Source organism: Ranitomeya variabilis, chromosome 4 (genome assembly GCF_051348905.1).
Source record: "Ranitomeya variabilis isolate aRanVar5 chromosome 4, aRanVar5.hap1, whole genome shotgun sequence".
NCBI classification, from domain to species: domain Eukaryota; kingdom Metazoa; phylum Chordata; class Amphibia; order Anura; family Dendrobatidae; genus Ranitomeya; species Ranitomeya variabilis.
The window spans coordinates 609,810,086-610,098,443 of NC_135235.1; the positions used below are offsets into that span (position 1 = coordinate 609,810,086).

The following is a 288,358-nucleotide window of genomic DNA, read 5'->3' on the forward strand; positions in this document are numbered from 1 at the left end:
GAGTGTGTAATTATTAGGAAATGGCGTAGCTGTAACAACCCATAGAACAAAATTAATTTAAAAGTAAAATAATTGCTGCAGGGTAATGAGCAATAATCTGATATTAGCCAATAGCTTACAGTCTATAAACGGCTTGTTCTCCTTAAGAGTGTCGGACTCTTGCAGTGGCAGCGACTAATGAGTTAATCATTGCATATTTCAAAAGATTTATTAGCCTGCCCTAAAACACAGTGCTGTAGTGACCCGCCTTCAGCATAAGTGTCTGAGACAGCTGCCTCTGTACTGTCCGAGAATACTCTGCAGAGACTCACATCGTCAGATTACACACATGCACACACTGTATGCACACATTAGGACCTGTCATACTCCACTGAGTGCGGAGCAGAAGAAGGGCAACACTAGAGCACTACCAGTCTTGAGCTCACACCAGTGCCCTCAACCATGTACTAGGAATCCCACTGATAAGAAACTCGCATGCCGAAAACGGAATCAATACCGCTAAAAGCTGGAAGTATAAAAAATAAAATCTCAAGATGATCCCCTACGTGAACCTACGATTGAAGTCCTTAATGAAGATCCTCCTGGCACTATGTCTGGTCACTATGGTAGGACTACTTCTTTCCCGCAAGGAACAGATAGTTAATAATATATTGCCACTGTGGCCTGCCTATTACAAGAGGTAAGAATGATCGGTGGGTGGTGGTGACCCTACGGACTCTTATAGGACTTTTTTCCATTTTTGATGGATCGAACACTAGGGCAGTATTTGTGATGCTGGGTATCAGATGGGTACTGGGTGAACTTGAAACTTGTGTTTCTAAGGGCTCAATGATTGTGACCTTTAGGAAGTGAATGTGGAGAAACAGTAGCTGATGGGGCTTGTAGTTCCTCTCTGCTGTGTCAAAGTAAGGAGTCATCTATGCATCTTTGTGTTCATGTGATGGGTTATGTGACTTTTTCTTTATTATTTGTGATTATCTGTATTTTTCTCTGTGTTAGTGAATGTATGTGTATGTTTTTTGTACGTTTGTGTGTTTGTTATCATTTATGTATGTGCATGTCGGTGATTTTTTTTAGTGTGTGTATTAGTGTATTTTCTTGTATGTGTCTTTATTTTTTATGTAGATGTGTATACATTTATGTATTTGTGTCTTTTTGTAACTGTGCTGTAATTATGTATGTGTGTATTAGTGTGTTTTACATACTTGTCTGTTTTTTTTATGTTTTTATGTGTGCTACCATGCATGTATGTGTGTACCTGTACTATTATCCACCTGTGTGCATATATGTGCATCTGTGTGATATTTTTATGTATGTGTTAGTATTTACAGTTTGTAACTGTCTTTTTGATGTATCTTTTTATATTTATGTACCTGTGTCTTTGTGTGTGTGAACCTATATGTTGATATTTATGTATGTATGTGAATATCTTTGCGTTTTGCTCTGAGTATTTGTCTGTGTTTTAGTACTTATGTGTGTATCTGTGTATCAGTCCTTTTTCTGTATCTGTGTGGTTTTTGTATGTTTTGTATTGTTTTGTTTATTATACTTACGGTACTTATATAGCACCATCATATTCCACAATGCTTTTGCAGATATTGTCATCTCTAACCCCATTGGGGCTTAGAATCTAAATTCCCTATTAGTAAGTCTTTGGTTGTATGTGTTTATTTCTGAGTTACTGTTTACGTATATATATATTATTATTTATTATTATTATTTTAGCACCATTTATTCCATGGCGCTTTACATGTGAGGAGGGGTATGCATAATAAAAACAAGTACAATAATCTTGAACAATACAAGTCACAACTGGTACAGGAGGAGAGAGGACCCTGCCCGCGAGGGCTCATAATCTACAAGGGATGGGTGAGGATACAGTAGGTGAGGATAGAGCTGGTCATGCAGTGGTTTGGTCTATCGGTGGTTACTGCAGGTTGTAGGCTTCCCTAGCAACCAGGCAACCCCCACATGTACTTATGGTGGCTAACAGATGTAAATCTTTCAGCTGCGGCAATAAAAACTAAATCTCCAAGCACTAAAAAATACTCGGAGGACCCCCGAGCATGCTCGAGAAATCTCGAGTAACGAGTATATTCGCTCATCACTATTTATAAACACTGATGACCAAAAGGGTAGCAATGTTTTGAACTTTTGACTTTCAGGCTCCATTTCTCACCATCTACTACTGCTTTGAACTTGAGACTACCATCATTTTATAGACAATCATCTTGGCTATCTCATACATAAATTTGACTTGCAGCTATTTAGCGTAAAGTTAGTTATGGAGATTCTTGTCATGTCACTGCATTGTTAATGTTTTGCTCCTAAAAATCGAAATTTTATTTTTAATTATTTTGAAAATCCACCTTTGGCTTTTAACACTGCCTTAATCCTTCTGGGTATGCTCTCGATTAGATTCAAGCATGTCTTGACCAAAATCTGATTCCAAGTCTTTTCTACACATTCCCAAAGTTGGTGCATACTGGCCGATTCACTTGGGTATGTATACAGTTTTTTCTTCATTTCTACCCACAAGTCTATGATTGGGTTGAGGTCTGGGGACTGTGGGGGCAAATTCAGCAGCTCTACTTCATTGTCATTGAACCACTTCTTCTCCAAGTTTGCTTCAGGTTGTTGTCCTGCTGGAACACTATGTCGTCCTTTTCATACCCATAGTACTCGAGTGTACGAAGTAACTCATCTTAGAGGATACTCATATAGCGCAGCATTGATACCACCATCGATCCTGGTCAACACCTTTTTCTGTGAGACAACCTCATATCAACAGGCTTCCTTCGCCAAACTTGACAGTTCCATCAATTTCTTGGTCAATTTGTCCCTTTTTTCTTTGTTTCATCCAGAAGCATTAGCACCCATCAGAGCTTAGGCAATGACTTTTGTCTCATCACTACAAATCACCTGTTTCCAATATTCTACTGTCCACAATTTGTACCTTTTTGAAAACTCGTGCTGATGCTTCTTATGACGATATTAAAGCTGAGGCTCCTTCACCTTTTTTTAGGCCACCATTCCAGACTTGTGTAATGTGCGTTGCATGGTGCTTGAGCGGACATCTGTGATCTCACTATTATGAAGCATAAAAGCCACCTCCACTACCGTGTTTGACGCACTAGAACTGATAGACCTTGGGATGAGCCAACAAGTTGAGTTTGATATTTTGTCTACATGTCCACCTCTTGGCTTTTGAATGGATTCTTCATTTCGTATTCTTCCAACTGTCATGTCACTCACATGATGCAGTTTGGAAATTTTCTTGGTCAAGAGACTGTTATCGATGAGCTGGATGATGCTGTTTCTCTTTTCTTGGGAAATCGTCATCATGGCTGCTCCTCGATTCAAATCAATGACCTCTCACTTGGGAATCAACCTAATAATACACTGAGGCTATTAGGGAATGTGAGAACAGGTTATATTTTGTAGCATTCAGGAAGAATAAGATTTTTCCACCACAAGGAAAAAATGACATAAGGCAAAAGATGTATAATTTTCCTTTGAATAGTCTTTCCTGGAACGTTCGTGACTGAAAGATCTTTTGGTTCGTGAAAAATACAACACAGCATTCTTAATTTCAGACAACGACAGTCAGTGATTGGATGGCTAAATTTCACCTGATCAGCTTTTCTTAAGGGCAAAATTGTCCATTTTCATCAACTTTGATCTAATGTGTGTGGACACCCTTTAAATAAATTGAAGAACATTTGAGCTTGATGGACATTCTGGGTATTGGGAGCTTATTATGATTGTATGTGTGTGTAGCGCCCCCACTGCCGCAGGGCCGATGGGTACCCGGTACCGGGCCTGCGAGTCTCTGCTCTGGGGTTGTCACGGTGGCTAGCCCCGGTCCGTGACCCTGCTGAGGGGGGGGGACGTACAGTTCTAAATGTAGATGGTGGTAGTAGTGCGGTGTAGTGCCGGTCGCAGTTAATAACGAGGACACCAGGGTGCAGTCTCTTTACCTCTTTACTGAAGATCTCTGAGTCCTCAATCCGGAATACGGTTAACCAGGCTGCGCAAGTCCGGCCGGTCCGATGGCACCTCCAGAGTTCCCTTTGCAGGTGGAAATCTGTGCCTTCCTGCTAGCGCTATGTGTTGTGGTCCTCCCGTGCTGTGCTTACGGGATAGTCCCCACAACTGTTGTGTCTGTTTCTCGTGTTCCCTCACAACTCGATTAGATGATGTTCTGCTAATCCGTCCCTCCCGGTGTTATGGTTGGGATGCACCCGTATGACGGGGAGGCTCGGAGCTCTTCCGGGACCCTAGAGTCGCCCCTCTCCACAGGTTGCCCCCTATGTCTTCTTAGGTGATTTAGGTGAGACAGCCCACCTATGACTGACTGTCCTGCCGTTGGTTTGAAGTATTGCCTGAAGCTATATATAGAAATACTTCCTCGGCGTTCCGGCCGCCGGCTGTGCGCCTCAGTAGGATGTTGCCTCGGTCTTACAGCACGACTCCTACTGGGATTCTCCTTCTTGCTTTGATCTCGTTTCTCACTCAGCACAATATATCTCGCTTCTGATCCTTTCTTAGGGCACCGCCGCTATGCTGAGCAGGCACGGTCCCGTGACGTTCTTTCTCATTGCCAGGCCTCTGTCAGGGTCCCAAACCTGACAGGGACCCTACCGAATCTTCCCCTACAACACCCTCTGCCACCAGGTGTTGTCTGGTTCCAACCCAGTCAGCGTTCTCACTAACTTCCTGCCTAACCCCCAGTTTTACCAGACTGTGAGGAGTGGCCTAATGAATAGTACCCTTAGCTCCCCCTGGAGGCCAGACTGTGAAATGTATTGGTGTCTGTGATACCTGGTCAGATGAACTCCTTCAGTGCCATCAGACGTACCATAGCCCCCCTTAGCGGCGGAGCCACAGTACTGCAACGAACAGGACTCTGGGGCGCTGCACGTGTAATGTGTAAGTGAATGTGTGTGTCATGTGCGTATCTGTGTGTATGTCCATCTGTGTACTTTTATGGAAGAATCTTCTTGTATTATATGTGTATACTACATGTAGATCTGTGAATAATGTGACTATGTTTGACTTGTGAGTATTAAATGTTTGTGTTTCTGTGGGTGTATTGCTTTGGTATCTGTGTTTTTATGTGCGTTTTATATGTGTGATAAGTAGACATTACTTATGTTTGTTTAATATGTGTACTATATATTTGATGTAGAAGATGAGCTGTGAAGCAGTAGGCAAAATGGGATCAATGTAGTCAGTGACAGGGGCACAGATCTGATGAGACAAGGATTCTCCTGTTTTTTAGTGTTGATCTACAAAATAAAGGTAAAGCTCAAGTCTGGTGTTAATTCATACCAATAGAACCAACTGGAGACCATCATCCTCAATAATGGAGTCTCTTTTGTGCCTTGAGTTTTCTTCCGCCTATGTATGCACCCTATACACCCTCATAATCCTAGTATTGAATCAGCCCAACACCTGGACTGACCACGTAAAGAAGGAATGATAGGACCCGCGGTGTGTCATTCCCAAAAAAATCCAGGAACTACTTTTTGGGAATATCGAGCTTTTCTCCATTCCTTATAACTCACGCAGCTTTTACTTGTCTGTTTTGTTTCTATATATTATGTGCCAATATGAGCTCTTTAGAAGTGTGTGGTTTATGTGTATTATATGTGAGACGTAAAGGTGTGTTATGTGTACTGTATATTTGTATGTTTTATGTGTACTATTCTGTGTAGGTGTGTATATTATGTGTCTGCTCTTATCTGTGACTTTATATGTGTGTATATTATGTGTATTCCTTTTACATGATAATTTGTGTATTTGTGTATTATTTGTGTATAAGTGATGTGTGTTTTTATGTGCATCATTCTGTACGTGTATTATGCTTCTGCTTTTATCTGTATATATAGCTATGACTTTATCTGTTTCTATATTATGCGCTTATGTTTTATTTTATATGTGTACTGTAAGTGTGTATATGTGTGTACACTACAACCCCTGGCAAAAATTATGGAATCACCGGCCTTGGAGGATGTTCATTCAGTTGTTTAATTTTGTAGAAAAAAAAGCGGATCACAGACATGGCACAAAACTAAAGTCATTTGAAATGGCAACTTTCTGGCTATAAGAAACACTAAAAGAAATCAAGAGCAAAAAATGTGGTAGTCAGTAATGGTTACTTTTTTAACCAAGCATAGGGGAAAATTATGAAATCACTCAATTCTGAGTAAAAAATTATGGAATCATGAAAAAAAAGCAAACAAACAAAAAAACACTCCAACACATCACTAGTATTTTGTTGCACCACCTCTGGCTTTTATAACAGCTTGCAGTCACTGAGGCATGGACTTAATGAGTGTCAAACAGTACTCTTCATCAATCTGGCTCCAACTTTCTCTGATTGCTGTTGCCAGATCAGCTTTGCAGGTTGGAGCCTTGTCATGGACCATTTTCTTCAACTTCCACCAAAGATTTTCAATTGGATTGAGATCCAGACTATTTGCAGGCCATGACATTGACCTTATGTGTCTTTTTTCAGGGAATGTTTTCACAGTTTTTGCTCTATGGCAGGATGCATTATCTTCTTGAAAAATGATTTTATCATCCCCAAACATCCTTTCAATTGATGGGATAAGAAAAGTGTCCAAAATATCAACATAAACTTGTGCATTTATTGAAGATGTAATGACAGCCATTTCCCCAGTGCCTTTACCTGACATGCATCCCCATATCATCAATGGCTGTGGAAATCTGCATGTTCTCTTCAGGCAGTCATCTTTATAAATCTCATTGGATTGGCACCAAAACAAAAGTTCCAGTTTCCACCCATTCGTTCCTCATTTGTTTCATTGTACATTTCCTGTTTTGGAGACATTGCTTTAAGTTTCCGGTCTTGACGCTTTGATGTCTTCCTTGGTCTACCAGTATGTTTGCCTTTAACAACCTTCCCATATTGTTTGCATTTGGTCGAGATTTTAGACACAGCTGACTGTAAACAACCAACATCTTTTGCAACATTGCGTGATGATTTACCCTCTTTTAAGAGTTTGATAATTCTCTCCTTTGTTTCAATTGACATCTCTCATGTTGGAGCCATGATTCATGTCAGTCCACTCCTTTTTAGATGCAGACTAACAAGCAGATCTAATTTAATGCAGGTGTTATTTTTGAGTATGAAATTTTTACAGGGTGGTTCCATAATTTTTTCCTCAGAATTGAGGAATATATATGTGTATAGTATATGTGTATGATACATGAATATTACATGTGCATGTGTTTAAGGTCGGTATGTTGCATCCATTATAACCAGTCCATGATCAGTGGAGATTACAATCTAATTTCCCTCACGCTCCCATCGGGGTTATTTTAATAAAAGCCACATGTGATAAGTATATTTTTGGATTATACGAAGGATCCAGAGTATGTAGAATCTTGCCAAACACGGGGGATATAGAGATGTCATAGATAAATAAAAATCATCAAGCTGCCTGCCAAGTCCTCAAAGTGTAAGATAACCCTTCAGGTAGGGAAGTGCTTCGATAGCAATTCCTTAAATATATTTGTTCCTGCAGCTGATGAGAACCATAAGAAAAATATTATTAGGGTTAGAATGTTTCTATTTAGGCAATTTCCCAATAGAGAGCTAAAAACTCATAACTGAAAAGCCAGTTCCACAACAGTGCAGAGTATTTCAGGAACCAAGTGTGCTGCTATAACATGTTCACCCATGTAATTATGCTAATGAGGACAGGACTATAATTATGAAGTGAGGAGTGGAATGAAGTGATTGGTCACCTCCCCAGCCCCCCATCCCCCATTCAGTTAGCGGAGAAGCAGGCCCACAGCAGAACAGAGTATTTCAGGAAAGGAGTGTGCCGATCTTGTAGGGGGCAGTATCCTGCTCACTCCTAACTGTCCTTTGAAGACATCAATGAAGTCAGATGTCAGGAATTGCTTACTAGGGATCAAGCCCACACAGAACAGAGCATTTCAGGAAGCTAGTGTCCTCATATTTCTTCCTTTGCATTTGTGTGACTTGGTTCTGCAATGTCCTAATATCAGGAGGTAATTAGAGACAAGTGGGAGCTCTCTTATTGATGCCAATGGTGGAAGGAAAGGATTCTATTGGCAGCACAGAGTATTTCAGGAGAAGAGTTTCCGATTTCGCAGTGACTTCTTCATTATTCTGTTAGTGAGGAAAGGCCTGTGATGAGGCGGTAGCATGGTCAGAAAAGCAAAATGGAAAAAGTCACGTAGGCAAAGGAGCAGACATGTAAGTAATTTATGCGGAATTAGTGGTAATAATTACTGTAAAATCTATAACTACATGCGGTTGGGCCATTGTCTTTGAGGATAGGGATGAATATCCCAAATTCGTATTAAAGATTGCAAAGGTCTCAGTAGCACAGAGTATTTCAGGAAAGGAGAGTGCTAATTTTGTACGAAACAGTGACCTGTTGCAGCCTTCTACAGGACTGTATGTAGCAGTGCCATATGAAAACAGGAATGATGGAGGAGTGGTTCCCCCGCAGCACAGAGTGTTTTGAGGAGCCTAGATTGCTTTTTAACTATAAAATTCCATGAATGTGTAGTTCAGATGCCGGAGGAGACTGATAATGACGTCAGTGCTCTTCATTATATGAAGTCCATTGTTTGCTGTATCAATGGCTCTCTTGTGGCTCCATGTCGTGGGATCTCCTTTCCCACACTTATTATTGGTGTGTAGAGCATCTAATAGGTACAGCGCAGGCGACAATTGCCACAAATGATGAAAAGAATTCAATTTCATGTCAAAGTAAAAGTAGAGTTGCATCCATTATATTTCCTTATAATTTCCAGTTGCCCCTTTAATTAAAGGCCCAGTCCATAACATTTGTGAAAAAAAAACAACTAATTTGTGAGGTTGCACTGTCTGATTAGAATCTAAGCCAGTTTGACTTTTACGTAATGGGATTCTATACTTTTGACAGTTTTTTTTGTTTGTTTGATCATATGGTGACTTCTGGTGATCAGCTGCGATCGACAAGGTAACCTGGCAGCAAGTGTTCAATTCTCAAGCAGTGCCACCGCAGGTGGAATGAAGTATTGCACAGTGCCTATTGTTGGGTCCTGCAGAGCTGCTGTCAGGTTTTTCTACAGTTTACAGCTAATCGTCACATTAGCAGGTAATAATTTGGAGACGCTTCTGATAACTGGGGGCCCTACTGGTTATCACCAAACAGAAATAACAAAGGAATCAATATTTACTGGATAATTTTAATAGGAAACTGTCAGTGTAGTCAAGCTATACTGCCATGCTCATAATGTAATACTGATGGGCTCCCACAATACAACAAGCTATGTTTTACTCTGAAATACTGCAGCACTTCAAAGAAAACTCATGAGCTGGCACAGCATGTGGCTTCTCTCCACCCGACTCGGCTTGATTGACAGGAAGCCTGCCAGTATTTCATGTTGCCTGCAGTCAGGGCACCATGGGTCTACTGACAGGTTCCCTATAAGATCGTGGTCACGCTTTTAAGACAGATATTCACAAGAGCGGGTATCCTCAGGGAGGAATGATAGGTATGTGTGAGAGGGGTGATATTCAGGATATTAGCTCACAATTATCTGCACCCAATAATGTAATAGCCGTATGATAGACATGTAACAGACAGGACGGTGTTCACACCTAAAGTAAGGAGGGAAGCAGATGACTTGTGTGTGCCAAGTGGATCAAAGTAATAGTCACTTCAGAGGAATAAGGCTGAGGGCACATGACGAGCCTTGTGTAAAAGAACCAGGGAAATCTATCTATCTATCTATCTATCTATCTATCTATCTATCTATCTATCTATCTATCTATCTATCTATCTAATCTATCTATCTATCTATCTCGTCTATCTATCTATCTATCTATCTATCTATCTATCCCATATCTATCTATCTATCTCTTCCATATCTATCTATCTAGACAAAAAAAAGAACACAGCAGCACATGTGCATGAATCTAGGCCATGTGAAAACACAGAAAAACATTAAAAAATTCAAAACAGATTATACTTCTCAAAAACATTTAAAAAAAAAAATTTTTTTGTACAAAACTTACAGTAATAGATGAAAATGAAAGTTCTAAGTGCATAAATTGGCCAATTCATGTATGCCCATCAACCACGGCAAGGTGACCTCCCTCTGATGGGTCCTACTCTACTGTACGTGCCACTTTTGGGCCACCAGCCTACAACTATGGACAAAACATGTCACTCTCGGGCTAAGCCTACAATTTATCCCTACAATCCATCCCATATCTATCTATCTATTATTATTATTATTATTTATTTATATAGCACCATTAATTCCATGGTGCTGTACATGAGAAAGGGGTTACATACAGGGTGTGGCATAGCGACTGGTCATGTGATTAATGGGCGGTATGTATCGCAGAGGTGGGTGGCCCTGTGATGGAAGCCTGGGTATGTTTTGCTCAAGCAGATCTACTGCTGAGGGATTTGTTTACATTGGGAAGGCTTCCAGGTGATTGGAGAGATGGGTGGGTCCAGTCACCTACAAACCCACCCAAAGAGCCGTGTCTGAACACATAAGATGGTTTTGTGTTTAAGGACCTGTGGTGATGTCACGCTCACCTGACTGGCCATGTGACAGGTACCTGGGTGTGGTTACACCTATGAAAAGGAGGTGTGTGTAGCACATGGGGAGTGTTTGGGAGTCTGTCAGCGTGGACACACTTCCATGTGTCCTGGCTGGACACTGCAGAGTGGCCTGTGTGTTGGATGGTTCCACGTGGGGACAGACGTCCTGAACAGCACACAGAGACCATATTTAGGCTGGAGAGCCTACGTGCTGGATATAGCGCAGTCTGTGTGCCCACAGACCTGAGAGAACGGAGCTCTACTATGGACATTGAGGATTCATCTGTCTGATATAAGACTGTTTACCTGTTGTTACTGTTGCTATGTGGTTTATGGAGCAATAAACCCTGTGAACTTTTAATGGAACGTGTCTCCTGAGTGTCACCCACCGCACCTGAGCGAGTACAACCCCTACAAGGGTTATAAATATCATTTACAGTAAACAAGTTTACAGTGACAGACTGGTACAGAGGGGAGAGGACCCTGTCCTTGCAGACTTACATTCTATGGGATAGTTGGGAAGAGACAGAAGGTCAGAGGTGCAGCAGCTCTGGCGGTGGTGAGGCGGCTGCTCTGACGATGGCGAAGCGGCAGAATGGTTATTGCAAGCTGTAGGCTTTCTTGAAGAGATGGGTTTTCAGGTTCCGTCTGAAGGATCCGAGGGTGGTGGATAGTCGGACGTCTTGAGGCATGGAATTCCAGAGGATGGGGGATATTCGGGAGAAATCTTGGAGGCGGTTATGTGAGGAACGAATAAGTGTGGAGGAGAGTAGGAGGTCTTGGGAGGATCGGACATTACGTGAGGGAAGGTGTTGGGAGATTAGTTCAGAGATATAGGGAGGGGACAGGTTGTGGATGGCTTTGTAGATCAGTGTTAGTAGTTTGAACTGGATTTGTTGGGGAATTGGGAGAAGCAGGGGAGTAGCGAGGAGAGAGGTGGATTAGCCGGGCAGCAGAGTTGAGGACAGACTGGAGTGGTGCAAGAGAGTTAGCGGGGAGGCCACAGAGGAGGGTGTTGCAGTAGTCGAGGCTGGAGATGATAAGAGCATGCACAAGAGTCTTAGTAGATTGTGGGGTGAGGAAGGGATGGACTCTGGCAATATTTTTGAGTTGAAGGCGACAGGAGGTGGCAAGAGTTTGAACGTGCGGTTTGAAGGACAAGGCAGAGTCGAGAGTTACCCCGAGGCTGCGGATTTCAGGTGTGGGAGAGAGTGTGATGCCTATCTATCTATCTAGGCAGCACTCCAAGGTCAAAAAAATGAATAATTTATTGAGGGTGCATGCGTGGACCTCAGCAGTGACGGACATGTTTTGCTGAGCTCCGCTACCCGGTCAGCCTATTTAGACCCCACTCAGCGACCAAAGCACACTAACCTCACCACTGTCGGACCCCTCGCTCCCCCAGGAGATATTGCACCGGCGATGCCAAAGAAAGGGAGCGCAGCACAGCCGGCAAGTCGCACTATCACGGAGCTTCTTCTGAGCGGTAATACTCCCAAGATGGCCGCCGCAACAACCCTCCCCAGCCTTAGCTGGGAACACAGATGACAACGCAGAGCAGGAAGAAACCGCCTCACATGTGGAGACGGTGATCTCCACTGCGGCTCTTACTAAATCCCTGCAAGAGACTTTCCGGTCAGAGCTCACCTCTGCTATGCAGAAAATATCCTCCCAGCTGCAAGACATTATGCAGCGGACAGGAAAAGATGGATGCCACAGCGGACACCTTGGAAGAAAACCAGGAAATTCTCAAGCAACACACAGAGCGTATCGCCGACCTCGAGCTCAAATGCGAAGACTACGAGAACAGATCACGCAGGAGCAATATACGAATTTGGGGTCTCCCTGAAAATATAGTGGCACTTAAAGACACGGCTACCGCCCTTTTCACTGCGCTGCTACCTGACACAGACCCGGCCATGCTCCACATCACCAGAATCCACAGGGCCCTGGGTAAGACTCGCGCCAGTGATATGCCTAGAGATGTGATTTTGAAATTGCACTATGAGGAAGCACGTGATTTAATTCTGACTGCTTCAAGGGAGAATCCCGTTTTGCCTGGCCTGCCAAACTCGGTACACATTTATGCTGATATAGCGACAGCTACGCTCGCCAGGAGGAGATCTCTCAAGCCCTTCAAGTGGGGCAAGTTAAATATCGATGGAGCTTCCCCTTTGCTCTAACCTTTACATATAATTCCCAAATGTATATTTGTTGTACACTGGAGGAGGGGAGGCAGGCCTTGACCAGAGCCGGAGTTCCAATTTCTATTGACGCACCATCCCTACCACAATGAAAACCGCGGCCAATAAGGGAATGGAGGAATACTCCCAGAACAAGGAGTCAAAATGCACAGATCACCTGACTCGATACACCTACGTTTCCCTAGTTGGAAAATAATGGCAATGTTTATGACGCTATTAGTCATCTCAACTTTTTCCAGCTTACACCCATATATGGAACATCTTTCCCAGCCTTCTTCTCTCGCCTTCGGGAGATGATGACTCTTGGGGGGGAGTGTGGAGAGAGAAAAGGGATAGGAAAAAGGACACAAAGAAACCTGCACTAGCTTTTCCTAACTCTACCTGGACACCGTAGATTAGTTCCGACACCCTATAAAGTTACCCGGCTTCGGTCTTAATATAACAGACCCACTAAACCCTTACGTTTTTATTTGGATTCCTCCCCGCCCCACCCTTCTCCCAGCCCTACCCTACCCCTTCCCCCCATAATTCCACCCCCCTCTTCCTATACCCCGCTTCCGCCACCCCTTTCCCACCTTCTCCCCACAGCTCTATCCTCTCCCCTTTTTTTTTTCCTCTCTCCTAAGGGTCTGGCTCTCGGGTTCATAGCATGCTGCCCAAACTTGGTAACACCTGGTTCTCCTCTTAATATGGGAACCCAGATCGCCATACTTTTCGGGCTTGTTACCCGTTCAAAAATGTTCAATGTTTTAATTGTCTTTGTCTCCCCCCTGTTTGTTACTTCCCTACTGTTTTCTTACAGAGACCATTACCGTATGCTTCAGCCATCCCAGCGACCGCTTGATGGGGACATGAGCCAGAGCGCAGCCCGTATCTTCTTACTCATCAGCAGTAAATATCTATTTAACTATGTGTAAAGTTATCTCACATAATGTACGGGGATTTAACTCGCCCCTAAAACGCAAAAAGGCTTTTCTTGCCTACTTGAAACATACACCAGACATAATCTGTCTTCAGAAGACCCATTTCTCCAATTTATCTCGCCCCAAATATTTTAATGCCAACTATTCACAATGCTACATGTCGACCTGGGATCGCAAAACGAGAGGTGTAGCCACTTTTATTAAAAATAGCTTTCCATTCCAGCTTGTTAGTTCACACTCAGACCCTGAAGGCAGATTCGTTATTCTTCTTGGACCCTTGCAGGGCCTGAGTATTTGTATTGGTAACAGCTATCTACCTGCAGCCTCCCAAACTTTAGTCTTTCAATTAATCCTATCAAAACTTGCCTCACTCACATACCATCACCTCATTTGGTGCGGTGACTTCAACTTCACCATCAACCCAAAACTAGATAGCAGCATACAGAAGCGCTCAGACATAGCAAAAGCTGATAGGAAAAAAATCCTACACTTAATAAGGGAAAACTGTTTGATAGATGTATGGAGAGAGCTGAATGGTCCTGTTAAAGGCTACACATACTTTTCCCCTGCACACCAATCTTATTCAAGAATAGATTTACATATAGCCGCAGCTAATACGTTCCCTTCAGCCCTATTTTCCCACCGCATTCCATCATCGTGGTCTGACCACGATGTGGTCCTAGCGGCATTTAAATTCAATATTACCACCTCTAGATTATTTAAATGGAGATTGAATTAATCCCTACTCACCGACCCTTCCGTCCTTTCTAAAATTAAAGAAGAACTGAAATTATACTTCCAACTAACATTACCAGGGACACATCTCCTGGATTTGTTTGGTTGGCACAGAAAAAAATTATTACTGGCTCACTAATTAAAATTGCCTCTAAATAACAGAAAGAAACAAAGATCTGAACTCCAAACACGCCTGGAAAATAAACTTATGAAACTTGAGCTAGCAAACCAAGCTTCTACTTCCCTCTATCTAGCTAAGCAGATCCAGGATACTAAATTACAGTTAAATGCTATTCTTACAAATAAAACAGAGAGAGCGTTAACATGGACTAAATCAACCTTTTATAGACAAGCTAATAAACCAACTGGTATGTTGGCGCGTAAACTCAGATGCAGAGAACTTCTAAATAACATTCCCTCCATTAAAGATTCCATGGGTCGAATCTCAGCTCACCCAGATACCATTTACGATACGTTTAGAGAATATTATCAGAAATTATACTCCGCCTCACAGCCCCCTCCACCACAACTCTTATCTTCCTTCCTGAGAGAGCTGACACTCCCCAAAATCCCTAACTCTGCTATTGAACAGCTCCAGTCGCCTATTTCTACAGATGAAATCTCTGCAATAATCAAAAATCTTTAAAAAAAAACAAAGCTCCCGGACCAGATGGCCTCACGGCACTTTACTATAAGAAATTTGATGACATACTTATACCCCATATGAAAAACTTTTGCAATGATCTATTAAACGGTTCCCAAATGCCCCCTGAGTTCTACATTGCCCATGTGACAGTGATCCCCAAACCAAAAAAAGACCACCTGTACCCAAAAAATTACAGACCCGTATCATTACTGAATGTCGACCTAAAAATTTTTACGTCTATTATCACTGCCAGGCTCAACAAAATTTTACCTACACTCATTCACCATGACCAGGTTGGGTTCATCTCTAAGAGGCAAGGGCCTGATAATATTAGAAGAAACCTAAACGTTAACCCCTTCATGACCTTGGGATTTTCCGTTTTCCCGTGTTCGTTTTTCACTCCCCTCCTTCCCAGAGCCATAACTTTTTTATTTTTCCGTCAATTTGGCCATGTGAGGGCTTATTTTTTGCGGAACGAGTTGTACTTTTAAACAACATCATTGGTTTTACCATGTCGTGTACTAGAAAACGGGAAAAAAATTCCAAGTGCAGTGAAATTGCAAAAAAAGTGCAATCCCACACTTGTTTTTTGTTTGGCTTTCTTGCTAGGTTCACTAAATGCTAAAACTGACCTGCCATTATGATTCTCCAGGTCAGTACGAGTTCATAGACACCTAACATGACTATGTTATTTTTCACCTAAGTAGTGAAAAAAAATTCCAAACTTTGCAAAAAAACAAACAAAAAACAATGTGCCATTTTCCAATACTCGTAGTGTCTCCATTTTTCGTGATCTGGGGTCAGGTGAGGGCTTATTTTTTGCGTGCCGAGCTGCCGTTTTTAATGATAGCATTTTGGTGCAGATACGTTCTTTTGATCGCCCGTTATTGCATTTTAATGCAATGTCGCGGCGACCAAAAAACGTAATTCTGGTGTTTCAAATTTTTTTCTCATTACGCCGTTTAGCGATCAGGTTAATGCTTTTTTTTTATTGATAGATCGGGCGATTCTGAATGCGGCGATACCAAATATGTGTAGGTTTGATTTTTTTTTTTTTTTATTGATTTATTTTGATTGGGGCGAAAGGGGGGTGATTCAAACTTTTATATTTTTTTTTATTTTTTTCACATTTTTTTATCTTTTTTTTTTTTTTTAACTTTTGCCATGCTTCAATAGCCTCCATGGGAGGCTAGAAGCAGGCACAACACAATCGGCTCTGCTACATAGCAGCGATCTGCTGTTCTGCAGGTGTGCTGTGAGCGCCGACCACAGGGTGGCGCTCACAGCTACCGGCGATCAGTAACCATAGAGGTCTCAAGGACCTCTATGGTTACAATACTGAAGCATCGCCGACCTCCGATCATGTGACGGGGGTCGGCGATGACGTCATTTCCGGCCGCCCGGCTGGATGCGGTAGTTAAATGCCGCTGTCTGCGTTTGACAGCGGCATTTAACTAGTTAATAGCGGCGGGTGAATCGCGATTTCACCCGCCGCTATTGCGGGCACATATCAGCTGTTCAAAACAGCTGACATGTCCCGGCTTTGATGCGGGCTCACCGCGGAGCCCTGCATCAAAGCAGGGGAGCTGACCTCGGACGTACTATCCCGTCCGAGGTCAGTAAGGGGTTAAACACTCAGCAAATTATCATAAACAACCACTATTACTATTGGCCCTAGACATAGAGAAGGCCTTCTATTCAGTCTCGTGGTCTTATTTATTCGAAGTTTTATCCAAATTTGGTATCCCCCATAATCTAGTTTTGTGCCTTCAATTATTATATGATAGGCCCATTGCCTATCTGAAGCTTCCGTCCACTCGGCCTTCTCCACTTACTATATAAAGAGGGACGAGACAGGGCTGTCCACTCTCACCAGCTTTATTCGCCCTAGCCATGGAGCCATTGGCAGAAGCCATAAGAATTAACCCAAACATACTTGGACCCATTGGGGTTAGTGAACAATATAAGGCTAGTCTCTTTGCCGATGACGTGCTTTTAACCCTATCCAGCCCACTTATCACTCTCACAAATTAAATTTGAGTTAGTCTCCAGCCTCAAAATCAATGTCGACAAGTCCGAAGCCCTATTCATTAATACCCCAAAAGAAATGCAAGTTAATATAGTCTCCCAGTTTAAATTTACCAATAAAGAGCACTTTTTGACTTATCTCGGAGTCAATCTCACCTCCCATAGATCGACCCTATTTAAATGGAACTACTGATAAGGGGTCTCCAAGCCGACCTGGCCAGATGGTCTTCCATGACGATATCCTGGTTGGGTAGGCTGCACGCAATTAAGGTAGTCTCTTTGCCCCGATTCCTATACCTATTCCGCTCCCTCCCCATCCCGCTACCTTCCAAGACTTTTCACAAAATCCATACTATGATTTCAAAGTTTATATGGCAGGGAAAAAAAACCAGAATTCGACAAAAAACTATGTTCATACATAGAAAATTGGGGGGACTCTCCTTACCTAATTTTATATTATATTACAAATCCGCCCAATTAGGTCAATTGACTAGCACCTGCGTTGCCAACAATAAACCCAGATGGGTTAATCTAGAATCGTCTTTCTTGAACCCATTCTCCTTATCTAGTCTCATTTGGTCCACACAGAAGTTCCCACAAGGTCTTCACATTACAGCACCATTTACAGCCCATTCCCTAATCCTTTGGAGGAAGGAAAGATTCAAATTTAACCTTCAGTCCCCCTCTTCCATAACCCCATGTTTACACCTGGGCTTGATCCCCGCCCATTCGCCTGGTGGGTGACCAATGGAATAACTATCCTAAAACTTCTTTGCTCGCCCTTCAATATAATTCTAACTAGACAGGAATGTATGCAAAAATACGTACCACCTGCTAAGGAGACACTACGTATATGTCAAATATTCCATTTCGCAGAACAGACCCTACAACATAAGACCCCATTCCGTGCTACTAGTTTTGAACAGAGGTGCCTGCGATCCCCTGGGCAAGGGAACTATTTCCCTGTTATACTCATCTCTAAACGTTTCACATGGGGACGAAAAATTAAAATATATGAAGCAGTGAGAAGAAGATCTAGGTATTGATATGTCTCTAGAGGAATGGCGGCGAAGCTGCGACACACTCTCCAAAGGTAGCTGCCAGACTTCTCTGGTGGAGACGTCCCTCAGAATTCTCCATCGAACATACCAAGTCCCGAGTAGACTCCATGCCATAAACCCAAACATAACAGATAAATGCTTTAGAGCTTGTGGCTCCATAGGAGACATGAAACACATTTGGCGGGAGTGCCCAGTTGTCTCAGCCCTATGGCAAAAGGTCAAATTTACAACGGAACGAATGTATTGCAAAACAATACAGCTTGAGCCAGCCTTCTTCCTAATGGGGGCTAAATACCCAGGCTTCTCTAACAAGTTCCATAAATTGGTAGGCCAACTTTGCATGGCCGCTAAACTTCACATAGCTGCCAACTGGAAATCGCCTTCACTCTCTATGCTGCTAGTTAGAGACAAGATGAATACAATCCTTCTATATGAGCGTATACAAGCTACAAGAAATGACATGTGGGATGCTTTTTACCAAGTCTGGAAACCGTGGATGGAACTGGACTCTAATCTAAACCTAAGCCAGGCTCTAACCTTGTCTATATGAAACCACTAGCAACCGACGCCCCCGATGAAGATTCTAACACTTAAAGAATGGAACTTGAAAAGCTAAACAGCATGGAGATGCACCGTTGTAGCAAGAGGAAAATGAAGGGGAAATTTATAAGATAAAAAACCTCCGCCCCGTCTTGAGATTTCGTCGCTAGCCAATGTAAGGCACGGTGTAGAATCTCTCCTTTTACCCTACTCCCGCCTATGTATTTGATCCTTTGTCTTTGTCTTGTCGTGTCTATGTTTGTGAAGTTATGTTTATATACGTATATTCTCTCTGATGTAAGTATATTGCGCTCCCCTGCGTGGGAGTCTGTTATAACTTTATTTTGTTTATGAAAAATAAAATTCATTGAAACTAAAAAAAATGAATAATTTAATGACCCATTGTGATGGGGACGTTTCGTTCCAAGTGAAAAGGTCGCCTTGCTTGTAATGTCAGTTTAGGTGGTCGGCCATGTCTTGGTAGGTTTGCAGATGTACTTCTTCGACTTTTGGATTATGGATTGAAGAGGGCTCTGTGAGATGTTCACAGCTAGGGCTATTTTTATAACCTAGCCCTGCTTTACTCTTCTCCACAACTTTATCCCTGACCTGTCTGGTGAGTACCTTGGTTTTATTGATGGTGTTTGATCCCTAATATTCTCAAACAAACCTCTGCTGTCTTGACAGAACAGCTGCAGCTGTACTGAGAATAAATTACACACAGGTGGACTCAATTACTAATTATGTGACTTCTAGAGCCAATTGGTCACTCAGGATTTTATTTAGGGGTATCAGACCACATGCCTGTCTCAGTTTTCAGATTTATGTTTTTTAAATATTTAGAAAACCATGTATCATTTCCTTTACACTTCACAATACTTGCTACTTTGTGTTGGTATATCACATAATATTCCCAATAAAATACATTTAAGTTTGTGGGTGTAGTGTGAAAAAATGTGGAAAAGTATGAATATTTTTTCAAGACACTGTATTTGGTGATTCTACTTTATAGCACCATTCCAGTTTTTTTTACTTCAGGGGTGCAGTGGTGCTAATAATCTAGGTTCCCTGACCCTAGTCGTATACCCACCAGGTATTGTCTTCAGCTCATCCCAGCGCTGCTCCAGTCCCGCACCTTCATCTTCAGAAATTCTGACTGACCTGTCTCTGACTGTTTCTGGTCCCGGCCTTTTATGTTCTTGTAAATGATTCATTTATTATCTTTCTTTCTTATCAGTATACGTCATATTAACTTTTATTACCTAGTCTGTTGATTAATCTCTGTACTAACACTAGGAATACCTCTGTATTCAATGTGTCCTCTGGTAAGGGCTGGTCCTTTTCCAAATACAAGCCCTACCAAACAGTATGGTCCCCCACAGGTCTCCCACACACACTATGATGCATGCCACTATAGCCCCCAATCAGCATGATCACACACAACCCCCAACGCAGTATGATGTCCCCACAGCCAGATGCATAGTATGATGCCCCACAAGTACTGAACACAGAGGCATAGCTAGGGTTTTGGTTCAGGGGGGGGCGAAACTTCTGAGTGGGCCCCTCACCAGGTAACCTTGATTACATCTCGGTGACGCACCATAATACTGGAGGAGAACCTCATCAGATGACCGCGCAGTTACTGAAAATAATCTCTATATAAAGACCAACATGGATATCACCGCCATATGGTCAGTGGTAGATACCAGCCCTACAGAACATATAAGAGATCACAGCACAGTTACAGATAATGAGTTACCGCTGATTTTCTTTCTGATGGAATCGTTCATTTTTCCTGTCTTTTCCATCTGGTCCAGACCGACATGACAACTTCTTCCAGCTACAACTCGTCTGCAGAGAATACAACAAAGACACATTTAACTTCTCATATTCCAGCCCCATCACCATCTATTCCCAACCTGCACAAACTCCTCATCCTGCTGATAACCCAATACTGAGCCGCTGCTTCCATATGTGTCCCTATTACTGCACCTGATACCCCAATACTGAGCCGCTGCTGCCATAAGTGTCCCTATTACTGCACCTGATACCCCAATACTGAGCCGCTGCTTCCATATGTGTCCCTATTACTGCACCTGATACCCCAATACTGAGCCGCTGCTGCCGTGTGTGTCCCTATTACTGCCCCTGATACCCCAATACTGAGCCGCTGCTGCCATATGTGTCTGTATTACTGCACCTGATACCCCAATACTGAGCCGCTGCTGCTGTATGTGTCCCTATTACTGCACCTGATACCCCAATGCTGAGCCGCTGCTGCCGTATGTGTCCCTATTACTGCCCCTGATACCCCAATACTAAGCTGCTGCTGCCGTATGTGTCCCTATTACTGCACCTGATACCCCAATACTGAGCCACTGCTGCCGTATGTGTCCCTATTACTGCACCTGATACCCCAATACTGAGCCACTGCTGCCGTATGTGTCCCTATTACTGCACCTGATACCCCAATACTGAGCCGCTGCTGCCGTATGTGTCCCTATTACTGCCCCTGATACCCCAATACTGAGCCGCTGCTGCGTATGTCCCTATTACTGCATCTGATACCCCAATACTGAGCCGCTGCTGCTGTATGTGTCCCTATTACTGCACCTGATACCCCAATGCTGAACCGCTGCTGCCGTATGTGTCCCTATTACTGCACCTGCTGTGTTGTTCTCTGTGCCCTCTAAATTCTAAAGCAACCCTCTATAATATAGTAATGCAGGGTGCAAGTGCCCCAGAAAACAGTGCCCACATTTTCCCTCTAGAAAGTAATAATGCCCTGTGTGCCCCTTTGGTAGTCACAGTAACCTGAGTTCCCCTATAACAATAAGTGCCCACTTTACATTTAATAAAGTCCCGAGTCTCCCCCTGTACAGCTCCCCTATACACAGCATGATCCTCTCATACACGGTATAATGCCCCCTCACTGTATAGTACCACCCACACAGTATACTGACCCCTTAGTAGCCCCCAAACTGTTTGATGGCTCCAACACTGTATGATGGCCCTTCACTGTAATCTCCATACTGTATGATGACCCCCTAGATAGCCTCCATATACAGTAGCATAATGCACCAAATAGTCCACAATATAGTATAATGCACTCCCCATAGGCAGACTCTACAGCATAAGGCGGTACCCCCATAGGCAGACCCTGTAATAAGGCGGCAGACCCTGTAATTAGGCAGCACCCCATAGTCACACTCTGTAATAAGGCAGCCCCCATAATCAGACCCTGTAATAAGGCAGCACCCCTATAGGCAGACCCTGTAATAAGGCAGCCCCCATAGTCAGACCCTGCAATAAAGCAGCACCCCTATAGGCAGACCGTGTAATGAGGCAGCACCCATATATCAGACCCTGTAATAAGGCAGCCCCCATAGTCAAACCCTGTAATAAGGCAGCCCCCATAGTCAGACCCTGTAATAAGGCAGCACCCCCATAGTCAGACCCTGTAATGAGGCAGCTCCCCCATAGGCAGACCCTGTAATAAGGCAGCAGCACCCATAAAAAAAAATAAAAATAAATACTCACCTGTCTTCTTCCTGGTTCCTGCGCTGCTCCCGCTGATCTCCTGACAGCAAGCGCCGGGCAGTGACGTCATCGCGCCCGCTGTCAGTGTCGGCGACGTCAGACGCTCAGGGGCCACATAGCGGCTTGGTGGCAGAGCAGGGAGATCGATTCTGCGCGTGCCGATACAGTTACAGTAGGGTAGCTCCGGGTGGGCCCCCTCAGAGCACCGGGCACCCTCTGCCCCCCCGGTAGCTACGCTACTGCCTGAACAACAATGCATGAAAAAACGACATATACTACTCACCTGGCCCCGTTCCACCAATGTGCTGCACTGATCTGTGTGCAGCAGGCATACAGGCTAGATGGTAGAACAAGGAGCCATTGTCTAGTGGTGTGACTTGGGCATTCTTCCCACATACTGGTCAATAATTTGCATCACACACACTTTTTTACTAGATCTGTAGCGCATTTGTTCCAGTACACAAAAATAAAACGTCATAAAAAGCAATTAGTATGAGAATTAAACAGCAATACAGAAATATAGGTAACAAGGTGATATCTCCACCACAACAGTCAAACCAGCAAAGGTCTGGGACATCTGTGAACAGTGGGGGCTCCTGATGGCTACAGTCCATATTAAGGGTGGGGGATCCATACAACTTTTACAATTTTTAGCATTGTAACAAGCAGACTTTTTTGTGTGGTAAAAAAACCCTTTAAGGCTTCTTTCACACTAGCGTCGGCACGGGGCCGTCGCTATGGGTCGGCCGAGATGCCAACGCGCGTTGTGAAAGTAATGCCCGACGTGGGCAACGGAAGCAGTCTTACGATGCTTCCGCTGCCCCATTGTAATGTCCGGGGAGGAGGGGGCGGAGTTTCAGCCGCGCATGCGTGGTCAAAAATGGCAGACACGACGCACAAAAAACGTTACATGTAATGTTTTTTTGTGCCGACGGTCCGCCAAAACACGACGTAACTGTCGCACGATGGTTGCGATGTGTGGCACTCCGTCGCAATGCGTCACTAATGAAAGTCTATGGAGAAAAAAAGGCATCCTGCGGGCAACTTTGCAGGATGCATTTTTTCAACATAACGACACAATGCGACGTGCGTCGAACGACGCTAATGTGAAAGTAGCCTAAAATGCCAACTGTGGCCAGGCAACACAAGGGATTCCTATAAATATTTTATAATTTTTCACAGCTCTTTTAATCCAGGGGGCTGCTAGTTTTTCTTGCATCAGATGATTGCACGGTGTGTGGTGTGACAGACCCTGAACAAGCAGTGGGTGTTGTTAGATTTGAGCACTGGAACCTGAAGAATTATGATTAGAGCTCTGCATATAAATAAAGCAGGGAGTAAAGTAAGGATTTAACCGCTGATGCATCAACTTGACGAAACATTGCAGCTGATGGGAATGTATGGTGTAATAATGAAGCAGGGATACAGATCAACATGGGTAGGGCCAGTGAACCTTTACCCATTAGCATCTAAGGAATGCAGTGTAATTCATCGTACTAAACCACACTCTGGACCCTGAGCATTTGCATTTATATCAAAGTAAACCTGCTAAGTAGATGTAATGAGGAAGAACAAGTGGGATTTCCAGAAATGGTTGAGGCTGCTGTCTACAACTGAAATCGCCAGTTATCGTATATCTAGCCATATGACCTCAGAGTCAACATAACATTGTCTGATTCATTCCATACACTTATCTGACTGATAAGTGACAGATCCATGAAGGTGAACATGTTGTAAATAAAAGTCAATTATGCCCTGGTGGCAAGTTTTCAATTCCCCTACAGCACTCTTGCAGGGCAATTAAGGCATTAAACAATTCTGATTCAAAATTGTTACTTCTAATGCACTTATTGACTTATACACTAGTTCCTCTGGATTAAAGCTGGCCATACACATGAGATAGTTGTTGGGCAAATTATTCCCCATTCGTTTGGCAGACAGCTATCTTTCCAATCAACCTCATACACATAAACTCTACGTTTGGCTGAGTGTTCATGCGTTTTCAGTGGGAGAGAAGAGAAAGTCCAACTGCCCTATCCTTCCGCCAAAATTGGTGGGTTCGGCTGACAGTCATCTAATGTGTATGATACATTAAATGACACTTTTTATAATGATCTAAAATCTACCTCTTGTAAAATCAGAAGCTCAGGCTTTTGCTCAGCCCTCAGCCGTGCTTTTTTTTTTTTTTGCTGAATATCTCCCTGTTCAGATTGGCTGAGATGTAAAAACACAAACCCACCTTAAATTTAAGAGAAATGTTCCTAGAGAGTTGACTGCCCCATTGTCTAGACTGGTCATGAAGGACTTTAACTTCTATTGCTGAAAGGCTAGAGGCCAACCTTTTGGACCCACTATTAGAGGAGAACTTGATCAACCATTTTAGAATTTTGTAGGTATTTTGATTGATCTAAAGAAAGTATTCAACCTGCCTGACCTCATCTGATCCTCTTTTACAGACAAATTGACCTGATAGAAAACTACATTGGTTCTAAAGAAATAGAAAAAAGAGAAGAAAGACCAGAGATGACCATACAGCATTCTACAGAGTCTCTACAACCCGAGGGTACCAACACAACCTCCTCACCAAAACCAATTGAAAATGTTAGAGAGTCATCTACAGTCATCAGGAAAAATACAAAAACAATCTCTAAACCTCTAAATGATTCCATCAAGCTACAAAATAAGTCAGCAAAATCACATGTGACCACCCAAAGACCAAATTTTAAGACCAAACCACAGAATGCAATAACTACAAAACCTATACCAGAGCCAACCAAAAAGAGTTTGTCCTTAACAACCTTTAACTACTTGGGAAATAACTATGCGACTGATGAGACGCACGTCCATTCTGTAAGTCTAAAAATGTGAATGCTACAAATTAATTTTCCAATGTTTGATATCAGATTTCAGCTGATTGTTGCTTATCAGCGTTGGTGAAGCATCTGTTAGGGGTTGAAAACATTAGAAGTTGACTTGGTTCAGGATACTCCAGGAGCATGGGGGTAATCATGATACATGGATGGGGTTGAGGGGAGAGATTATGAGGTTCACGGAGCTGCCTCTTCTTTGGAATGACATCTAAAGATGGTTTCCCAGTAAAAATTAAGACCTAAACCTTAGAGGAATTTAATTTTAGTTTTGATTTCTCCTGATGAATGCCTGCAAGGCTTTTCCTCCATTCTGGAATGGAGAGTGCAGGTTCACATACAACCATAGTCAAATGGGTGATAACGTCAATAAGTCTCATCTTTTCCCATAGCATCTGTAGAACCTGTATCTATGATAAATTAGTCCCTAAATACATAACCCTGATATTTCTCATTGGTACAACTGCTGCATGGCCACCTAGATATTAAAGTGGCCAACATTGATTAACTTTGGTAATAAATAAATCTAATGTAAAATGTGTTGTAAATCTTATTTCTTTCTTTATTTTTTAAGAACATCAGCAATCTGTTGATGGATCAGGTCTCCTCTTAAAAATATCAGTAGGCTGTTGATAGACGTGTTTTCTTATTATTAATTAACACTTAACTTATTAACACCTCAGTACCTCTGAATCCATGCAACTGCTGTTTATGGATCTTATTATGTCTCTGTGTCTTTCAGCCGTAGAGGAACCTAGGATCTTTGATAGATATGTTCAGTGTACGTTTTTCTTCTGTAAACATGAATCACCTGGTGATATATTCACGTCACCAAACACTGTGACACAGACAAAGAAGTACTGAGAGAACAAATAGTTTCCTAAAATGTAACTGATTGAGTGATTGAGGAAGAAAAGTTGAAAATTCCCACATCCGGGAGCAGAACTCATGACTGTGTCATTGGTAAAGGCTTACATCACCGTCATGACTGGGGACAGGTGAGGATGGTTATAGGAAGGTAAATGTGGATGTCCACCAAGCCTTAGTTGAAGAACATGGGAATGTGGGCAAAGTTGTACCTGGGCATATTGGGATGTCTAGCTGGATTGACCAATACTGTACGTATACTTAATTCAAATAACCCTTTTCATTGATGTCACAGACAAGATTAGCTTTTGTTGAAATGGAGCCAAGTGTAGCATATTCTATTGATTCAACCACCATAGTATACCATATAGTGCCCCAAAAAATGATACTATCCATGCCAAAGATTCTCAAATAACCCAACGCAACCAATAGTGACCACCCAAAACCACCATGTTTATGACGTGAGGTCCTGACAAGGTGAGCATCTGCTATTAGCCAGATTGGTAACAGTAGCTTTGTAGGACTTGTCATAGTATTACATGGTCACAATTTATGTTAATAAAGACCACAATCAAATTTTGGTAAAAGAGGCCCCATGAAGACTAGTTGATATCACCAATGGGAAGCAGCAAATAAATCTTTAAACTCTTCTAAGTGGACAAACATAGACAGCCACTTTGGATTATGTTTCGTATTTTCTTACAACATTGTCAACCCAATCTGCACAACTCAAGGATCCAATCAGCCATGTTAAGTCATAGCCAAAAAGGTTTCTTATACTAGGAGCCTCTATATGAGAAGTTCTTCCTACTTTTGTCTGGGGTCAGATAACAGCCTACTGCTCAAAGAATATAAAGCTCATTGTTTAGGCCAGGCTTAAGATAATGTCTTCAAGAAAGGAATAGTTGGGAAATATATGGGTGTCAAACAATGATACTTCAAAAATATAGAATTTTGAAGAAACCTCTATGCATAATCAATGAGTTCTTCACCTTCATATCTCCGCAGAAATGTCCAAACCGCATCAGAGATAAGCTCCGGAGCAAGGAGTTTCAAAATATGTTTTTGGAAAAAATACCAGTTTTACAGTGGAAGAAACATGCTCAAGAGTCAGAATACGAAAGACTTAAGAAATACAGTGGAGCTCAAGGATGGATGGGAGTCACCTGGGAGAGTAAGCTTCTTACTTATTCCATAGACCGTATGTTCTATGTCTACCTTTAAAGCATCACAAAGATCTGAAACTGTGACTAAGATGCTCCAAAATGGACATCTACTCTAGTAGTATTTATCAAAGGCCTCACAAGTTACTTAAAACTCCCAAATCATAAATTTTGAGGTGTTCCTTTACTTCCTAAAGCAATAATCTACCCATGTAACACAGACAGTCACAGCAGTCACCCTGCTGGAAACTGTACACCTAATATGTTCTTGTATATATTTCACCAGTTATTAATAAAACTCTGAATCTGCTGAACTCTACGGGTAATGCCTACATGTTCGACACCTGGCAAGGGCAGTCACCTTGTATTCGATGCGCCGTGGTGGGCAATGGTGGCATTTTAAATGGATCCGGAATGGGACAAGAGATTGATTCCCACGACTATGTCTTCAGGTATGGTATAGCTTCATGTGAAAATAATCCAGCAAGGAGACCATAAATGATTCCTTTCTCATCTTCTAGTTATTGGCTTATCTTGCAGGATGAATGGTGCCATTACAATAGGTTTTGAGAAGGACGTTGGCAACCGAACTTCGTTTTTTTCTTTCTCTACAAATACATTGATGAACTCGTTATATGCATATGGCAAACATGGATTCAAGGCTGTTCCTAGAACACCGGTAAGATATACATACGGGTTAGCATTGTTAGCTGTAGTTTGATAATAGGTATGTTAACAACACACTAAAAGAGTCACCCTAATACTATGTGCCCATGATCCGGATGTAGCAGTGTTTTGAACACAGCATATTTTTGCAGCTTCCAAAACGCAGGCAAATCTGCATGCATTCACAGAACCGTGCGCATTTACAGCATTCAATACATTATACTGTTTAAATTTTTGTTGCGGAGACTACCGGAGGAAAGGACATGCTGTGGTCCTGAAAGATGCGCCATATGTCAGTGTCCACGGGTGTCCGCAGGCGCACATACGCTCACGTTACATCTGGAGTGTGTGGCTGAGCAGTGGCATGATGTGATTGTGAATCCAGGAGACACTGAGCTCAGCCTGAGAATTCTGGTCACATTTTAACATCAGAGCTTGGCACTGTAGTTGAGTTCTCAGGCTCAGCTCAGTGTCTCCTGGATTTATGGCCGAGAGGTTGCATCATTCCACTGGTCAACAATGAAATCCAGATGGAACTGAGTTGGCCTCTTTGTGGGACAAATAGATTGTTGTCAGACAGGTGAGGAATACGGTGTTTTATTATTTTTAATTTTGCGGTAATAAATGGGTAAAAGATGGTGGGCAGTATTTATTTCAAACAAAAGATTTTTTTATGTGTGTGTCTTTATTTAATTTTCTCCAATGGGGTTAGTAATGGGGGTGTCTTATAGACGCTTCTGCATTACTAACCCTTGGGCTTGATGTCAGCTGACATTACAAAGCTGACATCAACCCCACAAATATTATCCCACTAGCCACCGCACCATGGCAAGTAAAAAAGGGAGCCCAGTGGCCGGCGCTCATAGCAAGTGAGCATTTCTACTACACAGAGCAGGGCTGGAGCCCTGCTGTGTGTGTAGCACAAGCGATCAGAAGATCCAGCTTCCAGTCTCCCATGGAGACTATTAAAGCTAGTAGAAAGTAAAAAAAAAGGTTTTTAAAAATATTTAAAAAATATAAATGTTTAAATCTCCCCCATTTACCCCATTCAAAGTAAAACAATAAAAAAAAAAATACACGTATTTGTTATCGCCGCATTCAGAATCGTCCGATCTATCAATATAAAAAAACATTAATCCGATCTGTAAACGGTGTAACAAGAAAAAAAAATCAAATTGCCAGAATTTACGGGGTTTTTTGGTCATCACAACATTTCATTAAAATACAATAACGGGAGATCAAAAGATCTTATCTACACTAAAATGGTATAAATAAAAACATAATCTCGGCACGCAAAAAATAAGTCTTCCCCCAGCCCCAGGTCACAAAAAATCTCGACTTTTTTTTACGAACTTTGAATTTGTTTTTCACCACTTAACTAAAAAAGAACCTAGACATGTTTATTATCTACGAACTCATGATGACCTGGAGATTCATAATGGCAGGTCAGGTTTAGCATTTAGTGAATGTCAGGAAGACCACTTTTCAGTTCCAGTTCAGTTCATGAACTTGCATTTGCAGCTCTCTGATGCCCCACTTACCCTCAGGTCATTCAGGGTACTACACCTAGGATAAGTAGTCCTTGGAGAGGCTGCCCTGTCATGTGCTGGTTATCGGGGCACTCTGCAGTGATAGCGGTATATATATCCCCTGTCCCAGGCTGGGAGTACATATATAAACCTCTGGTCCATCACTGCCAGGATCCCCCCATTAACACCAGAATGCTATGCTGCCACCAGTTCCTCATTAGATATAAGCTGGTCTGTTACCAGGTCTATATTGGGTCAGAAACCAACCCCAGGTAGCATGAATTTGCACGGAGTACATGTCGGTTCGATCATAGAGCAAAAAGAACGAAGCTAGCAAATTTATAAGTTTACCCTAGAAAAAATAGGCAGTGTTTACAAAAGTTACAAAAGATATTACAAACGAGACAAAATACATATATGTACAAACAGTTATAAAAATAAAAGGAATAAAAATGAGAAACTTACTAATTCTCAGTCACAGGTATTATGTGTCGATAAAGGGGAGGAGCGTTCCCAAAGGAGTGATTCAGTACCCTAGCATGGTGTTCTTAGCTGGTTCTCCGGCTCTGAATGCCTCCCAAAATGGATGTTCCTGTTTTATGGTTCGGCCATAAACTTAGGGACTCCCACTTTGGCTGACCTCACATGAGGGCTGTTACCTTGGAGATACACCTATTTTGGAAAGTTATCGAAAACTCCTTTTTTCCATATCTTTGGTCCAGAAGCTCACAGGCCAATGATATTGGCATTATTTTTACCCCTTTGATTTTATCGCTCTTTAGAGTCCAAACATGGTATGTCTGTGATTTACTGGTGATTGTATCAGAAAACTCGGCACTCATCTTAATGTGATCAAGGAAGAATTTTATTGTTGTCTACAATGTAGTAACAAAAAAACGTTTCGGTCACTATTGGAACTTCATCAGTAACCGTTCACTTGTATAGGTAATGTCCTGTGGACACAAGTAGCCTGTGGCAAGTTGCACTAAAATACTGTACCAAGTACATAAGGATCAGATTATAGTTAGTAGTTGGTTGTAGTGTTCCAACCCCTTGAGTGGTATAAATGCGGATCTTGGATCCTATAGGGAATGTGTGGCCCCAACGCGGCATCCACCGCTGGTCATTGCTCAGCGATGTTAAAGGGTTGATTGTGACTTGTAGGATCGCTACTTCCAACAGGTGGCGCTATAGAGTTCAAGTCCTCTTTTTCTCCGAAGAGGCAATTTGCATATTAAATTTCCCAGAGGAGCATTGCATGGCGACTAAGCCTCCTTACCTTGACAAGCCAGAGCTGGTATGTCACACTCCACAAGGAGTAACCTTACCCCTTATTTGAAATAACACTCACCACCCTCTTTTACCCATTTATTACTGTAAGATTAAAAATAATAAAATTCCATATTCCTCACTTGTCCGATGACAATCCATTTGTTCCATGAAGAGGCCAACTCAGGTACATCTTGATTGAATGGCTGAGTGGTGGCATGATGCGACCATTCAGCCATGATTCCAGCGGACACTGAACATTTTTTTATTTTGTTTATTTGTTGCACAGCTGCCAACGGACGAATACTGCCATAAGCGAGACCAGGCGTAGGATGATGTGAGTAGTACTTTCATCAGCCAGTGCTTGTCATCTGTATGACAGTGAGGGAACCGCAGTGCTCTGACCGGCAGTAACAAACTTACCGCTGATCAGAGATGGTGTTTCTCGCGCTGTCACACAGATGACAGTGTGGGAAATGCTGAATGTTCGGGCTGCCAAACCCGAATAGTATCAAGGACTTCAGGGAGAAGTCCTTGTTCGGGTTCTGTGCACGGACACTAGGTGTTCGGTACAGACCTCAAACTTTACTATTTGAGCTCACCCATCCCTAGTTCCCTCATGCAAACCACATTATATAATTAACTATACTAGACGACTTTGCGCTGCCCACTAGAATTTCTGTGATCCCTGTGATTAATGTGATCCCTATTGAAATACTTATTTTGTAGCATATTTTACTGTGTGTGGTATACCGTCCATGAGTAAAGGGGAGAACTTTGCCTCAGATGGTGTCCAACTGTGACGAAAGGAGCATATGATATTACAATAGGCCTGGGGAACCACTAATGGAGTAGTACTAGTAAAGTATTGTAAGCAGGGGTGGAACTTTAGGTTATGCAGAAGTTGCAGTAACAGCCAACCAAGCTACCCAATCACAATCAGACACATTTGTGGGGACAATACTTCAAGTTATACCTCTAAATGTTACTATGGGCCCCACTTGTGTGCATAACCAGAAGTGGTATAGCGTGTGTGGCCAGGATATTCAAAGACTTACGAGACTCGTATGTCTGAAAATTCTGATCACAGAATGAGAGGTTGTCATATGGACCCATCTGTCCACGCTCATCACAAATTTGGAGAGGGTATCACTTGAGTTCTCCGTGGAGCCACTCAGTAAATATTGTGGTTTACTTATCATTCAACTATAAACCTTAATATCCACAGGAAACACGCTATGTCGTTTTACCAGATCACGACAGAGACTATTTAATAGTGTTAGGAGCTCTCACCAACACCATCATCGATAAAGGAAGAGACAAAGGAAGAGAGTAAGTACAGTAATTTTAATTATGTACAACTGGATTTCCTGTAAGTGGAGCAGATATTTTAAATGCTTCACATTACTTATTTTTAATTTCAGTCTGTGTTATACTCCAGAGCTGCAGTCATTCACAGCTGTGGAGACTTCAGAGCTGAAATCTTCCCAGGCATGTTACCCTATTCTAGTAACCATGTAGGAAAATCTAACCTTTCAATTACAAAATTACAAGATGTTAGATGTTGAGTTTTGGTGCAGTCTGGCTACAACTTTGCTGACTGTTTCTAATAAAGAAGCGGAAAAATAACACCAATATCAATGCCAAACCACAGACATAGAAAGAAATTGAGCGCAGATGCCCCAGTATAGTGTTCCCTGCACTTTCTATACAGCTCAATGAAGAGGTGGCCATGATTGATTCTTTTGTGTGGCTCATTGGTTAGCACTGTTACTCTGTCCCGGGTTCAAATCCCACCAAGGAGTTTGCGTGGGTTTCTCCCACAGTAGGACATACCGATAGTGAATTTAGATTGTGAGCCCCAATGGGGACAGTGCCGATGTCTGTAAAGTGCTGTGGAACTTCCTGTTGATTTTACCTCTCCATTTGACTATATAAATAGTGGAACTATCAGGATTTGGTAAAATGGGGTCATCGTTCTCCCGAGAGGTGAAATCCTGCAGGAGGAGCCTAATATCAAGTAAGAAATTAGAAAAAATAGTAGTGACAGGGGGCCAAAGTGTAAACCAGGTAAATCTAATTAAACCTCACTAAAAGATGTTTTTTTATTACTGTAGTTATTTATTAAAAATGAAGAAACAACAGAAAAGATAAAAAAGAGGGACTTTCTCCCATCATGCATTTATTATAACCATAGTTTAACCCCCTTCTTTTTTTATGTCTATAGCCCTGCCAAATATTTTGGGACGAAACTAACAACAGAACATTTTAAGATCCTGCACCCTGACTTTATGCGTTACTTAAGAAACAGGTGGGTTCCTTACCTTCACTGGCTATGCATATGCATAAATGTGAATATCAGTACAGGGGGCAAAAGTATTTGATACAATGCCGATTTTGCAAGTTTTCCTACCTACAAAGAAAGGAAAGGTCTGTAATGTTTATCGCAGGTACACTTCAACTGTGAGGGTATGTGCACACGTCAGGATTTCTTGCAGAAATTTCCTGAAGAAAACCGGAATTTTTCTGCCAGAAATCCGCATTTTTTTTTTGCGTTTTTTTCCCGTTTTTTTCGCGGTTTTTTTAGCATTTTGCAAGCGAAATTAGCTTGCAGAATGCTAAAGTTTTCCAAGCGATCTGTAGCATCGCTTGGAAAACTGACTGACAGGTTGGTCACACTTGTCAAACATAGTGTTTGACAAGTGTGACCAACTTTTTACTATAGATGCTGCCTATGCAGCATCAATAGTAAAAGATAGAATGTTTAAAAATAATAAAAAAATTAAAAAAATGGTTATACTCACCTGCAGACAGCCGATCTCCTCAGCGGCGTCCGTTCCTATAGATGGTGCGTGCAGGACCTTCGGTGACGTCACGGTCACGTGAGCGGTCAAGAGACCAATCACAAGACCGCGACGTCATCGCAGGTCCTTCACACAGAGCATCTATAGGAACAGAAGAGAGAGCATGCAGCGCTGAGAGGTGGGAACACACCGGGGGCCATCAGAGGGTGAGTATATCACTATTTTTTATTTTAATTCTTTTTTTTTTACCAATTATATGGTGCCCAGTCCGTGGAGGAGAGTCTCCTCTCCTCCACCCTGGGTACCAACCGCACATGATCCGCTTACTTCCCGCATGGTGTGCAAAGCCCCGTGCGGGAAGTAAGCAGATCAATGCACTCCTAGGTGTGCGGAATCCCAGCAATTCCGCATTTGTAATGAACATGTTGCTTTTTTTTCCGCGATGCGATTTTTTTGCGGACAAAAATGCAACATTTGCACAAGAAATGCGGAATACACTGTAAATAATAGGAGGCATATATAAGCGTTTTTTTTGCGTTTTTTTTCTCATTTTTATCACGTTTTTATAGCGAAAAAAAACGCGAAAAATACTGAACGTGTGCACATAGCCTGAGAGACAAAATCTTAAAAAAAACCACATTGTATGATTTTTACATAATTAATTTGCATTTTACTGCATTAAATAAGTACGGTATATACTTGAGTATAAGCTGACCCGAGTATAAGCCGAGGCACCTAATTTTGCCATGGAAAACTGGGTAAACTTATTGACTGGAGTATTAGCCTAGTATGCATTGTCCCCTCATCCTCCGTCCTCCCCATGTTGTGTGCATAGCTCCTCCATCTTCCCCTTGTTGTATGCATGGCTCCTCCTTTCCTCCCCCTGTTGTATGCATGGCTCCTCCGTCCTACCCTTGTTGTATGTGCAGCGCCCCAGAGTCCTGGTCGTTGCAGTACTGACGCTCCGCCACTAAGGGGAGTGATGGTACGTCTGATGGCACTAAAGGAGTTCACCTGACCAGGTATCACAGTCACACACTACACTCCACACTCCGGCCACCAGGGGAAGCAAAGGGTTCTATGGTAAAACTGGGGGCTGGATAGGAAGTTAGGGAGAAGCTGACTGGGTTTTGCCCAGGTAGCACCTTGTGAGAGGAGAGCGTTGCTTGGGAAGATCCAGGGGGGTCCCTGTCAGGGGTGGGATCCTGGCAGAGGCCTAGCGAAAAGGACAGATCGTTACGGAGCCGCGCCTGTGAAGTGACCGAGGGCAAGTTCGCCCATGTATATCCATGATCTGGCTCAGCAAAACTTCCACACTCAGATTCCATCTTAACAAACGTATCTTTACTGTTAAACATTTTCTTAACACAGCGGAACACAATAATAGACAGTACAAAATATACCTATTCACAGAAATAACGTGTAATAACAAACTTTCCCTCACTGTCCCTATCCACACGTTACCAGTCTCTTTGCTCCAGAAGATTATCTTCCCACGTCGCAGGCCTGTCTGTCTCTGCAGGGATTAAACAAAGCTCCGTCTCTCAGGTCCAGACTGTAGCCCTTGGGGTACGGCAGGTAGGGGTGGAATATTCGGCCTCTCAACAGAGGACCCGCTTACGGTTCGTGGGTTCAGGATCTGTGGAGATGTCACCGCTGAGTGAATATTCGGCCTCTCAACAGAGGACCCGCTTACAGTTCGTGGGTTCAGGATCTGGAAGTCAGCTTTCAAGGGAGAGGGATCATCCAGACAATCTGTTATATCGCATTCACAGGAGGGCACCAGCATACACAGACTTCTCTCTGCACAGACTGATTTCCCGGGCTCTTCTTCCTCTCTCCCTCCTTCCTGGTCACATGACATAACAGGGGGGAGCTTAGCCAATACAGTTTGTTTCTCTGTAATCACATTCGGCGTAGGTATAACTTCTGGCCACACGGGGGCAGTGTCTGTCACAGATTCTTCTATGTCAATGATAACAGAACAGTCAGAGCCGGCCAGCTCATTACACGCCCCCCCCACTTGAAGGTTGGCAGTCCCTGTCAACGACTGTCTCCAGGGCGGCGATGGCTGTGGAGGTTGTAGGACCCGGCTGTGAAGAGGGCCACACATATTGGTCTCTGTAGGACTGTCCCGGGGGCACTCCTGCGGTGGTCCTCGCTGTCCGCCTAACGGGTGCTAGTCTCTCTCCCCGATCAGTCACTCCACTCTCCGCCCCAGTCGGTAAGTCAGTCGAGGAGGTAAGGGGTTCAGACGCATCAGTCAGGCGAGCCGGAGTAGGTATGTCTTCTACCTCTACATCCCCGGTGTCGGTGTCTCCCACAGTATTAGTGATATCCATCTCTCTAGGTATCACAGCAGGGGAGTCAGGCTGAGAACGGCAGGGGCGCAACATGTTACGGTGCAGGGTGCGGAGGCTGCCGCTGTCTTCGCCTTGTACTTGATAGACGGGGCCATCAGGGTACGGGTGTCCAATTATTCGATAGACTTCGGTCTCCCACTTGGGCCGGAGTTTTCCTTGCGGTTTCTTTATACGAACTAGGACTAGTTGACCCACACTCAGTAGGTCTTCTTGTACTGGAAGTGGATCAGTGTGGACCTGGTCCTGGATCTGCTGTTCCACCAGCCGGTAGACAGTTTCCATCCTTTGACGGTGTGCTTGTAGCCAGGAAGGATAGGTACCACAGGTGTCTTCATCAGGGTTAGACAGGTGTAGCTCATGGATGCCTTTGCCTGGGCGGCCAAAAAGGAGGGTGTAAGGCGTGTATCCGGTGACAGAATGGACTTGATTGTTATAGGCCCACAGCAGTTCTGGGAGGAATCGAGGCCAGTCGGGCTTTTTGTCTTCTGCTAAGGTTCGGATCAGTTGTAAGAGAGTCCGGTTGAAACGTTCACACGCGCCATTCCCTTGTGGATGATACGGGGTGGTCCTGGACTTCTTGATTCCATACATCTGCTGAAGTTCTTCAATGACTCGCCCTTCGAAACACGCCCCCTGATCCGAGTGCAGCCGCTCCGGACACCCGTAGACCCGAACGAAGTGTTGACAGATGGCCTGTGCAGCTGATTCGGCAGTCTGATCTTTGGTAGCAACAGCGACGGCGAATTTCGTGAAGTGGTCCACCATCACCAGACAGTACTGGTAGCCACTATTCGCTGTTCCAATCAACAGATAATCCACCATCAACAACTCGAGGGGCCTGGATGTGCTAATAGTCTGGACGGGTGCACGCTGCTCAGTAGACTTGTGGAGTTCACATGTACGACAGCTTAGGCAGACGTTTTCAACCAGCTTACGGAGTCCTGGGCAGAAAATGAATTGCTGGGTCCACCGGAGGGTCTTGTCTATGCCGAAGTGGCCGTTCCTTCTGTGGGCTTCAGCCACCATCTCATGGGCTAGCTGCACCGGGACGACAATCTGCAAACATTCTTCCAGCATATGGGATAAAAGTACCCTGCGATACAAGACTCCATCCTTCACGATCAGCCGATCCCATTGGGCAAGTAGGGCAGAGGCCCTGGTTGATAGTCGGGCTCTTACTTCGGAGGGTGGTTTCTCTTGTGTCTTCACGTACTGTTTCAGTAAGACATGTTCAGGGTCTCGATCTTGAAGCTTGGCCCATTCTTGTTGGGACAGGGGGGACCCCACTACGGCTTCGATCCCGCCTACAGCATACTGGCGGCTATCTTCTATTTGTTTAGCTAGCCGGGCAAAGTCGGGCAGTTCATCTTCCTCCAACTCTTCATCCCGGTTCCCCACTGGTGGGGATGATGTCACTCTGGAAAGGCTGTCAGCATTCTGATTCTCCTTCCCCACTCTGTATTTAATTTTGTATTGGAATCTAGAGAGCCTTGCCATCCAGCGCTGTTCCATTGCCCCTAGTTTGGCATTTTCTAGGTGGGCAAGAGGATTGTTGTCTGTCACGACCAGCACCTCCGCTCCTGTCAGGTAGCCAGCAAATTTCTCTGTCATAGCCCAGGTCAGGGCCAGGAGTTCCAGGCGGAAAGAGCTGTAGTTGACGGGGTTCTTTTCGGTGTCACGGAGGGATCTACTGGCATAGGCTATTACGCGTTCCTTGTTATCTTGGACTTGGGAGAGGACCGCCCCGAGACCTTGAAGGCTGGCGTCGGTGTATAACTGGAACGGCAAGGTGTAGTCTGCAAATGCCAGAATAGGGGGTGATGTCAGAGCAGCTTGAAGCGCCCGGAAGGATTTTTCTTGGTCGGGCCCCCAGCTGATGCGTCGTCCTCTGGGACTGTTCGCGGTTCCTCGGAGGGCCTCATGCAGTGGTTCCGCAAGCCGGGCAAAGTCCTTGACAAATCGGCGGTAATAGCCCGCTAGCCCCAGGAAAGCCTGGACTTCTTTGATGGTAGTTGGTTGTGGCCACTCTCGGACAGCTGCTATCTTCTCTGGAGAGGGTTGGACACCTTCGGCTGAGATCCGGTGTCCCAGGTAATCGATCTCCTGCTGGAATAGACGGCACTTGCTGGGCTTTAACTTCAAGCCGTGTTTCTTCAAGCGCTGGAACACTTTGCCAAGCTTGTGAAGGTGATCCTCAAAGGTGGCGGAGTATACCACGATGTCATCAAGGTATATCAGCGTGAATTCGAAGTTGAAATCTCCCAGACAGCGTTCCATCAGTCTCTGAAAGGTCCCTGGTGCGTTACTCAAGCCGAATGGCATCCGGTCAAACTCGTACAGGCCCATGGGAAGGATGAAGGCGGTCTTTTCTCTGTCCTTCTCACTCATGGGGACCTGCCAATATCCACTGGCCAAGTCTAGAGACGAAAAATATTTGGCCTTTTTCAGGGCGGTCAGTGACTCTTCGATCCGGGGGAGTGGATAGGAGTCCCGGATCGTGCAAGCGTTCAGCCGACGGTAGTCTACGCAAAATCTCAGGGATCCATCTTTCTTTTTGACTATCACCACGGGTGCAGCCCATGGGCTCTGGCTTTCCCGCACCACTCCGGCGTGTAGCATAGATTCTAAGAGGCTCTTCACCTCCTGGTATTGTTGAGGTGGTATTTGTCGGTACCTCTCGCGAATAGGGGCAGCATCACCCGTGGGAATCTCGTGTTGAATACTGGTGGTGTACCCGAAGTCAGTGTCATGCTTTGCAAAGGAGTCTTGGTGTTCTCGCAGTAGTTTCTCCATTTGAGACACTTCCTGTTTGGTGTACTGGGACGGGTCCAGTTGCACTTTTTCCAGTAGTTTTCGCCCAATGTCTTCATCATCTGCTTGAGCATTTATGGCTGAGACAGTTACCGTCCGGCCATCTTCTGTAGACGGGGTGAATTGTAAGGGTCCCATGGGGTTCACTTCTGTAGGTAGAGCATATACTCTGGCAAGTTGCATTCCAGCTTCAAGGGCTACACCTACGTCTGTGGTGTTGTTTAGCCTGACAGGGACTCTTCCATTCCTCACGACGGCTAGGGTGCGGGCGACTAGTGGGTTTAGCTTACCCCCACTTGGAGCTCTCGGTTCGATTAACACTTCAACTCCTTCAAGTTGTCGGTTGGTGTTAAGAGGCAGGGAAATGACTGTCTCTTTTTCAGCGGGCAAAGTAATCCGAGTACAGCGGGGCACTTTAATGGCTGCTAGGGGTAGTTGTTCCTTTGCCATCTGTTGAAGTCCAACGGTCCGGATTACGCGCTGGAACGCCAGACGAGTCGGTTTATGTTTGGTAACTTTCTGCCAGTACTTGGGCCCTTTTCTTTTCAACAGCATAAGATCCAGGTCTTTCAAGATATTCATTCCAATTATTACTGGAGTCTCGGAGCCGAAGCCTTCCTTGACAATGACGATTCCTCGTTTCCCTAGGTCTTGTCCACAGGCCTTCGTATCCATCCAGGCGACTCCGGTTACTGGAATGGGTAGGTTATTAGCCGCAATTATCTTAATGGTGGTATCTGGATCACAAGCAGTTCTTGGTTTGAGGTACTTTTCATAAAACTGTTCAGAGATCGTGGTCACTTGCGACCCAGTGTCCATCAATCCTTGTACTGCAACTCCCTCCAGAATAACTTCAAGTGTAGGACTACTCGAGGCAAGAGTACTCCGTTGCTGGTTCTGTTTTTCTACACCCCGTCCTCTGTCCCCCCCTGCTGCTCGAACCTCAGCTGCAGGGGTGTCTAGTTTAACGGCGGCCATTGTGGTGAAACCTGGCGTGGTGGCTCTGCTTGTGGATGTAGCTGATATTCTGTTCTTCGTGGTAACTGATGGTTTGTTCGTTGAGGACAACGATTCGCCCTATGACGAGGGTCACCACATGACCAACACGTTCCCGCGGGACGGCTAGGTCGTATCCGCTGGTCTCTCTGTCGTTCTAGTGTTAACTGTGACACCTGTTGTTGTAAATCTGCTACCATCTGTTTCAGCTCCTCGGTGTCACTGTTGGGCTGTTTAATGTTTAATATGGATCTGCACGCAGCGCTTTGAGTCTCCACATCCATGACGGGTCCCCTAGAACGTTCTATGGCTTCCTGCTTGACTTCAGCGAAGGTGAGAGTCGGCATCATCCGAATCAAGTCCTGTAGCGTACGGTTAAGATACTGGTCTCTCAGCCCTATAACGAATTGGTCTCTCAGTACCAGGTCACGAGGAGCTATAGTAGCCAGTTGTTCCCCTCTTGCACAGACTTGTTCAAGGAGTACCTGAAGGGCATTTGCATATTGGGGAATGTCTTCACATTCAAGCTGTGTCCGTCTGAAGAACAGGTATCGCAGTGTTCCCTGGTACGTAGTAGGTCCATAGGTCTTTTCCAGCACCCGCACCAAATCCTCCAACACACGCTGCCCCCTGACCGTCTCCAGTCTGACTGTCGTCCATGCCTCCCCCTCTAGCGTCAGTACCGCCATTTCTGCCAAGGTCTTAGGGTCAATATTATACATTTCTCCCAGTATCCGCACTTGTTCCGCCCACTCTGGTACGGGGTAGTTTCGCCCGCCAAATTTCCTGACCTGATTTACAATGGACACCGGCGGCGGTTTCTGACTGTATACTGGGCCTGGGTGGGAATCCTGCTGGGCACAGATCCTGCCGACTACGCCAGATGAAGTGACCGAGGGCAAGTTCGCCCATGTATATCCATGATCTGGCTCAGCAAAACTTCCACACTCAGATTCCATCTTAACAAACGTATCTTTACTGTTAAACATTTTCTTAACACAGCGGAACACAATAATAGACAGTACAAAATATACCTATTCACAGAAATAACGTGTAATAACAAACTTTCCCTCACTGTCCCTATCCACACGTTACCAGTCTCTTTGCTCCAGAAGATTATCTTCCCACGTCGCAGGCCTGTCTGTCTCTGCAGGGATTAAACAAAGCTCCGTCTCTCAGGTCCAGACTGTAGCCCTTGGGGTACGGCAGGTAGGGGTGGAATATTCGGCCTCTCAACAGAGGACCCGCTTACGGTTCGTGGGTTCAGGATCTGTGGAGATGTCACCGCTGAGTGAATATTCGGCCTCTCAACAGAGGACCCGCTTACAGTTCGTGGGTTCAGGATCTGGAAGTCAGCTTTCAAGGGAGAGGGATCATCCAGACAATCTGTTATATCGCATTCACAGGAGGGCACCAGCATACACAGACTTCTCTCTGCACAGACTGATTTCCCGGGCTCTTCTTCCTCTCTCCCTCCTTCCTGGTCACATGACATAACAGGGGGGAGCTTAGCCAATACAGTTTGTTTCTCTGTAATCACATTCGGCGTAGGTATAACTTCTGGCCACACGGGGGCAGTGTCTGTCACAGATTCTTCTATGTCAATGATAACAGAACAGTCAGAGCCGGCCAGCTCATTACACCTGCACTTCATTGCGGCGGCATCTTAAGAAAGGACATGAAGCGAAGGATATTGTGGAGAAGTGAGAAACGAGATCACAGCACAAAGGCGATAGAACCAGTAGGAGTCGTGCCCCGAGATCGGCAACATCCTACTGAGGCGCGTAGCCGGTGGCCGGAACGCCGAGGAAGTATTGGGTTCTACGCATTACTTCAAACCAACGGCAGGGCAGTTAATTATAGGTTGGCTGCCTAGCCTAAATCACCTAATGAAGACAACGGAGGCAATTGTGGGAGAGGGGCGTCTCTAGGGTCCCTATAAAATAACTCCAGGCCTACCCCGTCATACGGGTGCGTCCTATCCAAACCATCTGGGGGACGGAGAGAAAGAACAGAAACATACACGACAGTTGTGAGGACTATCCCGTGGTGCTCAGTACTACAACACACAGGCGCGAGTAGGAAGGCTACTGATTTCCACCTGCAAAGGGAACTCTGGATGTGCCTTCGGACCGGCCGGTCTCAGCCAGCCCTGTTAGCAGTGCTCTGGATTGCCGATGCCGAAGCCTTGAGTAAAGCGGTAAAGAGACTGCAACCCTGTGTCCTCGTCATTTACTGCGACCTACACCATTACCATCTACTCATCAAGGGAAGCCCTGGGGACATACTTCACCTGTGGGAAGTTACAACATCTAGCTGCCATTCCATCACCCCAGCGGACCCCTAGCAGCGTCGGTCACCCTGACCGAATACCACAGGTGGCGTCACGAACACTTGACAAACTCTCACCTACACCTTTATTTGGACGCCCCTCAGCAGGGCCACGGACCGGGACACTGTGACACCCCTAGAACCGAGACAGAGGGACCCGGTACCGAGTACCCTGCTGCCCTGCGTTTGGGGGCCGCTCCACATGGCTCCTCTGTCCTCCCCCCGTTGTATGCATGGCTCCTCCGTCCTACCCTTGTTGTATGCATGGCTCCTCTGTCCTCCCCGTTGTATGTATGGCTCCTCCATCTTTCCCCTGTTGTATGCATGGCTCCTTCGTCCTCCCCCTGTTGTTTGCATGGCTCCTCCATCTTCCCCCTGTTGTATGCATGGCTCCTTCGTCCTCCCCCTGTTGTATGCATGGCTCCTCTGTCCTACCCTTGTTGCATGCATGGCTCCTCTGTCCTTCCCCTGTTGTATGCATGGCTCCTCCGTCCTCCCTCTGTTGTGTGCATGGCTCCTCCGTCCTCCCCCTGTTGTGTGCATGGCTCCTCCGTCCTCCCCTTGTTGTATGAATGGTTCTGCTCAGCTTTCCCTGTCCTCCTCCATCCTCCTCACCCTGCTCGCACTGTCACTGCATGTCTCTGCATCTCTCTGTTGTCCTGGGAATGACAGCTTCTTCCCGTGTTCAGCGGTCACGTGGTACAGCTCATTAAAGTAATGAATATGCGCTCTACACTTATGGGAGTGGAGACGCGTCCATATTCATTACTTTAATGAGTGGTACCACGTGACTGCTGAACACAGGAAGAAGCTTCTGGTCCCGGGACAACAGAGAGATGCAGGGAGGACTTGCAGCAATCGCGTGAGGAGTGGGTGAGTATGATGTGACAGCCGCCGGCTCCTGCCGCTCCCCCTCACCCACCCACCTCTTGGGACAATGACTCATGTATAAGCCGAGGGGGCATTTTCAGCACAAAAAAATTTGCTGAAAATCTCGGCTTATACACCAGTATATACGGTATTTGATACATAGAAAAACAGAACTTAATATTTGGTACAGAAACCTTTGTTTGCAATTACAGAGATCAGACGTTTCCTGTAGTTCTTGACCAAGTTTGCACACACTGCAGCAGGGATTTTGGCCCACACCTCTATACAGGTCTTCTCCAGATTTTTCAGGTTTCAGGGCTGTCTCTGGGCAACATTGAGTTTCAGCTCCCTCCAAAATGTTCTATTGGGTTGAGGTCTAGGCCATGCCAGGACCTTAAAATGCTTATTACAGGGCCACTGCTTAGTTGCCCTGTGTGTTTCAGGTTATTGTTATGCTGGAAGACCCAGCCACGACCATCTTCAATGCTCTTACGGAGGGAAGGAGGTTGTTGGCCAAAATCTCACAATACATTATCCCATCCCTCCTCCCTTCAATATTGTGCAGTTGTCCTATCCCCTTTGCAGAAAAGCACCCCCAAAGTATGCTGTTTCCTCCACCATGCTTCACAGTTGAGATGGTGTTCTTATGGTTGTACTCATCCTTCTTCTTCCTGCAAACACAATGAGTGGAGTTGATACCAAAAGATTCTATTATGGTCTCATCTGACCACATGACCTTCTCCCATGTCTCCTCTGGATCATCCAAATGGTCATTGGTGAACTTCAAATGGGCCTGGACATGTGCTGGCGTGAACAGGGAGACCTTGTGTACCCTGCAGGACTTTAATCCACGAAAGCGTAGTGTTACTAATGGTAATGTTAGATACTGTAGTCTCAGCTCTCTTCAGGTCATTGACCAGGTCCTCACATATAGTTCTGGGCTGATTCCTGATCTTTCTCAGAATCATCCTTACCCCACGAGGCGAGATCTTGCATGGAGCACCAGACCGAGCAAAATTGACAGTCATCTTGTGTTTCTTCCATCTTCTAATAATTGTGCCAACAGTTCTTGCCTTCTCACCAAGCTTCTTTTTTATTGTCCTGTAGCCCATCCCAGCCTTGTGCAGGTCTATAATTTTGTCCCTGGTGTCCTTAGATAGCTCTTTGGTTTTGGCCATGGTGGAGAGGTTAGAGTGTGATTAATTTAGTGTGTGGACAAGTGTCCTTTATACAGATAACAAGTTCAAATAGGTACAGTTAATACAGGTAATGAGTGCAGAGTAGGAGGTCTTCTTAATGAAAAATTAACAGGTCTGTGAGAGCCAGATTTCCTGCTGGTTGGTAGGTGATCAAATACTTAATTTAAGTTGCATTTTGTTACATGACATATTTAAAAATCATACAATGTGATTTATATACATAAATATTTACATACAGTGGGTACGGAAAGTATTCAGACCCCTTTAAATTTTTCACTCTTTGTTTCATTGCAGCCATGTGATGGTTCTACTCCTTCATTGGAGTCCAGCTGTGTTTAATTAAACTGATAGAACTAGATTTGGAAAGACACACACCTGTCTATATAAGACCTCACAGCTCACAGTGCATGTTAGACCAAATGAGAATCATGAGGTCAAAAGAACTGGCCATGGAGCTCAGAGACAGAATTGTGGCAAGGCGCAGATCTGACCAAGGTTACAACAGAATTTCTGCAGTATTCAAGGTTCCTAAGAGCACAGTGGCCTCCATAATCCTTAAATGGAAGAAGTTTGGGACCACCAGAAGTCCTCCTAGACCGGGCCGTCCAGCCATACTGAGCCGTTGTGGGAGAAGAGCCTTGTTGAGAGAGGTAAATAAGAACCCCAAGATCACTGTGGCTAAGCTCCAGAGATGCAGTAGGGAGATGGGAGAAAGTTCCACAAAGTCAACTATCACTGCAGCCCTCCACCAATCGGGCATTTATGGCCTGACGGAAGCCTCTCCTCATTGCAAGACATATGAAAGCCCGCATAGCGTTTGGTAAAAAACACATGAAGGACTCCCAGACTATGAGAAATAAGATTCTCTGGTATGATGAGATGAAGATAGACCTTTTTGGTGATAATTCTAAGCTGTACGTGTGGAGAAAACCAGGCACTGCTCATCACCTGCACAACACAATCCCAACAGTGAAACATGGTGGTGGCAGCATCATGCTATGGGGGTGTTTTTCAGCTGCAGAGACAGGATGACTGGATGTCATTGTATGAAACATGAATGCTCCCATGTACCGAGATATCCTGGATGAAAACCTTTTCCAGAGTGCTCTGGACCTCAGACTTGGCTGAAGGATAACCTTCCTACAAGACAATGACCCTAAGCACACAGCTAAAATAACAAATGAGTGGCTTCAGAACAACTCTGTGACCATTCTTGACTGGCCCAGCCAGAGCCCTGACCTGAACCCAATTGATAATATCTGGAGAGACCTGAAATTGGCTGTCCACCAAATTTGCCATCCAACCTGACAGAACTGGAGAGAATCTGCAAGGAAGAATGGCCGAGGATCCCCAAATCTAGGTGTGAAAAACTTGCTGCATTATTCCCAAGAAGACTCATGGCTGTACTAGCTCAAAAGATGCTTCTACTCAATACTGAGCAAAGGGTCTGAATACTTATGATCATGTGATATTTCAGTTTTTCTTTTTTTAAAAATTTGCAAAAATGTCTATATTTCCGCTTAAGATGGGGTGCAGAGTGTACAATAATGACAAAAAAATGAACTTTTTTGAATTTACCAAAGGGCTGCAATGAAACAAAGAGTGAAAATTTTAAAGGGGTATGAATATTTTCTGTACACACTGTATATACGTGCACACAAACATACATACATATACAGTGCCCTAAGAAAGCATTCATACCCCGTGAACTTTTCTTTATTTTTCATGATGCACTCACAAAATCTAATGTATTTTATTTTGATTTTATGTGATATACCAACACAAAGTAGTAAGTATTTCTGAAGTTTAAAAACCTGTGGTCGGCACTCATAGCAATGCAGGAATTCAGCTACATAGGAGCGATCTGAGCTTCGCTCCTATGTAGCTGAGCCGATTGAGTTGTGCCACCTTCTAGCCTCCCATGGAGGCTATTGAAGCATTGAAAAAGTAAAAAAAAAATGTTTTAAAAAATATGAAAAAAATAAAATATATATGTTTAAATCACCCCCTTTCGCCCCCCTTTTTATTGTTTCAAAATAAAACAATAACAAAATCAAATATTCATGTTTGGTATCGCCGCGTTCAGAATCGCCCAATCTATCAATAAAAAAAGGATTAACCTGATCGCTAAACGGTGTAGCAAGAAAAAATTCGAAACGCCAGAATTGCGTTTTTTTGGTCGCCGCGACATTGCCTTAAAATGCAATAACGGCTGATCAAAAGAACGTATCTGCATCAAAATGGTATAAATAAAAACGTCACCTAGACCCGCAAAAAATAAGCCCTGACCCCAGATCACGAAAAGTGGAGACACTACGGGTATCGGAAAATGGAATTTTTTTTTCACCACTTAGATAAAAAATAACCTAGACATGTTTGGTGTCTATGAACTCGTAATGACCTTGAGAATCAAAATGGTAGGTTAGTTTTAGCATTTACTGAACCTAGCAATAAAGCCAAACAAAAAACAAGTGTGGGATTGCACTTATTTGCAATTTCACAGCACTTGGAATTTTTTTCCCGTTTTCTAGTACATGACATGCTAAAACCAATGATGGCTTCCAAAAGTACAGATCGTCGCACAAAAAATAAGCCCACACATGGCCATATTGATGGAAAAATAAAAAAGTTATGGCTCTGGGAAGGAGGGGAGCGAAAAACGAAAAAACAAAGACACCCCGGGTCATGAAGGGGTTAAACATATTGCCGGAGCTACAATGGATGGTTTAGATCAAATCATTTTAATATGTGTGAATAGCCTAGTCACAGTCCAGACCTAAATCCCATTGAGAATCTGTGGCAAGACTTGAAAATTGCAGTTCACAAACACCTCCATCCAACCTCAAGTTAGTTTGCAAAGAAGAATAGGAAAAAATTTCAGCCAATAAATATTGAAAACTTGTAGAGACAGACCCCAAACAAACTTGCAGCAGTAATTGCAGGGAAAGGTGGTCCTACAAAGTATTGACTCAGGAAAGCCGAATACAAATGCACATCACAATTTTCAGATTTATATTTTTTAAGTATTTAGAAAACCATGTATAATTTCCTTTAGATTTCACAAATACCTGCTACTTTGTGTTTGTATATCACACAAAATCCAAATAATATACGGTGGAGACACAGGGTCAGTGGGTGCTCTAGTCCACTAGCCAAAAACCGCTCTTGTTTTACCGTGCGCCTAATACTTGTGATGCTGTAAGAATCTGGCTGCACTCAGATGTCACCCGATTGCAGTCCTATTGAGCGTGTCGATTCAAACAGGGAAAAACGGAGAGTGGACCCACTGGACCGTGACGACGAACCCCTCTCGGACGAGCTGACCAGGTGGACCGCCCCCTATACAGGGAGAGTTAGGGGCAGGCCCGTGAGGGACTATCGCCACGGAAGCTGGAGGGTCGACTGAGATCAGACGGGTACACAGCAGGCACAAAGGGAAAGAGGGAACAGAAAGGAACTACTGAGACGAGGGAGAAGAAGGGAATGCTACAGAGGCACGGAGGCTGGCAGGACAATATGGAGACACTGAGGCTGACGGGAGCAAGGAAAGGATATAGGAGCCGGGCAGGTACCGCAGAGGAAAAGGAACTGAAGGAACACGGCAGGAACACAGGAAACAAGCGGGCACTGCAGAGAGAGGAGGAGACCCAAGGTCAGAGAGCTAGGAACGCACAGAGAACACAGGCGACCAGAAGCACTTGTAAATACAAATGAACATCAGGCACAGAGGAGCAGCAGGAAGCAGTTTACATAGCAGCGTGGGAGCTACTTCCGGGTTACAGTCCTCCAGGATGACAGAGAGGACAGGAAAGAGCGCCAACATAGGAATCAGATGTGCGCACGCGCAGAGCTGAATGCGACGCGTGCGCGCACCCGGCGAGCTGCAGTGGGGAGAGGCGGCGGCAGCAGCGGCGACAGCAATGGCATGACAGTACCCCCGTCTTTACGCCCCTCCTTTTTAAGACTAGAGAGAAACCGGGACAAAATACGAGGAGCCCGAATGTTCTCTCGAGGCTCCCAGGACCTCTCCTCAGGACCAAAACCCTTCCAGTCAACCAAAAACAAAGTTTTCCCTCTAAGTTTTTTCATGGCTAGAATGTCCCTAACTTCAAAGACATCATCCTCGGAAACAGGCGAAGGAGAACTAAGGTTAGAAGAATGAAACTGATTAAAAACTACAGGTTTAAGGAGAGACACATGAAAAGAATTAGAAATATGCAGAGAGGCAGGCAACTTAAGTTTGTAAGAAACGTCATTAATACGAGACAAAACTTCGAATGGACAGATATAGCGAGGACCCAGCTTATGTGAAGGGATTTTGAGACTGATAAATTTAGAAGAAACCCAAACCTTGTCCCCAGGATGGAATATAGGAGAATCGAGACGTCTTTTGTCTGCATGTCTCTTCATCCTAACTTGAGCCAACTCAAGGGCGGACTTGGTCTCCTGCCAGACCCTGGAGAACTCTCTAGACAGAAGATCAGCCGCTGGAACAGTAGAGACAGGAGGAACCGGACGAGGAAGACCAGGATGTTGACCGTAGACGATAAAAAATGGAGATTTGTTAGTGGCTTCGCTGGAATGGTTATTCCAAAACTCAGCCCATGGCAGTAAGTCAGACCAATCATTCTGATGAGAATTGGAAAAATTACGGAGATAAGTTACCAAGGTCTGATTAGTACGTTCCACCTGGCCATTGGACTGTGGATGGTAGGCCGAAGAAAAGTTAAGCGAAATGTTCATAGATTTGCAGAGGGATCTCCAGAAGCGGGCGGTGAATTGAACACCTCGGTCAGAAACAATATGTAAAGGAAGACCATGAAGACGAAAAATATGGTGAACAAAAATCTTTGCCAATTCGGGAGCAGAAGGTAAACCTGGAAGAGCGATGAAATGAGCCATCTTGGAGAAACGGTCCATAACCACGAAGATAACGGTGCAACCAGAAGAATGAGGCAGATCAGTGATGAAATCCATAGATAGATGTTGCCACGGAGTGGAAGGTACTGGCAAAGGATGTAAAAGCCCGGAAGGTAGTTGCCTAGGAATCTTATTCTTGGCGCAGGAAGGACAAGAGGCGACAAAACTTTGGACATCCTTAGACAACGTTGGCCACCAGTAAAAACGAGAGATCAAACGAAAGTTTTTTTTGAAACCAACATGTCCAGCCAGTTTGGAGGCGTGACCCCAAAGTAAGACACGTCTCCTGTTACCTTCAGCGACAAAGGTCTTACCTGGAGGTAAAGAAGTGAGAGAGACTGGAGCAACCGTGATGACTCTGGCAGGATCGATGATGTGCGCAGGCTCCTCCTCCATATCCACCGCCTGGAATGACCTACACAGAGCGTCGGCTTTGGAGTTTTTATTTCCTGGCAAGAAACGAAGTACGAAGTCAAACCTGGCGAAAAACAAGGCCCACCTGGCCTGCCGAGGATTAAGTCTTTGCGCAGAACGAATATACGCCAGATTCTTGTGATCTGTGTAGATTATAAAACGATGTAAAGCCCCTTCTAAGAGGTACCGCCACTCCTCTAATGCCAACCTGATTGCCAAAAGTTCTTTATCACCGATGGAATAATTTTTTTCTGAGGAGAAGATCTTTGAGAAAAAAACACAGGGCACAGGACGACCAGAAGAGGATTTTTGCGAGAGCACAGCTCCAGCTCCAATTGCAGAAGCATCTACTTCAATGATGAAGGGTTTATTGGCCACTGGACGATGAAGAATAGGAGAAGAGGCAAAGGCTTGCTTGATGGACCGGAAAGCCTCTTCAGCCTCAGACGACCACTGATGAGGATTGGCACCCTTCCGAATCATGGAGGAGATTGGAGCTGAAAGAGAGGAAAAGTGAGGGATAAACTGCCGATAGTAGTTAGCAAATCCAAGAAATCGCTGAATTGCTTTCACTCCAAGAGGACGTGGCCAGTTGAGCACGGCAGAAACTTTTCCCGGATCCATACACAAACCAGCGTCGGAAATGATGAAACCCAAGAAGGGTAGAGATGACTGTTCGAAGACACATTTTTCCAGTTTTGCGTACAGCCGATTCTCTCTCAAACACTGAAGTACTTGTCGTACATCTCTTCTGTGGGTTGACAGATCTGGAGAGAACACAAGGATATTGTCCAAGTACACTACAACACAGGTGTAAAGTAGATCCTGAAAAACATCATTTACGAACTCCTGGAAGACTGCGGGTGCATTGCATAAACCGAATGGCATAACTAAATATTCATAATGACCATCTCTGGTATTAAACGTAGTCTTCCACTCGTCACCGGAACGGATACGGATCAAATTATAAGCTCCTCTGAGATCCAATTTGGTAAAGATTCGTGCTCCACGTAGACAATCAAAGAGTTCTGGTATGAGAGGAAGTGGGTACTTGTTTTTGATCGTGATAGTGTTGAGACCCCGGTAGTCTATACATGGGCGAAGAGAACCGTCCTTCTTTTTAACGAAGAAGAACCCAGCTCCTGCAGGTGAGGAAGACATTCGAATGAAGCCTCTGGCCAGATTCTCTTGGATATATTCGGACATGGCTTGAGTCTCGGTAGGAGACAATGGGTAAATACGACCTCTAGGTGGAGTAGAACCAGGAAGAAGGTCTATCGGGCAGTCAAAAGGGCGGTGCGGCTGCAAAATCTCCGCTTCCTTCTGGTTAAAGACGTCCGAGAAAGCGCAATAGGCTGGAGGAATTCCCACGGATTCCGAAGCAGACCGAGAGGAGGACGCAGGCTTGACGGGAAGCAGGCACCTGTTCAGACAAGACTGTCCCCACCGTAGAACATCACCAGTACGCCAGTCCAGAGTGGGTTCGTGATCTCTCAACCAAGGAAGACCCAAAAGGAAAGAATGAGACAAAGAAGGTAAAACATAAAAGGCCAGTTTCTCACGATGAAGAGCTCCAATCTGAAGTTCGACTTCCTCCGTAACCAAGTTGACGGTCTCACGCAAAGGCTGACCATCGACGGAAGCTATTTGTCTAGGAGTCTCCAAGGGTCTAACTGGTATCCCAAGCCTGTTAACAACCTGGAGCTGAACAAAGTTCCCAGCCGATCCTGAATCAACATAAGCCTCCAGAGAAAAGTGACAGGAACCTAAATGTAGAATAACAGACAAAACCAGAGGCGGAGAGGAATCATAACCACCTAGGAAGGCCTCTCTTACCTGTCCTAGGCAGAGGCGTTTCCCAGCTTCTGAGGACAGGCGCGTAAGAGATGAGAGGCACTGCCGCAGTAAAAACAAAGACCTTGTGCGAGTCTCTCCTTGCGGCGTTGCTCAGAAGACTTAAGGCGATCGACCTGCATGGGTTCAGGAGAAGATGAAGAGGCCACCGGGGCTGCTTGAGAAAAAGAAGTCCCTCGAGCAACAGTGGTCTGACGAAGAGGTCTCTTCTCTCTGGCAAGCTCGCGAGTGCGCTCCTGAAAGCGCAGATCAATGCGTATGGCCAACGAGATAAGATCATCCAAAGAGGTGGGAGTGTCCCGTCCCGCCAGCTCATCTTTAATCCGTGAAGACAAACCACGCCAAAACGCTCCAACCAAAGCCTCATTATTCCACCCAAGGTCTGAGGACAGAGTCCAGAAACGGATGGCGTACTGGGCTACTGAGAGAGTACCCTGGTAAAGGTTAAAAAGGGACTCAGTGGTGGAGACCAGACGACCAGGTTCATCAAAAACCTTGCGGAAGGTATCCAGGAACGGATTGAGTTGGCAGACCAAAGGATCATCACGCTCCCAGAGAGGATTAACCCATGCCAAAGCCTCACCCTCCAAATGGGATACTATAAAAGCAACCTTAGCTCGGTCGGTAGGATAAAGTAGCGGAGACAATTCAAAATGCAACTGGCATTGATTAAGAAAGCAGCGGCTCGCTTTAGGATCCCCACCATACCGAGGAGGTCTAGCAAGTCGGGGCGAGAGTTGTGGCGCAGAGACAGGAGTGGAAACAAAGGCCACATTCTGGAGGGAGAGAAGCATATCATTAATGGAGGCCATAAAATTCAAAATATGGGACTGAGTGTCCCGTTGTAGACCTAGCTCCTGCTGAAGGGCAACCAACTGTGGAGCAATACCAGGATCAGAAGGCTGTAAAGCCGCTAGGCGAGACTCCATATTCTTTAAAAACAACATGATCCTAGTCTGGTTTTCACGCAAAAAGAGTAACTCTTTTTGAGTGGCGGGGACTCCACCGGGGTCCATGGCCTGATGTTACTGTGATGCTGTAAGAATCTGGCTGCACTCAGATGTCACCCGAGTGCAGTCCTATTGAGCGTGTCGATTCAAACAGGGAAAAACGGAGAGTGGACCCACTGGACCATGACGACCAACCCCTCTCGGACGAGCTGACCAGGTGGACCGCCCCCTATACAGGGAGAGTTAGGGGCAGGCCCGTGAGGGACTATCGCCACGGAAGCTGGATGGTCGACTGAGATCAGACGGGTACACAGCAGGCACAAAGGGAAAGAGGGAACAGAAAGGAACTACTGAGATGAGGGAGAAGAAGGGAACGCTACAGAGGCACGGAGGCTGGCAGGACAGTATGGAGACACTGAGGCTGACGGGAGCAAGGAAAGGATATAGGAGCCGGGCAGGTACCGCAGAGGAAAAGGAACTGAAGGAAAACGGCAGGAACACAGGAAACAGGCGGGCACTGCAGAGAGAGGAGGAGACCCAAGGTCAGAGAGCTAGGAACGCACAGAGACCACAGTGTTATGATCCTAGTGGCTGAGGATCACAAAACGACTAGCTAAGTTTATGAACATAGACACGAGCTCTAGGGAGGTGGTAACTGGACTGACCGCAAACCTGATCCTAACCAACACACTAAAGGTAGCCGGTGAACGTGCCTAAATTCCTGGACGTCTCGACGCAGCCTGAGAAACTATCTACTCCTGGAGAGAAAGTAAGACCTCACTTGCCTCAAGAGAAATCACCTCAAAGATATAGAAAAGCCCCCAACAAATAATAACGGTGAGGTAAGGGGAAAACACAAACGTAGAATGAAAACAGATTCAGCAAATGAGGCCCACTAATACTAGATAGCAGAAGACAGATAGGAAACTGTGAGGTCAGTAAAAAAACCCTATGCAAAATATCCACGCTGAGAATACAAGAACCCCCACACCAACTAACGGTGTGAGGGGAGAAACTCAGCCCCCTAGAGCTACCAGCAAGCAAGGAAATCACATATTAGCAAGCTGGACAAGAAACAAAAATAAAGCAAGAAACATATGACCACTGATGGTCAAAAATGAACCAAGCAAAACTTAGCTTCTCTTGAAGAGACAGATAACGAAGGACTGCAGGAGAGCTCCAAAATAGCACTGAAGACATTGACAGCAGGCAAGGAATAATGGTCCAGGTGAGCTAAATAGCAAACCTGAATAGCAAGTGACGAAACAGCTGATTCCAGCCAAAGAGCCGCAGTAAAACAAAAAGGCCACTAGAGGGAGACAAAACAGAGAACTCACACAGTGTTCACAACAGTACCCCCCCCCTTGAGGAGGGGTCACCGAACCCTCACCAGAGCCCCACGGGCGATCAGGATGAGCCACATGGAAGGCACGAACCAAATCGGCCGCATGAACATCAGAGGCGACAACCCAGGAATTATCCTCCTGACCATAGCCCTTCCACTTAACCAAATACTGAAGCCTCCGTCTAGAAATACGAGAATCCAAGATCTTCTCCACCACGTACTCCAATTCGCCCTCAACCAGCACCGGAGCAGGGGGTTCAACAGAAGGAACCACAGGCACCATATACCTCCGCAACAAAGACCTATGGAACACGTTATGAATGGCAAACGACGCTGGGAGGTCCAAACGAAATGACACCGGGTTAAGGATTTCCAAAATCTTATAAGGACCAATGTTGTGAATTTGGATTCTGGGCTCCCCCGGTGGCTACTGGTGGAATTGAACTGGTGTCTTCATCTTCTCTGTTCACCTGTTCCCATCAAGATGTGGGAGTCGCTATATAACCTTGCTGCTTTGTTAGTTGCTTGCCGGTCATCAATGTTATCAGAAGCCTCTCTGTGCTTGTTCCTGCTCCTAGACAACTACTAGATAAGTTGGACTCTTGTCCATGTTTGTTTTTGCATTTTTGTTCCAGTTCACAGCTGTAGTTTCGTTACTGTGTCTGGAAAGCTCTTGTGAACAGGAATTGCCACTCTGGTGTTATGAGTTAATGCCAGAGTTTTAAAGTAATTTCTGGATGGTGTTTTGATAGGGTTTTTAGCTGACCATGAAAGTGTCCTTTCTGTCTTCTGCTATGTAGTAAGTGGACCTCAAATTTGCTAAACCTATTTTCATACTACGTTTTGTTATTTCATCTTAATTCACCGCCAATACATGTGGGGGGCCTCTGTCTCCTTTCGGGGTATTTCTCTAGAGGTGAGCTAGGACTTATTTTCCTCTGCTAGCATTATTTAGTCCTCCGGCTGGTGCTGGGCATCTAGAATCAACGTAGGCATGCTACCCGGCCACTGCTAGTTGTGTGTTAGGTTTAGTTCATGGTCAGCTCAGTTCCCATCTTCCAAGAGCTAGTTCCTATATATGCTGATGCTATGTTCTCTTGCCATTGAGATCATGACAGTTTGACCGGCCCACAAAGTGTTAATTGTTTGGGCTGAAGCAGGAGATAGAGAAGTGTTTAAGGGAAATTTTTTTTTTTTTTCCCTTCAGAGTTTTGCTGTCTAGCCCTTAATTGCTGTCTAGCTGCTTCTTACCTCCTCTTAACCCTTGAATGGCTCTGTGTCCACCTGTTTGTAATGGATCTTCAGAGTGTAACTGCAGGTTTGAATAATCTCGCCACGAAGGTACAAAATTTGCAAGATTTTGTTTGTCATGCACCTGTATCTGAGCCGAGAATTCCTTTGCCGGAATTTTTCTCGGGGAATAGATCTGGGTTTCAGAATTTTCGAAATAATTGCAAATTATTTTTGTCCCTGAAATCTCGCTCTGCCGGAGACCCTGCACAGCAGGTCAGGATTGTGATTTCCTTGCTCCGGGGCGACCCTCAAGACTGGGCTTTTTCATTGACACCAGGGGATCCTGCGTTGCTCAATGTGGATGCGTTTTTTCTGGCCTTGGGGTTGCTTTATGACGAACCTCATTTGGAGCTTCAGGCAGAAAAAACTTTGATGTCCCTATCTCAGGGGCAAGATGAAGCGGAAATTTACTGCCAAAGATTCCGTAAATGGTCTGTGCTTACTCAGTGGAATGAGTGCGCCCTGGCGGCGACTTTCAGAGAGGGTCTCTCTGATGCCATTAAGGATGTTATGGTGGGGTTCCCTGTGCCTGCGGGTCTGAATGAGTCCATGACAATGGCTATTCAGATCGATAGGCGTTTGCGGGAGCGCAAACCAGTGCACCATCTGGCGGTGTCCACTGAGAAGTCGCCAGAGAGTATGCAGTGTGATAGAATTCTGTCCCGAAGCGAGCGGCAGAATTTTAGACGGAAAAATGGGTTGTGTTTCTATTGTGGTGATTCTACTCATGTTATATCAGCATGCTCTAAACGCACTAAAAAGCTTGGTAAATCTGTTTCCATTTGCACCTCACCGTCTAAGTTTATTCTATCTGTGACCCTGATTTGCTCTTTGTCATCTATTACCACGGACGCCTATGTCGACTCTGGCGCCGCTTTGAGTCTTATGGATTGGTCCTTTGCCAAACGCTGTGGGTATGATTTAGAGCCTTTGGAGACTCCTATTCCTCTGAAGGGGATTGACTCCACCCCATTGGCTAATAATAAACCACAATACTGGACACAAGTAACTATGCGTATTGATCCGGATCACCAGGAGATTATTCGCTTTCTGGTGCTGTATAATCTACATGATGATTTGGTGCTAGGATTGCCTTGGCTGCAATCTCACAACCCAGTCCTCGACTGGAGAGCTATGTCTGTGTTGAGCTGGGGATGTAAGGGGGCTCATGGGGATGTACCTGTGGTTTCCATTTCATCATCTATTCCCTCTGAAATTCCTGAGTTCCTGTCTGACTATCGTGACGTCTTTGAAGAATCCAAGCTTGGTTCGTTACCTCCGCACCGAGAGTGCGATTGTGCCATAGATTTAATCCCGGGTAGTAAATACCCAAAGGGTCGTTTATTTAATCTGTCTGTGCCTGAACATGCTGCTATGCGAGAATATATAAAGGAGTCCTTGGAAAAGGGACATATTCGTCCATCGTCATCTCCCTTAGGAGCCGGTTTTTTCTTTGTGTCAAAAAAAGACGGCTCCTTGAGACCATGTATCGATTATCGGCTTTTGAATAAAATCACTGTTAAATATCAATACCCATTGCCGTTGCTGACTGATTTGTTTGCTCGCATAAAGGGGGCCAAGTGGTTCTCTAAGATTGACCTTCGTGGGGCGTATAATTTGGTGCGAATCAGGCAGGGGGATGAGTGGAAAACCGCATTTAATACGCCCGAGGGTCACTTTGAGTATTTAGTGATGCCTTTTGGTCTTTCAAATGCTCCGTCAGTTTTCCAGTCCTTTATGCATGATATTTTTCGCGATTATTTGGATAAATTTATGATTGTGTATCTGGATGATATTCTGATTTTTTCGGATGACTGGGACTCTCATGTCCAGCAAGTCAGGAGGGTTTTTCAGGTTTTGCGGTCTAATTCTTTGTGTGTGAAGGGTTCTAAGTGTGTTTTTGGGGTACAGAGGATTTCCTTTTTGGGATATATTTTTTCCCCCTCTTCCATTGAAATGGATCCTGTCAAGGTTCAAGCTATTTGTGATTGGACGCAGCCCTCTTCTCTTAAGAGTCTTCAGAAAGTTTTGGGCTTTGCTAACTTTTATCGTCGATTTATTGCTGGTTTTTCGGATATTGCTAAGCCATTGACCGATTTGACTAAGAAGGGTGCTGATGTTGCTGATTGGTCCCCTGATGCTGTGGAGGCCTTTCGGGAGCTTAAGCGCCGTTTTTCCTCTGCCCCTGTGTTGCGTCAGCCTGATGTTGCTCTACCTTTTCAGGTTGAGGTCGACGCTTCTGAGATCGGAGCTGGGGCAGTGTTGTCGCAGAAAAGTTCTGACTGCTCCGTGATGAGGCCTTGTGCCTTCTTTTCCCGTAAATTTTCGCCCGCTGAGCGGAATTATGATGTTGGGAATCGGGAGCTTTTGGCCATGAAGTGGGCTTTTGAGGAGTGGCGCCATTGGCTTGAGGGGGCCAGACATCAGGTGGTGGTATTGACGGACCACAAAAATTTGATTTATCTTGAGACCGCCAGGCGCCTGAATCCTAGACAGGCGCGCTGGTCATTATTTTTCTCTCGGTTTAATTTTGTGGTGTCATACCTACCGGGTTCTAAGAATGTTAAGGCGGATGCCCTTTCTAGGAGTTTTGAGCCTGACTCGCCTGGTAACTCTGAGCCCACAGGTATCCTTAAGGATGGAGTGGTATTGTCAGCCGTTTCTCCAGACCTGCGGCGGGCCTTGCAGGAGTTTCAGGCGGATAGACCTGATCGTTGCCCACCTGATAAACTGTTTGTTCCTGATGATTGGACCAGTAGAGTAATCTCTGAGGTTCATTCTTCTGCGTTGGCAGGTCATCCTGGCATTTTTGGTACCAGGGATTTGGTGGCAAGGTCCTTCTGGTGGCCTTCCCTGTCACGAGATGTGCGAGGCTTTGTGCAGTCTTGTGACGTTTGTGCTCGGGCCAAGCCTTGTTGTTCTCGGGCTAGTGGATTATTGTTGCCCTTGCCTATTCCTAAGAGGCCTTGGACGCACATCTCGATGGATTTTATTTCAGATCTGCCTGTTTCTCAGAAGATGTCTGTCATCTGGGTGGTGTGTGACCGTTTCTCTAAGATGGTCCATTTGGTTCCTCTGCCCAAGTTGCCTTCTTCTTCCGAGTTGGTTCCTCTGTTTTTTCAAAATGTGGTTCGTTTGCATGGTATTCCTGAGAATATCGTTTCTGACAGAGGGACTCAATTCGTGTCTAGATTTTGGCGGGCATTCTGTGCTAGGATGGGCATAGATTTATCTTTTTCGTCCGCTTTCCATCCTCAGACGAATGGCCAGACCGAGCGGATTAATCAGACCCTGGAGACATATCTGAGGTGTTTTGTGTCTGCTGACCAGGATGATTGGGTTGCTTTTTTGCCATTGGCGGAGTTCACTCTCAATAATCGGGCCAGCTCTGCCACTTTGGTGTCCCCGTTTTTCTGTAATTCGGGGTTTCATCCTCGATTTTCCTCTGGTCAGGTGGAATCTTCGGATTGTCCTGGAGTGCATGCTGTGGTGGAGAGATTGCATCAGATCTGGGGGCAGGTGGTGGACAATTTGAGGTTGTCCCAGGAGAAGACTCAGCTTTTTGCCAACCGCCACCGTCGTGTTGGTCCTCGGCTTTGTGTTGGGGATTTGGTGTGGTTGTCTTCTCGTTTTGTCCCTATGAGGGTCTCTTCTCCTAAGTTTAAGCCTCGGTTCATCGGCCCGTATAAGATATTGGAGATTCTTAACCCTGTTTCCTTCCGTTTGGACCTCCCTGCATCCTTTTCTATTCATAACGTTTTTCATCGGTCATTATTGCGCAGGTATGAGGTACCGGTTGTGCCTTCCGTTGAGCCTCCTGCTCCGGTGTTGGTTGAGGGTGAGTTGTAGTACGTTGTGGAGAAAATCTTAGACTCTCGTGTTTCCAGACGGAGACTCCAGTATCTGGTCAAGTGGAAGGGATACGGCCAGGAGGATAATTCTTGGGTGAATGCATCTGATGTTCATGCCTCTGATCTGGTTCGTGCCTTTCATAGGGCCCATCCTGATCGCCCTGGTGGTTCTGGTGAGGGTTCGGTGCCCCCTCCTTGAGGGGGGGGTACTGTTGTGAATTTGGATTCTGGGCTCCCCCGGTGGCTACTGGTGGAATTGAACTGGTGTCTTCATCTTCTCTGTTCACCTGTTCCCATCAAGATGTGGGAGTCGCTATATAACCTTGCTGCTTTGTTAGTTGCTTGCCGGTCATCAATGTTATCAGAAGCCTCTCTGTGCTTGTTCCTGCTCCTAGACAACTACTAGATAAGTTGGACTCTTGTCCATGTTTGTTTTTGCATTTTTGTTCCAGTTCACAGCTGTAGTTTCGTTACTGTGTCTGGAAAGCTCTTGTGAACAGGAATTGCCACTCTGGTGTTATGAGTTAATGCCAGAGTTTTAAAGTAATTTCTGGATGGTGTTTTGATAGGGTTTTTAGCTGACCATGAAAGTGTTCTTTCTGTCTTCTGCTATGTAGTAAGTGGACCTCAAATTTGCTAAACCTATTTTCATACTACGTTTTGTTATTTCATCTTAATTCACCGCCAATACATGTGGGGGGCCTCTGTCTCCTTTCGGGGTATTTCTCTAGAGGTGAGCTAGGACTTATTTTCCTCTGCTAGCATTATTTAGTCCTCCGGCTGGTGCTGGGCATCTAGAATCAACGTAGGCATGCTACCCGGCCACTGCTAGTTGTGTGTTAGGTTTAGTTCATGGTCAGCTCAGTTCCCATCTTCCAAGAGCTAGTTCCTATATATGCTGATGCTATGTTCTCTTGCCATTGAGATCATGACAGACCAATGAAGCGAGGCTTGAATTTAGGAGAGGAAACCTTCATAGGAACATACCGAGAAGACAGCCATACCAAATCCCCAACAAGAAGTCGGGGACCCACACGCGACGGCGGTTGGCAAAGCGCTGAGCCTTCTCCTGTGACAACTTCAAATTGTCCACCACATGGTTCCAAATCTGTTGCAACCTATCCACCACAGAATCCACCCCAGGACAGTCAGAAGGCTCAACCTGACCCGAGGAAAAACGAGGATGAAAACCAGAATTGCAGAAAAAAGGCGAAACCAAAGTAGCAGAACTAGCCCGATTATTAAGGGCAAACTCGGCCAATGGCAAAAAAGTCACCCAATCATCCTGATCAGCAGAAACAAAACATCTTAAATACGTTTCCAAGGTCTGATTAGTTCGCTCGGTTTGGCCATTCGTCTGAGGATGGAAGGCCGACGAAAAAGACAAATCAATGCCCATCTTAGCACAAAAGATCCGCCAAAATCTGGACACAAACTGGGATCCTCTGTCAGACACAATATTTTCAGGGATGCCGTGCAAGCGAACCACATTCTGAAAAAATAGAGGAACCAAATCGGAGGAGGAAGGCAACTTAGGCAAGGGCACCAAATGGACCATCTTGGAAAAACGATCACACACCACCCAGATGACAGACATTCTCTGAGAGACTGGAAGATCCGAAATAAAATCCATGGAAATGTGCGTCCAAGGCCTCTTCGGGACAGGCAAGGGCAAAAACAAACCGCTGGCACGAGAACAGCAAGGCTTAGCCCGAGCACAAATCCCACAGGACTGCACAAAGGAACGCACATCCCGCGACAAGGAAGGCCACCAGAAGGACCTAGCCACCAAATCTCTGGTACCAAAAATCCCAGGATGGCCTGCCAACACCGAAGAATGAACCTCGGAAATAACTCTGCTGGTCCATCTCTCTGGGACAAATAGTCTCTCTGGTGGGCAACGGTCAGGTCTATCCGCCTGAAATTTCTGCAGCACTTGACGCAAATCTGGGGAAATGGCAGACAAAATCACTCCCTCTCTGAGGATACCAGCCGGCTCCGAAACTCCCGGAGAGTCAGGCACAAAACTCTTAGAAAGAGCATCAGCCTTCACGTTCTTCGAACCAGGCAGGTACGAGACCACGAAATCGAAACGGGAGAAAAACAACGACCAACGAGCCTGTCTAGGGTTCAGCCACTTGGCAGACTCGAGATAAATCAGATTTTTGTGATCAGTTAAGACCACTACACGATGCTTAGCTCCCTCGAGCCAATGTCGCCATTCCTCAAATGCCCACTTCATAGCCAACAACTCCCGATTACCAACATCATAATTCCGCTCGGCAGGCGAAAACTTTCTTGAAAAGAAAGCACAAGGCTTCATCACAGAGCAATCAGAGCTTCTCTGCGACAAAACAGCCCCTGCTCCAATCTCAGAAGCATCAACCTCAACCTGAAAAGGAAGAGAGACATCAGGCTGACACAAAACTGGAGCCGAAGAAAACTGGCGCTTCAGCTCCCGAAAGGCTTCCACGGCCACAGGAGACCAATTAGTCACATCAGAACCCTTCTTGGTCAAATCCGTCAAGGGTTTAACCACGCCAGAAAAATTAGCAATGAAGCGACGGTAAAAATTAGCAAAACCCAAGAACTTCAGAAGACTCTTAACAGATGTAGGCTGAGTCCAGTCATGAATAGCCTGGACCTTGACTGGGTCCATCTCAATAGTAGAAGGAGAGAAAATAAAACCCAAAAAGGAAACCTTCTGTACTCCGAAGAGACATTTTGAGCCCTTCACAAATAAGGCATTAGCACGCAGGACCTGAAATACCATCCTGACCTGCTTCACATGGGACTCCCAGTCCTCAGAAAAAACCAAAATGTCATCCAGATACACAATCATAAATTTATCCAGATATTCTCGGAAGATGTCATGCATGAAGGACTGGAACACAGAAGGAGCATTAGAGAGTCCAAAAGGCATCACCAAGTACTCAAAATGGCCTTCGGGCGTATTAAATGCTGTTTTCCATTCATCCCCCTGCTTAATGCGCACAAGGTTATACGCACCACGAAGATCTATCTTGGTGAACCAACTGGACCCCTTAATCCGAGCAAACAGATCAGACAACAATGGCAAAGGATACTGAAATTTGACCATGATTTTATTTAGAAGACGATAATCTATACAAGGTCTCAGAGAACCATCCTTCTTGGCCACAAAAAAGAATCCTGCACCAAGAGGGGAGGAGGACGGGCGAATATGTCCCTTCTCTAAAGACTCCTTTAAATAGCTCCGCATTGCGGCATGTTCTGGTACAGACAAATTAAAAAGTCGTCCCTTAGGGAACTTACTACCAGGAATCAAATTTATAGCACAATCACAATCCCTGTGAGGAGGCAGGGCACCGGATCTGGGCTCATCAAATACATCCTGGTAGTCCGACAAAAACTCAGGGACCTCAGAAGGAGTGGAAGAAGCAATTGATACCAAAGGAGCATCGCCATGAATACCCTGGCAACCCCAACTTGACACAGACATAGCTTTCCAATCCAGAACTGGATTATGGGCCTGCAGCCATGGCAGACCCAACACGACAACATCATGCAAATTATGCAGCACAAGAAAGCGAATCACCTCCTGATGCACAGGAGTCATGCACATGGTCACTTGAGTCCAATATTGAGGCTTATTCTCAGCCAATGGTGTAGCATCAATTCCCCTCAGTGGAATAGGGAATTCCAAAGGCTCCAGGACAAAACCACAGCGCCTGGCAAACGACAAATCCATCAGATTCAGGGCAGCACCTGAATCCACAAAAGCCATAACCGAGTAGGATGACAAAGAACAAATTAAAGTAACAGACAAAATGAATTTAGGCTGTATAGTACCAATGGTGACAGGTTTAGCGATTTTTTTAATGCGCTTAGAGCATGCTGAGATAACATGAGTTGAATCACCACAGTAAAAGTACAACCCATTTTGACGTCTATGATTTTGCCGCTCAATTCTGGTCAGAACTCAGTCACATTGCATAGACTCAGGTCTCTGTTCAGAAAACACCGCCAGATGGTGCGCAGATTTGCGCTCCCGCAAACGCCGATCAATCTGAATGGCCAAAGCCATTGAGTCATTCAGACTTGCAGGCGTGGGGAACCCCACCATAACATTCTTAATGGCTTCAGAAAGACCTTCTCTGAAATTTGCAGCCAGGGCACACTCATTCCATTGAGTAAGCACCGACCATTTCCGAAATTTTTGACAATACACCTCAGCTTCATCCTGGCCCTGAGAAAGAGCCAGCAAGGCCTTTTCTGCCTGATTCTCAAGATTAGGTTCCTCATAAAGCAGTCCAAGCGACAGAAAAAACGCATCCACATTCAGCAATGCAGGATCTCCTGGCACCAGAGAGAAAGCCCAATCTTGAGGGTCGCCACGTAACAAGGAGATAACAATTTTAACTTGCTGAGCGGAATCACCAGAGGAACGAGGTCTCAAAGATAGAAACAATTTACAATTATTCTTAAAATTCAGAAACCTAGATCTATCTCCAGAAAACAACTCAGGAATAGGTATTTTTGGCTCTGACATAGGGCTATGAACAACAAAATCCTGAATGCTTTGCACCCTTGCAGCAAGATGTTCCACACTAGAAGTCAGACTCTGAATATCCATGTCTGCAGCTGAACACAAAACCACCCAGAGATTAAGGGGATGAGAGAAGCTGGACAGACTGCAGCAAAGAGAGAGAGGAAAAAAAAATTGTACTCAGGGCTTCTCTTATCCCACTTCTGCGATGCATTAAACACTTTTTGGCCTGCTGTACTGTTATGATCCTAGTGGCTGAGGATGACAAAACGGACTAGCTAAGTTTATGAACATAGACACGAGCTCTAGGGAGGTGGTAACTGGACTGACCGCAAACCTGATCCTAACCAACACACTAAAGGTAGCCGGTGAACGTGCCTAAATTCCTGGACGTCTCGACGCAGCCTGAGAAACTATCTACTCCTGGAGAGAAAGTAAGACCTCACTTGCCTCAAGAGAAATCACCCCAAAGATATAGAAAAGCCCCCAACAAATAATAACGGTGAGGTAAGGGGAAAACACAAACGTAGAATGAAAACAGATTCAGCAAATGAGGCCCACTAATACTAGATAGCAGAAGACAGATAGGAAACTGTGGGGTCAGTAAAAAAACCCTATGCAAAATATCCACGCTGAGAATACAAGAGCCCCCACACCAACTAACGGTGTGAGTGGAGAAACTCAGCCCCCTAGAGCTACCAGCAAGCAAGGAAATCACATATTAGCAAGCTGGACAAGAAACAAAAATAAAGCAAGAAACATATGACCACTGATGGTCAAAAATGAACCAAGCAAAACTTAGCTTCTCTTGAAGAGACAGATAACGAAGGACTGCAGGAGAGCTCCAAAATAGCACTGAAGACATTGACAGCAGGCAAGGAATAATGGTCCAGGTGAGCTAAATAGCAAACCTGAATAGCAAGTGACGAAACAGCTGATTCCAGCCAAAGAGCCGCAGTAAAACAAAAAGGCCACTAGAGGGAGACAAAACAGAGAACTCACACAGTGTTTACAACACCACAGGCGACCAGAAGCACTTGTAAACACAAATGAACATCAGGCACAGAGGAGCAGCAGGAAACAGTTTACATAGCAGCGTGGGAGCTACTTCTGGGTTACAGTCCTCCAGGATGACAGAGAGGACAGGAAAGAGCGCCAACAGAGGAATCAGATGTGCACACGCGCAGAGCTGAATGCGACGCGTGCGCGCACCCGGCGAGCTGCAGTGGGGAGAGGCGGCGGCAGCAGCGGCGGCAGCAACGGCATGACAATACTACTCAGACAACACAGGGTGAGGATATAACAGCATGGCAACACTTTATTGAACCACAAAACAGGCAAATAGCACATAGAACAGTGTTATGATCCTAGTGGCAAGGATCGCAAGTTTGACTAGCTAAGTAACTAAACCGACGACCAGCTCTGGGGAAGTGGTATCTGGATTGACCGCAACCTGATCCTATCCGCAAACAACTATAGGCAGCCGTGGAACGTTACCTGAAAATCCTAGACGTCTCTTCACGGCCTGAGAAACTACCTATTCCTAGAGGGAAAGTAAAGTCCTTACTTGCCTCAGAGAAATGACCCCAAAGATATAGAAAAGCCCCCCACAAATATTAACGGTGAGTTAAGGGGAAAGCACAAACGCAGAGATGAAATAGATTTAGCAAATGAGGCCCGTTAACACTAGATAGCAGAAAATAGGAAGGGAGCTGTGCGGTCAATAGAAAACCCTAAGCAAAATATCCACGCAGAGATTGCTCGAGCCTCCGCACCAACTAACGGTGCGGGGGAAGCAACTCCGTACCCCAGAGCTTACCAGCAGCAAGAACTCACATATTAGCAAGCTGGACTAAACTCATCATACACTGAAATCATATTGCAGACTGATGAACAAAAAATAATCAAACAGAAACTTAGCTTCTCCAGAAGAGACTGAAAACGAAGATAATCAGGGGAGATCAGAATAGCACTGAATACATCGACAGCCGGCAACAAGTGGAGGTGAAGCAGAGCTAAATAGGAAACTCCCTAGTGCATAACGAGGCAGCTGATTCAGCCACAGATCCGCAGGATAACAAACAAAGCCACCAGGGGGAGCCCAAAAACAAAACTCACACAATACCAGCTGTGACCACAAGAGGGAGCCCGAAAACAGAGTTCACAACAGTACCCCCCCCTTGAGGAGGGGTCACCGAACCCTCATCAAAAAACCCCAGGGCGATCAGGGTGAGCCACATGGAAGGCACGAACCAAATCAGCCGCATGAACATCAGAGGCGACAACCCAGGAATTATCCTCCTGACCACAGCCCTTCCACTTAACCAAATACTGAAGCCTCCGTCTAGAAATACGAGAATCCAAGATCTTCTCCACCACGTATTCCAATTCTCCCTCAACCAGCACAGGGGCAGGAGGCTCAACCGAAGGAACCACAGGCACCACATAACTCCGCAACAACGACCTATGGAACACATTATGAATAGCAAACGATGCTGGGAGGTCCAAACGAAATGACACAGGGTTAAGGACTTCCAAAATCTTATAAGGACCGATAAACCGAGGCTTGAACTTGGGAGACGAGACCTTCATAGGAACAAAGCGAGAAGACAACCACACCAAGTCCCCAACGCGAAGTCGGGGACCCACACAGCAACGGCGGTTGGCAAAGCGCTGAGCCTTCTCTTGTGACAGCTTCAAATTGTCCACCACATGATCCCAAATCTGATGCAACCTATCCACCACAAGATCCACTCCAGGACAGTCAGAAGGCTCCACCTGACCCGAGGAAAAACGAGGATGAAACCCCGAATTACAAAAAAAAGGCGAAACCAAAGTAGCAGAACTAGCCCGATTATTAAGGGCAAATTCGGCCAATGGCAAAAAAGCCACCCAGTCGTCCTGATCAGCAGAAACAAAACATCTTAAATAGGTTTCCAAGGTCTGATTAGTTCGCTCAGTCTGGCCATTCGTCTGAGGATGGAAGGCCGACGAAAAAGACAAATCAATGCCCATCTTAGCACAAAAGGTCCGCCAAAATCTAGACACAAACTGGGAACCTCTGTCGGAAACAATATTCTCAGGGATCCCGTGCAAACGAACCACATTTTGAAAAAAACAGCGGAACCAACTCGGAGGAGGAAAGCAACTTAGGCAAGGGCACCAAATGGACCATCTTAGAAAAACGATCACACACCACCCAGATGACAGACATTCTCTGAGAGACAGGGAGATCTGAAATAAAATCCATGGAAATGTGCGTCCAAGGCCTCTTCGGGACAGGCAAAGGTAACAGCAAACCACTGGCACGAGAACAGCAAGGCTTAGCCCGAGCACAAATTCCACAAGACTGCACAAAGGAACGCACATCCCGTGACAAGGAAGGCCACCAAAAGGACCTGGCCACCAAATCTCTGGTACCAAATATTCCAGGATGGCCTGCCAACACCGAAGAATGAACCTCGGAAATAACTCTGTTGGTCCATCTATCTGGGACAAACAGTCTCTCCGGTGGACAACGGTCAGGTCTATCCACCTGAAACTCCTGCAGCACCCGTCGCAAATCTGGGGAGATGGCAGACAAAATCACCCCTTCTCTGAGGATACCAGCCGGCTCAGAATCTCCAGGAGAGTCAGGCACAAAACTCCTAGAAAGAGCATCAGCCTTCACATTCTTCGAACCAGGCAGGTACGAGACCACGAAATCAAAACGAGAGAAAAACAACGACCAACGAGCCTGTCTAGGATTCAGCCGCTTGGCCGACTCGAGATAAATCAGATTTTTGTGATCAGTCAAGACCACCACACGATGCTTAGCTCCCTCGAGCCAATGTCGCCACTCCTCAAATGCCCACTTCATAGCCAACAACTCCCGATTACCGACATCATAATTCCGCTCGGCAGGCGAAAACTTTCTTGAAAAGAAAGCACATGGCTTCATCACAGAGCCATCAGAGCTTCTCTGCGCCAAAACAGCCCCCGCTCCAATCTCAGAAGCATCAACCTCGACCTGGAAAGGAAGAGAGACATCTGGCTGACATAAGACCGGAGCCGAGGAAAACCGATGCTTCAGCTCCCGAAAGGCCTCCACAGCCGCAGGAGACCTATTAGTAACATCAGAACCCTTCTTGGTCAAATCCGTCAAAGGCTTAACAACACCAGAAAAATTAGCAATGAAGCGACGGTAAAAATCAGCAAAACCCAAGAACTTCTGAAGACTCTTAACAGATGTAGGCTGAGTCCAGTCATGAATAGCCTGAACCTTGACTGGGTCCATCTCAATAGTAGAAGGGGAAAAAATGAAACCCAAAAAAGAAACCTTCTGGACTCCAAAAAAAAAAAAAAAAATCCTCAAGGCTTCTTTTCTCCTGCTTCTGCCATGCAATGAACACTTTATGGGCCGGCTGTACTGTTATGATCCTAGTGGCAAGGATCGCAAGTTTGACTAGCTAAGTAACTAAACCGACGACCAGCTCTGGGGAAGTGGTATCTGGATTGACTGCAACCTGATCCTATCCGCAAACAACTATAGGCAGCCGTGGAACGTTACCTGAAAATCCTAGACGTCTCTTCACGGCCTGAGAAACTACCTATTCCTAGAGGGAAAGTAAAGTCCTTACTTGCCTCAGAGAAATGACCCCAAAGATATAGAAAAGCCCCCCACAAATATTAACGGTGAGTTAAGGGGAAAGCACAAACGCAGAGATGAAATAGATTTAGCAAATGAGGCCCGCTAACACTAGATAGCAGAAAATAGGAAGGGAGCTGTGCGGTCAATAGAAAACCCTAAGCAAAATATCCACGCAGAGATTGCTCGAGCCCCCGCACCAACTAACGGTGCGGGGGAAGCAACTCTGTACCCCAGAGCTTACCAGCAGCAAGAACTCACATATCAGCAAGCTGGACTAAACTCATCATACACTGAAATCATATTGCAGACTGATGAGCAAAAAATAATCAAACAGAAACTTAGCTTCTCCAGAAGAGACTGAAAACGAAGATAATCAGGGGAGATCAGAATAGCACTGAATACATCGACAGCCGGCAACAAGTGGAGGTGAAGCAGAGCTAAATAGGAAACTCCCTAGTGCATAACGAGGCAGCTGATTCAGCCACAGATCCGCAGGATAACAAACAAAGCCACCAGGGGGAGCCCAAAAACAAAACTCACACAATACCAGCTGTGACCACAAGAGGGAGCCCGAAAACAGAGTTCACAACAGAACAGTCCCAATACAATATCCAAGATGGTGCAAAATTACAGAGTCTCACCTTTCAGCTGACTCACCGGGAAGAGCAGCTCTGATTCAGAGTTTACAGGGCCGACTACCCCACCTGTGGCACACACAGAGAGGAGGTAATGACAAGTTTAAAAAGATGACAATTCAATGAGGTGCAAGGCCAGATGACCGGAAGGTCACATCCTGGCTTCTCCGAACATTTTCATGGAGCCAGGTGACCAGTGGGTCCCAATCCTGGCTTTCACAAACATATCCATGGGGCTCAGGTGACCGGTAGTTCCAAATTCTGACTACTCCAAATGTATCCATGGGTTCAGTGATGGTCAATGGAGCAGATCTGTATTTTTCCAGTCTGGACCGTGGCCACCTAAGCTGGCATCCTCTAGAATGACAAATCTGTGTCCCTCGTGATGGAGCCATGATTTCTTGACTGCTGTCTTGTGAAGAGTCTCTGGTTCTTTTGATCTCTTGGCTGTCTGGATGACTGTATGTATATATGGTTATAATCTCACAGAGGCATATATCCCCTTTTTATAGTCTACCACTGTTCATCAAGCCATCATTCACAGGTGAAGGGGAAGAATGGTGATGAGATCAACTTGCATTGCTTAATTATTTAATCTATTTGCATAGTTTTTCCTCCTCTGTTTTGCAAGTCAACAAACTAACTGGCATGGACAATGTGTGATCAACATATCAGCAAACATCATGGTTCAATTATCCTGCGTCTCTGTCATCCAGGATAGCAGCACAATATGTTACAACAAATATCAACTTAAAAATCAATATTACAGGCTTATACAAACAAAAGTCTGTTTTCTTGACCAACCAAAGAAGAAAAACATAAATTCAAAAGTCAACATATAGATAACAGTTTATTCCACCTGGCTTACTGAAAATAGACATCTGTAAATTAAGATAAAATGCTGTGTCATCACATATGCATTTAAGTTTGTAGGTGAAACATGAAAAAAAATGTAGAAAAGTTCAAGCCCAACCGTGTCATTGTCTCTGTCTTTAGCTTGTTGTATTACTTGGCATCCTGCAAGTCAAGATTGTAGTACGCTTTCTGTGGTTCCCCAGTAAGGTATGGCGCTAGGACTTCAGCCCATTGCTCTAGGGGCAGTTTCTCCCTGTCTGCCACTCCCTCAAATACAGTCAGGAAAGCCTCCACATTGTCCTCCAGAGTCAACCTCTGTAAGGCCTCCCATACTGTTCACCTCGCTCGGATGATACCTTCACTTTGGCTGGCAGGTCATGCTGGCCTGGACAGTTTCTGCTAGGAGAGCCATCTCTTGCTGCAACTGCTGCTGACGCTGCTTTAACTCCTGCTGCTGCCTTTGAAACTGCTGGATAAGTAGTTTTAGTCTTTTGCTGTTTCTGCTTCTGCTGCAACTGCGGATTGGCCCTGACCAGTTGCTTAGCAAGCTCCTCCATGTTTTCTGTGTTCACAATGTTAATCAGGACATTCAATCTTTACCCTGCAATCGCCTGTGTTACTTCATGCCCGTATTCTCCACAAATTGCAGGGATTCAGTAGGCATTAGGCAGGGTTCACAAAGGCACTAGAGTCTTGTGTCAAAACAATGTAACATTTATTTCTACTGGATGTCCAGTAGCAAAACAAAGCCATAAACACAAAATCCCTAGCCTTGACCAGGTGCTATCAAATCAAGATAGACCCTGGCAACTCGCACACGGCTGAGCTAGTCCCAGTTCGGTCAAACACAAGTTATTGTCCACAGCAACCACTGCTACTTGCTGTCTGGTGCATATGGCCTGTTCAGTCTCTTTTCAGAGAGAGATTCTGATTCCCCTCCAGCTGATTGACTAAGGTTAGCACTTAGCCTGGTTGTATGCAGGGACAGCTAGGTTCACCTAATCAAAGCCTGTGAACTAGGATTTGACCCTAACCTGCCTGCTGTATATATATATATATATATATATATATATATATATATATATATATATATATATACATATATACACTCACCGGCCACTTTATTAGGTACACCTGTCCAACTTCTTGTTAACACTTAATTTCTAATCAGCCAATCACATGGCGGCAACTCAGAGCATTTAGGCATGTAGACATGGTCAAGACAATCTCCTGCAGTTCAAACCGAGCATCAGTATGGGGAAGAAAGGTGATTTGAGTGCCTTTGAACGTGGCATGGTTGTTGGTGCCAGAAGGGCTGGTCTGAGTATTTCAGAAACTGCTGATCTACTGGGATTTTCACGCACAACCATCTCTAGGGTTTACAGAGAATGGTCCGAAAAAGAAAAAAAATCCAGTGAGCGGCAGTTCTGTGGGCGGAAATGCCTTGTTGATGCCAGAGGTCAGAGGAGAATGGGCAGACTGGTTCGAGCTGATAGAATGGCAACAGTGACTCAAATCGCCACCCGTTACAACCAAGGTAGGCCTAAGAGCATCTCTGAACGCACAGTGCGTCGAACTTTGAGGCAGATGGGCTACAGCAGCAGAAGACCACATCGGGTACCACTCCTTTCAGCTAAGAACAGGAAACTGAGGCTACAATTTGTACAAGCTCATCGAAATTGGACAGTAGAAGATTGGAAAAACGTTGCTTGGTCTGATGAGTCTTGATTTCTGCTGCGACATTCGGATGGTAGGGTCAGAATTTGGCGTAAACAACATGAAAGCATGGATCCATCCTGCCTTGTATGGAGCATCTTTGGGATGTGCAGCCGACAAATCTGCGGCAACTGTGTGATGCCATCATGTCAATATGGACCAAAATCTCTGAGGAATGCTTCCAGCACCTTGTTGAATCTATGCCACGAAGAATTGAGGCAGTTCTGAAGGCAAAAGGAGGTCCAACCCGTTACTAGCATGGTGTACCTAATAAAGTGGCCGGTGAGTGTATATATATATATATGCGTATATATATATATATATATATATATATATATATATATATATACGTATATATATATATATATACACTCACCGGCCACTTTATTAGGTACACCATGCTAGTAACGGGTTGGACCCCTTTTGCCTTCAGAACTGCCTCAATTCTTCGTGGCATAGATTCAACAAGGTGCTGGAAGCATTCCTCAGAGATTTTGGTCCATATTGACATGATGGCATCACACAGTTGCCGCAGATTTGTCGGCTGCAGATCCCAAAGATGCTCCATACAAGGCAGGATGGATCCATGCTTTCATGTTGTTTACGCCAAATTCTGACCCTACCATCCGAATGTCGCAGCAGAAATCGAGACTCATCAGACCAAGCAACGTTTTTCCAATCTTCTACTGTCCAATTTCGATGAGCTTGTACAAATTGTAGCCTCAGTTTCCTGTTCTTAGCTGAAAGGAGTGGTACCCGGTGTGGTCTTCTGCTACTGTAGCCCATCTGCCTCAAAGTTCGACGCACTGTGCGTTCAGAGATGCTCTTAGGCCTACCTTGGTTGTAACGGGTGGCGATTTGAGTCACTGTTGCCTTTCTATCAGCTCGAACCAGTCTGCCCATTCTCCTCTGACCTCTGGCATCAACAAGGCATTTCCGCCCACAGAACTGCCGCTCACTGGATTTTTTTTCTTTTTTGGACCATTCTCTGTAAACCCTAGAGATGGTTGTGCGTGAAAATCCCAGTAGATCAGCAGTTTCTGAAATACTCAGACCAGCCCTTCTGGCACCAACAACCATGCCACGTTCAAAGGCACTCAAATCACCTTTCTTCCCCATACTGATGCTCGGTTTGAACTGCAGGAGATTGTCTTGACCATGTCTACATGCCTAAATGCACTGAGTTGCCGCCATGTGATTGGCTGATTAGAAATTAAGTGTTAACAAGAAGTTGGACAGGTGTACCTAATAAAGTGGCCAGTGAGTGTATATATATATATATATATATATATATATACACAGTACACCAACAGACACAGACAGAAGAATTACTTATCAAAATGAAACATTACACCTGCTTTAGAGGTGGAAATTGGTGCGGCTGCACAGTTTGCACCAATGATATGCACACAAACTTTTTACAATAAACTAAAGACACGGGAACAACGCAGATAACACAACATCACTAATATAAGTGGATTTTTCATATTTAGCCCCCAAAAAGTTACTTTTACTGACTACTGCATTCATAGAATGATTCACCTTTTCATAGCAAGCATTTTTAGTATTTAATAGTTATTCTGACTCTTCAAGGCACTATGAGTCTCTAAATCCTTAGCCATCAATCCCTTAGATAACTGTATGATTGTTTTACTCACATGCCAGGCGTCCTCAGATAGTGCCAACTCCGCTAGCAGTGACTTGTAATAAGAGTCCAGGAGAAACAAAGTTGACATTCTCTGAAATTATTATTATTATTTATTTATATAGCACCATTGATTCCATGGTGCTGTACATGAGAAGGGGTTACATACAAGTTACAGATATCACTTACAGTAGACAAACTTACAATGACAGACTGATACAGAGGGGTGAGGACCCTGCCCTTGCGATCTTACATTCTGCAGGATTATGGGGAAGGAGACATTAGGTTGGGGGTTGCAGGAGCTCCGGTGTTGGTGAGGCGGTAGCTTCGGTAGTGATGAGGAGGCAGCGGGGTCAGTGCAGGCTGTAGGCTTTCCTGAAGAGATGTGTTTTCAGGCTGCAAGCAGCAGCGATGTTTGTACCATTAAAGGGGAAGGTTGCAGGATGATAGGCGGCAGATAACAGCAAGCAGCAGAGATGTTTGTACCATTAAAAGGGGAAGGTTGCAGGATGATAGGCGGCAGATAACAGCAAGCAGCAGAGATGTTTGTACCATTAAAAGGGGGGTTGCAGGATGATAGGCGGCAGATAACAGCAAGCAGCAGAGATGTTTTACCATTAAAGGGGAAGGTTGCAGGATGATAGGCGGCAGATAACAGCAAGCAGCAGAGATGTTTGTACCATTAAAGGGGAAGGTTGCAGGATGATAGGTGGCAGATAACAGCAAGCAGCAGAGATGTTTGTACCATTAAAAGGGGAAGGTTGCAGGATGATAGGCGGCAGATAACAGCAAGCAGCAGAGATGTTTGTACCTGTATGAAGAGAGGCGATGGATGTTAATTCCCAGCCGAAATCTTGTATTAAGTACAATGCAGCAGGTGGAAAGTATAATCCCAAACAGAGAAATATACATGTGCATCCAAAGATGGCTATAGCAAACTGATAATCAAGAAGGGAGGAGCAAGGGCTAACATCATCAACTACAGGAGAGACAAAGGGACAAACTTCAGAGGGCAAGCTTCCCCCTAGCAACAGCAGAATTAAATGCATAACACAGAAAATATACAAGTTGTTCCCATTCATGGGACACAACAGTAGTGCCCCTCTGACTGATATGACATGCTGCAGACGAAATGAATAGCCAGACAACAGCATCCGACAGCATTCCTAAGGTATATTAGCCCATTCCTCATGGGTAATGGTCTACATGTCATTAATATCTTGTGTTGTCAAGAGAGTGGTACAAAAAGTTAAGAAAAAAAATCAAAGCCTTACACTAATAAGGAAAAGGCTACAAAATCGAATGCAGTGAATGTTCCCAGAGACACTGCTCCTAATAGCCAGTTTCCTACTCCACACTGATGAGGGGCAAATACCCCGAAACAGCTGTCTGTGGATGGATACCATGTTTTGGCATAGGTGGTTTTCCTTTATTGGATGCTGCCCTTCCCGTGGTTGTTCCTTCCCGGTGAAAGACCTGGCTATTGATTGCTTGCGTTGAGAAACACGTGATGGTGTCTCCGTGGCTTTTCTACATGAATTTGCATATTTCCCATCAGGGATGGGGGCAGTGTTCTGGATCACTGCGTTGAGAAAAACATGATGGTGTCTCCGCGGTGTTGGATGTTTTGATCTCCCCGAGGTCATTCATCCTTATGTTTATAGTCTTTTCACTAGGCACCAGTTTCCTACTCCACACTGATGAGGGGCAAATACCCTGAAACAGCTGTCTGTGGATGGATACCATGTTTTGGCATAGGTGGTTTTCCTTTATTGGATGCTGCCCTTCCCGTGGTTGTTCCTTCCCGGTGAAAGACCTGGCTATTCATTGCTTGCGTTGAGAAACATGTGATGGTGTCTCCGCAGCTTTTCTACATGCATTGGTTTCAGAAGTAGTCCTGGAAGAGTCTGGACCCATCATTGCAGTCACCTGACTAAGGCTACTTTCACACTAGCATCGTGTGACGTACGTCACAATCCGTCGTTTTGTGAAAAAAAGGATCCTGCAAATGTGCTTGCAGGATGCGTTTTTTCCCATACTCTTGTATTAGGGACGGATCGCGATGGATTGCCACATGTCGCATCCGTCGTGCGACGGATGTGTCGTGTTTTGGCGGACCGTCGGCACAAAAAAAAGTTGCATGTAACGTTTTTTGGTGCGTCGTGTCTGCCATTTCCGACCTCGCATGCGCGGCCGGAACTCCGCCCCCTCCTCCCCGGACATTACAATGGGGCAGCGGATGCGTTGAAAAACTGCATCCGCTGCCTCCGTTGTGCTTTTATTTCACAGTATGTGTCGGTACGTCGGCTCGACGCACTGCGACAGACCCGTACCAACGCTAGTGTGAAAGTAGCCTTAAACGCCGCAGAAAATGTTTGTTGGGGTCTGGAGAAGGCATTTGCAGAAAACCCATGGGGAAAGGGCTAAGATTCCTCAGAAAAGCTGCCAGAAGCTAGTGTCTGACTATGCATCATTGTTGCAGCAGGTTAGAACAGCCAGAGGGGCTATACTGAGTACTAAAAATGCTGCAATTCATAAGTTGTTTTTTTTTTAGGTCACTTTCTTTTTTTGTATTGAGGTATTAGTTGCCGTTTTTTTACGTCAAGTTTTTCAAAATTTTGCGCTTGATTTTCCGAAAAGTCAAAAATTGTCGTTTTTCTTGTAATTGAACTCTTTTTGTGACTTTTTGGTGTAAAGTGTCGTACGCTGTGCAAAATGGAGTAAAACTTATTCCGAAATTGTACTTAAAAAGACACCAGGGGAGAGGCTGGAGTGGAGTTGCACCAAATTTACAGACAAAAAACAAGTGCAAAGGCAATAATGGAATTGACTATTCTCTGTTCCTGTGGTTGGTACTGTTGTGGGGGCACAGTAGTTGTCAATGTTATAGGGACCCTGTTACAAGGGTACTGTGGGTGATATCATTAAAGAGCAACATTTTCGTGACTATTATGGGAATGGTACAGTTATGGGCAATGTGACTGGTATTACGGTGGCACAAAAATTGGCACTATTATTGGAGAATTTCTCCTTTAGGACACTGACTATTGAGTATGGGAAGGCGGTAACTGGAAATATGAGCATTTTTCAATGAGAGATTGATTTCTTCTCGTATCTGGTTTTCTGTCTGTGTGTGTGCAGTGGTGTGTCCTATTTATCAGCTCTGAATAGTATCTACACAGCAGATTATTGACCTAAGTATAAGCCTGTAAGATAAAAGGACTGTTCCCATCCGCACCTGCTCTGCAGAAATACCTCCAAAAGAAATTTGAGGTAAAGGGAGTCTTCTTGGAATAAGACTCTTAATATGAAAAGGACTATTAGAAGAGACTTTGACTTGCTCAGAGAACAAGTAGACAAAATGGTGGCACAATGGTGGGTAGGCTGAGATCTCCTTCGCCTAGTTAGGTGACATCACCAGGCTTAAAAGGTATTGGAAAGGGAAAGCATGGAAAGTCCAGGCTCTTAGTAGCCATACCAATCTAAATATTAGACATTTCCATCAGGGAAAAATTTGCCAGGACTCAAATGTACCATGAAGACTCCGCTAGTATGGGAAGTAACTACCAAACCAATGTGAGGTCACTATCTTCCATACATGAATGATTACCCCAGCTCAGCCATAAAGGGTTCTTGTACTTTGAGCTCTTCTGACAAGCGTTATGAATAATGAGCACAAGGTACTTAACAACATCAGTATATTCTTCACCACAAAATAAATAAAGACAAATTAGATCCTTCTCAGAAAGATATCCGTCCCTCACCTGCCAAATATTGTTCCTGAGCAAACAGAACTATTCAATTTGATAACTGGAACATGTATTGTATATTATATAGAAATGAGACATTCATAATATATCATGATTTATATCTTGGTTGAGAGAAGGCATATTGTAGTAGCTATATTCTTCTATATACTGTGGGGAAAAAAGTATTTAGTCAGCCACCAATTGTGCAAGTTCTCCCACTTAAAAAGATGAGAGAGGACTGTAATTGACATCATAGGTAGACCACAACTGTGAGAGTCAAAATGAGAAAAAAAATCCAGAAAATCACCTTGTCTGATTTTGCAAGATTTATTTTGCAAATTACGGTGGAAAATAAGTATTTGGTCACCTAAAAACATGCAAGATTTCTGGCTCTCGCAGACCTGTAACTTCTTCTTTAAGAGGCTCCTCTGTCCTCCATTCATTACCTGTGGTAATGGCACCTGTTTGAACTTGTTATCGGTATAAAAGACACCTGTCCTCAACCTCAAACAGTCACGCTCCAAACTCCAGTATGGTGAAGACCAAAGAGCTGTCGAAGGACACCAGAAACAAAATTGTAGCCCTGCACCATGCTGGAAAGACTGAATCTGCAATAGTCAAGCAGCTTGGTGTGATGAAATCAACTGTGGGAGCAATAATAAGAAAATGGAAGACATACAAGACCATTGATAATTCTCCCTCCATCTGGGGCTCCAGGCAAGATCTCATCCCATGGGGTCAAAATGATCACAAGGACGGTGAGCAAAAATCCCAGAACCACACGGGGGACCTAGCGAATGACCTGCATAGAGCTGGGATCACCATAACAAAGGCTACCATCAGTAACACACTATGCCGCCATGTGTCAGATGCTGCAATGCCAGACGTGTCCCCCTGTTTAAGCCAGTACATGTCCGGGCCCCATCTGAAGTTTGCTAGAGAGCATTTGGATTATCCAGAAGAGTACTGGGAGAACGTCATATGGTCTGATGAAACCAAAGTAGAACTGTTTGGTAGAAACAAAACCCATCATGCTTGGAGGAGACAGAATGCTGAGTTTCAACCAAAGAACACCATACCTACTGTGAAGCATGGGGGTGGCAACATCATGCTTTGGGGCTATTTCTCTGCAAAGGGACCAGGACGACCGATCCGTGTACATGAAAGAAAGAATGGGGCCATGTATTGTGAGATTTTGAATGCAAACCTTCGTCCATCAGCAATGGCATTGAAGATGAAACATGGATGGGTCTTTCAGCACGATAATGATCCCAAGCACACCACCAGGGCTACAAAGGAGTGGCTTCGTAAGAAGCATATGAAGGTCCTGCAGTGGCCTAGCCAGTCTCCAGATCTCAATCCCATATAATATGATGGCCCCACATTTAGCCCTGCAATAATATAATGGCCCACATATAGTCCTGCACATAATATAATGGCCCCACATATAGTCCTGCACATAACATAATGGCCCCACATATAGTCCTGCACATAATATAATGGTCCCACATATAGTCCTGCACATAATATAATGGTCCCACATATACTGTAGCCCTACACATAATATAATGGCCCCACATATAGTTCTGCAAATAATATAATGGCCCCACATATACAGCTCTGTCAAAAATTAAGAGACCATTGCACAGTTTTATAAAAATCAGCTTCTCTACATGTCTGACAGCCATTCAATTCCAGTGTCAGTTGAATTCCAACCAGAGGACACCTCATTCTACTTAATGTACTTCTGATTAGGTGATCACCTGAACCAAATCTTATTTAACGAAGGAAAGTATAAAAAACACTGCTGTGGTGTTCACAATCCTCTTGCGATAAGACAAGCTGGATGGCAAAACAAGTGTTAGTAACATCCGAAAAGTAATAGGAATGAAAAAAATACTTTTAACCATGACTAAAGAGTTGAAAAGAAAAGTCTTGAGTGAGGAAAAGAAGGGCTCAATTCTGGCTTTACTAGCAGAGGGACACAGTGAGCGTCATGTTGCCTCTGTCCTTAAAATTTCTAAGACGGCAGTAAATGACAACGAGGTCAAGCAGCAGACATTGGGGGCAACAAAGCTACAGACTGACAGAGGGCGAAAACGACTCTCCACTGACAAGGTTGACCGCCATCTTATTCGAATGCCACTCAGCAACCGAAGGATGACATCAAGTGACCTACAAAAGGAATGGCATATTGCAGCTGGGGTGAAGTGCATGGCAAGAACAGTTCATAACAAGCTCCTAGAGGCAGGACTAAAGTAATGTGAACTAGAAAAAAGCTTTCCATCAATGAGAAGCAAAGGAGAGCCAGGCTGAATTTTGCCAAAGACCATAAGGATTGGACCATAGAGGACTGGAGTAAGGTAATCTTTAGTGATGAGTGAGTGTACTAGTTGCTTGGGCTTTCCCGAGCACGCTCGGGTGGTCTCTGAGTATTTATGACTGCTCAGAGATTTAGTTTTCATCGCCCCAGCTGAATGATTTACAGCTACTAGCCAGCTTGATTACGTGTGGGGATTCCCTAGCAACCAGGCAACCCTCACATGTACTCAGGCTGGCTAGTAGCTGTAAATCATTCAGCTGCCGCGATGAAAACTAAATCTCCGAACACTAACAAATACTCAGAGATCACCCGAGCAACGAGTACACCCAAAACAGTGTGAAAGACTGGTGGAAAGCATGCCAAGACGCATGAAAGCTGTGATTAAAAATCATGGTTATTCCACAAAATATTGATTTCTGATCTCTTCCCGAGTTAAAACATTAGTATTGTTGTTTCTAAATAATTATGAACCTAGATTTTTGCATTATTTGAGGTCTACAAGCAATTCATGTTTCTGTTATTTTGACCATTTATCATTTTCAGAAAATAAATTCAAAATTTATTGCTTGGAACTTCGGAGACGTTGTCAGTATTTTATAGAATAAAAGAACAATTTACATTTTACTCAAAAATATACCTATAAAGAGAAAAATCAGACAAACTGAACATTTTGCAGTGGTCTCTTAATTTTTGCCAGGGCTGTAGTCCTGCACATAATATAATGGTTTCATAGGCCTCAAATCGTCAGACTAATTTTTATTGTTTTACTTTTACAGGTTCCTCTATGACACGATTTTAAAAACAAAAAGTCGTGACATTTATCGCCCGTCAACCGGAGCCTCACTGCTGTTGGCTGCCATACACACTTGTGACCAGGTGAGTGAGCACATTTTTGACAGGCAGCATGGTTACTATAAAATATCACTAGCCTATGCATCCCCTTCCATGTGTTTTATTAGGGTATTTTGATGTCCTAAAGGGATGTCTACAGTTCAGGACCTTCCTGGATTAATCAGGTCGTCTTACAAAATAGACCTGTCACCCTGGAGGAGCAGGACCATCCATGTATGGCAGGCTATGGTGGCCACCAATTCTCTAAAGGTACCGTCACACTAGGCGATATCGCCAGCAATCCGTGACGTTGCAGCGACCTGGATGGCGATATCGCTGTATTTGACACGCAGCAGCGATCTGGATCCCGCTGTGAAATTGCTGGTCGCTGCTAGAAGGTCTGCACATTATTTGGTCGCTAGGTCGCCGTGTATCGCCGTGTTTGACAGCAAAAGCGACGATACCAGCGATATTTTACACTGGTAACCAGGGTAAACATCGGGTTACTAAGCGCAGGGCCGCGCTTAGTAACCCGATGTTTACCCTGGTTACCAGCGTAAAAGTTAAAAAAACAAACAGTACATACTCACCTGCGCGTCCCCCAGCCTCTGCTTCCTGACACTAAAGCGCCGGCCCTAAACTGAAAGTGAAAGCAACAGCGGTGACGTCACCGCTCTGCTGTTAGGGCCGGAGCTCAGTCAGCGTCAGGATGCAGAGGCTGGGGGACGCGCAGGTGAGCATGTGCTGTTTGTTTTTTTAACTTTTACGCTGGTAACCAGGGTAAACATCGGGTTACTAAGCGCGGCCCTGCGCTTAGCAACCCGATGTTTACCCTGGTTACCCGGGGACCTCGGCATCGCTGGTCGCTGGAGAGCGGTCTGTGTGACAGCTCTCCAGCGACCACACAGCGACGCTGCAGCGATCGGCATTGCTGTCGCTATCGCTGCAGCGTCGCTTAGTGTGACGGTACCTTAACTTCTTTGTTTGGTAAAATTGATACCAGTAGGCTGATGCTGATACATTTTCACTGGGGATGCTTCACTGCCATAAACCATTGGAGATGCTCATATTACCCCATAGGACGCTGACATTAACCGCATTTGCCCTAACTCACCCAAGTAGCTGCTGTTAATCCCATCTATTATAGCCCATCATTGTTGCTGGCATTAAATCCAACTTCCATAGACCACAGGAGGGTGTTAGCATTACCTCCTTCTATCCTGGACCTCCAGTGATGCTGACATTAACCCTATTTACTGTATACCACAATAGGTGCCATCAAAAAGCCCAATATGCTCTAGACCACCAGGGTTGCTAGCACTAAACCTAAGATCCCTAAACCACCAGGGATGCTGGAATTAAGCCCATCTTCCCTAGACCACCTGGTGATGCTGCCATTAACCTTACCTACCATAGGCCACCATAGTTATTGACATTAACCTCATCTGCCCTAGACCACCAGTATTGCTGGCATTAAATCCAACTTTCCTAAAACACCAGAGATGCTGACACTAACTTCATCTGCCCTAGACCACCAGGATTGCTGGATTAAAACCCAACCTCCCTAGACCACCAGCAAACAGTCAAACAGTACTGTTTATCAATCTGGCTCCAACTTTCTCTGATTGCTGTTGCCACTAGATCAGCTTTGCAGGTTGGAGCCTTGTCATGGACCATTTTCTTCAACTTCCACCAAAGATTTTCAATTGGATTGAGATCCGGACTATTTGCCGGCCATGACATTGACCTTATGTATCTTTTTTCAAGGAATGTTTTCACAGTTTTTGCTCTATGGCAGGAAGCATTATCATCTTGAAAAATGGTTTCATCATCCACAAACATCCTTTCAATTGATGGGATAAGAAAAGTGTCCAAAATATCAACATAAACTTGTGCATTTATTGAAGATGTAATGGTAGCCATCTCCCCAGTGCTTTTACCTGACATGCAGCCCCATATCATCAATTACTGCGGAAATTTGCATGTTCTCTTCAGGCAGTCATCTTTATAAATCTCATTGGAACGGCACCAAACAAAAGTTCCAGCATCGTCACCTTGCCCAATGCAGATTTGCGATTCATCACTGAATATGACTTTCATCCAGTCATCCACAGTCCACGATTGCTTTTCCTTAGCCCATTGTAACCTTGTTTTTTTTGTTTAGGTGTTAATGATGGCTTTCATTTAGCTTTTCTGTATGTAAATCCCATTTCCTTTAGGTGGTTTCTTACAGTTCGGTCACAGACGTTGACTCCAGTTTCCACCCATTTGTTCCTCATTTGTTTTGTTGTACATGTCTTGACGCTTTGATGTCTTCCTTGGTCTACCAGTATGTTTGCCTTTAACAACATTCCCATGTTGTTTGTATTTGGTCCAGATTTTGGACACAGCTGACTGTGAACAACTAACATCTTTTGCAACATTGTGTGATGATTTACCCTCTTTTAAGAGTTTGTTAATCCTCTCCTTTGTTTCAATTGACATTTCTCTTATTGGAGCCATGAATCATTTCAGTCCACTTGGTACAACAGCTCTCCAAGGTGTGATCACTCCTTTTTAGATGCAGGCTAACGAGCAAATCTAATTTGATGCAGGTGTTAGTTTTGATTATGAAAATTTACAGGGTGATTCCATATTTTTTTCCTCAGAATTGAGTGACTCCATAATTTTCCCCCTATGCTTGGTGAAAAAAAGTAACCATTACTGACTACCACATTTTTTGTTCTTGATTTCTTTTAGTCTTTCTTAAAGTCAGAAACTTGCCATTTGAAATGACTTTAGTTTTGTGCCATGTGATCTGCTTTTTTTCTACAAAATTAAACAACTGAATGAACATCCTCCAAGGCCGGTGATTCCATAATTTTTGCCAGGGCTTGTAGTCCTAAACAGAGGTGTAGCCATTGAGGTTGCAGGGGCCATTGTAAAGCCCTGGCACTACACCCTATCATTATGCCATTTGGTTTTTTCAATTCACCATTTCATTTGTATTCGTAGGTCCTACAAATAATCGAAAAGTTCATCACTAGCACGTTAAGATTAACCCCCGCCTCTTTTTTTCCCGCCAGGTCAGCGCTTATGGATTCATGACGCCAAGCTACGAGAAATATTCAGACCACTACTTTGACACCACCTACCACAAGGTCGTTTTCTATTCCAACCACAGTTTCCGTAAGGAGATGATGCTCTGGCAGAAGCTGCACGAGGCCGGGGTGATAAAGCTGTATATGAGAGGCTGAGGCATCACACCCAGTCACGTGAATCAAAATGGCCACCTCGGGACAAGGGTAAGGAGGCCACCACCCTCCTTTCTGTACTGGTGGGATAGGACATTGGCGGTACCAACCGTGTGCCGGGATCTCATTAGAAACTGCCTTTAAAGGTTAGGCTGGGCCTTCAGCTAGGACCAACATGCCGCTCCCAGCAAACTGAATGTTTATTTTTTTTTATTTCCTAAATCCAAAACTTGAAAAGCTTTCTCCATAAATTAGAATAAATTATTGGTAAATAAGTCCCTGTCACCACAGCTTCCCCCGATAATCTCTGTCCAATTATGCAGCACAAATCGTTTAATCGAGAAAAGATCTTATAATCATCTGGACTAATATTCCACAAAGGTTGATGATCGGAGTTTCCTATAATCCAGAACGGTTTATAATCTGGGTCAAAACTATAATATTGTGTGAACCAGGAGTAGAAGATCCAAGTAGAGAGAACCGATGAGGAAATTCTGGACTAGAATTCAGTTGATCGCCAAAGGGAATGTATCTCAATTTTATATAATTATATTATTATTATATGCAATCAATTATTTTTCAAACAAAATTGAATGTCATGTTTTAATATTTATTTCTTGGTACATTTTTTCTGCAGCTGCTGGAGGGCTGCCATTTTTTATTTGCTGGCATCTGAACACAACACTTAAAGACCTCAAATACGGCAGCTTCAGGATATAGGAAATGTAGTTGGTTTTTTACATTTTATACTGTGGCTGCCTAAGCTGAAAACTGTCGCCCCATGTGCTGTCCAGTCCACAGCTGCTGACGGAGCCTGGTGACAATTTGTTGTAGTGCAGAGCGGGTCTCTGAGCTACAATTTCCCACTGTCACCGATCACAGTGTTCTGCAGCGAGCGGTGACAGGAGGTACAGGGCAGTGGTGGTGAGCAGAGGTCGGCAGCCTGGTGTTTTACTACTAATCCCTGGCTACCGAGCTGTTCTCAATGCATCATGTGTCATACAGTTTATTGAACCATGTATATAATCCCATCATGTGTGATACACTTCGCTTACCTATTCTAATCCTGAGTTTAAGGCTATGTGCACACGTTCTGGATTTTTCACGTTTATTTCGTCGGTTTTCCGCTGCAGAAACGCTTACATTAAGCATCACATCATTTTTAATGAATTCCGCAATTGTTGTGCACATGTTGCATTTTTTTCCGGGATAAAAACGCATCGCAGAAAAAAACGCAGCATGTTCATTAATTTTGCAGTTTTTTTGAGGATTTCCCACTATATTATTGCATTGGGAAGCTCCAGAAAAAAATGCGAAAAATCCGCAAAAAAAATGTGGTAAAAATACGCGTGCGGATTTCCTGCGAAAGTAGTCTGGATTTGCTCAGGAAAATTCTGCACACTTTCCTGAACGTGGGCACATAGCCTAATACGATGTATCTAATCCAGTCCCCTGAGCTCTGCATCTAATCCCATACTGTGAAACAGTCTGGTGAGCCATGCATCTAATCCCTTCCCGATGTACACTTTGTGTATTTAATCTAATCCTGAGTTTTACACAATGTATCTAATCCAATCCTGTGTGATACACTCCGCTGAGCTGTATAGCCAACCCTAGCATGTATCTAATCCTAGCACTTGATTCACTCTGCGTATCTAATCCCAGTGCATGATACACTCTAATCCTAGCATGTGATAAAGTAACCAGTGCAGCGCCAACTAATGAAATCGGTGCTGCCAGCCGTCCTCTGTGACACCATCAAGATGGCTCTGCACGGTCAACCTAAATTTCATCCTCCCTTATCTTAGAATGTCAGAGTTGGATGGGACCTCCAGGGTCTTCGTGTCCAAGCCCCTGCTCAATGTAGGATTCACTTATCCTTTTTGAAATGCCCAGAAGGGGAGGTGACAATACCCACTCGGGCAGACTCCGCCCACATTTACTGCAGTCGTAATGTGAGCTAGCAGGACACTACATTTTCATAGCAAATTTCAGCAGCTTCTCCCCCTAGTGTTTATAAGTGGAAAATATAAAACATATTTAAAAAATGTTAATTATTTTTAAAAATAATTTACATTTTTGTTAAATGTTGACATTTTTTAATGACATTTAAATTCTCATGTTTCTTCTGCAGTGGCCACTACTATCACAAGTTGCCTGTGTTTTTTTGCTCTGACTGAGCACACACGGGACTCCCTCGTTACCAGTTCCCCATTTCACCCTTACAATAGTACATAAAACTCACTGATATGACTTTCCAATAATCCAGACACCCCGTTGATGACGGGTCAAGGAATTTACTGTGATTTAGAAGCCCGTGGGGAGTTCTGGTGTAATAGCAGCCATGTTGATTGTCTCCGGCACTTACCCCCCAAAAAGTAACTAAGATTGGGTTAAATTAAATCATTAAAATAGTGGGAGAATCATGGACTTGAGTGGATTTTTTGATTTAAGGTGAAGTGCACAAGTATTATTATCACATCTGGTGAAATGTTGAATAAATTATTAAGTTATTAATTTTTTTTCTTGGGATAATTGTGAGAATAATGAGATTGTATTTTGTAAGATTTAAATAATTAAACTTAGTATTTTTAAAAAAAAATATGAGTCTGTGTTATTGATTTCACTCCACGAGGCAGCTTTCAAAAATTGTCTCCTCCATTTTAGAAAAGACAATGGTCATCTCCTTTTAGCCTTTAGCAGAAGACTGCACAAATCTCCAGAAATTTGAGTCAGGTACATGAGCTCAATTCAGAATGGGGGAGTAGGGGGAATTTAATGCCAATTAAATCTGTCAGTGATTGGTTAAAAAATACAACAAACCAAAGAGAATCTGTTGTTCCCAAACGCTATGAACCTGCTGATATGGGGCTAATATGCTGGTAATAGTGTGCTAAAGCGTGTGGCGGCTGCATTGGAAGCCCGACGACCAGCGTGGCTTCAGTACATAGTGAGTGGTGGCTGTAACTGTGCACGGCCCTGACTGACAGCCGGCTCTGTACTGATGCACTGCTGAGCAGGCTGTCAGTCAGTGCCGGGGGTGCGATTACAGCCGCCACTCACTATGCACTGAGCGGTGACTGAAGCCACGCCGGCTGGTCCTCTACAACTGAAAGCCAGAGGCTGCCGAGAGGAAGAGAGTTAATTTCCTCCGGTTAGCCAAGCTTTCAGTGAGGCAGCCGCAAGTCTTTAGAGCGCCATTAACCTGCGGATTAACCCTATATCTGAAGGTTAATAAAGTTTTGGGACTTGGCAAGTTCCCTTTAAACTTACCCATCTCACCACTGCCGGCCTCCGATCGACTTTTCTTCTCTTTTCATCATGGATGGCCGGGCCTCCTTTTCAACAGGCCCAAAAATGCCATAATATCGCAACTAAGTCCTGAAGTGGTCCAGAATGAAGAAAGCAGAGTCAATTGGACGATTGGTGGTGGGACAAGTATGGTTGTGTGGAGGAGAGGATTTTTTTTAACCCCTTCCTGGCATTCAATTGGTCAGCAACATGTTGGTTGGCTAGCTGCGAATTTTCCTGGACTTGCCCACAGCGAATCACAAATAAATTTAAAAAATTAGATTCTGTCAAACCTGAATTTGTTGATTTTCCACAAATCAATTTACAGATCTCTAGCGGATGGTGAGCACAAGAATTTAAGCAAGGGGTGGAAAGTCACATTCATATAGGGGGACATTATTGGCAGATGGGATCTGAGGCTGGCGTATTAGATTGTTCAGCTGGCATTGTATCACATACTGGTAGTACATGAGTATTTTACAATGTAAACTTCCAATAAATCACACCAGTAAAAAACAAAACGATAGTTTTATCATTAAAAACAAGAGGCACCAACAAAAAAGTGTGCAAAAGACAAACTGGAGAGAAAGCGCAAACTACAGCTCCTGCAGTAGTGTCTGTCACAGGGAGGCACGAGTGGGCACAGGGTGAGGATTGGGTGGGGGGGTTATTTTGCCAATAGCTGTTTACGTTGCTGTTCCAGAAGAGCTTCCAAGTGATCTGCTCTCTTGACTGCCGCCTGAAAGACAAAATGAGAAGTCGAAGCACCCCCCATTACTAATAGGTTACAGCCTGTACTTTACTTCAGAGCTGCATTCACAATTCTGCAAGCTAGAAATAATTAGAACGGAGCCACATATAAGTCCTCAAGCGGACAGAAAAAACTCCACCACAATACATATATAATCCGACAAAGGAGTTTGCACAACTGCCATATAGAGTATAAAATATATTAATATTTATTTAGTTACCATCATAAGATACAAAGGGTACAAATGTTTAATAGCACAAAAAGTTAATGTCCAAATAACTATATGAAAGACCGATACAGGTAACAGGCACCACATAACACACCAATAGTAAAAGACTGGAGGTCACAGGTTCAACATATCAAGTAATTTAAGAGCATGTATATCCAGCAAGTCCTATGGACCTTCTACTAGCAATAAGTCAATAACCATATAAAGGACTGGACCTCACCCATACTCAGTCGTGGTGTGTATGCAGCAGCACCAGCCCCTACGCGCGTTTCGCGTAGGCTTCTTCGGGGGGCTGTACTGCGTGTGTCATTAACAAGGTTTTTATAAGGCCGTCGCACCTGAAATAGATCGCCGGACTTAATGAACGGCGCATGCGCCAGTGACGTCGGTGCCGGAAATCAGCATCACCGCTCGGCCGTCCGAGCAGGGCGAGAAGCCAGGGAGCCATAACCATGGCAACCCTGACTCTCACGCCCGACCCAATGGACGCCGGCGGCGATGCACCGTCACTACAACGTCACGGTCATGCGCACAAGTCCCGGCGAGGAGGAACCTAAAAGAATTGCAAGAATTATTCTTTTATATATTCACTTTGTGATATTTTTTATGTATGGATTTTGTTTTCATCTCTCTTGATGTTACTCACTGCACATTGATGTTATTAATTAATTGTGTTTTATGTATTTCATGTCTGTACGATGTGATGTCGATAGGTTATGTGTCACACATGTACCTTTATATCCTTATATCTTGCACAGCACTCTGCACTTTAGAACTGTTGAATACGCTGTTTTCATTGTGCACTATAGTTACCTACCCCCGCTTTTAGGTTCCTCCTCGCCGGGACTTGTGCGCATGACCGTGACGTTGTAGTGACGGTGCATCGCCGCCGGCGTCCATTGTGTCGGGCGTGAGAGTCAGGGTTGCCATGGTTATGGCTCCCTGGCTTCTCGCCCTGCTCGGACGGCCGAGCGGTGATGCTGATTTCCGGCACCGACGTCACTGGCGCATGCGCCGTTCATTAAGTCCGGCGATCTATTTCAGGTGCGACGGCCTTATAAAAACCTTGTTAATGACACACGCAGTACAGCCCCCCGAAGAAGCCTACGCGAAACGCGCGTAGGGGCTGGTGCTGCTGCATACACACCACGACTGAGTATGGGTGAGGTCCAGTCCTTTATATGGTTATTGACTTATTGCTAGTAGAAGGTCCATAGGACTTGCTGGATATACATGCTCTTAAATTACTTGATATGTTGAACCTGTGACCTCCAGTCTTTTACTATTGGTGTGTTATGTGGTGCCTGTTACCTGTATCGGTCTTTCATATAGTTATTTGGACATTAACTTTTTGTGCTATTAAACATTTGTACCCTTTGTATCTTATGATGGTAACTAAATAAATATTAATATATTTTATACTCTATATGGCAGTTGTGCAAACTCCTTTGTCGGATTATATATGTATTGTGGTGGAGTTTTTTCTGTCCGCTTGAGGACTTATATGTGGCTCCGTTCTAATTATTTCTATGCTAATTTCTGTGTCCACACAGCTTCTAGTTCTGAGCACATGGACTACCGTGCACGTGAGAAATCATGGTTGACACAACTTGAGAAAGTGTTTTGTGAAGGACCGGGTAACATTTTAGATTCTAAGTCCAGAGATATTTTTGAAATGAGAAACAAGTTTAAGGAATTATTAAACAAGCGTACACGTATCTGGTGGAATAAGGCATTCCTTGAGAGATATATATCATGTGGCTTGATACCAAGGGGACTGAGAGTCCAACTGTTCCCCTCATTTTCTGTGGAGGAGGAAGCATTTAAAAATAAATGGGAGGAAATCGCCACACAATGTTCAAAAGGCTTTATGGAGCTCCTGATTAAATCAAATGAAGTCAAATTAAATGAATTAGATGTGGAATTAATTGACATACAAAGTGAAATTACCAAGCAAGCCCCGGCTGAACTGGTCACTAAATTCAGTGGTGAGATGGATGCTGATTTAGAGAAATGGGAAACTGATATTGTCACGAGAAAAAGCAAAAAGTATCAGCGGGATCTGACAGATCTGAAAAACAATAGGATCTATAGATGGAGGAGAAATATTCCCAATATTAACCCACAAATACGGGGGAGATCAGTATCCTTCTCCTCTACATCATCTAATGGGGAGAGAAATCAAGTGGTGGAGACAGGGAGACCCGCTATGGAGAGGAAAGACCCCCCTAGAGAAAATTGGCTGAGAAGTGGAAAAACATATAACAAACGAAAAGCCTTCAACTCCCCACAGAGGGAGAAGAAGGCAAAAACCAACAACCTTGAGGTAATTAATCTTTCAGATCAACCATTGACTGCAGATCAAATTTCTGTTCTGCAATTAGGACTCTCCTTTGCACCCACTAACTCTTTTGATTTTTTTACAGTCTTAAAAGATCTAAATTTATTTTCAAGGAAGTTGGTACTGAAACGTTTACACTCCAAGCATGGGTCCCCTTCGGATTCTACTCCAATAACTGAACAGGAGACTCTTTACATTTTGGAGGAGTTGGAGACCGAGGCACTCACGGAATTTTCAGGTATTTCTCCTCCGCGTATTGCTCCCAGATCCACCACATTTCCCCCCTTGTCGCTAGTACCTCAAGTAGAGATATTCACCAGACTGGTGATGGAGGATTTAAAAAAATTAAATGACACCAAGAGGGTTAATAATCTCACCTATAAACAAAAACAAGCTCTTGTACAGTTACAAAATAGGAACGATGTGGTAATTAAACCGGCAGACAAGGGGGGTAATGTGGTGGTCTGGCCGGTTGAGAAATATGAGAGGGAAGTTTTTAGACAATTGAGGGACAAAGAAACCTATACGATACTAGATGAGAACCCAAGTCACAAGTTCCAGACACAGGTGTATAATATTCTGGAGATGGCATTTGAGAGAGGGGTAATTAATAAGAAACTACGAGATGGCCTTACTGTTGAATTCCCGCGTGTACCCACGTTTTACCTTCTCCCCAAGGTCCACAAGGATGCTCGGAATCCTCCAGGGCGTCCGATTGTCTCTGGCATAGGGGGGCTGAACGAACCACTGTGTAAATATATTGACTACTATCTTAGAACACAGGTAGAGACGTTGCCCTCCTATGTCAGGGACACTACGGACGTCCTTAGACGCCTGGATGGCTTACATATTGAATCTGACATGCTCCTCGTGACGGTGGACGTAGAAACATTGTACACGTGCATCGATCACGAGGATGGTCTGAGGGCGGCGGCCTTTTTTCTGGAGTCGAGTAATATAGATCCGGATGTCAGAGATCTGGTGTTGGACTTGTTGCGGTTCATCCTGGAACATAATTTTTTTACATTTAAGGACCGTTTTTTCCTGCAGAAGCGGGGTACCGCGATGGGGGCGGCATGTGCGCCTTCGTATGCAAATTTATTTTTGGGATTTTGGGAGAGAAAAATTTTTCAAGACGACGCACATGCCGCCCCCCAAATTCTAGGATGGTACCGCTTCATAGATGATATCTTTTTCATATGGCAGGGATCGGTTAGTGATTTAGATTCATTTATTTCCGGGTTGAACCGCAATGACCTCAACATCAGACTCACCTATTCTTGGCATCATAGTGATATCTTTTTTCTCGACCTCAGAATACAGGTACAGCCTGATGGTTCATTGGGTATGGATGTGCATAGGAAGGAAACTTCAGTGAATGCTTTACTTCACGCATCCTCTGCACACCTAAGCTCAACCGTCAGAGCTGTGCCTGTGGGCCAATTTCTCCGGATGAGGAGAATTTGCACTTCTGATGAGGCTTTTGAGCGTCAGGCTGTGGACCTTGGGGAGAGATTCAGTGAACGTGGATACAGTAAAAGATGTATCAAAAAAGGATACAGGAGGGCTAAATGTACCAACAGGACCTCCTTACTATCTCAGGACCATTGCCATTTTGTGTCTGAAAACAAAAAGACGGGTAAAAAGACACAACAAGGAGGCACTAGATTCATTACTACCTCCAATGCAAATTGGGAAGATATAAGGAGAATATTATCTAAGCATTGGCCCGTCTTAAAAACAGACCCTGTTTTGAATCAGCATCTATCAAAAAATCCACTGATGACGGCTAGGCGCAGTCACAATTTGCGCGATATACTTGTCAGAAGCCACTATGTGGCAAGACCCCTTGAGATTGTAGGGGGTAGGAAACCAAGGATTGGCTTTTTCCCGTGCATGGATTGCATGGCGTGCAGAAACCATCAGCGTGCCACCTCATTTACATCCTCAGATGGGGGACGGGAGTTTAAAATTAAGGAATTTATCTCATGTAAGAGTACATATGTTATATATTATGCCAGATGTACGTGTGACCTTATTTACATAGGGCTCACATCCAGGGAGCTACGTGTACGCACACGTGAGCACGTGAGAGAAATCATAGCTGCAAAGGACGAGAAAGAGATTAACCCCTTAACGACCTTTGACGCATACGCTGCGTCATGAAAGTCGGTGCCAAAACGACCTAGTATGCGTCATGGAATGATCGCGCTCCTGCAGATCGGGTGAAAGGGTTAACTCCATTTTCACCCGATCTGCAGAGACAGGGGGAGTGGTGCTTCAGCCCAGGGGGGGTGGCTTCACCCCCCCGTGGCTACGATCGCTCTGATTGGCTGTTGAAAGTGAAACTGCCAATCAGAGCGATTTGTAATATTTCACCTAAAAAACAGGTGAAATATTACAATCCAGCCATGGCCGATGCTGCAATATCATCGGCCATGGCTGGCTGGAAAACCTGAAGTGACCACCCCCCACCCCACCGATCGCCCCCCCAGTGCTCCGGTGCGTGGTCCGGTCCCCTCCGTCCTGTGCTCCGCTGCCCCGTGCTCCTGCGTCCTGCTGTCCGCTCCCCCCGTCCTCCGATCACCCCCCCTGTGCTCAGATCCACCCCCCCACCACCATTTCATACTTACCGATCCTCCCGGTGTCCGGCCGTCTCCTCGCTGGGCGCCGCCATCTTCCAAAATGGCGGGCGCATGCTCAGTACGCCCGCCGGCCGGCAGATTCCTTACAGGTACATTTTGATCGCTGTGGTAGGTTCTACCACAGCGATCAAAATAAAAAAAATAATAAATAAACCCCCCCCTTTATCACCCCCATAGATAGGGACAATAATAAAATAAAGAAAATATATATATTTTTTTTTTCCACTAGGGTTAGGGTTAGAACTAGGGTTAGGGTTAGAACTAGGGTTAGGGTTACGGGTAGGGTTAGGGTTATGGCATGTGCGGATTTGGCAGCGGATCCGCAGCGGATCGGCCGCGGATCCGCAGCGGATCGGCCGCGGATCCGCAGAGGATCGGCCGCGGATCCGCAGCGGATCGGCCGCGGATCCGCAGCGGATTGGCCGCTGCGAATTCGTAGCAGTTTTCCATCAGGTTTACAGTACCGTGTACACCTATGGAAAACCAAATCCGCTGTGCCCATAATGCGGAAAATTCCGTGCAGAAACGCTGCGTTGTATTTTCCACAGCATGTCAATTCTTTGTGCGGATTCCGCAGCGTTTTACACCTGTTCCTCAATAGGAATCCGCAGGTGAAATCCGCACAAAAAAACACTGGAAATCTGCTGTAAATCCGCAGGTAAAACGCAGTGCCTTTTACTTGCAGATTTTTCAAAAGTCGTGCGGAAAAATCTCACACGAATCCGCTACGTGGGCACATACCCTTAGGGTTAGGGTTGGAATTAGGGCTAGGGTTGGAATTAGGGTTACGGGTGTGTTGGGGTTAGGGTTGTGGTTAGGGGTGTGTTGGGGTTAGGGTTGTGATTAGGGTTATGGCTACAGTTGGGATTAGGGTTAGGGGTGTGTTGGGGTTAGTGTTGAAGTTAGAATTGAGGGGTTTCCACTGTTTAGGCACATCAGGGGTCTCCAAACGCAACATGGCGCCACCATTGATTCCAGCCAATCTTGCATTCAAAAAGTCAAATGGTGCTCCCTCCCTTCCAAGCCCCGACGTGTGCCCAAACAGTGGTTTACCCCCACATTTGGGGTACCAGCGTACTCAGGACAAACTGGGCAACAACTGTTGGGGTCCAATTTCTCCTGTTACCCTTGCAAAAATAAAAAATTACTTGCTAAGACATAATTTTTGAGGAAAGAAGAATGATTTTTTATTTTCACGGCTCTGCGTTGTAAACTTCTGTGAAGCACTTGGGGGTTGAACGTGCTCATCACACATCTAGATAAGTTCCTTGGGGGGTCTAGTTTCCAAAATGGGGTCACTTGTGGGGTGTTTCTACTGTTTAGGCACATCAGGGGCTCTGCAAATGCAACGTGACGCCCGCAGACCATTCCATCAAAGTCTGCATTTCAAATGTCACTACTTCCCTTCCGAGCCCTGACGTGCGCCCAAACAGTGGTTTACCCCCACATATGGGGTATCACTGTACTCACAACAAACTGGGCAACAAACATTGGGGCCCAATTTCTCCTGTTACCCTTGTGAAAATAAAAAATTGCTTGCTAAAACATCTTTTTTGAGGAAAGAAAAATGATTTTTTATTTTCACGGCTCTGCGTTGTAAACTTCTGTGAAGCACTTGGGGGTTGAATGTGCTCATCACACATCTAGATAAGTTCCTTGGGGGGTCTAGTTTCCAAAATGGGGTCACTTGTGGGGTGTTTCTACTGTTTAGGCACATCAGGGGCTCTGCAAATGCAACGTGACGCCAGCAGACCATTCCATCAAAGTCTGCATTCCAAAACGTCACTACTTCCCTTCCGAACCCCGACGTGTGCCAAAACAGTGGTTTACCCCCACATATGGGGTATCAGCGTACTCAGGAGAAACTGGACAACAACTTTTGGGGTCCAATTTCTCCTGTTACCCTTGCAAAAATAAAAAATTCTGGGCTAAAAAAATATTTTTGAGGAAAGGAAACACATTTATTATTTTCACGGCTCTGCGTTATAAACTTCTGTGAAGCACTTGGGGGTTCAAAGTGCTCACCACACATCTAGATAAGTTCCTTGGGGGGTCTAGTTTCCAAAATGGAGTCACTTGTGGGGAGTTCCTACTGTTTAGGCACATCAGGGGCTCTGCAAATGCAACGTGACGCCCGCAGAGCATTCCATCAAAGTCTGCATTCCAAAACGTCACTACTTCCCTTCCGAGCCCCGGCATGTGCCCAAACAGTGGTTTACCCCCACATATGGGGTATCAGCGTACTCAGGAGAAACTGGACAACAACTTTTGGGGTCCAATTTCTCCTGTTACCCTTGCAAAAATAAAAAATTCTGGGCTAAAAAAATATTTTTGAGGAAAGGAAACACATTTATTATTTTCACGGCTCTGCGTTATAAACTTCTGCGAAGCACTTGGGGGTTCAAAGTGCTCACCACACATCTAGATTAGTTCCTTGGGAGGTCTAGTTTCTAAAATGGGGTCACTTGTTAGGGAGCTCCAATGTTTAGGCACACAGGGGCTCTCCAAACGTGACATGGTGTCCGCTAATGATTGGAGCTAATTTTCCATTCAAAAAGCCAAATGGCGTGCCTTCCCTTCCGAGCCCTGCCGTGTGCCCAAACAGTGGTTTACCCCCACATATGGGGTATCATCGTACTCAGGACAAACTGGACAACAACATTTGGGGTCCAATTTCTCCTATTACCCTTGGAAAATTAAAAAATCCTGGGCTAAAAATCATTTTTGAGGAAAGAAAAATTATTTTTTATTTTCACGGCTCTGCGTTATAAACTTCTGTGAAGCATCTGGGGGTTATAAGTGCTCACTATGCATCTAGATAAGTTCCTTGGGGGGTCTAGTTTCCAAAATGGGGTCACGTGTAGGGGAGCTCCAATGTTTAGGCACACAGGGGCTTTCCAAACGCCACATGGTGTTCGCTAACGATTGGAGCTAATTTTCCATTCAAAAAGTCAAATGGCACGCCTCCCCTTCCGAGCCTTGCCGTGCACCCAAACAGTGGTTTACCCCCACATATGAGGTATCAACATACTCAGCAGAAATTGCCCAACAAATTTTAGGATCCATTTTATCCTGTTGCCCATGTGAAAATGAAAAAATTGAGGCTAAAAGAAATTTTGTGTGAAAAAAAAGTACTTTTTCATTTTTACGGATCAATTTGTGAAGCACCTGAGAGTTTAAAGTGCTCACTATGCTTCTAGATAAGTTCCTTGGGGGGTCTATTTTCCAAAATGGGGTCACTTGTGGGAGCGCTCCAATGTTTAGGCACACGGGGGCTCTCCAAACGTGACATGGTCTCTGCTAGCGATGGAGATCATTTTTCATTCAAAAAGTCAAATGGCGCTCCTTCCCTTCCGAGCCTTACCATGTGCCCAAACAGTGGTTTACCCCCACATGTGAGGTATCAGTGTACTCAGGAGAAATTGTCCAACAAATTTTAGGATCCATTTTATCCTGTTGCCCATGTGAAAATGAAAAAATTGAGGCTAAAATAATTTTTTTGTGAAAAAAAAGTACTGTTTCATTTTTACGGATCAATTTGTGAAGCACCTGGGGGTTTAAAGTGCTCACTATGCTTCTAGATAAGTTCCTTGGGGGGTCTAGTTTCCAAAATGGGGTCACTTGTGGGGGAGCTCCAATGTTTAGGCACACGGGGGCTCTCCAAACGCGACATGGTGTCCGCTAAAGATTGGAGCCAATTTTTCATTCAAAAAGTCAAATGGCGCTCCTTTCCTTCCAAGCCCTGCCGTATGCCCAAACAGTGGTTTACCCCCACATATGAGGTATCAGCGTACTCAGGACAAATTGGACAACATCGTTCGTGGTCCAGTTTTTCCTTTTACCCTTGGGAAAATAAAAAAATTGTTGCTAAAATATCATTTTTGTGACTAAAAAGTTAAATGTTCATTTTTTCCTTCCATGTTGCTTCTGCTGCTGTGAAACACCTGAAGGGTTAATAAACTTCTTGAATGTGGTTTTGAGCACCTTGAGGGGTGCAGTTTTTAGAATGGTGTCACTTTGGGGTATTTTCAGCCATATAGAACCCTCAAACTGACTTCAAATGTGAGGTGGTCCCTAAAAAAAATGGTTTTGTAAATTTTGTTGTAAAAATGAGAAATCACTGGTCAAATTTTAACCCTTATAACTTCCTAGCAAAAAAAAAATTTGTTTCCAAAATTGTGCTGATGTAAAGTAGACATGTGAGAAATGTTATTTATTAACTGTTTTGTGTCACATACCTCTCTGGTTTAACAGAATAAAAATTAAAAATGTGAAAATTGCGAAATTTTCAAAATTTTCGCCAAATTTCCGTTTTTTTCACAAATAAACTCAGAAATTATCGACCTAAATTTACCACTATCATGAAGCCCAATATGTCACGAAAAAACAATCTCAGAATCGCTAGGATCCGTTGAAGCGTTCCTGAGTTATTACCTCATAAAGGGACACTGGTCAGAATTACAAAAAACGGCAAGGTCATTAAGGCCAAAATAGGCTGGGTCATGAAGGGGTTAAAAACCTAAAAACAATCCCCAGACACTTCAGAGAAAAACATAAATGCAATCCCTATGAGTTAAAAGTGCGGGGTATTGATAAGATTCACGCCGGTATTAGAGGCGGGGACACAAAACGCATGTTATGCCAGCGAGAATGCAGATGGATTAATGTCCTGAACACTATGACTCCCTTTGGACTTAATGAGCAGAATAGCTTTGCCTCTTTCCTTTAATATCATGATATTTAGTCTCTGGACTTAGATTTTAATGTCCTCGTGTGTTTTTATTTTTATATTTATTGTTCTTGTTATTTTATTGTATTTCTAGTTATATATGATGAAAATACCACAGTTATTGACGTTCATCGCACCTTAATACGAGGGACCGAAAGTGGGATTCACATTCCTTATTCACATCCTGAATGATTACTGCAAGAATTATTCTTTTATATATTCACTTTGTGATATTTTTTATGTATGGATTTTGTTTTCATCTCTCTTGATGTTACTTAACACTGCACATTGATGTTATTAATTAATTGTGTTTTATGTATTTCATGTCTGTACGATGTGATGTCGATAGGTTATGTGTCACACATGTACCTTTATATCCTTATATCTTGCACAGCACTCTGCACTTTAGAACTGTTGAATACGCTGTTTTCATTGTGCACTATAGTTACCTACCCCCGCTTTTAGGTTCCTCCTCGCCGGGACTTGTGCGCATGACCGTGACGTTGTAGTGACGGTGCATCGCCGCCGGCGTCCATTGTGTCGGGCGTGAGAGTCAGGGTTGCCATGGTTATGGCTCCCTGGCTTCTCGCCCTGCTCGGACGGCCGAGCGGTGATGCTGATTTCCGGCACCGACGTCACTGGCGCATGCGCCGTTCATTAAGTCCGGCGATCTATTTCAGGTGCGACGGCCTTATAAAAACCTTGTTAATGACACACGCAGTACAGCCCCCCGAAGAAGCCTACGCGAAACGCGCGTAGGGGCTGGTGCTGCTGCATACACACCACGACTGAGTATGGGTGAGGTCCAGTCCTTTATATGGTTATTGACTTATTGCTAGTAGAAGGTCCATAGGACTTGCTGGATATACATGCTCTTAAATTACTTGATATGTTGAACCTGTGACCTCCAGTCTTTTACTATTGGTGTGTTATGTGGTGCCTGTTACCTGTATCGGTCTTTCATATAGTTATTTGGACATTAACTTTTTGTGCTATTAAACATTTGTACCCTTTGTATCTTATGATGGTAACTAAATAAATATTAATATATTTTATACTCTATATGGCAGTTGTGCAAACTCCTTTGTCGGATTATATATATAACAATTCTGCAAGCTGCAGTCTCCCAGCGTTCCCCACTTGACCAGTATCTGCACAGCACTTGTGCTAGGTGGTCTTCACTAACCTCGCACTGTTTCCGCAGGCTGTTCACGGTCTCTTCTTTCTTCACTATTGCAGATTTCACTCTAGAAAATAAAAATGTGATCATAAACAGATCTCAGATCGCAGAGGGATACCGACCGGAACATCAATATATTTAATCTGTGAGGTCGGACTCCAACATCATTTTTCTGCATAACCAAAGAACTCCACCAAGCACAGGAATACTGCTTGGGCTTACCCAATTTCTCAATCACTTTTTCTATTGTATACCCAAAAGGGCAGAGGAATTTATTCATCTCTAGCCGCAGAAGCACAAAGTATTTCAGGAGAGAATGTGATGATTCTGCGGGAAAGGGTCCAGGGACTGAGTCCAACTAAACAAACAGGGCCATGATGTAAGGCACAGAGAATTGTGGGAGGCCAAAGACAGAAGGGTCTCCACAAGTCATTCATTGATGCACAATTCTCCCTGGTTTCCTAAATTTCTTAAACGGAGTTGTCCCCTCAAATCGACCCATTAAAGGATTTGTCCTCAATATGCTGGCAACCCCTTTTATAATGTTGTGCCTGACCTCTTGTGAACCTCCTCCAGTTCCTCCTCCTTCTCACGAGTCATCCTCTCCAGCTCCAGACGATGGCGCGCCTGAGCCTCGGATGCCTCGATTTTCAATCTCTTGTTTTCTTCCTCGGTGGTAACGAGCCGATCTGCGAATTCCTGGCGGATCACGTCTGAGAGGCTCCTCCTCTCCTCATTCAGCCGGTCTGTAATCTGTAGTATAAGAAAAGGAGGATTCCACTTTAAGCCGCACACTCTAGTCACATCCAAAGCAGCATTCACAAATACTTCTTTGAACAGTGGGTCAGAAGACCTTTTAATGCAGCTTTGGTTGTGACTAGAGAAGTTGAAAGATAACTAGAGCAAAGAACTTAGAAATGGTGGCACTCCAAAATAATGGAGCATTGCAAAGATTCTTTTCATATCTGAAGATGATTGCTCCACTCACGGGAGTGTCCCTCACCTTCCTGAGATCGTCCACTTCCTGCTCCCTCTGTTTCAGAAGTCCCTGGAGTCTGATCTGCTCCCCCTCCAGCTCCGTCACCCTCTCCTTTAATTGATTGCAGCGGTCATGTGACTTCTTCTCGGACCGCTCCAGCTCCTGCAGCTCCGATTCGTACTTGTCACGCACCCTCTTAATCCTGAAGAGGCAGAAAAAGGGTTCGGGGATGACAGACACTGGAATACCCCTTTAAGTTTTACTCCAATAACTACAACTCACCTGCAATGTCATTTGGGGTCCAATGATGTTTGAAACCCACCCATCTAATCAGCAGCTCTAATCTCTATTCCTCCTAATCTCACTCCCCCGTCATTGTGTTCTGCTCGGGGTACCTGTTTTCGGCGGCCCGCTCACATTCTTCTCTTGCTGTTGACATCTCGGCCTCAAGTTGTTGGATTACTAATTCGATCTCCTTATCTCTCCCCTTCCGCACCTCTTCTTTGAGTTCCCGCTCCCTGGTAAGAAGCCAGGCTTCCTAAACAGCAGAGAAAACACATTATAGAAGAGATATACAATAGCACCATTACATTCACAGCAGAACTCCTCTTTAAAGGGGAACTACGCCTGTAATAAAACTGGAACAAAGCCCATCCTGTACGAGACTGATGAAGGCACACGATGCTACATGCAAGATCTGGGAACATGTACCTAATATGGGGAAAGTGGGGGCCCTGTTATGACAACAGGGGGGAGTAAATGCTACTACTGTTAGGGAAAGTGCTACTACTGTTAGGGGAAAGGATGAACTGCTTTGTCTACTATTCAGGACGACATTACTGCTTCTTCTTTTCATCCTGCTGCTGGAAGTAGTGACACCACTATTGTCCTTTGTGTACAAAGATATGACCCTGCTGTGTCTAGAAAAAAAAAGGCAGCCCCCTTCCAGAAAAGGGTCAGCACCGTCCATGGGTTGTGTGTGATATTATAGTTCAGGCCAATTCACTGCAATGGAACTGAGCTGTTACACCGCACACAACCCATAGACAGGGGAGGGCTGTTTCTAGAAGAGAGCAGCCATGTTTTCTAATCCTGGACTACATCATTTAGATCAATGCTGGAGCAGCTACACAGACCTTGGGAGATTGTGATATATGCACAAAGATACGGACAGGTACAATATGGAACATGTATGCATGGCAAGATCTGAAAAATCCTCGCTATCTGATACAGAATCATCCCATAAATGATCTTCTTATGTTTCCTCCCATTACCAACAAACCATGTGTGGTATTCTCATAGCTCTCTGGCAACATTAGGGTTATATTTACTGAGAATTTTCCTTCGCTCCCTAGATCACTCATTTACTCATGTCACCTTCAGGCCAAAACAGCAAAACATCTTACTGCTGCTCTTATTCTTCCTTGTTTCTTTCAGCTAATCGGGATCCCTCTAGTCTCTGATCTATCTTGAACACAGCAGCCGGGGTCACATTCATGTCCAGCTGATACACAGATGCCTCCATCCTGCGCCAACCATTGCATTGGTTACTCATCTGCTACAGAATGAAATAGAAACTTTTCATGCTCACCCACAAAACTCCCTATATCTCCACTCTCACCAGTGTATCACGCTACCCATCATCTCCGCTATGTTGCACCACCTTACCTATACTCACCACAGTGCTTCACCGTCCTCCATCTCCTCCATCATTTCTCTACCACCCTACCCGCCCTCTCCATTATACTGCACCTTTCTACATCTCCTCCATCATTTCTCTACCAGCCTACCTATACTCTCCACAGTGCTTCACCGTCCTACATCTCCTCCATCATTTCTCTACCATCCTACCTGTCCTCTCCATTGTACATCTCCTCCCTCATTTCCCTACCACCCTACCGCTCTACAGTGCTGCACTTCCCTAACCCCCTCTATCACCCGTCTACCAACCTCTCCGCTCTATTGCACGACACTACCTGCCCTCTCCATTGTGTTGAACAGTCCTACATCTTCTTCATATCTACCACAAGTCTACGAACAACCTAAGATTAAATATCCTCTATACCCCCCCTACGCACGTCTGCAAGACTTTTCTTGTGCTGAACCAGTGCTCTGGCGTGCACTACCCCAATTAGGTTACTTCCCAGTGTCCAGTTTTAAGATTGCCCTCATAAAACATCTTTTGAGAAACCTTACTTATTAACTGTCCTCAGTTCTTCAGCCCTCTGAATCTGTCCCTTTCCATCATGTTCCCCCACACTTCATGTAATCAGTAGCACTTTGTAGCTGTACACATACAGATACTGGCTGGTGACCGGCTCACACAGCGCCATATGACTGGCCCTATTATAGTGGTGGCTGGACCAGACACTACGAGCACTTTTTTGCCTTGTGTGCCCCGTTTCCTCAGGTTGTAAGCTCTTGAGAGCAGGGCCCTCACTCCTCTTAATTGTTGAAGCATGTGTTAAGGCCCCGTCTCACTAAGCGATTTACCAACGATCACGACCAGCGATACGACCTGGCCGTGATCGTTGGTAAGTCGCTGTGTGGTCGCTGGGGAGCTGTCACACAGACCGCTCTCTCCAGCGACCAACGATCAGGGGAACGACTTCGGCATCGTTGAAACTGTCTTCAACGATGCCGAAGTCCCCCTGCAGCACCCGGGTAACCAGGGTAAACATCGGGTTACTAAGCGCAGGGCCGCGCTTAGTAACCCGATGTTTACCCTGGTTACCAAAAAAAACAAACAGTACATACTCGCCTTTCGGTGTCCAGGTCCCTTGCCGTCTGCTTCCTGCTCTGACTGAGATCCGGCCGTACAGTGAGAGCAGAGCGCAGCGGTGACGTCACTGCTGTGCTCTCACTTCTCACTGTATGGCCGGCAGTCAGTGAGAGCAGGAAGCAGACGGCAAGGGACCTGGACACCGAAAGGCGAGTATGTACTGTTTGTTTTTTTTTACATTTACGCTGGTAACCAGGGTAAACATCGGGTTACTAAGCGCGGCCCTGCGCTTAGTAACCCGATGTTTACCCTGGTTACCAGTGAAGACATCGCTGGATCGGTGTCACACACACCGATTCAGTGATGTCAGCGGGGCCTCAACGACCAAAAAAAGGTCCAGGCCATTCCGACACGACCAGCGATCTCGCAGCAGGGGCCTGATCGCTGGTACGTGTCACACATAGCGAGATCGCTATGGAGGTCGCTGTTGCGTCACAAAACTTGTGACTCAGCAGCGATCTCGCTAGCGATCTCGCTATGTGAGACGGGGCCTTTACTCTGTAACATCTGGCATTATATGTACATGTTCTTCTGATTTGTAAAGTGCAGCATTATTCTCAGCCCGATAATCCGGACCTAATCCAGACTATTATAATCTGGCTGGCTTGCCGGCTTTCGCTTGAAGAGTCTTATCCTGGAGGAGCAGGATGCTCAGCTGTATTTACCTCCTTCTTCCTGTAGTTCTGCTCCCACGCCTGCTTCTCTATCTCCAGACGCTCTTTGATTGCCTTCAGCTCAATCTGCAATCGACCAGAATAGGAATTGTTACAATATTCTGTCACACGGCGAAGAGCAAACACCACGTCTGTCCGCGACAGCTGAAACGTCATGAGAATGTGAATTGTCCCACCAGCCAAAAATTCCCATTTTACGTGGCATTATCTTAACAACCAGACTGTAAATCTGCTGAGAAAGACAGTTTTTGCAAATTTGAAGAGACTGTCCAGGTTAAAAAAAAAAAAGCTGCTTTCTGCCTGCAACAGCGCCGCTCCTGTCTGTAGGTTGTGTCTGGTACTGCATCTTAGCTCTATGGAAGTGAATGAAATTGGCCTGTAGTACCATACACTACCTGTTTACAGGGAGGCACTGTTTTTAGAAGAAAGCAGCCATGTTTTACAACCCCTATAATGTAGCCAGAGACCTTGGATGGTCATTCTAATTAACCAAAAGTTATCTATGGGAATACTCAGTCTCCGTGAACAGGAAGGAGCAATCAGCTGATCGCTACAGATTATATCAAGCTGTGATAAGGTCAAGTGGACCATGTGGATGTGGACAAAAACTGCAGAGGCGACTGGACACCTGATTTAGCAGGGGACAGCCATTTCCTTGTGAATTTAAGAATTGCAGCAGCACCACGGCCTCATTACTGCTGCAGCTCAGTTGCTCCATTTGGCCTTACCCTAATAAACACCTATAGGAGGTGAAATAAGTTCACATATTTTGGAAAGTGGTATTGCATCATGGTAGACTCCATTATGCACCGAAATAGAGCATAATAATATGCAGGGGTCTTCTGTTTAGAACCCTCGAGATGTTTCAGAGCAGACAGCCCCAATTCTTTTTAGGAATAAGTGGGCTGTTAGATGTGTAGACGCATGCATTAGGGGGTCGGTATTTTGGGTTCGGTAGAGAAAGGGTTGTTGCCTTAAACCAGTCGGCTGATACACGCCGCCCCATCGCGCATACAGTGATTGTCAATGCTAAGGATCGGTCATATCCTGGTAAACGCAGCTTTATTAGGACCTGGTGCCGCCGGTCTTGCTCCTCCTTGCTCTTCTCGTACTCTTCCTTCAGGACCCGGGTGGCCAGGGCGCAGTTGTCTTCTAACTGCTTCCGGAGCTCGTCCAATTCTGCTCTTTGCCTGCGAGACAAACACATTACTAAATGACACCCGGAGATATAGAGAGACAGGTCAAAATCTGCACTGCAATATTGGCAGAGGGTCAGATTTATCAAGAATGTAGCAACCAATCAGATCACAGCATTGCTTCTCCAAAAGTCTGATGCACATGATGATGATGATGATGATGATACTCAAGAGCTTCAGTTCCTTTAAGGAAGAGCAGAGAGCTCACCTGGTCGCTTGCTGCTTTAAGCGCTCCTTCTCCTCGGACACCTCGCTGTATAGTCGCCTGCGCTGCTCTTGCAGGGACTGCTCCTCATGTGTCAGCTGCTTCTCATATCTGAAAGAAGAAGCGAGCGAGCATGCTTAACCGTGTCTTCTCTGGCTCCTCACTGCATCCATTAGTGGGGGTCCGCGTGGTCGGACTCGCAAAACACAATCTCATCAGTCACCCGCTGTAATTGCTTTTACTGTTGCAATTTTTCAAGATCTCAGCTTGCTGTCAATGAACAGGAATATTCATATTTTTAATGTTGAGTCGGAAAACTTGTACTGATCACAGCCTGGAATCTGTTACAAAGGGTGGGTCCAGCCAGTGAAAATAACCAAATATGTTCCCGTTCACTGACAGAACACAGAAATTATTAACAGGACAAAAGCTTGAAAGTTGCAGGACTGGTTTAGACGGTAATGGACGTGATCTAGTGCAGGAGTTAGTGCGGCCCCTGGTAGATCACCTCTGTTTCGCCAGCTCTCGCTCCCTCTGGCTCACTTCTTCTTTCTCTCGCTCCAGGTTTTGCCTCAGCTCCTCGGCCTGGCGCACATATCGCTGCGCTGCACGTTCGTCGGACTGCAGTAGCTCGGCCTCGTGCAGAGCTTTTAACTTGCGGATCTCTTGCTTGTGCTTGGATATCAGTCTCTGGATCTCGGGCTCCAGACCTGTGGGGAGACGACATGCAGAACATCAGGGGGAAGGACTCAAAAGTGCAAACTAGCATCAAGTTTTAGGATTCCGCTTTGACCTCACTCCCAAATTCAGGACCTACTGATGCCAACTGAATTGTGGTTCTTACATCCTCGGACTTGCTAGTACCTACAAAGCAGTGTCATCGGGCATATAATCCATAGTGTAAAGCTCTTCCAGCATAGAAAGACTAAGCCCATCTGCAGGGAATGAAGGTAATCTCATGCCAGCTGCAGTGGAAGTGCCCATATGACTGAACCAGGCACAGATCCCCTATATTATAACATACCCCTCTAAGGCTACGTTCACATTAGCGCTGTGCGGCGCAGCGCCGGGCGCAGCCGCAGCGACGCATGCGTCATGCGCCCCTATATTTAAGGCTGGTTTCACATTTGCGTTTTTTGCCACAGCGTTTTAGCGCAAAAAACGCATGCGTTTTTTTCCCTATATATAACATTAAAAACGCATGCTTTTTTTTATATGCGTTTTGCCGCGTTTGACGATGCATGCGTCTTTTCTATGCTTGCGTTTTGTTGCAGAAATGCAACATGTAGTAATTTCTAGAGGCGTTTTTTTGACGCAAAAAAAGCATGCGTTTTTTTGCGGCAAAAAAACCTATTGCTGTCTATGTAAACGCATGCATTTTTAAGCACATGCGTTTGGTTGCGTTTTAAACGCATGCGTTTCAATAGAAAAAAAAACAAGAATACACACTGATAAGCCACCCCCCACCATCAAGGTGATAAAGGGATCCAAACCCTAACCCTAACCCTACCCCTAACCCTAGGGATCCTAACCCTAACCCTAGGGATCCTAACCCTAACCCTAGGGATCCTAACCCTAACACTACCCCTAACCCCAACCCTAGGGATCCTAACCCTAACCCTAGGGATCCTAACCCTAACCCTACCCCTAGGGATCCTAACCCTAACCCTACCCCTAACCCTAGGGATCCTAACCCTAACCCTACCCCTAACCCCAACCCTAGCTTTTTCTAGTTATAGTGGGTTTTCTAGATGATTTTGATGATTGGCAGCTGTCACACACTTCTCAGCATGCGTTTCAAAAACGCAAACGCAGGAAAAAAACGCATGTAAACGCGTCAAAACGCCGCGTTTTTTTTTACCGCATGAGAAAACGCATGCGTCTAAAAAATGCAGCGTTTGCACGCGTTTACATGCGTTTTTTTCACCACCTGCGTTTGCGTTTTAAACGCTGCGTTTTTAAACGCAAATGTGAAACTAGCCTTACATATGGGGGGCACATGGACATGCGTTGTCTTGAGTTTTGTGACGCATGCGTCATTTTGGCGCAACTGTCAGGGTGCAGAGGACGCTCGATGCAGTTTTTTCTGCGCCAAAAATCATGCAAAAAATGAACGCATGCGTCACAAAACGCTGCGTTGTGCATGCGTTTTGCATGCGTTGTGTCGCCGACGCTGCGCTGCACAACGCAAATGTGAACGTAGCCTAATAAGGAGTCACGCAACCAGACAAGCAGCTGCCATGTCTTTGGCCGGTCCCTACAATCCAGTGCAGGTTGTGCAATTCTGGGATGGTGCCAGGCATCAGGCAATAAGTTGGGCATACATTGCGGATTCTAGACATATAAGGGGTCAGTGAAGACCCAGGGGGCAGGAGGAGGACTGTACAAGGCTGGAAAAAAAAGACCACCTGAGCAAATGCAAGAATATCTTAAGATAACAATGCTGATTGTACAAATATCAGAACTGACAACCTTCTGCATTGCTTACGTGGACTCGCTGAACACGGAAAACCCCAGGAGAGCTGCACAAATAATCACACCCTCCCCCCAGGGCACAGAAGCCGCAGGGTCACATCCTCGGCCATGTGCAGCCTGGATGAGGGCTAAGGCATGACCAGTACTGCGAGGACACCTTGTGGACACAATCTGAAATAACATGTTCCTCCTGGTAAGGGATAATTATTATGTTCTACATATGGATTCTTGAGACCTAGAAGCGCAGCCTTAACAAATTCCCGATCAGGCAGAATTTAGCATTTTTGCTTTTTGATAAAACTGATAATTTTTATTTCTGTAGTGCCAAAATATTCTACAGTACTTTTGTGCTTTCATTTTTCTTCCAAGAGTCATAACTTTTTTTTTTCTGTCAACATAGCCATACGAGTACTTGCTTATTTTTTTTGTAGGACGAGATGTAGTTTTGAATGACAGCACTCATTTTCCTAAATGAAATGCTGGAAAAATGAAAAAAAAAAAATCAAAAAAAAATCAAACTTTGCTAAACAAAGAAAATAATTTAAAAAAAAATGTTAGCCGTTATTTTTGAAGTTTTGTTTTTAGAGTATTCACTGTGGAATAAAAAAATTGAACACATAATTCTTCAAGTCAATAAGACTTTTCATTATTATTATTAGTAGTAGTATTATTAATGTTTTAAAATAACACTGAAGCTAGTAAAAAACAAAAAAATAAAATAAAAATCGGTTTATTTCACCATTTTCAGAGACCAGTAACTTATCTCTCCATTGATGAACCTGTGTTGTGTGTGCACCTATTTTTTTACTGATACTATTTTGGGATACATACAATGTTTTCTTTGCTTTTTTTTTTAGGGAGTCGTTGTGCCACCCCCCCAAAAAATGCAAGAATTGCATTTTTTGTTTTATACCATTCACCATATGGGATAACTAATTTTATATTTTGATAGATCGGACTCATATGGATGTGACCATACTAAATATTTCCGCACCATTGAAGAAAGGTAATAGCGCGGTGATTACAAATTTTTTAACTTTTTCTTTAGATTTTTACTTTTTTTTTTGCTTCTTTAGGAAACTTGAACCTATGATCGTCTGATCATTTGATTTACATCCTGCATTATTAGTGTATTCCAATACATAGACAAAACAACGTCCTCATGGGATGACTAAAGATCGCGCCATTTAAAATGATTGACAGTGGCATTTAGATGGTTAAACAGCAGCGATCGGAGTAATGTTAGACAGCTGGCATCTGCCTCAGTATGGCGCAGGGACAGCTCATTAATCCACTCCATTCACCGGCATGTGACATATGTGTACACATGGTGGGAAGGGGTTAAAAAGGTAGAAGAATTGCATATTTACCCTTCACCGTGATCTCCTTGATCTTCTTGGTCTTCTCATCGATCCACTTCTCCCGTCGTACTTTTTCAGTCGCTGTCATGAGTTCCTGCAGCTTCTTCATCTCCTAGAAGACACGTTGTGGAGAAACTTGACATACTGAGTTTGTCGTATTTTGTACTGCTGCGTTACATGCATTGCCCCCAATACAACCTTGGAGGCAGGGGTGATCCTCAGGGGGCAGCCATGGGGGTGCAGGCAACCCCAGCTGCACTTACAGGACTAAACTCTTGCAATGAGTGGTGATTCAGCCGGGGGCATTGCTGAGTTACATGCAATTCTGGCATAATTTCAATGCATTTAGGGGTCTTTGTGGCTCTGTGCTAGTGATTGGTGAGGCTCTGTGTCCGCTCTCCGCCTTTGAGAACAATTTTCCACAATTAAATGTCTGTATTTTTGGTTAAAAATCTGTTTTCATTACATAATTTGCGACGTTTGCATTCTCTAGCTTCTGTGTCTATTACTGTCTGCACAATGGGTTAACAGAGTCCGTCAGTGAGCTCGCTCTAACGATCCAATGGGAGAGTTTGCAACACTTATCTGTCTCTTTTTCTGAGCTCCTCTCAACTGATTTTTGACCAAAGTTTAATGTGCCGAGAAACAAATAGCCTGTAAAAGTCAAATGGTGAAAATTTTTAATGAACCCAAATTGCAAAAATGATATTTAGCCCCAAATTCATATATTTAAATAAGAAAAAAAAAAAAAGAAAAAAAATAATAAAATTGTCCCCAGAGTTGGAAAATGGCAATTAGACATACCGGTAATTGTGTTTCCAGGAATCCATCCTGACAGCACTATGTCCCTTACTGGGACAGGAAACAACGAAAGGTTAAAAGGACCCTCCCCTCCTCAGTATCTTTTCCAAGTACCACACTAGGATGGATGCAACAAAATTTATTGACCAATCTTTATACAAACGTTACATCACATAAGTATAGAATTTCTCAGAAGGGAGGAAACTAGCCATGCTGTCAGGATAGATTCATGGAAACACAATTACCGGTAGGTCTAATTACCGTTTTCTAGGTCATCAACCCTGACAGCACCATGGAGAATACCAAAGTATGATAATCTAGGGCGTGGCATGAAGAACCTTTCTACCGAAGGCCACTTGTCTTGAGACTACGTCTAGTTTGCATCGTCTTGAAAAGTAAATGGACCATGTTGCGGCCCTAAAAATCTGATCTACTGATGCCCCCCCTCTTTCTACCCATGAGGTGGTTATGGCTCTAGTGGAATGGACTTTTAATGTCTTAGGAGGTTTCCCCTCTGCCTTGTAGGCAAGTCGAATCGTGAATCTGATCCACTTTGCTATAGTGGATTTTGCCGCCTTTTTACCCCTATTTATTCCCCCATACTGTACGAATAAGTTTGGGTCCTGTCTCCAGTCCCTGGTTGCTTCCACGTAGTAGAGTACTGTCTGCCTCAAATCTAGAGAGTGAAAGGTATGCTCCTTGAGATTTCTAGGGTGCTGGCAGAAGGAGGGAAGTACAACTTTCTGGTTCATATTCAGCGTTGACACAACTTTTGGGAGAAAGGCTGGGTCGAGCCTGAAGACTATTTGGTCATCAAATATCTGCAGATAAGGGTCCCTGATAGATAGGGCCTGTAATTCTTCTACCCTCTTGGCCGATGTAATAGCCACTAGGAAGTCTGTTTTAAAGGAGAGTGTTAATGTCTATACCATTTACAGGTTCGTATGGGTGCTTACATAGTTAATTGAGTGCCAGATTAAGATCCCAAGGTAGGAAAGATCTCCTCACCGAAGGTTTCAGCCTTTGTATAGCTCTGGAGAACCTTGCTATCCAGGGGTGGGCTGCTAGGGGAGAATCAAAGAATACGCTTAACACTGTGTACTCTTAGGGTACTCGGTCGTAGGCCTCTTGAAACCTGCCTGCAGGAAATCAAGAATTCTTTGAATATCAGGGCGAGATGTATCCACAGAGAACCCCCCCCCCGCACTTCATACAAAAACGCTTCCACATTTTTTTATATATAGATGAGGTTACAGGCTTTCTACTTGGATAGATGTCACCTCATCAGAAAATCTCATTAATCTCAGTACTTGACTCTCATGATCCATGCTGAAAGGTGTTGACTGTCCGGGTTCTGGTGAAACACTGGGCCCTGGCACAGGTCTTTTCTCCATGGAAGCAGGAGGAGATCTTCCGTGGACATCTTCCTCAGCAGAGGAAACCAACTCATTCTTGGCCAGACGGGAACTACCAAAATTACCTTTGCCCTCTTTTCCTGTACGTTCTTTAGTACTCTTGGAATCAGAGGAGGGGGGGGGGGGGGGGGGTGGAACGCGTAGGTCAGTTTCCCCCTCCAGAACTAGGATAGTGCCTCGACGCCTGCCAGATTGTCTAGGGGTTTAGATTAAAAAAAAAAAATTCCCTGACCTTTGTGTTTTCTCTGGATGCGAAGAGATCTACCTGTGGAACTCCCCAATGCTGACACAGCATGCAGAACACAAACTCATTCAGCTCCCACTCTGTCAGAGATAACCTCTGCCTGCTCGGAAGTCTGCCACCTGGTTCCTGGACCCCTCTAGGTGAGCTACCGAAACAGATATCAACGTCCTTTCAGGCCACCGAAAGATCTTCCCTGCCAGATGTTGTAGAGAGGGATGTCTTGAACCCTCCTGATGGCGCAAAAAAAAGCCAAGCTTGTCGTGTTGTCCGACAGGATTCTTATATGCCTGCCCGACTACTGACTGGACCTGGCGTAGGACTTTCCACACTGCACACAGTTCTATGAAGTTTGAGGGCCTGGCTCTGATTTCTAGGCTCCACGTTCCTTGGAAGTATTTTCCTTCCATATGACCACCCCACCCTAGCTGACTTGCATCTTTGGTGATCACTGCACAAGAGGGAAGAACCTGATGGACTCCATTTTGAACTTTTTGTAATTTACCCAGCGGTTTAGAGGTTTCAGGTTCATTATTGTCTGTCTTTCTCCTGAGGGTTTTTTGACTGAAAAGAGACGGGAATAATGTCCTTCGCATTTTTCTTGCTCGGGCACCGGGACTAATGCGCCAATTTTTAGAAGATTCTGAACATCCAACCACATGGGGGAAAAGGTAGACTAGTGGCGGGAGCTCATTATTATGGACCTCGCTGGCGGGGTCTGGGTAAACTCTATTCTGTGAACCGAAGAGATTATCCCCAACACCCACTGATTTTCTTTGATCTCCTGCCAACTTTCCAGGTACCGTCCTAGCCATCCCCCCACTCTCACAACTTGACTTTCTTCCCAAACCTGAGCCTGAACCAAAGATGGAGTCCTTACCCCTACCTCCCTTGGGGTAGCTCCATCTGCTCGATTTACCCTTCCCTTTATAGACTGACCTCTGTTTGGGGTCTACGAAAGGGCTGATACTTTTTTGGTTTATCCACAGGGAACCATTTCTTTTGTCTGATGCCTTTTCCAGAATATCATCTAGAACAGGACCAAACACTTTCACCCGTATGGAACACAGCTTGTTTTTGGACTGTGTATCCCCGACCATTTTTTTTAGCCAAATAGCTCGCCGGGCAGCATTAAATAAGGCTTCGCTCCTGGCTGTGAATCTAACAGTTTCCAAAGATGCGTCAAACATGAACCCGGTAGCAAGTTTTAGGAGGGGAAGGGATTTCAGAATAGCGTCCCTGGGGGTTTTTGACTTTAGGTGTTCTTCCAGGTCGTCGACCCATAGGTGATTGGATCGAGCTACCGAAATTACCATGATGTTGGCACGAATTATGGCGGCCAACGTCTCCCAGGTTCTTTTAAGAAGACCATCCACCTTCCGATCCATTGGCTCTATCAGGTTACAAGAATCCTCGAATGTGATCAAAGTCCTCTTCCCCACCTTGGCTATGGGTACATCGATCTTGGGAATGTCCTCTCAGGTTTTAATGTCCTTTGGTTCGAAGGGAAGGCAAAGCTTATAGTGTCTGGGAATAACCATCCTTTTCTCGGCATCTTCCCAATCTTCCACGATCATCGAGAGGATGTGGCTATTGACCGGGAAAACTCTGTTTCTCTGGGACCTCAACCCACCGAACATCTTGTCCTGTAAGGAGAGAGGCTTCTGGGCTTCCTCCACCTGAACAGTTCTCCTGACTGCCCGGAGTAGTTCATCCATGTCCTCAGAGGAGAAAAAGTATCTCTTCCCTCCCTCTGGCGGGTCAGCAATCATTTCCCCTTCTTTCTGGTCAGATTCACCTGAGTATACGTCCTCCTCAGAGGTCAACTCCATCTTCCATGGCATGTTGGCACGTGGACCACTCTGGGACTCGGGCTGAGAATTGTGAGTCTGGACCAGCCGCGAGATAGAGGCCTGGACCTTCTCTCTGATAATGGACCTCATATCCGACAGCAGAGACGACTGCTCCACTCTGATGACCTTGAGGTGCAAGGTTCACACAGATGTTTCTGCCAGGTGTCTGGCAGCTTTCTTGCCATCCCTTTTAGGAGTACATGCTATGTATTTCTATATGTGGGGTAGGGGCTGTCAGTGGGTATCTCACTAGTCCTCTACTCACGTACCCCTGGCTATCTTCAGAATTAGCCTCAGTTTTGGCAGATTCCTCCATGTCCACGCATACAGTAGGGCAGCTTACAGACATCTAGGATCCTATTTATACGATACCCAACCGAGGCGCTGCTAGGATCCTTGCTTCACTGGATACTTTGTGCATTCCACCATGGAACGCACGCTGGCCGTGACCAGGAAGTGCTATGCCGGCCTGCAGAGATGACACCACAGGGACCCCCCCATCGGAGGGTATCGGCCACAGACCCTTGACAGCGGGAAGGGAGAGGCTGGGCCACCCGATCCGTGCTAGGCCTGTCAGGTACAGCCTGAAGGGATACGCCGGCTTCTCTCGTCGTTCCTATCCTCACTGGAACAGGAAAAAACACTGAGGGGTGGAGGTGGAAGGTTCCTATTAACCTCTCGCTGTTTCCTGTCCCAGTAAGGATAAGAAGGACAACCTCCATAGTGCTGTCAGGATTGATGACCCCCTTTTTAAAAAGGTAAAGGCAAGTTCAAAGAAAGTGGTATAGATCCAGTAAGCTCCACCTAGTGGTGGCTGCAGACGGACTGAATTTGATCATTACTGAATTTGATCATTTAAAGGGACACACGATTTTAGAATGCAGCAGCGATCAACATGGGTCCAACTAGAGATGAGCAAATATCTTCAGCTCCCTCCTTATTCGGCACGCTATAGCGCTTACCGAAGAAGCTACAGCGGAAAACCCGGATACCTGGAGCGCTCCGATAAACAGGTGTCTGGTGCCGCAGCTGTATGTGTCGCGGCTGTGTGACAGTCACAACACAGTCTCTCCATGCAAGCTGCGGCGCTGGACACCTGATTATTGGAGCGCTCCAGGTATCCGGGTTCCCGCTGCAGCTTCTTCGGTAAGCACTATAGCTTGCTGAATACGGAGGGAGCCAAAGATATTCTGCTCATCTCTAGGTTCAATCCTGAGAGGGTAAAAAGCAGTCAGTTGGGAATTTCTACAGCACTGTAGCATTAAATAGTGGCCATCCACGTAGTACTAGGAAATATCTGCTCTCACAGACTGGCTTTCTACTCTGGCTCATAGAAAGAGATCCTCAATGGGAGAACCCAATGTAACCAAATAAACAGCTACATTATAAGATCAGTGCATAAAATTACACAGCATTTTCAAAAACTACATAAAAAGCTCAATTTTTTTTCTTCTAGTGTAGTATCATATATCAGCCAACATGGGGCAGCGTAATATTAATAGGTGTTACATCCCTGGTCTGTATCATGCAAAGCAAAATAGTGGGACCCAACAGATGGAAGAACGTCAGGGAATCAGGAGGACGGGGAGGAAAAGGACATTTAAAAAACAAAAAAATTCAGTAAAACAGCGCCACTTCCGTCCAAGGGCCATGTCAGGTATTGCGGCTTTTCCACTATACCAAAAAAAGTTGCACTATCCTTACTTTTAATATTCTGCTGTGCTCATAGTTTCAGTCTTGCTTGATGTCATCTGATCAATAAATGACATCACGTGACTAGAGCAGCCAATCATTACGCACACAAGATCAGCGGCTCGGACTGCGGCATGGAAACGGTGAATATATGACAGACTGTATTATATTTCAATATGGTGGTAACAAATTGGGAAACTCCTTTAACTATTGCTTACCCATATAGAGAAAGTACAAACCTTTTCATTGATGATGTCACTTAATAGGAAATGATGTGATGACATCATCATCCAAGCAAAAGAGGAAAGCAGCATCATTTAATAGCGCGGAGTAGATTATTTCTAGTCCATGCAGTTATAAAGAAGTCAAGAGGGATCACTAAGATTGGGGGGGGGAGGGACTTGAAGGGAAGGATGGCGTACATTTAAGGGGACCTGTCACTCGGTCAAAAGTGGTTATTTTTTGCTCTTATTTTATTAAGTATGAAAATTCCATTGTTTTTGTTTCTTAAGTCCGTCATGCAGATACAAAGATATAGGCCTTTTTCATTTAGGGGTGTGGTTCACAGGATCCTCTGGGGCATGTCTTTAGGCTCTTCTGCATAAATACCCAATCAGCCACACCTCCTTGTAAAGAACAAAGATTTGCACTAAATAAAAAGGCCCATATCTCCGGAACCGTATGGCAGATTTAAAGAAAAAAAATCAAGAACGGAATAGTAAGGGGAGTAGTAGGAATAAAATAAGACAGAAAATAGACAGTTTTGAACTGGGGAAAAGTCCTCTTTAAAAGAAGAGCACACTGACATACATCTTCATGTGCCAAATCCGGTGCCAAGTAGAGATATAAACCAGTTAGTGTAAAATGGTTAAGGATCATGCTGTGGATACAAAATGATATGCTGTGTATGAGGACTGATGGGCACAGGCATGACAGACAGGGGTCCTGCCAGGGTGACATAGGGCAACAAGAAAAGAGTGCATGTAATGTGTACAGGGCTATTACCTCACACAGGGGGCCCAGAGTTTGCCAAACCTGGGGGAAAGCAAAGAGAAGAAGAAAAGGGGGGAAGAGACAACAAATCACTAAGAGAATGCAATAATGGGAGGACAAAACCCCACCAGGAATTGAGGGAGGCATAAAATGGGACTCCGCCTATTTAGAAGGCACGCAGTATTTGGACTCAGACTTCGTGTTCACTGCATGAGAAATCTAGGACTGCACTACTGAGAGAATCTGACAACATGGCCCCGTTCTAATTCAGTGTTGTCAGAAGATGCTGTGGAAGGAGATCCCTAATCCATAAGCAGGACATCTTCCACAGTGCACATGCACTGAACCACAAGGGAGCAGCAGAGTGGTGGTAAAGCAGCAGAATTTTGAATGCAGCTGTGGATGTAAATGGAGTACAAGACGCTGCTTCTTCTCACCGTGTCATGCTGCTCTTGCATCTGGGAGATCTTGCTGGAGTACTTGTGATCCACCTGCTTCAGCTCAGTTACCAGAGACTCGCATCGCTCGCTCAGAGTTTTCTTGTCATCGATGAGCTGTACATAGGCAGACAATAAAGTGGTCATGTACACTGCTCCGCTCATAGGTGGCGGGGGAGGGGATCACAAATTCATGACCTTTCATAAAGTGGTGCTCGGAGGAAAACAAGTTAGGTCATAATTTATTGATAGATGGGAGAGTGACCATCATCACCTGCATCATTAATGGGCGGACCCCCACTGATCAACAGGAAATCCTGTGAATAGGCGATAACTTGTCACCGGACAACCTATTTAAGGTGGTATTCTGATCTTAGACCTTTATGGAACAGCCACAGGAAATACCATAAGCAGGCCCCAGAGGTAGGAGCCTTTCTAGAGAACGGAGGTCTGCAGACTCCCGTGCCATCTGGCCACCGTATCCAAGTGAAAAATGAATAGAGGTGGAGCGTTTGCGACCCGCATCCATTACTCACTTATGGTGATCAGAATACTCCTTTAAAGGAGTTGTGTCAAGATTATAAGTCATTACTGGATAGAAGATAACTTTTTGATCGCTGGGACCCCCATCAATCACGAGAATGGGGTTTGGAGTCCTTTGATTGTGAAAACTGTCAATCCTGGGCACCGCCGTTCCAATCAAAGGCTATGGGATGTCAGAGTTAGATAGAGTACAGGACTCTGTGATCAGAGAAGTCCCAGAGGTCTGACCCTAAGCGATCAGCAAGTTTGTTACCCATCAAGTGGAAATGGGACAACTTGCAATCTTAGCATAACCCCTTCTTGCTGCAACCATTTTTTTCTTTTTTCCCCTCCCCTTTTGCTAAAATTCATAACTTTTTTACTTTTCCATGTACTTTGCAGGACGAAGGCTGTTTTTTCACCTAACGAGTTGTAGTTATGAATGACATTGTTAATGTCACGGCACTGTTGCAGTAAATCCCAGGGCTAGAGGCTCCTTCCCTAAAGCTAGGGGTACCTTTGCTATCCCTGCTCCTCAAGATTGCTTGTGATGGTGAAGTGGCCAGGGCCGCATACCTTGCTGAGCTCCTAAATCAGCCCTTATTTGTCCCCTCTCCTAAACAAGGAAGTGGTCAGTAGTGGTGTATAAGAATAGACAAACCAGACTAACAGGGATAAATGAAAATACCAATCATACAAATATGCATTCAAAAACAACAGGAAGAATGGAAGGAAAAAACAAATAGGAGAGGATGAGGATATGCACACAGACAAATCATCAAGCAAGTGTCTTCTGAACAACACTCCAAACATCTTGAACTCCAGAACCAAGCAGTATGAAAGCAACAATGGCAATCCCGAATTGCCAGAGCCCAGTATATATAGCAGAGGGGAGTGGCCAGCACTGAACAGCCGAGATCATCAAAGATGGAAAGCTCCAGGAGCTCTCAACTGAACAGATTAACTCGTGCACTGCTATCAGAAACCTGCACTGTTTAATACAATGGTGAAATGCTTCTAATTAGTGCAGGAGTATGAGAAATCAAACACCGCAGTCTTCTGGCCCCTCTGTGTTGCAGTAAACCTGTGTCAGTTAATTATACCATATAAAGTAATGTCCTGAAAAAAATCCAAACTATGATGAAAGAAATGCAATTCCGCCATTGTTTTTTTTTAGTTTCCTTTTCACAGAGTTGATTGTACAGTGAAAGTCACTGGTTAAAATGATTTTTCAGATCAGTAGGATTACGGTGATACTCAACTCATAGTTTTTGCAGTATCTATGCAGTGAAAAAAATGAATGTCTGCAATGTTTTTGTATTTTAATATTTTTTACTTTTATTTTTCAATTTAATTTTTAGTCCCCATAAGGGACTGGAAACAGAGATCATTTGACCGCTTGTTTTAAATACTGCCATACCGCAGGCAGTACTGCTGGTTACATAACAAAGCCGACACCTGCCTTGTGTGGATCGGACATTATTAGGGCTCATTAATTAATTATTTACCTGGTCGATGAAGGTGAGGTGCCTCTGTATGGTGGCCTCGTATTGCGCGCTCTGCTGTTTCAGCTGGTAACTCATCTCTTTCTCTGTTTGTTTGACGTGTCGAACGGTTAATTCACGCTGCTGTGCCTGGGAGAGGGATGTAAAGAGAAAACTTATCCTATATGTTCACATCAACCACAAGATTTAGTGTTTTTTTTAAGTGGCAGCTAAGGAGCTTCATATACCGCCACAGAATTCAATGGTAAATTCTTTATTCTTGCCCACTGCATACACATTTATACAACTCACATAAAAGTCAATGGGTGGAACCATGGCGGTGGCTGTAATCAGCCGTTTGCAAGACACCTGCCCGTATTGCTCTTCTTTTGGGAGCCCATTGGACAATCTGCGACCATGGGCAAGTAGGCAATAGAGTAGCCTGGTGGCATATTATCGTGGGCCTGCTCGTCTTCTCTCTGCCCTCAAGTCATTGGCAATTTTAGATTTAAACGGTTATAAATGAATGATCACTTTGGGTTTGATCTTTTGAGACCCCCACGGATCATGCTAATGGGGTCCTGTGTCCCCATGAAGCAGTAATGTGCATGCAGGACAACTGCTCTATGTACTGCATGGGAGTAGTGGGTACATATATGTACTGCTCCATTTACACAGATCTTTGGGATCCTCATTCTCAATAGTCAGCCCCCATTGATCACAGATTTTTCACCCATCCTGTGGAAAGGTGATAAAAGCTTATTATTACCTTAGTAATCAGAGGCAGACTGGGTGCTAGGAACCTGGGCCTGATAACCTCACTGTGACCCTCACGATAAATGTCACCAGCAATCAGAACTTCAGACACGCCAGGTTGTCACCAGGTAGAGGAACCTCAGCAAGGAGATACTCACTAAAGCCGTCTGCAGAAGACTCAGCGCTTTCTTCTTCTCCTCCAGCTCAAGTCGCATCTTCAACATGGAACTGGTCACCTCGGTGGCGACAGCCGATGCCTGCTCCAGATGATTCAACTCCGCCTCGGAGAGAAGAGTCTGCACCCAAAATAAAGAGGGACTATGTAGGGACTGCTGCAATCTGTAATGTGGCCACCAGGGGGCAGTGTCACACTATGTAATGGCAAAGTGCAGGACAAGAGGGAAGAGATAAAGCAGGAACATAGAGAAAACGTTAACCCCTTCAAGACGCGGCCCTTTTTCGTTTTTGCGTTTTCGTTTTTTGCTCCCCTCCTTCCCAGAGCCATAAGTTTTTTATTTTTCCGTCAATATGGTCATGTGAGGGCTTATTTTTTGCGGGACGAGTTGTACTTTTGAACGACACTATTGGTTTTACCATGTCTTGTACTAGAAAACGGGAAAAAAAATTCCAAGTGCGGTGAAATTGCAAAAAAAGTGCAATCCCAAGTGCAAATGGCAGAGAACCTGCCATTGTGATTCTCTACGTCATTACGAGTTCATAGACATTTAATATGTCTAGGTTATTTTTTATCTATGTGGTGAAAAAAAATTCAAAACTTTGCTAAAAAAAAAAGAAAAAAAAAGCCATTTTCCGAAACCCGAAGCGTCTCCATTTTTCGTGATCTGGGGTCGGTTGAAGGCTTATTTTTTGCGTGCCGAGCCGACGTTTTAATAATACCACTTTTGTGCAGATACGTTCTTTTGATCGCCCGTTATTGCATTTTAATGCAATGTCGCGGCGACCAAAAAAACGTAATTCTGGCGTTTCTAATTTTTTTCTCGCTACACTGTTTAGCGATCAGGTTAATGCTTTTTTTTATTGATAGATCGGGCGATTATGAACGCGGCGATACCAAATATGTGTAGGTTTGATTTTTTTTTTTATTGTTTTATTTAGGATGGGGTGAAAGCGGGGTGATTTAAACTTTTTTATATTTTTTTTTTCATATTTTTAAAAACATTTTTTTTAACTTGTGCCATGCTTCAATAGCCTCCATGGGAGGCTAGAAGCTGGCACCACTCGATCGGCTCAGCTACAGAGCAGCGATCATCAGATCGCTGCTATGTAGCTGAAATGCAGGCTTGCTATGAGCGCCGACCACAGGGGGCCGCTCACAGCAGGCCGGCATCAGTAACCATAGAGGTCTCAAGGACCTCTACAGTTACTGTCCTGCCACGCAGCCGGAAATGAGCGCATCGCCGACCCCTGTCACATGATCGGGGGTCGGCGATGCGCTCATTTCCGGCTGCGTGGCTGTTAAATGCCGCTGTCAGCAGCATTTAACAGGTTAATAGCGGCGGGTGAATCGCGATTTCATCCGCCGCTATTGCGCGCACATGTCAGCTGTACAAAACAGCTGACATGTCGCGACTTTGATGTGGGCTCACTGCCGGAGCCCACATCAAAGGGGGAGACACGACATGCGCAGTAATAGTACGGCGCATGTCAGGAAGGGGTTAAAGGAGTTGCATTAGATCTTCCTAGATTCAGCGCCATTCTTGAGCTGTGTGCAGTATAGCAGACCAGCACCATTTGAGCTGCAATACCAGTCCCGGCCCATACAGAAGAGTGGCACTGTTTCCAGGTGCTGTTATCTTATACATTTTCTTTCGCCCTCTCAATCAATTAGCTTTCATGTATTCCTATACAGTAAGTCAATACTTACTCCTCTGTGAGTGTTGGACCCCGAGGACCGTGGTCTTTCTTGTTCAGCTTTTTCCATTTCATCCAGAAAGCTAATGATGTTCTGCAGCTTGGCCTCGGACAGCAGAGTCGCAGCTCCACCGTGAACCTCCTTCTGCTCCACTTGTCTGTTATGGGTCATCTGACTATGACGCTCCAGGTTATCGGTCGTAAGTGATGTGTCTGCGTCCTGGAAGACAAGTGGTTAATATAGACCTAGTCTGACACTCCAGCTACCTTCCAGCCACGGGCCCATCTTACCCCATCGATCCAGTGAAATTTGTCTTTGACCTCTGTTCTTATTTCCATCAATGGTTCGGGTTCCTCCAGCTGCTTCAGGGTGTCCAGTAGATCGGTCAGGGTGGTCTTAGACTGGGCTGAGGCTGCTACATCCACTTCCCCCAGTATGTGGTCAGGGGTAGAGAGCGCCTGTAAAAAAGGAGGTGGTCCACAAAGCAATAATAAGGGCAGACCAAATGGCACAATATGGGCAATGGAGGGGTCTCGTGATACACTAACCTGGGCACTGTGCTCGCTGCTCCTGTAGTCGGGGGATGGCTTGAAGAGTGGGATGACCGAATTATCATTTTCCAGCACATCCTGAACTCTAGCACCTAATAGGACAGATAGGAGCACAAGCCATGAGTATCTCATATAAGGGAACACTCGTACACCTAATAGGACAGATAGGAGCACAAGCCATGAGCATCTCATATAAGGGAACACTCGTACTCTAGGGTCCGTGGTACCAACATCAGACACCACAGACCACCATCATCTAATGCATTCACTCTGGGGCTATACAAATATAGAGGCAACTAAAAAAATATACATCTACCGCATCAGTCAGCAAGACCACCCTAACAGGGTGTATGAAAAGAGAATGGCATAATGAGAATTCCTTCAATAAAGGGTCTTCCCTACCTAGAAAATGTCATCGCTATATGATTTGTCTCTGCGCCTCCACTAATTCTAATAATTAAGGGGACACCAGATGCATTCCCTTCTCCCTGACCTCTGCCCCAGGGAAACTGCAGCACAGCTGCATTCACTTCAATGGGGACGCACCGAAGGATGTCCAGAGGAAAAAAAAAAAAAAAAATAGTGAAAGTACGTGGTTCTAAACCAGAGCTATGTACCCTTCATTCTCAGGATGGGAGGTAGTCACTGACCAATTCTCCCATCCCAAAGATATGACATTACTTTATAATATGGAAAATCCCCTTTAAGAGGATAATCCTAAAAACTATTAATAGGATGGTTGATAACTACCTGATGGGGATAGTAGTCTGAACGGTGGGACCTCTGAAACGCTCTGTCTGAATGGCGTGGTGGGTGGCTTCATTCACTCTCTATGAGGGACTTCCTGAATTAGGCGATTGCTGTACTCGGCTATAGAGAGTGAATGCAGGAGTGGTGTGCATGCCCGGCAACATCTACATTTATACGGGGCGTTTAAAATCCCAATTCTAGGGATCGCTGGGGGTCCCAGAAGTAGATAAGCAGGTTATATCACCTATTCTATGAGTAGCTGATAACGTCTAAACATGGAAATAACCCTTTCACCCTAAAGTAATGTGTGACTCTAGAAGTACAGAGGAGCATTGCCATGTCCTGTGACATCACTTACCTGCATTATTGTTATTGGACTTGCTGCTTCTCTGTAATGGGGAACTGAGCAGATTCCTGCTGACCTTCTTCTTTCCCACTTTCCCGCTCTGTTGCAGCAGCGCCAGCTCCTCTTCTACCAGTTTCTGGGCTTCCAGGGCTTTCTGTGCCCGCTTCAGCTGCAGTTCCTTTGATTGAAGCAGAATATCAAAAACACAATATAATGTAGAGGCGGCCGTGGGTTGCCCACCGTACCACCCTTGAAGAAGTGGGGGCATTATCACCTACCTGGACGGCTGCCCGCCGGGCCTGTCGAGCTTTCTCTTCTCGGATTCTCTTGCGTTCGTCGTCTTTGGACTGATGGGAATTTAGGTGACTGCTCTCATCTGCCTGATGCTGCCGTTCCTATAGGGAGAAGAAAATGTTCACATCTTCAAGTCAAACAGGGACAGGATTTCTACAGAAGTTCTCAGCATCTGGGAAGTCACAGCTGATATCAACCTTTTAAATTTTTTATTTTTTCCTCTGCATTTTCAGAGTCCTGAAAGCCGCCATTAATTTTACCATACAGCATACGGAAAAAAAAAAATAGAGCAATTCAGCCATTGTTTTTATGGAATTAATATTGCAGTGGGAGCACAGTTTTCCCGGTCAGTATGATTACGCAGATACCAAATTTAGTGGTTTAGACAAATGCAGAACTTTGTAAAAAAATAAATACAATTTAGTTGGCGTCACTATTTTGTGAGACCCATAACTTTTTTTTTTAATTCATTTTCCAGAGGACCTGTTTGTGTTTTTTTTTTTTTCAGTCCCCATACGGGACTTGAATGTTCGATCATAACATATACTGCAATAACAGAGGATTGTTATCTATAGCAAAAATCACAGTCCCCTATGAAGCCAAAACTTCACAGGAAAATGAACATGGCAGCGCAGGTGGGCGTTTAGGCAGCCCATTAGCACCCAACAATTGCATTGCGAGGTGGGGCAGACGGGTGCTTAAATGCTGCTGTCAGTTATTGAAAGAGGCATTTTAGTGGTTAACAGCAGCAATCGCCCTGCATGGCGCAGGCCCAGTTTCTGAGTCAGATCCACACACCGTTACTTGGTTCGTGGCTGATATATTAACCTCTTGACACTATAATAATAATTGGGTTTCCAGGTATAGTGCATAAAACTGTGATCCCTGCAAGTCCGATCCTGAGGGGTCCCTATTCTGTCACTTCTATGGAGACTGACTGAGCATGTGTGACGCTCTGTATGATGATGACGAGGGTCCCTGTGGGCACATCCCCACCAAACACCCTGATATGCCAATTTACCTCTTTTTTGGAAGCCAACATATGACGTAGAGCTTCCTCCCCAGATCTCCGCTTTTGACGCTGGCGCCTGTACCAACGCTGAATGGTGATGGCAGCATTGTTCACCTGCAGAATAAACCTGTGCAAGAGAGAGACACCTGGGGTCATCAACCGATTATATGTACCTCACATACATTATAAAGATTTAACGTATAAGCAATTAGGTGATGGGAATGGTGACTGCAGCAGGAGAGGAGTGTGCTGACCTTGCAGGAGGCAGTGACCTGTCCATATGGAAGTGAGTCTGATGATCTTAGTGGTCTATGTGATATTAGGGAGGACAAGAATTGGAACAATTGGGAAATCAGACAAAGGGCAAGTGTCGACGTTCCGAGTAGCACAGAGTATTACAGGGGAAGAGTGTGCTGATCTTGCTGCAGGCAGTGACCAGTGTATACATGTGATGTTAATGAAGACAGGATGAGTATTATGATTTGATGAGAAGTATGGTGACAAATAAAAGGTCTCAGACAGGAAACATTAGGATCCTCAGCAGAACAGAGTATTTTAGGTGAGGAATATGCAAATGTGCCCAATAAGCTGAACGTTAATGTGCGATACAAATAAAGGAAAAGTGGGGTGGGATTTTGCTAAATATTTAAGCCTGATATGAAGTATAAGACTAATAATACTGACCGCTCCGCCTCCTCTGCAGTGACCTCTTTCCGCCTCTGGGCAGCGCTGTTTCCCCCAGCGTTGTTACGCCCCAGATTGTTTGTGCCGGACAGATTTTTCTGGGATTTCTGGAAGCTGCTTCCTGATTCTTCACCATTGGGCGTCCTCTGATTACTGGTGAAGATGAAAAAGAAAGGTGCAAGGTACATTACATGAAGGAGAGAAGCCTCTGCTCAAATCTCCAAGCACCGCATATCTCGGAGAGAAAAAATAACCAACAACTGGGAGGACGTGCAGGAGGGGCTTAACATTAATGATGCCCCCTCAAACCCAGAGTGGTTACTGTCAGCAGATAGGCTGCTCTTCGTCCCAATATCTTGGGCTGCAATTTCAGACACAGACCAAGGGCAAGGATGGCCCTTTTTTTTTTTTTTAAACACTGGGTGTAATGCTAAAGCCCCATGTATCGTGTCCCCTAAAAACCCCTCAGTGCTCATACTTTAAAGATGGCGGTTTCTGATTGGAGCTCTTGGCAGCGAGTCCTCGATCCCCGGATGAATAGTTATTGTGCACCATCGTGGTTACAGTATTTCCTACGGTTCCCTTGTTACTCCTAAATGTGGGAGAAAAAAATGGCAATATGTTAGGGCCAGTCTCAGTTGGCATTGCTTTCACCACACACTGTGCGTGCCCACAAGAGGCCTGGCATTGCCCTGCACCAGGAAAACCCAGGGTCACGGAATAGTCTGACAACAGCTCTGAGAATTTCATTCCGGTATCTAACCGTTGTCAGGGGGCTGTTTTGCTTCATGAGGAGGTTCCCCCACCCCAAGAATATGCCTCCTCAGACCATCACTGACCCACCACCAAACCAGTGATGCTGGATGATGTTGCAGGCAGCAAACGTTCAACGTGGCATCTACAGACTCTGCTCTCATCAGTGGAGCGATCAGGACATCAATGGTGGACCTGTCAGACTTCACTAGATGACATCGAGTCCACTCGAGACTATTACTGACTTCTTGATCAGTATCCTGCACACCAGGAGCTGCAGGTAGCAGCAGTAGGTGACGCTTATTCACAACTCGCTACTTAACAATATAATGTGAGACCACGCTGAATAAAATACCTGTTGTTTGCTGGAAAATTGGGCGCCAGTGCGGGCATGTCTCTCCTCTTCATGCTCAAGCTCTGAACCGAGCTGGCACTGCGAGCACTTGAGGGTACAGGAAAAGCACGAGGTTGGTCATCCTGTGAAACGAGGGGGTATAAAATTATTCACACCCTTAATTTATAGTAAATTCTAAAGTAAATGTTGCTGTCAATCTGTGACAGCGGAATTTAATGCCTGCTGGCAGGGGTCTGTTGTTCTATGTGCACACTGGTATGTCCATGACGTGATCGCGGGGCGCCGATAGGTTGCCCTGAGGGCTGCAAGTCTGCTGATGACCGTGATTTTAGCTATACATAGCAATACTGAGTATTACTATGTATAGTAGAAACGAAAAGACAATCGTAAGTTCAAGTCCCCTAAGAGGACTAACGAATACAGTTGAAAGTGAAGAAAAATATATTATATATATTTTTTTCAAATCACATCCTTTACCCCCATGAAAATTAAAGAGAAAAAAGAAAAGAAAAAATACACATATCTGGTATCGCTGCATCTGTAAAAGTCCAATCTAACAAAATATAAAATAAAATCAACCCGAATCTGAACAGTGTAATTAAAAAATAAACTAAACACAACAGAATTACTTTTTTTCTCTGTCGCAACATTGCAGGCGGTGAACAAAATATTATATCTATCACAAAGTGGTATCAATAAAAATGTCAGGTCAGAGCACAAAAAAAGTCCCATTGACCAAAAATGTTAAATGTTTTGGGTCTGCCAGATCTGACGGCACGAGCCGCTGATCTCCTGGCTGCAGCGCTGACGGTGAGATGCCACGCTGCAGGCTGTAACAGACACCAGGAGCAGCGGTGGAGCAAACGATGAAGATTTGTGTTGCTGATGGGGGGTTCTTTAGACTGGATACAACAGTAACAAACTCTCAGCTGTGAGAACAGTAAAAAAATCATTTCGTTCCCTGACATGGAGCAGAGATCCTGCACGCACAGACCAGAAGACTAAACACAATCCTGTCCTAGGACAGACGTGGCGGGTAATTCGCTGGGGACGTACCAGTATATTCCATGTGGCCTTCTTCTCCGGGGGCGTCTTGGCCAGTCCATGTAGCTTCTTCCTTCCCACGGAACTGCTCTCAAAAAAGGATAAGAAATCCTCGCGCTGCTCCCCACTGAGTGAGACGAAAGGGCACAAGATTAGAGATGGCCGACAACCAATGACACCATTACGACCTCCACCGGTGTTGTCACCCAGCTCTCCCACAGTCCTGAGTGGCAAGTTCTTTTAAGAAATCTGGGTGACAACCCACATGGAAGGTGTAATATTCTGCACCTGTGCGGAAAGTAGACCTCCTAGGTGTCATATTAACATCCATCAGCCTGCCCATGGCTACAAGTGCCAGCTTTCTTAGCTAGGTGCAGGAGGGGATGGCAAGCAGGGTTTTCCACAGCGATTACAGGTTGCACCCCCCCCTCCGATCCAAGTTGCTAATGCAGCAACTGACAAGGAATTATGGGGGAGGGTAGATAAGCCCCCCAGCTTCACCTTTTTGTGTAAAGAGAGGAAGGAGATAACTTCAGGGTCTGACAATGAGTGGTCCATCCCCCTGCACCTCCCAGCAGAACATCTGCCACATTCCTGCAGTGGTGCCCCCCACCCTCATGTATGTATACCCCTGGGGGTAGCAGCTGGGAACACAAAGGTCGGAATATGAGCAGGCTGTTAATGATCTGCCATCTGGACAAAGGGCAGCGCAGCCCTGCAGCCTACGCCGCCAGTACCTGAAGAGAGAGCCGCTGCCTGGCGTCACCTGGGTGGTACTGTTGGACCGCCGGAGGTTATTGATGGCTCGGGGCGAGTCCCTCTGTTCAGGAGAGAAATCAGGTGACAGTCGGAGCGCTATTGGTGGAAAGGGGTTACGTTTCACCTAAATAAATCTAAAAGGAATATTCCTCGCTTTTAAATCGACTTCTGGGACCTCAATAATCCCAGGAATCATAATGACGCTTTGCCAGATTAGTGCCACATACCCTCTACCGTTTTTTAAAACCCTATATGAAAAAAAAAAACCTAAAACAAACACAGTGATGTCTAAAAATAGATAAATAAAATAAAATATAAAAAAAATACATATTTGGTTCCGGCTACGTGTGTAATTGTATGAACTAGAAAAAACAAATATTTATTCCATGCAGTAATGGAAAAAAAAATGAAGTGGCAGAATCACTGTTTTTTTTAATCACTTCACCTCCCAAAAATGGCATAAAATGAAGTTGTTTAAACCACAAACTGAAGATGGAAAAAACTACAGCTATTGACTGGAAAACAAGAAAAAGTCTTAATTCTCTTTTAAGTATTACCATTATTTTAAAAAATAAAAATTATATATATACACATATATACACACTCACACATACAGTAGGTACGGAAAGTATTCATACCCCTTTAAATTTTTCACTGTTTCATGGCAGCCAATTGGTAAATTCAAAAAAGTTCATCTATTTCTCATTAATGTACACTCTGCACCCCATCTTGGCTGAAAAAAACCCGGAAATCTAGAAATTTTTGCAAATTTAATGAAAAAGAAAAACTGAAATATCACAAGGGCATAAGTATTCAGACCATTTGCTCAGACACTCATATTTAAGTCACATGCGGTCCATTTCCCTGTGATCCTCCTTGAGCTGGTTCTAAACTGATAGGACTTGATTTGGAAAGGCACACACCTGACTATATAAGGCTGGTTTCACACTAGCGTAGGGAGGGCAGCGTACTTCCTCCCTTCTCCATAAAACCACGCCTACGCTCCCCCTACTTCTCCTTGCATCCTGCGTTGCCCTGCGTATCTATCTTTATCATTGGGTAAACAGGCCATGCGGATGCCTCCACATGCGCCGTTTTGAGGCTGCGCCAAACGCAACATGTTGCATTTTGTTGCGGTCGGCGCAGTGTCAAAACGGCGAATGCGGAGGCATCCGCATGGCCTGTTTACCCAATGATAAAGATAGGTACGCAGGGCAACGCAGGATGCAAGGAGAAGTAGGGGGAGCGTAGGCGTGGTTTTATGGAGAAGGGAGGAAGTACGCTGCCATCCGCTGCCCTCCCATACGCTAGTGTGAAACCAGCCTAAGACCTTACAGCTCACAGTGCATGTCAGACCAAATGAGAATCATGAGTTCAAAGGAACTGGCCAAGGAGCTCAGAGACAGAATTGTGGCAAGGCACACATCTGGCCAAGGTTACAACAGAATTTCTGCAGTACTTAAGGTTCCTAAGAGCACAGTGGCCTCCATAATCCTTTAATGGAAGAAGTTTGGGACCACCAGAAGTCTTCCTAGACTTGGCCGTCCAGCCAAACTGAGCCATCATGGGAGAAGAGCCTTGGTGAGAGAGGTAAAGAAGAACACCAAGATCACTGTGGATAAGCTCCAGAGATGCAGTAGGGAGATGGGAGAACGTTCCACAAAGTCAACCATCACTGCAGCCCTCCACTAGTCGGGCCTTTATGGCAGAGTGGCCCGACTGAAGCCTCTCCTCAGTGCAAGACACATGAAAGCCTGCAAAGAGTTTGCTAAAAAACACATGAAGGACTCCCAGACTATGAGAAATAAGATTCTCTGGTCTGATGAGACGAAGATAGACCTTTTTGGTGATAATTCTAAGCCGTATGTGTGGAGAAAACCAGGCACTGCTCATCACCTGCCCAATACAAACCCAACAGTGAAACATGGTGGTGGCAGCATCATGCTATGGGGGTGTTTTTCAGCTGCAGGGGCAGGACGACTGGTTGTCATTGAAGGAAACATGAATGGGGCCAAGCACAGAGATAATCTGAATGAAAACCTCTTCCAGAGTGCTCTGGACCTCAGACTTGGCAGAAAGTTCACCATCCAACAAGACAATGACCCTAAGCACACAGGTAAAATAACAAAGGAGTGGCTTCAGAACAACTCTGTGACCATTCTTGACTGGCCCAGCCAGTGCCCAGACCTAAACCCAATTGAGCATGTCTGGAGAGACCTGAAAATGGCTGTCCACCAACGTTCGCCATCCAACCTGACGGAACTGGAGAGGATCTGCAAGGAAGAATGGCAGAGGATCCCCAAATCCAGGTGTGAAAAACTTGTTGCATCATTCCCAAGAAGACTCATGGCTGCACTAGCTCAAAAGGTGCTTCTACTCAATACTGAGCACAGGGTCTGAATACTTATGACCATGTGATATTTCAGTTTTTCTTTTTTAATAAAATTTGCAAAAATTACTACATTTCTGTTTTCTTTCAGTCAAGATAGGGTGCAGAGTGTACATTAAAAAAAATGAACTTTTTCTAAATTTACCAAATGAAACAAAGAGTGAAAAATGTAAAGGGGTCTGAATACTTTCCGTACTCACACATTATATACATATACACAATGTAAATATTTTCAGTATCTCTTACTATACTGACCTATACAAGAAAGTGACAAGATAATTTTTATAGCAAAATTAATGTCATAACCCCCCCCCCCCCAAAAAAAAAAACCCAGCAATAATTACAGCGATGTAGACAGAAAACTAAAAAAGTGAATGCTCTTGAATAAAGGGAGGAAAAGAAAAGTGAAACAATGAAAAATGGAAAAGAACTTGAGCTCTATATTCCATATATCTACATGGAGTGGCATGGCGACTTCTTACCACCTGGTTTCCTCTGCTCCGGGTATCAGTGATTACGGAGATGGAACGTGACATGTGCTTGGCGCTCCCGGCACTGCTTGGACGTCGGGTCACAGAGACCTGGGATCCGGTTAGCGCAAGCTCCCCATTATTCTCCCCACCCTGAGGCGAGGGGGTGCTGAGAGGACTCTGCATGGGCACCTGTTGGAAACACAAATGTGAAACCCATCACCTTGTTCAGGTACCTGTCTCTATATTAGAGGCTCAGACTCCTGGGTGCGGGTACCAGTCTCTATATTAGAGGCTCAGCCTCCTGGGTGCCGGTACCAGTCTCTACATTAGAGGCTCAGCCTCCTGGGTGCAGGTACCAGTCTCTATATTAGAGGCTCAGATTCCTGGGTGCAGGTACCAGTCTTTATATTAGAGGCTCAGTCTCCCGGGTGCGGGTACCAGTCTCTATACTAGAGGCTCAGCCTCCTGGGTGCAGGTACCAGTCTCTATATTAGAGGCTCAGCCTCCTGGGTGCAGGTACCAGTCTTTATATTAGAGGCTCAGTCTCCCGGATGCGGGTACCAGTCTCTATATTAGAGGCTCAGCCTCCTGGGTGCAGGTACCAGTCTCTACATTAGAGGCTCAGCCTCCTGGGTGCAGGTACCTGTCTCTATATTAGAGGCTCAGCCTCCTGGGTGCAGGTACCAGTCTCTACATTAGAGGCTCAGCCTCCTGGGTGCAGGTACCAGTCTCTACATTAGAGGCTCAGATTCCTGGGTGCAGGTACCAGTCTTTATATTAGAGGCTCAGTCTCCCGGGTGCGGGTACCAGTCTCTATATTAGAGGCTCAGCCTCCTGGGTGCAGGTACCACTCTCTATAATAGAGGCTCAGCCTCCTGGGTGCGGGTACCAGTCTCTATAGTAGAGGCTCAGCCTCCTGGGTGCAGGTACCAGTCTCTATATTAGAGGCTCAGCCTCCTGGGTGCAGGTACCAGTCTCTATATTAGAGGCTCAGCCTCCTGGGTGCAGGTACCAGTCTCTATATTAGAGGCTCAGCCTCTTGAATGCAGGTACCAGTCTCTATATTAGAGGCTCAGCCTCCTGGGTGCAGGTACCAGTCTCTATATTAGAGGCTCAGCCTCTTGGATGCAGGTACCAGTCTCTATATTAGAGGCCCAGCCTCCTGGGTACCGGTACCAGTCTCTATATTAGAGGCTCAGCCTCCTGGGTGCGGGTAATAGTCTCTATAGTAGAGGCTCAGCCTCCTGGGTGCAGGTAATAGTCTCTATAGTAGAGGCTCAGCCTCCTGGGTGCAGGTACCAGTCTCTATAATAGAGGCTCAGCCTCCTGGGTGCGGGTACCAGTCTCTATATTAGAGGCTCACCCTCCTGGGTGCAGGTACCAGTCTCTATAATAGAGGCTCAGCCTCCTGGGTGCAGGTACCAGTCTCTATATTAGAGGCTCAGTCTCCTGGGTGCCGGTACCAGTCTCTATATTAGAGGCTCAGCCTCCTGGGTGCGGGTAATAGTCTCTATAGTAGAGGCTCAGCCTCCTGGGTGCAGGTAATAGTCTCTATAGTAGAGGCTCAGCCTCCTGGGTGCAGGTACCAGTCTCTATAATAGAGGCTCAGCCTCCTGGGTGCGGGTACCAGTCTCTATAATAGAGGCTCAGCCTCCTGGGTGCAGGTACCAGTCTCTATAATAGAGGCTCAGCCTCCTGGGTGCAGGTACCAGTCTCTATATTAGAGGCTCAGCCTCCTGGGTGCGGGTACCAGTCTCTATATTAGAGGCTCACCCTCCTGGGTGCAGGTACCAGTCTCTATATTAGAGGCTCAGCCTCCTGGGTGCAGGTACCAGTCTCTATAATAGAGGCTCAGCCTCCTGGGTGCGGGTACCAGTCTCTATATTAGAGGCTCAGCCTCCTGGGTGCAGGTACCAGTCTCTATATTAGAGGCTCAGCCTCCTGGGTGCAGGTACCAGTCTCTATATTAGAGGCTCAGACTCCTGGGTACAGGTACCAGTCTCTATATTAGAGGCTCAGACTCCTGGGTACAGGTACCAGTCTCTATATTAGAGGCTCACCCTCCTGGGTGCAGGTACCAGTCTCTATAATAGAGGCTCAGCCTCCTGGATGCGGGTACCAGTCTCTATAATAGAGGCTCAGCCTCCTGGGTGCAGGTACCAGTCTCTATAATAGAGGCTCAGCCTCCTGGGTGCAGGTACCAGTCTCTATATTAGAGGCTCAGCCTCCTGGGTGCGGGTACCAGTCTCTATATTAGAGGCTCAGCCTCCTGGGTGCAGGTACCAGTCTCTATATTAGAGGCTCAGCCTCCTGGGTGCAGGTACCAGTCTCTATATTAGAGGCTCAGACTCCTGGGTACAGGTACCAGTCTCTATATTAGAGGCTCACCCTCCTGGGTGCAGGTACCAGTCTCTATAATAGAGGCTCAGCCTCCTGGGTGCGGGTACCAGTCTCTATAATAGAGGCTCAGCCTCCTGGGTGCAGGTACCAGTCTCTATAATAGAGGCTCAGCCTCCTGGGTGCAGGTACCAGTCTCTACATTAGAGGCTCAGCCTCCTGGGTGCAGGTACCAGTCTCTATATTAGAGGCTCAGCCTCCTGGGTGCGGGTACCAGTCTCTATAGTAGAGGCTCAGCCTCCTGGGTGCAGGTACCAGTCTCTATATTAGAGGCTCAGCCTCCTGGATGCAGGTACCAGTCTCTATATTAGAGGCTCAGCCTCCTGGGTGCCGGTACCAGTCTCTATATTAGAGGCTCAGCCTCCAGGGTGCAGGTACCAGTCTCTATATTAGAGGCTCAGCCTCCTGGGTGCAGGTACCAGTCTCTATAGTAGAGGCTCAGCCTCCTGGGTGCCGGTACCAGTCTCTATATTAGAGGCTCAGCCTCCTGGGTGCAGGTACCAGTCTCTATAGTAGAGGCTCAGCCTCCTGGGTGCAGGTACCAGTCTCTATAGTAGAGGCTCAGCCTCCTGGGTGCAGGTACCAGTCTCTATAGTAGAGGCTCAGCCTCCTGGGTGCAGGTACCAGTCTCTATATTAGAGGCTCAGCCTCCTGGGTGCAGGTACCAGTCTCTATATTAGAGGCTCAGTCTCCTGGGTGCCGGTACCAGTCTCTATATTAGAGGCTCAGCCTCCTGGGTGCGGGTAATAGTCTCTATAGTAGAGGCTCAGCCTCCTGGGTGCAGGTAATAGTCTCTATAGTAGAGGCTCAGCCTCCTGGGTGCAGGTACCAGTCTCTATAATAGAGGCTCAGCCTCCTGGGTGCGGGTACCAGTCTCTATAATAGAGGCTCAGCCTCCTGGGTGCAGGTACCAGTCTCTATAATAGAGGCTCAGCCTCCTGGGTGCAGGTACCAGTCTCTATATTAGAGGCTCAGTCTCCTGGGTGCCGGTACCAGTCTCTATATTAGAGGCTCAGCCTCCTGGGTGCGGGTACCAGTCTCTATATTAGAGGCTCACCCTCCTGGGTGCAGGTACCAGTCTCTATATTAGAGGCTCAGCCTCCTGGGTGCGGGTACCAGTCTCTATAATAGAGGCTCAGCCTCCTGGGTGCAGGTACCAGTCTGTATAATAGAGGCTCAGCCTCCTGGGTGCAGGTACCAGTCTCTATATTAGAGGCTCAGTCTCCTGGGTGCCGGTACCAGTCTCTATATTAGAGGCTCAGCCTCCTGGGTGCGGGTACCAGTCTCTATATTAGAGGCTCACCCTCCTGGGTGCAGGTACCAGTCTCTATATTAGAGGCTCAGACTCCTGGGTGCAGGTACCAGTCTCTATAATAGAGGCTCAGCCTCCTGGGTGCAGGTACCAGTCTCTATATTAGAGGCTCAGCCTCCTGGGTGCGGGTACCAGTCTCTATATTAGAGGCTCAGCCTCCTGGGTGCAGGTACCAGTCTCTACATTAGAGGCTCAGCCTCCTGGGTGCAGGTACCAGTCTCTATATTAGAGGCTCAGCCTCCTGGGTGCGGGTACCAGTCTCTATAGTAGAGGCTCAGCCTCCTGGGTGCAGGTACCAGTCTCTATATTAGAGGCTCAGCCTCCTGGATGCAGGTACCAGTCTCTATAATAGAGGCTCAGCCTCCTGGGTGCAGGTACCAGTCTCTATATTAGAGGCTCAGCCTCCTGGGTGCAGGTACCAGTCTCTATAGTAGAGGCTCAGCCTCCTGGGTGCCGGTACCAGTCTCTATATTAGAGGCTCAGCCTCCTGGGTGCAGGTACCAGTCTCTATAGTAGAGGCTCAGCCTCCTGGGTGCAGGTACCAGTCTCTATAGTAGAGGCTCAGCCTCCTGGGTGCAGGTACCAGTCTCTATAGTAGAGGCTCAGCCTCCTGGGTGCAGGTACCAGTCTCTATATTAGAGGCTCAGCCTCCTGGGTGCAGGTACCAGTCTCTATATTAGAGGCTCAGCCTCCTGGGTGCAGGTACCAGTCTCTATATTAGAGGCTCAGCCTCCTGGGTGCAGGTACCAGTCTCTATATTAGAGGCTCAGCCTACTGGGTGCGGGTACCAGTCTCTATATTAGAGGCTCAGCCTCCTGAGTGCAGGTGCCAGTCTCTATATTAGAGGCTCAGCCTCCTGAGTGCAGGTACCAGTCTCTATAATAGAGGCTCAGCCTCCTGGGTGCGGGTACTAGTCTCTATATTAGAGGCTCAGCCTCCTGGGTGCGGGTACCAGTCTCCAGATTAGAGGCTCAGCCTCCTGGGTGCGGGTACCAGTCTCTATATTAGAGGCTCACCCTCCTGGGTGCAGGTACCAGTCTCTATATTAGAGGCTCACCCTCCTGGGTGCGGGTACTAGCCTCTATATTAGAGGCTCAGCCTCCTGGGTGCAGGTACCAGTCTCTATATTAGAGGCTCAGCCTCCTGGGTGCAGGTAATAATCTCTATAGTAGAGGCTCACCCTCCTGGGTGCAGGTACCAGTCTCTATATTAGAGGCTCAGCCTCCTGGGTGCAGGTACCAGTCTCTATATTAGAGGCTCAGCCTCCTGGGTGCGGGTACTAGTCTCTATATTAGAGGCTCAGCCTCCTGGGTGCGGGTACCAGTCTCCAGATTAGAGGCTCAGCCTCCTGGGTGCGGGTACCAGTCTCTATATTAGAGGCTCAGCCTCCTGGGTGCAGGTACCAGTCTCTATATTAGAGGCTCACCCTCCTGGGTGCAGGTACCAGTCTCTATATTAGAGGCTCACCCTCCTGGGTGCGGGTACCAGCCTCTATATTAGAGGCTCAGCCTCCTGGGTGCAGGTACCAGTCTCTATATTAGAGGCTCAGCCTCCTGGGTGCAGGTAATAATCTCTATAGTAGAGGCTCACCCTCCTGGGTGCAGGTACCAGTCTCTATATTAGAGGCTCAGCCTCCTGGGTGCAGGTACCAGTCTCTATATTAGAGGCTCAGCCTCCTGGGTGCGGGTACTAGTCTCTATATTAGAGGCTCAGCCTCCTGGGTGCGGGTACCAGTCTCCAGATTAGAGGCTCAGCCTCCTGGGTGCAGGTACCAGTCTCTATATTAGAGGCTCAGCCTCCTGGGTGCAGGTACCGGTCCCTATAATAGAGGCTCAGCCTCCTGGGTGCAGGTACCAGTCTCTATATTAGAGGCTCAGTCTCCTGGGTGCCGGTACCAGTCTCTATATTAGAGGCTCAGCCTCCTGGGTGCGGGTAATAGTCTCTATAGTAGAGGCTCAGCCTCCTGGGTGCAGGTAATAGTCTCTATAGTAGAGGCTCAGCCTCCTGGGTGCAGGTACCAGTCTCTATAATAGAGGCTCAGCCTCCTGGGTGCGGGTACCAGTCTCTATAATAGAGGCTCAGCCTCCTGGGTGCAGGTACCAGTCTCTATAATAGAGGCTCAGCCTCCTGGGTGCAGGTACCAGTCTCTATATTAGAGGCTCAGTCTCCTGGGTGCCGGTACCAGTCTCTATATTAGAGGCTCAGCCTCCTGGGTGCGGGTACCAGTCTCTATATTAGAGGCTCACCCTCCTGGGTGCAGGTACCAGTCTCTATATTAGAGGCTCAGCCTCCTGGGTGCAGGTACCAGTCTCTATAATAGAGGCTCAGCCTCCTGGGTGCGGGTACCAGTCTCTATATTAGAGGCTCAGCCTCCTGGGTGCAGGTACCAGTCTCTATATTAGAGGCTCAGCCTCCTGGGTGCAGGTACCGGTCCCTATAATAGAGGCTCAGCCTCCTGGGTGCAGGTACCAGTCTCTATATTAGAGGCTCAGACTCCTGGGTACAGGTACCAGTCTCTATATTAGAGGCTCAGACTCCTGGGTGCAGGTACCAGTCTCTATAATAGAGGCTCAGCCTCCTGGGTGCAGGTACCAGTCTCTATATTAGAGGCTCAGCCTCCTGGGTGCGGGTACCAGTCTCTATATTAGAGGCTCAGCCTCCTGGGTGCAGGTACCAGTCTCTACATTAGAGGCTCAGCCTCCTGGGTGCAGGTACCAGTCTCTATATTAGAGGCTCAGCCTCCTGGGTGCGGGTACCAGTCTCTATAGTAGAGGCTCAGCCTCCTGGGTGCAGGTACCAGTCTCTATATTAGAGGCTCAGCCTCCTGGATGCAGGTACCAGTCTCTATAATAGAGGCTCAGCCTCCTGGGTGCAGGTACCAGTCTCTATATTAGAGGCTCAGCCTCCTGGGTGCAGGTACCAGTCTCTATAGTAGAGGCTCAGCCTCCTGGGTGCCGGTACCAGTCTCTATATTAGAGGCTCAGCCTCCTGGGTGCAGGTACCAGTCTCTATAGTAGAGGCTCAGCCTCCTGGGTGCAGGTACCAGTCTCTATAGTAGAGGCTCAGCCTCCTGGGTGCAGGTACCAGTCTCTATAGTAGAGGCTCAGCCTCCTGGGTGCAGGTACCAGTCTCTATATTAGAGGCTCAGCCTCCTGGGTGCAGGTACCAGTCTCTATATTAGAGGCTCAGCCTCCTGGGTGCAGGTACCAGTCTCTATATTAGAGGCTCAGCCTCCTGGGTGCAGGTACCAGTCTCTATATTAGAGGCTCACCCTCCTGGGTGCAGGTACCAGTCTCTATAATAGAGGCTCAGCCTACTGGGTGCGGGTACCAGTCTCTATATTAGAGGCTCAGCCTCCTGGGTGCAGGTACCAGTCTGTATATTAGAGTCTCACCCTCCTGGGTGCAGGTACCAGTCTCTATAATAGAGGCTCAGCCTACTGGGTGCGGGTACCAGTCTCTATATTAGAGGCTCAGCCTCCTGAGTGCAGGTGCCAGTCTCTATATTAGAGGCTCAGCCTCCTGAGTGCAGGTACCAGTCTCTATAATAGAGGCTCAGCCTCCTGGGTGCGGGTACTAGTCTCTATATTAGAGGCTCAGCCTCCTGGGTGCGGGTACCAGTCTCCAGATTAGAGGCTCAGCCTCCTGGGTGCGGGTACCAGTCTCTATATTAGAGGCTCAGCCTCCTGGGTGCAGGTACCAGTCTCTATATTAGAGGCTCACCCTCCTGGGTGCAGGTACCAGTCTCTATATTAGAGGCTCACCCTCCTGGGTGCGGGTACTAGCCTCTATATTAGAGGCTCAGCCTCCTGGGTGCAGGTACCAGTCTCTATATTAGAGGCTCAGCCTCCTGGGTGCAGGTAATAATCTCTATAGTAGAGGCTCACCCTCCTGGGTGCAGGTACCAGTCTCTATATTAGAGGCTCAGCCTCCTGGGTGCAGGTACCAGTCTCTATATTAGAGGCTCAGCCTCCTGGGTGCGGGTACTAGTCTCTATATTAGAGGCTTAGCCTCCTGGGTGCGGGTAACAGTCTCCAGATTAGAGGCTCAGCCTCCTGGGTGCGGGTACCAGTCTCTATATTAGAGGCTCAGCCTCCTGGGTGCAGGTACCAGTCTCTATATTAGAGGCTCACCCTCCTGGGTGCAGGTACCAGTCTCTATATTAGAGGCTCACCCTCCTGGGTGCGGGTACCAGCCTCTATATTAGAGGCTCAGCCTCCTGGGTGCAGGTACCAGTCTCTATATTAGAGGCTCAGCCTCCTGGGTGCAGGTAATAATCTCTATAGTAGAGGCTCACCCTCCTGGGTGCAGGTACCAGTCTCTATATTAGAGGCTCAGCCTCCTGGGTGCAGGTACCAGTCTCTATATTAGAGGCTCAGCCTCCTGGGTGCGGGTACTAGTCTCTATATTAGAGGCTCAGCCTCCTGGGTGCGGGTACCAGTCTCCAGATTAGAGGCTCAGCCTCCTGGGTGCGGGTACCAGTCTCTATATTAGAGGCTCAGCCTCCTGGGTGCAGGTACCAGTCTCTATATTAGAGGCTCAGCCTCCTGGGTGCAGGTACCAGTCTCTATATTAGAGGCTCAGCCTCCTGGGTGCGGGTACTAGTCTCTATATTAGAGGCTCAGCCTCCTGGGTGCGGGTACCAGTCTCCAGATTAGAGGCTCAGCCTCCTGGGTGCGGGTACCAGTCTCTATATTAGAGGCTCAGCCTCCTGGGTGCAGGTACCAGTCTCTATATTAGAGGCTCACCCTCCTGGGTGCAGGTACCAGTCTCTATATTAGAGGCTCACCCTCCTGGGTGCGGGTACCAGCCTCTATATTAGAGGCTCAGCCTCCTGGGTGCAGGTACCAGTCTCTATAGTAGAGGCTCAGCCTCCTGGGTGCAGGTACCAGTCTCTATATTAGAGGCTCAGCCTCCTGGGTGCAGGTACCAGTCTCTATATTAGAGGCTCAGCCTCCTGGGTGCAGGTACCAGTCTCTATATTAGAGGCTCAGTCTCCTGGGTGCAGGTACCAGTCTCTATAATAGAGGCTCAGCCTCCTGGGTGCGGGTACCAGTCTCTATAATAGAGGCTCAGCCTCCTGGGTGCAGGTACCAGTCTCTATATTAGAGGCTCAGCCTCCTGGGTGCAGGTACCAGTCTCTATATTAGAGGCTCAGCCTCCTGGGTGCAGGTACCAGTCTCTATATTAGAGGCTCAGCCTCCTGGGTGCAGGTACCAGTCTCTATATTAGAGGCTCAGCCTCCTGGGTGCAGGTACCAGTCTATATTAGAGGCTCAGCCTCCTGGGTGCAGGTACCAGTCTCTATATTAGAGGCTCAGCCTCCTGGGTGCAGGTACCAGTCTCTATATTAGAGGCTCAGCCTCCTGGGTGCAGGTACCAGTCTCTATATTAGAGGCTCAGCCTACTGGGTGCGGGTACCAGTCTCTATATTAGAGGCTCAGCCTCCTGAGTGCAGGTGCCAGTCTCTATATTAGAGGCTCAGCCTCCTGAGTGCAGGTACCAGTCTCTATAGTAGAGGCTCAGCCTCCTGGGTGCAGGTACCAGGCTCTATAGTAGAGGCTCAGCCTCCAGGACTGATGTGCAGACTGTGCTCTGTATAAATAGTGATAGAACTCACCCACCTTCCGTCTCTTGCTTCTAGATCTTCCCCCCGGGTGTTTGGGTCGGAAAGCCCCCACAAGCTCCTTTACGGCACAGAACGGACAGTAACTGACAATGTTACCCACAGACTTCCATGGCAGCGACCCACAACAACCTAACAACGTGTCAGAACTACGTGCTCATTGGCCGGCGCATAACCTCACTTGCACGTGATTGGCTCTCCGTCCATCACTAATACGGAGGGGCGGGGCCACGCTCAGCAGTTTGGTGGAGACCACAAAGGGGCGGGGCTAGGCTGCGCTGTGCCTGATGCTGGTGAAGCCTCTTGTTTTGTCTTTTTCGCGTTATCGCATGAAAGTCGCTTCCGTTTATCCACGATCCAAAACCGCAGCATCTGAAAGCATTGTGTGAACAGCCAGCTTGCTTCAAGCAAGATCTATAGCAGTTTCTTCCATTTGGCTCGTAACACAACTCTCTCTGGGTTCTGCCAGCAAGTTCATAAACATTGTCCGACTTGGTTCTAGTCCATATGCAGAGAGCACAGACTTGTGAATCACAGATTCTCTGGTGCCGGTAACCGCGAGTATATTAGTTACGTGCAGTCACATGCCAACTAGACGTGCGCGGCCTCGCTCAATGCCAAGTCTAGTCGGCATGTGGTTGGACGTATGCAAATCACATACTTGCAGTCACATGACCGCCCATTACCGGCGCTGGAGAATCCTGACAGCGCACCATGCGAGGATACACAGAGGCCAGACAATCCCTTTAAGAGGTTTTAAGAGGGTTGTGATGGCCATTCAGGCACCATGATTGTAGGGTGCGGATGGGATGTCATTATCATGACAGCTTGAGGGGTCTACTGAAGGCCTCCCCGCGTCTGCCATGTTGGTACACCTGCTTGAAAAGTGTAAAAAAAAAGAATTGACATCATCATAATTTAAAGGGATTGTCCATTTTACACATACTTAGTTCAATGGGAGCCATTTTATTTGATCCTTCAGCGCCCTATGTTATTGGAGCGCTACCATTGCTCTCTTCTTAAAGGGACAGTGTCTCAATCCTGGAACAACGCGTATAGTCACATGAAGCCCAATATTCTGACCTCAGCATTTTGTGGGCAGCTTACCAGCCAGGGTTAATAGTTTGGCGATGCGATGCAGCCTTAGCAGGACTGGTGCCCTTTAAGAGGAAACAAGGGTGGAAACTGGATTTTTCCTTTATAATTATTCATTAGGGAATTCTTTACACTTGTTAATGAAGATTTCTAGTAAGCTAAGCAGACTCCTGAGGGGAGGCAGTAATGTCAGTACGCAGGTGGATGCCACCGTCTGCACCCCCAGGGGAACATGGTATTAAGTACCCCCGCGCCCTAGTAGTCAAACACAATTTGTTTTTTTAACCACTTCCCGCAGCAGCCACTTTTCAAGGCATCATTTAGTTTTTTTTTCCTTTGACACAGCCAAAGGCTTAGGCCGGCGTCACACTCAGCGTATGTAAATACGGTCCGTTTTTTACGGCCGTAATACGCAGAAAAGTCCCCAAAATAGTGATCCGTATGTCATCCGTAGTCAGGGTGTGTCAGCGTATTTTGCGCATGGCATCCTCCGTATGTAATCCGTATGGCATTCGTACTGCGATATTTTCTCGCAGGCTTGCAAAACCGACATCTAATGGATTTATGTGCTCAAATGTTCGGGAAAACATATATACAGTATATATATATATATATATATATATATATATATATGTCATTGAGACACACACATATATATATATATTCTGTACTTATATTTAATTCAGCGCGATATCTGTGAACAGCCGGTAATTCAATTGCCGGCTTTTCATTTCTCCTTCACAAACCCGACAGGATATGAGACATGGTTTACATACAGTAAACCATCTCATATCCCTTTTTTTTGCATATTCCACACTACTAATGTTAGTAGTGTGTATGTGCAAAATTTGGGCGCTGTAGCTGCTAAAATAAAGGGTTAAATGGCGGAAAAAATTGGCGTGGGCTCCCGCGCAATTTTCTCCGCCAGAGTGGTAAAGCCAGTGACTGAGGGCAGATATTAATAGCCAGGAGAGGGTCCATGGTTATTGGCCCCCCCTGGCTACAAACATCTGCCCCCAGCCACCCCAGAAAAGGCACATCTGGAAGATGCGCCTATTCTGGCACTTGGCCACTCTCTTCCCACTCCCTGTAGCGGTGGGATATGGGGTAATGAAGGGTTAATGCCACCTTGCTATTGGAAGGTGACATTAAGCCAGATTAATAATGGAGAGGCGTCAATTATGACACCTATCCATTATTAATCCAATTGTCCGAAATGGTTAATAAAACACACACACATTATTACAAAGTATTTTAATGAAATAAAGACACAGGTTGTTGTAATATTTTATTAGACTCTTAGGCTGCATGTCCACGTTCAGGGTGGCCGGCGGTATCGCCGGAGCGGCGAAGCCGCTCGGCGCTAAGCCCCGCCCCCTTCTGGGACGCAATGGTGCCGGATGTGTTAACTGTACACATCCGGGATCATCGCCCCCCTCGCCATAGGGCCCTGTGTTATGCCTTGCGGGGACGCAGCGTCCCCGCAAGGTGTACGGACATGCTGCGATCTGAAAAGACGCGCAGCATGTCCGGAGTCGCAGGCCCGCCGCGTGCGAGTTTCCACACATAGTGGACACGGGATTTCAAAAAATCCCCTCCACTATGCTGGAACATCTGGACGCTGCGTGTTTGACGCTGCAGCTCTGCGCAGCGTCAAAAAAGCAGCATTTACTGACCGTGGACACACACCCTTAATCCACCTGAAGACCATCGTCCTGAAACAAAGTTAAAAAAACAAAACAACAATATTCCATACCTTCCGTCGTTATGTCCCACAATGTAAATCCATCTGAAGGGGTTAAATCATTTTACAGCCAGGAGCTGTGCTAATGCACTCGCTCGTGCCTGCAAGCCCCCAGGTACTGAAAGGAAAGCTGGGTGACCTGTAGTTACCTTGAGTTGCGGTGAGGCGCCCTCTGCTGGATGTCCTCATATGAACTTGAGCGTGGGAACTTTTCCAAGGCTCCAGTTCATGAGGACATCCACCAGAGGGCGCCTCACCGCAACTCAAGGTAACTACAGGTCACCCAGCTTTCCTTTCAGCACTTGGGGTTTTTACAGCCACCAGCGAGTGCATTAGCACAGCTCCTGGCTGTAAAATGATTTAACCCCTTCAGATGGATTTACTCCGTGGGACCTGACACTTCATCAGAAGGTATGTATATTGTTGGTTTATTATTTTTCAGAGCGAGGGTCTTCAGGTGGATTGAGTGAGCAATAAAATATTAAAACAACCGGTGTGTTTATTTCATTAAAATACTTTTTAATGTGTGTGTTTTTTTAACCCTTTCATACAATTGGATTAATAATGGATAGGTGTCATAATTGACGCCTCTCCATTATTAATCTGGCTTAATGTCACCTTACAATAGCAAGGTGACATTAACCCTTCATTACCCCATATCCCTCCGCTACACGGGAGTGGGAAGAGAGAGGCCAAGTGCCAGAATAGGCGCATCTTCCAGATGTGCCTTTTCTGGGGTGGCTGGGGGCAGATGTTTGTAGCCACGGGGGGGCCAATAACCATGGACCCTCTCCTGGCTATTAATATCTGCCCTCAGTCACTGGCTTTACCACTCTGGCGGAGAGAATTGCGCGGGAGCCCACACCAATTTTTTCCGCCATTTAACCCTTTATTTTAGCAGCTACAGCACTCAAATTTTGCACATACACACTACTAACATTAGTAGTGTGGACTATGCAAAAAAAAAAAAGGGATATGAGATGGTTTACTGTATGTAAACCATGTCTCATATCCTGTCAGGTTTGGGAAGGAGAAATGAAAAGCCGGCAATTGAATTACCGGCTTTTCACTAACACCGCTGCGTATTTCTCGCAAGTCACACTGCAGGTCCGTGTGTAATCCGTATTTTTCTCGCCCCCATAGACTTTCATTGGCGATTTTTTTGCGCAATACGGTGACAAACGCAGCATGCTGCGATTTTGTACGGCCGTACAAGACTGTATAATACGGATCAGTAAAATACGGCTGATAGGAGCTGGGACATAGGGAATCATTGGGCCGTGTGTTATGCGTATTTTACGGATGTAGTTTATGCGCTCATATGTCCGTAAAACTCGCCAGTGTGACGCCGGCCTTAGTGTCATGAAAAAGGGAAAACAAATCCAAAAGTGGTGAAATGGTTAAAAAAAAACCTCTCTGGAATTCCGCATTGTTTTTTGGGTTTTATTTTTACGGTGATAAGTGTATAAAAAGTTACCCGACTGCTTGATTTTCCAGGACAGTACGATTACTGCGATACCAGACTCATACAGGTTTTTTAATCACATATTTTAGTGGTTCCAAAAATTCTAAACTTTGTAAAAAAATAAAAAATAAATAAAATAAATAATAATAATATTATATATATATATATATATATATATATATATATATATATATATATATATATATATATTCATTCCTGAGATAGGTAACTTTGTGTTATTTTTCTTAGGATGAGGACTTGGTTTTTGTGTACTGTTTTGGGGTATTGCTTTTCTAGGGGTCATGTGGTGATCAAAAAGTGACAATTGTAGGGTTTCGATACATTTTTGACATTTACTGTTGGTTTTAAATCAATTTTACATTTTTGATAAATCAGGTATTTGCAGACGTTACAAAATATGTGTTTGGGGTGGGGTACAGCTGTCTAAAAACAACCAATAACAGCTCAGCTTTCATTTTTCAAACACATAATCCAAAATGAAAGCTGCACTATGACTGGTTACCAAGGGCAGCAAAGACATTTTCTCTTTGACAGTATCATAAATCTCCACTTTAATTTAGTCCACGTTTTGTGTTGGAGGAGAAGGTGTGACCCCCAGTTTATACTTATTAATGGTGTTGGGACCTTAAAGACGTGGCATCCTCTATGCTACATGGTCCTTATCCATTAAAACTGATCAGAGCAACCAATTACAACTCGGCTTTCATTTTACCAAAGTGTTTTACAAAATGAAAGCCGAGCTCTGATTGGTTGCTATAAGCAACAAACGCAGTTATTAATTTTGGGGCCTTCTTTGGAGTTTTGCCCCTCTTAATTGATAATGTTGGTTCCTTTCCACATTACAGGTCACAAGGCAGCTAGGAGCATCGGTCCTGTTTTTTTGTTCGTGACTATCAATTTTTACAATTAAAAATTTCTAAAACTTTTAATTGAAGCGTAAAAAAATAAATAAACCTACAACTGCATCAAGCTTTGACATGAATTTCTTCATGTTGACTTTAAGGATATTTTCAAACCTTTTGAAAAAAAGATTTCTTAAAAAAAAAAAAAGAAAAAACATCAGGAGTGTTTTTTTAAAATTACGCTGTTTTGATGTGATTTGTGAAGCGTTTTTTTTTTTAAGTGTGGTTTTTGATGTACACACGTACATGTGTTTTTCACATGTAAATTGCAGCAAAACACTTGTTATTTGTGTGTTTTCTTCCAATTGCATTTTATTGTCATAAAAAAAATAAATACATAAAAAAAGTGCCAAAAGCGGCACCAAAAGAGCAAAAAAAAATCTTTACAAAATCAGTTAAAAAAAAATAAAAAAAAATAAAATATATATATATATATATATATATATATATATATATATATATATATATATATATATATATATATATATATATATATATATATAAATATATATATTTTATTTTTTTTTATTTTTTTTTAACTGATTTTGTGAAGATTTGTATACACACATACATACACACACGTCCAAAAACTACATGAAAAAAAGCTTTTTTTTTTAATATTATGCCGCTCTTGTGAATGGGTTTTTTTTTAGGCTTCTATTGATTTAGTAGTGAAATACGGAGCATTTTTTAAAGCAACTATAGGTATTTTTCCATTTTAAGTTATTCGGAGTATTTGATGTTTTTACATTGCTGTTCAAGCAGTATTTTTTTTCACACTATGTTTGGTCTTGAAAATCTCCTCACCGAAAAGAAGACAACTTTTCATTTGTTTGCTGAACATTCCTCATCCAGACAAGACCCTGGCAAGTAAAAAGGCTGAGGAAAAAAAAAAAACCTCAGATCAATAAATCTTGGAGAAAAAAAAACAACCGCACTTGTACTTCACTTGTACAGCACGTTGGATTTTTTCACTGTTGGTGTTCGGTGCGACCTAAGAGCTGATCCTGAGCGTTAACTGCGGGAGTCACAGTAAAGCAAATGTGAAAGTTCCGACCTCTCTCTCTGCCCATTCTATCAGCGTTGGTGGTCTAGGTGGCTAATGTTTCCACTTGTGAAGGGGCCTTATAATAAGCCAAGAAATGCATCATGGGAAAACAGCTATGCAAATTTGCTATAGAGACTACAGAACATCATTTCTTCAGAGCCGCCAATTGGAGGCATGTCAGACCTTTGCAACATTACCCTCAAAGTTTTTATTTATCATGGAACTACAATTTTTTCCCGATCCTTTAACCTTTCTCCCTTTAGTACAACCTCCTTGGACTCTCTTGTAGCAAATATTTTATTATCAGTGTCCACACTGTAGGATATCATGATCTATACACAGCCCTTAACATATTAATACTTGAACGTGCTAGTGCTTGCTGGTTTCTGCTGCTCAGTCCAGCTGCCTGTGACTTCAATACCTTCTCCCTGTCCTATAGGCAGAAACGATGCATCACTGGCCACAGATACCACCGTCATCAGATACCACCGTCATCTATGGCACCACGTCGTAGGCTAACTGTTCAAGAAGGAGAAAGCTGACAGACCGGCCTGTGATGTCCTCTCCTGTGACACAGTTTGTACCAAGGGTGTACTAGGTGGCTTTGGACTTGGCATATCATCCTTTCCAAGCCTTCGCACTGGAGTCACCAACTCCATGCCATCAAAAAGTGACAACCGCCCACGTGGGCCAGTGTGGGCACAGTCGTCCTTCTCAATAGTGGCCGCCTCTCCACTGTCCGTATGCTGGTGTCCATTCAGTACATATCCGCAGCAAGCAGGTTGTGAGGGATCTACCGCAATGGGGGACGTAGGAGTGTTGGAGGGGGTCAGTAGATCTTCGTCACCCGTTTCTAGGAGGGCGTCTGTTAGAAGGTCCAATGGGGTGGGTTGGGTAGAGGGCGAGGTGGATAACTGGATGGTCTCTAGTTTAGTAGACGTCTGCGTCAGGGCTTCAAACTGGAGGAGAATCTTGCAAACAAAAAAACAAGCACAAATCGTGAAATTTGCTGTAAATAAAGCTTAGTTTATAGTATGTGTACTCCATTCACATCAAGAGCTGCATTCAAAATTCTTCTGGCTGCCTGAACGCAGTTTTGTGAGTAATGGGAGTAGAAAAATGAATATAAATGTGAAACAATGTTGCAAACAGTCAGTTGGATCTTACACACTGGACTAAAGTAATCTTACAGCCAAATCAACAAAAGAGTATGGCCCCTGGTGTAACTCCTACACCCCCCCCCCCCCCCCCCAATAGTAGGAATTGGTAGCCCCCCAAAAAAATCTATCATCACAGTCCCTTACCTTCCTGGCTTTGTCCTTCACTGGTCCTGGAGGTCCGTGGATCAGTTTCTGCAGGTTCTTCCTAATCACTGCGAGCATGTGGTCATGTGACAGAAGGTCAGAGGTCATAAGGGAAGCGACAGCGCACATAGACCGCTGCAAGGACACCGAAAGCAGGAAACTTACAATACAGTATGTAATTCACTTTCCAAAATAATAGCAAGGAAGAGATAAGCGGTTGTGATATGAAACCCGCGCAAATTTTTTTTCTTCGCTAAAATAAGTTGGTAGCGCTATTTTCCGAGACTTAAACTTTTTTTTTTTTTTCACCCTTAGATCCGTGTTGGGGCTTTTTTTTTTTTTTTTTTTTTTTAAATAGAGTGAGCGGATGTTTGGGCTTTTTTAATACATTTTTGGAGTACATGACATTTTGGTAGTCTTATTGCATTCGCATTTTTTTTTTTCTTCTTTTTTACTTTACAGTGTTTACCACACAGGTTAATTAATTTTATATTTTGACAGATCAAACTTTTATGGACACAGCAGTACTGAATATGTTTTTTAATAAATGTCTTCATTTTAGTCAAGGAAAATATATATTTTTTTTCAACTCAACTTTTTCACTCCATGATCAATGTATCTCGCTCTGGATGTGGCAGGTAACGCTTCCTCTAGTGGTGACTGCCAATAGACTGATGCTGCATGCGCAGGACTCTCCCCGCTGTGAACAGCCACCCTGCCGACATGCACACGACTCTCCCCGCTGTGGACAGCCATTCCGCCGACATGCACAGGACTCTCCCCGTTATGGACAGCCACCTCGACGACATGCGCAGGACTCTCCCCGCTGTGGACAGCCACCCCGCCGACATGCGCAGGACTCTCCCCGTTATGGATAGCCACCTCGACGACATGCGCAGGATTCTCCCTGCTGAGGACAGCCACCCAGCCGACATGCACAGGACTCTCCCCATTGTGGACAACCACCCCGCCGACATGCACAGGACTCTCCCCATTGTGGACAGCCACCTCGCCGACATGCGCAGGACTCTCCCCGCTGAGGACAGCCACCTCACCGATATGCGCAGGACTCGCCCCGCTGAGGACAGCCACATCGCCGATATGCGCAGGACTCTTCCTGTTGTGAACAGCCACCCCACCGACATGAGCAGGACTCTCCCCGCCGTGGACAGCCACGTCTCCGATATGCACAGGACTCTCCCTGCAGTGTACAGCCACCTCGCCGACATGCGCAGGACTCTCCACGCTGTGGACAGCTACCTCTCCGACATGCGCAGGACTCTCCACGCTGTGGACAGCCACTTCGCCGACATGCGCAGGACTCTCCCCGCCGTGGACAGCCACACCGCCGACATGCACAGGACTCTCCCCGCCGTGGACAGCCACACCGCCGACATGCACAGGACTCTCCCTGCCGTGTACAGCCACCTCGCCGACATGCGCAGGACTCTCCACGCTGTGGACAGCTACCTCTCCGACATGCACAGGACTCTCCCTGCCAGAGTATAGTCACCTCGCCGACATGCGCAGGACTCTCCACGCTGTGGACAGCCACTTCGCCGACATGCGCAGGACTCTCCCCGCCGTGGACAGCCACACCGCCGACATGCACAGGACTCTCCCCGCCGTGGACAGCCACACCGCCGACATGCACAGGACTCTCCCTGCCGTGGACAGCCACACCGCCGACATGCACAGGACTCTCCCCGCTGTGGACAGCCACACCGCCAACATGCGTACAACTCTCTCCGCTGTGGACAGTCACCTCACCGACATGCACAGGGCTTCTGCTTCACGCATGACATTTTATGAATGACGGTTTGCATTTGGCTCTTGTGTTTTCTCACCAGTTGGACAACCGCGTCATCACCTTCCAACGAGCGGTTTAACATCGCAAAAACGACTTCACAGTTCAGCAGCGAACACCTGGTGTGGAAATACAGAGGTCAGTGCACAAGCTGAAATCTTATCTACCGCCACTTATAGTGCGCGGAGCGTGATCCGCATTACTGCATTGTGGGGGGTGTAGTGTTCCCGATGAGAGGAGTAAAATGTGAAAGATGAGATATTAATAGCAGCCACGTAACATGTTACTCTTAAAGGGGTATTCCCAACTCCAAGATCCCAATATGTAGTAGGTATCATAATAATATTAGCAAATACCTTTAATTAGAAATGTAGTATAGTTCTTTTCATAAGCTATGTCACTTACCCCATGTGCAGGGCACTGCAGTAGCTTAGGTATCCATGGGCAAGACCACTGATATAATGAGTTAGTAGTCATGGTCTTACCCATGGATACCTAAGCTATGCAATGCCCTGCACATGGGGTAAGTGACATAGCGAATCAGAAGAACTATACTACATTTCTAATTGGAGGTATTTGCTAATATTATTGTCATAACACCTACTACATATTCGTAGAGGATGTTGGAGATGGGAATATCCCATTAATGCAGAGCAGGTGGATGATTTTATGCAGCTTTGGATGTGACTGAAGTATTAGACCAAAGTAGTTGCAAACGCCATAATTAAATAGAAATGCTCCCAGGTCATCTTGGATAGTTGTTCTGAATCTGGGACCCCATCATAAAGAAGTACGCCGCCCCTCATTGTACTCACCCTCGAATAAAATGCTGCACCTCCTCTTGGGTGAGGAACACTTTTTGCCCCCTGGTGATGGTCACAACTAACTGCGCCTCCTGTAGACAGTCGCCTGGATGAGCAGTTTCCACCCTGTACGAGAGAAAGACGCATGATTACTGGACCATCTGACAACTCCAGTTTGCACGATCACAGCTCGCTGTCAGTGAACGGGAACGTTCTCATTCTAAATCTAGAGACTGAAAACCTGATACCTAACACAGCTGAGGATTTGTTACAATCACATCCCCTCTAGAAAATCCTCTGTGAGCCAAATACATCAGAGGCCCAAATCCCTTCCTTTTTTGAGTTTTCTACAAAGTACCAGACCAGGTTGAGAAGTATTAGGTCTGAACAGGTTCTTGGTTCTGTGGCTGTAAAGATGGAAGTTTTCATTCACTGACAACAGCAAACATTTTGGAAATAGTGAGAAATTGACAAAGTATAATAGAAAGTTGCAGAACTTTTGATTTTTTTGGAGATTAATATGCAGCACTTTCACTTGATAAGGCCTTAAGGACAGGAAGATATGATCACTGGGGGTCCAGGACTGAGACCCCCAGTGATTACGTAGAAACTCTCAGCCGTCTTCTCATTAGCTAAAGACAGGATTATAGGACTTTTTATTGAACCCATCTTTGGCTCATTCCACCTCATCACTCTGCTGTCCTTCTAAGTCAGTGATCATGGGGGGTCTCAGCCTGCGGACCCCCACCAATCAAAACCTCCAGATGATTTGTAAATCATTGTTAGAATCTGTCACCATATTCGAAAAAAGTTCTTATATTTTGTGTTTGAATTCCTCACCATTCCCGAATGTCTGCTTGCTGTCAGTGAATGAAGGTGCCCGCATTTACACCCACAGTCCGTGCGATCAGTCTACCTTTCAGGAATCTCTGTGCTCTCTCGGGTGCTGCTGCGGGACTGCCCATCGCTGCCTGTTTTGCTCCCGGCATCTGAGGACTGGCTGCGTGGAGACTTGTTATGGAAGGAGTCCTGGGAGCTGTGACCACTGTCGCTGTCATCCCATCCCCCCCCAGGGACCCCCGAGCGATGACTGCCTGGAAGGAAAGCTACATGAGTATATCAGCTGGTAAGAGTGTTCCCCACGCCAAACAGACACGCTTCACCTCTCTGAGTCGCGGGTGGCACCGGCTTCTCTACCGATGGATGCTGCTCACCCGCGGGCACCGCCACCGGCTTGTAGGTGTCATCCGCCTGATCCCGGAGACAAGGGAACGGCGACCCTGCTCCGACCAGCACTTTCTGCGTCACAGCGACGGCTGCTCTCTGTATGCCGCTCAGCAGGGCTTCACTCGGGGTACCTGTATGAGGAAGACGGCCCCCGCTATAAAGCTTACACTGCTTGCTGCCAGCAAAAAGGAAAATCTTGTGAACTTCTCACAGTGGAGGGTTTGCTTCAAATTTTATCTAGTGTGAACAGTCCTCTCAACTAAGCGTCCCCCGCTGTTAATTGCTCCTGGTGGGAATACCCCTTTAGCTTCATCATCTATGCATTGGATACTAGATCGGTGGGGGTCCGACTCAGTCACGGCCTGTGCAGATGAGAAAAAAAGGTTTCCAGGGTCCCTCGATTTGGTGATCAGCGAGGGTCTCAGCTTTGAGATCTTGCATTTATCACGATAATGGCTAGAATACTCCTTTAAAAAAAGCATATTTTTGGATACCCAAAACACAGAACTGTGGCAACTCTGCCCAAAAGATGGCATAAGATAGCACACGTAATATGCTACATGGCACGTCCACTCAGCAGACAGGGATCACAAGACTCATTGTTTGCTTCAGGGGAAATTATCCTAGACAATGGCGCCATCTAGTGTTAGAAATAGTGAAGGACAAGGATGACAGTGCAGGAGCAGCAATCAGTCCAAGAAGTTACAGGCCGAGTCACTAGAAAGAAGCACTATGAGGTCCCATGACCGCCAATATGATGGACTGCGGCCCTCTAATTCTCAGGCAGAAGAGCTCTCCTTAAATCTGTGGATATATTATTACAATGCACAAGAAATTACCTAAATTCTGCTTCTGTTTGGTATAGCCAAACCCTTGTGAGCGGGAGAGCTGAGACCCCATTCCTGTAAGAAAGTGATAGAGCAATTAGCAAAAAATGACCCACTTAATTAAAAAGGGAATGAAACAGCGGTCCTGGCACATTACCGGGCTGGCACCTCTCCTTGTTTGGCACCATGTTGGGATGACGCGGTGTGGGATCTGTATATAAGCTGCCCACAAGCTCCTGGACAAGAAGACAAAAGCAATACGGCCCCTGTGACTGATCTGTGAGGCTTCCTGAAATATACCACATGTATGGTGTGTAGACTTACCTGACCGGCCGACCGCACCCTCTGGTACAGGGTGATACCATGCAGAGGGTCCGGGGGTCCGCTAACAGCTGTGGAGAAAAACATATGAAAGATAAGGAACACGTCCAGTGATCACTGCATGGATGTGTGTTGATAAAGGCAATGTAGGTAGATCCCTGCCAGGACCTTCCTTCCTGATACCACCATACAACTACATGTCCCTGACCGCTTTGTTGGGGGCACGGCCATTCCTGCAGTGTGGTCTATCGGCCAGTCTCTCTCCGCACTTGATAAATGGGAGCAATACAGTAATCGCAGAAGCTTGTGGGCTGAGAAGTAGACCGGGAGACCAGATTCCAGTTATACAAGATGGCTTCAGGGACTTCATTCTTTAAAAGGCGTCTTCCAGGACTTTAAATGTTGATAACCTCAAAGTAAGTCATTAACTCTTTTACGCACCCTGACATAACTGTAAGTCAGTCTGTAATGAAAGCTTCAGGAGCTGAGCCCGCACCATGTCTGGCTGATGCCAGCTGTGTCATAAGTAATACAGCTGGCATCTGCCTAAAAGAAGCAGCCAGAGCTAAGGACAGCTGCATTTAAAAGGCCTTGTGCATCTGCCCCCATTGCCAAAACTCCTACAAAGAGATCGCAGGGTGCCATGTTTGTCCTTCTATGAAGCATTCTTCACAGTAGAACTACAATTTACTATATATTCAAATACTGTGTCAAATTATTTTATGTGTAATAATGAGAATTGACACAGGGAAAAAAAGCATTGAACACATGAAGAAAAAGAGGTGCAGAAACTCATGGAAAGTCACGACACCACCTGAATTACATAAATAATTAGAACGTAATCCTGCCACTTAGTGCAAAATAATATCAGCTGGTTCAACTCATGGCCTATAAAAAGGAGTCTCATTACCAAGGTGCCACTCAAGAAATATCTCAATGAGTAAAATCAGTGAGCTGTCTCAAGACCTTTGCAATCTTATTGTTGCAAAGCATACTGTTTGCATTGGTTACAGAAGAATTTCTAAAGTACACGTCTGAAAATTCCAGTGAGTACTGTTGGGAGCATAATCCAAAGGTGGGGAGAAAAAACAAAACAAAACTGAATTTCACCCTAAACCAGCCACGACCAGGTGTTCCTGGCAAGATTTCAGACAGGAGTGGAAAGAATTATCAGAAGAATTGTCCAAGAGCCAAGGACCACCTGTGGAGATCTATAGAAAGACTTGTACTCGGCAGGTACAACTGTTCCAAAGAAAACAGTTGTCTGGGTGTCTGTCTCCAGTAGGCGTACACGCACAAAAATTATGCACGGCAGAGTGCATGTTCACTCTATCAGCTCAGTTGGCGCATATGCCACAATCCATTTTTGCGGGGAATTCAGACGTAAGCCCCCACGGGACTAAAGAAAAAGTGCCAAAACGCAGTGTGAAAGCACCCTAAGTAAGGCACTCAACCTCCATGGCCTATATGCACGCTCACCAAGCAAGACTCCATTGATGAAGAAAAAGCATGTTCAAGCGTGTTTACAGTTTGCACAACAACATTTAGACAAGCCTGTGACACGCTGGGAAAATATGGTCTGGTCAGATTAGACCAAAACTGTACTCTTTGTATGCCATAATACACCATATTTGGAGGCCAAAAAGTACTCCATGTCACCCCAAAAACACTATACCAACAGTGAAGTTTGAAGACAGGAACATCATAGCGTGGGGCTGTTTTTCAGTATACGGCAGTGGCAAACATTATCCTTCCTTCAATTGTATGAATGAACAAATGTACCAAGTCATTCTTGATAAACATCTGCTGCCATCTACCACAATGATGAAGATGAAACGAGGTGGACATTTCAGCAAGACAATGATCCCAAACACAATCAAGGAAACTTCATTGGTTTCAGAGAAAGAAAATAAAGCTGCTAGAATGGCCCAGCCAATCACCTGACCTGAATCCAACAGAAAATGTATGGAAGGACCTAAAGCTCAGAGGTCCTAGAAGGAGCCCACAGGACCTTCAGGGTGTGAAGAGTGTTTGTGTGGAAGACTGGGGCAAAATCACACCTGAGCAATGCCTGCGACTAGTTTCTCCATATAGGAGGCGTCTTGAAGCTGTCATTACCAACAAAGGCTTTTGTACGAAGTATTAATTATAATTCAGTAAGCGTGTTGAATACTTTTTCCTTGTGTAATTTATCATTATTAGTCAGAACTTAATTTATGGACATCTATGATTTGATTTCTTTCCCTGTGTGGATTGGATGGGTTGTTACTGACATCTGGTGAAGATTTCACGCCAATAGCACCTTTAGAAATATATTTACATAGAAAATTGGTGACGTGTTCAATACTTATTTTAACCACAGTATATCTTAATAAAAGCTACAGCTCAGCAACGCGAAAAACAACTGCTCACACAGCTCCATCAGCAAAAATATCCAGATTCTCAAAGAATTGTAAAATGGATTTTTTTATTAAGAAAAAAACAAAAAACAAAACCCTTTTATGTGTGGAATCTCATATGTAAACAGAAAAGTAAAGAAATAAAAATAAAAAAAGTTTAGCTTTTGGAAGAAGAGGAGGAAAAAATACAAATCACAAAATCCGAAAATCCCCAATCATGAAAGGCTTAAAGTGGTTGTCTGATAAAAACAAGTTATCCCTTGTCCCCAGTGGATCTGTGGGGGTCCGACCACTGGGACCAGTACTGATTGCCAGAACGGAGTATTTCTATCCCCGCTAAAATAGAGAATGAATAGAGTGTTGGTCGAGTGTCAGACCGTCCATGACATCTTATATTGGGGATAAAAATGTACTATTCTGCCAATAGGTGCAGGTTTCAGCACTAGGGCCCCCAACTGTCATCGAGATCACCGACAGGAAGGGTAATAATGATTGAGATATAGATATATATATATATATATATATATATATATATACACACATACACATATAGGATTCTCCTACCTGAAGCCTCCTGTATGTACACCGCATTGCGTCGGAGATCTTGGATGATCTGATCGGAGCCATGAGAGCAGAGATAGAGCAGGATCTTCAGCACCTGGAAACGACAACATTTAGAGGGGATTGGAGGTCACCATGCTGTGCCCACCTACCTCATCCCACTACACTCACCTTCAGCTTCACGTGACACGAGTGGTTCTGCAGACGGTTCAGAAGATACTCCAAGAGGCACTGGCAGCTCCCGGAAGACTCGTGGGAGATCTCTGAATATCGGGTTAGGGGTCAACATAGTCTTATTACATGGAGGAAATACATAGGGGTAGGTGGGGAGGAAAGTATAACATCCGAGAAGGGGTGGCCCCTGGTGGGATTTGAACCCAGGATCCGGCACTAAACAGGCCACCCCCAAATAACAATAAGTCTGCTCGGATGGTCCTGGGGAGAGAAAAGAAGGGGAAGGGGAGGGGGAAATGGTGTGAGAGAGAAGGAGGGGGGGTGAGAGGTAAGGCTTAAAGGGAGATGAGAAATGGAATGAAAGGGAAAGGTGTGAGAGAGAGAGGGGAAAGGATGACAGGAAAGGGGAACATGGATAATAAAAAGGTAATGAGACAGGGAAAAGGGGAAAGGGGGAGGGGGAAAAGGGGAAAGGGGGAGGGGGGAAAAGGGGAAAGGGGGAGGGGGAAAAGGGGGAGGGGGAAAAGGGGAAAGGGGGGGAGGGGGAAAAGGGGGGGAGGGGGAAAGGGAAAGGGGGGGAGGGGGAAGGGGAAAGGGAAAGGGGGGGAGGGGAAAGGGGGGGAGGGGGAAGGGGGGAAGGGGAAAGGGGGGGAGGGGAAAGGGGGGGGAAGGGGAAGGAGGAGGGGGGGGAAGGGGAAGGAGGAGGGGGGGGAAGGGGAAGGAGGAGGGGGGGGAAGGGGAAGGAGGAGGGGGGGGGAAGGGGAAGGAGGAGGGGGGGGAAGGGGAAGGAGGAGGGGGGGGAAGGGGAAGGAGGAGGGGGGGGAAGGGGAAGGAGGAGGGGGGGAAGGGGAAGGAGGAGGGGGGGGGAAGGAGGAGGGGGGGGGGGGGGGGGGGGGGGGGGGGAGGAGGAGGGGGGGAAGGAGGAGGGGGGGGGGGGGGGGGGGGAAGGAGGAGGGGGGGGGAAGGAGGAGGGGGGGGAAGGAGGAGGGGGGGGAGGAGGAGGGGGGGGAAGGAGGAGGGGGGGGAAGGAGGAGGGGGGGGAAGGAGGAGGGGGGGGGAGGAGGAGGGGGGGAAGGAGGAGGGGGGGAAGGAGGAGGGGGGGAAGGAGGAGGGGGGGAAGGAGGAGGGGGGGAAGGAGGAGGGGGGGGGGGGGAAGGGGAAGGAGGAGGGGGGAAGGGGAAGGAGGAGGGGGGGAAGGGGAAGGAGGAGGGGGGGGAAGGGGAAGGAGGAGGGGGGGGAAGGGGAAGGAGGAGGGGGGGGGAAGGGGAAGGAGGAGGGGGGGGAAGGGGAAGGAGGAGGGGGGGGGAAGGGGAAGGAGGAGGGGGGGGAAGGGGAAGGAGGAGGGGGGGGGAAGGGGAAGGAGGAGGGGGGGGAAGGGGAAGGAGGAGGGGGGGGAAGGGGAAGGAGGAGGGGGGGAAGGGGAAGGAGGAGGGGGGGAAGGGGAAGGAGGAGGGGGGGGAAGGGGAAGGAGGAGGGGGGGAAGGGGAAGGAGGAGGGGGGGAAGGGGAAGGAGGAGGGGGGGAAGGGGAAGGAGGAGGGGGGGAGGAGGAGGGGGGGGAAGGGGAAGGAGGAGGGGGGGAAGGGGAAGGAGGAGGGGGGGAAGGGGAAGGAGGAGGGGGGGGAGGGGAAGGAGGAGGGGGGGGAAGGGGAAGGAGGAGGGGGGGGAAGGGGAAGGAGGAGGGGGGGGAAGGGGAAGGAGGAGGGGGGGAAGGGGAAGGAGGAGGGGGGGGAAGGGGAAGGAGGAGGGGGGGGAGGGAAGGAGGAGGGGGGGGAAGGAGGAGGGGGGGGAAGGAGGAGGGGGGGGAAGGAGGAGGGGGGGGAAGGAGGAGGGGGGGGAAGGAGGAGGAGGGGGAGGGGGGGGAAGGGGAAGGAGGAGGGGGGGGAAGGGGAAGGAGGAGGGGGGGGAAGGGGAAGGAGGAGGGGGGGAAGGGGAAGGAGGAGGGGAAGGAGGAGGGGGGGAAGGAGGAGGGGAAGGAGGAGGGGAAGGAGGAGGGGAAGGAGGAGGGGAAGGAGGAGGGGAACGGAGAGGGGAACGGAGAGGTGCTCTTGTCCACGAAGCTACATACATAAAAGATGCCTGAGTCTTATGTTCTATCAATCTGGAGAATCAATTTATAACTGTGAAACCCCCTAAACAAACACCAGGTCTCACCTGAAAAGTGGAACCTCTGTATTATAGGATACAAATTGAAATTAATAGCACCTATGGGAATAATCAGCCGCACCGCTGGACACAGGCAATAAAGGATACTGGCTATTTCCTCATACAGATATCCAGGGCAAGGGGTGTCATCATCGGAAGTCCCCTTTAATAACAGTGGAAGCTGGAGAAAAAAAAAAAGAGAGGATGCGTTAGTAAGGAGGTCCAGTCCTAGTCACAACACTCTATATACAACACCAGGGGGCGCTAGAGTCAATACAAAGCAGAATCAGGCAATTAGAGGACAGTCATTTAATAAGAATATGAATCATAGGGAGCGCCGGCAAATTAATTTCCTAAGTGTGTTGGGTCAGATTCCTGAGATCTGAGGAACAAAATTTAACTGGGGTCAATGCAACACATCCTACCCTTATAGTGTAAGGACAGTGGAACCGTTGGGTCCACTTAAAAAAGTTAAAATATAAATTAATTATTAAAAAAAAAAAATGTTAATGATCTAAATAGCCACACTGCAGACATGGAAGATCCCTTTAAGGAGAGTTCCAATGATTTCACCCAGTGAAATAAAGAAAAGCAGACAAGCTGCAAAGAGCAGGCGCAGTGGGGAGAAGTGTCAGCTCAGTGGCCAGCGCTCACCTGCTGCAGGAACGTCAGCCTGCCCAGCACCGCCATCCTCCCAGCCGCCGGGGCCTCACTGACAGCCGGAAGCGGCGTCCTCCAATCACAACGCAGACTCCTCCCCACCAGCCAATCAGCGCGCAATGTCCAAGAGCACAGCCAATAAGCGCCACATTAACAGAAGCACCTACTGGAACGCAGACAAGGCGTTTCGGCTGAGCTGATTGGCTCGGACGTCAATATGGCTGCGCCCATAGGAAAATAGATGCCGGAGCTATAATGAGTGCGAGGACGGTGACTCCGGGGAAGTGGAAGCTTGAGACGATTCCTCGGCTCTTGGTGGAGTGCAGGGTACAAGTAAGAAAGCTAAAAAACGAACAAAAAAAACCAACGACGTTGACAGAGGGCATGCTGGGACTTGTAGTTTCACGGGTTGCAGAGTAGCACTACACGTCCCAGCAGTCATTTGCTGCCTTAATATGTCTTTATTGTCACTACTTCAGCAGCGTGCATTTCTTCAGTTACTACTCCTGGAAATTGGGGACTAAATGGACAACTGGGCGTTACCAATCCCCTCTTCAATGGGCGTGTTTAACCCACCCTGTTCATTAGGCGTTGTGTCAAGGCCCAACTCCTTATTCCTGCACTTCCAGGAGGACTAACTGAGGGTCAGCACAATTCATAGGCATCCATATTGGTTTATGGGGGTAAAAAAAATGTCAGGATAAAAAAAAAAAATAAAGTTAACCTCTTGTTTACAGGCAGCGGCCTACGGGCGATGTGTGTCAGCGGACACCGCTGGAAAAGCGGAGCTGCGGAAAGGGACGTGTGTGAAGGAGTTCGAAGAGTTAAAGCAGTGCATCAGTAAGGCGGTGAGTCGGCCACTTGGCACTGCTTGCTGTCAGTGAATAGAGACCCGTACAGACCTGATGCTATTCACAGCTGAGGGTTTGTTACCTTTGCAGCCACTACAATGAGGGTCAAGTGTTACTGGTAGAATAATAGTCTGCTGCAATGTATTTGTCACAATGTCGTCACTATCTCTGATGGCTGTCAGTGAACGCAAACACAATTGCAGCAGTTAATAGAGGTCAGCGAACCCATCTGTCTTTTGAATCGATTTTTATTCGGACTGAATCAAATCACAGCAGATTCACCCCTGTATTTAGTAGCAAACCCTCAGCTGTGAGAAGTTTCAGATCTGTAAGGATTTTTAGGCTCTGTATTAAGGGATTGTCCACCTTCAGAGAATAACTTTTTGTTTTATTTTTTTAATTAAATGCATGTTTTTGGGGCCAAAACCAATAATTGTTGTAGTTGGGTTTCATTAAAAACTTGCTCCATTTGCCTTCTACATCCGATGTGCTTTTGCTGGATGTAGAATGAGGCAACTGAGAATTTGTCAGTGAGCTCAGTATAAGGCCTGTCCCACACGTCCAGATAATTCCGGTACCGGAAAAATCGGTACCGGAGTTATCCGTGTCCGTGTGCTCACGTGGCACATCAGTGTGGCACACGTGCGGCAGCCGTGTGCCGACTGGGTACCACACGGACCGTGCAGGAGACCTCCCTATGGGAGGTGGAGCCGCATATTCATCACTGTAATGAGCGGTACCACGTGACCGCTCATACAGGACGAGCTGCGGCACTGAGAGGAAGCATTGAGTATTTTCTTTCCTTCGGGCAGGCGCACGGGGGGTGGGAGGGGGGAAGGTTACCGGGAACATTATTTTAACAAAAAAAAAAAAGATTTTTCATTTCTTCTCTCCAGCAAACGCTGCTGGAGAGAAGAAATGAATGGCGGCTTCAGCACCACGCTGGGGGGACAGCGCTTACTGTAGCGCTGTCTCCTGCACGGCACACGGACAGCATCCGTGTGCGGTACGTGTTTACATTCACCCATTGACTTTAATGGGTCCGTGTGATCCGTGCGCTCCCACGAACACTGACATGTCTCCGTGTTTTGCAAACGGACACACGGTCTGTGAAAACACGCTGACGTGCAGAGACACATTGATTTTAATGTGTCTACGTGAGTCAGTGTCTCCGGTACATGAGGAAACTGACACCACACGTACCGGAGCCACTGACGTGTGAAACCGGCCTCACAGTCTGCACAGGAGAGTTTGTAGAAATGAGGCCTTTTTCTGAGCTCCTCTTGGCTGATTTATGACTACAGACCACATCAAAGCTGAAAATGAAGGAAAGCCAAGAGTTTGTAAAAGATAAACGGAGCAATTTTTTATGAAACCGAATTGCAAAAATGAATTTTAGCTCCAAAGTTAAACAGGTAAAAGTTCACACAAGGTGAACAACCCCTTTAACTCTCTGGAGTTTGGCATATTTGGCCAAAAATCCGGGTCCGGCTCAGGGTCTCCTACATGGAGAAGAAAAGATATTCACTGTGGAGGTCGTGTGAAATATCTGAGAGGTTGAACATTCTTACAGGTGTGATGCTGCTTACAGCTGAGGGTTTGCTACTAGAGATGAGTGAATCTCCCGAAATCCAGTTTTAGGCAGATTTGATTCAGTCCGAATATATAAAAAAAAAAAAAAAATACTGATGGATTGGCTCATCTCTATTGTTATTATTGTAAACGTTGCCGTTCACTGACAGCCATCAGATCTGAAAGGCAGAAATAACAGTGACGGAGACAATATCGATACATTGTTATGCTCAGGGCAGGGGTTGAAGCAGGACATGGGGAGTCTTGTGGCTGTTATGCCTCCTGTAGGGGTGCTGCGGAGCAATCAATGTGGGATGGCTATTGCCAGATCTGCTGTACTGAGGACTACAACCTGTTATAATGGTCCCATTGTTTTTGTGGCACAGGGGTGAGGCCGTACTGGGGACTGTGGCACGGGGATGAGGCCGTACTGGGGACTGTGGCACGGGGATGAGGCCATACTGGGGACTGTGGCACGGGGATGAGGCCGTACTGGGGACTGTGGCACGGGGATGAGGCCGTACTGGGGACTGTGGCACGGGGATGAGGCCATACTGGGGACTGTGGCACGGGGATGAGGCCGTACTGGGGACTGTGGCACGGGGATGAGGCCATACTGGGGACTGTGGCACGGGGATGAGGCCGTACTGGGGACTGTGGCACGGGGATGAGGCCGTACTGGGGACTGTGGCACGGGGATGAGGCCGTACTGGGGACTGTGGCACGGGGATGAGGCCGTACTGGGGACTGTGGCACGGGGATGAGGCCGTACTGGGGACTGTGGCACGGGGATGAGGCCGTACTGGGGACTGTGGCACGGGGATGAGGCCGTACTGGGGACTGTGGCACGGGGATGAGGCCGTACTGGGGACTGTGGCACGGGCATGAGGCCGTACTGGGGACTGTGGCACGGGGATGAGGCCGTACTGGGGACTGTGGCACGGGGATGAGGCCGTACTGGGGACTGTGGCACGCGGATGAGGCCGTACTGGGGACTGTGGCACGGGGATGAGGCCATACTGGGGACTGTGGCACAGGGATGAGGCCATACTGGGGACTGTGGCACAGGGATGAGGCCATACTGGGGACTGTGGCATGGGCATGAGGCCGTACTGGGGACTGTGGCATGGGCATGAGGCCACATTGGGGACTGGCACGGGGATGAGGCCATACTGGGGACTGTGGCATGGGCGTGAGGCCATACTGGGGACTGTGGCACAGGGGTGAGGCCGTACTGGGGACTGTGGCACAGGGGTGAGGCCGTACTGGGGACTGTGGCACGGGGATGAGGCCGCATTGGGGACTGTGGCACAGGGGTGAGGCCGTACTGGGGACTGTGGCACAGGGGTGAGGCCGTACTGGGGACTGTGGCATGGGTGAGGCCACACCCGGGACTGTGGCACGGGTGTGAGGCCACACTGGGGACTGTGGCACGGGTGTGAGGCCACACTGGGGACTGTGGCACGGGCATGAGGCCATACTGGGGACTGTGGCACAGGGGTGAGGCCGCATTGGGGACTGTGGCACGGGCATGAGGCCGCATTGGGGACTGTGGCACGGGGATGAGGCCGCATTGGGGACTTTGTGGCTGTAGATGACCAATCTGACAACCACGGCCATGTAACGACCACTAACAATTCCATTATCTCTTATTACAGGCCAAGCGCAGCACGAGGTGACCAGACCCTTCCTGTCCCCGGCCTCCAGCTCTGCAGACAGGACACTTTTTCCTCATCACCCCTAAGTGCTCCAGCCTTTTCCACACTTCCATCAGTGCCAATGATGTAGTAAAATAGTCTTTCCTCATCACCCCTAAGTGCTCCAGCCTTTTCCACACATCCCAGCATAGTCTTTGGGGAAACGCCATGTACACCTTGAGTTTTAATAGTCTCAATGTAAACACAAAACCCCACAAATGTATAAAGTACGCAATACTGCCATAAAACGTCAACTTTAAAAGGGAAAACTTTTTAAGGATTAAAACCAGAAATTAAATTGTTGATTTTTGTTTTTTGGGTCCATGATGATGATGGTGGTAGTAATCATTTTGCCTGAGCTACTTAACTGATGCCCACTGGACTCTGATGAGCCAAAAATGCACCAATTTGGCACCTAAGTCTACGCACCTGAACCTGTGGTTCTCCAGCAGGTTCAAAACTACAACTCCAATCATGCCCTCACAGCTGCAGGTATGATTTAAGTTGCAGGTTGGGGAAAACAGTTCTGGGCCATTCATGTGCCACAATGTGTAATTTCTGCCACTATTTTGGCACATTTCCAGCCTAACTGATAAATGTCGGGCCACGGTTTGCGAGGAGGCAAATTGGAAATCAGTGGCACGTCGACATTGTCATTACATCAAAAGTGGTTTTCACCCTGTGCCCGACGCTTGTCAAGAAAACCAACATTTCTTGATACATCAATCAAGCAGAAACTCAGGATTTTTTTTTACTGCATTGTGAAGGAGGTAAATGTATTTTTAAAAGGGCCAGAGCCCCAGATCTACTACTCTGGAAGTATTCTGGGTGTTATCTATTCAAGGGAGAAAAACATTTTTATCTGTTATCTTAATTAGAAACCTCATGCTGCCAGCACGTTCACATGTGAGGTCGTACCGCCATATTGTACAGCTTCCAAATACCCAGAGCAGAATCATAACAACCCAGTCTGAGGCTCTACTGAAATAAACTCATTTCAGAATTCCAGGTGGTCTAGTGCAGAGAGTGGGTGTAAAATGTAACTCTTTGGTGGTCTAGTACAGAGGGCAAATTACGCCAGTGTCCCTGGTGGTCTAGTACAAAGAGGGAAATTTATGCTAATGTCTCTGGTCTATTAGAGAGAGAATTAATCCAGTGATAAGATTGTCCGCATCTGTGTAGAAGAGAGGGAGCCTAGTATTAATATCGCCAGTGGTCTAAGGCAGGGAAAGCGTTAATGTCTGTATCCCTGGTGGTCTAGTGCACAGACGTCCGTATTCCTTGTAATATAGAGCAGTGAAGATTTCTGAAAGTTAGTTTAGGTAAACTTTTTTTGTGCTCTAGGACCTGGATTTATAAAAAAAATAAATAAATAATGGTCATCTACATTAGGATCCTTGCTGAACTTGGTAAAGGAGAAGTCCGTTTCCTCAGCAGCAGGCCCGCCATAACCTGTGATTAGCTGCAGTGGTCAGCGAACAGAAATCTTAACAACCTCGAGTAGTATCTCATTAAAAAAAACATCCAATGACGTGCCCCTCAAGTCATGTGACCGCTGCAGACAGACAATCACAGGCCACAGCGGTCCTGCTGCTGGTGGAACAGAGACAAACAATCTTTCTGTTTCTGCACAGACTAGAGCAGCCTGCGCTGGATCCAAGGGGGTGATGGTTTGAGTATCAGGTATTTTTTTGTGAAACTTTTTTTCCCAGACCACACCATTACGATTTGTATCGGTAGTGAAAGGGTATATTTAGTATCCCTGGTGGGCTACGGTAGAGAGTAATGGTGGTTATCCTTAATAGGCTGGGAAAGTGGAAGGATTTCTGCCCATCTCCCTGCAGATGAGAGAGCCCCTTTGTTGCCCGTGTCCCTGTAACAGGTTCCTGCACGGATAGTTTATGATTAGAGTAGGGATGGCAATCTAGAAATCAGGGCCGGAATAGCGAGGACTGTGTGCTGTGACGGATCATTATCGGACGCTCGTAGTGGAGCTCCAGGAGACTACAGGACGGGATGGTACATAGAACAGTATGATGATCCAAGACTGATACAGATGGCAGTGTGAACATTACCGTACTGTGTCTATCCACACCCTGCATCGCATGCTGCCACTGACAGACGAGCAGAAATCAGGAGGCCATGTTTAATATATGGAGTAAGAAGGACAAAGGTTGAAATACGGCACAGGCCGACACAGGTAAAAGGCACAAGGTTAGGAAGTGATCGCCTCATCCTAGAAAGTACAAATCAGTTCTGACGGCGTCACTCCAAGGGAGAACATGTCCTCACGGATGAGATCACAACTGGAATGGACAGAAGGTAGGCCACTGGTCACATCCCGTCAATGGAACTCCAGCCTTCGGCTGATGTGCTTTTCTCAAAATGTGACCTAAGGAGTAATAATACCTGAGACGTTCAGTATTGGTTGAGTTTGCAGCATAATTACCAGTTCTGACCACCATTATATTCACTACCCCATCTTGTGAAAGACCCATCACAACCAAGTTCCCGGTGAGCCGCGCCTAATGTGGAGCCACTTTCCATCATCATCTTTTTTTCTCTTGTTCTGCAACCTGCTTGATCTGCCGGCTGTACACCGCCTGCAGACCGGCCTCAGCCGCAGCGGCATTAAGATGAGTCTCCAGGGCAGCATGAAGGTCATTAATTCTTGGGTTGGGCGCGTGGTTGAATCCTATTATGCGAGTTCCATCTTTCTCCATATAATCTTCTTCCTCAAGGTCTCTCTTCTTTCTTCTAAGTTCCAAGTCGTCTTGTAGTTTCAGGTCCCTGTTCTGCTTCCCCTGGTTGTTTTCTGGTGCAGCACCATCTTCTGGACCAGCCCCTAGTTTGGTCTCCCCAACACGGTGCATGGACTCTCTCGGCCTGGCCGCTTCTTTCTCCACGTTGACGTTTTGACCTTGATTCTGTAGATCTTGGTGCAAATGTTGAACTTGTCTGGGTCCAACTCCTGGTCCATCTTCAAGTTGTCCTTTCTGCTGCTCTAAGGGGTCAGCTACTGTTTTTAGGATTTTCTCCTTAGGAGGAGGACGTTCCTTCATCTTTACCTCTTTGTCGGGAGAGGCCAGCACAACACTGTTCTCCTTAGCTTTTAATACCTTTGCCTGGTCTCTGGCTTGTGCATGAACCTGGTCTTGGATCTTCGGCGCTTCCTTCTCTTCCTGTGAGGGTTTCTGTACATTTAATATGTCCAGAGACTGTTTTACAATCGGCACAGCCGCCTGATCCATGACAGGGCTTTCATTCTTCTGCTGCTCAACTTTATGAGGGAGCAGACCATCATCACTTTTTTTAACCTCAGGCTTTTGAACCTTCTCTGCGATATGCAGTCCATTGCCCTTCTCCAGTTCAGGTTTTCCAGGTACTGGGTTGGCAACTTTATCTGTCTCCTTTTTAGGTGCTTCCGGTTGTACGTCCACAGGGGGCAAGTTCTTACTGTCCAAGTCTTTGTCAGCTTCTCCAACATTAACATCCTCCACGTTCTTTGGATGCTCCACGGCTCGCGCTTCTGGTTTGTCACCTAGAACAAAATTCAGTTACAGTAATTAGTACAAAAATGGAACAATTATCTCCCCTCAGTTCTTCCTTTGAGTAAAAACACTTCTGTTATTGCAGCTTCTGCCCAGAGGAGAAAACTCAGGACTAATATCCCAGACCTGTGCCCCTCCTAGGTATAAGAAAAGAAGCAATGTCGGGCAGTAAGAGCAGATTCTCAGGGCTCCCGTATGCTGGTCACAGATTTTTTTTTTCTTTTAAACTGGATCCTGTGAAACGATTGGCACCAGCTCTTCCTCCTGGAAATGTATGAGATAACTGACAACTGTGTGCCCTTACACAGTCTCACAATGTTTGGATAGTACCAGAAAGTACAGGGAAAGATTGACAAATCAGAGTAGCCATTTCCCTTTTGATAATTTATTTGTTCATAAGTATCAAAGAAAACTAAAAAAGGATGTATACTTAAAGGTCCTTAAAAAAGAAAAAAAAAGGGAGGGCTTCATTTTGGTTGGTGTCAGTTGCAGTCATAATAATGGTCCAGCACTAGGAGAGCCCGGCTTAGGAAGCCACCCCCTCCCGTTTCTTTTCTTAAACCTATTGTTCCAGGAAATGGATAAGATTGGACGCTGTACTCGTGACCGATTGTACATGAATAAACCAAAAACAGTTCCCACTAGGGTATATTAAAGAGATAACCATACAGAAAAAAAACACTCAAAAAATTCCTTTATTTAGTATTGCTTAAAAATTGAAAAAAGTCCAAGAAAAAAAATATTTAATAAAAAAGCACCTCTCAATCCATAGGACCGAGGCTGGTGTGTATACAGTACAGACCAAAAGTTTGGACACACCTTCTCATTTAAAGATTTTTCTGTATTTTCATGACTATGAAAATTGTACATTCACACTGAAGGCATCAAAACTATGAATTAACACATGTGGAATTATATACATAACAAAAAGTGTGAAACAACTGAAAATATGTCTTATATTCTAGGTTCTTCAAAGTAGCCACCTTTTGCTTTGATGACTGCTTTGCACACTCTTGGCATTCTCTTGATGAGCTTCAAGAGGTAGTCACCGGGAATGGTCTTCCAACAATCTTGAAGGAGTTCCCAGAGATGCTTAGCACTTGTTGGCCCTTTTGCCTTCACTCTGCGGTCCAGCTCACCCCAAACCATCTCGATTGGGTTCAGATCTGGTGACTGTGGAGGCCAGGTCATCTGGCGTAGCACCCCATCACTCTCCTTCTTGGTCAAATAGCCTGGACGTGTGTTTGGGGTCATTGTCCTGTTGAAAAATAAATGATGGTCCAACTAAACGCAAACCGAATGGAATAGCATGCCGCTGCAAGATGCTGTGGTAGCCATGCTGGTTCAGTATGCCTTCAATTTTGAATAAATCCCCAACAGTGTCATCAGCAAAGCACCCCCACACCATCACACCTCCTCCATGCTTCGCGGTGGGAACCAGGCATGTAGAGTCCTTCCGTTCACCTTTTCTGCGTTGCACAAAGACACGGGTGGTTAGAACCAAAGATCTCAAATTTGGACTCATCAGACCAATGCACAGATTTCCACTGGTCTAATGTCCATTCCTTGTGTTCTTTAGCCCAAACAAGGCTCTTCTGTTTGTTGCCTGTCCTTAGCAGTGGTTTCCTAGCAGCTATTTTACCATGAAGGCCTGCTGCACAAAGTCTCCTCTTAACAGTTGTTGTAGAGATGTGTCTGCTACTAGAACTCTGTGTGGCATTGACCTGGTCTCTAATCTGAGCTGCTGTTAACCTGCAATTTCTGAGGCTGGTGACTCGGATAAAGTTATCCTCAGAAGCAGACGTGACTCTTGGTCTTCCTTTCCTGGGGCGGTCCTCATGTGAGCCGGTTTCTTTGTAGCGCTTGATGGTTTTTGCAACTGCACTTGGGGACACTTTCTAAGTTGTCCCAATTTTTCGGACTGACTGACCTTCATTTCTTAAAGTAATGATGGCCTCTCGTTTTTCTTTACTTAGAATTTTGTATTATGGCAAGAAAAAAGCAGCTAACAGTCTTTTCAGTAGGACTATCAGCTGTGTATCCACCAGACTTCTGCACAAGACAACTGATGGTCCCAACACCATTTATAAGGAGAGAAATCCCACTTATTAAACCTGACAGGGCACACCTGTGAAGTGAAAACCATTTCCGATGACTACCTCTTGAAGTTTATCAAGAGAATGCCAAGCGTGTGCAAAGCAGTCATCAAAGCAAAAGGTGGCTACTTTGAAGAACCTAGAATATAAGACATAATTTCAGTTGTTTCACACTTTTTTGTTAAGTATATAATTCCACATGTGTTAATTCATAGTTTTGATGCCCTCAGTGTGAATTTACAATTATCATATCCATGAAAATACAGAAAAATCTTTAAATGAGAAGGTGTGTCCAAACTTTTGGTCTGTAATGTGTATGTATGTATGTATGTATGTATGTATGTATGTATGTATGTATGTATGTATGTATATATATATATATATATATATATATATATATATATATATATATATATATATATATATTTGCCTAGAATACTACTTCCTGCAATTTGTGCCAACTTCCGTGGCTTTGTCCGGAGCTATTGTCCGGAGCTAATATCCGGAGATAAGTGACGTCACCAGTGTCCTACACCCAGGCAGAGCGCAGTGGCCCCAGGCAGAACATGGGGCCCCAGGCAGAACATGGGGCCCCAGGCAGAGCACAGGGGCCCCAGGCAGCATATGGGGCCCCAGGCAGAGCACAGGGGCCCCAGGCAGCATATGGGGCCCCAGGCAGAGCACAGTGGCCCCAGGCAGAGCACACACCAAATCGGAGGCCGAGGGGCCCCGCCAACCAAATCGGAGGCCGAGGAGCCCCGCCCACCAAATCGAAGGCCGAGGGGCCCCGCCCACCAAAGCGGAGGCCGAGGGGCCCGGCCCCGCCCACCAAAGCGGAGGCCGAGGGGCCCCGACCACATCGGAGGCCGAGGGGCCCCGCCAACCAAATCGGAGGCCGAGGGGCCCCGCCAACCAAATCGGAGGCCGAGGGGCTTCGCCCACCAAATCGGAGGCCGAGGGTCCCCGCCCACCAAATCGGAGGCCGGTCCCCACCCACCAAATCGGAGGCCGAGGGTCCCCACCCACCAAATCGGAGGCCGAGGGGCCCCGCCCACCAAATCGGAGGCCGAGGGTCCCCGCCCACAAAATCGGAGGCCGAGGGTCCCCGCCCACCAAATCGGAGGCCGAGGGTCCCCGCCCACCAAATCGGAGGCCGGTCCCCGCCCACCAAATCGGAGGCCGAGGGTCCCCACCCACCAAATCGGAGGACGAGGGGCCCCACCAACCAAATCGGAGGCCGAGGAGCCCCGCCCACCAAAAGTAAGTTCGGCCCCAAAAGTAAGTGCGCCCCCGGGTGCAAAAGTAAGTGCGCCCCCGGGTGCAAAAGTAAGTGCGCCCCGGGTGCAAAAGTAAGTGCGCCCCCGGGTGCAAAAGTAAGCGCGCCCCCGGGTGCAAAAGTAAGCGCGCCCCCGGCCCCGGGTGCAAAAGTAAGCGCGCCCCTCAGTCCCGTGTGTGAAAAGTGCTGCTGTAAAGCTGGTAGCGCTGTTCAAACACCATGTATTTCCTTCGGGAAATGCCCATCTAATATATAATTGCCTAGAATACTACTTCCTGCAGTTTGTGCCAACTTCCGTGGCTTTGTCCGGAGCTAATGTCCGGAGATAATGTCCGGTGCTAATGTCCGGAGCTAATGTCCGGAGATAAGTGACGTCACCAGTGTCCTACACCCAGGCAGAGCACAGGGGCCCCAGGCAGCATATGGGGCCCCAGGCAGAGCACAGTGGCCCCAGGCAGAGCACAGGGGCCCCAGGCAGCATATGGGGCCCCAGGCAGGGCACAGTGGTCCCAGGCAGAGCACAGTGGTCCCAGGCAGCCTATGGGGCCCCAGGCAGAGCACAGGGGCCCCAGGCAGCATATGGGGCCCCAGGCAGAGCACAGGGGCCCCAGGCAGCATATGCCACACGTGCAAAACTCACCTCATGGAAAACTCACCTCATGCAAAACTTGCACACACGGAAAAATTGCCACATGTACAAAAGTTGCACCACATGCAAAAGTTGCCTCACACAAAACTTACACATACTCAAAACGCACCACACATAAAACTCGCCACGCGCAAAACTCGCCATGCACAAATCTTGCTGCACACAACTTGCTACACTAACCTGTCACATGCAACTCGACACACAAAATGTTGCTACACCCATGTCGCCACACGCAACTCAACACACACAACTTGACACATGAAACTCGCCCTAAAACACACACAAGTCTGGTATTGTCCTTCAAAAAAAAAAATCTGATTAATAAGCAGACAAACTACAAGAGCAACAAATGTACCATATAGGAAATACAGCAGCTGTCAGTCACATGACCTGTCTATTATGTGTATGTGTGATCTAATATATACTGCCAGAGGGGAGGGCTTCCTGTTGGCTGGGGATTTATCAGGCTGCCAATAGCAACCAATCACAGCTCAGCTTCTATTTTGCTACAGTTAATTAATCTGAGCTCTGATTGGTTAATATAGGCAACAAAGGACATTCTCAGTATAACAAAGCTTGTGTGAGGTAATAGCATGTGAGTTAGGGTGTGTTGGTGGAAAGTCTGATGTCAGCCACATTACTTCTATGTGAGAGGATATAGAAACTGCCAGTTACAGACTATTTTTACCACAATAATGCCTCAGAAGAAAAGGAATTCCATGGCACGAATGTCAGCTGATGCAAAAAGAAAAGCTGCATTACGGGCCAATGAAAAATGTGAAGACCGAGAAACAAGGCTGACACACATGAGAACAGCAGCAGCTTCCTCAAGAGCCAATGAACTTGGCTCTTGAGGAAGGAAGGGAAGCGAGGCTTGCAGACAAGAGAACAAGAGCTGCTTCCTCAAGAGCCAATGAACTTTCTGAGGAGAGGGAAGCGAGGCTTGCAGACATGAAAACAAGGTGAAATATATGTTGTGAAATTCTTCTATTAGCTTAGTTTTTGCCTTTGGCGAAGCCGGGTGGTACAGCTAGTGTGTGTGCGTGCGTGCATATATATATTTATTCATTCTATCTATATATACATACACATATATACATATTCACACACACACATACACAGGGATTTTAGGAAAAAAAATATTCCTGCCGTGTCCCTATTAGGACGCTATAAGTCTGGTAGCATTCCTGACAGCGGAGGTTGGCACCCTAAGAGTCGATATGGCGCCCCCACTCCACGTCGGCTGTCCCTTAAAGGGAACCTGTCACCCCCAAAATCGAAGATGAGCTAAGCCCACCAGCATCAGGGGCTTATCTACAGTATTCTGTAATGCTGTAGATAAGCCCCCGATGTATCCTGAAAGATGAGAAAAAGAGGTTAGATTACACTCACCTGGGTGGGCGGTCCGATCCGATGGGCGTTGCGGTCCGGGGCCTCCCATGTTCTTACGATGACGTCCTCTTCTTGTCTTCACGGTGCGGCGCAGGCGTACTTTGTCTTCCCTGTTGAGGGCAGAGCAAAGTACTGCAGTGCGCAGGCGCCGGGAAAGGTCAGAGAGGCCCGGCGCCTGCACACTGCAGTACTTTGCTCTGCCCTCAACAGAGCAAAGTACGCCTGTGCCGGAGCCACAGCGTGAAGATAAGAAGAGGATGTCATCCTATGAAGATGGGAGGCTCCGGACCAGACCGCGACGCCCATCGGACCGGACCGCAGCGGGAACGCCCCTGGGTGAGTATAATCTAACCTCTTTTTCTCATCTTTCAGGATACATCGGGGGCTTATCTACAGCATTCCAGAATGCTGTAGATGAGCCCCTGATGCCGGTGGGCTTAGCTCATCTTAGATTTTGAGGGTGACAGGTTCCCTTTAAGTCCCTGTAGGCCCCTGGTCTAGGAAAGTAGATATGTAATCCAACATGCATACCAAACACAATGTCTAGGGCACTTGCTATGTTAAAAGGAGATTTTTGTGTACTCACCGTAAAATCTTTTTCTCCGAGCCAATCATTGGGGGACACAGGACCATGGGTGATATGCTGCTTGCCACTAGGAGGACACTAAGTAAACACAAAGAATTAACTCCTCCTCTGCAGTATATACCCCTTGACTGGCCAGTAATGACCCAGTTCGGTAGTAAAGCAGTAGGAGTATAAGAAAACCAAGACAAGTAAACTATGCCAAAAACTGAGGAACAAACAACAAGCCAATATGCTAACAGTGTGGGTGCTGTGTCCCCCAATGATTGGCTCGGAGAGAAATATTTTACAGTGAGTTCACAAAAATCTCCTTTTCTCCTACGCCACATTGGGGGACACAGGACCATGGGACGTCCTAAAGCAGTCCCTGGGTGGGCAGCAATTGCACTGCTAAAACCCCATGTACCACTGGCTTACTGAGGTACCGCTGTCTGCAGAATGCGCCTGCTAAGGGCAGCGTCTGCCGAAGCCTGGATATGAACGTGATAGTACTTCGCAAAAGTATGCAGACTGGACCAAGTCGCAGCTTTGCAAAGCTGTTGTGCTAACGCCTGGTGCCGAATGGCCCAAGAGGCACCGACCGACCTAGTCGAATGCGCTTTAATCCCTGCTGGGACAGGGGTGTTCCTGACGCGGTAGGATTCCTGGATAGTAGAGCGAATCCACATGGCTAGAGGCGGCTAGACCTTTCCTATGTCTCTCCGGAAGCACGAAAAGGATGTCCGACTTATGCAAGGGAGCCATCCGAGATATGTACCTCCGAAGAGCCCTAACTACATCCAGAGTATGGAGAGCTTTCTCAATACGATGGGTTGGTGCCGGACAAAATGACGGCAAGACAATGTCCTCAATTAGGTGAAAAGAGGAGACGACGTTAGGTAGGAAAGAGGGAGAAGTCCTCAAAACTGCCTTGTCTGCGTGAAAAATCAGAAAAGGGGGGCGGCAAGAGAGAGCCGCCAACTCAAAGACTCGCATGATTGACGTAATCGCCACTAGAAAGACCACCTTCCATGAAAGGAGGGTGAGAGAGGTCCTGCAATGGTTCGAAAGGGGACTCCTGAAGAACTCCGAGAACCAAGTTAAGATCCCATGAAGCCAATGGCATTCTATAGGGAGGGACCACCCGGGAGACTCCTTGGATGAACGTCTTAACCGGCAGTCTGGAAGCGATCTTTCGTTGGAAGAGAACTGACAATGCGGACACTTGTCCCTTGAGCGAGCCTAGGGCAAGGCCTGACTCTAAACCTGATTGGAGGAACTCCAGAATGGACGGAATGAAAAACACCAGAGGAGAACGTCCATGCGAATTGCACCATGAAAAGAAGATGCGCCAGGTGCGATGATAAATGCGCATGGATACGGGTTTCCTAGCACGAATCATGGTAGCAGAAACCCCTGGAGAGAATCCGGCTTGGGCTAAAATCCAGGATTCAACGGCCACGCCGTCAAAGACAGGGCCCCGGAGTTCTGGTGGCAAATCGGGCCCTGTGAGAGAAGATCCATGCAATCTGGAAGCCGCCAGGGGACGTCGGCGACCATTTGGACGAGTTCCGCGTACCATGCTCAGCGCGGCCAGTCCGGCGCGACAAGGATCACCGGTCTCCCCTCTGCCCTGATCTTCTTGATGACCCTCTGGAGCAGAGGAAGAGGAGGAAATATGTACGGCAGCTGGAACCGATGCCACGACAGAACCAGAGCATCTGCTCCGATGACGCAAGGATCGCGGGATCGAGCAATGAACTGGTGAACCTGGTTGTTTAGCCATGAGATCCACATCCGGCGTCCCCCAGCGAAGACAAATCTGCTGGAAGACTTCCGGATGGAGGGACCACTCACCCGAGTCAAGACCTTGGCGACTGAGGAAGCCCGCTTCCCAATTCTCCACACTCGGTATGTGCATAGCCGAGATGAGCGAATGATTGGTCTCGGCCCAGCGTAGAATGTGGGAGACTTCGCGCATGGCCGCCCTGCTGCGGGTTCCCCCTTGCCGGTTGATATACGCCACGGCCGTGGCGTTGTCGGATTGGATTCTGATGGGATGGTCTGCGAGAAGGTGGTGAAAATTGCATAAGGCAAGTGTGATCACTCGAATCTCCAAGATATTGATTGGGAGACGCGACTCTCGCGTGGACCAACAACCCTGTGCCATGTGGTGGTGATTGAAAACTGCGCCCGAGCCCAAAAGGCTGGCATTGGTGGTCACCACTAACCAACGCACAGGGAGAAAAGACTTCCCTTGGTTCAGGGAGGACTGTAGCGTCCACCTGAGGGTTTTCCTGACCTGTGGGGATAAGCAAATACGACGGTCGAGGGAAAACGGACTCCTGTCCCAGGCTATCAGCAGCGCCTGTTGCAGGGGACGGAGATGCAACTGCGCAAATGGAACGGCTTCCATTGCCGCAACCATTTTTCCGAGGATGCGCATCGTGAAGTGAATGGAGTGAGGGATTGGGAGGGAGAGTTTGCGCGCTCCCTGTTGTAAGGACAAGACCTTCTCTGGAGGGAGAATGGCTAACCCGCGGGAAGAGTCCAAAATCATGCCCAGGAAGCAGATTTGCTGAGCCGGAACTGGAGATGATTTCTCTAAGTTGATTTTCCAACCCAGGCGAGAAAGAGAATCCACGGTGATACTTACAGACTCCTCGCAGGCAGAATGGGACGGACACATGATCAATAGGTCGTCCAGATACGGAAGAACTACCACTCCCCAAGCGTGAAGAATGGCCATGACAGCTGCCATGACCTTCGTGAAGACTCGGGGGGCAGTGGCGAGTCCGAAGGGCAAGGCCACAAACTGGAAGTGTTCGTCCTGGACTGCGAAGTGCAGTAATTGCTGATGAGAGGGAAAAATCGGGATGTGGAGATAAGCATCCTTGATGTCTATGGATGCAAGGAACTCTCCTCTTTCCAGGGACGCGACCACGGAACGGAGCGAGTCCATCCTGAAGTGTCGAACCCGTACGAACTTGTTTAGCAGTTTGAGGTCCAGTATGGGCCGTAGAGTCCCGTCCTTCTTTGGGACCACGAATAGGTTCGAGTAAAACCCCCTGAACCTTTGGTCTCGAGGGACCGGAACGATGACACAGTGCCTTCGAAGTGCCTGTATGGCCTGAAGAAGATGTGACGCTCTTGATTTGGGGGGAGATGATTGGAAGAAGCTCGATTTTGTATCCGGAGGACACAAGCTCTCTGACCCACTCGTCGTGGACGACCGAGAGCCAATTTTGACGGAACGAAAGAAGACGTCCGCCGTCTTTGTCGGGGTCCGCTGGACACGTCGACGAGTCATTGTGTAGAAGGTTTAATGGGTGCGGATGCCTTAGGGCCAGAAGGTCTCGGTCTGAGTTTCCAGGAATGGTTAGGTCTGTATGAGACCTGGGGATTTCTGTCTCCCCGCCGTCCCGAACCAGGGGAAGTGGATGGCCAACTGGAGTTGTTACGAAAGGACCGGAATCGAAAATGTTGTTGATTCCAAAAGGGCCGGGTAGGTTTTTGCTGAGGAAGAAATTTACTCTTCCCTCCGGTAGCGTCAGAAATGATTTGGTCTAGTTTTTCCCCAAATAAGCGGCCAGCATGGTAAGGTAAAGAAGTCAGCGACTTTTTAGAGGCAGAATCTGCTCGCCAATCGTGGAGCCACAAGGCCCTCCTGATGGAGATTGCATTTGCAGCCGCTTGCGCTGCGCAATTAGCCGCATCTATGGAAGCGTTAACTACGAAGTCTCTGGCCCGAGCTATCTGGTTAGCGAGTCTGGCTGCCTCTGGGGGAAGATTACTGCCGTGGACGGTAGAGATTACCACCTCTGCCCAGTCAACCATTGCCTTACCCATCCAGGTAGCAGCAAAAGATGGAAGGAGTGCTGCTCCTGAGGCCTCAAAGACTGAGCGAACCAGGTAGTCAATTTGACGGTCAGAAGGGTTTTTGACTGATGAACCGTCGGACAGAGATAGGATTGTTTTGGATGCGAGAAGCGATACGGAAGGATCCGCAGAAGGAGAGAGAAGCAACTCCTTCATTAGGTCCTTAGAGAAAGGATATTTAGCTTCTGTGACTTTTTGAGCCGTAAAACGCTTCTCTGGGTGTTCCCTGTGTTTTTGGACAATGTCCCAAAACTCAGTGTGATTAGCAAATATCTTTTGAACGCGTTTAGTCTTTTTAAAAGACACAACGTGTTCCTGAGTGGATACAGATTCCTCGTCCACCATCAGCGTTTTGTTAACTGCCTCAATAAGGGAGTCAAGTGTCTCCTGACCGATCGAGGAGTCTTGGGTTAAAGATTCCTCCGACTCGTATTCCGAGTCATGTACGCTGCGACCCTCGGGGGAAGGGGAGCGAGAAGTTGAGCTCGCAGATGCTGAAGCTCGAGCGTGTACGGCGGACGAGGCATGGGTTCTTTTTCTGGAACCCCGAGATTCCCATAGTACGGTACACCCCTTGTGGTCAGACGGACCCATACCGGCGCCAGATTCCGTCACGGTCGATGGAGGGGAGTTCTGGCTTAGGGAGGATCCCCGGAAAGAGTCCAATGCCTTGGCCAAAGAGTCCATAGAACATGACAAGGAAGCGGCCCACTCAGGAGGGTTAGGCTCGACGGGGTCGGTGGAGACATTGGAGGTGGAGGCAGAAGGCGGCTGCGCACAGACCGGGTCACAGTTCTGGCACAAAGGGGTATTGTGGGCACGTGGCAAAGCAGAATTGCATGTGGCACATGAAGTAAAAAAAACACAGTGTGCTTTTTATTGCCCCTTTTTGCCTCCTTAGTTTGAGACATAGTGTATGTCTATACCTCCAATACATTGCGGTAGCAGGGCTATGGGTGCAGAGAAGGGGTCAAGCTTTTCCCTATAGAGTGGAGCAGCTTACCCACGGTCCAGTACTGGTGTCCCCATGGAGAAAGAGAGGAAAATTAGCGTTTTCGGCTGATTTCCCCGCAGAAGTGGAGTCCCAAGATGGCGCCCGAGATTTGCAGGGCTCTTCTCGTTCAGAGCGAGAAGCGTCTGAGCGGTGGGCAGGGCTCCAGCGGTGGGCGGGAATTTCAACCGCGGCCTAGTCCGGCTGAAGAAGCCGGGAACTAAATTTATGAAGCGTGCCAGCGGAACGCGCCGGCGGCCGCGATGTAGCGCCGAATGATCGCCGCTGGCACCTAGCCAGCGGCACCTCTCCCCAGGGACCCGGACAGCACCTTCCCACGCAGGCAGTGTGAGGAAGGGTACTACTCACGGAGTAGAGATGCAGCCTCCAGCTCAATCGGTCCTCCCTATGCCGGAGGATGGAGAGCGTCCTTATATGTGCCTGCCGCAGGAGACTTACGGATGTGCCTGCCGCAGGGGACTTACGGATGTGCCTGCCGCAGGGGACTATGCCGAGGTGAGGGCTTGATTGCGGTGGAGCCCGGGAGATGCACATAAGAGCTATACTCTATGTGCTCGCCATCTTACAGGGGGGAGATCGGGAGGGACCGTCGCCCTGGCGTAGATTAGGTGTGCCCCATTCGTCGCAGGAGAGGTACGGGGAGGTATACTCGCCGTGCTCACCTGTTGATGGTTTGGGGGAGAGCGGACCCTAGAAAGGAATCTGTTGCCCCTTCACTCCGTTAATTAAAAAATAAACATTTACAGAAAATAAAATAAAATAAAAATGGAGTCTGAAAACAGACCCAAGTGCCTCCTACAGACACTAAGCAAGAACTGGGTCATTAATGGCCAGTCAAGGGGTGTACACTGCAAAGGAGGAGTTAATTCTTTGTGTTTACTTAGTGTCCTCCTAGTGGCAAGCAGCATAACACCCATGGTCCTGTGTCCCCCAATGAGGCGTAGGAGAAATATACTCTTATGTTGCTTGTGATGTCATTAGAGCTCTATTTGTGTGGATCTCTATTAGTCTTCTTGTTCATAGTCAACATAGTAAATTTTAAGTAATGCAAAAAGTGTTTATATAATAACTCAATTCAACAAAAAAAGGATATATAGAAATATCAGTATCCAATTACTAAATGACACACTTAGAATAGGAGTACACTGTATTCAGCAGTATGCAGACAATAGAGCTAATATGTCTGTTGTAAAATCATATTGTCACTAGGTAGACCAACAATTAGACATAGCATCTAATTAGACAAAACAAAACAGCCCCATTTTGCAGTAAGTAAATGAGATCACAGTGGATCACTTAGCTTCATTGTAGTGATAGTCCCATGTCCTACGCGTTTCGCCCCCTCCTCATGTCGGGGATCGTCAGGGGACCAAGGAAAGGAGTACGCCACAGTGGGGAGTTGGACTTGGACTTTTTTCAATTTTTAAATAATACTAAATAAAGGAATTTAAGGTTTTTTTTCTGTATGGTTATCTGACTGATTGTACATGGCAATGACCTTCTTGACCTCGGACGCGCTGTCTCACCTTGCTGCTCCTGGTGAATCTCCATGTGCTGCTCCTTGATCACCTCCAGCAACTTCTCCTGCTGGTCCAGGAGTCGCTTCTGTTGCACCTGCTGCTCCTTGATGACCTGTAACAGAATGGCGTGGTCCAGCTTCTCCTCTTTACCTGCATCTGTAATCCAAACACAGAACATTCAGAAATGGAAGGTAAAACAATATGAGATGAATATCTGTCTGTTGTTGTGTGAGGACATTACAGGGCTTCAGAAAACAAGAAAAGCCATCTCCAGACCTCCGCAGATCCATAGCAAGATCACAATCCTGCTAAATAACGTACTGCTCGAACATGTCCCCTCACCCGCCACTTGGCCAAACATGTCACCACACTGATGTTGACTAATCAGCCATTACCTAATGATCCGCCAAGCACAGCCCCCTCCTCCCTCAGCCACCCTGCCTTGGCCAAGCGTGGTCCTCCCCCAGCCATTCTGCAACAGCCGATCGTGGTCCCACCAGCCACTGCGCAACATCCGAGTGCCGTCCCCCCCAGCCACTCCACAACGGCTGAGCGTGGTCACCCCCAGCGACATCAGAGGTGGTCCCCCCCCAAGCCATTCCACAGTGGCCAGACTCTACACTAACACAAACCGCAAGGGAATTTGGACAGTAAATCAGACACAAAAATATGAAGCTACAGAGATTAGTACTAGAAGATCTAAACTGTATACACTAGGAGAAAAAGGATCACACAGCCCAACACAGCATATGCATCACACAGCCCTACGCTACTCATGCATCACATGGCCATGCTTACATTCTGCTAGCCTCCTCAGATCAGCTGTGAAGGATCCAGGAGAGCAAGGGGGAAAAAGACAGAAAGGGCATAAAAGAAAGGAAGACGCAAATCTAAGCTGCACATAGAAGCAGTATTATGGTAGTTACATCCCTGTATATATGGGCAATACATATTAGTTATATTCTTATACATAGGGGCAGTATTATAATAGTTATATTCTTGTACACAGAGGTAGTATTATAGTAGTTATATTCTTGTACACAGAGGTAGTATTATAGTAGTTATATTCTTGTACAGAGGAGCAGTATTATAGTAGTTATATTCTTGAACAAACAGAGCAGTATTATAGTAGTTATATTCTTGTACATAGAAGCAGCATTATAGTAGTTATATTCTTGTACATAGAGGTAGTATCATAGTAGTTATATTCTTGTACATAGGATCGGTATTGTAGTAGTTACATTCTTGTACATGGTGCAGTATTATAGTAGTTATATTCTTGTACATAGGGGGATGTATTATAGTAGTTATATTCTTGTACATAGGGGGCAGTATTATAGTAGTTATATTCTTGTACATATGGAGCAGTATTATATTAGTTATATTCTTGTACATATGGGGCAGTATTATAGTAGTTATATTCTTGTACATATGGAGCAGTATTATATTAGTTATATTCTTGTACATATGGGGCAGTATTATAGTAGTTCTATTCTTGTCCATAGGAGAGGATAGACGACAGAGGCATAACTTCTGACCTAGGTGGAGGGGAGGGAAGCTGGGCTGATGATCCAGGGGAAGCTCCCAGCCTGGAGTGTGGGCTGCAGCATGGACCTGATGGTAATGGAAACCTGGAAATGGTGGCTGGTGAGTCTTTTAAACCTGCTTGTTATGTTGCTGGATTGAGTGCTAAAGTTACAAGCCAAAGAATTTTTAAGCTGGATTGCAAATCAGCAAATTAAAAGATGAAAAGAATGAGACTGATCCAAAGCTAAAACTGATGAAAAGTGAGAGCCTGGATGACTGGAGACGAGAGCTGGCCATTCGGAAAGAAAACCTAGACAAAGATGTAAACTCTGTGCCCAGAAAGGTAACTTGGGCTATAGAGGAAAAAAAAGAGGATCCAGAGCCCAGAAGGAGAGTAGAAAAAGCTTCATTGGTAAAAAGGACATTAAAAATAAAACTGTGCACGGTGTGGAGCAAGGAAGTCCGGAAAGAAATGCAGAACTTATATCAGCCACACAATGTGAGGGGTCTGAGGCAGCAGACAATGCTGGGATCACTGCGGAGGAAAGTGTGTCAGCAAACGAGGGGTTAACTGCAGTGCCCTCTGTATGCTGCAATGAAGTGAGCACAGCTCCTGTGTGTGATAAAGAAAGTGCCCCCTGTACTGACACTGTGTGCAAGACCCCGCTCACTGGTGCTTGCCTGTCTGCAACAGATACAAACATTATAATGGATTCTGAACTCTCCATGTCAGTGAATGGAGACAGTGATGTACATCGGTCAACGGTAATGGAGTCTATGTCATGCATGTCAGTGAATGGAGACCACACTGCAGTTATAATGGACTCTGAACCGTCAGTGGTATTGAACTCTGAACCCTCCATGTCAGTGAATGGAGACCACATTGTGCAACAATCAGTAGTGGGACTGGACCTTTTTGCAGCACAAACAGGTGTTAGTAATCATGGGGCTGGGGAGAGCTTCAGCGCTGATCCTCCTGCGGCGGTGGAGATTTCCAGCACTGGTCCATCTGTGGCTGGGAAAAGCTCCAGCACTGATCCACCTATGGCTGGGGAAAGCTCCAGCACTGACCCTTCTGCTGACCAACATCAGTTCAGGAGACTTTTCTCCAATGTCACAAGACTAGTGAACCCTCCACCTCAGAGGAGGAACGCAGTCAGGATAAAGTACACAGGACCAGAGGAGAAGATCCCATCCAGAATTTATATTGGATAAGTTCTTCTGAAAGAGTTTATGAAGTTTAAGGCCACGTTCACACTTTGCGGCGTCCCTCTGCGGGTTCTTCCGCAGCGGAATTGATAAATCTGCAGGGCAAAACCGCTGCGGTTATCCCTGCAGATTTATCGCGGTTTGTTCCGCGGTTTCCGCTGCGAAATTACTCCTATACTATTGATGCTGCATATGCAGCAATATGCAGCATCAATAGTAATGGTAAAAATAATAAAAATTGCTTATACTCACCCTCCGATGTCCGGATCTCCTCGGCGCTGCACGCGGCGCTCCGGTTCCAAAGATGCTGTGCCGAGAAGGACCTTCGTGACGTCACAGTCATGTGACCCGGGCGTCATCACGGTCATGTGACCGCGACGTCACCGCAGGTCCTGTTCGCACAGCAACTCTAACCGGCCGGCCGCGTGCAGCGCTGAGAGGTGAGTATAACATGATTTTTTATTTTTATTCTTTTTTTTACCCCAAATATGGTTCCCAGGGCCTGGAGGAGAGTCTCCTCTCCTCCACCCCGGGTACCACCCGCACATTAACCGCTTACTTCCCGCAACGTGGGCACAGCCCCATGCGGGAAGTAAGCGGTTCAATGCATTCCTATGTGTGCAGAATCGCAGCGATTCTGCACAAAGAACTGACATGCTGCGTGTTTTAAACCGCTGCGTTTCTGCGCGGTTTTTCCCGCAGCATGTGCACTGCGGTTTGCGGTTTCCATAGGGTTTACATGTAAATGGAAACGCTATGGAAACTGCTGCGGACCCGCAGCATCAAAATCGCCGCGGTTCCGCGGTAAAAACCGCAAAGTGTGAACATGGCCTGAGGCGTCTGAGGTCTATGCTCTGATCCATGTCCCATCCAGCAGGATCTATGACATCAGCTTTAAGCTTCAGTGTGATCTGGATATGTTTTGGAACATCTATAATGACAACAGAGGAGATGAGATCCGGGATCATCTCCATTGTATCCAGCTGTCTAAGCCGCAGGAAATAACGGCCACTGTTCTGTTCCAGTCTGAGGTGGTGGCGCTGGCGGATCTGCAGCACTGGCTGAGCCGGCAGTGCATGGTGAGAAGTCATCCCGAGAAGATTTATGATGGAGGAGCAAATATGGAATGGAGGATATTCTGTCAAAATCCAGCTTCTACAAGAGAATGGTGTAACCAGACATCTGCCGCACTCCTACCTGGGCTCAGAGAGGGGGATATGCTACTACCCCGGTCAGCCACGTCTGTGCCATAGATGTGGGGGCAGGCACCTGGCCATGAACTGCTCTCGTATCACGTGCTCATTGTGTGGACAGTCTGGGCATACAAGGGACACATGCACAGGACCCGTCATCTGTAAGGCTATGTGCACACGTTGCAGATTTTCCTGCGGATTTTTCTGCACTAAAAACCGCAGCTCTTGGCAGAAAACGCAGGTGCGGTTTTTGGTGCGTTTTTTGATGCGGTTTTTAGTGCGGTTTTTAATGCGGTTTTCTCTGCAGATTGTCTGTGTGTTTGACACAAATAAAGCTTGAACTGCAGTGGGGAAAAAAAAAAGAAATGATGTAATTCCCAAAATGGAGGATGGAAGAAGAAAAGGGTTGGACAAGGAAATAACACACCAAAATGAGTGGACGTATTTTGAACATTGACAGCGCTCCGCAGAGTGCTGATCATAGGCCAGATCGCAGCCCGCAGATCCAGTACCGCACGCCACACCGGAAGCCCGGTTAATGGAGAAGCGTCAATAAGACGCCCATCCATTATTAATCCTATTAAAAGGATAAAAAAATATATATGGGGAACCCCCCAAAAAATGACATAGGGTCCCCCTATATTTTTAGGCCAGAAAGGCTAGGCAGACAGCTGTGGGCCAATATTTGTGGCCCGGGAAGGGGTTAAAATACCCATGGCTGTTCCCAGGCCATGAATATTAAGCCCACAGCTGTCTGCGTAGCCTTTCTGGCTCTCAAATATAGGAAGAGCCCCCCCAAAAAAAGTGTTGGGGTCCCCCTATATTTTGAGGCCAGAAAGGCTACACAGAAAGCCGTGGGCTTATATTCATAGCCTAGGAAAGGGGCCATGGATATTTGCCCCCCCTGGCTACAAATAGAAGCCAGCAGCCGCCCCAGAAAAGGAGATTTTTGTTTACTTACCGTAAAATCTTTTTCTCCGAGCCAATCATTGGGGGACACAGACCGTGGGGTGTTATGCTGCTTGCCACTAGGAGGACACTAAGTAATACAAAGAAAGTTAGCTCCTCCCCTGCAGTATACACCCTCCTGCTGGCCCTCAGCTAACCAGTTCGGTGTAAAAAGCAGTAGGAGATCAGTAACAACATATTAGCTTACAGCATGTCATATTATATATGAGAGTATAGCATATCGGATTATAAACAAACAAGCATAAGCCAATACCAGGGTGGGAGCTGTGTCCCCCAATGATTGGCTCGGAGAAAAAGATTTTACGGTAAGTAAACAAAAATCTCCTTTTCTCCTACGCCTCATTGGGGGACACAGACCGTGGGACGTACCAAAGCAGTCCCTGGGTGGGGACAACGTCAGATCAGGCCCTGTGTAACTGCTACTTACAAGTGCGCCACCGCGGCCTGCAGAGTCCGCCTGCCCAGAGTCACATCTGTGGAAGTCTGGGAATTATAATGCTTCAAGAATGCATGCGGACTGGACGAATCCGCAAGCTTGCAGGCGTGTCTTGTTGACGCCTGGTGCCTATAACCCACGATAGACAGGGAGATAGGCTGTCATCTAACACGGAAGGACTCCTGGATGGTGAAGGAATACACCAGGCTAAATGGCCGATGGAGACGGCCAAACCCTTCCTGTAAACGTCAGGAAGCCTTCCTCTTACTGTTAGGAAACCCAAGATACAGTGTCCAACCTTCGGAAGGACGCCGTCCTCAAGACGTACCTACTCAGAGCACTCGCTTCGTCCGGAATATGGGGAACTCATTCCATTTTGTGGAGTGGTGCCAAAAGAGATGAGGGAAGAACTATGCCCTCATGACAGTAGTAATACAATACCACCTTGGTAACTAGGGACAGGGAAGGCTTGAGGACAACCTTGCCTTGAAGGGAATAAGAGAAAAAAGTCTGAAAAGACCCGTTAGCCCGAAGACTCGTCAGGATGAGGATATCGCCGAGAGAAAAGGAAGCAACCTTCCCTAATAGAATAGATCCCAATGATCTAACGGTATGCAATAGGGAAGAACTACATGTGAAAAACATCCTGCGAGGTGGTCCCTACTTGCAGTTTTGTTGCAGAAAGACAGAAAGCTACCAGCTCCGCAAGCGAACTGACGTGGTCAGTGCGGATTTCCGAGGACCACTGGGGCCCTTTCTGCTTCTGAAAAGCTTTCGGAAGTGGAAACTGGTACCACGGAATAACCGGAGCATGCAGTGCGAAGGCTTCTGGATCTCGAGGCCGACCAACAAACTCCAGTACACAGGCGATCAGTCAGGACGCCATCCGAACTACAACTGTAGAGCTCCAGTGAAGGCGGGTCTGATGGAATACTTCCGGTGAAGTTCCCACTCACTTGAGGTGAAACCCTGATGGCTAAATATGTTCGCAGCCCAGAGTTCTCCTGGGATATGTACTGCCAAGATCACCGAGTGATAGATCTCGGCCCATGTGAGGTACTTTGGCCATGGTGCTTGAACGTGGATACTCGCTAGATGATTGACGTATGACACAGCCGTGGCGTTGTCAAATTGAATTCGGATGGGTTGACCCGCCATAAGGAGTGGACCTACTATAGGACTACCCTTGAGATCTCCAGAGCAATGATCGGGAGAAGAGGACTGGCATTGGAAGTTACCAGTAACCATGGAACCGGAAGAAAAAACTCCGGATGAAGAAGGAGCTCAGAGACTATCGTCTGAAAGGCTGCTTGACTTGCTGAAAACTAACGGAGCGAAGGAAACTGCTTCCATTGTCGTCTCCGTTTTTTTTTTTTTTTTTTTTTTGGAACCCTCCCAGCAAATCGAATGAAATGAGGGGATGAGTGAGCAAGAGCGCGAGCTCCCTGTTGAAAAACCATGACCTTGTCTGGAGGAAGATTTACCACCCTTCTGGAAGAATACTGGATCATCCTCAAAGAAGGATATCTGCTGGGCTGGAAATGAGGAGTTGTCTAAGTCTAGCCACCAGCCCAGGTGAGAGGGTATCGCAAGTGATATAGACGACTTAGCGTAGTCCTGCAAGGGCGGGTAAACAGTCGGCCAAACAGGGTAGGACGGCCACACCTCTAGGTGCAAGATGACAGCCGCCATGACCCTTGCGAACACCCTGGGTGCGGTAGCAAGGCCGAAGGACAAGGTCGTGACTTAAATGCTGTTCACGAATGGAAAAGCAAAGAAATTTTTGAAGAGGTTAGGCATCCCGAATGTCGATGGATGCCAGAAACTGCACCTTTTGTGTTGAAGTAATGGCTGAGCGGAGGAGACTCCATTCGAAGAAAAAGAACCTTGTGAAAAGATTGTTAGAAGTTTGAGGTCCGGGATCGGTCCTACTTCTCGTTCCCCTTTTTAGGAACCAAGATCCCTTAGATCTAGACTGTCCTGGACAGCCCTTTCACTGTTGGTCGGGGCTGCGGGAACGTACGATTCTTCGTTAGTCTCCCGCTCAAAAATATGATTGACCAGCTGAACTGTCTTCAGGAAAGGGATACTGGTGTGAATCAAAGTAGTTAAGGACTCCAGCAGGAGACCGTTGCTCTAGCAATCCATGCGGCGGATAGGGAGGTTAAAGGGCTGGACCCGTAGCTGCCAAACGGAACAAACCAGATGTGCTATTTGACAGATCGTGGTATTTTTAATTGAGGACATATCGGGCAGGGATACTGGTAGGTAAACCACAGGGGATTGTACCCGGTTAATCTGCCGAGTGACAGAATGCGCCGCTGCTTCCAGCAGGTCATTGCAGAGTTAAAAATTAGGAGCCTCTTAACAAGGAAGTGGAGAGGGAACATTCGCCTACTTGCATCTTCTGTTAAATAGTGGTGATGCAGAGGGGGTGCTCAGACGCCCGAAAAAAGGGTGCCTCTGTACATCCACAGAGTTCAGGTCTCCGGGTGGACAGGACAGGTTGTTTGGCGTTAGGCCTGGACCTTCGTGTGCCCGTCTGTTGATGGTGTGGGGAGACCGGCGCCCTTTAAAGTGCCTGTCGCCCTTAAAAATCAGACCAGGCATAGCGTCCCACGTAGAGGCTTCTGTCCAGTGAATCGCATATCCGGACTGGATGGCAAAAGCTCTACGAGGGAGTTTAGACTGAGGGAACTTGTTACACTGGGATAAACTGGGATCAGCGGCAGAGGGCTCCTCATTTATGACCAATTTCGGATTGGTCATGGTGCCCTCCAGACCAGGGAATACTGGTCGTGTGCCTTTAAGACCAGGGAATACTGGTCGAGTGCCTTTAAGACCAGGGAATACTGGTCGTGTGCCTTTAAGACCAGGGAATACTGGTCGTGTGTCTTTAAGACCAGGGAAAACTGGTCATGTGCCTTTAAGACCAGGAATTACTGGTTGTGTGGCTTTAAGACCAGAGAATGCTGGTCGTGTGCCTTTAAGACCAGAGAACGCTGGTCGTGGGCCTTTAAGACCAGGGAATACTGGTCGTGTGCCTTTAAGACCAGGGAATACTGGTCGTGTGCCTTTAAGACCAGGGAATGCTGGACGTGTGCGTTTAAGACCCGGGGATACTTACTGGTCCCGTGTCTTTAAGACCCGGGAATTCTGGTCACGCGCCTTTAAGACCAGGGAATACTGGTCACTTGCCTTTAAGACCAGGGGATACTGGTCACGTGCCCTTAAGACCAGGGAATACTGGTCACATGCCTATAGACCAGGGAATACTGGTCACGTGCCTATAGACCAGGGAATACTGGTCACGTGCCTTTAAGACCAGGGAATACTGGTCACGTGCCTTTAAGACCAGAGAATACTGGTCGTGCGACTTTAAGACCAGGAATACTGGTTATGCGGGTTTAGGTAAAATCTCGCAGCGAGCGAGAAGCGCCAATTCAGGGGGCGGAGCCACAGGCACGACGTGGGCGGAGCCTCGAGACTTCCATGAATAGGCCCCAGCCGGGGCGTAAATTTCTGCAGCCGGCGTCAGCGTAGAAGTTAGGGGTGGTCACCCGTTGCTCGAGAAAATTGAGCGCTTCCGCGTCAGGTGAAAAAACGCCAGGAAAAAAGGCTAAGCCGCCTTGAGGCGACACAGTGCGCTTCTGCGGTGCGGACTACACATCGGCCGAAGCCGGGAGCTAAATTTTTTAGCCGGCTGGAGCGTTACCTCAGGGAGGTGGCCACAGGGAAGCCTGAGACTGCCTGTGAATATCCCGCTGCAGAAGCCCATCGCTGGCAGGATCCACTTACCAACGGTGCGCGTCCCGGCATGGAGCCGCCGCGGATGTCGGGTATTGCAGCGTGGACGGTACAGGGATAGAGAGATAAACCTCAATCCATCATCCCTTTTGTTAGGGAGGTGGAGAGGAACCGTCCGCCTCCTTGTGCCATCCGCTTTCACAGTGGTGGGACAGTGGGGGCTGCCCGGACCATGGAGGGGGGCTTCTGTACATCCACGAAGTTCAGCCCATCGGGACCATGAAGGCATTTCAACTGCGGCCTAGTCCGGCTGCAAAAGCCGGGGACTAAATTTATGGAGCCTGCCTGTGGAGCGCGTCGGCGGGCCGCGCGCCGAATGATTGCCGCTGGCGTACCGGCCAGTGGCACCCCCAGGACCGCATTTTCCACGCAGTCAGCGTGAGGAAGAATGGCCCCCGAGATCTGCAGGGCGCCTCTCGTCCCAGACGAGAAGCGCCGATATAGGGGGCGGGGTTCTGGCCGTGGGAGGGATCTGCCCACTGCGGCCTACTCCAGCTGAAAAGCCGGGGACTAAATTTTCGGCCTGCCTGGCGATGCGCGGCGGCCGCAACGGAGCGACGCTTCCCCGACCGCCGGCGCCACTCTCCAGGGGCTCTGCCGCAAGGACCGCCGGCGCCTGCCCCATAGAGGCCACTGCGGCCTACTCCGGCTGAAGAAGCCGGGGGCTAAATTTATTTGGGCCTGCCGACGATGTGCGGCGGCGGCCGCGACGAGCGCCGCCGAGCACCACCGACCCCCGGTCGGCGGTGCCTCTCCCTGGGGACCCGGACCGCATCGCTGCCGCTAAGGGGGAGCAGGGGGGAGTCCCCTGAAGGTACTTACAGCCGCCATTGTCCCGGTTCTCACAGGTGTGTGGGCGCTTCTGTGAGGATGTGAACTCAATCCATGCACCCTGGATGGGGATGGAGAGGCCCCTGATGCATCACGCTGCTGTAGCAGAGGGGGGCTGCGGCACAACATCCCCTCCGGACTGCATTCTTCTCCAGATTACATTGCTGTAATGCAGGGTCCTGGAGGGGGTTGGGGGAAATCGGGACCAAAGAGGAACCGTTGCCCTGGCGCAAACTTTTCGTGCGCCATACGTCGCAGGAGAGGGACGGGGAGGTATACTCGCCGTGCTCGCCTGTTGTTGGTTCGGGGGAGAGCGGACCTTATGAAAAAAAGGACCCGTCGCCCCCTTCACTCCGTTAAATAAAAAATTAAAAATTTACATAAAATTAAAAAATCAAAAATTAAAATAAAGTTGGGGTCTTGGAAAAAAGACCCAAGTGCCTCCTACAGACACTAAGCAAGAACTGGTTAGCTGAGGGCCAGCAGGAGGGTGTATACTGCAGGGGAGGAGCTAACTTTCTTTGTATTACTTAGTGTCCTCCTAGTGGCAAGCAGCATAACACCCCACGGTCTGTGTCCCCCAATGAGGCGTAGGAGAAAAGGCGCATCTAAAAGATGCGCCGATTCCGGCACTTAGCCCCTCTCTTCCCACTCCCGTGTAGCGGTGGGATATGGGGTAATGAGGGGTTAATGCCACCTTGCTATTGTAAGGTGGCATTAAGCCCGGTTAATAATGGAGAGGCGTCAATAAGACGCCTATCCATTATTAATCCTATGAAAGGGTTTAAAAAAAAAAAAACACACACTAGAAAAAATTATTTTAATGAAATAATGACACCCACTTTTTGACCATTTTTTTATTTAACTCTCAATCCACCAGAAGACCCTCGACCTGAAAAAGAAGTAAAAAAATAAAGCAAATTCATACTCCCTGGCCCTGTCCGCAGAAATCCATCGAGGGTCCCACGAAGATCTGCCATGGAGAACAGACACATCCGGAGATGTGTCTGCTCTCCACGGCTGCAGCAACACACTGACAGGAGCTATGGCTCCTGTCGGTGTGTTACTGCGCATGCGTGAGAGTTTACCGGCGTTCATTGACCCCGGTACTCTCGCTTTACGGCAGTGCTGCGTGAGAAAGTTCACACGCAGCTGTACTGCCGTAAATAGAGACGCCGGAGCCGCTGAACTCCGGTAAAGTACGCAATACACTACCAGGAGCGAAGCTCCTAGCAGTGTATCGCCGGAGAGCAGGCGATCAGCGTGGGACACTCGGTTTTGGATTCTGCGGACAGGGAGTATGGATTTGCTTTTTTTTTTTTTTTTCTTTTTGGATTTTTTTCTAGGGGCGAGGGCTTCGCGTACCTGTATGTGCTGTATGGTGAGTATATACTCTATGTTGTATGTACTGTGTGTCATGTATGTTACGTTTATTGTATGTGTATTGTATGTGTTATGTGTTACTTACAATTGTGCCAAGTCGCCGGACACAGGGACAACTCTCCCATCCTAATACCGGATGGGAGTAGTAATCCCATACGGCGACTTAGCACAATTGTAAGTATGTATGTATGTAAGTAAGTATCCATGATGACAGCCACACTCCGCCCACGCACTTCCGCCCACGCACTTCCTCCCGCTTCCCCGCACTTCCTGCTGCAGCGGTTTCTACACCCAAAACCGCAGAAAACCCACAGATATTTTTTCATCTGCGGGTTTTACTGCGGGTTTGACCCTCACAATGGAGGTCTATGGGTGCAGAGACGCTGCAGTTCCGCAGAAAGAAGTGACATGCTGCGGAATGTAAACCGCTGCGTTTCTGCAGCATGTGCACAGCGGTTTCCATAGGTTTACATGTAATTGTAAACGCAATGGAAACTGCAGCGGACCCGCAGCGGCAAAATCGCTGCGGTTCCGCGGTAAAAACCGCAACGTGTGAACATGGCCTAACTTGTGCTCAGGACCCGGGCATACGTTCCGTGATTGCCCATATGCAGAACATAACAAATATTATGGCCAGAGCTCCTTGGAAATGACAGAAAAAGATGTCACCAGAGGTGCAGATATTGTCAAAAAAGTTGGCACTGATGAGGTGATAAGTCATAGTAGCAGTCAACATGCTCCAGAGACTGAGATATTACTAACGGATGCTGCACTACTAGGACCACCACCAGCCACTGAAGAAATACCTAAAGTACCACCAGCCATTAAAGTAAGATCTAAGCACTGGTCAGCCACTAAAGTAAGGCATAAAATGCCAGTTACTAAAGAGAGACTTAAGGTGTCCAGAAAACCTGTTGCCAAACCGTCCAAGCTTCAGCTCAGCACATCTGTAGAAGCAGATAAACTGTCCGCAGTGTCCAGTGTGGATGAGGAAGGTTTTGTGACTATAAAAAGAAAAAATGCCTTTGTGGATTTTTCCAGAAAATTCACAACAGTCCAGAAAACCTCCGAGCCTCCATTGTTGGCGATAAGTCCTGGACGTTACTATGTACTGGGAGAAGAAGACAAAGAAGAAGAGGCACAAATGGAGCAAGGTCCTTCATACACCATAGAACATGTCTCTGATGAGATGGATCCTGATCCTCCTGTGTCCACAAAGAGATGGGGCACTGCAGGTGACAGCAGTGGAAGGAGGAAGAAGACCAGAAAGTTTAAGTAATCAGGATGCGGCTGAGAATAAGCTCCATTAATGTGAACAGTGTGAGGACTGGTAGCCGGCGGCAAGAGATTTACCAGCGTTTGTCTGATGAGAGATCAGACGTCTTCTTCTTGCAGGAGACGTATCTGAAGTGCAATGCCCAGGTGTATGCAGCCAAGAGAGACTGGAGACTGGGTAAGTCATTCTGGTCTTTCGGGCTAGAGAGAAATGACGGTGTGGGGATCCTCTTTAATACCATGGATGTCCAAGTGGACAGAGTCCTGGAGATTTGTCCGGGCCACTGTCTGATGCTGGACTTTACATTGGATTCTATGCATTATAGAGCAATAAACATTTATGCTCCGCAGACTAGGAAAGAGAGTAGGGAACTGTTTAATCACATGAAGCCATATTGCTTTACCTCTAAAGTGTTTATATTATGTGGGGATTTTAATAATGTATCTTGTAATGTGGATAGATCCAGCAGTCACAAGAAACTGCAATATGATGAGCCGTTTCTTAATAATATAATCCAGCAGGCCCATTTAGTAGACCCTTATGGTTCCTATTATACCAAGATGACATACACATACCATAAGGGGGTAATGCCAGCAGAATAGACCGGGTGTATATAAAGAGGGAGGCGAGATGTTCTCAGTACAGGTCCAGCCCTCTGGAGTTCTCTGACCATTGTATGGTGAGTGTGACGCTTGATCTGGCCTAAGCTATGGTCTGTGGAAAGGGGTATTGGAAGGCGAATAGCTCTGTGATCCAAGATCCACGGTTCAGAGAGGCCTTTACCACCTTCTATAATGATCGTAGGACCACCCAATGTATGTGTGATGACACAGCCGAGTGGTGGGAGACCATGAAAAGTGATATCAAGCAGTTTATTATACGAGCAGCCGGGAAACATAGTAATATGGAGTATATGAGATACTCTGCCCTGAGACTGCACCTGAGCCGGCTATATAGCAGGATGAATGGTGGTGAGGAGGTGGACGGACGGAGCGTCAGCCATATAAAGCAGCGAATGAGGGAGCTGCAGTACGATCGCCTCAAGTCTCTCAAGGCAGAGGGACAGTTTGATAATTGGGGCATTCATAACCCAGATCCCTTTATTGCCTGTAAAAACAGGGTCAGTAAGAAGCTAATCACTGGCTTGTTGGATGAGAATGGGGTGGAGCAGTCACAGCAGGAGAAAATCCACAAGATCATTGGTGATTATTATAGAGATCTTTATAAAGGGTCTCATATCAATAAGGAGGACATTAAAGCCTATCTGAAGGGGGTGTCCCTACCAACACTAGATCCCGCGCTGACAGCTAGTATGGCCGCTCCCATAACTAAGGAGGAGGTGAAGAAGAGCATTGACTCCTTAATAGTGTTGAGCATTCCGATACCGCAAGTATCGGGTATCGGCCGATATTTGCTGTATCGGAATTCCGATACCGAGATCCGATACTTTTGTGGTATCGGGTATCGGTATCGAAACAACATTAATGTGTAAAATAAAGAATTAAAATAAAAAATATTGCTATACTCACCTCTCCGACGCAGCCTGCACCTTACCGAGGGAACCGGCAGCATTGTTTGCTTAAAATTCGCTCTTTAACTTCCTTACTTGAAGTCCCGGCTTGTGATTGGTCGCGCGCCGCCCATGTGACCGCGACGCGACCAATCACAGCAAGCCGTGACGTAATTTTAGGTCCTTCAGGATTTTAAAATTACGTTCCGGCGTTGTGATTGGTTGCGTCGCGGTCACATGGGCGACGCGACCAATCACAAGCCGTGACGTCACGGGAGGCAGGACACGCGCGCATTTTAAAATGCGCGCGTCTCCTGCCTCCCGTGACGTCACGGCTTGTGATTGGTCGCGTCGCCCATGTGACCGCGACGCAACCAATCACAACGCCGGAACGTAATTTTAAAATCCTGAAGGACCTAAAATTACGTCACGGCTTGCTGTGATTGGTCGCGTCGCGGTCACATGGGCGGCGCGCGACCAATCACAAGCCGGGACTTCAAGTAAGGAAGTTAAAGCGCGAATTTTAAGCAAACAACGCTGCCGGTTCCCTCGCTGAAGTCCAGGCTGCGTCGGAGAGGTGAGTATAGCAATATTTTTTATTTTAATTCTTTATTTTACACATTAATATGGTTCCCAGGGCCTGAAGGAGAGTTTCCTCTCCTTCAGACCCTGGGAACCATCAGGAATACCGTCCGATACATGAGTCCCATTGACTTGTATTGGTATCGGGTATCGGTATCGGATTAGATCCGATACTTTGCCGGTATCGGCCGATACTTTCCGATACCGATACTTTCAAGTATCGGACGGTATCGCTCAACACTACTCCTTAACGGCCAACAAAAGCCCGGGGCTGGACGGCCTGACCAGCGAGTTTTATAGAGAGTTCAGGGACTTATTAGCTGCGGACCTGGTGCAGGTCTATAATGATTGCCTCTCTGCAGGGAAGCTCTTACAGTCCCAGTATAAGTCTGTTCTGGTTCTTCTGGCAAAGAAAGGAAATCTAAAAGACATAAAGAACTGGCATCCATTGTCTTTGCTGAACACGGATTATAAAATTCTGGCCGAGATCTTGTATTATCGGCTGAGTGAGGTGGCGGGTGAGCTCATCATCGCCAACCAGACGTGTGGTGTGAAGGGTCGGACGATAGAGGACTTATTGCTGTTGGTGAGAGAAGCTGTGACGTACATTAAGCAGCACCATGTGGGGGCTTATATTGTGGGCTTAGACCAGAGTAAAGCCTTTGATAGAGTCCATCATGACTACCTGTATCAAGTCTTGTTGCAGTATGGCCTCCCAGTGCGGTTTGTGCAATGACTGCGGTTTCTGTATAAGGGAGCTATAAGCCTGCCTCTAATTAATGGTCACTTGGCCGAGCCCTTCACGATCATGTCAGGGGTGAGGCAGGGATGTCCTCTTAGCCCATTGTTGTATGTCTTCAGTCTGGATCCTTTTCTCAGAAGGATCACAGGGATTTCACAGGGCTGAGTTGCCACCTGCAGAGTATGGTGGAGGATGTAAAGTTCTGTGCCTATGCTGATGATGAGTCGGTTGTGATATCTTCTAAAGATGACTGTGTGGCTCTACAGCAGGAGATCACAGCCTTCTCCAATGTATCTAAACTCCGCTGTTAACATGGAGAAGAGCGAGGCGCTGTGGTTGGGAGGTGACCATGATGTCTTCTCTGTGCCCTTCAGAACAGTTCAGGGTCAGATAAAGATTCTAGGAGTTGTGTTTGGTGCTGTAGATGATGGGAATGTGAATTGGGAGGAGAAGCTGGTGGTGTGTGAGCGGAAGGTGCAGAGCTGGAAACACTGGAAGCTGACATATCTGGAGAAGATCCGCCTGCTGAAGACCTTCCTGCTCCCCCTCTTCCTCTATATCAGTGTGGTGTTCCCGATGCCAGATACGCTGCTCCCTAGACTTACCAATGTCGTCTTTCACTTTTTGTGGGTAACAGAGTGAATGTGGTCAGGAGAAACATTGTCTCATTGTCTATCTCCCTCATAAGGATGGTGGTCTCTCCATGCCTTGTCCAGAGCTCTTCTTTAATCTTTTGTTTCTCATGAAGAATTTTTCGTTTTGTAAGAATTCGGAGAAGGTGCCATGGTCTTGTTTGTTTAAGAGCCAGATCCAGCAGTTTGTGTCTGTGTGATCAGTGGGGGACCCCATCAAGAAAATCTCAGGAAGAATAAAGAATAATGTTTCTTGGTATGGTGTCCACATAATAAGAAAGGTCATCAGATGGAGGATCCTGTATGATGACGTCAAGCAGCTCAGTAGAAAGGAGTTGTATAAGAATGTCCTGTCTTCTCATTTCAGTGTCCAGGTACAACTGAGGGGCGCCCCAAGTGTAGATGTAAAACAGGCTGCAAGAAACGTGCTAGATCCCAGAGTTCCCCCTCATATTAGAGATGTAGTGTGGCTGGCGCTCCATGGTAAAACGTACGTTAGAGATAATCTAAAGTGCAGGAATGTATCAGACAGATCCTGTCCCAGAGAAGAGTGACTCCATATACTGGAGACGATGGAGCATCTGCTGTTAGAGTGTCCCTTTAGTATGCAGGTATGGGAGTCTGTGTCCTTGTCCCTAAAGTTACCGCACCTGGTGAGACAGTCATATGGTACGCTGCTGTATGGAGACTTCCAGCCTGAGCTTAGGGCGTATAACAGGAGCTCCCTGTATATAATAAATGTGGTGACCATCTACCACCTGTGGTGTGCGCCTGCTCATCAATAAGGAAGTCCTGTCCTGTGATACTGTCAGGTATAAGATCCTAGAAAGTCTCAAGGCTGTATATAAGAAGGATATGAAGAGGAACCCAGGTAATGTGACCTGGAGGAACATACATGTATCGGGATTTGTCATTGCTATCGTGTAAAGTGATGTAACAACACTATTTATTTCCTTTGTTATTTATTGTCTTGTGATTTTAATGTAATATATTTGTAATATATGGTTGTCAGTTTTAAAATAAAAAGATCATTATAGTAGTTATATTCTTGTACATAGGGGCAGTATTATAGTAGTTATATTCCTGTACATAGGGACTGTATTATAGTAGTTATATTCTTGTACATAGAGGTAGTATCATAGTAGTTATATTCTTGTACATAGGGGGCACTATTATAGTAGTTATATTCTTGTACATAGGGGCAGTATTATAGTAGATATATTCTTGTACATAGGGGGCAGTATTATAGTAGTTATATTCTTGTACATAGGGGGCAGTATTATAGTAGTTATATTCTTGTACATAGGGGCAGTATCATAGTAGTTATATTCTTGTACATAGGGACAGTATTGTAACAGTTGTATTCTTATACATAGGGGCAGTATTATAGTAGTGGTATGCTTATACATAGGGGCAGTATTATAGCAGTTGTATTCTTATACATAGGGGCAGTATTATAGTAGTTGTATTCTTATACATAGGGGCAGTATTATAGTAGTTATATTATTGTACATAGAGGTAGTATTATAGTAGTTATATTCTTATACATAGGGGCAGTATTATAGTAGTTGTATTCTTGTACATAGAGGTAGTATTATAGAAGTTATATTCTTGTGCATAGAGGTAGTATTATAGTAGTTGTATTCTTGTACATAGGGGCAGTATTATAGTTATAATATTCAGTTGTCTAGAAGAGCTGAGTACCAGTTACTTAGGTAGCTTCAATAATTGTCATATTGGTTGCCAGCAACTTTGCCTTTTTACTAATTTGACAGAAAAGTAAAACTCAGATAGTAAAAGAATGAACTTGACTTTGGAGTGCCATCACCGTGGCCGGAGCAGAACGGTGTGACCAGGAGTCATGCTCGGCAATGCGGAAACCTTCTCACAGGGCTGAATGTTTCATGGCAGGGTAGACGTAGAGAAAAGCACCAACCTTCTTGATTTTCTACAGCCTTCATGTCGACATTTCTCACATCACGCTGCTCCGGTCCGGTGTCGCCAGGTGGCTGCTCTTTCTTCTCATCTGGAAAGGCAGTGAAAAGGTCACAATCAGAGCAGCCGGCTCTTCTCCATGCGCATCTAATCTTGTTAAAGGGAGCAGAATGTGCACGGAGGGAGGAAGACACGCAGACAGTCATGAGCTAGAGCTCCCCCTACTGAAGAAAAGGGGCACAATCATTTCCTTTTAACCTCTTTTCCGCAGCGGCCAATTTTCTTTTTTGCGCTTTTGTTTTCTACTCTCCTTCTAATATTCTTAACTTTTTCTCTTTATGCTTGGAGGTGTCAATCTACCATACAGTGTACTGAGCAACAGTAAGAATTTTAAAGTAAAAAAAAAATAAAAAATTGGTGGAATTGCATATTTTATTTTAATTGTGTGTGTGTGAGGGGAGGGGGTCGATTTTACTGTTTTTTTTGAGCAGTAAAAATTAACTGGCAATATAATTTTTCAGATCAGTACAATTAAGCAATAAAAAAAATATAAATTTGGTTATTGTACAAGTGGTGAAAAAAAAACCAAAACCCTGAAATTTATGAAAAAAATAAACAAATTTGTTTGCGTCGCTATTTTTTGACACCACAAACACTTGCTTGTGTTTGACTTGTGTTTTGACCAATTTATTGGTATCATTTTGGGGTAGGTACAAAATTGTGATGACTTCTTAATGCTTTGTTGTTGTTTTTTCAGGGAGGAGCAGTGACAGAAAAATCTTGACTTTTGATTTTGTTTTTTTTCAGGCTGGACTTTTGCGCACGGGGCAATACCAAACCAAAAAATAACAAACAAAAAATCAGGGTGCAGGGCCCCTCAGGTATGTACCAAACCTTGTCATAGAAGTCCAAAAATCAGAGGCAGCACACCATTCTGGATAAAGTTATGAAGGTATTCAAATTTAATAGCCCATAATGGCAACGTTTCGGCCCGTGGAGAGCCTTTCTCAAGCAAAGTGACAGTGTACAGACATGGTATTTATGTTATACAACCAATTAAACATACTTAATCTCATTTGTGCAAAAAAGATATAACAAATCTTGAGAAGCTATACATATATATATATATATATATATATATATATATATATATATAGTGCATATAGTGAACAATATAAGTGCAAGTGTAATAACGTGCAATACAGTGACATATATTTAGTACAAGAATAAAAACTATATCTGAATGGGCTTTTATGGTGGTTCTCATCTCCCACATTTTTATGGAGCTCTGGTTGGTGTTTCCCTGGGGTTACCTAGGATGCGATCGTGTCTGTCACAGGGCACTGGTCTCCCTTGGATCCCTTTATGGTGTGTAACCAGCCCAATGGGGGGGTGTACGTTCCATTATGGGTTAACTATGACCATCTCCTCTAATGCTGGGTTCTGAACCTATTCTGTGGGAGTTATCCAATAGGAATATACACATTTAGTTGTAACGAGAGTGTTTATGCTCCTTTAAAAATGTATTTAATTCCTTTGGTTATTTACTCCATTGCCCAGCAGATGGCGCTGTTACAATCTATGCTCCATTACTAGTGTTGAGCGATACCGTCCGATACTTGAAAGTATCGGTATCGGAAAGTATCGGCCGATACCGGCAAAGTATCGGATCTAATCCGATACCGATACCCGATACCAATACAAGTCAATGGGACACCAAGTATCGGACGGTATCCTGTATGGTTCCCAGGGTCTGAAGGAGAGGAAACTCTCCTTCAGGCCCTGGGATCCATATCAATGTGTAAAAGAAAAAATTAAAATAAAAAATAGGGATATACTCACCCTCTGACGCGCCCTGGACTTTACCGCCGTAACCGGGAGCCGTTGTACCTAAGAATGCGCGCTTGAAGGGCCTTAGATGACGTCACGGCGCTCTGATTGGTCCGTAGCGGTCGCGTGACCGCTACGCGACCAATCACAAAGCCGTGACGTCACCTAAGGTCTTTCAAGCGCTTGAAAGACCTTAGGTGACGTCACTGCTTTGTGATTGGTCGTGTAGCGGTCACGCGACCGATACGGACCAATCAGAGCGCCGTGACGTCATCTAAGGCCCTTCAAGCGCGCATTCTTAGGTACAACGGCTCCCAGTTACGGCGGTAAAGTCCAGGGGCCGCCGGAGAGGTGAGTATATCCCTATTTTTAATTCTTTCTTTTACACATTGATATTAATCCCGATACCGATTCCCGATACCACAAAAGTATCGGATCTCGGTATCGGAATTCCGATACCGCAAGTATCGGCCGATACCCGATACTTGCGGTATCGGAATGCTCAACATTATCCATTACCAATATATGGGTTGTTATTTACTCTGACGGTGTGAGGTCTCTCAGTGCGAGCTTTCCAGCAACCAATATGGTGCTGGCTCTGCAAATTGTCTTCCACACATGCGCGGGCTGACGGTGATTTCCTGTACTACATTTTTTTTTTTTCTTTCGGACATGCGCAGTTCAGGCAGCAGGACGCCGAACACGGCGTGTACACATGATTACAGAATGGGGTGAGCCATGAAATGATTTATGAAATCCAGCTGTGTGTAGATTATCAAATAACGTTGAAACAGCTATTGCATGTTGTTTTCATTTATATATGTCACTGTATTGCACTTTATTACACTTGCACTTATATTGTTCACTATATGCACTTTATATATATTGCTTCTCAAGATTTGTTATATCTTTTTTGCACAAATGAGATTAAGTATGTTTAATTGGTTGTATAACATAAATACCATGTCTGTACACTGTCACTTTGCTTGAGAAAGGCTCTCCACGGGCCGAAACGTTGCCATTATGGGCTATTAAATTTGAATACCTTCATAACTTTATCCAGAATGGTGTGCTGCCTCTGATTTTTGGACATTATATATATTTTATTTTTATTTTTTTCAGTCCTGTACTTTTCAAGGTGGACAACAGCACTTCTGCTTACCTTCTCTGAGCTGCTTCTCGAGGACTCTCTCGGCCAAGGCAAGATCGATTTTTGGCGGCTCTCCTGCTACAATTTCTAGGTTCTTGAAATCATCAGCTTCGGCTGCTTTCTTTTCTGGCTGCTGCTCTCTGTCTGCTGGCTGGACACCCAGATCTTCTTTTACCGGATCCTTCTCTGGCTCCTTGTTAGGTAAGCCCTCCTGCTGTGGGGGTTGCTGGGGAGCTGCGGCGTGGTCCTTCTCCACCATTTCTACTGGAGGTTGCTCTTTTAGTTCAGGATTACCTTCTTTATTTTCAGTCTGTTTTCCATCCTTTGGAGCAACAGCGATCTCATTGTCTGGCAGGTTCTTCTGCTGGGACTCCTCCTGGTCCTTCTGTTCGTCTACATGGACTTCATCCCGTGGGACAGGAGGTTCATGTCTATGAGCTTCACCGACCGGGACAGCAATGCCTGCTAACCGGGAGAAGAAGATGAGAGAATGATCAGGGTGACACCACTCTAAGTTCACCGACTGTGTCCATACCTGGTCACACACTAACTGGACACATTTAAAAGGGAAATAGTTATTCTCTGTTTATACATTTTCATGAGTATAATAGGGCCATAAAGATTCATAGAAAGATGCCCTGGAATAATTTCATAGTGAATACAAGTATTTACTACTAAAAACAGACGTATCAGGAGAGCGGAGAAGTCTTCATGTATGAATGGTACCTTGGTCAGGTCTGTCTAGTTGTACTTCTTGCTGTTTCCTCTTTCCTTCCTCCTTTTGTGGAACATCAATAGGCCCCTTAATCTGAGGCTGCTCCACCTCTACCTGCTTTGGAGGGAGTTTAGGTTTGTCCCGCTCATCTTCTGGTTCTTCCACAATTGGTTTCGGGACTGCAGAAAGGAGAAAGGGACATTTTTTAAATTCCAACTGTGAAGGCAGCAGAATAGTGAGTGCAGCTCTGGAGTATAATACAGGATGTACAGGTGCATCTCACAAAATTAGAAAATCATCAAAAAGTTAATTTATTTCAGTTCTTCAATACAAAAAGGGAAACTCATTATATAGAGTCATTACAGAGTGATCTATTTCAAGTGTTTATTTATGTTAATGTTGATGATTATGGCTTACAGCCAATGAAAACCCATAAGTCATTTTCTCAGTAAATTAGAATACTTTATAACACCAGCTTGAAAAAATGATTTTAAAATCCGAAATGTTGGCCTACTGAAATGTATGTTCAGTAAATGCACTCAATACTTGGTCAGGGCTCCTTTTGCATCAATTACTGCATCAATGCAGCGTGGCATGGAGGCGATCAGCCTGTGGTACTACTGAGGTGTTATGGAAGCCCAGGTTGCTTCGATAGCAACCTTCAGCTCGTCTGCATTGTTGGGTCTTCCTCATCATCTTCCTCATTACAATACCCCATAGATTCTTTATAGGGTTAAGGTCTGGTGAGTTTGCTGGCCAATCAAGCACAGTGATACTGTTGGTTTTTAACCCCTTCATGACCTTGCCGTTTTTTGCAATTCTGACCAGTGTCCCTTTATGAGGTAATAACTCAGGAACGCTTCAACGGATCCTAGCGATTCTGAGATTGTTTTTTCGTGACATATTGGGCTTCATGATAGTGGTAAATTTAGGTCGATAATTTCTGAGTTTATTTGTGAAAAAAACGGAAATTTGGCAAACATTTTGAAAATTTCGCAATTTTCACATTTTGAATTTTTATTCTGTTAAACCAGAGAGTTATGTGACAAAATAGTTAATAAATAACATTTCCCACATGTCTACTTTACATCAGCACAATTTTGGAAACAAATTTTTTTTTTGCTAGGAAGTTATAAGGGTTAAAATTTGACCAGTGATTTCTCATTTTTACAACAAAATTTACAAAACCATTTTTTTTAGGGATCACCTCACATTTGAAGTCAGTTTGAGGGTTCTATATGGCTGAAAATACCCAAAAGTGACACCATTCTAAAAACTGCACCCCTCAAGGTGCTCAAAACCACATTCAAGAAGTTTATTAACTCTTCAGGTGTTTCACAGCAGCAGAAGCAACATGGAAGTAAAAAATGAACATTTAACTTTTTAGTCACAAAAATGATATTTTAGCGAAATTTTTTTTATTTTCCCAAGGGTAAAAGGAGAAACTGGACCACGGACGTTGTTGTCCAATTTGTCCTGAGTACGCTGATACCTCATATGTGGGGGTAAACCACTGTTTGGGCGCACGGCAGGGCTCGGAAGGGAAGGAGCGCCATTTGACTTTTTCAATGAAAAATTGGCTCCAATCTTTAGCGGACACCATGTCGCGTTTGGAGAGCCCCTGTGTGCCTAAACATTGGAGCTCCCGCACAAGTGGCCCCATTTTGGAAACTAGACCTCCCAAGGAACTAATCTAGATGTGTGGTGAGCACTTTGAACCCCCAAGTGCTTCACAGAAGTTTATAACGCAGAGCCATGAAAATAAAAAATAATTTTTCTTTTCTCAAAAATGATTTTTTAGCCCACAATTTTTTATTTTCCCAAGGGTAATAGGAGAAATTGGACCCCAAAAGTTGTTTTCCAGTTTCTCCTGAGTACGCTGATACCCCATATGTGGGGGTAAACCACTGTTTTGGCACACGTCGGGGTTCGGAAGGGAAGTAGTGACGTTTTGAAATGCAGACTTTGATGGAATGCTCTGCGGGCATCAGGTTGCGTTTGCAGAGCCCCTGATGTGCCTAAACAGTAGGAACTCCCCACAAGTGACTCCATTTTGGAAACTAGACCCCCAAGGAACTTATCTAGATGTGTGGTGAGCACGTTCAACCCCCAAGTGCTTCACAGAAGTTTACAACGCAGAGCCGTGAAAATAAAAAATCATTTTTCTTTCCTCAAAAAAGATGTTTTAGCAAGCAATTTTTTATTTTCACAAGGGTAACAGGAGAATTTGGACCCCAATATTTGTTGCCCAGTTTGTTGTGAGTACGCTGATACCCCATATGTGGGGGTAAACCACTGTTTGGGCACACGTCAGGGCTCGGAAGGGAAGTAGTGACATTTGAAATGCAGACTTTGATGGAATGGTCTGCGGGCATCACATTGCATTTGCAGAGCCCCTGATGTGCCTAAACAGTAGAAACACCCCACAAGTGACCCCATTTTGGAAACTAGACCCCCGAAGGAACTTATCTAGATGTGTGGTGAGCACTTTCAACCCCCAAGTGCTTCACAGAAGTTTATAACGCAGAGCCGTGAAAATAAAAAATAATTGTTCTTTCCTCAAAAATTATGTTTTAGCAAGTAATTTTTTATTTTTGCAAGGGTAACAGGAGAAATTGGACCCCAACAGTTGTTGCCCAGTTTGTCCTGAGTACGCTGGTACCCCAAATGTGGGGGTAAACCACTGTTTGGGCGCACGTCGGGGCTTGGAAGGGCGGGAGCACCATTTGACTTTTTGAACGCAAGATTGGCTGGAATCAATGGTGGCGCCATGTTGCGTTTGGAGACCCCTGATGTGCCTAAAACAGTGGAAACCCCTCAATTCTAACTTCAACACTAACCCCAACACACCCCTAATCCTAATCCCAACTGTAGCCATAACCCTAATCACAACCCTAACCCCAACACACCCCTAACCACAACCCTAACCGCAACACAACCGTAACCCTAATTCCAACCCTAATCCTAACCCTAATCCCAACCGTAACCCTAATCCCAACCCTAACCACAACTGTAACCCCAACACACCCCTAACCCTATCCGTAACCCTAACCACAAGCCTATTCTTAACCCTATTTCCAACCCTAGCCCTAATTCCAACCCTAACCCTAAGGGTATGTGCCCACGTTGCGGATTCGTGTGAGATTTTTCCGCACGATTTTTGAAAAATCTGCAGGTAAAAGGCACTGCGTTTTGCCTGCGGATTTACAGCAGATTTCCAGTGTTTTTTTGTGCGGATTTCACCTGCGGATTCCTATTGAGGAACAGGTGTAAACCGCTGCGGAATCCGCACAAAGAATTGACATGCTGCGGAAAATACAATGCAGCGTTTCTGCACGGAATTTTCCGCACCATGGGCACAGCAGATTTGGTTTTCCTTAGGTGTACATGGTACTGTAAACCTGATGGAAAACTGCTTCGAATTCACAGCGGCCAATCCGCTGCGGATCCGCGGCCAATCCGCTGCCAATCCGCTGCGGATCCGCGGCCAATCCGCTGCCGATCCGCTGCAGATCCGCGGCGGATCCGCTGCGGATCCGCTGCCAATCCGCGGCCAATCCGCTGCGGATCCGCTGCCAATCCGCTGCAGATCCGCGGCCGATCCGCTGCCGATCCGCTGCCGATCCGCTGCGGATCCGCGGCCAATCCGCTGCCAATCCGCTGCAGATCCGCGGCCGATCCGCTGCGGATCCGCGGCCGATCCGCTGCGGATCCGCGGCCGATCCGCTGCGGATCCGCGGCCGATCCGCTGCGGATCCGCGGCCGATCCGCTGCGGATCCGCGGCCGATCCGCTGCGGATCCGCGGCCGATCCGCTGCGGATCCGCGGCCGATCCGCTGCGGATCCGCGGCCGATCCGCTGCGGATCCGCGGCCGATCCGCTGCGGATCCGCGGCCGATCCGCTGCGGATCCGCGGCCGATCCGCTGCGGATCCGCGGCCGATCCGCTGCGGATCCGCGGCCGATCCGCTGCGGATCCGCGGCCGATCCGCTGCGGATCCGCGGCCGATCCGCTGCGGATCCGCGGCCGATCCGCTGCGGATCCGCGGCCGATCCGCTGCGGATCCGCGGCCGATCCGCTGCGGATCCGCTCTGTGTGCACATGCCATAACCCTACCCCTAACCCTAACCCTACCCGTAACCCTAACCCTACCCCTAACCCTACCCCTAGTTCTAACCCTAACCCTAGTGGTAAAAGAAAAAAAAATATTTTCTTTATTTTATTATTGTCCCTACCTATGGGGGTGATAAAGGGGGGGGTTTATTTATTATTTTTTTATTTTGATCGCTGTGGTAGAACCTACCACAGCGATCAAAATGTACCTGTAACGAATCTGCCAGCCTGCAGATTCGGCGGGCGTACTGAGCATGCGCCCGCCATTTTCCAAGATGGCGGCGCCCAGCGAGGAGACGGCCGGACACCGGGAGGATCGGTAAGTATGAGGGGGTGGTGGGGGGGTGGATCGGAGCACAGGGGGGGGCATCGGAGGACGGGGGGAGCGGACAGGAGCACGGGGGAGCGGACAGGAGCACGGGGGAGCGAACAGGGGGACGGAGGGGGGTACCTGACAGAACGGACGACTGGGGAGGAGATCGGGGGCGGTGGGGGGGGCCAGTACATGATTTCCAGCCATGGCAGATGCTATTGCAGCATCGGCCATGGCTGGATTGCAATATTTCACCATTTTCATAGGTGAAATATTGCAAATTGCTCTGATTGGCTGTTGCACTTTCAACAGCCAATCAGAGCGATCGTAGCCACGTGGGGGCAAAGCCACCCCCCCTAGGCTGAAGTACAACTCCCCCTCTCCCTGCAGATCGGGTAAAATAGGAATTAACCCTTTCACCCGATCTGCAGGGATGCGATCATTCCATGACGCCGCATAGGCGTCATGGGTCGGGAAGGGGTTAAATCAGGTATTGGTACTTTTGGCAGTGTGGACAGGTGCCAAGTCCAGCTGGAGAATGAAATTTCCACCTTCAATAAGCTTGATGGAAGAGGGAAGCATGAAGTGCTCAAAAATTTCCTGGTAGATGGCTGCGCTGAAACACAGTGGACCTACACCAGCAGATGACATGGCTCCCAAAACCATCACTGATTGTGGAAACTTCACACTAGACCTCAAGCAGCTTGGATTGTGGCCTCTCCACTCTTCCTCCAGACTCTGGGACCTTGATTTCCAAGGTCTAGTGTGAAGTATCCCCAATCAATGATGGTTTGGGGAGCCATGTCATCTGTTGGTGTAGGTCCACTGTGTTTTATCAAGACCAAAGTCAGCACTTGAAATAGATCACCGTTTGTAATGACTCTATATAATATATGAGGTTCAGTTTTTGCATTGAAGAACTGAAATACATTAACTTTTTGATGATATTCTAATTTCTCCTTCGCCTCATTGGGGGACAAAGGACCATGGGTGTTATGCTGCCTGCCACTAGGAGGACACTAAGAAAACTTGAACAAAATTAGCTCCTCCTCTGCAGTATACACCCTCATGCTGGCTGTAATCGAACCAGTTCTTGCTTAGTGTCTGTAGGAGGCACTTGGGTCTGGGCTTCAGACCCCAACGTTATTATTTTACTTTTTAAATTTTTAATATTTTTACGTTTTTTTCCTTCACGAAACAAAGGGGCGACAGACCTCTTCAGGGATCCGATCTCCCCGAATCATCAACAGGCGGGAACGCGAAGTGTTGGCGTCGCCTCCCCGTACCCCCTCCTACACTGTTTCTTTGCCATGCCTGGGCTCGCTTTAGGGACGACTGTTCCCTCAGGGTCTTGATCTCCCCACACCACCAACTGACGGGAACACGGAGTGTCGCCTCCATGTACCCCCTTCCGGAGCCAGGCTACAGCCGGACAATAGCCCCGACGAAGGTCCTGGTCTCTAGGGGGAGGGTGTCCTGATGTCCGTGCCCCCTTGTCATCGCGCGCCGGCGCCGAAAATTTAGTCCCCGGCTTCTGCTAGGACTAGACCCGACTTTGCCCTTAATTCCGCCCACAGGGGCAGTCCCCTCTGTGTTTCAGGCACTTCTCATACCAAACGAGAAGCGCCACTGTGATCTCGGCGGCCATCTTGGACACACACACGTGGGGCTGTGTTTTTTCCAATGCAGTGTCTGGCACAGCAGAGCGGGCATGAACAGCAATAAAGAGCATGGACAAGGGACATCTTCCTTGGGGGCACAAGACACAGGACCTGGGTAAGCCACAAAACGGAGCTTAACTCCTTCTCTGCAGTACACTTCCCTGAGTAGAATGGGGTATCAAGGGTACACTATGTCACAGCCTAAAGCAAAGAAGGCTAATAAAACACACACATTGTTTTTTGCCTCATGTACCGCTTGCAATTCTTCATTACCCCAGGGCCATAATACCCCTTTCTGCGCAGCCTGTGACTCGGCATTTATCCAGGAGCCCTCCACTAATGCCGACCCTAGTCGACCTAGTCCCCCTGAGTGGGCTATGTCTCTGGCACAATCTATGTCTTCTCTGGTCAAAGCAATAGTCTCTCTCCGGGACCCCTCCTCAGGTCAGGGAGCCCTTTTACCTGGTACAGAAGCTCCCCTTCTGTTTGGGAACAGTCAGCCAGCAGAGGTCGTTCCCTAGCAAGAGCCACACAAGATTCTAGGAAGCGGACCCATACCACGTCCCCAGCGAACTCTCATGCTTTAGGGTCCGTGAGTCCCATTTCTTGCTCCCCCTCTGAAGGGGTTCACAGCGAACATAACTCAGAATACGAGTCGGACGTCTCCATAGACCCGGACTCGCAGGAGTATCAGGAGATGGTAGATACCCTCATCGAGTCAGTCAACAAGACTTTGAGAGAGGAAGACTCTTCCGCTATACCAGATCACACGGTGTCCTGCAAAAGCGCTAAACGTCCCCATAGGGTGTTTGTCAATCACCCCGAGTTTATGGACATTGTTTTGAGACATAGGAATCGGCCGGACAAACATTTCACTGGGCAGAAGCCCCATGAAACAAGATATCCCTTTGCTCCTAATCTAAGGAAGAGCTGGATAGAGTCCCCATCAGTAGATCCTCCCATATCGAATCTCTCATCAAAAACTCTTTTATCCCTATCTGACGGCTCATCGACTATAAATCCCACTGACCGTCAGATTGAAAATCTTGCTCGGTCAGCCTTTGAAGCCTCCGGTTCTGCACTTTTCCATCCTTTGATGCGACATGGGTGGCTAAAGCTATGACCGCTTGGGCAGAGGACCTTTCTAAATTCATTCAAGAAAGTAACCTCCTTCCTGAGGCAGCGAGTCTAGCTAATCAAATTTCCCGGACTGGCGATTATGTGGTACACGCTTCACTAGACGCAGCCAATTGCACTGCGTTGGCAGCCGCAAATGCCATCACCATCAGAAGGGCATTATAGCTCAGAGAGTGGCGCGCGGATTCCGCTTTAAAAAAGTCCCTAACCTCTCTGCCTTACCAGAGCGGTCACCTATTTTGAGAGAAACTAGATCAACTTATCTCCGATGCTACTGGAGGGAAAAGCAAATTCCTTCCCCAGCGAAAGCCCAGCTCTGGAATCGCGTCTCTCAATCAAACTCTTGGAAATACGAGCAATGAGGTTGGCCCTTCGGTGGTTTCATCATCTTCTGGCAGGTCGCCCCATCCAGATTCAATCGGACAAGGCCACAGCTGTGGCGTACATCAACCGTCAGGGGTCACCCTGATGCTCGAAGTAAGTCACATTCTCAGAGTAGAAAATTGGGCGGCAGATTTTCTCAGCCGTCAGGGTCTCGCCTCGGGAGAATGGTCTCTTCATCCGCAAGTTTTTCAGCAGATTTGCCATCGCTGGGGGACGCCGGATGTCGATCTGATGGCCTCAAGGCTAAATGCACAGGTTCCACAGTTCATAGCCGCTCTCGCGATCTGGTAGCCATCGGGGTGGATGCACTGGTTCTCCCGTGGCATGAGTTTCGCCTTCCCTTGCTCCCATTACTTCCGAGGGTCATCAGGAAGATCAGAGCGGAGGGGATCCCAGTGATTCTGGTCACGCCAGATTGGCCCCGGCGAGCGTGGTACACGGAACTGGTACAACTAGTCGTCCCGACCTGCTTTCCCAGGGCCCAATTTACCACCAGAACTCAGGGGCTCCGGCTTTAACGGCTTGGCCGTTGAATCCTGGGTTCTAGCCCAAGCTGTTTTTTTCCCCAACAGGTGGCTTCTACCATGATTAGCGCTCGGAAGCCCGCGTCAAATCGCATTTATCATTGCATTTGGAAGACTTTTTTCTCATGGTGCAAGGACCTTGGACGTGCCCCCTCGTGTTTTCAATCCCTTCCATTTTGGAATTTCTCCAGACTGGTCTCGAGTCAGGTCTAGCACTTTGTTCTTTGAAATGCCAGATTTCTGCCTTATCCATCCTATTCCAACGCAGGATAGCGACCAGATTGCAGGTGAATACCTTCATTCAGGGGGTGGCCCACATGGTACCTCCCTATAAAATGCCTTTGAAATCATGGGATCTTAATTTGGTCCTAGGTGTTCTTCAGGAGGCTCCTTACGAACCACTGCAGGATGCATCGCTAACCTTGCTTTCTTGGAAGGTAGCTTTTCTGGTGGCGGTAACATCGATCAGACGGGTCTCGGAGTTAGCGGCTCTATCCTGCCGAACTGAGTTCCTCATTTTCCACCAAGACAAGGTAGTCTTGAGGATGTCTCCATCCTTCCTACCTAAGGTCATCTCTTCCTTCCACCTAAACAAGGACATTGTCTTGCCTTCGTTTTGTCCAGCACCTGTCCATCGTATTGAGAGGTCTCTTCACACTCGATGTGGCGAGAGCTCTTAGAAGGTACGTCTCACGGATGGCGGCTTTACGCAAGTCAGATGCCCCGTTTGTGCTTCCGTAGGGGCTCAGGAAAGATCTACCTGCTTCTAAGGCTACAATAGCCAGGTGGATTCGCTTGGCGATTCAAGAGTCTTACCGTGTCAGAGGCAAGCCTATCCCAGCGGGGATTAAGGAAAACTCCACTCGGTCAGTGGGTGCTTCTTGGGCCACTCGGCATCAGGCGACGGCACAGCAAGTTTGCAAAGTTGCGACTTGGTCCAGCCTGCATACCGTTGTGAAGCACTACAATATTCATGCTAAGGCTTCTGCAGATGCGGCCCTTGGCAGAAAGATTCTGCAATCGGCAGTAACACATCTGTAGACTCGGTACATGGTGTTTTCAGTTGTGTGCCGTTTCCCACCCAGGGACTGCTTTAGGATGTCCCATAGTCCTGTGTCCCCCAATGAGGCGAAGGAGAAACAGGGATTTTTGTGTACTCACCGTAAAATCCTTCTCTCCGAGCCACTCATTAGGGGACACAGCACCCACCCTGTTAGCCTGATGGCTTTTGTTTGTTGTTTGGTTTGACATATCGTATTCTGTTTGATAGTTATAAGCTCCAACTGTTTTGGCACTGAACTGGTTTGATTACAACCAGCATGAGGGTGTATACTGCAGAGGAGGAGCTAATTTTGTTAAAGTTTTCTTAGTGTCCTAGAGGCAGGCAGCATAACACCCATGGTCCTGTGTCCCCCAATGAGTGGCTCGGAGAAAAGGATTTTACGGCAAGTACACAAAAATCCCTGTTTTGTGCGATGCACCTGTAACACAGGATCAGTACAGGATAAGTAATGCAATGTATGTACACAGTCACTCCACCAGCAGAATAGTGAGTGCAGCTCTGGAGTAGAATACAGCTAGCTAGTGACCGCAACTTCTGACTGGCAGATGTCAAAAGTTAAGTCACAAGCTCTTAATGCCAGCCTATGAGAGCTAGAACAAGGCCAGAACTAGGCTCCCATAGACTTGTATTGAGTTGTGACCTCCAGTTCGCACCCTGAAACATTGGCGGCGGGTAAGTATCAGACTAAGTGCAAGGACCTTAGATTTAAAACACCACTCCAGCTGTAAAAAAAATTAAAAAAAAAAACCTAATAAAAACAAACTCCAGATTCCTAAATTTCAAGGAGTAATACCAGACAAACAGTTCAATACGCACAGTTCTAAAACTTTATTTTGGAGATTCAATGTCAAAAGGTGTGCCACAAATGTCTAAAATGGTAATAACCCTTCATGACTTATTATTGTAAATATTGAGGGGAGAAAAAAAAAAAAAATAGGTTCTATAATTGAAAACTGGGGATTCCTTATTCGGAAAGAAATAAAAAAAATATTTGCTCTGCATTGATTTTATATACACTGCTCAAAAAAATAAAGGGAACACTAAAATCCCACATCCTAGATATCACTGAATGAAATATTCCAGTTGTAAATCTTTATTCATTACATAGTGCAAATTGTCTCTTCCCAGAGGAGCATTGCGGCTTTAAGTCTCCTCACCTCGACATGCTTATCATGTCACTCTCCGCAAGGAGAAACGATACTTCTTGGATCTTCATTACATAGTGGAATGTGTTGAGAACAATAAAACCTAAAAATGATCAACGTAGACCACAACTAATATCCCACGGAGGTCTGGAGTTGGAATGATGCTCAAAATCAAAGTGGAAAATGACGTTACAGGCTGATCCAACTTCAGTGGAAATGCCTCAAGACAAGGAAATGATGCTCAGTAGTGTGTGTGGCCTCCACGTGCCTGTATGACCTCCCTACAACGCCTGGGCATGCTCCTGATGAGGCGGCGGATGGTCTCCTGAGGGATCTCCTCCCAGACCAGGACAAAAGCATCTGCCAACTCCTGGACAGTCTGTGTTACAACGTGACGTTGGTGGATGGTGCGAGACATGATGTTCCAGATGTGTTCAATTGGATTCAGGTCTGGGGAACGGGTGGGCCAGTCCATAGCTTCAATGCCTTCATCTTGCAGGAACTGCTGACACACTCCAGCCACATGAGGTCTGGCATTGTCCTGCATTAGGAGGAACCCAGGGCCATCCGCACCAGCATATGGTCTCACAAGGGGTCTGAGGATCTCACCTTGGTACTTAATAGCAATCAGGCTACCTCTGGCGAGCACATGGAGGGTTGTGCGGCCCTCCAAAGAAATGCCACCCCACAACATTACTGACCCACTGCCAAACCGGTTATGCTGAAGGATGTTGCAGGCAGCAGATCGCTCTCCACGGCGTCTCCAGACTCTGTCACATGTGCTCAGTGTGAACCTGCTTTCATCTGTGAAGAGCACAGGGCGCCAGTGGCGAATTTGCCAATCCTGGTGTTCTGTGGAAAATGCCAATCGTCCTGCACGGTGTTGGGCTGAGAGCACAACCCCCATCTGTGGACGTCGGGCACTTAGACCATCCTCATGGAGTCGGTTTCTAACCGTTTGTGCAGACACACATTTGTGGCCTGCTGGAGGTCATTTTGCAGGGCTCTGCCAGTGCTCCTCCTATTCCTTCTTGCACAAAGGCTGAGGTAGGGGTCCTGCTGCTGGGTTGTTGCCCTCCTACGGCCCCCTCCACGTCTCCTGGTGTTCTGGCCGGTCTCCTGGTAGATCCTCCAGCCTCTGGACACTACGCTAACAGACACAGCAAATCTTCTTGCCGCAGCTCGCATTCATGTGCCATCCTGGATTAGCTGCACTACCTGAGCCACTTGTGTGGGTTGTAGAGTCCGTCTTATGCTACCACGAGTGTGAAAGCACAACCAACATTCAAAAGTGACCAAAACATCAGTCAGAAAGCATTGGTACTGAGATGTGGTCTGTGGTCCCCACCTGCAGAACCACTCCTTTATTGAGTGTGTCTTGGTAATTGCCAATAATTTCCATCTGTTGTCTATTCCATTTGCACAACAGCATGTGAAATTGATTGTCAAACAGTGTCGCTTCCTAAGTGGACAGTTTGATTTCACAGAAGTTTGATTTACTTGGAGTTATATTTTGTTGTTTAAGTGTTCCATTTTTTTTGAGCAGTGTATTAACTATTCACCACCCTGAGATAAACTATCAGGGGTGTGAGGTAAACAGGACACCAGTGATTTTTCCTTAGGATTATTTGAGGATATCCAGGTAGCCATTCTGACCTCCGTTTCCTCACTGCATTCTGCACAATGTTAGGAAGCAGCTGGAAAGCCCTGATCATAAACACTGCTCTGAAAGCAGAAGAATCCCCAGAGCTCCTTACATCAACGCCGTGTCCTTGTGTCCTGCTCTTGTCGCACACGAACCACGGTATAGATCAGATATATTGAGACCTGCGGACACAAACATTGAAACGACGTCCCATTCCCATGGTGATCGTCTGACAACTCTATGACAACCCAACATAAACAGGCATTGTGTGCAAGACAAACATGTACAATGCGGTGTGCATGATCGCATAATAAAGCCTGTTGGATTTTGAGGATTCCCTTATAGTTTAAAGCGGCTGAAGGCTTTTGCATACAAAAGGATATTACCAACTCCTTGCACCCCATCCTATGTGGTTCATAGAAGAACAGCACCATACATACAGCTGTGGTATATGGTACATGAAACGCTATCATGTAGCCTAGGCCAGGGGTGTCAAACTGCATTCCTCAAGGGCTGCAAACAGGTCATGTTTTCAGGATTTCCTTGTATTGCACAGGTGATCATTTAATCACCTGCACAGAATGATTCCAGCACCTTGTGCAATGAGAAGGAAATCTTGAAAACACGCATGGTTTGAGGCCCTCGAGGAATGCAGTTTGACACCCCTGGCCTAGGCCACTAGGGAATAAAATACGAACCCTAAACCACCAACGAATATGAACCCCAACAATATTCCTTAGAACACCTTGGAATAAAATAAGAACCCCACCCTGTACCTTAGATCACCAGGGAATAAAATACAAATACCAATCATATATCTCAAGGTCATTGCAGAATAAAATATCAACTCCCACCATTTACCCTAGACCACCAGGGACTAAAAACACGAACTCTCGGCAGTTTTCCCTCGACCTAGAAGTGTCTTGTGAGCTCGTGCAGCACCCCGGACCCCGTGCAATGTCTTGTGAGCTCACGCAGCACCCCGGACGCATACAGTGTCTTGTGAGCTCACATAGCAACCCGGACTCGTGCAATGTCTTGTGAGCTCGCGCAGCACCCGAAACCCTGTGCAGTGTCTTGTGAGCTCAGGAAATATGAACCACTACCATATACACTACACCTCTAGGTAATAAAATGCGAACCCTAATCATATACCCTAAGACCATTACGGATTAAAATATCAACTCCCACTTTTTACACCAGGGAATAAAACATGAAGCCCAACCATATGCTATAAGACCAGCGGGGGAATATTAACCCCCACCATATACCCTAGGCCACTAGGGAATAAAATACGAACCCCAACCACATACCCCAAGACCACTGTGGAATTTAATGTTAACTTACTATTTACCCCAAACCACCAGGGACAAAAAACACGAATCCTCACCATGTAGCCTAAACCACCAGGGCAAGTTAACAACTATCATATACCCTAGACTGTCCAGGAATAAAATAGGAACTCCAATTATATATCCCAAGACCATGGTGAAATTTAATATAAACTCCCACTATTTATCCCAGACCACCAGGTAATAAAACATGAACCCAACCGTATGCAATATTACCATAGGGGAATATGAAACCTCCCATAAGCCCTAGGGCACTCTGGAATAAACTATGAGCCCTTGTCATTTACCCTAGACCACCATGGAATAAGAACCCCAGTGTATACCCTTTACCACTAGGTAATAAAATATGAACCCTACACCACTGTTAAATATTAACCCTTCTATTACCCAAGATCACCAGAAAACAAGATATATACCTACTCTTCTACACTAGGCCACAAGTGATAACGACATTAAGCCTTTCACTGCCCTAGACCACCAGGGAAATATTAGTATGTTTCTTGTTGTTGTTGTCAATGTCTTGATTTATATATTTTGGGCTTTTTTTATACATGTAAAACTGTCACCAAGACTGCTGAATAGGGCCAGGAGCAACCGTCAAAGCAAATAGAGCAATACATAATCTAAGACATACACTGTGGGAACCTCACCTGATATTTTGGGAATGTGAATGTTCTCCTCCAACTCGGTTTCTTTAAACCCTTCTCTTCCCTGAAGATCGGATTTGACTTGTATGGACGGCTCTACCGGGACGGTCAGAGTTGCGTAAGTGCTGATTACGAGAATCACCAGGCCGACTCCAAAGATGAACTATAAAAAACAAAAACAATGTGAGATATGGCGCCACCCGCAGGCTGCAGAATGCATAGTCAAATATGTCACCCTGATTCACTAATCTACATGTTTTGGAGCCTGGGGCCCATTTTCATTTACATGGATGACCTGACGACAACCTGTGGTGTAAGCATCCTCTCCCAGCCCTGAAGGGTTAACCCTCGCCCGTAGCTTTTCCTTTGGGATGCCTATTCTTGCCATGTGTTACCTCCCTCCCATGGTGTATCCTGGCCCCAGCACTATTAGTGCCCTGACCTAAATTTCCTAAGGCTGTGGCTGTGGTTTCCCCTTTACCCTGTTCAGCTGCAAATGGGATGTGGACGTAAAATAAGGTCACTGGAGCACAGAGGCAACTTCAGAGGGCGCCTGCTGGGAGTTGTGGTACAAGACTGCAGACTTAGCTGAGCCGCTGCCTTAAGTTTCACAGAAATAAAGGGGAGGCAAGCAAAAGACATAGTAAAGTAACAAGGCAGGCGCCTACTTAAAAGGGTTATTCAGCCTTGGAAGGTGCGGTTGATGCAGAGTCTGACGGCTTCGGGCCACGTCTCACGCACCCAAGCACCATGTCTGTAAATACCCGGCAGTGGCCGACAGATGCCATTTCAGAGACTGGTACAAAGTTGCTTCTCCATCAGCAGAGTACAGGCAGCCGTTTCTAAGATACGATTTTGGGAAGTGTTATTTAAGCAATTGCCCCACAGACAGGATCATTTCCGATTCAACCATGATGAATCTATCGTGCTAGCAATGGACTAACTAAATCTATTTCTATAGATTGTGCTCTAGAAGTCTTACCCACGATCAGCGGATTACAGACTACCCCACACGAGAGGGTTGTTTCCCTGCAGCGCCACCAAGGGGGAATATGAAGTATTTCATGATGCCCCTTAAAATAAGTATACGGTCGTTGTAGTGGACAGACTTTCCATGTCCTCCACCGAGAGATGCTGCGATCTGATTCTTGATGAGATTCCAAAAAGGGGCAACATCCTCACCCCCCCCCCCCCCACTATTAAAGGAAGTATCCGGTTTAACAATTCGGGGTATATGCATGGTGGGTTTCCATTCTTTACGACCCTTATCCTAGGGTGGAGAGAGGAGCTTGTCCTGTATAACACACAAGTGAGCTATAATACCCCATTTACTTTGTGGTGGCACTGCACAGAAACTGAACATTTACTATTAGTATTCCCCATAGATGCAGCTGATTACTAGGGGTCCCAGCCGGGAAACACTATGTGATCAGATTATCAACAACATGTCCTTCTAACGTAGAATTGTCCAAAGCAGAGAACCCCTCTAAATCTTCCTAAATCAGACAACCCCTTTAATGACAGCTTTTCACATTGCAGAGTTCCTCATCAGGATTTAGACCAGGATCCTGTTGTAGCCGGACTTCAGGGGTCACTAATGCTGTCAGCTGGAAATGAGGTCTACTAAAAAGGAAAAGGACAATCGCGGGTTCTCATCTCCTCACAGTCCTGATAATTTGCCCTTTTCAACTTCCGCTTGCCTGCGTGGTAGCTCTGCCTCTTAACTAAGCCGGTCAGGTCCGAGGGCTTCCTGAATGCCGTAATTAACTACTTGTTGGCAGAATTATAAGGCGTTGGCGGTAACATCTGTACTGCACAGGGTTCGGGGTGCTGCGCGAGCTCACAAGACACTGCACAGAGTTCGGGGTGCTGCGCAAGCTCACATGACACTGCACGGGTTTGGGGTGCTGCGCGAGTACAAAAAACACTGCAAGGGGTCCGGATTGCTACGTGAGCTCACAAGACACTGCACGGGGTCAGGGGTGCTGTGCGAGCTCACAAGACACTGCACCGGTCCGGGGTACTGTGCGGGCTCACAAAACACTGCACGCGTCCAGGGTGCTGCGTGAGCTCACAAGACACTGCACGGGGTTTGGGGTGCTGCGCGAGCTCAAAAGACACTGCACGGGGTCCGGATTGTTACATGAGCTCACAAGACACTGCACGGGGTCCGGATTGTTACATGAGCTCACAAGACACTGCACAGGGTCCGGATTGTTACATGAGCTCACAAGACACTGCACGGGGTCTGGATTGTTACATGAGCTCACAAGACACTGCACAGGGTCCGGATTGTTACATGAGCTCACAAGACACTGCATGGGGTCTGGGGTGCTGAGCAAGCTCACAGGACACTGCACGGATCTGATTTACTACGTTAGCTCACAAGACACTGCACGGGGTTTGTGGTGCTGCGCGAGCTAACAAGACACTGCAAGGGTCCGGGTTACTATGTGAGCTCACAAGACACTGCACGGTGTCCGGGGTGCTGCGCGAGCTCAAAAGACAATGCACGGGGACCGGGTTGCTACGTTAGCTCACAAGACACTGCATGGGGTCGGGTGCTGCGCGAGCTCACAAGACACTGCATGGGGTCCGGGTGCTGCGCGAGCTCACAAGACACGGCATGGGGTCCGGGTGCTGCGCGAGATCACAAGACACAGCACGGGATCCTGGCTGCTGCGCGAGCTCACAAGACATGGCATGGGGTCCGGGGGTGCTGTGCAAGCTCAAACGACACTACCCCGTCTTATTGGCTGTAGGTACACAACCTCCTATCCGATTCCGGGGCACGGACCTGGGATGTGAGGCCATTCTTGTGGATCTTCTTATAGATGATGGCGGGGCAGATGAAGCAGATCAGGCTCCCCATTGTGGCACCAGTCAGTCCGAGGATGGTCTCCACTGGAAGTGAAAGGAAAGTAGCAGGGTCATTGTGTATACACATACATATAATATGAATGTAAAGATATAAGTATTAGATCCTGTTGAACAGCAGAATCGGTGGAGCTAAAGCAGCGGTGACCTATAAATGCAGTAGTATTACGGTATAAGTAGGTCATCACATACACTGGGTAGGTGACAGCTGTGGGAACCCTGCAGATTGCCATAAAGGAGGGGGAATTGTGTCAAACGATGGATTGAATTGGCTAATAACCCCATCTTTTAGCAATTGCGTTTTATGGACTCCTCATAGGTTAGACCTACTCCACCCTTCCCCACTGTTATCAATGACTCGGGGTATTTTTCATATACTTAATTTGGGCCAAAGTTGACATGTCCTGACTATCCAAGTCTGTCCAGCCGAGTAATGTCTGTGCCTGGAGCATGTTGTAACCTCACAGTTCAGATTTCCTGAGCCAAACCCCAAAAGCCCTGGCAGGGGTTGGAGTACGGTCATGTTCTCACCCTTGTGCACAGTGTAGAAGGAGATGTGGAGATGCTAGAAATTTACTTACCCTTTGCAGCCATTCTTTGGTACAATACCTGAAGTATTCTCCTAGGCTCACCGATTAATATTGAACTATCTGATCGATGGTCGTAAAAACTAACTTAACAATTCGTTATGAGGCTAAAACCCCATGGAGCCATAAGGTATTCCTGGTCTGTTGTCATACACTTTCCCATGAGGAAGAGAGCGGCGTTGATCACAATATCAGCTGGTGCATGCACAATACCGGCCGATCGTGAGCCCCTCCTGGCAGGCATCTCACAAGGTATCATCATCAATACCTCTCGATGAAATTCAGGATCACTTCTTACAAATGAGGTGGCCATACACATTAGATTACTGTCAGCTGAACCTGTTGAATCGGGAAGGGCAGACAATGTAATATGCATGGGGGCATCTAGACTCTTCCCTGGCGAAAGGCGTCAGAACAAAGGAAGATCAAAGACCTGGATTTCAATTTCTTTCTTATGAGAAATAATCCTTTGTGAGAGGTGTCCAGCAGCTGCTGACTCCCTGCTACCCATTAGAAACAGCTAGGGATACAAATGCTTGTGTATGGGAGGAATGGCTGCCATGTCGAGACTGAGACCCCGCTATTTGTCAAGAAGGCTATACATATGGCCGCTCTATCACCATACTGACTTGTGTCTGGATGGACAGTTGGATAAGACTGGCATTGTTCTGTAGCAACTGCGGTTTACTGACTCCTCGTATATCTTCGGCCTGCTATGAGACTCACCATTTGGTATCAGAATTCCACCCATCATTGTACCAAACACGATGACCAGGGTCAAGACTTTGAAGCGTAATGGGGGCATATATCCTCCAGCAGCAAAGGTGCCATCTTTTTGCTGTAGGGAAAAAAAAAATACATGTTTGGGCAGCAGACACAGAATCGATAATGGCCGATAGCAGAGAGCATTAGGTTGCCCATCTCTTCTTTTAGACTAAGCCTGCACTGAATGCGGTGACATTTTGCTTTTGAATAAGCTGGTATAAATGTGCAGTGATCACAGGGAATCTGATTGTGGGATGACCACCTGCATCTAGGCTGAGATGATGCAGCACCTCTCGCTTCTACATCGGGAGGCGCAGACATTATGGCAGCCATCGCTACTTCACAGGTATCCGGTATCTGCACCCTTACCAACCATGTACGATACCTGGCAAGTGGCTGCAGACGTAACGTCAGCAGTGAGTCTCATGGCAGAATGTGAAGGTGAGAGAAGCTGGTTGAGCCCCATGAACACCTTCGGGACAGGGCAATTCTTTGTTTTTGTGCCTTCATTTTTTTTTTCCTCCCCTACATCCAAAAGCCATAATACTTGTATTTTTCTGCAGACATAGCTGGATGAGGGATTTTTTTTTTTTTTTTTTTTGTGGGACGAGTTGTATTTCTGAACGACAGCATTAATTTTACCATATGACATAATAAATAACGGGAAAAAAAAATAAGTGTGGTGAAAAATAAGCTATTCTGACATTTTTTGAGGGTTTTCCATTGGCGATGTTCATTATGCAGTAAAAATTACCTAGGACCGTGCTTTTCCAGGACAGTACGATTACGGAGATATCAAACCTTGCATTTTTTTTGTTTTTATTATTTAAACTTGGGAGAAAAAAAAAATTGGTTTAAGTCGCAATTTTCCAACACCCATAACGTTTTTTTCAATCAGGGGCTTATTTTGTGTGTGGTGTGCTGACGTTTTTATTTATACCATTTTGATTACTTTTTATTGTATTTATTTTTGGAGGGGAGGAGTGGTGAATAAAAAAATTGGCAATTCTGGGGTTTTCATTTTTTTTTTTTTTTTATTATTACACCTAGTGATTATTAATTATTATTATTAATTTATATCGCACCATTAATTCCATGGTGTTTGTACATGAGAAAGGGGTTAGTGATGAAAGAACGTGCACAGATAAGGTGTTATTCGACCATGCTCGTGTGCTAATTGAGTGTCTATGGCGTGCTTGATTTCCTGTTTATTAGGCAACCCTGCATGTGTTGCGTCTGTCGAACAGTGGCAAGACATGCAGCCGAGGGGACATGAACATATTATCCGAGCACGCCGAAGATACTCTGTTAGCACATGAGAACGTGGAATAACACCTTATCTGAGCACATTTGCTCATCATTAATTACAGTGTTTACTAATTGGGTTAATTTTATAGTTTGAAAGGTCAGACTTTCATGAATGCGGCAACACCAAATATGTAATTTTTTTTTATTATTTTAATGACGGAAGGGAAGGAAGGATGAATTAGAATTTCATTTCAGATTTTTTTTTACATGTCACTTTATTTTTCAGTCCCCTATAGAAGATTTGAACCTGTAATCATCCGATGGCTTATGTTATATATTGCAATACCGTAGTGCTGCAGAATATAGTGAAAATGGCAGTCTCCTTTGAAGCTCAGCATATAGTTGAGCTCCAGGAGTACAAACATGGTGGTGATGGGTGAAGGGGTCTTCAGAAGGCCCCCAGCTGTGATTGCGACCCATTGGCAGAGTGCCGATGGGGGCCGGTGCTCAATTGCACCAGTTGTGATGTTGTTTAAATGCTTTCAGAGAGATAGCGGGATCTAAATTGTTAAAAGCCGCTGCCAGAACTCAGCTCCGGCCACGGCTGCTAGAGATAGGTGATCAGTAGCTAGGAAGGGGTTCCAGAAATGCTGGTTACATCTTAGGTTGTCTCTTGTACTCACTTGCTGCTCGAACAATAATGTGTTCAGGGCTTGTCTGCAAGGCAGGATCATCATAGGAAACCCGACAGCCACGGACATCATGAATCCCACCCTGATCATCTCAGTCACCAGGTTTGAGGGAAAGTTCACTAGTACATTACCGGCTATGGTTTCCGTAAAACTGACATAGCCAAAAAAACCAACCTGTGAAGAAGAGCAGAAGGCATAATATGTGGATAGGAAGAAGAAAGAGCCCATTTATCTCTCGACCTCAAGTATAAATCCAACATTTCATGTAGATCTTGTAGTATAACTAAATTTACTGAAGGGGGAGCTGTTGTCATTTATGAAATGCATGAAAATTATGCCCTTATGACGATGTTTGGCCATTTGTTAATAATCGATAGGGCAAATATGTATCCACAGAAATGTAGGGACTTCCATAGAAGTCATTATCTACCCTAGATAACAGCCAGTAATGGGGGTGGGGACACTCCCGATGATCGTTCACTAGAAGAGCAGGCAGCGATCACGTACTGCCATTTATTTGAATGGGGGCCATATGATACTTAATTTTCCCCGCAATGCAGTCCGAGAGCAGCAACGGTTCTCAGAAATGTAGCCCCTTGGCTAAACCTGCCAAACTCTCATTCAGTTGACATCATCCTCACTCCTTCATCTATGTATGCACCAGTGTAAGTGGGGCAATTTACCTCCTTCCTAGGTTGTAAGAAGTGGAGGAGAGGTCCTTATGTCTGCCCATTCTCTGATGACATCACAGGGATCACCTAGAACACATCTAAGGGCTTCCCCACCTAGTGTCTCCCTTTGTATGCTGTGACATGTCATTTTCCTTCATCAGGCAATAGCTACAGCTAAAACCCGTGTTGACGAATGACTATACCTCACATGCTCATGTGCTATGTTGAGGGGTATGGCTGACGTGGTAGCACCATCATAGACCGGCACATCACTCCACAGTACGTGATCTTACCAAGACGTAGAAGCTAGTCACCACATTCAGAGACAAGGCAAAGATGGAGCTCATGGTCTTGACAGAGGGCTCGTCCAGGCTGTCGTACGTTGGAAGGACTTGTCTACAGCAAACAAACAGGCAGCGATTAGTTATAAAGTTCCCCCAAAAAAATTATACACAGGACTCCCATATTAATGCCAATAGCTATATAAACTATATATCCCATAAAAGTTATATCTAGCGTAATATGAGATAGGCCCATTTCCTTATCGTGGCTGGAGGGAGGATCAGGTAGTCTTTACCGAAGAGATGGACCAATATATCTCATCTATGATCTATGGGCAAGACATTTAGATAATCGTCCTGATCCTTAGGTCCGATTCCAGATTTATGGAATTTGTCAGTCGTCTCACTCAAAATGACCTTGGTCTGTATTTTACAAGTGGGTATCAAGCTGAACGAATTCACTTTTTGGATATCTCGGTTGTGAACACCGATATGGGAAACCCGATGATTCTACATTGCAACCTTAATAAGTCTTCTGTCCTGGGAAAGTCATCATCCTAAATCATTAAGAGGGATTCCCAAAGGACAATATCTTAGACGAAGAAGCAATTGCTCGGAGGTTCGTGGTTATAGGCTTAAATGGAAAGATCTGGTTAGGACTCCTTGTCTATAGGATCCTTTGTCCATTCCTTCTCGCCTTTACCTCCACTTTGTGCTGCTTTTGTCTGGCTGGAGTGTTGTCGGGGAATCAAGGCTATGACAATTAAGGGTTAAGCAAAATGATGCGGTGGTCGGGCATCGAGTCCAATCCTATGAGGCAGGTGGACCAAGGTGGTGTTCTTCTGCGTCTGGCATTCTTGGTGCCGGTTACGTTTACTAGCCTATGTGACGTCATGGTGCTACAGGGCCTAGCAAGTCCATGTGGTGCCCAGGATCCCAGACACAGAAGAAACCTGCCTTGGTCCTGCTCCCTTTGCATTGGATGTCGGACCAGGGCACCTCAAATCCTTTTGCGCCACTGTTTTATTCACAGGCACTAAAGTGAGGGAAATTAGAGAAGCAGATCAGACTTGCCAACACTACTGCAGTGTTTTCTCTACTCATAGATCAAGCCTATGCTTTTACATCTAAGGTGGTTTTCCATTTTATTATTGAGCTTAAAATCACCTTAAAAAGAAAAACGTTCTGCAATTTTTAAATAAGCTTTCAAATGTATCACTATTCTTTTATATGTCCGCTTGCTGCCAGTGAAGGGAAACATTACGTATTTACCTCTGGAGGCTGTACGCCCTTCTTATAGACCCAATACTTCCAAGAGCTGAGCGTTTGCTGCAGTTTATCCAGTATAAACAATCCTCAATGAAGAACGCTGCTTGGATGGCACACTGACATTTTACATGCACAGATATGTAGAAAGATGTCCCTGTTCGCTCACGGCAAGCAGAGGTCTTGAAAATAGTTAGGAGTGGTCGCACATGTTAGAAAGATGAAGCACTCATTATATGGTGCTGCAAACCCTTATAACTTGCGGTGTCCCTCCCCACCATTACTAGTATCCCTCCCCCTGTAGCTCGGCATTCGCTCCCTCTTCTCCTCCGGAGATTTGGAGTGACTGTGCAATGTTAACATTTCATTATCAACGTGTGAGAAAATGTACGAGCTGCCACTGGATGCGAGAGGCCGGGGCAGGCGCTGACAGATGACGGCTGGACGGGACACCAGAGGAATGAGCAGCTACCCAGGACAGGGCAGCAATGTGGCACCGAGGATTTGCAGACTCTGAAGGGGTAAAAATTCCCATGTGAAGCATCTGTACGTTATAGGGTATTAATATAGAGGTTATCTGGCTCTTTAAAACCAATGGCCTATCAATATAGATTGTTGATGGCAGTACGAGGTATTGATGCCTATAATCATTTCCATTATTATTATTATAATAATTTCCATTACACATTATTCTGCAGCTCTGGGCTGTATTATCAGATGCCGGATTAAAAAAAAAAAAAAAAAAAAAAAAAATGTCACCGACAGTAAGAGAGGAAGGGATTACCCCCATAACAACGACCTGGGACCCCTCAGTTATCACCCAGGAAGCACCTCACTGTCCAGTCACATGTGGTGGTCACATTACCAATTACAGGGGTAGAGGCAGATTTGACATTCAGGAGATGAGAAAGCTGAGTGACAACAAAGTTGTCACCTAATTCTCTTGGAGCCCTTGTCACAAAATTACCACCTATGGAGGAATAGGTCCAACTGTAGTTGAGCTAATATCAGAAATCAAGTGCTGCATCTTGCAGGGCAGGACGGCCAGTATATGTACATGTGGTGGGGGGCTGTCAGCGAGACTTCCAGGATTGTGAACACTTAGTGAAGGTGCTGAGAGACATACGGCATCTACCAACCCCCCCATCGTAAAGCCCTGATCCCTTTTACAATCAAAGCCTCTGGAACAGGATGGAGATCTACAAGCCTGGCCATGAAATTCGATCTTGGTGACACCAAACGGGAAGCACGCCCACGGCTGTGCCACCGGGAGACCCCATAAAGCTATCACTCTGGAGAACTTTCTAATCTTTTTATGGCCTTGGCTTCAGGAACGTGGGTCTTACTGTTCCGGCCTTTGAGCGTTGATGTGTGACAGACGCCCAGGGCTGGGAGACATCACCAATAGGTTCGGGCTACAGTGAATTCAGCCACTTGCAATATGTCTTCTAAAGTCCGACAATGCGACCAAAGTCACCATAGGGCACCACTCTTCGTCCCCCCTAAAGCACAAGTACGTACCTGTACATCTGTGCTGGGATCCCCATATATAAAGCTGGCTAAAGAGCAGAGGGCAGATGCCAAAAAAAACACTGAAGAGCCAAAAAGGCAATTTTGCACTCGCTGCACCTCCCCCTTAAAAATAGTTATGGGTCTTGGAAGAAAAGAAGGAAAAAACAGAACCATAAAAATTAAAATTGGTGGCAGTGGGAAGATGGTTAAATTGTAGCACCCCTTTAGACTTAAGAGCCCCTTGGTACCGTCATATGGTGCACGCCATGGTCAGTCCCATGTACCACATCCATGGGCTTGTAGGACAGGAGAACACATGGTGTGATGGGACACTACTCCCCGAAATGTGTGACCTGGGTCATGTACTTACCTGTATAACATGGCAGCCTGGCTGTAGATTATATGTAATATTGTTCATACACTTACGCTCCTCACCTCGACAACAGACCCGACAACTGATGTGTATTGGAGAATCTACAGACAACTAGATTAGACATACTGATCATCAACATGCTCAATTCTTCATTAGCATGTGGAATAGTGCTTGGTGGTGCACTTCCCTCACTCCCTTCACAGTTGTCAGGATATTCAGCCACCTTTGGGGTATGGGCAGCTTTATACACCCAGATGGTGTCCTATATAATCCATTGTTAATACACCAGCGTGACACAGGCTACATGACATTTATGTAGGATCTGACTCGGCACATGTCATATGTTATTATTCTTGCCAGAAATCCTAGAGAACCCATAATAAGTCAAGGGGATATCATTCAAATGCATTGTATGACGGATCTAGCACTGCTTCCATCATAAACTGGAATCAATGTGATCATAGCTTTAGTCCCAACTGTCCGCTCATGGATGCTCCACGCAGAATATGGAGGTAGATATTTACTATATTCATATCCAGGAAAACAAAGCTACTTACGACTGGCAGGCAAAGGACATGCCAAAGATGGGTATGCAGCGGAAGACGCCCTCGAAGCGGACGTAACTGACCTCCTTTGTCCACTCACCACCGAACAGTCCATGCTTGAAAGAGGAGAGCACAATCTGTGTAGGAGAGGTAGGAGATTAGATGTCAGAGTGACATCAGGATAATGTACTACCACCCCCCACTGTAAGCGTCCGATAAATGACTGCACAAGTGGGGAGCATGGAGACTTAAAAGGGCCACTGTCACCCCCTCCAGCCGTTATAAACTAAAAGAGCCACCTTGTGCAGCAGTAATGCTGCAGTCTAACAAGGTGGCTCTTAGTTTTTGATTCATTTATTACCTCAATAAAGCGTTTTAAAAATTGGCCACACATACCAGATATTGTACCAGGAGGCGGTCCGAAGCGTCCTGTATGTATCCCCCAACTGCCGTCACTCTTCTCTTCAGGGCCCATGGTACCCGCCCCCTGAGCGCTGTTGCTTCTTAAATCCGGCGCCTGCGCTGTGCGTGCCTGCCTGGGGCCTGCGCAGTGTTCTTTGTCAGTCACATCTCAGATGCAGGGTGCCTGACTGCGTCTGTTCGGGCAGTGCGGCCGCCCTGTTACTGAATCCCCGCCCCGCACTGTGTTACTCATTATGCACAGTGCGGGGCTGGCATTCCTGGGCATGCGCACTGCGCTGTTCAGGCGCTCCCCCATCTCGGACGCTCTCCCATCTCTGACGCTCCCCCGCCTTCCCAGGAACCCCAGCCCCGCACTGTGCATAATGAATAACAGTGCGGGGCGGGGATTCAGTAACGGCGCAGTCAGGCACCTGGCATCTGAGATGTGACTGACAAAGAACACTGCGCAGGCCCCAGGCAGGCACGCACAGCGCAGGCGCCGGATTTAAGAAGCAACAACGCGAAGGGGGCGGGTACCATCGGCCCTGAAGAGAAGAGTGACGGCAGTTGGAAGATTGATAGAGGACGATTCGGACCGCCTCCTGGTACAATATCTGGTATGTGTGGCCAATTTTTAAAACGCTTTATTGAGGTAATAAATGAATCAAAAACTAAAAGAGCCACCTTGTTAGACTGCAGCATTACTGCTGCACAAGGTGGCTCTTTTAGTTTATAACGGCTGGGGGGGGGGGGGGGGGGGTGACAGTGGCCCTTTAAAATGCAGACCCATACATCAGAAAGAGCAGAGCTAAGACTTCCTGACACAGAGAAATAGATTGCTATGTACTGTGGCGGTCATCCAGCTGAAAAAGACAACAGAAAGCAGTCCTTTCCAGCTACATACCAAGCATAAAACAAAACATTGCAATAATGGCTGTAACACTGCGATGGGATATTTTCTGTATCTGAACAGTTTGCTTCTCTCCTGTCTTGCTCAGTAGTGTTGGCTGACCAGTAACTATAGGTGAAAGGGAACATCTGTCATCCCAGCATCAGATTCATTATAAACACCGATCTTCTATACTTAGCCTCAAATATTTGTCCTGATATTGAAAGGTGCAGGCTAAACTAAACTTTGGCACCATTCTTCATCATTATTGGACCTCGGATATTGATTTTATTTGCACCCGTTATGTTTTCCAATAGCCATTCTTGGCAGTGTCATGGGGCTCATTAGTATCAACCCTGGGGCTTACCGCATCGCTCACCATGGTGGTATAGATATGACTAACGCCAATGGCAAGCACGCCTCTGCCAAATAATATGCATATGAAACTTCTCCAGTCACTACTAAAGCGGGAGGCAAAAATGCAAAACTCCTGAGCACATCAGCAGGCAGATATATGTATTGTTAGTATATAGGGACCAGTATTATAATAGTTGTATTCTTGTACATAGAGACAGTATTATACTATTTATATATTCTTTTACATAGGGTCAGTATTATAGTAGTTATATTCTTATACATAGGAGCAGTATTATAGTAGTTATATTCTTGTACATAGGAGAAGTATTATAGTAGTTATATTCTTGTACATAGGGGGCAGTATTATAGTAGTTATATTCTTGTACATAGGGGGCAGTATTATAGTAGTTATATTCTTGTACATAGGGGGCAGTATTATAGTAGTTATATTCTTGTACATAGGGAGCAGTATTATATTAGTTATGTTCTTGTACATAGGGGACAGTATTATAGTAGTTATATTCTTGTACATAGGGGGCACCATTTAGTAGTTATATTCTTGTACATAGGGGCAGTATTATAGTAGTTATATTCTTGTACATAGGGGCAGTATTATAGTAGTTATATTCTTGTAAATAGGGAAGTATTATAGTAGTTATATTCTTGTACATGGGGACAGTATTATAGTAGTTATATTCTTGTACATAGGGGGCAGCATTATTGTAGTTCTATCCTTGTACATAGGGGCAGTATTATAGTAGTTATATTCTTGTACACAAGGGACAGTATTATAAAAGCTATATTCTTATACATGAGAGCAGTAGTATAGTAGTTTTTTCTTAACATCAATATTTTTGCAAGGCTCAGCAGAGTCGAGTAATACATACCACAAACATGAAAACTGTGTAAAATATAAGCGCCATGGCGCTAAAAGATTGGATGGATGCCATCATGTTGCGTTGCAGGCTGAGTGGAAGGACGATGCACAGTGAAACAGCAAACAAAAGGAATATGCGAAAACTTTCCGTGGCCTGCACAAACAGAAAGAAAGCAGATGCAGAAAGAAAATGAATAGACTAACATTAAATATTAGAATACGGCTTGTGCCCGCAACATCGCTTTAACAAATGACAAGTCTCTGACAGTGAAAAACAGCAAAATTTCGTGCCACTGAGTCACAGTCCAGGTGGATGTCCTAGTAACAAAACGTTCTAGACAGTGCAGCGATGCAGTGCTAACCATTTATCTGATGCACTCAGCAAGGTCCTGGGCATTACTAAGCGGATACGGCCCAATTTACCTGCAGTCCAAGCAACCGAGCGAAGAAGGTGGAACCAAGGTCTCCGATCACGACATAGAACGCGATGCAGGTCCCCAACATGAGTCCAATCATACTGTGAAAAAGAAAGGACATTGAGGCAAGACCTGAACATGAGCAATTTCACCCAATGACATGGTCAATGGCTAAGATCTGCTTATTAGGAAATTCTGGGCTAATATATGCAGCGTCCTGTTCAGGATCATCATTTTGTGCCTCATTACCGGAGAACTTTCCAGGTACATGCATTGCACAGCAAGATCATTGAGGCATATAGGTTCTCTATAATACCCCATTTCCCCTCTGGGGGAGCTGTGGGGAAACTGAACACTTGCTGGCAGGTTCCCCTGCCGATTGTTGGATGATTTTCGCAAAGCTTCTGTGCAACCCATAAAAAGTAACATGTTGTCTCTGCTTACCTGGTCTCCACTAGCATCTTCCCTGCTTTCCCATAGGCATGAAATGCTGCAGAAAATAAAAGAGTAGAATTATATAACCTTACAGGACAGCAAGGGGCATATATCAATAACATGGGCATATATCAATAACATGGGCATTATAGGGGAGCAGTAAGGTTCACAGTGACACTGGTTTGGCGTTCGCATCAGCTTGGGCGCCTCTTTCGATTACTAGACCCTAGCGACATTATGGGGTCCTTTTAAGCACAAGAGCCAGATGCCGGCACTTGAGTGTTGTACTGGAAATTTAGGAAATGGCCCAGCTGCCTTGGAGTAATGAGCGTTTGCCAGCACCAGCTGAAGGTCCTAAAAAATGCTCATCTCTAGACGGCCCGATACAAGTTACTCTCACATTTTGTGACATTTAGACACAGGCAGCACGGTGGCGCAGTGGTTAGCACTGCAGCCTTGCAGCGCTGGGGTCCTGGGTTCAAATCCCACCAAGGACACCATCTGCAAAGAGTTTGTATGTTCTCTCCGTGTTTGCGTGGGTTTCCTCCGGGTACTCCGGTTTCCTCCCACATTCCAAAGACATGCTGTTAGGGAATTTAGATTGTGAGCCCCAACGGGGACAGCAATGATAATATGTGCAACCTGTAAAGCGCTGCGGAATATGTTAGCGCTATATAAAAATAAAGATTATTAAAATAAAGATATTATTTAGATCAGTTGTGCACCAAAATTGTTTGATAAATCGGCGTCATGGTATATGGGAATCTTTGAGAAGTTTTCATCATTTAGTTGTTAAGGTTCATTTATAGGAGCTTGGAAAATCCCCTCCTTACAATGAGCCGTTTGGCAGAACAGGATACGTTTTGGTCCCGTGCTTATTGGAGGAGCAGGAATCATGTGCAGAGGTGAAAGGGGAGGAGAAATAATCTCAGGATGGTCTGTATTAAGGGAGGCAAATGTCGGTCTAAGTACAGAGACCCATCTAGACTGGGCTGTGTTTAGACTTGGTGGTCTAATGTGGTGGTGGGGGGTCATAGCAGTGATGGTCGTAGCTGGTGGTGGCTCTTACCAAGACCTGCGTAGGTCCGCCGCTTGCTCATACTGGCCGTCTTCACAAGGAACATGCAGGACTGATGGGTCATCCAGCAGCACAGCATGAGGAGCAGGGTGCCCAGCACAAAGCCGCACTGCAAGAAAAGACATGGGGGCATTAGGGTCATCGCGGACACGTCCAATCATTGCCTGACTCTCAGCTGATCATCCCACAGCGGTGCACCAGGGAGATCATGTCTATTTCTCATCAGTACAAGTCTTCAAGATCACTTAGGTCATTCATCCCCAACCTATGACTCTCTAGCAAGACTATAATTCCCAGCATGCCACAGGTTGGGTACCACTGTATTAGATGCTCTACAGAAACTAAACAGAAGGGGTGCGATCTTTAACTCCTCAAACTGAAATCTTTCAAGATGCGGTCATGTCTCAACGGTTAATGGTGTATTTCCCTTTCAGTAAGAGTTGATATAGCGCCAGGATTTGCCAAGACTTGATTCCAGGGAATCCAACCTCTGATCTTGAGAAATAAGAGGTCACATTGCTTTGTCTCAGTGTTGCAGGGCGCCGCTTCTCTAGTTAAAGAATGTATTGGCTGCAGTTACCTGCACAGCCAGGAGAGGCGCCACTGTGCAAGGAAAATGGCAACAACTCTGTGCCACCACTAATCTTCCGATCAGTATCTTAGGATCCCAGTGGTAACCCTGGTGCTATCTCGAGCCGCACAGTTCTGCTTTGGAAGTGAGACAATGACGTTACGACACCACGTACCTGATGGATCAGGTGGTAACAAGCACGTGTCCTGTTCATTCAAAGGTGTACTGGTATCATCATCGCTCTGGGCAGAACCAAACAACCCCTTTAAAGGGAACCTACCACCCCGTTTTTTAAAAATGAGATAAAAATAGTGTGAAATAGGGGCAGAGCTGGGCTTTACATTAGGGCCTTTTCGGTGCCTTTACACCCCCGTTAGGCTGCCTAAATACCTTTGTGAAGTGGCCGTTTTCTGCTGTCACTCAAGTGGGTCAGGTCGGATGGGCGTGGTCACAGCGCTGTTTGTCCCCCAGGATCCTGCTCATCATTACGTTGGTGGCGTAGTGGTGTGCGCATGTCCAGCAGGCGAATCCACTGCCCAGGAGATGAATAACGGCGCGGTCTTCGCTATTCAGCCGTTTACCGGTGGGCGCGGCCATCTTTCCTGTGGCCGCGCCTGCGCAGATGGAGCGCTCTGCTGCCCGGGACTTCAGGAAAATGGCCGCGGGATTCCGCGCGTGCGCAGATGGAGATCGCGGCGGCCATTTTCCTGAAGTCCCGGGCAGCAGAGCGCTCCATCTGCGCAGGCGCCGCCACAGGAAAGATGGCCGCGCCCACCGGTAAACGGCTGAATAGCGAAGACCGCGCCGTTATTAATCTCCTGGGCAGTGGATTCGCCTGCTGGACATGCGCACACCACTACGCCACCAACGTAATGATGAGCAGGATCCTGGGGGACAAACAGCGCTGTGACCACGCCCATCCGACCTGACCCACTTGAGTGACAGCAGAAAACGGCCACTTCACAAAGGTATTTGGGCAGCCTAACGGGGGTGTAAAGGCACCGAAAAGGCAGTAATGTAAAGCCCAGCTCTGCCCCTATTTCACACTATTTTTATCTCATTTTTAAAAAACGGGGTGGTAGGTTCCCTTTAAGTGATGACCTACCCTAGCGATACGCCACCACTTACTAAGATGGAGCCAGATGGAAGAGTGGTGGCCACATCCAAGGGGTGTCTCTTTTCTGATCCAAACGAGACTGCAAATTAAAAGTTGCAGCCCCCCGATGAATGTCCTATAGAGCATCGGGATGTGACCTGATCAGACACGTAAAGCTGCGTGAGCAGGACGAGGTCAGGGCAGCTGCTCCAGCTCTGAATGGAAACAAGCATGTTCCTATTCACTGACAGCAAGCAGATAATGAGAACACATTCTGCGGAGACACAACCCCCAGGCCGCCCCGTACGCTCACCTGCTTGAAGCAGAAAGGCATGGTCAGCACGCTCACTCCCACAATGCTGTTCACAATGTTCATGATCAGTCCCCAATTAGAAGCCGCCATGTCCACGACCAAAAATATATCTAGATACAGCAATTATTAATAATAATAAAGATTTCAAAAAAATATATATTGTATATTGTTAGCTTTTCAGACAAAAAATAATAATAATAATTAAAGAAAAAAAAAAATGACTAAGAGCAAAACATGCTCTGCAAAAAAAAAAAAATGGCACAGCCGTATGGGGAAGAGAGGTCCGAAATAGGAATATTGACCGAACCGGACAGGACAGCTTATTATTGGCTCGATAGCCCCAAGGGGGAAGAAAGACAAAGATCAGACCCCACAAAAACGGCCACGGCAGCAACAGATTTTTAAAGAAATCTAATTTAAGGGCAAAAAAAGAGTTGTTTTTTTGTTTGTTTGGTTTTTTTTTACAAATGCAAGTCACTATTTGTAAGCAATGCAAAAGAAAAATACCCAAAAGGGGATAAAAACCTAAATAGCACCCGAGCCACAATTTTTATTTTTTTTTCTTAAGTATATTCAAAATTATAAAAATAAATCCTCAAGAAATTTAAAAAAAAAAAATGTGCAATTTGATTATTAACTTTGGAAAATCCAAAAATAAATAAAAGAATAAAAGTTGTTTTTAAACTTCTAGGAGGCAGTGTGGATTTAAGAAAATAATATATATAGAAAGAATACCTCACAGTTTGGAAATTGGGAAATGGTGGAAATTAGCTGAAAAAGATTTGATCACTAGAAAAAAAAAATTCTGTCTAAATAATAAAGAAAAAAAATGGGGAGGAAAGGGGAACCCCAAAAAAATCCGACAGAGGCCGAGGGGGAAAAGGATGCAAAAGAATTGTTAAAAAAAAACCGCAAGCGACTTGGTCCAGGCTTCTCCAAGGCAGTGGTGGGTACACAGGTCTGTTGCTGAGGTAGGAGGCGCCCCCTGGTGGTGGGGCAGCCCTGCTCGTAGTCACATGACCAGCCGGCAGATGACGTGTCCACTGTAAACACACACTGACGTGGCGCCAGACGTGACGTGTCCGGGACGAGGTGTCGCTCCCCGACTCTACACCCGGAGACCCCTGTCCATCCTCATATCACCATGTGGGGTCCCGCTATGACGCTGCCACCCTGGCGTCTGCTCGCTCCACTTCCGGGGTTTCCTGCGCTGACTGTATCCAGGATGTATGACACCAACGAGGTGGAAACGAGGGGACAGAGCGCCAGAAGGCTAGAGAAGCAGAAGGCGACATCTGGCGTCTGGGAGGAGGAGACACGTCAGAAAGTGTGACTGCTATAAATAGCGTTCCGTCCTGCTGGAGAGACTAGAGCAGGTCTGGCTGGAGTGGTCGCCGGCGGAGCGCTCGCTGGAGGAGGCAGCCCTGCTAAGGGGCTGTACATGACCTGCTTGCAGTGCATGCTGGGAGTTGTAGTTTTGCAGCAACTGAGAAAGCATGAAATTGGAGACAACCCCATCTCCAGTATCTCTCTGCAACAAAATGGTTCGTAAGTTTTGCTGGGAATTGTAGTTTCCTAAAATAATCAATGGAGAGCGCTACAGGTACTATTTTAAGGGTATGTTTCCACATTCAGGAAACGCTGCGTGTTTGACGCTGTGCAGAGCCGTAGCGTCAAACCCGCAGCGTCCAGATGTTACAGCATAGTGGAGGGGATTTTATGAAATCCCGTCTCCGCTATGAGTGGTAACACGCACCCGGCGGCCCTGCGATTCCGGACATGCGGCGCGTCTTTTTAGATCGCAGCATGTCCGTTTACCTTGCGGGGACACTGCGCCGCCGCAAGGTAAAACACAGGGTCCTATGTGTGGGGTGCGATGATTCCGGATGTGTGCAATGAACACATCCGGAATCACCGCGTCACAGAAGGGGGCGGAGCGGGTTTGCCGCTCCGTCCAAACCGCCGGCCAGCCTGAACGTGGACACATACCCTTAAGATCACATGAATCCCTCCATCTGCACCCTCCTACCACACGTATCCGTCCAACTACCCCTCGTATCCCACCATCTGCCCCTCCTACCACACGTATCCCTCCACCTACCCCTCGTATCCCACCATCTCCCCCTCCTGCCACACCATCCCTCCACCTGCCCCTCGTATCCCTCCATCTGCCCCTCGTATCCCTCCATCTCCCCCTCCGGCCACAGGTATCCCTCCATCTGCCACACCTATCCCACCATCTCCCCCTCCTGCCACACAAATCCCTCCATCTGCTCCTCCTGCCACAAGTATCACTCCATCTGCCCCTCCTACCACATATATCCCCTCACCTGCCCCTTGTATCCCACCATCTCCCCCTCCTGCCACACAAATCTCTCCATCTGCCACAGGTATCCCTCCACCTGCCACACGTATTCCTCCATCTGCCCCTCCTACCACACGTATCCCTCCACCTGCCCCTCATATCTCTCCATCTCCCCCTCCTGCCACGCGTATCTCTCCATCTCCCCCTCCTGCCACGCGTATCTCTCCATCTCCCCCTCCTGCCACGCGTATCTCTCCATCTCCCCCTCCTGCCACGCGTATCTCTCCATCTCCCCCTCCTGCCACGCGCATCTCCATCTCCCCCTCCTGCCACGCGCATCTCCATCTCCCCCTCCTGCCACGCGTATCTCTCCATCTCCCCCTCCTGCCACGCGTATCTCTCCATCTCCCCCTCCTGCCACGCGTATCTCTCCATCTCCCCCTCCTGCCACGCGTATCTCTCCATCTCCCCCTCCTGCCACGCGTATCTCTCCATCTCCCCCTCCTGCCACGCGTATCTCTCCATCTCCCCCTCCTGCCACGCGTATCTCTCCATCTCCCCCTCCTGCCACGCGTATCTCTCCATCTCCCCCTCCTGCCACGCGTATCTCTCCATCTCCCCCTCCTGCCACGCGTATCTCTCCATCTCCCCCTCCTGCCACGCGTATCTCTCCATCTCCCCCTCCTGCCACGCGTATCTCTCCATCTCCCCCTCCTGCCACGCGTATCTCTCCATCTCCCCCTCCTGCCACGCGTATCTCTCCATCTCCCCCTCCTGCCACGCGTATCTCTCCATCTCCCCCTCCTGCCACGCGTATCTCTCCATCTCCCCCTCCTGCCACGCGTATCTCTCCATCTCCCCCTCCTGCCACGCGTATCTCTCCATCTCCCCCTCCTGCCACGCGTATCTCTCCATCTCCCCCTCCTGCCACGCGTATCTCTCCATCTCCCCCTCCTGCCACGCGTATCTCTCCATCTCCCCCTCCGGCCACGGGTATCTCTCCATCTCCCCCTCCGGCCACGCGTATCTCTCCATCTCCCCCTCCGGCCACGCGTATCTCTCCATCTCCCCCTCCGGCCACGCGTATCTCTCCATCTCCCCCTCCGGCCACGCGTATCTCTCCATCTCCCCCTCCGGCCACGCGTATCTCTCCATCTCCCCCTCCGGCCACGCGTATCTCTCCATCTCCCCCTCCGGCCACGCGTATCTCTCCATCTCCCCCTCCGGCCACGCGTATCTCTCCATCTCCCCCTCCGGCCACGCGTATCTCTCCATCTCCCCCTCCGGCCACGCGTATCTCTCCATCTCCCCCTCCGGCCACGCGTATCTCTCCATCTCCCCTTCCGGCCACGCGTATCTCTCCATCTCCCCCTCCGGCCACAGGTATCCCTCCACCTGCCACACGTATCTCTCCATCTGCCCCTCCTGCCTCACGTATCTCTCCACCTCTCCCTCCTGCCACATCTATCCCTCCATCTGCCACACGTATCTCTCCTCCTTTTCTCGTATCACTCCATCTGCCCCTCCCGCAACACGTATCCCTCCAGCTACCCCCTCCGGTCACACGTATCTCTACACCACACAGACCACATATTACCACCACATACTGCCTGAATATTACCACATACAGGGGACAAATACCACCACACCATGACCAGACAACATATTACCACCACATAGTGACCAAATAATACAAGATACCAAGAAACAAATACTGCCACACCATGACCAGATCACATATTGTGTTGCGTGCCTCTGCCTCTTGTGATGCATGCGCTCCCCTGCCCTTTGTGTTATTCACACTTGCCCCTCGTGACGCTCGCACCCTGACCGTCCTGTCACACATGTATCCCTCCCCTGACCCTCGTGTCGTGCACGCCCTCCCCCTTCTTCCGTTATGCCTGCTCCTCCCGTTGGGCTTGCCGCTCTCATCTCACCTGCCCTTGCCAATGCCTCTCTCGTGGCGCCTGATGCTCCCATCGTTCCTGCCGGTGCCTCTGCCTCTATCGTCAGACAAGTATCTGTCTCCCTGCTCCTCCCGTCAGACACATATCCCTTCTCCTGTCACATATGCCCCTTCTTTTACTCAAGTACCCCTCCACCTGCCCCTCGTGTCAGACACGTGCCCCTCGTGTCAGACATCTATACATGGGATATGTAGCTGCTAATCTGCCCTGGCCCTGCTTATTATTCCAAGACCCGAGGATCGGGCTGCTGACCCCGTGCACCTTAGATCACTTCACGTGAAAATTTACATTTGCTCGTGTTCATAAATGCCATAACGCCAAAGTGCAAATACTGGTGCTCAGGTAATCCCGCCAAGAGGAGTCTTAATTGGCCTCAATATTAGAAAGGTGCGGCCTCCGAAGGAAATGAGCCGGACGCCTGTCTTCTTTCTTGGCATCTGTCCTTCTGGCATTGGCATACACCCCGTCCTCACTCTGTTTATATATTATTTTAGTATTTGCCTGTCATTTAATAATCATAGCCCCGCTCCTTGAGGGCATCAGTGGGGGTGAAAGGGTTATTTATGGGTGTACTTGTGGCTTAGGGTGATGAAGGTGTTAATACTGTTGGTCCAGGGCAAGAAAGCGTTTCTATCATTTAATTGTGTTTAATCTTAATGTATTCATATTATTTTATGGGTCAGAGCTCAGCTTTTCTGCTACAAAGCTCCAAACCCTCTGCACAATTCTTTTCAGCGATAACAAATGTATTCCTGCTGTCGCCACTAGAGTGAGCTCTCTGCATAGGAATTCATACTGTTCCTTTTGAACTTGGTAATGCAGCAGCATACAGTGAGCTCCCTCTGGTGGCAGCAGGTAGAATGCCTTTCCTTTAAATGAATTACCAGTGTATTTAGGCCCAATTTGTGCATAAACTGCTCATAATAAAGTTGCAAATGTTGATAAGTTTAAAGCCAGGAGCATTTTTTTTAATCAGCTAAATATTTTATTTTCTTGATTTTCAGACAGTTTCTGTATTCTCCAAATTTGCACCATTTAAAAATGGCACAAACTATTACACCATTTCAAATTATTTGGATGGTATATAAAATTCTTGTCCCAATTTGTTGTCCTCAACTGCTCAGTGAATGTTTCTCTAAGGGCATAATCATGGGTCCACATATCATATGTGTGTAATAACCCAATAGGTCTAGACTGGAATTAACCAGCCGACCAACAGAAGATAACCAATATACACTTAAAATATCAAATTTATTGGTAATTATTAAAAGATAAAAGACATAATACATCAAAACACAGAAATGCCCATAGAGGGGACCAAGTAAACCAACGCCAAATAATTAAATTAAATAAATACGTGGTTATCTATGGTTTTCTAGGCACCAGGTCCATGCAAGTTTACGCTGTAGGGAGCTACAGTGTAAACTTGCATGGACCTGGTGCCTAGAAAACCAGAGTATAGCATAAAGCTTATACTGCAATTGTAAAGTCATACAGGGTATTGTATATTAGTGTAATAAACCAGTGCCTATGGCATCTTTAAATAATAACATTCTTTGAAGTAAACCCTGTATAACAATATTGCACATCAGGTATACACTATGTTACCCCTTGCTGAGGAGCCACAAGTACATCAAATGATAGACGGCAGAGTTATGGGTGGTTAAGCTGTCCCCTCTCGCCCCGACGCGCGTTTGCCTTGGCTTCTTCCGGTGGGTATTTCTGTGTTTTGATGTATTATGTCTTTTATCTTTTAAAAATTACCAATAAATTTGATATTTTAAGTGTATTTTGGTTCTCTTCTTTTGGTCGGCCGGTTAATTCCAGTCTAGACCTATTGGGTTGTTATGGTAATTTGAAGTGCCAAATTTATTTATTATAGGACATTTTTGTTGTGTTCATATCATATGTGTGACACAGGGGCCAAAAGGTTAAAGGGCCCAATGCCACCTTCAGTGCAGTTTTCCACTATGCCAGTAACAGTGTTAGCCCTCCCAGTTGCTCCGCTGCTTCCTTTCCATCTTAAATTTCCTGTCTTCTTGCACATTATCACATATTCTCCCCTTACTGGGAGAGATCTTCTATAATCTGTGTAGAAAGTGGGCAGAAAGTGTTCAATTTCCCTACAGCGCCACCTCAGGCAAAATTTGGTATTACATATTGCCCATTTAATCAGTGGGTTATCTATGTAACGCCGGAAAGGACAGTTCCTCCAGAGCGCGAGACGATCTTTTTGACCAGTCTCCATTCTGGCCAAGAGATGAGGCTCCCGACCATAGGACCCCTCTCCCTTGCCTCAAAACTTTCTAATGGGGTCCATGAAATTTTATCCTGGAGGCTGGGACTTCTTAGAGACTTTGGCCACTAGTCAATGATCACTGTATGCCATTACTATGTGTGACAAGCAAGTCACGGAATTATCCAACTGGTTCCGACTTGCATTGTTATGTTGCGGTGTCAGTGTGGCCTGTTGTGGATTCTGTTTGTGGGCTCCCTCTGGTGGTTACTGCTGGTACTGGGTGACTTTGGTGGGTTGCGGCCTTTGGTTTCCACCTGTCCATCAGAGGCTGGGTGTTTCCTATTTTACCTGGCCTTTCTGTCATTCCCTTGCCGGCTATCAATGTATTCAGATGTGCTCTGTTTGGTTCCTGCCTACCTGCTCCCAGATCTTTCAGGATAAGCTAAGTGCTGATTTTCAGTTGTTTGGTTTTTTGTCCAGCTTGCTTATTATGTCTCTATGCTAGCTGGTAGCTCTAGTGGACTGAGGTTCTCCCCATGTGCCATGAGTTGGCACATGGGTTCTTGTAATCTCAGGATGGTTTTTTTGATTAGGGTTTTTTGCTGACCGCTCAGTCCCCTTTTGTATCGTTCTGCTTTCTAGTTTACAGCGGGCCTCAATTTGCTAAAACTATATATATCATCTCTATGTGTGTGCCTTCCTCTCATTTCACCGTCAATACATGTGAGGGGGCAACTATATCTTTTGGGGTTCATTCCTCTGGAGGCAAGTGAGGTCTTTATTTTCTCTGCAGTACTAGTTAGCTCTTAGGCTGGTGCGTGGCGTCTAGAACCAACGTAGGCACGCTCCCTGGCTATCTCTAGTTTCGTTTGTCAGGCGTAGGGCAGCGGTCAGCCCAGGTTCCATCACCCTAGAGCTCGTCCGTTATCTATTTGTACTTTGCTTGTCCTGTGCTATCCCTAGCCATTGGGGATTCATGACAGTATAGCCGGCCCACAAAGTGTTAATTGTTTGGGCTGAAGCAGGAGAAAAAGAAGTGTTTAAGGGATATTTTTTTTTTTTTTCCCTTCAGAGTTTTGCTGCCTAGCCCTTAATTGCTGTCTAGCTGCTTCTTACCTCCTCTTAACCCTTGAATGGCTCTGATCTTAGCTGTTTAACATGGATGTCCAGAGTTTGGCTTCCAGCCTGAGTAATCTCGCGGCAAAAGTTCAAAACATACAGGATTTTGTTGTTCACACTCCCATGTCTGAACCTAGAATTCCTATTCCAGAGTTCTTTTCTGGAGATAGATCTACCTTCCTGAATTTCAGGAACAATTGTAAATTGTTTCTTTCTTTAAAATCTCGCTCCTCTGGAGACCCTGCTCAACAGGTCAAGATTGTAATATCTTTCCTGCGGGGCGACCCTCAGAATTGGGCATTTGCATTGGCACCAGGGGATCCTGCATTGCTCAGTGTGGATGCGTTTTTTCTGGCATTGGGATTGCTCTATGAGGAACCTAACCTAGAGATTCAGGCTGAAAAGGCTTTATTAGCCCTCTCTCAGGGGCATGATGAAGCGGAAATATATTGTCAAAAATTTCGGAAATGGTCGGTGCTTACTCAGTGGAATGAGTGCGCCCTGGCTGCAAACTTCAGAAATGGTCTTTCTGAGGCCATTAAGGATATTATGGTGGGGTTCCCTACGCCTACAGGTCTGAATGAGTCTATGGCTATGGCCATTCAGATTGATCAGCGTTTACGGGAGCGCAAACCCGTGCACCAGTTGGCGGTGTCTTCTGAACAGGCACCTGAGACTATGCAATGTGATAGAATTCAGTCCAGAAGTGAACGGCAAAATTATAGGCGGAAAAATGGATTGTGTTTTTATTGTGGTGATTCAGCTCATGTTATATCAGCATGCTCTAAACGCACAAAAAGGGTTGATAAATCTTTTGCCATTGGTACTCTGCAGCCTAAGTTCATTTTGTCTGTGACTCTGATTTTTTCACTGTCTTCCATTTCCGTCGATGCCTATGTGGATTCGGGCGCTGCCCTGAGTCTTATGGATTGGTCATTTGCTAAACGCTGCGGTTTTAGTCTGGAGCCTCTGGAAGTTCCTATTCCTCTGAAGGGAATTGACTCTACACCATTGGCTATGAATAAACCGCAGTATTGGACACAAGTGACCATGCGCATGACTCCCGTTCATCAGGAGGTGATTCGCTTCCTTGTACTGTATAATTTACATGATGTACTAGTGCTTGGTCTGCCATGGTTACAAACTCATAATCCTGTCCTGGACTGGAAAACAATGTCTGTGTTAAGCTGGGGATGTCAGGGGGTTCATGATGATGCACCTCCGATTTCAATCGCTTCATCTACTCCTTCTGAGATCCCTGCGTTTTTGTCTGACTATAGGGATGTTTTTGAGGAGCCTAAGCTCAATTCGCTCCCTCCTCATAGAGAGTGTGACTGTGCTATAGAATTGATTCCTGGCAGTAAGTTCCCTAAGGGTCGTTTATTTAATCTGTCACTGCCAGAGCATACTGCTATGCGGAATTATATTAAGGAGTCCTTGGAAAAGGGACATATTCGTCCATCTTCGTCCCCTCTGGGAGCAGGTTTCTTTTTCGTGGCTAAAAAAGATGGTTCCCTGAGGCCTTGTATAGATTATCGCCTTCTGAATAAGATTACGGTCAAATACCAGTATCCATTGCCATTATTAACTGATTTGTTTGCTCGCATTAAGGGGGCTAGGTGGTTCACTAAGATAGATCTTCGCGGTGCGTATAATCTGGTGCGGATAAAACAGGGTGATGAGTGGAAAACCGCATTTAATACGCCTGAGGGCCATTTTGAGTATTTGGTAATGCCTTTTGGACTCTCCAATGCTCCGTCAGTCTTTCAGTCCTTTATGCACAATATTTTCCGTGAATATCTGGATAAGTTTATGATTGTGTATTTGGATGATATTTTGGTGTTTTCTGATGACTGGGAGTCTCATGTTCTACAGGTCAGGAAGGTGTTTCAGGTTCTGCGGGCCAATTCTCTGTTTGTGAAGGGTTCAAAGTGTCTCTTCGGAGTCCAGAAGATTTCTTTTTTGGGGTACATTTTTTCTCCTTCTACTATTGAGATGGATCCCGTCAAGGTTCAGGCTATTTGTGACTGGACACAACCTACATCTGTTAAGAGCCTTCAGAAGTTCTTGGGGTTTGCTAATTTTTATCGTCGGTTCATTGCTAATTTTTCCAGTATTGTCAAACCATTGACTGATTTGACTAAAAAGGGTGCTGATGTTGCTGATTGGTCTCCTGCGGCCGTGGAGGCCTTTCAGGAACTTAAGCGCCGGTTTTCTTCTGCTCCTGTGTTGTGTCAACCAGTTGTTTCACTTCCTTTTCAGGTTGAGGTTGATGCTTCCGAGATTGGAGCGGGGGCGGTTTTGTCACAGAGAAGTTCTAATGGCTCGGTGATGAAGCCATGTGCATTCTTCTCTAGAAAATTCTCGCCCGCCGAGCGCAATTATGATGTGGGTAATCGGGAGCTTTTGGCCATGAAGTGGGCATTTGAGGAGTGGCGTCATTGGCTTGAGGGTGCTAAACATCGTGTGGTGGTCTTGACTGATCACAAGAATCTCATTTACCTTGAGTCTGCCAGGCATTTGAATCCTAGACAGGCTCATTGGTCGTTGTTTTTTTCTCGTTTCAATTTCGTGGTTTCATACCTGCCAGGTTCAAAGAATGTGAAGGCAGATGCTCTTTCCAGGAGTTTTGTGCCTGACTCTCCTGGAGACTCTGGGCCTACTGGTATCCTTAGGGATGGGGTAATATTGTCCGCCGTATCCCCAGACTTGCGACATGCATTGCAGGAGTTTCAGGTGGATAAACCGGATCGTTGTCCACCAGAAAGACTGTTCCGGATGATTGGACCAGTAGAGTCATCTCCGAGGTCCATTCTTCTGTGTTGGCTGGTCATCCTGGAATATTTGGTACTAGAGACTTGGTGGCCAGGTCTTTTTGGTGGCCTTCCTTGTCTAGGGATGTGCGTACCTTTGTGCAGTCTTGTGAAGTGTGTGCTCGAGCTAAGCCTTGCTGTTCTCGGGCCAGTGGGTTGTTGTTGTCCTTGCCCATCCCGAAGAGGCCTTGGACGCACATTTCCATGGATTTTATTTCTGATCTTCCGGTTTCACAGAAAATGTCCGTTATCTGGGTTGTGTGTGACCGCTTTTCTAAGATGGTTCATTTGGTGCCCTTGCCTAAGTTGCCCTCCTCCTCTGAGTTGGTCCCTTTATTTTTTCAGAACGTGGTCCGTTTGCATGGGATTCCGGAGAATATCGTTTCTGACAGGGGATCCCAGTTTGTGTCTAGATTTTGGCGGACGTTTTGTGCCAAGATGGGCATTGATTTGTCTTTCTCGTCTGCATTCCATCCTCAGACGAATGGCCAGACGGAGCGAACTAATCAGACCTTGGAAACTTATTTGAGGTGTTTTGTTTCTGCTGATCAAGATGACTGGGTTGCTTTTTTGCCACTGGCCGAATTTGCTCTTAATAATCGGGCTAGTTCTGCCACGTTGGTCTCTCCTTTTTTTTGTAATTCGGGGTTTCATCCTCGTTTTTCCTCTGGTCAGGTGGAGTCTTCGGATTGTCCTGGAGTGGACGTGGTGGTGGACAGGCTACATCAGATTTGGAATCAGGTGGTGGACAATTTGAAGTTATCTCAGGAGAAGACTCAGCAGTTTGCTAATCGCCGTCGCCGCGTGGGTCCCCGACTTCTTGTTGGGGATTTGGTGTGGTTGTCTTCTCGTTTTGTCCCTATGAAGGTCTCTTCTCCTAAGTTCAAGCCTCGGTTCATCGGTCCTTATAGGATCTCGGAGATTCTTAACCCTGTATCTTTTCGTTTGGATCTCCCAGCATCGTTTGCTATTCATAATGTGTTCCATCGGTCATTGTTGCGGAGGTATGAGGTGCCCGTTGTTCCTTCGGTTGAGCCTCCTGCTCCGGTGCTGGTGGAGGGAGAATTGGAGTATGTTGTTGAGAAGATCTTGGATTCTCGTGTTTCCAGACGCAAACTCCAGTATTTGGTTAAGTGGAAGGGTTATGGTCAGGAGGATAATTCCTGGGTGGTCGCCTCCGATGTTCATGCGACTGATTTGGTCCGCGCCTTCCATAGAGCTCACCCTGATCGCCCTGGGGGTTCTCGTGAGGGTTCGGTGACCCCTCCTCAAGGGGGGGGGTACTGTTGTGGATTCTGTTTGTGGGCTCCCTCTGGTGGTTACTGCTGGTACTGGGTGACTTTGGTGGGTTGCGGCCTTTGGTTTCCACCTGTCCATCAGAGGCTGGGTGTTTCCTATTTTACCTGGCCTTTCTGTCATTCCCTTGCCGGCTATCAATGTATTCAGATGTGCTCTGTTTGGTTCCTGCCTACCTGCTCCCAGATCTTTCAGGATAAGCTAAGTGCTGATTTTCAGTTGTTTGGTTTTTTGTCCAGCTTGCTTATTATGTCTCTATGCTAGCTGGTAGCTCTAGTGGACTGAGGTTCTCCCCATGTGCCATGAGTTGGCACATGGGTTCTTGTAATCTCAGGATGGTTTTTTTGATTAGGGTTTTTTGCTGACCGCTCAGTCCCCTTTTGTATCGTTCTGCTTTCTAGTTTACAGCGGGCCTCAATTTGCTAAAACTATATATATCATCTCTATGTGTGTGCCTTCCTCTCATTTCACCGTCAATACATGTGAGGGGGCAACTATATCTTTTGGGGTTCATTCCTCTGGAGGCAAGTGAGGTCTTTATTTTCTCTGCAGTACTAGTTAGCTCTTAGGCTGGTGCGTGGCGTCTAGAACCAACGTAGGCACGCTCCCTGGCTATCTCTAGTTTCGTTTGTCAGGCGTAGGGCAGCGGTCAGCCCAGGTTCCATCACCCTAGAGCTCGTCCGTTATCTATTTGTACTTTGCTTGTCCTGTGCTATCCCTAGCCATTGGGGATTCATGACAGTGGCCCCATTCATCTGCATTACACTGTGATGTAACCGCACAGAGCGATCTTTGGCCACTCAAGCTGTGTCGTAGCCAAAGTCGCCGTGTAACCCCAGCCTTAAAGGGGTTGTCCACTACATTAAAAAAAAAAAAAAAGTGACCACGGTGGTCTAAAAAAAACCAAAAAAGCACACAGAACAACTTCCTGGACTGCCGCCATTCAGTTCGCCCACCAGTCTCTTCGCTCTTCCCGCCGGTCTCTTTCTCTTCTGGCAGGGGATGAATTCTGCACTGATTGGTCAAGTCCCGTCTGAGCCAAAAGTGACAGCTAACAGACTGGTTCTTTGGTTTCACATGTCTTATGTCTGCTGCAGCCAATCATTTGCCACTGATTGACTGTAGTGGTCATGTTATGTCCCTGATTACATGTCTCTGTGCTGAAGATGAAATAAGGAGCCCAGTGGGAGAAACAGCAGTGTCCAAAAGCAGAGTATTTCTTTAAGACCACCATGGGTTCATTCCCCCCCCCCCCCCATAGCATCCCCTATCTCTGCTTACATGTCATATCAGATTTTTCTAGTTTTCTAAGGTGCATTTTTCAATCGCCTCTTGCTCCAGTGACCGTAATAATCTTCCTTTTTCCCAGGTTTAGTCAGCACGGGAGGGGTCAAGCAGATCACCAGTCCTGCAACTTTTCCAAATTCCTGATCTCTAATGAGCCAGATAACGCAGTTTTATTATTAATCATCGGTGCTTTCAGAAATTGCCTCGGAATGATCCGACTTCAGAGGAGAAATCAATAGGAGACTGAAATTGCACGTATGCAAATGACACGGTGACAAAAGCAGTCATCTGTATAATGAACACTTAGACTTCATTTACTCAATTATGTTTCTCAAAAGGCTTTCTCTCCCCCAAAGATTTCACTTCACATCGCTTCGACATCAACTTGCAGCTATTTCCCTGCATAAAATTATTTGTTCAGTGTGAAATTGAGCTCCTGCTAATGGCGCGCTCAGGGCCTCTCCCTGAATTTCCCAGAATCTGCGGTAAATCCAGTCTCTTGGGCCCCCCGGTGTATAGCAGAGACGGCGGAGGGCAATCATACACGGGATGGGACGCCACGGTGCCTAAGCTCTGTATCGGCCTTCTGGAGAGCTAGGAATAAGGGATGGGGGGTCATGACTTTTGGTGGGAAATTCCTGTATGGTAAGCCCTTTCCAAAAAGAGACAAACCTTGACCAATTCCCCAACCCTCCATGCTAGAAGATTTAGAGACAAATAGCCTCCCCTTGAAGCGTCCCTCAGACCTTATCATGATTGATAATGACTCTCCAGGATGGAGACCCAGAAAAAAGAGACCCTGTCTTGCTCTGGAGGACTCAGCACATGCGTGAACTATATCCATAGCCCATTGATTTCCATAAAAACCATGTAATGCTTAGCTTCACCTGCGGAGGCGCTGCAGAATAATTAAACACTTGCTCCAGGAATTTCTACAACTTATAGCTAATCGCTGGAAATCTCGGCAGATTTGATTGCGGAGGGACCCTTCAGAAAGAAAGGGATTGTCTGTGACCTAAATACATCAGTAGCATAAATCTATCTCCTGTCCTAAGGGTGAATGTGTCAGTGCTGGTAAACTGCATCTGTCCCGGCTGTTTAGCTCACAGATGATTGTGTAGACTAGATACAGGTGGAATGAACTCTCAGCTATGAGATGTAATTAGGTCCATACAGGTTTTCAGCGTAAGATAAACAAGTAAGTCCTGACTGACAGCAAGGAGAGATCTAATCAGAAATTAAAACACCAACAGTGTCCCCTTTTAAGTTGCATGCCTTCTTAGCTTAGAAACTTCCCCGATTTAGGGAAAGTAATTTCTCTGAGCTCTTCCCTAATGATTAGACAGAGCTGATGAAGCTGAGAAATCGGTGCAGCTTTCTGCTAAACTGGAAGGCAGTGTGAGGCTGGGGTGTATGAGGTTTGTGCAGTGGAGGAGCAGATTTTGTGAAGGTCCTTGAAGCAGTCTATGTGGAGGAGGAGCAATCTGTAGAGGGAGAGCTGCCTTCCTGGACAGGGGTCAGTCTGGGAGGAGGAGCAGCCTGTGTGGAAGATGAGCAGTTGGGGGGAGGAGGAGGAGCAGTCTTTGATGAGGAGGAAGAGCAGTCTGTGGAGGAGCATATTGCAGTGAGGAAGGAGGACCAATCTGTGTAGAGAAGGAACAGCCTGGGTGGAGGAGGGGTTGTTTGTATGAAGGAGGAGCAATCTGTGGAAGAGGAGCAGTCTGTGTGGAGGAGGGGTAGTTTGTATGGAGGATGAGCAGTCTGCATGGAGGAGGATCAATCCCTAGAGAGAGAAGCAGCCTGTGTGTGTTGAAGAGGAGCTGTCTGTGTGGGGGGAAAGTGATCTGCCTGGAGGAGTAGTCTGTGTGGAGGAGGAGTAGGCTATGTTGCTGCGTGGAGGAGGTGTAGTCTGCGTTGAGGGAATAGTGGTCTGTGCAGTCTAGAAGGAGCAGTCTTTGCAGAGGGACGAGAAGTTTGAAGGAAAACTGGTCTGCTTTGAAGATGGGCAGGCTGCCTGGAGGAGCAGGCTGTGTAGAGGTAATATGGTCTGCATGGAGGAGGAGCAGGCTGTGTGGGGGGAAAACGGTCTGCATGGAGGAGGAGCAGGCTGTGTGGAGGGAAAACGGTCTGCATGGAGGAGGAGCAGGCTGTGTGGAGGGAAAATGGTCTGCATGGAGGAGGAGCAGGCTGTGTGGAGAAAGGGCAGTCTGTGTAGAGGGAAAGTGTTCTGTGTGGAGGAGGAGCAGCCTTTGTAAGAAAAAGGAGCATAAGGAGCCCTTTTTGTGGGAGATTGGAGTATGTCTGCCCATTCTAGTCATACCTTTCCTGCTACAGGGACAACACTGGAACCTAAGGCCGGAGTCACACTAGAGCGTAATACGGATGAGTGCTATGCGATAAAAAATCGCATAGCACTCAGACCACTGTTAATCTATGGGGCAGCTCCCGCCATCCATTGTTTTCTCGGCTGTATTATACGTGCGAGAGAAATCGCTGCATGCGAGAATTGCTAATGAAAGTCTATGGGCACGAGAAAAACTCGCACACCACACGGACCATCAGTGTGACTTGCAATAAATACACACCGGTGTCCTTTAGAAAAGCCGGCAATTCAATGCGGTGTACAGTAAAATCACACTGACAAGTTAGAATAGATAAAATGAATGTTTACACATAGAATAGGTAGGTATATATATATTACTAGATGGTGGCCCGATTCTAACGCATCGGGTATTCTAGAATATGTATGTAGTTTATGTATGAAGATTTCCACGTAATGTATAGCACAGCCCACGTAGTATATAGCACAGCCCACATAGTATATAGCACAGCCCACGCAGTATATGACAGCCCACGTAGTATATAGCACAGCCACTTAGTATATAGCACAGCCACTTAGTATATCACACAGCCCACGCAGTATATAACACAGCCCACGTAGTATATAGCAATGTGAACATATCCCAGCGGACAGGTATGGGATATTGCTGCTTTTTTTGTTTTATACAGAAGAACGAGGGCTTTGCTTGGATTGAGTGTAATAAAAATGTTAAACCTGTGTTTTTATTTAATTAAGACTATATTCTTAACTAGATGGTGGCCCGATTCTAACGCAGCGGGTATTCTAGAATATGTATGTATATAGCAGCCACATAATATATAGCACAGGCCACGTAGTATATAGCAGCCTCGCGGTATATAACACAGCCACGTACTTTATAACACAGCCCACGTAATGTATAGCACAGGCCACGCAGTATATAACACAGGCCACGTAGTATATAGCAGCCACGCAGTATATAGCACAGGCCACGCAGTATATAACACTGCGTTTGTAGTATATAACACAGCCTGTTATGATCCTAGTGGCAAGGATCGCAAGTAGGACTAGCTAAGTAACTAAACCGACTACAAACTCTGGGGAAGTGGTAACTGAATTGACCGCAACCTGATCCTATCCGCAAACAACTATAGGCAGCCGTGGAACGTTACCTGAAAATCCTAGACGTCTCTTCACGGCCTGAGAAACTGACTATTCCTAGAGGGAACGAAAGTCCTCACTTGCCTCAGTGAAATGACCCCAAAGATATAGAACAGCCCCCCACAAATATCAACGGTGAGTTAAGGGGAAAGCACAAACGCAGAGATGAAATTAGATTTAGCAAATGAGGCCCGCTAACACTAGAAAGCAGAAAATAGGAAGGGAGCTGTGCGGTCAATTAAAAACCCTATTCAAAATATCCACGCAGAGATCGCTCGAGCCCCTGCACCAACTAACGGTGCGGGGGAAGCAACTCTGTACCCCAGAGCAAACCAGCAGAAGAAATCACATATTAGCAAGCTGGACTAAACTCATCATACACAGAAATCATATTGCAGACTGATGAGCAAAAAATAAATAAACAGAACTTAGCTTCTCCTGAAGAGACTGAAACCGAAGATAATCGGGAGTAATCAGAATAGCACTGAGTACATTGACAGCCGGCAACAAGTGGAAGTGAAACAGAGCTAAATAGGAAACTCCCAAGAGAATAACGAGGCAGCTGATCAGCCACAGACCCGCAGGATAACAAACAAAGCCACCAGGGGGAGCCCAAAACAAAAGTCACACAATACCACCTGTGACCACAAGAGGGAGCCTGAAAACAGAGTTCACAACAGTACCCCCCCCCCTTGAGGAGGGGTCACCGAACCCTCATCAAAACCCCCAGGGCGATCAGGGTGAGCCACATGGAAGGCACAAACCAAATCGGCCGCATGAACATCAGAGGCGACAACCCAGGAATTATCCTCCTGACCATAGCCCTTCCATTTAACCAAATACTGAAGCCTCCGTCTAGAAATACGAGAATCCAAGATCTTCTCCACCACGTATTCCAATTCTCCCTCAACCAGCACAGGGGCAGGAGGCTCAACCGGAGGACCCAGAGGCACCACATACCTCCGCAACAACGACCGATGAAACACAGTATGAATAGCAAACGATGCTGGGAGGTCCAAACGAAATGACACAAATCTTATAAGGACCGATAAACCGAGGCTTGAACTTGGGAGAGGAGACCTTCGTAGGAACAAAGCGAGAAGACAACCACACCAAGTCCCCAACGCAAAGTCGGGGACCCACACAGCGACGGCGGTTGGCAAAGCGCTGAGCCTTCTCTTGTGACAGCTTCAAATTGTCCACAACATGATTCCAAATCTGATGCAACCTATCCACCACAACATCCACTCCAGGACAGTCAGAAGGCTCCACCTGACCCGAGGAAAAACAAGGATGAAACCCCGAATTACAAAAAAAAGGAGAAACCAAAGTAGCAGAACTAGCCCGATTATTAAGGGCAAACTCGGCCAATGGCAAAAAAGTCACCCAGTCGTCCTGATCAGCAGAAACAAAACATCTCAAATAGGTTTCCAAGGTCTAATTAGTTCGTTCGGTTTGGCCATTCTTCTGAGGATGGAAGGCCGACGAAAAAGACAAATCAATGCCCATCTTAGCGCAAAAGGTCCGCCAAAATCTAGACACAAACTGGGATCCTCTGTCGGAAACAATATTTTCAGGGATCCCATGCAAACGAACCACATTTTGAAAAAACAGCGGAACCAACTCGGAGGAGGAAGGCAACTTAGGCAAGGGCACCAAATGGACCATCTTAGAAAAACGATCACACACCACCCAGATGACAGACATTCTCTGAGAGACAGGGAGATCCGAAATAAAATCCATGGAAATGTGCGTCCAAGGCCTCTTCGGGACAGGCAAAGGTAACAGCAAACCACTGGCACGAGAACAGCAAGGCTTAGCCCGAGCACAAATTCCACAAGACTGCACAAAGGAACGCACATCCCGCGACAAGGAAGGCCACCAAAAGGACCTGGCCACCAAATCTCTGGTACCAAATATTCCAGGATGGCCCGGCAACACCGAAGAATGAACCTCGGAAATAACTCTGCTGGTCCATCTATCCGGGACAAACAGTCTCTCCGGTGGACAACGGTCAGGTCTATCCGCCTGAAACTCCTGCAGCACTCGTCGCAAATCTGGGGAGATGGCAGACAAAATCACCCCTTCTCTGAGAATACCAGCCGGCTCTGAATCTCCAGGAGAGTCAGGCACAAAACTCCTAGAAAGAGCATCAGCCTTTACATTCTTCGAACCAGGCAGGTGCGAGACCACGAAATCAAAACGAGAGAAAAACAACGACCAACGAGCCTGTCTAGGATTCAGCCGCTTGGCCGACTCGAGATAAATCAGATTCTTGTGATCAGTCAAGACCACCACACGATGCTTAGCTCCCTCGAGCCAATGTCACCACTCCTCAAATGCCCACTTCATAGCCAACAACTCCCGATTACCGACATCATAATTCCGCTCGGCAGGCGAAAACTTTCTTGAAAAGAAAGCACATGGCTTCATCACAGAGCCATCGGCACTTCTCTGCGACAACACAGCCCCCGCTCCAATCTCGGAAGCATCAACCTCGACCTGGAAAGGAAGAGAGACATCTGGCTGACATAAGACCGGAGCCGAAGAAAACCGGCGCTTCAGCTCCCGAAAGGCCTCCATAGCCACAGGAGACCAGTTAGTAACATCAGAACCTTTCTTGGTCAAATCCGTCAAAGGCTTAACAACACCAGAAAAATTAGCGATGAAGCGACGGTAAAAATTAGCAAAACCCAAGAACTTCTGAAGACTCTTAACAGATGTAGGCTGCGTCCAGTCATGAATAGCCTGAACCTTGACTGGGTCCATCTCAATAGTAGAAGGAGAAAAAATGAAACCCAAAAAAGAAACCTTCTGGACTCCAAAAAGACATTTTGAGCCCTTCACAAATAAAGCATTGGCACGCAGGACCTGAAACACCATCCTGACCTGCTTAACATGGGACTCCCAATCATCAGAAAAAAACAGAATATCATCCAGATACACAATCATAAATTTATCCAGATATTCGCGGAAGATGTCGTGCATAAAAGACTGAAAGACAGAAGGAGCATTAGAAAGTCCAAAAGGCATCACCAAGTACTCAAAATGGCCTTCGGGCGTATTAAATGCAGTTTTCCATTCATCGCCCTGCTTAATACGCACAAGGTTATACGCACCACGAAGATCTATCTTGGTGAACCAACTAGACCCCTTAATGCGAGCAAACAGATCAGATAACAATGGCAAAGGATACTGAAATTTGACCGGGATTTTATTTAGAAGGCGATAATACAAGGTCTCAGAGAACCATCCTTCTTAGCCACAAAAAAGAACCCCGCACCAAGAGGGGAGGAGGAGGGGCGAATAAGTCCTTTCTCCAAAGACTCCTTTATATAACTCCGCATGGCAGCATGCTCCGGCACTGACAAATTGAAAAGTCGTCCCTTAGGAAACTTACTACCAGGAATCAAATTTATAGCACAATCACAATCCCTATGAGGAGGTAGAGAACTGAGTTTGGGCTCATCAAATACATCCTGGTAGTCTGACAAAAACGCAGGGACTTCAAAAGGAGTGGATGAAGCAATTGACACCACAGGAGCGTCGCCATGAATTCCCTGACAACCCCAACTTGACACAGACATTGCTTTCCAATCCAGGACTGGATTATGAGTCTGCAACCATGGCAGACCCAACACGACAACATCATGGAAATTATGCAGCACAAGAAAGTGAATCACCTCCTGATGAACAGGAGTCATGCACATGGTCACTTGTGTCCAATACTGAGGTTTATTCGTAGCCAATGGCGTAGCATCAATTCCCCTTAGTGGAATAGGGAATTTTAAAGTCTCTAAAACAAAACCACAGCGCCTGGCAAATGACAAGTCCATCAGACTCAGGTCAGCACCTGAATCTACAAAAGCCATAACCGGGTAAGATGACAAGGAACAAATCAGGGTAACAGACAAAATGAACTTAGGCTGTAAAGTACCAATGGTGACAGATTTATCAACCTTTTTTTGCGCTTAGAGCATGCTGAGATAACATGAGCTGAGTCACCACAGTAAAAGCACAACCCATTTTGCCATCTATAATTTTGCCGTTCACTTCTGGTCAGAATTCTATCACATTGCATAGACTCAGGTGTCTGTTCAGAAGACACCGCCAAATAGTGCGCAGGTTTGCGCTCCCGCAAACGCCGATCAATCTGAATGGCCAGAGTCATTGACTCATTCAGACCTGCAGGCGTAGGGAACCCCACCATGACATTCTTAATAGCCTCAGAAAGACTTTTTCTGAAATTTGCAGCCAGGGCACACTCATTCCACTGAGTAAGCACCGACCATTTCCGAAATTTCTGGCAGTACACCTCTGCTTCATCTTGCCCCTGAGAGGGGGCCAACAACGCTTTTTCAGCCTGGTTCTCAAGATTAGGTTCCTCATAGAGCAATCCAAGGGCCAGAAAAAACGCATCAACACTGAGCAATGCCGGATCCCCTGGCGCCAATGCGAAGGCCCAATCTTAAGGGTCACCACGCAAGAAAGAAATTATAATTTTAACTTGCTGAACGGAATCACCAGAGGAACGAGGTTTCAAAGAAAGAAACAATTTACAATTGTTCTTAAAATTCAGGAACCTAGATCTATCTCCAGAAAACAACTCCGGAATAGGTATTCTAGGCTCTGACATAGGACTGTGAACAACAAAATCCTGAATACTTTGTACCCTTGCAGCAAGATGATCTACACTGGAGGCCAAACTCTGAATATCCATATCAGCAGCTGAGTTCAGAGCCACACCAAGATTAAGAGGAGGAGAGAAGCTAGACACACAGCAGCTAGACACACGGCAAAAAAAAAAAAAAAAATTCTCAAGGCTTCTTTTCTCCTGCTTCTGCCATGCAATTAACACTTTACTGGCCGGCTGTACTGTTATGATCCTAGTGGCAAGGATCGCAAGTAGGACTAGCTAAGTAACTAAACCGACTACAAACTCTGGGGAAGTGGTAACTGAATTGACCGCAACCTGATCCTATCCGCAAACAACTATAGGCAGCCGTGGAACGTTACCTGAAAATCCTAGACGTCTCTTCACGGCCTGAGAAACTGACTATTCCTAGAGGGAACGAAAGTCCTCACTTGCCTCAGTGAAATGACCCCAAAGATATAGAACAGCCCCCCACAAATATCAACGGTGAGTTAAGGGGAAAGCACAAACGCAGAGATGAAATTAGATTTAGCAAATGAGGCCCGCTAACACTAGAAAGCAGAAAATAGGAAGGGAGCTGTGTGGTCAATTAAAAACCCTATTCAAAATATCCACGCAGAGATCGCTCGAGCCCCCGCACCAACTAACGGTGCGGGGGAAGCAACTCTGTACCCCAGAGCAAACCAGCAGAAGAAATCACATATTAGCAAGCTGGACTAAACTCATCATACACAGAAATCATATTGCAGACTGATGAGCAAAAAATAAATAAACAGAACTTAGCTTCTCCTGAAGAGACTGAAACCGAAGATAATCAGGAGTAATCAGAATAGCACTGAGTACATTGACAGCCGGCAACAAGTGGAAGTGAAACAGAGCTAAATAGGAAACTCCCAAGAGAATAACGAGGCAGCTGATCAGCCACAGACCCGCAGGATAACAAACAAAGCCACCAGGGGGAGCCCAAAACAAAAGTCACACAATACCACCTGTGACCACAAGAGGGAGCCTGAAAACAGAGTTCACAACAACAGCCCAAGTAAAATATAGCACAGCCCACGTAGTATATAACACAGGCCACACAGTATATAACACTGCCCACGTAGTATATAGCAACCACGCAGTATATAACAGCCCACGTAGTATATAGCAGTGTGGGCACCATATCCCTGTTAAAAAAAATAATAAAAATAAAAAATAGTTTTATACTCACCCTCCGTCGTCCAGCGAAGCTGTCTCGATGCACGAGCGGCTGCCGCCAGCTTCCATTCCCAGAGATGCATTGCAAAATTACCCAGATGACTTAGCGGTCTCGCGAGACCGCTAAGTCTTCTGGGTAATTTCGCAATGCATCTCTGGGAACGGAAGCTGGCAGCAGCCGCACGTGCATCGGCGGACAACGGAAGGTGAGAATAGCAGGTTTTTGGTTTTTTTTATTTTTAACATTAGATTTTTTTACTATTGATGCTGCATAGGCAGCATCAATAGTAAAAAGTTGGTCACACAGGGTTAATAGCAGCGCTAACGGAGTGCGTTACCCGCGGCATAACGCGGTCCGTTAACACTTCCATTAACCCTGTGTGAGCGCTTGACTGTAGGGGAGTATGGAGGGGGCACTGACTGGATGGAAGTAGGGAGGGACTAATTATCGGCTGGACTGTGCCTGGCGGCCTCGACCAATCAGCGACGCGGGATTTCCGGGGCAGACAGATGGAAGTACCCCTTAGACAATTATATATATATAGATGTGTGTGTGTGTGTATCTTTAACCCTTTCATACTATTGGATTAATAATGGATAGTTGTCTTATTGACACCTCTCCATTATTAACCAGGCTTAATGTCATCTTACAATAGCAAGGTGACATTAACCCCTTATTACCCCATATGCCACCACTACTCGGCAATGGGAAGAGAGAGGCTAAGTGCTGAATAGGCTCATCATACAGATGTGCCCTTTCTGAAGTGGCTGGAGGCAGACTTTTTTTTGGCGGAGGGGGGGTGGCAATAACCATGGTCCCTCTCTAGGCTATTAATATCTGCCCTCAGTCACTGGCTTTCTCTGGCGGAGAAAATTGCACTGGAGCCCACGCCAGTTTTTTTCCGTGAATCAATCCTTTAAAACCTACAGATCCAAAATTTTACACACACACACTACTAACATTATTAGTGAGGGACATATATAAATCTAGCGGATATGCAATGGTTTACTGTATGTAAACCATGTCTCATATCCTGTCGGGTTCTGTAATGATTTTACAGATGCCGATAATTGAATTACCGGCTATTCTGCTATCTAGCTCTGTATGAAATCTAAAGATATATATGTCTCATATACTAGATGGTGGCCCGATTCTAACGCATCGGGTATTCTAGAATATGTATAGTTTATTTATGAAGATTTCAGAATAATGCAATGAATACACAGGATTCGGCCGGCCGGGCACGACCAATTAGCGAAGCGTGGTTCAAATCCCGCACCAATTCGCGGCCGGACTGCGTCTGTCGCTGATTGGTCGCGCCCGACTGGCCGCGAACAATCTGAAGCCAGGGCGAGCTCCAGGTTTTTGCACAGCCACGTAGTATATTGCACAGCCACATAGTATATAGCACAGCCCACATAGTATATTGCACAGCCACGTAGTATATTGCACAGTCACGTAGTATATAGCACAGCCCACGCAATATATAGCACAGCCCATGTAGTATATAGCACAGCCCACGTATATAGTACAGCCCATGCATTATATAACAGCCCACACAGTATATAACACAGCCGACGCAGTATATAGCACAGCGATGTAGTATATAACAGCCCACGTAGTATATAACAGGCCCTGGGTGAAAGAGTCACAGCCCACGTAGCAAATAACAGCCCACGTAGTATATAGCACAGCCACATAGTATATAACACAGCCCACGTAGCATATAGCACAGCCACGTAGTATATAGCACAGCTACGTAGTATATAGCACAGCCACGTAGTATATTCAACAGCCACGTAGTATATAGCACAGCCCACGTATATTGCACAGCCACATAGTATATAGCACAACCCACGCAATATATAACACAGCCCACATAGTATATAGCACAGCCCATGCAGTATATAACAGCCCACGCAGTATATAACAGCCACGTAGTATATAGCACAGCCCACATAGTATATAGCACAGCGACGTAGTATATAACAGCCCACGCAGTATATAACACAGCCCACGTAGTATATAGCAATGTAAGCACCATATCCCTGTTAAAAAAAGAATTAAAATAAAAAATTGTTATATACTCACCTTCTGGCGGCCCTCGGATCCAGCCGAGGCCTTTAGCGATGCTCCTCCCAGTAATGCCTTGCGGCAATAACCTGTGATGATGTAGCGGTCTCGCGAGACTCCTACGTCATCTGGGGTCATTGCCGCAATGCATTCTTGGGAGCGTCGAGAGGAGCGGGAAAGGCTGCCGCAGATGCCGGAAGGTGAGATTTTTTTTATTATTATTATTTTGAACATTATATGTTTTTACTATTGATACTGCATAGGCAGCATCAGTAGTAAAAAGTTGGTCACACAGGGTTTATGGCAGTGTTAACGGACTGCTAAAACGCTCTGTGGGCGCTGACTGGAGGGGAGTGTGGAGGGGCACTGAATGGAGGGGAGTAGAGAGGGGCCAATTCACGGCCGGACTGTGCCTGTCGCTGATTGGTCGCGGCCGGCTGGGCGTGACCAATCAGCGACGCAGGATTTCCGTGACAGACAAACAGACGGAAGTGGACCTTAGACGATTATATATATATATATACATATATATATACACTCACCGGCCACTTTATTAGGTACACCTGTCCAACTTCTTGTTAACACTTAATTTCTAATCAGCCAATCACATGGCGGCAACTCAGTGCATTTAGGCATGTAGACATGGTCAAGACAATCTCCTGCAGTTCAAACCGAGCATCAGTATGGGGAAGAAAGGTGATTTGAGTGCCTTTGAACGTGGCATGGTTGTTGGTGCCAGAAGGGCTGGTCTGAGTATTTCAGAAACTGCTGATCTACTGGGATTTTCACGCACAACCATCTCTAGGGTTGACAGAGAATGGTCCGAAAAAGAAAAAAAATCCAGTGAGCGGCAGTTCTGTGGGCGGAAATGCCTTGTTGATGCCAGAGGTCAGAGGAGAATGGGCAGACTGGTTCGAGCTGATAGAAAGGCAACAGTGACTCAAATCGCCACCCGTTACAACCAAGGTAGGCCTAAGAGCATCTCTGAACGCACAGTGCGTCGAACTTTGAGGCAGATGGGCTACAGCAGCAGATGACCACACCGGGTATCACTTCTTTCAGCTAAGAACAGGAAACTGAGGCTACAATTTGTACAAGCTCATTGAAATTGGACAGTAGAAGATTGGAAAAACGTTGCTTGGTCTGATGAGTCTCGATTTCTGCTGCGACATTCGGATGGTAGGGTCAGAATTTGGCGTAAACAACATGAAAGCATGGATCCATCCTGCCTTGTATGGAGCATCTTTGGGATGTGCAGCCGACAAATCTGCGGCAACTGTGTGATGCCATCATGTCAATATGGACCAAAATCTCTGAGGAATGCTTCCAGCACCTTGTTGAATCTATGCCACGAAGAATTGAGGCAGTTCTGAAGGCAAAAGGGGGTCCAACCCGTTACTAGCATGGTGTACCTAATAAAGTGGCCGGTGAGTGTATATATATATATATATATATATATATATATATATATATATATATATATATATATATATACTGCATATATGTTTTCAAGAGTATTTGAGGCCATGAATCCATTATATGTCCATTTTTCAAGCCGGTGAGAAAATCTCACCATACGGATGTTACACGGATACTTTCATGAGAGAAAATCGCATCATCGCATTGCACACAGATGACATACGGATCACTGTTCGGGAGCATTTCTGCAAATCTCGGCCTTGAAAAGCGGACCGATTTTTTTATTTTTTTATTTTTTTTTTTTAATCTTTTTTTTTTAAGTACAATATGTGTGACTCCTGCCTAAGGCAGTGAGTATCCCAGTGGACACGAGGCATGCAATGCAACTTTAACAATTGCTCTGCACTAGATCACCACTGACATTAACCCTTTCACTACCCTAAACCGACATGGATAGTTATATTAGCATTATTTTTGTGGTACATTATAATTTATGATAATGGTAAATTTAGATCCATATGTTTTGTGTTTATAAAACATATGAGAAATTTGACAAATTGTTAAAAAAAAATTGCAATTTTCAAACTTTAAATGATTATCCCTTTAATCCTGATATTCATACCACAGAAAAATAATTAATAAATAACATTTCCCTCATGTCTGCTTTACATCAGCACCATTTGTAAAATGTTGTTTTATTTTGTTAGCATTTTAGGAGGTTTAACGTGTAGCAGCAATTTTTCATTTTTTCAAGTAAATTTACAAAATTTATTTTTTTAGGGACATGTCCAGGTTTGAAGTGAATTTCTGGTTCCTATATATTGGAAAACCCCCAAAAGTGATGCCATTTTAAAAACAGCACCCCCTGACATACTGCAAACTGCTGTCAGGTAGTTTATTAACCCTTCAGGTAATTTTCAGGAATTAGGCCGGGGTCACACATGCGAGTTTTACGGACGTAAGAGCGCAGAAACTACGTCCGTAAAACTCGCATAACATACGGCACAATTATTCTCAATGGGGCTGCTCCTATTAGCCGTATATTACGGTTCAGTATTATACGGCTTTCTACGGCCGTACAAAATCGCAGCATGCTGCGTTTGTCACCGTATTGCGCAAAAAAATCGCCAATGAAAGTCTATGGGGGCGAGAAAAATACGGATTCCACACTGACCAGCAGTGTGACTTGCGAGAAATACGCAGCGCTGTTAGTGAAAAGTCGGTAATTCAATTGCCGGCTTTTCATTTCTCCTGCACAAACCCGACAGGATATGAGACATGGTTTACATACAGTAAACCATCTCATATCCCCTTTTTTTTTGCATATTCCACACTACTAATGTTAGTAGTGTGTATGTGCAAAATTTCAGCGCTGTAGCTGCTGAAATAAAGGGTTAAATGGCGGAAAAAAATTGGCGTGGGCTCCCGCACAATTTTCTCCGCCAGAATGGTAAAGCCAGTGACTGAGGGCAGATATTAATAGCCTAGAGAGGGTCCATGGTTATTGGCCCCCCCGTGGCTACAAACATCTGCCCCCAGCCACCCCAGAAAAGGCACATCTGGAAGATGCGCCTATTCTGGCACTTGGCCACTCTCTTCCCACTCCCTGTAGCGGTGGGATATGGGGTAATGAAGGGTTAATGCCACCTTGCTATTGGAAGGTGACACTAAGCCAGATTAATAATGGAGAGGCGTCAATTATGTCACCTATCCATTATTAATCCAATTGTAGGAAAGGGTTAAAAAACACACACACACATGATTTAAAAGTATTTTAATGAAATAAACACAGCGGTTGTTGTAATAATTTATTGTACTCTCAGTCCATCAGGAAACCCTCGCTTGGAAAAATAATAAACGCACAAGATACATACCTTCTGCTGTCAGATCAGGTCCCACGATGTAATCCATCTGAAGGGGTTAACTAATATTACAGACAGGAGCCCTGCAAATGCAGCTGTGCTCCGTGCCTGTAATCCCCGGCGAATGAATGAAATGTAGGTAATTGACCTACATTTCCTTCAGTCGCGGTGATGCGCCCCCTGGTGGATGTTCTCATGAACTGCAGCCTGGGAACTTTTTCCCACGCTCCAGGTCATATGAGGACATCCACCAGGGGGCGCATCACCGCGACTGAAGGAAATGTAGGTCAATTACCTACATTTCATTCATTCGCCGGGGATTACAGGCACGGAGCACAGCTGCATTTGCAGGGCTCCTGTCTGTAATATTAGTTAACCCCTTCAGATGGATTACATCGTGGGACCTGATCTGACAGCAGAAGGTATGTATCTTGTGCGTTTATTATTTTTCCAAGCGAGGGTTTCCTGATGGACTGAGAGTACAATAAATTATTACAACAACCGCTGTGTTTATTTCATTAAAATACTTTTAAATCATGTGTGTGTGTGTGTGTTTTAACCCTTTCCTACAATTGGATTAATAATGGATAGGTGACATAATTGACGCCTCTCCATTATTAATCTGGCTTAGTGTCACCTTCCAATAGCAAGGTGGCATTAACCCTTCATTACCCCATATCCCACCGCTACAGGGAGTGGGAAGAGAGTGGCCAAGTGCCAGAATAGGCGCATCTTCCAGATGTGCCTTTTCTGGGGTGGCTGGGGGCAGATGTTTTTAGCCACGGGGGGGGGGGCCAATAACCATGGACCCTCTCCTGGCTATTAATATCTGCCCTCAGTCACTGGCTTTACCATTCTGGCGGAGAAAATTGCGCGGGAGCCCACGCCAATTTTTTCCGCCATTTAACCCTTTATTTCAGCAGCTACAGCGCTGAAATTTTGCACATACACACTACTAACATTAGTAATGTGGAATATGCAAAAAAAAAGGGGATATGAGATGGTTTACTGTATGTAAACCATGTCTCATATCCTGTCGGGTTTGTGCCGGAGAAATGAAAAGCCGGCAATTGAATTACCGGCTGTTCACAGATATCGCGCTGAATGAAATCTAAATACAGAATATATATATATATGTGTCTCAATGACATATATATATATATACTGTATATATGTTTTCCCGAACATTTGAGCACATAAATCCATTAGATGTCGGTTTTGCAAGCCTGCGCGAAAATCTCGCAGTACGGATGCCATACGGATTACATACGGAGGATGCCATGCGCAAAATACGCTGACACACCCTGACTACGGATCAATATTTTGGGAACATTTCTCCGTATTACGGCCGTAGTACGGACGTATAATACGTGGCGTATTGTCTTACGCCAAGTGTGACCCCAGCCTTAATGTATGACAGTGACATGACAGGAATGAAAAAGTGTATTTTTGCCACCCAAACGTCAGTAACTTCTAAACAGGCCACTGTAGCCGGCAGACTCTAAGGCCGCTATTTGGCCATGAATTGCTATGGCAAACATCAGGGTGCCGATGGGGTTAAAGAGGGAGCCTTCACACTCTGTTAACCATTTATATGATGTAGCCACTTTCAACAGCAGCATCTAAGGGGTTAAATGACCATAGACTGTGCCAACGTTGATCGTAGCTAATGCAGCAAGTTGTCATCTATAGTGAACAGCCATTGTACAGGATTGTCACCTGTATGGGGATGCTATTCGCTTATATCTCAGGTCAGTAAAAAGATGTGTTGGTGGTCATTAAGGAGTTAAATGGGTTTTCCCAATAACAAAGTTGATTTTAATCAATACATCTTGGAACAATAATAATTTCCACAATTTGATGTTTCCAGTTGTGGAAATTATTAATATTCCAAAATGTTTTGATTAAAATCAACTTTAAAATTAACTTTGTTAGTGGGGAACCACCTTTAAATCCTTTTTTGGGCAGGAAAAGCCCTTAAGTCTACGTTCACATTAGCGTTCGGCGCCGCAGCGTCGGGCGCCGCAGCGTCGCCGCATGCGTCATGCGCCCCTATATTTAACATGGGGGCGCATGGACATGCGTTGTGCTGCGTTTTGCGACGCATGCGGTTTTTTGGATGCAAGCGTTGGGCGCAGAGAACGCAGCAAGTTGCCTTTTTTTTGCGTCCAACTTTCGGCCAAAAAGAACGCATGCGTCGCAAAACGCAGCGTTTTAGCGTGCGTTTTGTTGCGTTTTTGTTTGCGTTGTGCGTTGCGTCGCCGACGCAGCGGCGCACAACGCAAATGTGAACGTAGCCTTACTTCCTCGCTCACGAGATACAAAGGCTTAGAGGAAATGTTGCTCCCCATTAGCTGACTGGGCTGCTGGTTCTACATCGAGAGGCCACATAACAGACTCAGCTGGAAGTTAAACTTTTGCACATATAATAACTTTTTTATTATACAGTCATTAAACTTTTCTGTAAGACTGCAAGTAAAGATATTTAGTGGAGGACCGATATAGTTTAGCAAGTTGAGCATAAGGAGATATCCCTAGACCTGTGCGTATTAGACCTGGATCATTGAGCTAAGGAAAGCGCCATCTGGATGAAGGAATCAAGATGTGAACATTGGAGCGTACATGTTGCATAGACTGCGTCGTGGAGATGTAGGCAGAGTACAGTGAATCGTGACTAGTGTTAGGGTTGGGTGGGAATCTAATATTTGGATCAGTCCTGTAATTTCTGAAGACAAATATTGGTGGTAGTATGCGATGCATTAAAAAGCTTAGTGATGATAAAAATGGCACTGTGATAAGTTGCACCATTGGTATAATTAAATTTCAGATTTGTTGGATCTCCCCTGTAAAGTGCTATTATTGTGAAATGGGAGAACATAGAGTAACAACTCAGACTGATTGTCTAACAGCTGCAACTGTAGAGTAGAATAAACTCATACATACAGATACGATGGTCAGTTGTGCATATACTTTTGTCCATATAGTGTTTCATGGTTTACTGCTTCTATAGTAACAAGATCATGATTATATCAAGTTTATCCAACTAAGTAATCTGAGAGGTTACCCAGGGTAAGCCACAAAGATATAACCCAGGGTCAACTTTTGCAAAATTCATCTGGAGGTAGTTATCATAAAGGTAGCAAGGTCACCTCTCAGAGCGAGAACCAAGAGGTAGCACTTAGAGAGAAAATCCAGAATCAGTTTTTTTGGAGAGACAACCAAAAGCAGCTCTGAGACTATTAGGTGGCAGCTCGCGGAGAGACAGCGCAGAGGTAACTCTTAGACCATCTTGAGGCAGCTCTTTGACAGACTATCTAGAGGCAACTCTTCCAAAGACTATTCAGAAGCAATTCTTAAACAGACCATCAAGAGGCGGCTTTTGGTAAGAGAGAGATTATTCAGAGGCAGCTCTTGGTAAGACCATTTGAAGGTAACTCCTTGCAAGATTATCCAGAGGCAGTTCTTGGAAAGACCATACAGATGCAGCTTTTGGACAGATTCATCAGAGGCTAATCATTCTGAGTTTATCCAGAAGTCACTTCAGGAGATATTATCAAGACGTAGCTTATGTAGAGACTTTGCAAAATGAGCTGTTAGAGAGATCATCCAGAGTCAACTTTAGGAGAGACCATCCGAAGGTTACTTTTGGAGACACCATTAAGAGAAAGCTCTTGTTGATACTATTCAGAGGTACCATCCAAAGTAAACTCTTGGAAAGATCATCTACAGTTAGTTCTTGTAGAAACAATTTGGAGCCAACTGTTGGACAAAAAAAATTCAAGAAACAATTCTTGGCTAGACCGCCAAGATCGAACTCTTGAAAAGACAATGAAGAATCACAGTCCATAGAAAATTGGCTCTAGATTTTTTGGTGTGAGAACACATGCACCCTGATGAATCCTCTTCTAATCATCCTTCACCTTCCAGGAGTATTCTACTGGATCTAGAAACAGATTCCATAGGGATCTACAGAAGCCCGAAAGTATGATGGCTACAAGTCCAATCGTGCATTCACTATCCACATCCAGATAAGTCTGCTCCACATGTGTAATACATCAACACTTTTAAGCCGTTCCTTGCCAGTGGAGGAATCATTAATTCTAGCAGTGTTCAGGATTCATAAGAAGAAGGGAGTGAGTCCACAAGGACATCAGTGATGTGCTGAGCCTTGCAACACGTGATTGATTTCATTGCAATGAACAAATCACTCATACAGCAGCTTGGTATGAAAGCCGCAGCCCACACTGGAGACATGGTTTCTATGCAGTTTCCTTCCCACAATTAAAGTCAGGCTGAAAAAAAAATCCTGTGTGTTTTGTGTAAGAACAATGTTTACTCAGTTTAAGGGAAATTTAGCAAAGTGTTTTGCTTGGATTAATGTTTATGCGTCATTCTCCAGTAAAACGCGTCTGGTATTTTTAAAATCTGTAGAATGTCAGCTAAGGATTTGTATATCACAGGGGGTAGGAGCACACAAAAAAATAACAGAAAAAGGACATTTCCTGGTAACTTTGTTTTTTTTACCACCCATTAACACTAGCCACAGACGCCCTTGGTCAACCCTGGATTCAGGGCTGGATTAGGGTTGGTAGATAGGTCCTTGGCAAAACAAAATGTTGTGGAGACCCCTACTCCACCTCAGGCATCCCTGAGCTTTCCTGACGCCTATAGCAGTCACATATAGGACAGGTGGTTGGTGGCACTATCCACCAAAGTGTATGGGAACAGGAGCCAATTAACCATCTCCGTATTTCCTGCTCTTCTCGCTTAAACGGTTATGAAAGACAAACCATTTTCCAAAGAAGAGGGGTTATAGACCACTGTGACAAATAAATATAACTAGAAAATGCTAGTTCACAAAGCAAACTTTTGAGAATTGCCTTTTTAAGTTTTGTAGCAGCCATTTCATCTTCTGTGTAAGTCTTATCTATATATATAATTGTCTAAGGGTACTTCCGTCTGTCCTTCTGTCTGTCACCGTTATTCGTTCGCTGATTGGTCTCGGCAGCTGCCTGTCATGGCTGCCGCGACCAATCAGCGACGCCCACAGTCCAGAAAAAAATGGCCGCTCTTACTCCCCGCACTCACTGCCCGGCGCCCGCATACACCGCTCACACAGGGTTAATGCCGGCGGTAACGGACCGCGTTATGCCGCGGGTAACGCACTCCGTTACCGCTGCTATTATCCCTGTGTGTCCCCAACTTTGTACTATTGACGCTGCCTATGCGGCATCAATAGTACAAAATGTAATGTTAAAAATAATAAATAAATAAAAAAAACCTGCTATACTCACCCTCCGCCGCCTTTCTCGCTCCTCGCCACGCTCCCCGGACAGCTCCATTACAACCGTCAGCTTGCGGTGAGGTCCCGTCCCAGGGCTGGTGTGCGGCAAGGACCTTCCGTGACGTCACGGTCATGTGACCGCGACGTCTTCATAGGTCCTGCTCCCACCAGCCCTGGCACTTGCAATGGAACTCGGCTTCAGGAAAATGGCCGCCGCGATCTCGATCTGCGCACGCGCGGCATCCCGCGGCCATTTTCCTGAAGCCGAGCACTACCATCTGCACAGGATCCCATGAAGAGGAGAGGCAGGACGCAGAGGAGCAGCGACAAGAATGGTGAGTATGATACACTACAAGGGGCCCTCGGATCGTTAGGTGAGTATGTTTATTTTTTATTTTTTGCACCTGTCACATACGTGCCTCGGTAATATACTACGTCACTGGGCAATAGCCTACGTGGCTCTGCTGTATACTACAAGGCTGGGCAATATACTATGTGGCTTTGCAATATACTACGTAGCTGTGCTGTATACTAGGTAGCTGGGCAATACACTACGTGGCAGGGCAATATACTACGTCGCTGGGCAATATACTACGTGACTGGGCAATATACTACGTGACTGGGCAATATACTACGTGGCTGGGCAATATACTACGTGGCTGGGCAATATACTACGTCGCTGGGCAATATACTACGTGACTGGGCAATATACTACGTGGCTGGGCAATATACTACGTGGCTGGGCAATATACTGCATCAATGGGCAATATACCTGTGTGACTGGGCAATATACTACGTGGCTGGGCAATATACTACGTAGCTGGGCAATGTACTACGTCGCTGGGCAATATACTATGTAGCTGGGCAATATACTACGTGGACATGCATATCTAGAATACCCGATGCGTTAGAATCGGGCCACCATCTAGTATTATATAAACAATTATCTTTTATTGGTACAAAATATTAAAACAGTAATACATTCCAAATGGTTGGTGTTACCCAGTCAAGCACAAGAAGGGGAGGTACCCCCTATATTGCCCCCATATATAGATACATAAATGATCATAAAAGGGAGAGCAAAAACCCCCCACAGAGAGAGTAAAGATAAGCAAACCCGGGTATGTCTAGAGCCAGTGCAATAGCCAGAAAAGGCTGGAATAAAGATGGAACATAGTACAAAGTAGCATGGTAAATACCACCGGTGAGCTTACCAATAAAGAGGAGGGTCCCACCGGAACAAAGCGCCCCGACGCGCGTTTCGCGGCTTAACCACGCCGCTTTCTCAAGGCCCTTGCGAAATCGGCGTGGTTAAGCCGCGAAACGCGCGTCGGGGCGCTTCTTTGTTCCGGTGGGACACCCCCTCTTTGCCCTCTTTATTGGTAAGCTCACCGGTGGTATTTACCATGCTACTTTGTACTATGTACCATCTTTATTCCAGCCTTTTCTGGCTATTGCACTGGCTCTAGACATACCCGGGTTTGCTTATCTTTACTCTCTCTGTGGGGGGTTTTTGCTCTCCCTTTTATGATCATTTATGTATCTATATATGGGGGCAATATAGGGGGTACCTCCCCTTCTTGTGCTTGACTGGGTAACACCAACCATTTGGAATGTATTACTGTTTTAATATTTTGTACCAATAAAAGATAATTGTTTATATAATATTATATGCTCCTTATTTCCTCCTGTTTATATGTGTACTCTATGGAGCTTAATTTGTCTGGGGGCACTTAATGTTTATGTGCTTGGGTCCAGACTATCGCTATGACTTTGAGAATTTTGTTAATATAGCATTCTGTAATGCTGTAGATAAGCCCCCGATGTTACCTGAAAGAGGAGAAAAAGATGTTAGATTATACTCACCCAGGGGCGGTCCCGGTGCGGTCTGGTCAAATGGGTGTCTCCGGTCCGCTCCGGCGCCTCCCATCTTCATTCCATGACGTCCTCTTCGGGTCTTTACGCAGCGGCTCCGGCACAGGCATACTTTGCCCTGTTCAGGGCAGAGCAAAGTACTGCAGTGCGCAGGCGCCGGGCCTCTCTGACCTTTCCGGCGCCTGCGCACTGCAGTACTTTGCTCTGCCCTCAACAGAGCAGACAAAGTACGCCTGCGCCGGAGCCGCGGCGTAAAGACCCGAAGAGGACGTCATGGAATGAAGATGGGAGGCGCCGGAGCGGACCGGAGACACCCATCCTACCTGACCGCACCAGGACCGCCCCTGGGTGAGTATAATCTAATGTCTTTTTCTCCTCTTTCAGGTAACATCGGCGGCTTATCTACAGCATTACAGAATGCTGTAGATAAGCCCCTGATGCCGGTGAGCTTACCTCACCAGCCATTTTGGGGGTGACAGGTTCCCTTTAAATGGAATCGTGGCTACCAAAACCCGGAGTGGAGAGAGGTATTCGCCCCACTACCAAACCTGCAAATCCCTCTAAAAATAAAAGCCCTTGTCGAGTTTTCCTAACCATTTGACTGGGTCAACTACTTGGACCCAATCCACACTTCCTTTTATTTTGCCTTGTGATTCACAGGCGTTCTGCTGTAAACAGAAGGCGCCCCAGTGGGTTTATTATGACTCCATCCGCATCCTGGGGGATACATATCGACCCTCTGTTCAAACTTATGGGATTGAACAATTATCACCATACAGGTTGAAACCGTGTATGGTGACAATTGTGGCATGGTATCGTCTCCACACCCTGTTGCTGAGCAATCCCATTTACCTCTATCACTCTTTCCCATGCCTGGGACAGAGTGGGATCCTGTAGCTGGGCTGTCTTAAAAGTTCCCCAGAGCAGTTCTAGCTCTGGAATTGTCAGGGTCCCCTCAACCTCTCCTGCCATCACCTCTAGGGGAACCCTATCGGATTCACACAATTTCCCTATGGGAGTGACCCCTATGGCAGGAATCCCTGTCAGGATTTTCGAGCTCTGTGCCATCACTAAAACACGGTGATGAAAGCTTCCATGACATCCTCAGAACTCATCTTCCTCAGTGCTGACCGGACTTTGTCCCAGGCCTCAGGACGGATCGGGGTTGCTGGTTAGGGCGACTCTCGCAGGGCTGCAATCTGTTGCAGGATCAGATTGTTGGGCTGCTGCTGAAACTCCTGCAACTTCTGCTGCTGCCCCTGAAAGAGGGACAACTGTTTCAGTATTTCCTCCATTTTACCGGCGGGCTTGATCTGTAGTGTTGCAGGCTTAGCTATCGACATGGAACTTTGGTGCCCCCATTGAGGAAGCATTTTGTGAAACGGCGCTGTCGGGGTGAGAGGACGAGGCATTTGGAACCCTTGCACTTAGCACTTTAGAGGTATTTTATCATCTTTCACCTTCATCATTTAAATCATTACATGTCAACATGATCGTGGCAAAACCTTCATTACAAGATATATATGAGCCCTTTGTGGTCATGTGTTCTGTTCCTTGCATTTGTTCTATGGTATCCACTTTAGACTTTTTCAACTTAATGTGAATATTTATGTTTTGCACTATGCACTTTATGGCTCATTCACTTACTGATTGATATTATCATGGTGTTTGGATACATATATACCATCCTTGATTGAAGGTTGCTATTTCACTATTTGAGTATTATATTAGCATGCTCTATGCTTTACATTTTGGCGGTTCCATGTCTTCATCCTCTTTCAATTCCTATTGCTTGGTTCATGCATTTCATTTTTTTGTTTAAAATTTAATAAAGACTTATTTTTTAAACTTTATATTTGTGATTTATCGTCTTTCGTCATATTGTTTTTTTGAGGTTGTGTATAGAAAATTCTTCACCATATGTAGTGTAGTGGGGTTGGTACAGTGCGACAGATAGGCAGGGACCACAGAAAGTTGAACATATAAGTGTCTTTATTTCCAGACTCACAAAAACAGCAGCAATATCCTCCGATTTGCAGCCGGGTTCCCACAAATAGTCCTCGTTAAAACTCATTGCCGTGGGCAATGGCACCGTTGTAACTCCTGGGTGTGTCACCGCTGTGAAGTCCCTGTGTTGGCTTCACACATACCTGGGTTGCACAGATCCTCCTGCTCTGCAGCTTGCAATGTAACATCCCTGCCAGCATCACTGCATGGCTTCCCATCTCCCATCTTACTCACCACTCCGGACCATGCTGTGAGTTCTGTCCTCTTCTGGCTCCATGCCCTGGGCCTCATGTCCTTGGCTGCATACTTCCTGGCTGTATTAGGGCGGTGGCCCCGACACTTCCTGGTTCTTATTGATACAATGTGCACCTTCCTAAGGTGTTCCCTGCCAACTGGCAAGAAGCCTCAGGTACTTAAGGCATCCCCACCCATAGGGGGATGCCTGAGCAACGTACTTTCTCAGTTAGTGTCTTGCTGCTGAGTTGCCAGGTCCTGTCTCGCTGTATCTCTCGTTTCTGCCACCCAGGGGGTTTCGTACCCTGGCCTGTACCTGTGCCCAATGTCTCTCGTTTCTCCCTCCCAGTGGGGGTGCATACCCTAGTCTGAATCCTTGTCTCTGTGTCTCGTCCCATACCTGACATTGTCTGAACTAAGTACTATACTGGTGTCCGTTTGTATCCCTGTCTGTAGCTTTCCATATCCCACTCTGTTTCCTTTTGTTCACTCCCGTCTCGCCACCTGCGGCTCTACTCTTTGCTCCTCATCCTGCGGCTCTCTTATCCTCAGCAGCTCTGTGCTCTGCTCCGCACTCTGCAGTTTTGCTCTGCTCTCTGCAACCTGCGGCTCTGCACTGCTCTCTGCTCCATACTCTGTGGCTCTCCTCTGCTCACTGCTCCACACCCTGCGGCTCTGCTCTTTGCTCCGCAACCTGCTGTTCTGCCCTTTGCTCTGCCACCTGTGGTTCTGCCCTTTGCTTCGCAACCTGCGGTTCTGCTCTGCACCGCATCCTGCGGTTCTGCTCTGCACCGTGTAAGGAGACAGCAGGCATGTAGGATGCAGTAACGGAACGTAGTCAGAGCAAGGGTTAACGAGATTTAAATCTACAGTGGATACTCCACGCAGGGAGAAATAGAGGGAAATTTTCTGAGTACAAATTACTGTAACTTGGAACACGGTAGTAAATCAAGTAACTAAGACAATACGTTCAGAGGAAAAAGACTTATCAATCCGACGCAGTCCTCAGTGGGTGCAAACAGTGGTGCCAAGGTAATGGCGAGGTGGAAATTCGGCCTTGTCCTGGAGAGGATGGGGTCCTGGAGAAGATGGCGTCTTGGGTCCTGTCGTGGGCGATGTTTCCTTGTGGTTCTGATGCCGGCTTTGGGTCCAGAAGACGTTTAGAAGCTTATCAGAATAAAGTTCACAACGGATGATACAACTCTACGGTCTGCGATATCTGTACATGGCTCTGATGACAGTCTCCATTTATTGCCCTCTGGCCTTCAAGTCTTAGGCCTGCTCTCTCACGATACTTCGCGTTAGAAGCCTCTACTCTGACCTCTTGCGCGCTGCACGTACCCTCCGTAACTGTCAGATTACTCGCACGCTGCAGTTCCTTCAGTTTAACCACGCCCCCTTTTCTCAACTGCCGGGAATGGTCCGGGGCCTTAAGCTTTCCTGCAACATAGGTGACAGCCCCAACAGTTCCGGACCCGTTACAGAGGAAGCACGCCTAGCCGGGTTCTCCTTACAACCGCATCCTGCGGTTCTGCTCCATTCTGCATCCTGCGGTTTTGCTCTGCTCCTACTCCGCTCCCTGTGGTTCCTGCCCATTTAGTCTGAACTGGTTCCTTACAGTTCCTGTCCCTCTAGTCTGTACTGGTTCCTACCTGCCCCCTTATCCTACTCTTTCTTGCCTGTGTTCCCGTGTCTCCTGTAACAGTTCCTGTCCCTCTAGTCTGAACTGGTTCCTAACAGTTCCCGTCCCTCCAGTCTGAACTGGTACCTACGTGTTCCCTTTTCCTACGCATACCGGCCTATGCTCCTGTCCTACCCGAACCAGCCGTGCCTGCCTGCCTAGAGTGCCAGCCGTGCCCGCATGCCTGCCTAGAGTGCCAGCCGTGCCCGCCTGCCTGCCAGAGTGCTAGCCATGCCCACCAGAGTACCAGTCGTGCTTGTCCGTACTTGCTCGCACCTGTTAATAGTGTTCAGTCCCTCAGTGGGATCAGCGGCACAGCCAGACACCACCCTGGAGTGGTACCTGGCCGCTACCTGCCGCACAAGCCTGACGTCAGCATCAGAAGCTCCAGTGAACACCAAGGTAGCTGCTTAGTCATGCCCCATCCAGGGTAGTCTGGTTTGTGGCACAGTGGGGCCACAATCCCCTTGGTCACGCCACCCAGTCAGGACGCGAGCGTGACATGCAAGACTCAAAACTGACACACCCAAGGCTAAATTGAGAGATTAAATGGAATCGTGGCTACCAAAGCCGGAGTGGAGAGAGGTATTCGCCCCACTACCAAACCTGCAAATCCCTCTAAAAATAAAACTACTTTGACCCAATCCACACTTCCTTTTTATTTTGCCTTGTGATACATATCGACCCTCATATATGATCCCCCCTCACTACTTCACATACCATAGTAGAAGGATAAAAAAATAAGAAAATATAAAATGGGTATTTGACCCTCAATTCCATTATCCAATCTACCATACCCAACTAACAAGATGGGGATAACTTGTGGTTTTGGTGGCCGTATGTACTAATAGACCATAGGATGACTTTTGGGTGAATGCTCACTGGGCTATAAGGAAAGCTTATTTATCTGGTTCTTTGAATCATTGTGTTACTCACCTGCCCTGGCTCCAGTGCTGGGTCCTGCTCTCATCTCCTATGGCCTCCTGCCTTTGCAGTATTCATTGAAAGGTAAGCCAGCAAACTCCTCTGACATAATCACCCTATACCTTTTTCGTTCACATCAGGAAGACACTAAGTTCTTGGGTTAGCATTCTCCACAGTTGCCTTAAGTCAGGAGTTTGCTACTACTGGCTTCATTCTTGCCAGGAGTCTATCACCACTTTTTCAACTCCTGACTTGCATCCTACAACCAGCATTATTTCTGGGCTCAGTCCAGCTTACCAGGTGTTATTCACACCAACCTCTCACCAAGCAATCTTCAAAGTTCTTGTAACTGTTGTCAGTGCTGTTCTTACCTGGCCTCTGCAATCAAGGTAACATATCTCTTCAAGGGATAGTCCTGTTTGCCTATACTATATTGCTCTCCTGAGGTTAACCATTTCCTCATTACAAGTTCACGCTTGCATGCATCGCTGCTATTCACCATTTCCCCGCTGGAAGTTTCCAGACTAGATTCCTGTGGTTAACTGCTTCCCTGCTTAAAGATACTAATTTCCTACGCAGTTACTGTTCCCACGTGTATCTGCAAACCTAGCTCTGCTTCATTTGTGCACGTTCCAGGTTATACCCCCAGTTCCATCACTCTCATTCCCTTCTTTTGAGGTCCACACCATCAGGCTCTTCCGTCCCCTCTCCCTCAGAGTAGCGGTCATATACCGGCCCCCAGGCTCACCCACCCACTTCCTGGACCACTTCTCAGCCTGGCTGCCGCACTTCATGTCCTCAGAACTACCAACCCTTATCCTGGGAGACTTCAACATTCCCATTAACAGCCCCACTTCCACATCTGCATCCCAGCTTCTATCACTAACCACTTCCCTAGGCCTCTCACAGCTCTCAACCTCTGAAACACACAAAGACGATAACACCCTGGACCTGGTCTTTGCCCGGCTCTGTTCAATCTCTTACCTAGATAACTCACCACTTCCCCTCTCTGACCACAACATTCTCTCCTTCACACTCACAATTCCTCGCCCACCCCAGCACTCTCCTAACCTACCACACATTCAGAAATCTACAAGCCATTAACCCTCATACACTTTCAGACTCCTTACACTCATCATTGTCCCCAATCTCTTCTATTTCCTGTCCTGATCTCGCTGTACATCACTACAATGACACTCTTAGAAGCACCCTTGACCAAGTAGCTCCCCTCACCCTCAGAACCTCCAAACACAGAGTGAAACAGCCCTGGCTCACATCGCAAACCCGATTTCTCCAGCGATGCTCTAGAAGTGCTGAACGCTTATGGAGGAAAACACGCACACCAGAAGACTTCATCCACTTCAAATTTATATTAAGGACCTATAACTCTGCCCTTCACCTCGCCAAACAGACCTACTTCACTACTCTGATCTCCTCACTATCCAACAACCCCAAGAAACTTTTTAACACCTTCCACTCCCTCCTCAGGCCAAAAGCACAATTCCCTATCACAGACATTTGTGCTGATGACCTGGCCTCCCACTTTATAGAGAAAATAGACAATATCCGTCAGGAAATCCGCTCCCAGACACCAAGTGCAATGACTCCCATTCCTCCCTGCATCTCCCCTGGCTCACTCTCCACTTTCGATCCCATCACAGAAGAAGAAGTCTCCAAGCTCCTCTCCACTTCTCGTCCGACTACATGCACCACCGACCCCATTCCCTCACACCTCCTCCAGTCTCTCTCTCCAGTCGTCACAACTCACCTAACTACAATTTTTAATCTCTCCCTTTCCTCTGGCATTTTTCCCTCCTTCAAACACTCTATCATTACTCCATTACTAAAAAACACCTCCCTTGACCCATCATGCACAAACAACTACAGACCGGTCTCCAATCTCCCCTTCATCTCAAAACTCCTGGAGCGCCTAGTCTACTCCCGTCTTACCCGTTACCTCTCCACTCATTCCCTCCTAGACCCTTCACAGTCCGGGTTCCGCCCCCTACATTCGACAGAAACTGCACTCATCAAGGTGACCAATGACCTTCTGACAGCAAAATGTAACGGTGACCACTCGCTGCTCATTCTCCTCGATCTTTCTGCAGCTTTCGACACTGTTGACCACCCTCTCCTACTCTCTAGGCTCCAGTCACTAGGCATCAAGGACACTGCTCCTGGTTTTCTTCCTATCTTTCTGAACGCTCCTTCAGTGTTCTGTTCTCTGGCTCTACTTCATCTCCTCTTCCTCTCACTGTCGGGGTACCTCAGGGCTCAGTCCTTGGCCCCCTTCTCTTCTCCCTCTACATGGCCTCAATTGGACAGACCATCAGCAGATTTGGCTTTCAGTACCATCTTTATGCTGATGACACACAACTATACACGTCATCCCCTGACCTTACCCCCGCTGTACTACAGAACGCCACTGACTGTCCGCAGTCTCTGACATAATGTCCGCTCTCTATCTGAAACTCAACCTCTCCAAAACTGAACTTCTTCTGCTCCCACCTTCTACTAACCTCCCTAAATCTGGCATTTCCCTCTCCGTGGGTGGCACCATAATAACACCCCGGCAGCCGGCACGCTGTCTGAGTGTTATGTTTGACTCCGATCTCTCCTTCACCTCCCACATACAATCTCTTGCCCGCTCGTGCCGCTTACACCTAAAGAACATCTCTAGAATCCGCCCTTTTCTCACCATGGAGACAACAAAAACTCTCACTGTCGCCCTAGTCCACTCCCGTCTGGACTACTGTAACGCTCTATTAATTGGCCTCCCCCTCACGCGACTTTCCCCTCTCCAGTCTATCCTTAATGCAGCAGCCAGGGTCGTCCATCTGGCTAATCGTTACTCGGACGTGTCAGCTCTTCGCCAGTCATTACACTGGCTGCCCATTCATTACAGGATACAATTCAAAGTACTTATTCTCACCCACAAAGCTCTCAACAGTGTGGCACCCCCTTACATCTCCTCCCTCATTTCTCTCTATCGGCCTAGCCGACCGCTGCGCTCTGCAAACGACTTTCGACTAACCTCTGCACTAATCCGTACCTCACACTCCCGACTCCAAGACTTCTCCCGTGCTGCACCAATCCTCTGGAATGCTCTACCCCAAGATATTAGAACCATCCACAATTTGCATAGTTTTAGGCGCTCGCTCAAAACACATTTGTTCAGAGAGGCCTATCACGTTCCCTAATCAAACTCATTTTATGTTTGTGTGTGTGTAGCCCATTCGTTATCTCCATCTACCCCCCACTCCCTGAAGATGGCTGGACCATCATTGTGAATACATCATTGTAAATACATCATTGTAAATACACACCTGTACTTTGTATCTCCCCACCTTATTGTAGATTGTAAGCTCTCACGAGCAGGGTCGTCGTATTTTGTTTTATTCTGCTTTATTACTGTATTGTTAACATTGTTACCTATGACTGTTGTGTTTGAAACTGTTAAACTGTAAAGCGCTGCGGAATATGTTGGCGCTATATAAATAAAGATTATTATTATTTGTGCTACCTGCTTTGCTTGTTTGTCTGTCGTCCTACATACTCCTTTATCTCCTGAGGTTAACCATTTCTTCATTACAAGTTCAAGTTTGCATGCATCCCTTCTATTCACCATTTCCCTGCTGAAAGATTCCAGACTGGATTCCTGTGATTAACTGCATCCAAGCTAGAAGATTCCAGTTTTCCTACGCAGGTACTGTTCCCATGTGTATCCAGAAACCTGGCTCTGCTTCATTTGTGCTACCTGCTTAGCTTTTTTTTTAATAAGATAAATTTTTATTAAGGAAAATCAATGATAACAAATGACATCAAGCTGTTATTCACAGATAATCATATATTTTATGAACATAACTCCCTCCCCTCCTTTTCCCTCCCTATCCCCCCCCTTCGAGACCCCTTTAATGCTTTCCCAAATTCCCATCCGAAAGTCCTTCCCCAATTCAAATACAGTTGTATAGTATGAACATCATCTATAACATTATGCATCCTCCGCACAATTCTAATTCCATTCTATCCATGGCTGCCAAATCTTTTGAAATACATCTAGTTTATTTCTCTTAGTATAGATACTTTTTTCTTTTATATGATCCGCCTGCGTAAGAAAGTCTCGTCCAGTTGGAGGCTCCTCCCTGATCCAGAACCGAGCTATCAATTTCCTTGCTATGAATAACAATCTAGCAATCGCCATTTTAACCATAGATACCGCTGCTATTTCTTCCACATAGCCTAATATATAGACCAAAGGGTCTCTGGGAATGACACACCTATATACCAATTCAATCCGATTCAATACAACTGTCCAGAAGGCAGACAATCTAGGGCAGTGCCACAGCATGTGTAACATGTCTGCCTGTTCCTGCGAACATCGTGGACACTGGGAATCAGACCTCAAACCCATCTTGAACAGTCTATCGGGAGTTCTGTAAGCTCTATGAATCACATATAATTGAGACATCCTCCCAGGTTCGCTCATAGAGATCTTAGTCACATATTCTAAAATAGATTCCCATCTATCATCATTTATCTCTCCCAATTCAGCTTCCCATTTCACTCTAGACTTGATGGGATGTTTGACTAGAAAGGTGAATAATAAATCTCTATACACTTCTGAAATTGTCCCCCTTGTCCCGCTGTTCTCCAAAATGGAAGCCAGCGTGATATCAATCTGGATCTCAATAAGTTTTCTCCGACATTGCGACTGATACGCATGCTGAATTCTTTTATAATGATATAAATGTAAATGTGATAACTAGAATTCTGTTTGTAACTGCACAAATGACTTAAGTCCCCCTTGACCCAGTAGCTGACCCATCTTTCTAATTCCTGCCACTCTCCATGGCCCATATCCTTCCATTTGCTTAAATTCTTGTAAGTTTATATTATCCCATATAGGTGAGTATTTGGTAAGGCCTGTGACACCCCTAATCTGTTTAACTTTTTCCTATACCTTATGAATTAGGAGAACAGTGGGAAACCGAGAACCCAGTTTCAAAAATTGCCCCCCTCCCAATCTCTCACTCAGAGGCCATTTTCCAAACAAATATCTCAAACTACTGGGCAATTGCCCCTTTCCCATCTCCTCCCCCATCCTCCAATATGCTGGCATTGTGCTGATAAAAAATATACCCAAGGGTTAGGGAGCGCCTTTGGCCTCTGCAAACTTTCTTGTTTAAACCTTGGGCTTTCCCCCCCCCCCCCATATTAGTTCGCCAAACAGCGATTTGATTTTATGGAACCTACTCTGCGGAATCCAAATTGGAGAATTATGCAGTACGTATAACAGCTGTGGCATCACAATCATCTTCAAAAGGTTACCTGCTTAGCTTATTTGTCTGTCATCCTGCATACATCGTTAGCCTGCTTTTTTGCTGATCCAGATGTTGCCCACCAAGATCTGCTCCACTGCGCCATTGCTTCCAGTCCATGTTGCTCATCCAGACCTATGGTTTAAATAATCCACATCACCTGTAACACATTGCTTGCTACATTTTTAAAGGTACGTGTAAAGTTTCGCTGGCTCTCCTATGGTCGTGCATGAACTCCTGCTTTCAGGCAATACTCTGCTGCTGTAACAATCCAATCTGGCTGTATGTCACATACTTATGTTGGCTCCAGTACACACTAATTAGACCAGACTTGGGGCTTTTGGTTCCTGAAGCCTCCAACTCTTTGTTCTTGCTCCTTTAGTCATCAACCCGGCTTATGGAATCATCAATTTATTTTTATATGCCGCCCATCCTGCTCTTAACCTGTCATTTACCACCAAATTACGTCTGTCTTACTGTCTAACTAATTTTACTTCCCCTTTTCTTGGTACCCTGACTTGGTACCTTCGGTCCTCCTATGCATCAATGGAGACTACTCTTTGGAAATCAACTGTGAAGTCCCCAAGGAAAGTTCATACCCCCATAGGGAGTTTAACAATCAAAAATGCACAATCCTTTAGATTTTTGTTGCTAGAAAGGGGGTCCATATCTCTGGTAGACCTTGTTACTACTGTATTTGGACACCATTTCAAATTGCCCACTGTTTTGGCATTGGTTTGTCACTGCAAATTACAAATTAATACGAGGTTCAGTTGTCTACGTCATGGAATGACGTCTTGGTCTTTCATAGTGGTAGCAGATTTCTATGTTTACTGTGTCATTCTCATCTGTATATGTACAACCTTTGCAGAAAGAACAGACAGCTGAAGTTCAATCCATCCTTGATCAGAATCAGGGACACTGCTTTTATGTTATGGCAGTGAGGAATGTCTGCCAAATCCTTGACAGGACATCTATTAAATATATGACCACATGTTGAGGCACGCTCAAATTAAAGAATGTGATCTACAGGGTGAAAGAATGCAGGATGATTCTGCTTGTATATACTGACGAAGCACAAATGTCCTCACATAAGCTGCACATGTTGTATAGGCAGCCCCATGGCTGCAGAGTTTACCTTTACCCCTAGTATGGTCTGATTAATGTTTCTATTGAATGATGTGACACCCCTCTCTTTTCTCTAGGCTTTGGCAGATCTGAGAACGATGTCATCTTTTGGTCTGGGTGTAGACATAAAATGACCCGGCACTGGGGGCCATAAGGGGGCGATGAATGATAAGTTCTGGGGGCAGCAGAAGAGTTGGAAAAATATTTGTTTTTGGAAAATGATCTGGTTTTGATGGTGACTGGGGACATATAGAATGTTCAGAAGGTTTGCAGGAAACAAGATGGATGATCAGATTTGCGGTGCTTGACAATTCTTGAGGAACATCTGACCCTAGAGCTGTGAGAAGGGCTTGCGGAGCAATCTGATCTCGGTTCTTCAGAGGATATTTAAAATAATTGGATTTTTGGGAGACATTAAGCATAAAAAAAGTTGGAAGTTATAGATACAGTGAAATAACATGAAAGTCATTGTAGTATGCTTCTTACGTGTGGTGTAACGTTATATTACAACGACCCTAGATGACAACTTTTGCAATTCTGTAAATACATAATTCAATACAAAATTGGAATCCATGACCTGCTTACAAAGCTTGTATCACTAAATTAGCTTGTTGAGGGGAATATTTAAATTCAGACATAAATGTAGCCTGGCACAATTTTTTTGGTAATCTCACACTTGGAGTGCTATTACTAATGCTTGTGCCCTGAACCTTAGTAATATACTTACCAGCCGCCATTTGCTGCTGTTGCTCTGGTCTGTCTTCTGCAGGTTGTGACCTGCCAGATTGCTCCAGTGTATGATGGGTGAGCCGGAGGTCACTTCTCAATGTAATCATGTGAGAGAAATAACAAGGGCCTCATAGAGCTACATTTAGAGCTTGTGACCTTTACCTCTGACTTCCGGTCAGTCAGAAGTTGCCATCACAAATGGAGAGGGACCGCAGCAGCGTCGGGAATAGCAGAAGACGGTGGCTGGTAAGTACCGGTATATTAATAGGTCCAGGTAAATAAAAAAAAACACACCAGAGTGGTGCGTTAACTAATATGCTGTAAATTGTGAATCTTCATTTGCATATTTTGCTGTGACTTGAAGCTATGATAGGGGAAGGGAGAGCTACATCATATGAAGAGTAATACACATTATTACTGCAGGGATTTGTAAATGAGAAAGTGTCGAAGAGCAGCGCCAATACACTTGGAAAAATCAATTTAATCACACATCTGACCAGAAGGCCAAATGTTGAGGAAAAGCTAAGCAGGCAGTTGTCCAAGCCATAGAGGGCATACAAGAACTGGCAGTCCCAGGCAGTGATAAAGGTTAATATAGTACTGGTCTTAGTGTTAGGAGGTGATTTGTAGGAGGTTGTCCTGTACTGTGACACCACAGACCTTAGTAACCACAAGTCCAGGGTTTGGATCATTCTTTCCAATGTCATTGGACACTAATGTATGAATACCATATCTGCCCTGGCATCAGGTTCAGCGACCTTCTAAGACCCTCACAATCATTCATGCATTGCTCACAGTGTTTTTGAAGGCTGGCCTGAATCCATTTGGCTGGGTTATAGTCTATATGTGCACGGTTGTCGAAAGCGATCAGGTTGAGTTATTGTACGGCTGAGCTGAACTGCAGGATCTCATCAACAGGAAAATCCAAGCAATAACTTTTCCAAACTGATCACTGACAATCCAATTGCATGTAAAATGTTTTAGAATTATTTTCTGATGTTTTCAATGTTTTTGGTCACAAAACAAATGCAATTTATTCTTAATGCTATATAAAACAATGAGTCGATCATAAAGGGGAGAGAAGAAGGGCTAGGGTGCATAGTAGGGCATGACTTAAAGTTTTCATCTATCCGAAAGATTGCTGATGGTCTGACTACTGGGACCTCTCAGTCATAAATTCATGACAGATCCATCCTAGTGATGTATCATTATTTTTTAAGGTGAGAAACCCCTTTAACGGGATTGTCCAGTGTAAACAAGTTATCACCTGTCTATGGGATAGGTGATTACTTATTGATCAGTGGGGTTCATGCCCAGACTGGCAATCTGCCAAGGCTGGCAGATGCCCAGTGAGTCGGCTCTGAACTGAAAAATGGGCCTTCAGCCCTTTAGAACTTCTGCATAAAGGCCCTGTGCACTTGCTCAAACTCACAAGGGTCGTTGCGGCGTGTACAGTGTTCTCTCTCTCTGATGCTGGCCAGAACCAGGGATCTGTTCCTCTACACACCCTACGCATGACACGCTCCTTCTTATCATCCCCCCATCTCAGGGATCTGGGTGAGTCCCGTGATGGAAACCTTTTTTTATGTATATATAGCAGTCGCAGTATCACCTACATATTGCATATACAGCAGTTCCAGTAAATCACCTATATATTGCATATAAAGCAGTTGCAATATCACCTATATATTGTATAGACAGCACTCTCAGTATCACTTATATATTGTATATACAGTAGTCTATATACATCATACAGGTGATACTGCGACTGCTGTATATACAATATATAGGTGATACAGCGGATGCCGTTTATATGTTATGTAGGTGATACTGTGACTATACATACCTCTATAATGTATTTACAGCAGTCATTGTCACCTGTATAATATATACAGCAATCACTGTATCACCTATGTAGTGTATACACAGCAGTCACAGTATCACCTATATAATATATATAGCAGTCATTATATCACCTGTATAATATATACAGCAATCACTGTATCACCTATGTAGTGTATACACAGCAGTCACAGTATCACCTATATAATATATACAGCAGTCATTATATCACCTGTATAATATATACAGCAATCACTGTATCACCTATGTAGTGTATACACAGCAGTTACAGTATTACCTATATAATATATACAGCAGTCATTATATCACCTGTATAATATATACAGCAATCACGGTATCACCTATGTAGTATATACACAGCAGTTGCAGTATCACATATATATATTATGTAGGTGATACTGCAACTGCTGTGTATACACTACATAGGTGATAGTGCAACTGCTGGCAGTATCACCTACATAATGTATATACAGCAGTATTACCTCTATAACATATACTAGCTATTGAAACCCTAGTAATATACCTTGTAGGAAAGAAAAAGCGCAGATCGTGTCTTATCTCACAATTTAAAAGAAGATTCGCCAGTAATGTAACTGCTCACCTGATGTAGAAGATTCATAGGCATATAGTGCCGGCTGCCGCAGATCCACCGGTCGACACGCGACCATAGCTAAATCGCTGAATAGGAGGATTTGTGGGTTAAAATCCGGGCTGCCAGCTCATGCAGAACAGACAAATTGTACAATTGAACAGTGGTTTATTCTACGCGTTTCGGAGTGCATATGACTCCTTCTTCAGGACTTGTGGTATTTTCCTGAAGAAGGAGTCATATGCACTCCGAAACGCGTAGAATAAACCACTGTTCAGTTGTACATTTTGTCTGTTCTGGATGAGCTGGCAGTGCGGATCATAACCCACAAATCCTCCTATTCAGCGATTTAGCTATTGAAACCATTCTACGCCCGGGTGGTGAGCATTTTTATTGGTACGTTTTTTGTTCTATGTTAAAGGGAACCTGTCCCCAGAAATAGCGCTTTTAACATGCAGATATGTGGTTAATCCACATGTTAACATCATTATTGTGCTGCCCGGAGCCTACACGCAGCCAAATTCAGCGAGGAGTAAATGAACTTTGTTCTCCCCACCAACATTCGGTTTTAGTCATGGGGGTAGCGGCAGTGCTGATTCTAGGGCCGAACTAGCCATTTGGCAATTCTGACAAATGCCAGAAGGGCCGGTCTGGTTGTGGGCTGCCTTGTGTGCTACGTTGTTAACAGAATCAATGTTCTCAAGACTCCCATGCTGTTAACAGTAGTAATGGAGCGCAAAGCCGGTGACTCCGTCACTTACCCCAGCAGCCATGGGTATAATTAGAAATATTGGTCTTGTAGTAAATCTTCCTTTCCTCCATCCATGGTAATATTAGTAATATATCCCATCTGGTTATTGGGGACGGGGACACCATGGGCCTGTGTGATTTCAAATGCCAGGGCTGAATTTCATCCCCACTCCGTACCTGGCTGATTCAGTCACCCCTCTGAGAATACAGGTTCCCTTTTGTTTTGTAGTGCAATACTTCAATAAAATGGCACATGGTCAGCACGTTCATATGCCGTGCTATGCAGCGCCATTTTTTAAAATAACACGTGTCTGCAAATATGCATATACAGTGTCTTCAATAAAATGGTGCCAGAGTTCATGGTATGCGCATGCATTGACTTTGGCACCATTTTATTGAAGTATTGTACTAAAACGTCAACATAGCAGTGTGCACGAACCAGCACTGCTATGTTGACATTGTAGTAGAATTCTTCAATAAAATCAATCATGCTTTGGGGTTGTGTTGCAGCCAATGGCATGGGGGAACATTTCACGCATAGAAGAAAGAATGGATTCAATGAAATTTCAACAAATTTTTGATGCAAACATAGCACCAAACCAAAAAATAGAGGTGAAAAAATGGCTTTGGAGAGATACATCAATTATTAACAAAGTGGGGAGAGCCCCCCAAAAATCCCTCTCTATCAAACCTTTAAATTTAACTTTTATCAGTGTGAAGACACGGGGGGTCAGTGAGTGCTCTCGTCCGCTGGCCCGGCTGTCTTTAGAAAGACTGCATGGACCAGGGCTCACACCACTGAATGCCCTCTCTCTTGCCCCGTGGTGTTATGATCCTTAGAGGTTGAGGATCACGAATTACTCCAGCTAAGTAACAAACATAGGACAAGCTCTAGGAGGTGGCAAACTGGACTAACCGCAAATCTGAACCTATCCAAACACGCTAGAAGTAGCCGGTGAACGTGCCTAAAAAATCCTAGACGTCTCGAGCCAGCCTGAGGAACTAACTACCCCTAGAGAGAAAGAAAGACCTCTCTTGCCTCCAGAGAAATAATCCCCAAAGATATAGAAGCCCCCAACAAATAATAACGGTGAGGTAAGAGGAAGGCACATACACAGGGGTGAAAACAGATTCAGCAAATGAGGCCCACTAATACTAGATAGCAGAAAATAGTAAGGGGTCTGTGCGGTCAGTAAAAAACCCTAACAAAATATCCACACTGAGATTTAAAGAACCCCCGCACCAACTAACGGTGTGGGGGGAGAAACTCAGTCCCCTAGAGCAACCAGCAAGCGAGGAGATCACATCTTAGCAAGCTGGACAAGAAACATGATGAATGCTGATAATCAAAAAATGAACGGACAAAAACTTAGCTTGTCTTGGAGAGGCTGGGAGCAAGGTAATCACAAGGAATCTGAAGAGCACTGAATACATTGATAGCAGGCAAGGAACTGAGTATCCAGGTGAGTTAAATAGGAAACGAACCAAGGATAACGAACCAGCTGATGCAGCCAACCTGCAGAAGACAACACTACACAGTACCGCTTGTGACAACTAGAGGGAGCCTAAAAATAGAGTTCACAACACCGTGGGCAGAACACTACTCAGACAACACAGGGTGAGGGTAAAACAGTGTGGCAATAATTTATTGAAGCACCAACACACAATAACATACAGAACAGTCACAGCAAATGCCCAAGATGGTGAAAATTACAGAGTCTCACCCTTCCACTGTCTCGCCGGGATTAGAGCTGCTTCCAATGCTGAATACCCCCACCAGTGACTCCCCGCTTTTGGCAGACCCCCACAGCGAAGAGATAACGACAAGCTTAGGAAGCTAATCAAGAGCAGTGTGGTATGTGGCCAGATGACCCGATTGTCCCAACCTGGATTCTTTAAGACGTCTCTGGGGTTTCAGTGATGGTCAATGAAGCAGTCCTGTGTTTTTCCAGATGTGGCTGTAGGCCGGGGTCACACTAGTGTATGGCATCCGATGCGAGCGCATCGGATGCAATATACTAATGACCCTCAGCTCCTGCTCTGCTGCGAGTGGGAGCCAAGTGTCATGTTACTGTGGTCCAATCCTTTTGCACAGGAAGAATTGGAGCACAGCTGTGGAGGAGCCGGAGAAAGTAATTTCCCCATCTCCTCCACTGCCGTCTACGGTGTATATCGCACCACACTTGGATGATATCCGAGTGCTGAGCGTTGTGTCATAGACTTATATGGGTGCGAGTGAGCCGAGTCTCGGCGCCAATCACAGCATGCTGTGATTGTTCTCGCATGCCGGTTTGGCATGAGAAAATAATCGCAGATGTGATCTTCTCCATAAATTAACACTGGTCCGAGTGCTATGCGATGTTTTCTCACATAGCACTCATCCATATTCTATGCTAGTGTGACCCTGGCTGCAGTCCCCTAAACTGATCTGAAGAGTCACACGGACCAGAAGAAAATATCTCTATATATAGTTTACAACTGCCCTTCAACCAACATCCAGAGGTCAGAGAGATGTGAATGAGGTCAAATCTATTTGGATAGTTTTTCCTCCTCTGTTTGGGAATACCAACAAACTGTCTAGCATGTACAATGTATGTAATCAACATATCAGCAAACATCATTGTTCAGTGGCCATGCATTATTGTTCGGCAAAGATAACAGAAAATAAACTGTAGAAGATAATAGTAGAGATAAATATTCATCCTACAAGAAGAGTCTATACTTCAGACAACAGTTTATGATTCTGGGCCTACACAATTTACGTCTGGCATAATTAAGAAGAAATGCTGTGTCGTCACAATCAGTAATTAGGAATAAAATGCTAAAGGATATAAAAGCTTGCCCCTAATCTGCCTCAAAATAAATTATTCCTGACAATTATCAATTGTATGTATTCATTGGGTGACACCCGGGAGTGCCATCACCTATAAAGCAGAATAGGACAAACAGAATTATAGCACTAGTCCCCCCAACATGTCTCATTGCATGTTCAGCGTCATCGGGATGGAACACTGGCATGATTCATTCTTGAGAAAAAGGCACGGAGTTCACCGCATATCAAAGATCTGCGGTGAACTTACTGAGCTGCACTGCGGTGAACTCAGTGCCTTTTTCTCACGGTGCTGAAGTCACCGCAGTTTAGCCCGGTTGGGAACGCAGCCTAAGTGACCGGTGGTAACCTTGATGACATCATCGCTAGTTACAGATGCTGCTCATTCATCACTGGTTCTAAGCCTGGAAGGTCGTATCTTGGCACCATCCAGGTTGAAAACTATTTATCCCGAGACATAGATTACAGCATGGGACAGAACGTTGGACAGGTGAGGGATATGGTTGTTTCTTTATTTTTTGTTATTACAGGAGACAAGGGCTTCAGTGGAATGGGTGTTATGTGAGTACTGTGTTTTATTATTTTTAAATAAAAATGGAAACGTGTGTTTTCTTTTTATTTCAGATAAAGGACTTTATACTGGTGTGTCTTAATTAACGATACATCTATAGGTTTAGTAATGAATAGATATCTTATAAATGCCTCTCCACTACTAACCCGTGGGCTTGATGTCACCAGACAATAAAAAGGTGACATCAACCCCACAAATATGAACTCCACTTGCCACCGCTACAGGGCAATTGGGAAGAGCCGGGCAAAATGCCAGAATTGGGGCATCTAATAACTGTGCCTTTTCTAAGTGGTTGCGGGCTGCTATTTTTAGACTGGAGGGGTCAATATTCATAGTCCCTTACCAGCCTGAGAATACAAGCCCCCGGCTGTCTGCTTTAGCAAGGCTGGTTGTCAAAAATGGAGGAACTCCACACCATTTTTTTAATTTATTTAAATAATTAAAAAAACACTTGGGGATCCCTCTATTCTTGATTAACCAGGCATGATAAAGCTGAAAGCTGAGGGTTGCAGCCCACAGCTGGCAGTTTTGCCTGGCTGGTTATTAAAAATACAGGGAGACCCACGCTGTTTTTTTAAATTTATGCATAGCGCAAGCAGCGGCTGATGAATACTCCCATGAGCCGCTGCCTGCTCTCACTGTTATTAGCGGCAGCAGGTGTAGGTTGATGGGAGTATTAGTCCCATCAGCCGCCGCCTGCTGTCGCTGTAAACAGTTGAAAAAAGCTCTCATTCTCCCCTGCTCACGCTAATCGTTGGCAGAGCAGGAGAGAATGATGAGATTGGTCTTCAGCACCTGGCACCAAGGAACAGCGCTAACTATACCGCTGCTTCTCAGGCGCCAGTACAATTCACACTGATGACATCCCTGTGTGTCATTCGTGTGCATGTGTGCGGGACGTTTTGCGGCCCGTGCTGCTGTTAAAAAACATACATTTTTCCGGTGGACACACGGTCTAAGGAAACACACTGACATGTTCACAGACCCATTCACTTGAATGGGTCTACGTGTGAAACTGTCTCCGGTACCTGTAAAAAATGCCACCACACGTACCGGACACGACACACTGACATTTGAAAGAGGCCTGAATTGGAGTGCTGCTTATTTTCTTTTTAGAAATCCCTTTGACTTGTTGGTATATGTCTTAAAAGCTTTTTACCCCCATCTTAAAATTTTATGCTGCTAGTTTATGGTATTAATAAATATATTTTTACTAGATGGTGGCCCGATTCTAACGCATCGGGTATTCTAGAATATGTATGTAATTTATTTACGAAGATTTAAGAATAATGCAATGAATACACAGGAATCGGCCGGCCGGGCGCGACCAATCAGCGAAGAGTGGTTCAAATCCCGTGCCAATTCGCTGCCCGACTGCACCGGTCGCTGATTGGTCACGCCTGGCCAGGCGCGACCAGTCAGTGAACCCAGGGCTGGCTCCAGGTTTTTGAGGGCCCCGGGCAAAAGAGTCTCCCTGGGCCCCCCCTTTAATACATACCACGATTCATGATACACAGATACAGCAGAGAAATATAGCACAGCCACGTAGCATATAACACAGCCCACGTAGCATATAGCACAGCCATGTAGCATATAACACAGCCTACGTTGCATATAGCACAGCCACATAGTATATAGCACAGCCACGTAGTATATTGCACAGCCACATAGTATATAGCACAGCCCACATAGTATATAGCACAGCCCACGTAGTATATAGCACAGCCCACGTAGTATATAGCACAGCCCATGTAGTATATTACACAGCCCACGTAGTATATAGCATAGCCCACGTAGTATATAGCATAGCCCACGTAGTATATAGGACAGCCCACGCAGTATATAGCACAGCCACATAGTATATAGCACAGCCCACGTAGTATATAACACAGCCCACGTATTATATAGCACAGCCACGTAGTATATAGCACAGCCCACGTAGTATATTGCACAGTCCACGCAGTATATAGCACAGCCACATAGTATATAGCACAGCCCACGCAGTATATAGCACAGCCCACTTCAGTATATAGCACAGCCACATAGTATATAGCACAGCCCACGTAGTTTATAACACAGCCCACGTATTATATACCACAGCCACGTAGTATATAGCACAGCCACGTAGTATATTGCACAGCCACGTAGTATATAGTACAGCCCATGTAGTATATAACACAGCCCACGCAATATATAGCACAGCCCACGTAGTATATAGCACAGCCCACGTAGTATATAGCACAGCCCACATAGTATATAACACAGCCATGTAGTATATAGCAGTGTTAAAAAAAGAATTAAAATAAAAAATAGTTATATACTCACCTTCCGGCGGCCCCCGGATCCAGCCCAGGCCTTTAGCGATGCTTCCGCCAGGTCTGTTCCCAGTGATACTTTGCGGCAATAACCCGTGATGATGTAGCAGTCTCGTGAGACCGCTATGTCATCTGGTGTCATTACCGCAAAGCATTACTGGGACTGGAGCATCGCAAGAAGCCGGAAAAGCTGCCGGGGACGCCAGAAGGTGAGAATATGACGATTTTTTTTTTATTATTATTATTATTTTTAACATGATAGGCAGCATCAATAGTAAAAAATTAAGCGGTGTTTAAATCCCGCCCCAATATCGCTGATCGGTCGCGGCCAGCCGGTTGCGACCAATCAGCGATGCAGGATTTCCGTTACAAACAGACGGAAGTGGACCTTAGACAATTATATATATAGATGCTTCCCGTGGGGTGTAAGTCTAAGTATTTATATATATATATATATATATATATATATATATATATATATATATATATATATATATACCACTTCTGTTCTATATTCTGGGTGTAATTATCTATCAGGTTCCCACAACAGCATAAAAAAATAAAATCGGTACTATTTTCTTCCAGAAAAGAGACGCTTTTTCCTCACTTGTGCAAACCGCTTTTTTACTCAGCAGCTATTAATCTTTTACAGGACCATTTACAGTTCCCTATGTTACAGAATTGTAATGTATCCATAAATATTGGATGCAATACTGTGGCATCTGATTTTTATTCTTGCACCCATAGAGTCAACCGGTTTCACAGTAAAATATCAGCATGCTACAATTTTTTTCTCTCACCGAATCAGTATGAGAAAAAAATGTTCATCTGCAATGCATCACTACTCCTCCTGTCCTTTATACATACACTGCACAGTACCACTCCTCCTGTCCTGCATATATACACTGTACAGTACCGCTCCTCCTGTCCTGTATATATATACACTGCACAGTACGACTCTTCCTATCCTGTATATATATACTGCACAGTACCACTCGTTCTGTCCTGTATATACACTGCACAGTACCACTCCTCCTGTCCTGTATATATACACTGCACAGTACCGCTCCTCCTGTCCTGTGTATATATACACTGCACAGTACTACTCTTCCTGTCCTGTATATATATACTGCACAGTACCACTCGTTCTGTCCTGTATATACACTGCACAGTACCACTCTTCCTGTCCTGTATATATACACTGCACAGTACCACTCGTTCTGTCCTGTATATACACTGCACAGTACCACTCTTCCTGTCCTGTATATATACACTGCACAGTACCACTCGTTCTATCCTGTATATACACTGCACAGTACCACTCTTCCTGTCCTGTATATATACACTGCACAGTACCACTCGTTCTGTCCTGTATATACACTGCACAGTACCACTCTTCCTGTCCTGTATATATACACTGCACAGTACCACTCGTTCTATCCTGTATATACACTGCACAGTACCACTCTTCCTGTCCTGTATATATATACTGCACAGTACCACTCGTTCTGTCCTGTATATACACTGCACAGTACCAAATCTCCTGTCCTGTAAACTGGTCATTAATATGGTGCTTCAAATAACTCCTTTGAGACAATGGTGACGGGTATGACAAAGTAAAAGCAAAATTCCCTGATCGGGGGTAATGGGTGTTATAGTATGGAGGTTAGTGGGGTTTGTGTGCCAGGGCTTCTTTTTGGTCTGTCTGGCCCTGATGGGGTTCCAACTACTGGCATCCACAAAGATTGGCAGAATGCGGAACTTTTATCCCCATGAGAATGGAGTGACATTGTGTATGCTTGACCTGCACCCCCTCATTCTTTATTGGGCTGTTGAGCGTGGCTTTTTCCAGAAGCCACATAGGGAATTAATGGATTGATGGTCAGGTGTTTGACCTGTTGTGCAGCGCCCCCACTGCCGCAGGGCCGAGGGGTACCCGGTACCGGGCCTCTGAGTCTCTGCTCTGGGGTTGTCACGGTGGCTAGACCCGGTCCGTGACCCTGCTGAGGGGCGCCCAATGAAAGGTGTGGATGGTGGTGGTAGTGCGGTGCAGTGCTGGTCACAGTAAATAACGAGGACACCAGGTTGCAGTCTCTTTACCTCTTTACTGAAGGTCTCGAGGTGTCCAATCCAGGGCACTGTTAACCGGGCTGTCTGAGACCGGCCGGTCCGAAGGCACATCAGGAGTCCCCTTTAACAGGTGGGAATCAGCGTCTACCTTCTAGCGCCTGTGTGTTGTAGTCCTTCCCTGCTGAGCACCCCGGGATAGTCCTCACAACTTATTCTGTCTGTCTCTGATCTTCGTTCTCTCCGTCCCCCAGATGATATGGTAGGACGCACCCGTATGACGGGGTAGGCCTGGAGTTCTTCCGGGACTCTAGAGTTGCCCCTCTCCCACAGCTGCCTCCGTTGTCTGCTTAGGTGTTTAAGTGAGGCAGCCAACCTGTAATTGGCTGCCCTGCCGTGGTTTGAAGTAATACTTAAAGTCTCTTACTTTCTCGGCGTTCCGGCCACCGACTGTTTGCGCCTCAGAAGGATGTGGCCTCGGTCTTACAGCACAACTCCTTCTGGTCCTATTG

The 288,358-nt window shown here is 46.2% G+C and overlaps 4 protein-coding genes across 13 annotated transcripts; 1 reads left to right on the top strand and 3 right to left on the bottom strand.

Moving 5' to 3' along the window:
• The first annotated feature begins 257 nt into the window (after nt 1–257).
• On the top strand, nt 258–85,399 carry LOC143766023 (alpha-N-acetylgalactosaminide alpha-2,6-sialyltransferase 2-like). The gene is made up of 9 exons (XM_077253352.1): nt 258–679; nt 24,747–25,140; nt 27,033–27,198; nt 27,474–27,639; nt 27,728–27,866; nt 31,880–31,983; nt 32,879–32,962; nt 79,510–79,609; nt 82,630–85,399. The coding sequence occupies exons 1-9, from the start codon at nt 534–536 to the stop codon at nt 82,798–82,800; spliced, it is 1,470 nt and encodes a 489-aa protein (XP_077109467.1). The 5' UTR covers nt 258–533; the 3' UTR covers nt 82,801–85,399.
• Nucleotides 85,400–86,599: 1,200 nt separating this feature from the next.
• Nucleotides 86,600–138,584, bottom strand: CEP131 (centrosomal protein 131). Of its 8 annotated transcripts, none has more exons than XM_077253357.1 (27): nt 138,444–138,584; nt 129,122–129,301; nt 126,229–126,311; nt 125,504–125,618; nt 124,448–124,569; nt 123,818–123,931; nt 123,340–123,492; nt 122,665–122,782; nt 121,628–121,744; nt 121,362–121,527; nt 120,251–120,345; nt 119,993–120,160; nt 119,715–119,921; nt 117,988–118,125; nt 117,098–117,223; nt 115,068–115,184; nt 114,643–114,672; nt 107,645–107,747; nt 104,308–104,509; nt 103,803–103,910; nt 103,471–103,588; nt 102,390–102,464; nt 99,338–99,480; nt 98,967–99,144; nt 98,520–98,716; nt 97,970–98,030; nt 86,600–86,827 (listed from the first exon to the last, which is right to left on the bottom strand). In XM_077253357.1, the coding sequence occupies exons 2-27, from the start codon at nt 129,293–129,295 to the stop codon at nt 86,756–86,758; spliced, it is 3,300 nt and encodes a 1,099-aa protein (XP_077109472.1). In that variant the 5' UTR covers nt 129,296–129,301; nt 138,444–138,584; the 3' UTR covers nt 86,600–86,755. The 8 variants fall into 8 exon arrangements, with proteins under 8 accessions (XP_077109472.1, XP_077109471.1, XP_077109473.1 ...); XM_077253356.1 differs by having other exon boundaries at nt 138,440–138,582; XM_077253358.1 differs by having other exon boundaries at nt 129,125–129,301; nt 138,440–138,572.
• Nucleotides 138,585–145,001: 6,417 nt separating this feature from the next.
• TEPSIN (TEPSIN adaptor related protein complex 4 accessory protein) lies at nt 145,002–157,066 on the bottom strand. 2 transcript variants are annotated; one of them, XM_077253368.1, is made up of 13 exons: nt 156,941–157,066; nt 156,395–156,467; nt 154,141–154,232; nt 153,973–154,066; nt 151,013–151,080; nt 150,846–150,924; nt 150,701–150,763; nt 149,849–149,992; nt 149,551–149,728; nt 148,647–148,760; nt 147,872–147,950; nt 146,025–146,159; nt 145,002–145,691 (listed from the first exon to the last, which is right to left on the bottom strand). In XM_077253368.1, the coding sequence occupies exons 1-13, from the start codon at nt 156,974–156,976 to the stop codon at nt 145,236–145,238; spliced, it is 1,611 nt and encodes a 536-aa protein (XP_077109483.1). In that variant the 5' UTR covers nt 156,977–157,066; the 3' UTR covers nt 145,002–145,235. The 2 variants fall into 2 exon arrangements, with proteins under 2 accessions (XP_077109483.1, XP_077109481.1); XM_077253366.1 differs by having other exon boundaries at nt 149,798–149,992.
• A 6,132-nt stretch (nt 157,067–163,198) lies between these two features.
• SLC38A10 (solute carrier family 38 member 10) lies at nt 163,199–231,408 on the bottom strand. Of its 2 annotated transcripts, none has more exons than XM_077253364.1 (17): nt 230,701–231,408; nt 229,966–230,075; nt 227,977–228,094; nt 226,917–226,962; nt 226,480–226,573; nt 226,067–226,210; nt 223,544–223,668; nt 219,848–219,950; nt 218,875–219,057; nt 216,905–217,016; nt 215,512–215,618; nt 212,718–212,877; nt 198,742–198,909; nt 198,028–198,480; nt 195,037–195,126; nt 177,010–177,159; nt 163,199–164,607 (listed from the first exon to the last, which is right to left on the bottom strand). In XM_077253364.1, exons 2-17 carry the CDS (start codon nt 230,053–230,055, stop codon nt 163,616–163,618), a joined length of 3,135 nt encoding a protein of 1,044 aa, XP_077109479.1. In that variant the 5' UTR covers nt 230,056–230,075; nt 230,701–231,408; the 3' UTR covers nt 163,199–163,615. The 2 variants fall into 2 exon arrangements, with proteins under 2 accessions (XP_077109479.1, XP_077109480.1); XM_077253365.1 differs by having other exon boundaries at nt 198,028–198,477; nt 230,701–230,841.
• Nucleotides 231,409–288,358: the final 56,950 nt, after the last annotated feature.

Coding starts and splice junctions, on each gene's coding strand:
- CEP131 (XM_077253357.1), bottom strand. CDS start 129,295: ATGCAGAGTCCTCTCAGCACCCCCTCGCCTCAGGGTGGGGAGAATAAT. Junction 126,312..129,121: donor GGAGCAGAGGAAACCAGGTG/GTAAGAAGTCGC, acceptor TCTCCTGAACAG/AGGGACTCGCCCCGAGCCAT. Junction 124,570..125,503: donor AGGCCACATGGAATATACTG/GTACGTCCCCAG, acceptor CTCGTTTCACAG/GATGACCAACCTCGTGCTTT.
- TEPSIN (XM_077253366.1), bottom strand. CDS start 156,976: ATGGCGGTGCTGGGCAGGCTGACGTTCCTGCAGCAG. Junction 149,993..150,700: donor CAAACAGAAGCAGAATTTAG/GTAATTTCTTGT, acceptor TTCCTCATACAG/GTACCCCGAGTGAAGCCCTG. Junction 145,692..146,024: donor TGAAGGACAAAGCCAGGAAG/GTAAGGGACTGT, acceptor TTTGTTTGCAAG/ATTCTCCTCCAGTTTGAAGC.
- SLC38A10 (XM_077253364.1), bottom strand. CDS start 230,055: ATGGCGGCTTCTAATTGGGGACTGATCATGAACATTGTGAACAGCATT. Junction 223,669..226,066: donor ACACAGTTTTCATGTTTGTG/GTATGTATTACT, acceptor TCTCCTACACAG/ATTGTGCTCTCCTCTTTCAA. Junction 219,951..223,543: donor ATGTCCTTTGCCTGCCAGTC/GTAAGTAGCTTT, acceptor TGTTTGCTGTAG/ACAAGTCCTTCCAACGTACG.
- LOC143766023 (XM_077253352.1), top strand. CDS start 534: ATGATCCCCTACGTGAACCTACGATTGAAGTCCTTAATGAAGATCCTC. Junction 25,141..27,032: donor ATGAGACGCACGTCCATTCT/GTAAGTCTAAAA, acceptor ATATCTCCGCAG/AAATGTCCAAACCGCATCAG. Junction 27,867..31,879: donor AGGCTGTTCCTAGAACACCG/GTAAGATATACA, acceptor TAATATCCACAG/GAAACACGCTATGTCGTTTT.